Genomic DNA, 288,358 nt, shown 5'->3' with positions numbered 1-288,358 from the left:
CATCGACCTGGCCAAGGCTGTTGACTCTGTCAATCACCGTATTCTTATCTGCAGACTCAACAGCCTTGGTTTCTCAAATGACTGCCCCGCCAGGTTCACCAACTACTTCTCAGATAGAGTTCAGTGTGTCAAATCGGAGGGCCTGTTGTCTGGACCTCTGGCAGACTCTATGGGGGTACCAACGGGTTAAATTTTCGGGCCGACTCTTTTCTCTGAATATATCAACGATGTCGTTCTTGCTGCTGGTGATTTCTTAATCCACCTCTACACAGACGACACCATTCTGTATACATCTGGCCCTTCTTTGGACACTGTGTTAACAAACCTCCAAAAGAGCTTCAATGCCATACAACACTCCTTCCGTGTCCCCCAACTGCTCTTAAACGCTAGTAAAACTAAATGCATGCTCTTCAACCGATCGCTGCCCGCACCCGCCTGCCCGACTAGCAACACTACTCTGGACGGTTCTGACTTACAATATGTGGACAAATACAAATACCTAGGTATCTGGTTAGACTGTAAACTCTCGTTCCAGACTCATATTAAACATCTCCAATCCAAAATTAAATCTAGAATCGGCTTCCTATTTCACAACAAAGCCTCCTTCACTCACGCTGCCAAACATACCCTCGTAAAACTGACTATCCTACCGATCCTCGACTTCGGCGATGTCATTTACCAAATAGCCTTCTACACTCTACTCAGCAAACTGGATGCAGTCTATCACAGTGCAATCCATTTTGTCACCAAAGCCCCATATACCACCCACCACTATGACCTGTATGCTCTGGTCGGCTGGCCCTCGCTACATTTTCGTCACCAGTCCCACTGGCTCCAGGTCATCTATAAGTCTTTGCTATGTAAAGCTCCGCCTTATCTCAGCTCACTGGTCACCATAACAACACCCACCCGTAGCATGCGCTCTAGCAGGTATATCTCACTGGTCATCCCCAAAGCCAACACCTCCTTTGTCCACCTTTCCTTACAGTTCTCTGCTGCCAATGACTGGAACGAATTGCAAAAATCACTGAAGTTGGAGACTTATATCTCCCTCACTAACTTTAAGCATCAGCTATCTGAACAGCTTACCGATCGCTGCAGCTGTACACAGCCCATCTGTAAATAGTCCATCCAACTACCTACCTCATCCCCATATTGTTTTTATTTACTTTTTTTTGCTCTTTTGCACACCAGTATTTCTACTTGCACATCATCATCTGCACATCTATCACTCCAGTGTTGATTTGCTAAATTGTAATTACTTCGCTACTATGGCCTATTAATTGCCTTGCATCCTTACGCCATTTGCACACACTGTATATAGACTTTTTCTATTGCGTTATTGACTCTACGTTTGTTTATTCCTTGTGTAAGTCTGTGTTGTTGTTTGTGTCGCATTGCCTTCCCTAATCTCGGCCAGGTCTCAGTTGTGAATGAGAACTTTAACCAGTTCTTAACTGGCCTACCTGGTTAAATAAAGGTGAACAAATAAATAAATAAATACATATTGAAGATGAGATGCATTCTTTTTTATCTCTTTGAAACAGAAGACTTTCATCTTGCACTGATACTGTCTAGCTCTGGGTAACTCAGTAGAATATTCATACGCTGTTGCGTATATATGATTGCAGATGAGTGAGAAAAAAATTAAAAAAAGTCAACCATCAAAATAACAGTCGGCCCTGAGTGGCTTCCTCACTTTTTTATTTTCTCGCTTATATATTTCCACCACTTTGTTCTGTGCCTCCATGCCTCACAGCACTAGCAAACCAGGCTCTCTCTCCCCTGCACGCACCAGCAGGATTTAGATACTCCCATGTATTATGGATGGGAAAAATAAACGGAAGGCACAAACCATTTATATGAAACACTGCAGGATCACAGAGAGATTAAAATGTTGAAACAAAGCTTCTTGCTGCATGGAAAAATAAAGCAAGCAAAACAACGCTTTATAAATGTTGTTGATTTTCTTGACGCCTCCCTGCATGTCACCCTGTAACCAATTACATTAAGCTACCATTCCCCCACTTGCTGGGAGTCTATAAAAATGGGCCTTAATCTAATAGAAAGCTTATGAATGTGCTGTTATGATAATTATTCCTCTCATTGAGGGTGATAGCACCTTCATCAAACAGGGGCATGCTCAGGAGGACCTCCCTTTGCAACACTAAATTAAACTAACTGTGCATGCAGAATTGTCATGCACTGCAGTTTTATTCTTATATGAATAATTACACTCAAGGTTACAAAGGGGCAAACTGTTTACTTTTCTATTAAACGTTTTCTAACTAATTAATTCTGGATTTATTGATGTCAGAAACCCACAGTGCATTCAGGGTGGTAATCATCATACAAAGCCTACAAACCCATCATCACCTTATACTACAACAGGATAAGTACACATGAATAAAAGGAAATATTTATTCACCGTAAAATGATGAGACAATAAATCATGCATTTTCTGCTGTTCCAATTTTCTAACTACTCTGTTTCTCAACCCACGCTGTTTCTCAACCTACTCTGCTTAGTTAATGTTAATTGAATCACTTAGGTGTTTTTGAAAGTAAACCTGGTCTAGCCATGCCTGGGGTATACATATGATTACATCTTGCAAGCAGTGAAGAAGCCTGAACTAGCCTGAATGCTAGCAGTCAGTTTGTTTGTGGCCTGGATATTAAGTTTAAACCTGATTGACAGCGGGACAAGCACCTGTAACGGCTGTCGTCTTCCTCTTCCTCGGACGAGGAGAGGAGAGAAGGATCGGTGGACCAATACGCAGCGAGGTATGTTGACATAATGAATTTATTGAAAAGACGAAGACTGACACGAACTATACTTGACTTATACAAAATAACAAACAAACAACGTAGACAGACCTGATCATGGAACTTACATAAAACACGCAGAACTCACGAACAGGAACAGACTACAATAAACGAACCGAACAACCAAAACAGTCCCGTGTGGTGCACAGACACGGAAGACACAGGAGACAATCACCCACAAACAAACAGTGTGAACAGCCAACCTATATATGGTTCTCAATCAGAGGAAAACGTCAAACACCTGTCTCTGATTGAGAACCATATAAGGCTAATTTCAAGTGCCCTAAACATAGAAAACACAAAACATACAATGCCCACCCCAACTCACGCCCTGACCAACTAAACATATACAAAAATAACATAAAATAGGTCAGGAACGTGACAGAAACCCCCCCCTTAAGGTGCGAACTCCGGACGCACCACAAAAAAGTCTAGGGGAGGGTCTGGGTGGGCATCTGTCCACGGTGGCGGCTCAGGCTCTGGGCGTGGTTCCCATCCCCTCTTAGTCACTACCCGCTTTCGTAGCCTCCTCAAAATGACCACCCTCCATATAACCCCACCTAAATTAAGGGGCATCACCAGGATGAGGGGCAACACCAGAATGGGGGGCAACACCAGACTGGCTGGCGGATCCTGGCTGGCGGAAGGCTCTGGCGGATCCTGGCTGGCTGGCTCTGGCGGATCCTGGCTGGCGGATGGCTCTGGCTGGATCCTGGCTGGCGGACGGCTCTGGCTGGTCATGGCTGGATGACGGCTCTGGCTGGTCATGGCTGGATGACGGCTCTGGGCTGGTCATGGCTGGATGACGGCTCTGGCTGGTCATGGCTCGCTGACGGCTCTGGACGGTCATGGCTCGCTGACGGCTCTGGACGGTCATGGCTCGCTGACGGCTCTGGACGCTCATGGCTGGCTGACGGCTCTGGACGCTCATGGCTGGCTGACGGCTCTGGACGCTCATGGCTGGCTGACGGCTCTGGACGCTCATGGCTGGCTGACGGCTCTGGACGCTCATGGCTCACTGGCGGTTCTGGACGCTCATGGCTCACTGTCGGCTCTGGCAGATCCTGTCTGGTTGGCGGCTCTGGCAGATCCTGTCTGGTTGGCGGCTCTGGCAGATCCTGTCTGGTTGGCGGCTCTGGCAGATCCTGTCTGGTTGGCGGCTCTGGCAGATCCTGTCTGGTTGGCGGCTCTGGCAGATCCTGTCTGACGAATGGCTCTAGCGGCTCCTGACTGACTATCGGCTCTGACGGCTCGGGACAGACGGGCGGCTCTAATGGCTCGGGGCAGACGGATGGCTCAGACGGCGCTGGGGAGACGGATGGCTCAGATGGCGCTGGGGAGACGGATGGCTCAGATGGCGCTGGGGAGACGGATGGCTAAGATGGCGCTGGGGAGACGGATGGCTCAGATGGCGCTGGGGAGACGGATGGCTCTGGCCGGAGGAGGCGCACTGTAGGCCTGGTGCGTGGTGCCGGAACTGGAGGCACCGGGCTAAGGACACGCACCTTCATGCTAGTGCGGGGAGCAGGAACAGGGCACACTGACCTCTCGAAGCGCACTCTGTGCCTGGTGCGTGGTATCGGCACTGTTGGCACCGGGCTGAGGGCACGCACATCAGGACTAGTACGGGGAGAAGGAACAGTGTGTACAGGGCTCTGGAGACGCACAGGTGGCTTAGTGCGTGGTGCCGGAACTGGAGGCACTGGGCTGGAGACACGCACCACAGGGAGAGTGCGTGGAGGAGGAACAGGGCTCTGAAAACGCACTGGAAGCCTGGTGCGTGGTGTAGGCACTGTTGGTACTAGGCTGGGGCGGGGAGGTGGCGCCGGAAATACCGGACCGTGCAGGCGTACTGGCTCTCTTGAGCACTGAGCCTGCCCAACCTTACCTGGTTGAATGGTCCCCGTCGCCCTGCCAGTGCGGCGAGGTGGAATAGCCCGCACTGGGTTATGCAGGCGAACCGGGGACACCATGCGTAAGGCTGGTGCCATGTAAGCCGGCCCGAGGAGACGCACTGGAGACCAGACGCGTTGAGCCGGCTTCATGGCACCTGGCTCAATGCCCAATCTAGCCCTACCAGTGTGGGGAGGTGGAATAACCCGCACCGGGCTATGAACACGTACAGGAGACACCGTGCGCTCTACTGCGTAACACGGTGTCCGCCCGTACTCCCGCTCTCCACGGTTAGCCTGAGAAGTGGGCGCAGGTCTCCTACCTGCCCTTGGCCCACTACCCCTTAGCCCCCCCCCAATAAATTTTTGGGTAGTACTCACGGGCTCTTCAGGCTTCCAGCCACGTCTCCTTGCTGCCTCCTCATACCACCGCTGTTGGGCTCTCGCTGCCTCCATCTCCTCACGAGCGCGGCGATATTCCCCAATGTGCGCCCAGTGTCCTTTTCCCTCCAATACTTCGTCCCAAGTCCACGAGTCCTGGTTGCTCTGTTGAGCTCTCCCCCGCCGCTTGGTCCTAGGTTGGTGGGTGATTCTGTAACGGCTGTCGTCTTCCTCTTCCTCGGACGAGGAGAGGAGAGAAGGATCGGTGGACCAATACGCAGCGAGGTATGTTGACATAATGAATTTATTGAAAAGACGAAGACTGACACGAACTATACTTGACTTATACAAAATAACAAACAAACAACGTAGACAGACCTGATCATGGAACTTACATAAAACACGCAGAACTCACGAACAGGAACAGACTACAATAAACGAACCGAACAACCAAAACAGTCCCGTGTGGTGCACAGACACGGAAGACACAGGAGACAATCACCCACAAACAAACAGTGTGAACAGCCAACCTATATATGGTTCTCAATCAGAGGAAAACGTCAAACACCTGTCTCTGATTGAGAACCATATAAGGCTAATTTCAAGTGCCCTAAACATAGAAAACACAAAACATACAATGCCCACCCCAACTCACGCCCTGACCAACTAAACATATACAAAACTAACATAAAATAGGTCAGGAACGTGACAGCACCTCTCTTTCATGCCTGATGCATCTAACTTTCTATCTAATAGCAACAACATACAGTATCTACAGTATGCCTAAAGTAAAGCAAAGTAATCACATCTTGATGGATTGACTGATTGATGATCCACCAAACCTTTTATTTATAGTAAATGTGGAAATTCCGTATGCTGCTTGAATTTGTGTCTTCGTTTTGTGGAAATGTAAGTAATACTCTCAGAGTATGATAAACCCTGGTAAGCCCATGTCATCTGCTTAATGGAGGTTTGATCGTATGTTGTTCAGAACTCAGTAGAATTAAGATGAGTAAGTGACATTTGATCCGTCCAACTTCAAATCAAATCAAATTGTATTTGTCACATGCGTCGAATACAACAGATGTAGACTTTACTGTGAAATGCTTACTTACAAGCCCTTAACCAACAATGCAGTTGACTTGGCTCAAGGTTCATAATGCTAAAGAGCCTTAAGATGACATGATAGAAAGGATATTCAAGCCCTGAGGAGAAAATTGCATATAACTAAACAGTAATGGTGAAAAGTATATCTCTGTAACCTATGTGTAAATAAAGCTATGAATATATCAGCATGCTAGGTTGCAATTTCACAATTGTTCAGGTAGATCTCAAATATAGTCTCTATGCATTATTGATATCAATACCTGCATTGATGTTGCCCTGATGTATGAGGTTTATGACCTCCAGAAATACCTTTTCCCCCTTTCTCTCCACCCTACATAATGGACTCTTGGAAAGCCCTTTGTTAATATAGAGAGAGTATGGTAACATCAAACGATTGGGGAAAGGTACAATATTTCTGTAATCCAACCAGTTGAAAGTGTCCATTGGTACTTAAAGAATATGATGTCAGATCAGTTGGTGTCTGGGACATTATATCTGATGATATGGCTACATAAATTGTATCTTGGAAGGTCTACACATTCTAGTTATCAGATTCACATGGAATTGTTGTGTTATTTAAATGTTTAAATATTAAACAATTTGGGGAAATAGTAAATGTAATTTTAGCTTCTAAATGAGAGAATTGTTTTCATAAGTAAACTATGCTCAGTGGCCACGCCCAAGTGAACAGACATTGGTTGAGAACTATGAAACACGCCCTTCTCTCCCCCAATACAAAAGCCTGTTGACGGAAGTCAACCTTAGTTCCCGACACCGTGAGGACTGGTGTCCATACGTTTTAAAGTGCTAATTTCAACGTGGAGGTGACGATCACGAAGCTGGAAGGATGAATTTTGACTAGACCAGCCAGAATTCAACACGAGCTGATTATGGCAAAATGGTATGATCTTTGAACTCTTATTCACTAAAAAAGAAGTGATACATCCTAGAAGTCGAGTTATCAGCTGCAGCTGTAATCGTACTGTACGTGGCCTAGGAAAAGACAGACAATCTCCTGAGAACGACAGGGTACTTCAACGTATCTGCTCTACAACACTACAACCAGAAAGATTGTGCAATGGACAATGGCAATCTCTGTTGGGCAAATCAGTCTTCCATCTTTGAATCTTATGCATTCTAATAACCGCCCATATCGGTTTCGTCAGTTAGGGACTTTTTATTTTACGACATGATTAGTATATGTATTTGTAATTTTGTGTGATTATTTAGGTATTTAATAAATAAATAAGCCAAATGTTGTATTGCTGATTCAACTTGTTAGCCAGGGTTCATGAAGATAACCCAGAATTTTACGACATTCAGATGAGACTGAATAAGGTGACGATTAATAATTGACTGCTATTGATATAAAAGATCTTCAGATCTTCAAGAGTTTATTCGTAAGACAGCAGCTCTATAAACACTCTTCCGTGGTGCCCCAGGTTATTAACAAGTTAGTTGTTGCATGGTTTAATTCAATCACATAATCAGTCAAACGTTAGGTAATCGATTTGCTAAAATAGCCTGTCATATAATTTAATCAGTCAGAGACACAACACATCTTTGAATGCAAGTAAGCAGCAGACTTTATTTACCAAATGTGGTGTGAATACAATGATCCAAAATACCTTTAAAAAACAACAGGAATCAGTGACCCACTATACTGCTGTGTCTGACCAGCATGGCATCCACACCGTCTATGGGACTTTTACATATGGGGTATTTACTGTAGCTATATGCCACAGAGAGAGACTTACCAGACAATGCAAGCCCTGGTTTTCCGCTGCATTAGAGGCTCTTGTAAGAAGCAGGGCAAAAGTCATCGAAGTACAACTCTGGGATGAGTATTAACCCCACAGACAAAGAACAGGGAAATTGGTTACACCCAATACACTACTTCTCGATCTAATGACAAATATCACTTGGCAAGTTCTCGTGTCCATATTTCATTATCATTCCTTTCCTATATTCCTTCTATCCTGTCACGGCACAAAGTATTTCAATTCAGTAGCAATGATGAAACAGAAGCACAAAGAGTCACATTCGTGAAATAATAGTTTATCTCTGCCTTAAAGTTTAATCAATTTGCCACTGAGCCCCCACACAAGGCCAGCTCTGTCAGACTACTCAATGACTCTTTATAGTGTGAGTGTGAGTGTTTGTGTGCGTGCTTGCGTCTAAAGCTGAAGAGCTAAAATTTTTCTGAACAATTCCATATACCCTCTGTTGCTGCCAGTACTGGTGATTTAGAAAAAGAGAGAAGACTTGACACTAAAATGTGTCATTTGTACCACATCCATTTCTATAATTCCTTTTCCCAATTACTTATTTGCTTTATTAACCCAAAGTCACTACACTGTCATCTCAATGACATCTACAGTACAATATGGTTACGCAAACAAGGGGAAACTGATTTTTTTCATGAATCCAAAGAGGTGAGGTTCTTAGTGGTTTTTCACTGATGTCCGAATCACAGTAATGAAGAGTAATGGTGAGATCACAGGCTTCATTCATTGTCTCAACATTGTGCAAGATCAAATGCTGGTTTGTAAGCATACAATGTTAAAGAGAAAGCAAGTAGTGAAAGTTATCAGTGGTCTGGATCTTATGTGTTGAGGAAATGATCAAAATAAAAAAGTTTACACATTTGATATAGGAAATTACAAAAGGCTGTGTCATGATTGACATCCCTTGACTTAAAAAAGTGTGTTTTTAGTTCAACTCTAACTTCTTCCAAAGCTTTCTGAAACAGGTGGTTAGTTAAATCTATGGTTGAGTTTAGGTTGTTTTTTGTTTTCATTGAAATCGGAAGTGTCAACATTGTGTGTCTTAATATTTTGACAGTATATACATTGATTTCAATATCTCTGACCCATACACGTTTAAACAAAAATATTGACATAGATCTGGCCAGGTGTCATTACTAAATCATTACAAGAACCAGTATATAAGTAATGGGTATGTTTTTGTCCGGCTTGGATGTTAATCTACATGCACAGTGGCTGTCTATTATATACTTTGGAGATGGCTTAATGGGAAGTCATCACGACTGACAGGAAAATATCACTATCATTTCCCTTTCAAAGCAGTCCCCCAAAAACACAACATAAACAAGCCAAGACATCGCCATATATTGGCCGTCATGGGGAGAGGAGATTATGTTCCTTTTGACGAGTTCTATTCAGATGATGTGTACCAGAACACATAAGGGCCTTTATTCACCATCTATCACAGCATTAGAAACACTTTGTGTGTTTAAGATTCTGGGCTGCGGCTAGCTTCACTATTCATTTCAAACCTCGTGATTGACAATTTGGGACGACACATGTAAACAAATGAATTATAATCTTCGGCTACACATGATCAAATATTTCACATCATTGGTGCTCAACCCTTCAATAAAGATCACCGGTTATGAAGTGGTTGCATTGGGAATTTAATCAGGCTTGAAACCTCACCCTGTCGTCAAAGGATTGAAAAATTGTTAATGAGACAGGTCCCAAAGAGTTTTTTTTACAGTAATGTCATGTAAACTACGTCCTTCTGTGTGGAAAGCAAATTATCCACTGCGTGAACAGTAGATCTAGCAGTGGCACATTCTGAAATAAATAGTGTTGGGGCATTTAATCATTAGTCGGTAGGAAAATGAGAATGGAAAGCTATCCGATGTTCCATAATAGCATCACTATCACCATCCACAAGATAGGAGTGCAACAGGCCAAAGGTGAGTCCCCCCTCCTATGTTATCAGTACGGCACACATAATCTCTACCAGGCTGCCTGCAGAACATAACAGTACCTGGATTTAATGACTGTGGTATCGGCCTAATATCTGTCCATCACTTGCCCACGATGAGCTGAACACCATAGTGCCCTCCAAGCTCATCACTAACTCAGGACGCTGGGACTGAACACCTCCCTCCAACTGGATCCTGGACTTCCGAACGTTTATCGTGCTTATCTTTAATTTTTTAACAAATATGACAGCCAAGCACTTCTGGACATCAGATTGACAGTTCCTGACCTCAATTTCGACTTCAAATACGACTTCAACTCCGCGTAGACGCGGGAGTCCTGGTGAAATTGAGGTGAAGAGGAAATTGAACAATGCTCCCCTCTGTTCTATTGGTAAATGTCCAGTAACTCGAGAATAAGATCGAAGAGCTTCGTTCGAGAGTCTCCAATCAGAGACTTGAAAATCTGCAATATTATATGTTTTACTGAAACGTGGCTGGATGATGACGCTATGCATGTACAATGCCTTGCAAAAACTATTCATCCCCCTTGGCGTATTCCCCATTTTGTTGCCTGTAATTAAAATAGATTTTTATTTTGATTTAATGTAATGGACATACACAAAAGAGTTTAAATTGGTGAAATGAAATGGAAAAAATTCCTTGTTTCAAAAAATTCAACCAAAAAAATAACTGAAAAGTGCTGCGTGGCTATGTATTTGCTATGAAGCCCCTAAATAAGATCTGGTGCAACCAATTACCTTCAGAAGTCACATAATTAGTTAGATTGCACACAGGTGGACTTTATTTAAGTGTCACATGATCTGTCACATTATCTCAGTATATATACACCTGTTCTGAAAGGCCCCAGAGTCTGAAACACCACTAAGCAATGGGGAACCACCAAGCAAGCGACACCATGAAGACCAAGGAGCTCTCCAAACAAGTCAGGGACAAAGTTGTGGAGAAGTACAGAACAGGGTTGCGTTATAAAAAAATATATAAGAAACTTTGAACATCCCACGGAGCACCATTAAATCCATTATTAAAAAAAGGGAAACAATATGGCACCACAACAAACCTGCCAAGAGAAGGCCACCCACCAAAACTCACAGACCAGGCAAGGAGGGCATTAATCAGAGAGGCAACAATGAGACCAAAGTTAACCCTGAAGGAGCTGCAAAGCTCCAAAGCAGAGATTGGAGTATCTGTCCATAGGACCACATTAAGCCGTACACTCCACAGAGCTGGGCTTTACGGAAGAGTAGCCAAAAAAAACATTGCTTTAAGAAAAAAATAAGCAAACACGTTTGGTGTTTGCCAAAAGGCATGTGGGCGATTTCCCAAACATATGGAAGAAGGTACTCTGGTCAGATGAGACTAAAATTGAGCTTTTTGGCCATCGAGGAAAACGCTATTTCTGGCGCAAACCCAACACCTCTCATCAGCCCCACAGTGAAGTATGGTGGTGGCAGCATCATGCTCTGGGGATGTTTTTCATCGGCAGGGCCTGGGAAACTGGTCAGAATTGAAGGAATGATGGATGGTGCTAAATACAGGGAAATTCTTGAGGGGAAACCTGTTTCAGTCTTCCAGAGATTTGAGACTGGAATGGAGGTTCACCTTCCAGCAGGACAATGACCCTAAGCATACTGCTAAAGCAACACTCGAATGGTTTAAGGGGAAACATTTAAATGTCTTGGAATGGCCTAGTCAAAGCCCAGACCTCAATCCAATTGAGAATCTGTGGTATGATTTAAAGATTGCTGTACACCAGCGAAACCCATCCAACGTGAAGGAGCTGGAGCAGTTTTGCCTTGAAGAATGGGCAAAAATCCCAGTGGGTAGATGTGCCAAGCCTATAGAGACATATCTCAATAGACTTTCAGGTGTAATTGCTGCAAAATGTGTCTCTACAAAGTTTTGACTTTGGGGGGGGGGGGGTGAAAAATATTTTGCATCTTCAAAGTGGTAGGCATGTTGTGTAAATCAAATGATACAAACCCCCCAAAATCCATTTTAATTCCAGGTTGTAAGGCAACAAAATAGGAAAAATGCCAAGGGGGTGAATACTTTCGCAAGCCACTGTATCTTAATTACCTCGTACCCCTGCACATCGACTCGGTACTGGTCCCCCGTGTATATAGCAAAGTTATTGTTACTCATTTTATATTTATTTATGTTGTTATTTTATTTATTTATGGTGTTATCATATTTTTCTCTCGCATTGTTGGAAAGGGCCTGTAAGTAAGCATTTTACTGTTAGTCCACACCTGTTGTTTACGAAGCATGTCACACACAACATTTTCTTTGATTGATTTGATTTCTGAGTTATCTGACTGGAGGAAGAGGCCCTCATCCCTATACATGAGTCAAGAGTTGTTCCATATGATTTTTTATTTTTTTGACTGCACCCCTTTTGATTCGTATGAAGCCTTCCATGTATGTTTGCCCATGGTAGAAGTGATCAAAACATTCAGGAAATAGAGATGCCCATGAAGAGCACACTTCTCCAGTTTGGCAGTGGCCATCGAAGGTTGGTTACAATGCCGAAATGTAGTCAGTTAAAGACCCTGGTGAGGACGACGAGCTTCCCTGAGACGGTTTCTGACAGTTTGAGCAAAAATTATTTGGTTGTGCAAATCCAGTTTCATCAGCAGTCCAAGTAGCTTGTCTCAGACGGATGTGAAGGTCCTGGGCTGGCGTGGTTACACATGGTCTGCGGTTGTGAGGCCGGTTGGACGTACTGTAAAATTCTCTAAAACGACATTGGAGGCAGCTTATGGTAGAGAAATTAACATTACATTCTCTGGCAACAGCTCTAGTGGACATTCCTGCAGTCAGCATGCCTATTGCACACTCCCTCAATGCTTGATACATCTGGGCTATTGAGTTGTGTAATGGTCATGCTTTTTCCTGTCAGGTGGATGGATTATCTTGGCAAATAAGAATTTAAAATGTTTTTATTTAACCATTATTAAACTAGGCAAGTAAGTTAAGAACATATTCTTATTTTACAATGACGGCCTACCCCGGCTAAACCCTCCCCTGACCCGGATGACGCTGGGCCAATTGTGTACCGCCCTATGGGCTCACTATGCTCACTAACAGGGATGTAAACTAATTTGTGAAAACTTTTTTAGAAAAATAAGCTTTTGTGGGTATGGAACATTTCTGGGATCTTTTATTTCAGCTCATGAAACATGGGACCAATGCTTTACATGTTGCGTTTATATTTTTGTTTTCCATTTTCCATTTGTTTTTATTCCTGAGATTGTACAAGCTAATGCATGGGATATAAGACAATGAAAACATTAATTCACTTGTGTACAGTGGTGGAAAACGTACCCAATTGTCATACTTGAGTAAAAGTACAGATACCTTAATAGAAAGTTACTCACGTAAAAATGAAAGTCACCCAGTAAAATACTACTTGAGTAAAAGTCTAAAAGTATTCTTCTAAATATACTTACTTAAGTATAATTAAGTATCAAAAGTAAATGGAATTGGTCAAATATACTTATGTAGCAAAAGTAAAAGTATAAATCATTTCAAATTCCTTATATTAAGCAAAGCAGATGGCACCATTTTCTTGTTTTTAAAATGTACAGATAGCCAGGGGTACACTCCAACACTCAGACATAATTTACAAATGATTTTTGTTTGAGTGAGTCTGCCAGATCGGAGGCAGTAGAGATGACCATGTGTTCTCTTGATAAGTGCGTGAATTGGACCATTTTCCTGTCCTGCTAAGCACACCATGTAACGAGTACTTTTGGGTGTCTGGAAAAATGTATGGAGTAAAAAGTACATTATTTTCTTTTGTAATGTAGTGAAGTAAAAGTAAAAGTTGTCAAAAATATAAATAGTAAAGTACAGATACCCCAAAAAACTACTTAAGTAGTACTTTAAAGTATTTTTACTTAAGTACTTTACACCACTGCTTGGGTACCTAGAGCTAGCTCCCTGTATAGCAGCATAGTGGATGGAATGCAAAATGGCTGTAAGTGAATAGACCTGAGCTTGATTCGTGCCAGGGCTCTCCTGCACATCTCTCCAGTTGAATGATAGGTTATCTGCCACCAGAGTCAATAAACACAGATAATCAGGAGTTAATCATCTCTCTAAACATCAAACATTATGACATGTTTCCCAGATTCGGTCCTCGGGACCCCAAGTGGTGCACATTTTGTTTTTTGCCCTAGCACTACACAGCTGATTAAAATAATAAACTAATCATCAAGCTTTGATCATATAAATCAGCTGTGCAGTGTTAGAGCAAAAAACTAAATGTGCACCCCTTGAGGTCCCGAGGACCAAGTTTAGGAAACTCTGCATTATCAGATGATAGATCCAGAGCATTGACAGCTATCAGTAGTAGTGGGTACATCACTTCCCTCAATACAGCCTTCATCAAGCCTTGTTGCTGTTCACAAACAGAGAATTTTGCCATTAGATTTCAATTTGCAGTGCAGTGAGACCAAAACTGTAATCTTATTTGAACACTTTTTGGATCATCTCAAACTGAGCAACTTGCTCTTCACAAATATTGTCACATTTTTACAAACAGTTGACAATGTGCATGACACAGTTGTTGAACAGAGAGACATACTTTTCGGCAACTATACTCTGAAAGTCACAAAACTTTCATATCTATTTCAACTAAATGGATACATTCCCACTGGGGAAATTGAATTGGTGGCAGTAAAGCTAGCTGAATGAAGATTATTGTTAGGTTATTGTAAATTAGACAACTGAGTGTTTGAAAAAGGATCATGTAAAATCTCCCTGTCAGGTGATTAGATCAATGTAGAGGACTCTCACAGCATTAATTGTTTTGTAATCCTCTGTCAAAGGTTGTTAGCAATTTATGTTATTCTTCAATAACACAAACTCCAAAGCAAATCAGGGGGAGAAAAATAGGTTTATTCAGAGAGGACAAATCAATATGTTATGCTGGGAGTCAGATGTTCAGTCTCCCCGTCCTCAGCTTTTCAACCACTAAACAAAGGACAGGATGCCACTTATAACCCCCTACCCTAGCCTGGGGTTGACCATTCAGAAGTCCTTGCAGGATAACTTGGCCAATGCCCAAAAACAAGTATCCCAATCCAGACTCAATGTACAGACCAATGACCACATGGCCCACGTCGCTGAGTTCATGACTGACATTCCACAGATCCTAAACAGATGTTGAACTGAAACCCAACTCCTATTTACAATTCACTATTGACCATTAGTACTCTAGTTGTTAGTCCTCTCAAGCTCTCATCCTCTAAAACTCTGCGTTGTGTAGTTATCTTCCAAATATTATTACACTCCTCCCAGACCATTTAAAAAATAAATATAGTTCAAATGTATTTTTAGAAAACATGAAAAAATAGACAGAATTAAAAACATTTAGCTGTAAGCATAACATCATTCACATTAAACACCTTGCACTTCTATAAAACACAAAGGGCAAATTCTACTTGCCATTGCAATAAGAAATAGATTTCACACAAAGTTATAGAAAAGAGGTCTTAACAGTTGTGATACCATATCTGGGAGAGCATGGTACCATTCCAGCACCGTGGTCCTGGAATTCTCTCCTGAACATTTTAAAATGTGATGATCTAGTTATGTTGGTGGAGTTTAAACACTTGATCGATGTATATATCATAGAAGAGTGTAATTGTTTTTAGGCCAGTTGTTTTTAGTCAAGATGTTTGTGTTTTTAATGTTATATGTAATTGTTGTACTGTATGTGTGTTTATAGTTTTGTTTAATGTTGTGTTAGAGTTTTGTCTGAAACGTTGTTCCCCCTGCTGCTATTGGACCAGGTCTCTCTTGGAAAAGAGATATTATCTCAATGAGAAAAAACCTGTATGGCACTATGACTAATTACAGCTGGTAAGAAGGTAAAACATTTTTTTATTTTTTATTATAGCACTGAGGACAGTTACCACGGGCACATTGACCACAATCATGAGGCTTGGTGTGATGATGAAGACCCTTAAAAATGACGGCCTACCCCAGCCAAACCCGGACGACGCTGGGCCAATTGTGCGCCGCCCTATGGGAATCCCAATCACGGCTGGATGTGATGCAGTCTGAATTCAAACCAGGGACTGCAGTGATGCCACTTACACTGAGATGCAGTTCCTTACAACACCGCGCCACTCGGGAGCCCAGTGGTGTTCGTTCTTGTGAACACCACTGACACCCATCTCCAAAAGACACGGTTGAAGAATCTTATGATATCCCCTATCACGTAACCATCGGATATTAGCACACTTGATAACCTGGATGAGGATGAGAAAAATAACCATAACTCCCACAATTGGAAGTATCATGCTCACCAAAAAACGTATGCATGTACCAAATGTGGAAGACAACCACATGACTAAGCCTAAATCATCTGGATTGTAATCATGATATTTAGCGCCCTCAGTCCTGATCTTTTGGATTAGGTCAGTTATTTCCTCAGAATTATCAGGAATGTAAGTACAACATTCAGCACCAATAACAGCACATGCACTCCCTTATGCGGACAGAAGATAATCAAGGGTCAAACGATTTTGCATCACCACAGTCCTAATGGCAACCATCTCAGCTGTAATTAACTCAAGACTCTCAACTGTACTATTAGCTAGGACTTCCAAAGAGTTAGCCGTATTAATAACTTCCCGTGCTATTTTAGAAATACCATAAGAGGAAATGCAATTGCAAATCTCTCCATTTCTGTAATCACACGTTTGTGACGCTGTGAAAAATAACAAGACCCTTACCACAACTTTGGTAACCAGGAATAGACATAGGATCCACAGATAAAGTAAGTCCCATTAGGAGCTATCATACCATTATTGATGATATTACCGAAGGTATTGGCATAAAAAGTAGTTATAGTGCCATTACTGAGAATCAATCCAACAGACATTAGACATTCCGCAACCTTAGTACTGTCACAGGCAGATAGGTGGATCTGTTGTCTGATCACACTTACAGTACTCTGTCCTACTTTGACAAACGCGTCCTGGTGCAGTTGAGACAAATTCCGAGAGAGTGACCTTTTAAAACATAACCACCCAACAGGGGCATGTGAAATAACTAGGTAAGGTGGTCGGTGATTAGTGTCATTGGTAATCTCAAATGCAGGAAGGTATGCAGAACTAGGTACTCTCGCATGTTGATACTCAACATTCTCAACCAAATTAGTACCAATAATCGCCTTATACCAATGAACATTTCTCAATATACCCAACATTTCACTCTGGTTTTAAAGGAATAACCCTTAATGGAATACCTGCCCTTGATGTGAATGGAGCACGCGTACAAACCCAACACCTACTTTGATTGACTACAGTGGCATAGTGTAGAGAGAGAGCCAGAAACGTATTGACAACCGAGTGTCCCTCATCCTGCTGCTGCATCTCTGTGTTAGAAATGGAAACACCACCCACATCCTGTAATAGGAGGAAACTCACAAGGAAAGTAATTTCTAACATCTTTCACTTTTCTGCAAGACAATAATATTCAATCGTCCTATTGTCAAGGTAATCATTCACAAAGTCCTTTAAAAGTTAATCAGTTCATCGACAGTGGTATCAGTCCCACATAGATAACTATTAGAAATGACGTTCTGACAGTCTGCCGGTAGTAAGGAATTCTTCTTCCGTTCCACTGATTGCACTTCACCGGTGAGCTTGTATCGTTTCAGGTACAGTCAAGGGATATTGCTGCAGCCTCAGACGATAGATTCTCATAACCTGTAATGAAGGAAACAAAAAGTGAAAGTAACGTGTCCTGGTTTCAAGAGACATTGGTATTTCACAGATTTCCTGAAGTAAAGCATGTAACAATTTTCTGTAAAAAAATTGACATTTCACCTAGATATTCCTAACATGACTGTGGTATAAAACACAGAAGCTTATCAGGTTCTTCTCATCTTACTATTCTTCTTCACCCGAGATTGGCCCACAATTGCTAATCAATCAGTTCTTTATTCTCCAGGCTCTGCTTTGTCATCAAAATGGACATCCTTGCAATGAATGACATGTATCCATCTTGATTTTCCCTGAACTTTTACTGCTGACCTCGTTATGAGCAAAACTTGATAAGGACCTTCCCATTTTCGCCCTAATGTGTCTGTCACCTATTTTTTACCATCACCCACTGAGTTTCATGTTCACATCCAGAAGATCTGTTCCACCCTTTTCCAGAGTGCGTTTCTCACTTAACAATGACATCACATTAACGTCAAAAGTTGTATAATATATATCTCTATGTTTGTATAATTATTTCATCCCAAAATATATAGATTTGAAGTCGGAAGTTTCCATACACCGTAGCAAAATACATTTAAACTCAGTTTTTCACAATTCCTGACATTTAATCCTAGTAAAAATTCCCTGTCTTAGGTCAGTTAGGATCACTACTTTATTTTAAGAATGTGAAATGTCAGAATAATAGTAGAGAGAATGATTTATTTCAGCTTTTATGTCTTTCACCACATTCCCAGTGGGTCAGAAGTTTACATATACTCAAATAGTATTTGGTAGCATTGTCCTTAAATTGTTTAACTTGGGTCAAACATTTCGGGTAGCCTTCCACAAGCTTCCCACAATAAATTGGGTGAATTTTGGCCCATTCCTCCAGATAGAGCTGGTGTAACTAAGTCAAGTTTGTAGGCATCCTTGCTCGCACACGCTTTTCAGTTCTGCCCACAAATTTTCTAAAGGATTGAGGTCAGGGCTTTGTGATGGCCACTCCAATACCTCGACTTTGTTGTTCTTAAGCCATTTTGCCACAACTTTGGAAGTATGCTTGGGGTCATTGTCCATTTGGAAGACCCATTTGAGACCAAGCTTTTACTTCCTGTCTGATGTCTTGAGATGTTGCTTCAATATATCCACAGAATTGTCCACCCTCATGATGCCATCTATTTTGTGAAGTGCACCAGGCCCTCTTGCAGCAAAGCACCCCCACTGCCACGCCCGTGCTTCACGGTTGGGATATTGTTCTTCGGCTTGCAAGCCTCCCCTGTTCCCTCCTAACATAACGATGGTCATTATGGCCAAACAGTTCTAATTTTGTTTCATCGGACCAGAGGACATTTCTCCAAAAAGTACAATCTTTGTCCCCATGTGCAGTTGCAAACCGTAGTCTGGCTTTTGTATGGCGGTTTTGGAGCAGTGGCTTCTTCGTTGCTGAGCGGCCTTTCAGGTTATGTCGATATACGACTCGTTTTACTGTGGATATAGATACTTTTGTTCTTGTTTCCTCCATCATCTTCAGTAGGTCCTTTTGCTGTTGTTCTGGGATTGATTTGTGCTTTTTGCACCAAAGTAATAATAAAGACATAATTTAATAATATTATTGTATATAGCAGAAAACGATGGGTTAGAAGAAGCTGCCACGCCTTGACCTTAGAGATCCTTATTATTCTCTATGTTTAGTTAGATCAGGGTGTGACTCGGGTGGGAAATTCTATGTTTTCTATTTCTTTGTTTTTGGCCAAGTGTCGTTCCCAATCAGAGGCAGCTGTCTGTCGTTGTCTCTGATTAGGAATCATACTTAGGCAGCCTGTTTTCCACCTGAGTTTGTGGGATCTTGTTTTCTGTTTAGTTTCTTAGCCTTACAGAACTGTGCGCTTTCGTTTTTTTGTCTTCGTTATTTCGTTTTGGTGTCATCAATAAAAAGACGATGTACGCCTACGACGCTGCGCCTTGGTCCACTCTTCCTTCTACCAACGAGAGCCGTAACAGAAGCCTACATAACCAACCCATAAAGTAAAATTGAACATCCAAATAATGCCAGCTATGTAAACTTTAACATTGATTTATCCTGCAATAGATGTCGTTCAATTAGTAACATACATTTTTGTCTTCTTCTAATGCCTCTAAAGGGGAAGTAATCTAAAAGTAACTGAATGTTATCAGGTTATGTTACTGAGTTTGGGTAATTCAAAAGTTATGTTAGGACAGGTAACAGTAACGGATTACATTTTGAAAGAAACCTACCCAACCCTGGGTGTGTCTAAAAACTTTTGACTGGTACTGTATATATAGTACCAGTCAAAAGTTTGGAAACACCTACTCATTCAAGGGTTTTCTTAATTTTGGACTATTTTCTACATTGTAGAATAATAGTGAAGACATCAAAACTATGAAATAACACATATGGAATCATGTAGAAACCAGAAAAGTGTTGCCAAGAGTGTGCAAAGCTGTCATCAAGGCAAAGTGTGGCTACTTTTTATATTTGAGATTCTTCGAAGTAGCCACCATTTGCTTTGATGACAGCTTTGCACACTTGCCATTCTCTCAACCAGCTTCATGAGGAAGGTATGCATTTCAAGTAACAGGTGTGCCTTGTTCAAAGTTGTTTTGTGGAATTTCTTTCCTTCTTAATGCGTTTGAGCCAATCAGTTGTTGTGACAAGGTAGTGGTGGTATACAGAAGATAACCCTATTTGGTAAAAGTCCATATTATGGCAAGAACAGCTTAAATAAGCAAAGAGAAACAACATTTACTTTAAGACATGAAGGTCATTCAATCTGGAAAATTTCAAGAACTTTGAACATTTCTTCAAGTGCAGTCGCAAAAACCATCAAGTGCTATGATGATACTGGCTCTCATGAGGACCGCCACAGGAGAAGAAGACCCAGATTTACCTCTGCTGCAGAGGATAAGTTCATTAGAGTTAACTGCACCTCAGATTGCAGACCAAATAAATGCTTAACAAAGTTCAAGTAATTGACACATCTCAACATCAACTGTTCAGAGGAGACTGCGTGAATTAGGCCTTCATGGTTGAATTGCTGCAAAGAAACCATTACTAAAGGATGTGATAGAAACATCCGCGCAAGCTCAGCCATCCACATAAAGAGACGCATGTGCAATTATTGAACTGGGAACGTTTTCACGCTGTGAGACATTTTACAACATGACGTCCACAATCACAACACAATCAGAACGATTGGGAACTATTTCACGCGGGAACATTTTTATATGACACAGGCCAGTCAAGTTCTTCCAGACCAATCTCAACAAACCATTTCTGAATGGACCTCGCTTTGTGCATGGGGGCATTGTCATGCTGAAACAGGAAAGGGCCTTGCCAAAACTGTTGCCACTAAGTTAGAATCACAGAATTGTCTACAATGTCATTGTATGTTGTAGCGTTAAGATTTCCATTCACTGGAACAAAGAGGCCTAGCCTGAACCATGAAAAACAGCCCCAGACCATTATTCCGCCACCAAACTTTACAGTTGGCATTATGCATTGGGGCAGGCAGTTTTGTCCTTGTATCCGCCAAACCCCGATTCGTCCGTCGGACTGCCAGATGATAAAGCGTGATTTATCACTCCAGAGAACGAGTTTTTACTCCTTAACAGAGTCCAATGGCAGCGAACTTTACACTACTCCAGCCGACGCTTAGCATTGCGCATGGTGATTTTAGGCTTGTGTCCGACTGCTTGGCCATGGAAACCCATTTCATGAAGCTCCCGACGAACAGATCTTGTGCTGACGTTGCTTCCAGACACAGTTTGGAACTAGGTATTGAGTGTTGCATTCGAGGACAGACGATTTGTACACGCTACGAGCTTCTGCATTCGGCAGTCCCGTCCTGTGAGCTTGTGTGGCCTACCACTTCCAAGCCGTTGTAGATTTTACACTACAACATATTTTGCTTTACTTTGTTTGTACTTTGTTTGTCTGGTGAAAGCAAAAGCTGGAGTCAGTTGGAGGTTGCCTGCAGGATTGTCGGACATGTACGGCTGACTCTTCCACGTCTTAGTATGGTCGCAGTGAGGGCATATCTCGACAATGGAGATCAAGGTGCCTTTGAACCGCTTTGTGTTGTCGCATGTTCTGGTGCAAAGGGGACAAGAGTGGAAAATCTGTCTTCGTATACAATGTACTTCCTCGCCCTGTGAACAGGTGTGTTAGGTATTCTTTAATAGTTATAAAAGTTTTTCATGGTCTACATTAGAGGTCGACCAATTAATCGGAATGGCCGATTAATCGGGGCCGATTTCAAGTTTTCATAACAATCGGAAATCTGTATTTTTGGGCGCCGATTTGCCATTTTTTATTTTTTTTACACCTGTATTTAACCTTTATTTAACTAGGCACTTATTTTCAATGACGGCCTAGGAACGTTCTGCCTCGTTCAGGGGCAGAACGACAGATTTTTAACCTTGTCAACTCGGGGGATCCAACCTTGCAACCTTACAGTTAACTAGTCCAATGCTCTAACACTGATTACATTGCACTCCACGAGGAGCCTGCCTGTGCCGCGAATGCAGTAAGCTAAGGTAAATTGCTAGCTAGCATTAAACTTATCTTATAAAAAACAATCAATCAATGACTGTCATTGCTCCAATATGTACTTAACCATAAACATCAATGCCTTTCTTAAAATCAATACACAAGTATATATTTTTAAACCTGCATATTTAGCTAAAAGAAATCCAGGTTAGCAGGCAATATTAACCAGGTGAAATTGTGTCATTTCTCTTGCGTTCATTGCACGCAGAGTCAGGGTATATGCAACAGTTTGGGCCGCCTGGCTCTTTGCGAACTAATTTGCCAGAATTTTACGTAATTATGACAACATTGAAGGTTGTGCAATGTAACAGGAATATTTAGACTCATGGATGCCACCCGTTAGATAAAATACGGAACAGAATAAACGTTTTGTTTTCGAGGTGATAGTTTCCGGATTAGTCAAAGGTATATGGTTTAGAGAGAAATAGTCGACGCGTTATAATTCCTGTAATAACTTGCGGCTGAATTTGAAAGGGGTTCCTTCGTTATTTTACTGTTCATGTCTTTCATAGAGAATGTCTTGATCTACTTCAAATAAGGTCTGTGTTTCGCGCAGGCTTAAAACCGCCTCGACGTTTTGATACCCGTGTAAATCTCACTAGGATAAGGTAACGTTTGTCAACATATTTTCATAAATCCACTCTACAAAAAAAATGATCTTCGCTTATATTTAGCCAATATTGATCAGAGTTACCTTGTCCTATGGATATCTACACAGTTATAAAATTGGCAAGGTGGTGTAAGCCTACACGAAACACAGACCTTATTTTAAGTGAATCTAAAAAATATCCTATGGAATAAATGAAGGAACCGCTTTTCAGATTTTGCTAGAAGGTGTCATGGGAATTATGACTCGCACTTTGGTCGTCAATTCTTACCATGCCCATTATTAAAATAGGATTTCCTGCATATAGAAATGACAGTTTTTGTTTTCAACATTCATCACAGGTAACTTAAACTCTATTTTTATTCAAACAGTCTAGAGTATTTGTCTCCTAAGCAGACTCTTCAGTATCATGGTCACTTCAGAGCTGTGTGTGTGTGTGTGTGTGTGTGTATTTATGTATTATATTAAGTGAAATTAAAGTGTTCATTGTTCATTCAGTATTGTTGCAATTGTCATTATTACAAAAATGTGTGTGTGTGTATGATATATATATATATAAACCTTTTTTTTAAATTATTATTATTATTATAAATCGGCCGATTAATCGGTATCGGCTTTTTTTGTCCTCCAATAATCGGTATCGGCGTTGAAAAATCATAATCGGTCGACCTCTAGTCTACATTAGTCGACATGTAGTATGTTGGTACAGCAATACAGTTTACTAATCAAATTGGTCAGTACAACACATTTCCTCATAAATTGTCATTACAAGCTCACTACAGTGTCATTTTACAGTTCACCATTGCAGATGGTGTCTGTGTCATCATCATGGTGGAACTGGAGTCATCGCTGAAATAGTCAACTCTTGGCTTTTTACTGGAATGAAAGGAGCTGATGTTTCAGATATGCACACCAGTGTTGCTCTATTGCAAAACACACTGGCGTTTTGGCTGGAACAGGCTGGCTGTAAATTATGCAGAAAGACAACAGATGTTTTATTGTCTCAGTGAAACTCCATCCACGGCTTGCGATCCACATGCAACTCTTTGGGATGATAAACAGGCAAAATTACAGGTTTGATAATCTGGTGAACTGCAGGCTACATAAGTGATACAGTTAATGATCTCATTCCAGTCAAACTGTCTGCCATAAAATACCTTCTATACCCGAGTGCAGCCTGTCCCTCTCACACCCTCCTAACTCAGCCGCAGCTCCACTGAACCCTACCTCAGATAGATATTTGTGTTGAGATTGTTGCCTAGACAATGTTTTTCAATTGAGCTGTGAATTTAAACAGTATTCCTATATTTGAGGTGATCTAAATGTCAAGTATGTCGTAACCGACTGGACACACACTAGTTGAATCAACAATGTTTCCACTTCCTTTCAATGAAATTACGTTGAACCAATGTGGAATATACAGTGCATTCGGAAAGTATTCAGACTCCTTGACTTTTTCCACATTTTGTTACGTTACAGCCTCTTTCTAAAATTGATTAAATTAAATGTTCCCTCAATCTACTCACAATACCCCATCACGACAAAGAGAAAACAGGTTTAGACATTTTTGCAATTTATAAAAAATATAAAACAGAAATACCTTATTTACATAAGTATTCAGACCCCATCCTGTTTCCATTGATCATCCTTGAAATGTTTCTGCAACTTGATTGGAGTCCACCTGTGGTAAATTCAATTGATTGGACATTATTTGGAAAGGCACATATGTCTATATAAGGTCCCACCACAGTTGACAGTGCATGTCAGAACAAAAACCAAGCTATGAGTTCGAATGAATTTTCCGTAGAGCTCAGAGACAGGATTGTGTCGAAGCACAGATCTGGGGAAGGGTATCAAAACATTTCTGCAGCATTGAAGGGCCACAAAAACACAGTGGCCTCCATCATTCTTAAATGGAAGTTTGGAACCACCAAGACTCTTCCTAGTGCTGGCCCCCCGGCCAAACTGAGCAATCGGGAGAGAAGGGCCTTGGTCAGGGAAGTGACCAAGAATCCGAGTCACTCTGACGGAGTTCCTCTGTGGAGATGGGAGAACCTTCCAGAAGGACAACCATCTCTGCAGCAATCCACCAATCAAGCCTTTACGGTAGAGTGGCCAGACGGAAGCCCCACCTCAGTAAAAGGCACATGACAGTCCACTCGGAGTTTGCCAAGCGGGCTGTTTGGCCAGGATTTAACTATTTGGCCTGAATGCCAAGCGTCACGTCTGGAGGAAATCTTGAAACAATCCCTACTTTAAAGCATGGTGATGGCAGCATCATGCTGTGGGGATGTTTTTCAGAGGCAGGGACTGACAGACTAGTCAGGATAGAGGGAAAGTACAGAGAGATCCTTGAAGAAAACCAGCTCCAGAGCGCTCAGGACCTCAGACTGGTGCAAAGGTTCACCTTCCAACAGGACAATGACCCTAAGCACACAGCCAAGACAATGCAAGAGTGGCTTCGGGACAAGTTTCTGAATGTCCTTGAGTGGCTCAGCCAGAGCCAGGACTTGAACCCAATCGAACATCTCTGGAGAGACCTGAAAATAGCTGTGCAGCGACACTCCCCATCCAACCAGACAGGGCTTGAGAGGATCTGCAGAGAAGAATAGGAGAAACTCCCCAAATACAGGTGTGCCAAGCTTGTAGCATAATACCCAATAAGACACGAGGCTGGAATTGCTGCCAAAGGTGCTTCAAAAAAGTACTGAGTAAAGGGTCTGAATACAGTGGCTTGTGAAAGTATTCACTCTCCTTGGCATTTTTCCTATTTTGTTGCCTTACAGCCTGGAATTAAAATGGATTTTGGGGGGGGGGGGGTTGTATCATTTGATTTACACAACATGCCTACTACTTAGAAGATGCAAAATATTTTTATTTGCGAAACAAACAAGAAAAAAGACAAAAAAACTAAATTGAGCGTGCATAACTATTCACCCCCCCAAAGTCAATACTTTGTAGACCCACCTTTTGCAGCAATTACAGCTGCAAGTCTCTCGGGGTATGTCTCTAGAAGCTTGGCACATCTAGCCACTGGGATTTTTGCCTATTCTTCAAGGCAAAACTACTTCAGCTCCTTCAAGTTGGATGGGTTCCACTTGTGTACAGCAATCTTTAAGTCATACAACAGAGTCTCAATTGGATTGTAGTCTGGGCTTTGAATAGACCAAGACATTTAAATGAGTGTTGCTTTAGCAGTATGCTTAGTGTCATTGTCCAGCTGGAAGGTGAACCCCAATCCCAGTCTCAAATCTCTGGAGGACTGAAACAGGTTTCCCTCAATAATTTCCCTGTATTTAGTGCCATCCATCATTCCTTCAATTCTGACCAGTTTCCCAGTACTTGCCGATGAGAAACATACCCACAGCATGATGTTGCCACCACCATGCTTCACTGTGGGGATGGTGCTCTCGGGGTGATGAGAGGTGGTGGGTTTGCACCAGACATAGTGTTTTCCTTGATTGCCGAAAAGCTACATTTTTGTCTCATTTGACCAGAAAACCTTCTTCCATATGTTTGGGGAGTCTCCCACATGCATTTTGGCAAACACCAAACATATTTGCTTATTTCTTTCTTTAAGCAATGGCTTTTTTTCTGGCCACTCTTCCGTAACACACAGCACTGTGGAGTGTATGGCTTAAAGTGGTCCTATGGACAGATACTCCAACCTCCGCTGTGGAGCTTTGCAGCGCCTTCAGGGTTATCTTTGGTCTCTTTGTTCCCTCTCTGATTAATGCCATCCTTAACTGGTCCGTGAGTTTTGGTGAGTTTTGGCGGCCCTCTCTATGTGACTTCTGAAGATATTTGGTTGAGCCAGATCTTATTTAGGGGCTTCATAGCATGTTATTTTTAATTTTTATTTTCACTTCAAAAATTTTTACTATTTTGTGTATGTCCATCACATGAAATCCAAATAAGAATCCATTTAAAATTACAGGAAAAACGCCATGGGGGGTGAATACTTTTGCAAGGCACTGTACTTATGTAAATGTCAGTTTATTTCATTTCATTTTCAAAAAAAATCTAAAAGCCTGTTTATGCTTTTCATTATTGGGTATTGTGTGTCGATTGATGAGGGGGAAAATGTAATCAATTTTAGAATAAGGCTGTAATGTAACAAAATGTGGAAAAAGTGAAGGGGTCTCAATACTTTCTGAATGCACTGTACATTGAATTGTCGTCTGTGCCCAAGTGCGTAGCAACTGTAACATGAGGTATCTGAGTAGGTGGGGAGAGGCAAAGGGAATAGCCAAGCCAACGAGCTAATTATTCTGGTTGATGTGTTTTAACGAGCACCACTGTAGTTTTTTCTTGAGCATCAGAAACTCACCCTTGCTCCTCTTTTGTGGGGATGCTTGCGCAGATAAATCACAAGCCCCCATTGTAACCTAGAAAGTTCTGGATAAGTTTTGCCCTCAACCAAATAGTAGCTAGCTAACTTGAACTGAACTCACTTCATTTGGATGTTTTGATACATTTATCACAACTAGCTACTCATCTCTGTCAACTAGCTAGTCGGCCACCAAACTATTTGGTTAGCTACTTGTATAAGCATTTCATGTAACGATGAAGCTAACTAGAAGAAGCAAGTTCAGAATTGACATTTGATCGGCTAACTAGTTAGCTGAGAAGCTCTCTTTACTTACGGTCTTGCAGTCCGGGTAGATGGTCGGAATGGTGTCTTCATTGAGTAATTCTCCACCGCAAGTAATTCGAAAAGGACTCCCGGGTGAAATGTGCTTACAGACTGAGCCATGCACAGTTTCTTCTGACTTCCAAGCTGATGAAAGTAATCCACTGGAGGTAAATATGTGGATGGAGACATTGGGAGAGCAACTCATGAAAACCCCGGTCTTTGATGTTGCAACCGGCAATCCTATACTCACCGTAGCCGCGGGGCATTGCACAAATTAACATACAAAAGTATAAAGCTACAAACAGACAGACAAATAGATACAGAAGTGAAACAGATAAACACTATAAATAGACAAACTAATTCAGATAGACAGACAGATATACTGAACAAAAATATAAACGCAATATGCAACAATTTCAACGATTTTACTGAGTTACAGTTCATATAAGGAAATCAGTTAATTGAAATAAATTCATTAGCAAAATTCTCTAAAATGACGTTGGAGGCGGCTTACGGTAGCGAAATGAACATTAAATTAAATATCCACTGGATATCATAAGGTGAATGCACCAATTTGTAAGTCGCTCTGGATAAGAGCGTCTGCTAAATGACTTAAATGTAAATGTAAATGTAAATTCTCTGGCAATAGTTCTGGTGGACATTCTACCAGTCAGCATGCCAATTGCACGCTCCCTCAAAACTTGAGCAATCTGTGGCATGGCGTTGTGTGACAAAACTGCACATTTTAAAGTCGCCTTTTATTGTCCCCAGAACAAGGTGCACCTGTGTAATGATAATGCTGTTTAATCAGCTTCTTGATATGCCACACCTGTCAGGTGGATGGATTTTCTTGACAAAGGAGAAATGCTCACTGACAGGAATGTAAACAAATTTGTGCACAACATTTGAGAGAAATAAGGTTTTTGTGCGTATAGAACATTTGAGATATTTTATTTCAGCTCATGAAACATGGGATAAACATTTTACAAGTTGCGTTCGTATTTTTTGTTCAATATTGATAGATAGATATCATACTTTGACTAAAACGATGACTTACTGACTTAAATCGCTGTGCAACTTTTGCCACCGTCTTTCAGCTCGAAAAAGTGGATTTCTACTGATGTGAGCGTTAATGGAGACCACAGATACTCAAATATAAGGTTATTAACCCTTTAAAAATAATTTACTTAAGTGATATGGTTCATAATTTTGCACACAATGTAATTGAGTAACACATTGACAGTTTTAATTTAGACACCAAATCACACCAAAGGGTGTGATTAGCTAATAATTGCATTTATTAGACCCCTCCCCGATTACAGGTTGCCACTGGAGAGAATGTCCAAGGTCTGTGTATATCTTTGTAATGAGTGAATTTCAAGGTGTTAATTAACACCAATTACATAAAACTAAAGGAAACATATTATATTTGTAAGGTATTTTGCCTTCAGAAAATATTCATACCCCTTGACTTATTCCACATTTTGTTGTGTTACAGCCTGAAATCCAAATGTATAATACATTTTTTTTAATGTGTTTTGAGAAATTTTTGCAAACGTACTGACAATGAAAACAGAAATATCTAATTTACATAAGTATTCACACCCATTTGCTATGACGCTTCAAATTGAGCTCAGGTGCATCTAATTTTCTTTGATCATCATTGAGATGTCACTACAACTTGATTGGAGTCTACCTGTGGTCAATGAAATTGTTCAGACATGATTTAGAAAGAAACACACATGTCTATAAAAAGGTCCCACAGTTGACTGTGCAGTCAGTGCAGAAACTATACCATGAAGTCCAAGGAACTGTCCACGGATCTCCGAGATAGAATTGTGATGAGGGATATATCTGGGGAAGGGTATAAAACAATTTCAAGAGTGTGTGTTCTCCATCATTTTGGAAATTGAAAAAATATGAAACTCCCCAGACTTTGCCTAGAGTACGCCGTCCGATCAAACTGAACAACCGGGCAAGAAGGGCCTTCGTCAGGGAGGTGACCAAGAATCCAAATGTCTACTCTAACAGAAACACAGAGTTCCTTTGCTGAGATGGGAGAACTTGCCAGAGGGAGAACAGCCTCCACAGCACTTTACCAATCTGGGCTTTATGGGACAGTGGCCAGATGGATGCCACTCCTGAGAAAAAGGCACATGACAGCACGCCTGGAGTTTGCAAAAAGGCACATGAAAGAATCAGAGAGCATAAGGCAAAATATTCTGTGGTCTGATGAGACCAAAAAATTCACTATTTGCCTGAATGCAAAGCACTATGTCTTCTCTATCGTGAAGCATGGTGGTAGTATCATGCTATTTGGATGCTTTTCAGCATCGGGGACTGGGAGACTGGTAATGATAGAGGAAGCAAAATATAGGCAAATCCTTGAGAACCTTCAGAGTGCAAACGACCTTAGACTGGGGAGAAGATTTACGTTCCACCAGGACAATGACCCCAAGCATACAGCCAAAGCAACAATGGAATGGCTTCAGAACAAGAGTGTGAAAATCCTTGATTGGCCCAGTCAAACCCCAGACTTGAATGCCATTGAAAGACTTGAAGATTGTTGTTCACCACCACTCCCCATCTAACTTAACAGATCTTGAGAATGGGAGAAAATCCCCAAATCCAGATGTGCAAAGCTGATACAGACATACCCAAGACAACTCAAATCTGTAATAGCTGCCAAAGGTGCATCTACAAAGTATTGACTCAGGGGTGTGAATACATACGTAAATTAGATATTTCTGTCATTATCAATACATTTGTAAAAATGTCTAAAAACATGTTTTCACTGTCATTATGGGGTATTGTGTGTAGATGGGATGGGGAAAAAATATATTTAATCCATTTTCAATTCGTTCATTTTGTAACACAACAAAATGTGGAATAAGTCAAGGGGTATCAATACTTTCTGAAGGCACTGTATGTAATACTTTCGTAAAAAAATGTAGCATTCAAAAGTCAGCTTGGTCTCATAGACTAGACGTAACATAGTAAATGTAAATCCTGGACATTCAAATTAGTATGATATGTTCTGTTTGGTACGGTTACATAAGACAGATGGTTACTGAAGGCAAAATAAATTGTAACATATAATACGAATTGTAATTCGCAACATATCATACTAAATGTGTGATGGACATCCACAAATGAATAGATACCATACCATATGAAACGATACGTAACATATTATACTAAATGGAGTGTCTTGGTTACATACAATATAATACGAAATGCTCTGAGACTAGGTTGAAATAATAGATATATATCTCTAAATCCCCAAAGCATGTCACTACAACTCTACTCAGCACTACTGGGACAAGCCAATTTGCTTGCCCTTAGTACTTTATACAATGCATTAAAGTAACGTTTTGCTGTATGATGGACTTGCATTATATTTTATCAATAGTAAACAGTTCAATATAAACAAAAACATGTGTGATGTGTAACTGTTATTTTAAAGTGTTGTTTAATGGTTGCAACGCTGAGAGATGCAAATCTCACCTCATTTCAAGAATGATCCAAATTCCATTTAAATACACTTCAAATGTCATAACCCAAAACATACAATGATTCTGTTTAGATTCGTGGTTTAATTTCAATGCAGAATGAAATAGTGCAAGGTCCCAATACTACTCTGTCCACGGCAGACTGACATTTAGATTTCTTTCTGCAAATGTGATGTTAATGATTTGGCTTTCTAGGAAAGGGGACCTACTAGGAGGGACTTTCAGCAGTGTGAATGCAATATCCAAATTTGAGATGAAAGCACATTGATTGCCCTCTGATGGTTTTATAAGGGCGTGCATTCAACCAGGCCAGGGCATTATTGAGCTGTACTCAGTATTTCCGGATTTTGTAGAACTTTAAGTCATTGATGATGGTATTATGGTCAATGCATGGTCTGAGAAATGTAGTGAGATCAAAACATCAATTATTAGAAATCATGTAATAATCTGACAGAAAAAGAAAGGGGATAATGGCCACCACTACTTACTAAACTATTTTTTATTTTTTTTTAATTAACCATGGGGTTTACTTTTCCTATTAGGGCACTCTTTCAGAAAAATAGCACCTTATACCAAGTCTCCATGGCCTTACAGTTTTTACCCATTTGATTGCACCAGGAAATTGTTTTTCTCAGAATTGTATAATATCTTCTAAAAAGGACAGTATGCTTACGTCATAGATCTTACATCAACAGTTTCGTAGATTTATACAGTATGCTACCTCAATATACATTTACGCATAATGTAACCTTGGCAGAGTAACTAGGGAAGTCAGGCAATAAGTATTATGTTATTAATAGCCGAACAATGAGTTTTCTACAGTATTTGCATACTATTGAATCAGGACACATGCAGCCCCTAGACATGTTATTCTATGCATGCATAAAAATAAACGTTTAATTAATTAACAATTCAATCAGACGTTCTAATTTGGAAGCCCCTTAGTTTCACATTAGGCAGTATTAGTGCCCCTGCTTTCACATTAGGCAGTATTGCAGTAGGAAGTCAATCTGTCCTATTGTTCTAATGTGGTTTCTGCTTGGGTTAAATGCTGAAATTAGTTTGAGTGATTTTCTTAATTATTAAAGCTTGAACCTTGTTGACATAATACAGACAGAGAGAGACATGGATATTGTAGAAACATAATGTCTACATGAATATCTCTTGATTGAAAATGCTTTTAGTGGCAATGATGGACATATATTCCATGCTAATTTCCAGTAATTGCACTTAATGTGAAACAAATTGATCAACAGCAAAGCTGCCCTCTGCTCACATCTGTCACACTCTCTGGACCCTACTTTTACATTTACATACCAACAATATTGAATCAAGAACAACTGATATTAGGAAAACGTTGATGCTATTTTCAGTGCTGTTTCCAATATGAGGGAATGTATGGCGGGGGCCTTGATTAGCTGGTGACATTTAACCTATAAAACTGCACATTTAGCATATTTGTGTGTGAAAAAAACATTGATCTCTGCTCTTTTCACTTAATTTGCAGTCAAACTATTAATATTGAACACGAGGCCTCACCTTTGCGCTCCAAATTGGCATGGAATAGGTGATGGATGGCAGGGGTGATTTTATATGTCAGACGTGTTCACATTAGCATCAGGGCCTGTGACAAACACAAACCCAAGTTCAAGAGGTACAAGTTAGACCTCCATTTCACACACTAAACTCAAAGCTATACTGTAACTCATGGACACTCCATATTTAGAAGAAATTACCATTCTACAGAGAAGTTAGGAAAGCAAAACTGACTCTAGATCAGTGGTTTGGAACCTCGATAACAGTACCGTACACCCACAGCACACAGGCATCTCATGCAATCCAATGTGTAGCCTAGCCCCATTCTTGCTGCCTGTTCAATTCTTTGTTCTTTTTCCTCTACCCTAAGACCCACAATCCCTTTAGATCTCAAGAGGCTTAATCAGTGTCTGTGTCAGACTACTTCCCAGCAGCCTTCGGCCACAACGGATATTATCCATCTTTCCCTCCAACAAATCTGTCAATCCACCCAATGGGAAATGAAACTTCTCATTTTGCCGACAAGCTACAGCAACTGTTTGTCTGGAACACCCTGGCAAAAACAGGAAGCAGAGGAACATGAATTCCCCATGTAATACTAGCACAGGTGATCTCTGATTATTTACAATAGTAGTGTAGTAGCTATACCACACATTAATAACAGGTACCATATCAGTCACAAATTCCTGTCTTGTGCAATGGAACCAGCCAAGGGAATGCTTGCTTTGATTTGGCTTCATTTGCATTAACCCTCCCAACTATTATTGTGTTCCACACCCAGGGACTTGCCAGTGCATGACATATTTGCATATTCTAGACAAGATAACCTTTTGATTTCTGAAAATAACAAGATACCAACATATCTACCAGACCTGTTTATCATTCACTTAGTTTGGATTCTTTTTGTTTTCTGAAAAAGAACAAGATGTATATGAGATACAAAGATTGTTGTGAAAATGACAGATGTTAAAATTACATAAACCAACAATACCTAATGCCTGCAACAGTGTGGCTTTACAGTGTCCCCTGGTGGTATTACCGTGAATTCTGTCAGAGTCATTTTTCTTGCTCTGAATACTTGAGGGTAGAAATTCAGGAACTGCCATATATATGCCTAAACAGACACCTGTAACTCATTTTGTGCAATGGTTTATTCAATGTTCCAACATGACTACCTATGGTTGCAAAATGTATATATATATATATATATATATATATACATTTTGCATATATATATATATATATATATATATATTTGTGTGTATCAGCAGCCCTGATGGGCAAATGGATGTTGCATGAAGTGTTCACTTACTGAATATTAGCATGCTTCCCAGATGCATGGTAGAATACATGAACTGCAACTCCAACAAGTGTGGGGGGGTTATAGAATACAAGGCTGTGATGTGTTTATGAAACACTAGGTGGAGATATATCATTGGCAACAAGCTGTGCCTTGTCGAGAGATCGGCGTTTTATTTCCGCACTATCACAAGCAGCAATGAGCAAAATAACAAGCATGGATAATTTGAGCTGTTTATAACACTAATATCTTGCATGTAAATGTGTTGTGAATAACTCAGGGATTCACATGAAGTTATTGGTACGACATTGGGTATGATATTGGTAAGACATGTTATAGATTAATAACTCAATAGCAAATTGTTTGTTTTATTGCTGTAATAGTAAATTACCTAATTGATGCCTATGTTTCTGTAGTGCATTATGTCATAAACATTTGGCAGAAGCAGACCTGCCCTTTGTAAATTCCTGGAATTTGAATGTGACAGCACAATAGCTAAGACATGGTTGGATATTACTTCATCATGTCAGAGTAAGTCCTCTCCATGGTCTTACCCTGCAAAGCTGACAGACGTGATGGATGGTGAAACAAAAAAGAGAACAGAGGGATGAGATCCATACTTCAATAGGGTGGAATGAGGGTTCGCTTGGCAGCAAGTTCATTTGCTGCCACTTTAATTTGTATGATTTTTTAAAAGACAAACTAATTGCCATTAGATGACTCTGTGTTGATAAGGGACACAATGAAAATATTGCCAGGTGCAGGAGGAGCATTAGCATCCATTGTTTAGTTTCTTTGATAAGGTAGGATTAATTTCTAGAACGGCATGCAATTCTCTTTTATGAAAAACTGAAGAAGAAAAAAAACCTTAATTTAAGATAATTGACAACTCTTGGCTTGAAATGCTATTCATGTCCTGAATTGATTAGAATTCAAATCCAATTGATCGACACAAATCCAGCCACTGGGAAAGATTTAGAAGTTTGTGACAGCTTTGAGACTTAAGCAAAAATGCAAAAAGTTACACAAACCATTATATATATATATATATGCATCGAAATATTAAACAAAACTAACATTTCTAACCAGGGCTCAGTTTTTACCTATGATCCAACAAGAATAAGCTATGGGGCACTATTGGGTTCTGTTGTGGTTGGTGGTTGTGGTGGTTAAGGACAGCTCCTAGTGCCGAGGTCACACACAGAGCTCATCAAAGACTCCATTCAAGAGGCCGACCAATAGAAACCAATATCCACACATTCAAAACTAAATACTTTATTATAGAAACTCTAAATGTTTTGCTGCAGCTACAAGTATACTCTATACGCTCCATGCACCATTGACATTTCAATCTGCAGGCAAAAGCAAAAAAATTTAATCTTTTTCAGTTTTCCTCACTCTGAGTATTGAATGCAACAGATGGTATATGGTCCGAGGTGCATAGTAAACACTCTATCCAAGGCCACCAGGCCCCATTCTGCCGTGTTTCCTTGACAACAAAGCATGACACATCAACGGACTCCTCAACCGCCTGTCTCCTTGGTGAGTACCTCGCTCTGATATTAGTAGCCTACATTTCATGATAATAACGGAAGGTATAAGGATGAAAATGAGTGTAATTTGCTCTCACTCAAAAAGCAAATGAGAAATCAGCTATGTGTTTTCCATTTTCTATCTTAACCTTCCTCGTATGAGCATGAGCGCTTTAGGACAGCTTCCTGGCTTCTGTCAGGCTTTTCAAACAATTGCCTGTTGTTGATTGATTTATTCAAAATCCCCTGCAGAAGGGCTGCCTGAAGGGGCCCTAGCTCTACTGTGAGGATGATGTCAGTGTGAGTAGAGACAGATGTGTTGAAGACAGTCTGTCATGAATATGGACGCAGTCAGAGAAAAATACTGTACTGTAGCATTGAAAGCCTCCTCAATACACTCACACACAGTCGCTTCACACCTCAGTGTTCGAATATACTGCATATGTATTCACAAAGAGCATGATGTCTGAGGGTATTGTGGGGTGCTGTGTTATTATATATTGTGTTATGATGTTGTGTAGAGCGAAAGGGGGTTGTTGCGTCTGTCTGAAGGCGTTGTCTCCCCCTATCTTTCTGTCTCTCTGTCTATCTGTCTTTCCTCTCTCTCTGTCTATCTCTAACACTCTCTCTGTCTCTCTAACCTCCACTCTCTCTAACACTAACACTCTCTGTCTCTCTAACCTCCTCTCTCTCTCTGCCCTCATCTCTGACTCTCAGGATATCCTGGTTTTACGAAGGCATCAACGTAGACAAATGTTTTATAGGTTCATGCAATGATGGGTAATGTTTTGTAATACTTTCTGCTTTGGACACAGACCAGATGTGAATAAACATGTGATTCTAAGATTGGTCAGTTTAGAGAATTTACTCTTCCCATAGGAGATTGACAGAAAAAAAACGAAGTATAAACACATGAGCATGCATACACGCACAGGTGCATGCAGTCACATACACACACTTTGCTCTGATGCAACAGCTTACTTTCCTAGAGTCCACCCACAGTAGCATGAGTGCACTCATAATGTCACAAACACAACTGAAGAGGGATGAAGGGAACATGAAGCTCAGAATTAATATGGCCTTCACCTCCTAGTCTGCATTATTTGATTGTGGGTCAGAGCCAATGACAGAACATCCGTTACTGTCAGGAAAATCAATAGTTTGGAGTAAATTGTCCCTTTTTATACATTATCTTCTTATACACTGAGAAAACGCAGCACTGATTCACCAAGATGTATACTTACAAACTACGGAAGACACAGAGATATTGTTTGACCTTATACATTACCGTAACCACCTGTGAATTAAATGTTGTATTTTTACATATCAAATATTTTCAAGCTTTATTTCTGTTCCCCAGATAATCAAAACAAATCAAATGTCATTGGTCCAATTCACATATTCAGCAGATGTTATTGTGTGTGTAGCAAAATGCTTGTTTGGATACAATCAAGTATATGTTTAATATTAGCCTCTATGATCATAAACCGCAAAACAAATAAAAAAATGCTAGTTACTATTAAGTTTATATAGCCCTTTCTATATAGCCCTCATTAAGCCTAATGCCTTTCTTTTAGTCAGTAACTACCTAGCCTTAGGGAGCATCTAAACCATATGTGTCTGATATGAAAGACAAAAAAAATTTAATGGCGCAGAACAATTGAATTTATGATGAATATCTGATCATAACATCTTCTCCCATTTGGTGCCCTAAGAAAATCACAACAGTCATAAATGGATCTAGATGTACAGTTGGAGTCGGAAGTTTACATACACTTAGGTTGGAGTCATTAAAACTCGTTTTTCAACAACTCCACAAATTTCTTAACAAACTATAGTTCTGGCAAGTCGGCTAAGACATCTACTTTGTGCATGACACAAGTCATTTTTCCAACAATTGTTTACAGACAGATTATTTCACTGTATCACAATTCCAGTGGGTCAGAAGTTTACATACACTCAGTTGACTGTGCCTTTAAACAGATTGGAAAATTCCAGAAAATTATGACATGGCTTTAGAAGCTTCTGATAGGCTAATTGACATTCTTTGAGTCAATTGGAGGTGTACCTGTGGATGTATTTAAAGGCCTACCTTCAAACTCAGTGCCTCTTTGCTTGACATCATGGGACAGTCAAAAGAAATCAGCCAATACCTCAGAAAAAGAATCTTGTTCATCCTTGGGAGCAATTTCCAAACGCCTGAAGGTACCACGTTCATCTGTACCAACTATAGTACGCAAGTATAAACACCATGGGACCACGCAGCCGTCATACCGCTCAGGAAGGAGACGCGTTCTCTCTCCTAGAGATGAATGTACTTTGGTCCGAAAAGTGCAAATCAATCCCCGAACAAAGGACGGTGTGAAGATGTTTGTTGATAGTGCTGTTAAGAAGGCAGAGCAGTGCTTTATTATGGAGGGATTTCTCCCCATCTTAGCTATTGTTGTATCAATATGATTTGACCATGATAGTTTACAATCCAGGGTTACTCCAAGCATTTTAGTCACCTCAACTTGATCAATTTCTACATTATTCATTACAAGATATAGTTGTGGTGTAGGGTTTGGTGAATGATTTGTCGCAAAGAATATGCTTTTAGTTTTTGAAATATTTAGGACTTTTTTTTAAGTGTTGCAGTCATTTCAGTCTCTGACGTGTTTAGTGTTGAGTCATCCGCATACATAGACACACTGGCCTTACTCAAAACCAGTGGCGTGTCGATAGTATAGATTTTAAAAAGTAAGGGGCCTAGACAGCTGCCCTGGGGAATTCCTGATTCTACCTGGATTATGTTGGAGAGGCTTCCATTAAAGAACACCCTCTGTGTTCTGTTAGACAGGTAACTCTTTATCCACAACACAGCAGGCGGTGTAAAGCCATAACACATACATTTTTCCAGCAGCAGACTACGATCGATAATGTCGAAAGCCGCACTGATGTCTAACAAACCAGCCTCCACAATATTTTATAATAAATTCCTATCAGCCAATCATCAGTCATTTGTATAAGTGCTGTGCTTGTTGAATGTCCTTCCCTATAAGCGTGCTGAAAGTCTGTTGTCAATTTGTTTACTGTAAAATAGCATTGTATCTGGTCAAACACAATATTTTCCTAAAGTTTACTAAGGGTTGGTAACAGGCTGATTGGTTGGCTATTTGAGACAGTAAAGGGTGCTTTACTATTCTTAGCTAACAACATTACTTTTGCTTCTCTCCAGGCCTGAGGGCACACACTTTCTAGTAGGTTTAAATTGAAGATATGGCAAATAGGAGTGGCAATATCATCTGCTATTATCCTCAGTAATTTTCCATCAAAGTTGTCAGACCCCGGTGGCTTGTCATTGTTGATCAACAACAACAAAACACACTCCTTTTCCATACTCACGTTACGGAATTCAAAATCACAATGCTTGTCTTTCTTAATTTGCTCATATATACTTGGATGTGTAGTGTCAGTGTTAAAGTTAGGCATGTCGTGTCTGTTGAATGAGCCAACGTCGCGATGAATGGGCCCCAGCAGAGGGAGCCAACGTTGTGACACGTACCTCCCCTCTATCACCTACCCCCGGGGTAGACCTCACGGGATACCACACACACAGGGCTCAGGGCTAGATTTGCATCCCTCCTGGAGAGGGCATCTGCATTGCCGTGCGACCTTACCTGTGGATGACAGAGAAAGAGAATCGCTTTAAGGACAGGAACCAGCGGGTGATGCGGTTATTCGTGTCCTTACCTCTTGTCATCCACACAAAGGGGGCATGGTCAGTGATCAGGGTGAACTTCCTCCCGAGGAGGTAATACTTGAGGGTGTCCAGTGCCCACTTCACGGCAAGGCACTTGTTCCTGACAATCGAGTGCTTCTTCTCCCTCAGGAAGAGCTTCCTGCTGACATACATGATGGGTTGCTCCTCGCCTTCCTGCTCTTGGGACAAGACAGCCCCTACCCCTGTGTCAGATTAGTCTTTTTGAGAATTTGAGTACCGGGTGCGAACAGCCGTCCTTCCGGACCTGGAATGCCGCTTCTGCGTCATCCATCACACACCGTCTGGGGTAGGCGTGCCTTTGTTAGGTCTGTGAGGGGAGAAGCTATTGCGGTAAAGTTAGGTACAAATCGACTGTAGTAGCCTGCTAACCCCAGGAACGACTTCACTTGCCTCTTGGTTCGGGGGACCGACCATTCCCTAATGGCAGCGTATTTTTTTTCTTCTTGAGACTTCACATTTCCCCGCCCGATTTTAATAGCCCAGGTACTCCACCTCGGTGTACCCCAGCTTGCACTTGCGGGGGTTCGTGGGCAGCCCCACATACCTTAGCGCAACCACCACTACCTGTAACCTACAGAGATGGGACTCCCAACTGTCACTGTACACAATTATGTCATCCAAATAAGCAGCAGCGTACTCACAGTGCGGGCGCAGGACCCGGTCCATGAGTCGCTGAAAAGTTGCTGGACCAACTCTCAGAGCTCTTGTCGTTGGGTCGGGCTGAGGTCTTCCTCCATGGCAACTTCAACAGAGGGCGGATTCTGCTGTGGCGGGATCTACGTTGCACACAGCTCCACTTGTGCGTGCCACTTCTTCAGCAAGTTCACATGGTAAAGCTGGAGGAGTTTTCACCGCCCCGGTTGGCGGACCTTATAATTTACGTTGCCTACCCACTCGACGATGTGGTAGGGCCCATGTCAGATAGCCAGGAATTTGCTCTCCATTGTGGGGATCAGCACCAAGACCTTCTTACCTAGGTGGAACTCTCGTGGTTGGGCCACCCGGTTGTATGCGCGCTCCTGGGCACGTTGCACCTGGGCCAAGTGCTCCTTCACCACTGGCCAAACAGCCATCATCCTCTCTCCCTCATCTCCTCCACGTGTGCCACCACGCTGTGAAGGGGGGTCGGTTGCTCCTCCCAGACCTCCTTGGCTAGGTCCAGCAGTCCGCGGGGCCAACAGTCATACAGCAGTTCAAATGGGGGGGAACCCAGTGGACGATTGGGGTACCTCGCACACCGAGAAAATCAAGTGGGGCAGCAGCTGGTTCCAGTTCCTCCCATCTCTTTCGATTACCTTCTTCAGCATCTGCTTTAGGGTCTTATTGAAGTGTTTGACTAGCCCATCTGTTTGTGGATGGTACAAACTGGCCCTCACCTGTTTGATTCATAACCAAAGGGTTTCTATTATGTGCCCTCAGGAGCTGTGATCTGGAACTCCAGGCAGGTACGTCAATAGTCCTCCACCTCCACTCCAAGCCAGTGGAACCGATTCCCGATCCGCTCCCTGGTTTTCTCCATCCCCAGGTGTGCCCCAAGCAGGTGGGTGTGGGCGAGCTGCAAGTCAGTCCTAACATACTGGGTGGGTATGAGTAACAAGTCTTTCATCTCCCCATTGTGCTTTACTACCTGGTACAATAAATTATGCTTGATGGCGAAGTGGGGGTAGCGCCACTCACTTACCCCAGGTAATAGCACGCTATCCACCGCGATTACCTGGCCCCTTGAGTTCTGGAGGTTGGGGTCTTCTAACTGAGCCTTCCCGAACTGGCCCATGAGGATTCCTATGTTGGATGGTCCGTCTGGTGCCTCCACCTCTATAAAGGGGAGCCTGAGGTCCTCCTCGGACGGTGGCTCGCATCCCGGCGCGGGGTTGTCTCCCTCCTCCTGGTCTGACTCGGGCCCAGTGGACTCCTCTCATGGCTGGGCGTGGGTTGCGCAGGCAACTGTCCTTTTTCCTCTCCTTCTTACCTCGTGCATACACCTCCTCAGGTCCCTCCTCCACAGTGCCTGGAAAGAGGGCAATATCTACCGAGGAGAATGGGCAGAGGCAGGTTAGGAACAGCCCCCACACGCATCTGGCACTCCCCCCTTGGTTGGTTGGGTACCTCTTTGTGTCCCTGTGTACACAGGACACTGTCACCTCCTCATCCCGTTTCATCTTTCCCCTCTCGTGTGAGCCACTGTGGTTGGGCCAGGGTCACCATGCTGCCGGAACCCAGCAGAGCGCTGGTGTCAACGCCATCGATTCGTGGCGGGGGGCTGTCTCGGTGTGCACCCAACAGGGGGTGACATAACTCTTCATCCGGGTTACCCCGGAGCAGGGGGATGCGGAGAGCATGGACTCCTCCCGGCCGGGGTAGCTCCATGCAAGGTGTCCCCGCTCGCCGCACTCATAGCAGCGCCTCTGATCTAGGTCCAGCAGCGGATGTTGTCGGTTCGGGTCGCCCTCCCACTTCATCGCCTCAGCTGGTTCTGTCCAGGCCACCTTTCAGCCCCTCGCCTCTCAGTACTTTTCTTCCCCCTCCCCACGTCTACTCTCTCTACCCGGGCCCTTTTCAGCAGGTCTTGGGTGTTCTGGTGGGTTTCCACAATGGTCAGCAATTTCTCCAGGCTCTGGGGGTTCTGCATGCTCACCGCCTTCTTCATCTTGTATGGGAGGGCCCGGAGGTATCGATCCAGGACAAACTTAAAGATTATTGGGAGGGACGGTACGTTGGTCAGTAGCCAGCCGTTGGTCAGGCGCACCAGGTCGCTCATCTGAGCGCAGGGGGAAGATGGTGGAGTCAAAAGCCCAGCCGTGGACCAGTTGTACATGACGTGTGAGGCTGAATCCATAAAGGCTCAGGATCTCACGTTTAAGTCCCACATAATTCACTGCCTGGTTGGCGTTCAAGTCGAAGTAGGCCTTCTGGGCCTTCCCAGGAAGATAGGGTGCCAAAAGGCTGGACCAGTTGGGCTTGGGCCATCCCATCCTTCACTCTGCGCCTTCCTCTCGAAGGTGCACAAATAGGTCTCCACGTCAACTTCCTCTATTAACTTAACCAGGAACTGATTTGGGCTAGACTCCTGAGCCATCCCAGCCTCCAACTGGGCTACCTGCGCTACCAGTCTAAGGTTTTGTTGGCGCTGCTCCACAAGTGCTTGCTCCTGGAGAGCCTGTTGCTTCTGGCTGATCAGCCTGGCTGATGATAAACTGATCCACTAGTTCCTCCATGATAATCTCTGCACGCTCAACCCCACAGCACCCAAAGCTACTGAGATGCCCGCATTCTCCACCATATGTGGTAAACTGTGGGGTGTTGGATTGAGCATGCAAAGATTAACACCAAGACAGGGAGGTTCTAGTCAGAAAACACAACTTTACTAGGCAACAAAATAAACATAACAACAAAATAATGTACAGTAGGTTTGGCTAGGTCCTTCTTCTCAGGTTCTGCTCCGTGTCTGTCTCTCTGTTCCCTCTCACCGTGTGCCATGGTGCTCGCTTTATGTGGCCTGCACAGCTGGTTGACACTCTCCCCTAAATACTTCCACTTGGAGCCATCAGCGTCAGGGTGCCCAGCCCGTGTACTCCCAGAAGAGGGAGCCAACGTCGCGGCACGTACCTCACCTCTATCTCCAACCTCCGGGGTAGACCTCCCGGGATACCACAAGAGATATACATGCTTATGTTATTTATGTTAGTGCAAGGTGAGCTGCACACAGTGGACTTCCTATCAGGGCACTACGTCTCAGTGCTAACAGTATCACTCTGGTTCATAGGCACATGATTACTGCATACAATAGCTGTGGGATCAGCAGAGGCATTCAGGGCAGTAAGAGGGACATAAATTAGGTTACTTACATTGTGTCTTCCAATGCCGCTGGGATAATGTACATTTGCTGAAGCATTATGACAACTCAGCGACACAATGGTAGGGATTAAATGAGCTGTGCTTGGGTCATTGATAAGTCATTGTCTCAACAGCCTTATAATGCTGTGAAAGGATCCAGGAACCCAAATGATTTGGGTGGATCATATCCTCCTTATAATACGAGCCTTGTTTCCAGAAGGTATCAACATTCTCAATAAATGTTACAACCACAGAGGTGCATAGTATACAGCATTTTGCAACAAAACCCATATTAATATACATCTAAAATCTGAGAGCATTATTTTACACACACACCTACACACACTGGATGTAATTAAGTTCAATACAGCCTACAGTTGTAATAAATAGGCCTGCATGTCATTCATAAGTCTCTCCGTCTTTCTCTCTCTCTCTCTGATTTATGATGGAGTGGAAAGATTGCAATGTCGTAATTGTGTTCTCTCTAGATGTCACCCGAGCACTAGCATACATCCACGCTGGCAGTAAAAGTAGACACTAAGTCTTGTTTTTTTATTGTTATCATAACATCACACACACAAAGATTATATTTTGTTAGGATTTAAATGAATGACCTGTCAAACAACGTAGGCTACTTTCCACACAACAATTGAAAATTATGACTAAAATAAAAAATATGGTATTCCTTTTTGTTTTTCTTAATATGTGGGATATGTCAAACAAAGACACACATACCCCCACTCCCCTGACTTTAAAGATCTACTCCTCAGTATACTTTGTGTACTGTGGTCGTGTGCTTCTAAATGGAGAGTGCCAAAATATCACATTGTAGTGACTTTGGTCTTGGCACATGTTGATATTACATAACCATTACTATATTACCTCAAGAGCAGCTGTTGACACTGCCAGCACTGTTGACACTTCCTGGTGACACAAACCAAGCTGTGTGTAGCCTCAATGAACATGCTCTGGAACTCTCTTCCTGTTCCTCAATGGCTCCCAGGCAGTCAGTGACAGTAATTAGTCTTTATTACATTGTGTTAATTACTATGTAATAACTAATGTGTCCACTTCAATCAAGCAGTTACAGTAGGAGTAGGACTCATTAGTAAATTGATTACCTCAAGCCTCCATTGACTTGCCTGAGGTACTAAGGCTGCTTATATACAGGCAGCTCAATTATGATATTTTTTCCACTAATTGGTCTTTTGACCAATTACATCAGATTTTTTCCCGTCAGATATTTTTCAGAGCTGATCTGATTGACCAAAAAGCCAGTTACTGAAGAAAGGATCAGAATTGGGCTGCCGGTCTAAAGCAGCCTATTAGAAATAAACAGTTTTGGTTGTGACTTTTAGTCATGTGTGCATACAACCCCTATAGCTATTACATTTACATTATGAAATTACCTATAGTACTTTAATTCTGCAATAAACCAGGCTAGATAGAAACATGTTAAGTATTTATTGATTGTAAACGTCATATTTCATTATGAACTTGAAACGATAGCCTTATGCTCCACCTAATTCCTTACCCTTATACTTTAGCTGTGGAGATGAGTTTGGAGACATTTGTTTGGACATGTTTTGAAATAAAAAAATAGCGGGAAACAACGCAATCGCCCATGATGCATTCTCAGAATGCCAAAATATAATGTTTTATAGTATGTACATTTTACATTTTTAACATATGGATTGTTTTGTAGGCTAGACTACCTATTGAATTATTTCCTTAATGGATCAAGCCTTAGCAGTCATTCTGATATTGTTCCCAATGATCAGTGCTTTAGTTATTATGTTGCTGTCCAACGGTTCTGAATTTGGATGCACCCAACTGCCCACGTTTTTCTGTGCAATAGCCTTTTGATTTTAAAATTTTAGGTGTGTGTACTAGGCTAATTGATTTAATGTATATATGTTACAGCACTTTGGTTTCACTAATAAATATTTTGAAATGGAACCAAATGATCTGTTTCTGTCTGGAGTCCTTTTTAAACAGGATAAATGGACTATATAGGCTACCGTAAACTATAGGTTGAATGTTATAGTCTGCCTATAACCAGCCTGAGTGGGCCTATAACTCCATTCATATTCTACTCAGTTTAGAGAAATTAATCTGATTGGAAATAATAATTTGAAATAAAATGGTTTTCATTTCAGCTGGCCTCAAAATGGCTATTATCAGGCTGGTTAATGCGATGCATGTCTGTTGAATTTGGAAAAATCCACCTGCATTCATCCCCGACCCACCTCCCCAGTCAGTTAGGAGCCACTACGTGCGTTGCAGCCGTGGCATACTGCATACTTTTTACTACATGGTACATTCTAAACAGTATGCAACGATTAGTACATACTGTAGTATGCAGTTTAAGTAATCTAGTATGGGTATTCGGGCACGGCCAGTGTATTTATACGTGGTAATAATTTTCAAGATAATTATTTGGGGGGTCACTCTATATATGAATATAGAGACTAAACACAATAATTCATTTTGAGGCCAGCTAATATGAAAACTATTTTACACAGTGATCCTTCAGAACCAGGATTGGGAGATTACCATCAAATTTGGGTAAACTGGAATGTGCTTTTTGTTGGCAGGAGACTGTCCATGGTGGGCTTTATTTCCTATTCTATCTCATTCACTTCTTCTTTAGCTGAGTGGATCTAGCTATTTACTGTATGGGGGAAGCGGAGGTTGTGCTGTTACCATCTGGCTTGTTTTCTTGCATCATGTCCTACGTTGAGTGAATGGAAACATCTGCAGAGTGGATGGCACTCTAGCTAAATTGCACTGAAGCATGGTATCTCTCAGGAGTTCACTTTCTGACAGCCTCACACTTGGGACACATTCTCAAAAGAGAAGAAACCAAAGGAGTGCTGAACATAATGTATTTGGTGTATTTTGTTCTTAAGATTTTTTTAATCATAATTTGGACCAGGAGTCAGTCCATATTTTGTCTTACTTTTTGTCATTCAGAACAGGTTCAAAACCTAAGAATGTCAAAAATTATCACAGAACTTTCCGCATTCAAATGAATATGATGATGTGAAAAAATTACACCTTGTGACACCTATTTAAATCATGGGCAAAAGTTTAAGGACTGTGTTTCAGGGGACTATCTGTTGGGTTCGAGACATATGGTACACAGACAGCTATTTAAATGCAGGCAAATAACTTTTGGGGAAGAATATGCAGCCATTCCAAAATTGCTCTGACAATGAACTGAATACAAATAAGATACAGTTGTCACAGGGTCAGCACAGCATTGTACAGGGCATAGAGTTAACTATGTGCTTCCTAGTTATCACTTTGACACTATGCTATCTCAAAGATGCGAAATCTAGACTAGTTCCAGTCATGCTGGTCAAGCAAGAAGGAAAACTATAGGAGACAATGTTGCCCTTGAAGACAGGATTTGGGCAGATCCTAAAACAAATTAGTTCCAAAACACCATGCATTTTAAAACCATATCAAGACCTTCTGAATATTTCTGGGGGGTGATTCATCCATCTAAGCAACATAAGCTTGTGACGAGATGACATATGATGTCGGCCTAATAATAAGTTAGTGTACCTAAATCATTCCAAGTGCATAGCCCTTCAGGTGCTGACAACCAATTGCTGAAAACATTTCATGTAGCTGAACATAGCTGCCATAACAAATGAGCACCAAATTCCTCACTTAAGAACCTCTCCTGAAAGTCATATTACTTGCTCTGAAAAACAGAGCCACAGCGAAACCTAAACCATATGCTGCATGTGTGGTGTGTACTGTACAGCGCCTCATAGCTTATAATGAGAGCCGTGCTGGACGTGAACAACAGAGACATGACAGAACAGGAGGGCAGTCTGCAAAGGCCTTAGTGAGAAATGAAGTTTACCATGGATTGTGTGTCTAATAAGTGTCCCATTCCAGCTCCAGGGATGGGATATTTTGATATGACGTCCCAACATGCTCTTACAATTCTTATTAGTAATAGCATTGAAAAACATTGGCAAAAATGAAAAGCCATGTCCTTACGGTACAATACTGACAACATTGACCTGGGAACAAGTAATTGCTAAATGACAAAATGGTAAAATGTATTAGGAAAAGGTTGTCCGTGCCAGTTTGGTAACAGAATGAAGGTTTGTGCTGTTTGTGCCGTCATTCTGTTACTAAAATCTGCATCTGCACCGTTCTTCAAGTAAATGTGTTTTTGTAAAATTTTCTGTGGAAATTGTTCAAAGTAGTCTTTGTTCTTAGAGTTGTATGGCTTGTTTAACGTTTTTGTTTGACATACATTTTAAAGTGAAAAATCTGAGTCTCAGCGTCACTCTGTTACAGTGCCCCTATCAAATACTCTGTTGCTTGTCTTCTGTCTAAATATTTTGACTTTGCAACATAGATCAACTGTCTGGCCCTGGGTTCCAGTTACCTTACAAGGAATGCCTCAATCCTGGCCCAGAAGGGAGCGTTTGTAAGCCACATTTACTGACCTTTGTCATATGTGAACTGTAAAAACAAACTGTAATAAGTCTCATGGCTGTTTACAGTGGCTACAGGAGAGATTATAGGCAGTGATGTTAGTGATTAGGCACATTAAAGCAATACAGCACCTTCCCACCAATCACACTGGTTGCAAACTTAAACTGTTCAATGTTCTTGAATGTAACCTAACCCTAGTTCCTTTTCCAGCCCTGCATTTCTAGTTTGTCTTTCAAACAATACAAGACACCTAGGATATATTTAGGAAGTATTTACAGTCAATCTTGCCTGCCTCCTCTCTTTTATATTTGATAGGATGGAAAGAGATGGGCCTCCCCTAGTGCATGAGTCACGCCACAGTCCCTCAGTTACCCACATCTCCATTCCATTGATGAATCATTTTTCCTACATTACCTGGCTCACTGCAAGCCATCAGAGGCCAGACTAGATGAAGCCTAAAGTGATTAGTCTTGGGTTATAGAGACAGTCCATAGTGCCAAAATATTCAAAGCATTACAACTGTGAACTAAGGTGAAAAAACTAGATGGATGAGCGCTCAGTGAGTGAGAATTTAATGTAAGCAAGTTCGGATGTTAAGTGGAATTGACACAACGAAACAAAGATCAACACTTGACTAGTGAAAAGGGCAGTTAGTTAGTAGTCACATATCACAATTAAGCTACAATGTTGAGCAAAATATAATCTTTGGAAAGCACGGACACAGCCCTATTTCAACTTGAATGTGCCTTAGCATGATACCACAAACATCAAACGGTTTTCTTGTAACCTTGTGAGCATTTGGCTGTTTATACGTGACTGTCAACACATATTTTATGCCCTCTATTTCACCTCATAATTTGGCTGGGGGGCTGGGGTGATAACTGACTGTCTCCCTGTTGAGGATCATATGATGCTCTTGTGTTGCTTTGTATTTTTTCACACATCGCCACAGAGCCAGGGTTCAAAGCCTTGGCTGAATGATGTGTTTGTTCATCCTGGTCCCTGCAAAACAGGCGCACGGCTTTCTCAGACAACACTGTCAAGAAGTCCAAGGGAGGCCCCATGCCAGCACTCCCTACTTTGCAGCTGCTGCCAACAAATAATTTACTGGAGAGGGAAGTGTCAGTCAGTGCTGTATTTACAGTCCTAACCCTGAGAAAAAAAGAAGACATGAACCCTAACATCTAGGGGCATATTTGGACCCCATTTTACTGGAACGTGGCTGATGAATATTGGCACTCAGGTTTTTCCTTGATGGGAAGAACAATCACAACTCAGGATAAGACCCAGACAGCTAGAGTCACATATGTTTATTGACCCAAACAGGTGGCAGGCAAACGACAGGTCAAAGGCAGGCAGAGGTCCGTAATCCAGGGCAGAGTCAATAAGGTCCAGAACAACAGACAGGCTCAGGACAGGCAGAATGGTCAGAACCAGGAAAACTAGGAAACAGAACTTGAGAAAGCAGGGAGACAGAAAAACACACTGACCAGACGAACTGGCAACAGACAGAACACAGGTATAATGAGGAACATGGGTGAAGACAAGCACAAAGACAGGTGAAACAGATCAGGGTGACAAAACAGAAGGTTTAGCTTCAAATGTTGATACATTTTTATTTCTTCACATTTTAGGCACAGCAATGTACACACAACGATAGGCTTACACGCAAATGTTCCAAATCAAATTTTAATGATCACATACATGTGTTTAGCAGATGTTATTGCGGGTGTAGCGAATTGCTTGTGTTTCCGACAGTGCAGTTGTCATGTCTACTCCCGTTCGACGTCACCGTTATACTAACCACCGGTCCTGGGATCCACCATTACGCACACCTGGCATCCATCATTACGCACAGCTGCAGATCATCATGATACTCCCCTGGACTCCATTACCTCCCCTATATATCTGTCACTCCCTTGGGTTCCCTCCTCAGTCAGTACTGTTCCTGTGTTCATGCGTAAACGCCACTGTTATGTTGTCTCGTTTGTTGTTTAATTAAACGTGTCACCTGCTTCTCGACTCACAGCGTCTCCGTTACAGCAGTAATATCTAACAACTTCACAACATATACCCAATACACACAAATCTAAGTAAAGGAATGGATTTAACCTGTCTAGCCCCAGCGTTCCGCTAGCGGAACTCCTCCCACATTCCACTGAAAAGGCAGAGCGCGAAATTCAAAAAATATTTGAGAAATATTTAACTTTCACACATTAACAAGTCCAATACAGCAAATGAAAGATACACATCTTGTGAATCCAGTCAACATGTCCGATTTTTAAAATGTTTTACAGCGAAAACACCACATATATTTATGTTAGCTCACCACCAAATACAAAAAAGCACAGACATTTTTCACAGCACAGGTAGCATGCACGAAACCAACCAAACTAACCAAGAACCAACCAAACTAACCAAGAAACAACTTCATCAGATGACAGTCCTATAACATGTTACACAATAAATCTATGTTTTGTTCGAAAGATTTGCATATTTGAGGTATAAATCAGTTTTACATTGCAGCTACCATCAAAAATAGCACCGAAGCAGCCAGAGTAATTATAGAGACCAACGTGAAATACCTAAATACTCATCATAAAACATTTCTGAAAAATACATGGTGTACAGCAAATTAAAAACAAACATCTTGTGAATCCAGCCAATATTTCCGATTTTTTAAGTGTTTTACAGCGAAAACACAATATAGCATTATATTAGCTTACTACAATAGCCTACCACACAACCGCATTCATTCATCAAGGCACGTTAGCGATAGCAATAGGCACGTTAGCGATAGCGAATAAACCAGCAAAAGATATTAATTTTCACTAATCTTCATCAGATGACAGTCCTATAACATTATATTACACAATACATATATGGTTTGTTCGAAAATGTGCATATTTAGAGCTGAAATCCGTGGTTAGACATTCTGAAAACTTAGCATCTTTTTCCCAGAATGTTCAGATATTTTTCTGACACTCACCTATTCTGACCAAATAACTATTCATAATCTTTACTAAAAAATACATGTTGTATAGGAAATGATAGATACACTAGTTCTTAATGCAATCGCCGTGTTAGAATTCTAAAAATAACTTCATTACGATATGCAGCTTATGTTATTGCGAGAGAGCCCCCAAAATCTGGGCGCTAACTAAAAGTAAACATGTTTGACAGATATATGAAATACCATCATAAATGGGTCCTACTTTTTGATGATCTTCCATCAGAATGTTGTACTTTGTCCAGAACAATCGTTGTTTGGTTTTAGAATGGCATTTTTCCCTCTCGAATGAGCAAGCAAAACTAGCTAAGTGGCGCTAAGCTCTACTTCGTCACCAGAAGCAAAGAACGCAACACGCCTAAACTCCCCAAAAAAATTCAATAATCTAATAAAACTATATTGAAAAAACATACTTCACGATGATATTATTACATTTATCAAATAAAATCAAAGCCGGAGATATAACACGTCAATAAAGAAAGCTTTTCAGAAGCCAATACTGGTGACCTTTATGCGCTTCCTGAACAAAGGAATTCTGGGGTCATGTCATTCCAAGCTGTCTCTTTTCACCATAGAAAGAGCTAGAGACCCCATTTCACCTCTCACAGCCTATTGACATCTAGTGGAAGGCATATGAAGTGCATGTATACTAATAGAATTCAAGCAAACGATTAGGGAGGCCCTGGAACAGAGCCTGGATTTCAGATTTTTCACTTTCTGACAGGAAGTTTGCTGCAAAATGAGTTCTGTTTTACTCACAGATATAATTCAAACGGTTTTAGAAACTTGAGTGTTTTCTATCCAATAGTAATAATAATATGCATATTGTACGAGCAAGAATAGAGTACGAGGCCGTTTAAAATTGGGCACGATTTTCCCCCAAAGTGAAAATAGCGCCCTCTATCCTCAACAGGTTAAGAATATATAAATATATGGACGAGCAATGTCAGAGCGGCATGGACTAAGATACAGTAGAATAGTAAAGAATACAGTATATACATTTATTTAACCTTTATTTTACTACATAACAGTTTACTTACTCTGCTGACATCTTGACCCAGTTTACGCCCTCATTTACAATGCAAACCATAACGAATTACTATGGGAATAAATGTAAGAGGCAAGTGGAAGGCGGGGGAAAGTAAGGAACTTCTCTGTCGGCCCTGGAGGCCATTTGAAAACATGTTTTCACAAGGGCTATTAGCAAAACAATAGACATGTGGTCACAAAAACCCCTCTCTGACATAGGGTCCAGCATATCTCTTGATGATGACTGGGCTCGGGCCAACACTGGCTGCTCTATATAATTAACATTTCATTATTTATTTTTCCATATTTTCTCATTGTGTAGCCTACAGTAGCCTACAGTGATTCCTCTTGCACATCTCAGTGCAAGAGGCATCACTACAGTCCCAGGTTCGAATCCAGGCTGTATCACATCCGGCCGTGATTGGGAGTCCCATAGGGCGACGCACCATTGCCACACAATTAAGTCTCTAAAAGGAAAAATATTACCACCGTCTCTTACGCATGTTATTTTCCAGATTTGCCCTAACAAAAAATGCCCCTTAGATATTAATTTTGAATACTCCAATCTTCTAAATGTAATTATTAGCGAAGAGCCATATAGATTGCAAAATAGTTGGGAAGAGATATTTTCATTGGCACATGGTTTATTAATTGACACGCAATTTTCTGTTACTCCTGAACAATAGCGTAAGAATTGCGATTCCTCTGTCCTGCACACACTCTACTTGATCAGAACAAGCTGTAACTGGACTGTAGCATATTACTTACTAAAACGGTTGTTATACTAAGATTTTTATTCTAAGAGAAACGAAAATGACATGGACGCCATGTATAGTATTATAGTCTCTAAAAGGAAAAATATTACCACTGTCTCTTCCGCATGTCATTTTCCTTTCATAATGCATCCTTATTTACAAGGCAATTATTATTATTAGATATTCTCACAGCGCACATTTGTAAATCCCAAGCTCTAAAAGTAATACAAAGTATTTGACATTGTGGATACAATAAAGAATGTAAACAAGATGCTGTACAGTAGTGATGGACAGCTGGAGGCATTTTGATGGACAGCTGGAGGCTGTTTTCAAACAAGTGTTTGAAAACTTGTTTTTCACAAGTGTACTGTAGCAGGTGTAGTCCATCATGCAAACAATGTTTTGTATTAGCAGGACAATAGACTCTTCATAGCCCGGCTTCTGTAGGTGTGAAAATCCCCCAATTTGGCCCCAACAGTTCTTCATCAACACCTTTATGCTTTCATTAATAAGGGGATGCTTGGGACTCGGCTTGCTTGATCTTCTTCCTTTTTTCTGTAGCAATTTTGAGCAAATTGCTCAAGGGTCACCGTTGATTAGTCTTTGAAGATGGTGTCATTGAATGTCTCGCCAGCTTTGATCCATGCCTGGTCGCGAAGTTCTTTGTTTGTCAGACGAATCACTGGGTCGAAACTACAGAACAGTACAAAACAAGAGAATACACATCATTAATGTTCTGAAAAATATACATATACACAGTTGAAGTCGGAAGTTTACATAAATTTAGGTTGGAGTCATTAAAACTCGTTTTTCAACCACTACCTATTTCTCGTTAACAAACTATAGTTTTGGCAAGTCGGTTAGGACGTCTACTTTGTGCATGACACAAGTCATTTTTCCAACAATTATTTACAGACAGATTATTTCACTGTATCACAATTCCAGTGGGTCAGAAGTTTACATACACTCAGTTGACTGTGCCTTTAAACAGCTTGGAAAATTTCCCGAAAATGATGTCATGGCATTAGAAGCTTCTGATAGGCTAATTGACATCAGTTGAGTCAATTGGAGGTGTACATGTGGATGTATTTAAAGGCCTACCTTCAAACCCAGTGCCTCTTTGCTTAACATCATGGGAAAATCAAAAGAAATCAGACAAGACCTCAGATTTTTTGTTGTTGTTGACCTCCACAAGTCTGGTTCTTTCCAAAAGCCTGAAGGTACCACGTTCATCTGTACAAACAATAGTACGCAAGTATAAACACCATGGGATCACGCAGCCGTCATACCGCTCAGGAAGGAGACGCATTCTATCTCCTAGAGATGAACGTACTGTGGTTCGAAAAGTGCAAATCAATCCCAGAACAGCAGCAAAGGACCTTGTGAAGATGCTGGAGGAAACCGGTACGAAAGTATCTGTATCCACAGTAAAACGAGTCCGATATCGACATAACCTGAAAGGCCGCTCAGCAAGGAAGAAGCCACTGCTCCAAAAAGCCAGACTACGGTTTGCAACTGCACATGGGGACAAAGATCATACTTATTGGAGAAATGTTCTCTGGTCTGATGAAAAAAAAATATAACTGTTTGGCCATAATGACCACCCTCACTTGGAGGAAAAAAGGAGAGGCTTGCAAGCCGAAGAACACCATCCCAACCGTGAAGCATGGGGGTGGCAACATCATGTTGTGGGGGTGCTTTGCTGCAGGAGGGTCTGGTGCACTTCACATAATAGATTGCATCATGAGGTAGGAAAATTATGTGGATATATTGAAGCAACATCTCAAGACATCAGTCAGGAAGTTAAAGCTTGGTCGCAAATTGGTCATCCAAATGGACAATGACCCCAAGCACACTTCCAAAGTTGTTGCAAAATGGATTAACGACAACAAAGTCAAGGTATTGGAGTGGCCATCACAAAGCCCTGACCTCAACCCTAGAGAAGATTTGTGGGCAGAACTGAAAAAGCATGTGCGAGCAAGGAGGCCTATAAACCTGCCTCAGTTACACAAGCTCTGTCTTGAGGAATGGGCCAAAATTCACCCAACTTATTGTGGGAAGCTTGTGGAAGGCTACCCGAAACGTTTGACCCAAGTTAAACAATTTAAAGGCAATGCTACCAAATACTAATTGAGTGTAAGTAAACTTCTTACTTACTGGGAATGTGATGAAAGAAATTAAAGCTGAAATAAATCACTCTACTATTATTCTGACTTTTCACATTCTTAAAATAAAGTGGTGATCCTAACTGACCTAAAACAAGGAATTTTTACTAGGATTAAATGTCAGGAATTGTGAAAAACTTAGTTTAAATGCATTTAGCTAAGGTGTATGTAAACTTCCGACTTCAACTGTATATAAAATGTCTTACCAAGCCTTTCCATAAGTCCACGCAAGTTTCTTCAACTGTCTTCTGACTGCGATTAGAGCGATGTAGATGTTGTGCTGTGATGCCAGCAGATTACAGATGGCCTTTGCCGAGCGCTCATCTTCATCCATTATTGATTCAATAGCTTGAATAGTCTTGCTGGAAATGGAATACAATGTAAAAATGTGCAGCATACAGTAAACACCAGCAGTCGATTTATTTAAGCATTATTAGGTCTACTTTACAGTATTGTAGCCTACTGTACCTGTTCATTTTCCCAGGTTTTCACGTTAGGCCTAACACAGGCATCTGATGATAGTGTTTACTTAGTGCCATAAGTATACAGCAGATTGCCAATTGTCCTCACTTTGATTTTGCTGTAACAACATACTGTAGCACCATGACCAGGATCTCTATAAATTTAAATAAGCCATAGAAAGTTGGTTGCAATTTCAGTTTAATCCACCAGAAAAGACAGAACAAATAATACAATATATATATATTTTTTTAACTATCAATTGGAATCTTTAACAAGTGGAAGGGGGAAAAAGTATCATAATTCTTCTTATTATTAATAACCCTGCATGATAAAGCCCCTTAGATATTCTGTGATTTTATTTACAGTAGTGATGGACAGCTGGAGGCATTTTGGTTTTCACAAGCGTAGCAGGCTGTGAATTCTGCAAACAACGTTTCTAGGATGGGCTATTAGCAGGACAATATATATTGATCATGGCTCCCGAGGGGCGCAGTGGTCTTAAGACACTGCATCTCAGTGCAAGAGGTCATATTTCCATTTAAAAAACCTCATCCAGGGAGGGTATCGTTGTCTTAGCAAGGGAGGAGAATTCTCCACCAGGGTGGACTGTGAGAGGATCACGTACAAACGCAATGATATCATTGGGCATGTTCTAGTCTTCAAATCTGGTGGATAAATTGTCCCTCAGCTGCTTGATGAAATCTTCCATCACCTCTGTGACAATGCTGTGGCCTGGTCCCTCTGCCTGTCGTTTCTTCAGTGTGCTGAAATGCAGTAGCCTGCCAGATGACAAGTCCAAATTGAACAGCTCAAGCTCCTAGTAAAGGCCTCAAATTTCTCCACCATGTCCACGACTGTTTCCCTCTTCCTTGTAACTGCAGATTTAATCTGTTTAAATTACAGAATATGTCCGCAAAAAAAAAAAAGTGTGCAGCTTGCAGTTAACGATTCAATGTTTCTGTGTAGGGCCTCTATATGGGGCGGGAAGGCCACTGAAGTTCTATGCTTAGATTCAGAATTAGTCAGATTGAATTATTTGCAAACAGCGATATTTTCATTGCAAATAAGACACACTGGCTTGGCATTGGGAAAAGATGGAGAGATGAACGCATATCTCTTTGTACATTCTTCTGACACTTAGATTTTCATTATCCACCTTTATTCTTGATATTTTTTGAGAGCAACATTTTATCTTCCTATCAAGCAAATTGTTCTGAACAAATGTTGACGTTAAAAAAGTAGTGTAGCCTACAGTGGGCTACGTACTAGACCTGGTTTTCCCCACCAATCAACGCACAGAGAAATAAACTAAAATAATAATTTAATAGAGACAGTGATTTTATGAGTGTAATCAGATCAAAATGATCTTGTCACTGAATTTATTATGTACTAATCATGTGTGTTAAACATGTTAAATTTGTAGTGTGGGCCAATTAATAGTGCTAATATTATATACTTATTATGTTCTGGCCGGCCGTCATCCAATTGTTATAATAGGATTTGAAGCAATAGCCTACCCGGTGTGGTCAACTATTTCATCACCGTTTCGCGCTGCTCTGAGACAAGCATGGGGACTGGTCTTGATAAATCCGATTTTTTTCCCACCGAATCTCCGTTTGGGTATTGGTCAGCCTACAATTAGGGTGTGGAAACGGTCACATTGTACAGCGCCATATTTTCCTAATGGAAATGCTAAGGGTTTCCTTTTTCGTTTTTCTTGGAATAGAAACACCATAATATTAATCAAATTAATTAAGCTAAATTTAAAATCAATCCCATATACTATGTTCTCACAAAAAAGGTTTTAAATTCTCTAGTATAGCCAATATTGAATACAGTCAAATGCTTCTCAAAGTGCCCTCTGGTGGTCAAACTAGCACTAACTAGCATTAATGGCAACAATCGCTGACAATTAAATAACGTGCCATAAAATTTTGCGGCAGCCCGCAAGGTGAGCTGCAGTATGACAACTTTTACAGGAAGAACCACTGTATAAGACGAGTAAAGCAAGATATGTAAACATTATTAAAGTGACTAGTGTTCCATTTATTAAAGTGGCCAGTAATTTCAAATCTAATTTGCAGGAAAACACATAAAATGCACACTGCACATGGACAGAGATGGAAATATCCGTTAGAAATGTAGAAATAGGGGAGTGCTAAAGAAGCAACAACTATCATGGGTTGCTAATATGACTAGGATAATGCATTTGACTGCTAGAAAATTAACGTTTATTTGAAAACAAATAGAACAGGAGAACTCATATGAAAAAGTCTTTATAAAATAATTGCCTCCACGTTTCTACGGTGGGATTTTGGCTATAGGCTACTTTGAACCAAGGTAAAACAAGCCTCATGATATGAAGTCCAGGTTTCAAACAATTAAGGAACAGAAAAAAATATAGTGATGCTAATGATAGGCCAAACCCTCTTCTGGTAGATGAAAAGGATTCTTCTTCTTCTGCTATAGTATTATGGCAGTCCGCAAACATACGTTAGAGGTGCATGCCACCACCTACTGTGTGGACTGTGTGTCAGCCTACGGTTCTGGAGCGTGAATTCATTACACTTTGTAACAAAAATGGGAGGGAAAAAGGGGAAAAGAGATGAAAAAATGCCCTAACAACTAACCCTACACCCATTAAAAGCTCACCACTGTTCAACTACTTTGGCCCCATCTGATCCTACGTCAGCCCAGCAGCCTGGGAGGACAGACACTATCGCTCAACACACATTGTAACTCTTCTGCAGTAAAATTTCATACAGCCAAGTATTTCTTTGCAGCTGCCACCATAACATCTATTTTCTGTGATTTACGTTCCATTTCTGCGGTACAGTTGATTTCTATGGCTATGAACGCAAATAACGCACATTGCTCCTATCACTCTCTATTGGCCTCGACATACTCAAAAGGAATTATCTTAGGATCCCTTGCCCTGGACCCATCTTCCTCTGCTGCGCTCTTCACTGCCTCAGCATACAACACCTTCTGTACTACTTACATCCTGGCCAACCTCAACCTGCCTTTCTCACTGGACAATTCTGATCTCCCGCACCATGAATTAACACACAAATCTTTTTCCACCGATACTACACATTCCTTTGTCTCATGTCCTCCTGCACACATAGGAATCTCCTTCCTACACACTGCTGTTCGTCATAGAATTGGAAATGTATGGCAAAAGAGTATACCCACTTCTTCAGGCACCACTACACCACTGGTAATGTTATAGGTAATTTTCCATGCTAGTTTTAAGGGTATCTATTTAATTATCTTCAAGGTTGTTTTTGAAATCCATACTTTTTGTTGACTGATTCAGCTCATTTCAAAAGCGTGCCTAAACGGCATGCAGTGCAGAGATATTTATTCCACTCCAGGCCATGTTGTCCTACATGTTTACAATGCTCATCCTATGATCAGAAAATGCCCAATCATATTTTCAAAGTCAAGTGATGTTAACAATAAATGTCATCGCCACAGGGGTCTCCATCCCACATGAAAACATCCTCCAAGTGCACTGTTATTCTCTTTTTATTTCATTTCCTGAGTCAAGAGTGTTTTGTGAACTTTCTTATAAATAAACCGCACAATCCATCATCAAAGGTCAAGCGAACATATTGTCAAGTAAAGAATGGATACATTTTTCTCTGATTTCCATCCTGTCATTGTGCTTTGGATGACTATTGACAACAACAGTTGACAACAACTGGGCAGGCAGAGGTGGCTAAAGATATGCTGTTTCTGACAAACTCACCTGTCAGTCAAACACATGTCTAATTAACCAGTATGTCTTCAACCAGTGTATTAATACCACCGCTGCTGCTAGCCAAGCTACGTACAGTATCTGAAGGCTGGCTTGTTACATGCATTATGTAATGGCTGAGGTGACAAAGAAAATTCAGAGAAGTGCCCATTGAGAGCCGGGGCTGTGATGATGTCAACTTGGCATGGTTGGACCCAGACACTGCAGAGCAGACCTACACTGTAACAAGTGGCTGATTTGCTTTGTCAAATAACCAACAAATCACTCCCATTTTCTTTGGGAAAAATGGTAACCAGGGCTCATCACTCCTACATTTAATGATACAAGTCTACAAAAGCATGTGTGTGCAGCCTACCTGACTTGATTACTGGTGTTCACAACACAGCTCTGCTTTTCTTGGTATCTTCAATAATTTTATTCAGCTCCAGCCCGCAGCTAGCTGTCTATGGGCATCGTAGTTGCTATACAGTCAAACCTGTCAAAATGCATCAGTGTTAAAAATGGGCTCACATGAGCATAACAAATCCCAAAGTTGTGCACCATTTTAAGTAACATTTGTTCAGTCTGGATCATTTCTACTAGGCTACATATAGCTTAGCAAGGTATATACCTGACACAGTGAAAGTGCAACCAATATCAGAGCTTGTGCGGAGGCCTTTTTCCATATATAGACACACCCTATGATTGAACAAAATAAACTATATGTAGGCTACTGAGTTTGTTTGATGCTTTCAGCACTGCGATTAAAAATTAAGCCACACTAATTAATAGATGGAGCCAGAGATCAGTATAGCCTAACCAGAAGAAAAAAAACTGTTCCCTATCCTCCAACTGCCCGCTGTTGCTGGTCTTCGCAGATTCTGCCATTATGCTCCTACAGTTGCCGGTAATAGGCTACACCAGCGATAGGCAACCTTTTCCATTTAAAGTGCCAAGTTAGCATACCATTTCTACTGATCTGCGTGCCAGTTTTGATTTTCATGGAACAGTTTCATTTATAATAAAGTCTTCATATCTCAAAATCAATACCATGTGGTTAATCAAAATTATATCTAAATGAAAATAAATAAAATCTAAAAGTAACTTATATTGCCATTGCCAATATGAAAAGATAGCCTACATAAACCAACAAATAAAAAGATTGCAGCCTGCTGGTAGAACATATACTGATAATAAATATCCCATAAATCACATTGGCTACGCACTATTAACTTGGTCCAGCTCGATTATGCTAGCAATCTTGCAACATTGTATAAAATATTCTGGGCCCTCCGAGTTTCCCACATCAGTGAGCTCCGGACGGACAGACAGACGTCTAGCTGTAGACTATATGCCCAAGAGATAAGAAGTAGTCAGTTAACGTCATAAATTAAGCCTTTCACCGGCTCAGAGCATGACATTTGTTCCCCTTTCATGCTGAGTGGTTATTGAAAGAGCTGGAAATAGTTTTCAAATAGGCAATATTGAGGAACTATTGTCATTCTCAATGGATGTAAAAACAGATTTTGTACTTACTGTTTGAGGCGAAGAATGATTACTTTGAGGAGTGATGGTGATTTAAGACAATCAGAAATAGTATCAGCTCCCCAAATGGGCACATTTACAGGCCTACATTTGTAAACAGGCCAGGTAGCCTAGGACTACTTTTATGCGTAATCAGATGCTTGTCCTTACTCAAGATTGACAGGAGCGCTCCAAACAAAAGACAATTAATAAATTGACAACTTGTAAATGGAATGAAATGGACAAAAAAAAAGCTCACAAGTGTAGCGTAGGTTGTGGGCTCTGCAAACAACGTGTCCATTCCTACAATGACAACGGTAAGACTGTAATAATAATACATATATTGAATGCATTAACAGAAATGACCGTAAAAAAACAAACATTGTAGATTATAAATTATGGGAATGAACAGTAAATGTGATACTGGTGTGCCATCCCCGCGGCCTCCACAATGAATTAGTCCACTGAGACAGGCGTGAATCAGACAGGCGTCTCGTGTGCCATACATTTGTTTTATATATTTGCCACTGCTCCACTAAAACAATCTTGGTCGACCAACAGCCTATCAATCAACCAGTCGACTAAATGGGGTCAGCCCTATTAACACCTGATGCAGGTTTATATTTACACTGTTCATAGACACATTGATTTGTTAATTAATGTCTTCATTAATATCAACCTAAAAATGTAAGCTACACGAGGCATACAATTGACATGCATTGTGGCTGGTTTTATCCATTCAACTTGTGCAGTAGCCCAACCATTCGCAAGATGGCGGTATTATTCCTTTTACTTCGTCTTACGTCCGACTTTAATGTGCACAGCCGGGAATAAACTCGTGTACCCCTTGGACTGGTTCTTACATGAAACATCCTCCATTCAGGCTGCAAATGCATCAGTTTCCTCCTTAACTCGATTGAATGGCTCGTTGGTGGAAAGAAAACTGTCAAAATATGTGTACTGTCTAAATAAAACACAATTTTCCACCACTATGCTAGGGTGGCTAATGCTACTTCCTGATGTTGTTCAGCCAGGGGTAAGCAACAGTCACGCACCATCCGGAAGTTGTCTGAAAATCCGAAAATGGTGGTGGAAAATTGTATTTTATTAACACATATTAATATTTTGGCAGTTGTTTCCACAGAGCAGCCATTAAATTGAGTTAAGGAGGAAACTGACGCCTTAGCAGCCTGAAGGGAGGACACACTGGGCACATACATCAGTTCAATGTTTAGATTTAAATTTGGTTGAGTTGTCAAATAACGTGAATTCAAGGTGAAATAAAAAACAAATCACCATGTCATCAGATTTAGGTGAAAATATTACGAAATTCCATTGTGTTGATTACCTTTTGCAAATCCAATCAGTTTTCCACGGTGACTTAACGTCATCAACTTGATTACCTGTACCGGCATCCACCTGTATATATATATATATTTTTTTACTGCTGCTTTAATTACTTGTTACTTGTATCTCTTATTCTTATCCGTATTTTTTGAAACTGCAAAGTTGGTGAGGGGCTCGTAATTAAGCATTTCACTGTAAGGTCTACTACACCTGTTATATTCAGCGCATGTGACTAATAAAATTTGATTGATTTGATTATTTTGGTTGAAATGACGTAGAAACAACTCAACCAGTTTTTTGCGCAGTGGGTATGATTTACGACGCCGGTCACTGGGGGACAGGAGTGTATTGCTGGCTGTGCACATTACTCAGACGTAAGATGACAAAATAATAATAGGGCCATCTTGCGGCCGTTTGGGCTACTTGCGCGGGAGATAAAAGTAACTTGGCGGAGTTTCCATGCATTTTTCAAAGCTGTGTAGGTCATCCATATTTCCTATAGCCTGTTTCCTTCCTCTCAATGCATAACAACTTGTTTTGGGGCGGGCTAGGTTTGTTTATACGGTCATTTTTTCGCGGACCTCAAAAGGAGTTGGAATTCTCCTTCGTTGGTGATATCGATAGCGTTAATGGTAATTATTGAAGCTTCACCTTATGTGATTCTACGCTGCGGTGTGGTGCTGCTATTGTATCCGATCTGTGTCGGTCCGATGTGAATCGGCTTGGACAGCCACTACTCTCACGGAGGGTTAAGTGTTAGGACTTCTGTGAACCGGAGAGAACGAAATCGTGAATTATCCGATTATGTTATGTTGACAGCCAAGGAGCGCATGTCTCTGAATTTTTGGTCTAACAAACCCAGAGAAGAGGAACTTGCCTTGTATTTAAACATGGGAGGTCAGATAACAAGAAATACCTTGTACGGTAAGGATATTTTATATTTGAGGGGAAGGTATATTCTACTATAGATTGCATATATTTAGTAATAATCAAATCGTTGATGATGTCAGAGGCTACAACGAAAACCTTGTAGCAGAAATGGCAAATCGAGGATGATTATATATTGAGAGTTAAGGGTCAGTAATGCACACATTTGGAAAGAAAGTCTGCAAGAAAATGAGTGGAAGTGTTATGAATACTCAAGCTATGACTTAATGTGTAAATTGTATGTAAAATGCATGCAAACGTTATCACACACTTATAGCAGTGCAATATTTTGTTAGCGCAGAAACGTGAATGTAGTCTAGATCAAGAATGAAATTCGTATTTGCAATTTGGCTGATGGTATTTATACTTTCGTGAATAACACTTGACTTTGTTTCCCCCTTAGGCCTACTAGCTCTGACAGATAGCTACATACTAAGAGAAGAAAATGTACTTACTATGACTGATATGTGGTTGTCCCTAACTATCTTAAAATGAATGCACTAAATGTAAATCGCTCTGGATAAGTGTACTGAATGACAAATGTACATTTTCTTATCGCTACAGTATCTTTGGTTGACAAGTTGTAATTATACAGCAACTGCCCCTTAACCAACTATCCATTAGGCTGTTTTCCAATGTGGCATAGATATGAGTCAGAAACATTTATTCTACCGACAAATTTACTGCAAAGTGTAAATAGGATAATTTGGTCGTTTTTAGACTTGTTTGTGACCGCATCACAACGTAAATGAAGGGCGTTATTTTTTTATATTTTTTTTTGCGTACAGCTGGCACACAATGAATAATACATTCGGAGTGCAGCTGCACGTGACCTGATCATATTGCCTTTGGTACATTTGGGTTGACTTGGAATATCCCTATGGGGCTAGTTAGGGACCATCGGTAAATTTACACAGTGACTTCAAACCAACTATAAATCGTGTGTGTATTTATATATCTCACAACAATTTTACTGAGTTACAGTAAATCAATTGAAATAAATTAATTTAGGCCCTAATCTATGGATTTCACATGACTGGGCAGGGGTGCAGTCATGGGTAGGCCTTGAAGGGCATAGGCACACCCACTGGGCAGCCAGGACCAGCCAATCAGAATATTTTGTTATTACAGTTAGAAATACTCCTCGGTTTCATCCAGCTGTCCAGGTGGATGTTCTCAGAAGATCCCGCAGGTGAAGATGCCTGATGTGGAGGTCCTGGGCTGGCGTGGTTGTGAGGCCAGTTGGACGTACTGCCGAATTCTCTAAAATGACATTGGAGTTGGCTTTTAGTAGAGAAATTCACTTTAAGGTCTCTGGAACAGCTCTGGTGGCCATTCCTGCAGTCAGCATGCCAATTTCACACTCCCTCAACTTGAGACATCTGTGGCATTGTGTTGTGACAAAACTGTACATTTTAGAGTGACCTTTTATTGTCTCCAGCTCAAGGTGCACCTGTGTAATGATCATGCTGTTTAATTAGCTTCTTGATTTGCCACACCTGTCAGGTGAATGGATTATCTTGGCAAAGGTGAAATGCTCACTAACATTTGAGAAAAATAAGCTTTTTGTGCATATGGAAAATGTCTGCAATCTTTTATTTCAACTCATGAAAAATGGGACCAACACTTGTTGCGTTTTTGTTTTTGTTCAGTGTACAAATATTGAAAGCATTTAATGAGATCTAAAAGGTGTGCAACATGAAAATATTGTCTAATATATATTGTTTAATTTATTGACAGTCCCTAACTATCCCCTGAGATAGGCTTTCCAAAGTCAAACCAATTTAGCCATGGTTGCACACCAGCTGGCTGAAGCTAATTGATGAAATAATTTGGCTAACTCTTCCCACCTGCGAACACACAGACACCCACATCAAACCACCCCCCACGACCAACTCACGATTGAATTCAGTCAGTTCTTGATGGAGCAAATCTAACCCCTTTATTCAGGCTACTTTTGGCTAATGTTCAGGATAAAAAATATGCACTTATGTGATGCTGTTTAACCAGTCTTCATTAAGGGGAGGCTATTCTTGTTTTTTAAATGAAATGGGGTAGATGCCAATTGTTTGTTTTTATGCTTCTAAATATGAGATTCACTGGCAAAAAAGGCACATCTCTTCTTCCATGGGCATTGTGCGTGGCACTTCCGCTCTCAAAATCTATGCTATTATCAACTGCGTTATCATTATCAGCTGAATTACCATTAAGACCTACTTTTTGTGGGTCTTAAAACCGCTCGCACTTGTTTTTAAGGACACACCTCAGATATTGCTACCCCTCCCACCTCAGCACAAGCGAGCTGATGATAGACAGGTAAATTGCCGAACCTGGCATAAGGGCTGGGAAATGCCAGTGAGCCAGTTTTTACATTGATACTTGCGCCACCTTAGCACCAGCTGAATGTAAAGCCCTTAATTTGACATTGAATACAATATGTTTAATTGATTTGTTCTGACTTAATTTAAGACCATTGTTGTATATAGAGAACCATTCAACATTGTTAAAGTAGCCCAGGGATAGACATTTGAATTAGGCTTGGGCAGTATACTGTATACCGAGGTATGTGGAAAAAGCCACGGAAGGGTTTTTCAATACCGTGAACTATTTCTTTGAATTTGTTTTTATACATTTGAATATTTGTTGCTACTTTAAGTAAATACCTGCAGTCAATTTGTACAATACGTTCACATTATTATGAAGCGTATGGTAGTTTGTTTACAAGCACACAACGAGAGTCACTCACTGTAGTGCAGCGTGCGCCAGGGTGATCTAATTACAGTATGTAATTCACAACTAGATAACTGTCTAAAATGCTCTGCAGCTGTGCATTTGGTTTGCTAATCGAGTAACTATCTAGCTAAGTGGTTAGCTTCTTCCCAAATCAAGCATTCGCTTGGTAACAGCAGAGAATCTCCTTCTGGATCAAGAGCCTTGCTGGCTAATATTTGTTTTGTGCGTACAGCAAACTGTGAGTAGCATTTTTGAGTTACTTGTATAGTTTAGGTCAGAAACTGTACAAAATGTTTGCAATGCGCTCGTTAGCATTCTCTATGGGATTTTACATGTACTTGTTAGCATTGCTAACCTTCGGATTACAGTTTGAAAACGGCACCCCTTTTGTTCAGTGCAAGTATTACCGAAATATCCTGGTATGGCACAAGTTTGGTATGAAGGTATGCCAAGCTGCATACCGCCCAAGCCTAATTTGAATACCTCAAGGCACTAGTGTATACTTTAACAAATAAGGATCCTATGACAGTTCAGCCCAAACAATTCATTAGATTTCTATTGGCAGCCACAACCTAAAAGAGTTTCACAAATAAACAAACTCTGTAAAATCACATTTGGTTAATTTCCTGATAAGATGTCCTCTTCAAATTATGCTATATTTACATTCATGGATCTGGATACGGGAGTGTTTACCCACCGCACAATATTTCTGCCTTGAAATTGAAGCGGCTGCCAATAGCCTGTGGTCTTAAATGCCCTCATGATGCTCTGTTGCCAATATTAACACAGGAGGCTGCTGAGGGAAGGAAGGCTCATAATACCGTTTGAAAGGGTGTGAATGGAAACCATGTTTGATGTGTAAGATACCATTCAGTTAATTCCGTTCCAGCCATTACTTTGAGCCCGTCCTCCCCAATTTAATGTGGCACCGGCTGCCTGTGCTGCCTAATTGATTTGTTTCCTGGGTAGTCTGAAAAGCTCTTGACCCCTAGAAGTTATGAGCTGAGGAGCAAGAATAACTTTCTGTTCCTCAGGGCATGTGTCTAGATTAGGCTATGGACACACACACACACACATTTACATGTGCACAGACACACACTCACATCTTCACACACACGTATCTTTTATTAGGCATGCAAACATTCTCTATTTGTTGATCCTTAGACATTTTGCTTTTCAGGTTAGTGTTGAACTGCTCCCTCACAATTACTAGTTAATACTGTCTGTAGGTTGGTAAAGAACTGCTATTTGTGACTGATTTGTTAATTTGACAATCAGCTAAATGAAAGTCAAAAAAGTATATGAGGTACATATGCCTCATTCCCACAAATTTGTCTGAAAAATGCATTATTTGGGATGATCTCACCAGAAATATCTCCATGATAACTCAGTGTCCTTGGCATTGTTGTAATGATTTGACGAGAGATGGGGGGGTGGGGGGGGATTAGGTTAACCAAGGGGAGTAGCCTAACTGTTGATTTAACGCTTAGTATTTTACAAAATGGCAGATGTGAGAAGTAGATTTGGAGTCAATTACAGCGGCATTGAAGGATGTATGTGTATGAGCCGTTTATTACCCATGATGCATTCTTTAATTTACTACAAGTCAGATATGCCCAACAGTAGCTTTGTAGTAGTTTTTCAACCCCTGTTATACACATTCGTGTTTCTGCTTGTTCAGGGAAATGTATACAATATGTTTTGGGGATTTATATTTGGTGCTTCCTCTAACATGCCCAAAGCTTTGAATAGCACATTGATTGGCAATCCTATTTTCTTGCTCTTAGTCATTGACTTTGTTTTTCCTGATGACTGCCTGCAACATGTTCATAAAGACAGTCATTCATGCAGCCTTCATGCAATCAATTAAACATTAGGCACATCCAGAGATGTTGGGTTACACATAAAGCTAACTGCTAGTCATCCTCACCATCACTACTGTGTCGCTGTCACCATCTCTCTGACGAGTATTTTAGCAGTCTTACGGTTCATCACCAAAGTTAATATCCTGGCTACCTATTCTTGTTACCTACCTTCTCAAGGGCCTTTGGAATCATGCATTTACATTACATTACATTTAAGTCATTTAGCAGACGCTCTTATCCAGAGCGATTTGACATTCATTAATGATTCATTCATTTTCTCCCACTTGCAACTATTGTATGATGAAAACGTAACGTCATGACTATAACTTACTGTTCACTGAAAGAGGGAAACGAGGTGCAACATCGTTGGTAAAGGATTTACAATCACGCCTTACAAGGCCAATTAAATTTGCGCCTTGCTGGAAGCCCCACCTTCCGCAGGTGATAAACATGAGGCTCGGATTAATTCCTTCAATTTAATACTGCTCTTCACCGATCACAGGAACAGGTAGGGGCCAAACAGTAGTTATAGTCATAACGTTACCTTCCAGTCAGTCAACTTTGGTACAACCCCCCCCCCCCCCCCTAACCCTAACCCTAAACCCCCCCCCAACGAATACTAAATGAAATGGCCCATGGCAGACCACCCAGACCTGACCCTGCAAGATTGTGGTGGTCTGGGTATTACACACAAGGTGCTCTGCTTAGTGAATTTCTCCTGCTCCAGCTGGAGAGACGCTGCTAAGAGAGTGCCTGCCGCGAGCTGGATTAGCTGGGGGATGCATCTTTCATGATCATCCTGCGGGGTACAACTGACACCATGGGAGCCTCCTGACAATAATTGGGGGTCCCAACCCTTGGCCAGGCTCTGTAGGCTCGACGGGGACACCCGAAATGACTGATTAGGCTGTGAGATGCGTGGCAGGTGTAGGCACTGGTGAAAACACACTGCGTGACACTGATGAAATTGGGTTAATCAGAGGCAGAACCTGGACACCCCTTATGGGGATAGTGAATCGCGCATTTCTAACTCGAGACCCAGAAACGGAATGTTCTGAGATGGAGTCGGAAAAGTTTTCAGTTTCCTATGAAGCCTTGAGACTGAGTATGGGACACCAGCATGTATGTGTGTAACACTGCTTGCCACCAGCCTGTTGACTGTAATAGCCGGTGGCTCGTGAGCATTCTGAATTCATAGACTGAGATGCTTACTAGGGGACACAAGTCTTGAGCGGGCGTAAAGTCCTGACCCCTTTCCAGATCCAGGAAATACCAGCTGTACCAGCCGTCCTGTATCTGACATAGAAACCACTCGGATTGCCCGCGACTGGAAGATATTCCCCCTCTCAAAGCGGGCACTGAGGCCTTGAACAGTCGGTGTGATTACGCCGCAGAAGCATGGGGAACGCGCAACAAATTTCAGACGGTAGAGCAATCAAGTGCCATCTGAAGGGGTGCCACATTGTGGACTGGGAGAGATTTGGTTATTTTTCCCTTTACATCACTCTAGCACCATGTATCTGAATGTGGAGAAGGGACAGTTCATTGATCCCACATGTGGAAGACACAATGCTTCTGACACCCATAAACACTGGAACATTGGGTTGACACAACTGTGTTTATGCACCAAGGTTTGCCTGAAGCCTGGTCTAATCTGGGTTCGGGGGCTCCGGCAATCAGTGATGAATTCTGATTGGCAGTGCCTCTTGGGAGTTCTTGTGTCATAACGAGCCTCACCCGGTTTAGGCAGTAAGATGCGTCCCAATAACCAGCTGCCACCCAGCGCATTAAAAATAGACCCAGTGGAAAACCTTAATTATAGCAGTTTTCATACCCATCAGTCATAGGTACCAGTGCCACAGCACCTTTTAACCCAACTGGAAAAGGGATGGACAGCTCTGAAAAACTGACCCCCTTCTGTGGTAACAGACCGGTGAATCGCAATTTAATCTTATTCCTAGGAATGAAACCAATCGCCTATAGAAACCCATAACCTGTATCACTAAGCACCTCATAGGGACTAGTGAGTTACAGGCAGGAATCAGCAATGAATGCCAGTAATGACCCACCTATGGGAAGGAGTGCCCTCTTGGGGACAGAGAGCGAATCTTCCAACTGGAGGTCGACCGATTATGATTTTTCAACGCCGATACCGATTTATTGGAGGACCAAAAAAAGCCGATGCCGATTAATCGACTTATTTTTTTATTTTTAAAGAAAAAGAGAAAGAAAATATATATATTTTTTTTACATTTATTTATTTGTAATAATGACAATTACAACAATACTGAATGAACACTTATTTTAACTTAATAAAATACATAAATAAAATCAATTTAGCCTCAAATAAATAATGAAACATGTTCAATTTGGTTTAAATAATGCAAAAACAAAGTGTGGGAGAAGAAAGTAAAAGTGCAAAATGTGCCATGTAAGAAAGCTAACGTTTAAGTTCCTTGCTCTGAACATGAGAACATATGAAAGCTGGTGGTTCCTTTTAACATGAGTCTTCAATATTCCCTGGTAAGAAGTTTTAGGTTGTAGTTATTATAGGAATATTTCTCTCTCTACCATTTTTGTATTTCATATACCTTTTGACTATTGGATGTTCTTATAGGCACTTTAGTATTGCCAGTGTAACAGTATAGCTTCCGTCCCTCTTCTCGCTCCTACATGGGCTCGAACGAGGAACACATCGACAACAGCCACCCTCGAAGCAGCGTTACCCATGCAGAGCAAGGGGAACAACTACTCCAAGTCTCAGAGCGAGTGATGTTTGAAACGCTATTAGCGCGCACCCTGCTAACTAGCTAGCCATTTCACATCGGTTACACCAGCCTAATCTCGGGAGTTGATAGGCTTGAAGTCATAAACAGCGCAATGCTTGAAGCATTGCGAAAAGCTGCTGGCATACGCACAAAAGTGCTGTTTGAATGAATGCTTACGAGCCTGCTGGTGCCTACCATCGCTCAGTCAGACTGCTCTATCAAATCATAGACTTAATTATAACATAATAACACAGAAATACGAGCCTTAGGTCATTAATATGGTCGAATCCGGAAACTATCATCTCGAAAACAAAATGTTTATTCTTTCAGTGAAATACGGAACCGTTCCGTATTTTATCTAACGGGTGGCATCCATAAGTCTAAATATTCCTGTTACATTGCACAACCTTCAATGTTATGTCAAAATCACGTAAAATTCTAGCAAATGAGTTCGCAACGAGCCAGGTGGCCCAAATTGTTGCATATACCCTGACTCTGCGTGCAATGAACGCAAGAGAAGTGACAATTTCACCTGGTTAATATTGCCTGCTAACCTGGATTTCTTTTAGCTAAATATGCAGGTTTAAAAATATATACTTCTGTGTATTGATTTTAAGAAAGGCATTGATGGTTAGGTACAGTCGTGCAACGATTGTGCTTTTTTCGCAAATGCGCTTTTGTTAAATCATCCCCCGTTTGGCGAAGTTGGCTGTCTTTGTTAGGAAGAAATAGTCTTCACACAGTTTGCAACGAGCCAGGCGGCCCAAACGGCTGCATATACCCTGACTCTGTTGCAAGAGAAGTGACACAAAGAAATTCATGTTAGCAGGCAATATTAACTAAAAATGCAGGTTTAAAAATATATACTTGTGTATTGATTTTAAGAAAGGCATTGATGTTTATGGTTAGGTACCTTTTTCGCGAATGCGCACAGCATCGATTATATGCAACGCAGGACACGCTAGATAAACTAGTAATATCATCAACCATGTGTAGTTAACTAGTGATTATGATTGATTGATTGTTTTTTATAAGATAAGTTTAATGCTAGCTAGCAACTTACCTTTGCTTCTTACTGCATTCTCGTAACAGTTAAGCTCCTCGTGGAGTGCAATGAGAGGCAGGTGGTTAGAGCGTTGGACTAGTTAACCGTCAGGTTGCGAGATTGAATCCCCGAGCTGACAAGGTAAAAATCTGTCGTTCTGCCCCTGAACAAGGCAGTTAATCCACCGTTCTTCGGCCGTCATTGAAAATAAGAATGTGTTCTTAACTGACTTGCCAAGTTAAATAAAGGTGTAAAAAAAAATCATTCCGATTGTTATGAAGACTTGAAATCGGCCATTCCGATTAATCGGGTGACCTCTACTTCCAAGTTATTACTCCCATCATGGGGAGATTGATATACCCCTTGAGCCCTGTGAACACAATGGAATGTGGGGTAACAGAGGCATTAAACATGGACAAGCTTCCAAACTAAGTTGTGAGACTGTCAGGCCTGGATGAAGCCCAAACCCTTTTTGTTAACTAGCCAAGTCACTTACAAACAATTTTCTTATTTACAATGACTGCCTACCCCGGCCAAACCCAGACGACGCTGGGCCAATTGTGCGCCGCCCTATGGGACTCCCAATCACGGCTGGATGTGATTCAGCCTGCATTTGAACCAGGGACTGTAGTGACACCTCTTGCACTGAGATGCAGTGCCTTAGACCGCTGCGCTGCTCTGGAGCCAATGGACACAGGTGGCTCTGGCAATGGCTGACGTAGCACCCATTTGGCTGTAACCAAACGTGGGGGCACTGGCGTCACAAATGTTTTTGTGAAGGGGTGCACCGGTCACTCATACCCGTGCTAAGGCCCCTCGCTCCTGGCGTTACCCAATCCAAGTGCTCGGAGACTGCTTCCTCATCGGAGGTTTCCTGCAAGCCCCACATTCCTCCAACTTCAGGAATTTGTAATATGAATGGGATTGCCATAACGCTGGAGGGGAGATATTAAGCTTCATTAGCCGGAAGTTATGCATGATGAGGCTTCTAATCTAAGCTAGGCTAGCTAGCCTCTTTTGACCGCAGCACGGTCTGTTTAGAATAACCAAGCGACTTAACACTAGATACGTATACTAAACAAAATAACTACCCAAGCAATTCACCTTCAGGAAGCTGGAATAGCCAGCAGTAGCTAGCTCGCCTCCTCGAGTTAGCTTACCTGGCTAGCACGCTATACAGGGCATGTTAGCTAGCCTGGTCTCAAGTCTACATGGGACCGGATCACTGAGATGGGACCAGGACCCTTCTGAGAAGACGCAAGCGGTGCTTAACCGAGGCAGACACAGGCGGCGGGAAGATACCCACAGAACCCTGTCACCCCCTCTTTGAATAGCGTCCTATAACCGGCAACAGAGCGCACAGGAGCCTGGAGACATAAGACCCAATCCATCTCCGCGTCTTGCAACTCGCGTCTTGCAACACCCGGGAGAGGAAGTCGCTATCGGAAACACCAAGCCCCCTAAAGAATGCTACACGATTGTCAAGAGAACATGTGCCCGAGGACTAGGAGAACAGTGCCTCACATTTATCACCTATGGAAGGCGGGGCTCCAGCAAGGCGTGGATTGTCAGGCGTGATTGTAGATCCTTAAACCGAAGTCGGGAGAGTGCTACTCCCCATAGTGTGTTGTACCGAAGTTGACTGACTGACTGAAAGGGAACATCTGCCTGTTTTCCAAATGTTGACTGTTCTTGCCAGAGTATTATCATCATCGCTAACTGCTGCTCTCAAAATCGGTTATTTTCTCATGTAGATATATTCAAGACTCATGACCAAACCAGTGCCAAATTGGCAAGATGTGGAATAGCAAAAAATATAGGCGTTGGTGTGTATTGTTCATAACTGAGATTCCAGTTTATTTTTATTTTTTATTAATATTTTGACCTATTACATTATTATTTTGACCTATTACAGAAATGACCTAATTTTGTATGAGTTTCTCACAGCTGCACAATTTTCTCTGCCTACCAAGCAGCTCTTATCCTTATTTTTTTTAATCTAATGAGAAAATCGAGATGACTAACATAACTATATTTCATTTTGTTTGCACTCCTTGATAGGATCTCTGAAAATGGAGCTTGAGTTAAATGCTTACTAAAGGAACATACACCCAGTCATCATCACAACATTGAAGAAAGGAAGTTTTGATTGTGTACTGCTGATGCATTGCTATATTGACGTTGTGCATATTTATACAGTGGATGCCATAGACAACAGCTGGAAATATTTAGGTTCCTATATTGTGTTCAGTAATACTTTTCTGCTCTCTTAGTTATATCTACAAAGAACATTACTTAACTCCCCCTATGCTTCCTGCTTTTCAGATTCTCTGGGTGGCCCCTTCCCCAACACGTCTCACCGCTGCCACCATAAGCCCACCAAGAGATGTCTCCCTATCCAGCAGTGTGGGGGCAGCAGGTCCTCCTTTCCCCTGCTCTTCCACCCTAGTGCCAAGGGCTCCCAGATTGTCATGGACATGGCTCAGAGGACCGTCAAGAGACAGGCCAGCTTCTGCAACGCCATCACCTTCAGCAACCGGCCCATTGCCCTGTTCGAGCAGGTCCGCCTCAAGGTATGGACAGACTGGGAGGTGGACCATGTTTATCAGCAGAAACTCTTTCATCTCTTTCTTTTAGTCTAACTGTTTTCCATAAATGTTTTTGTTTCTCTCTCACTATGTATTTTGCCTTCATTATTCCCCTGATTCTGTGTGGGCCAAAGCAGCATAGCAAACGTTTCCACTTCACCTATAAGTCCATCTATGTCTCGAAAGTGAAAGAGCATGGGAAGCATTGCCATGTGAGCCGTACTGTTATATTGCACGGTGAAAGCAGTGTAAATGTAGGTTTTAAATGAGGTGAGACAAGAATAGCCAGTCAGCAGATGATAAACAGACATGTCTATTTTTGTTGTTGTTTACCATTTTGTTTGTCAAAGTTTTAACATATGGCCAACCAGAATGTGGAGTGATAAATCTTAGACAAACACGACTAATGGAATGGTCTTTAGGTTATTCACCAGCTTAACTCCCTTTATCATGCTTTAAATGGTACAAACCCCTTTACCTGTTCTCCTCCAGATCACTAAGAAGCAGTGCTGCTGGAGCGGAGCCCTGCGTCTGGGCTTCACCTCCAAGGACCCATCCCGCATCAACCCAGACAACCTTCCTAAGTACGCCTGCCCAGACCTTGTCTCACAGAATGGATTCTGGGCCAAGGCCCTGCCCGAGGAGCTGTCCAACGAGGGCAACATCATCTCCTTCTGGGTGGACAAGAAGGGCCGGGTCTTCTACCGTATCATTGACTCTAGCCCCATATTGTTCTTCTGCGGGGTCCATGCCTCCGAGCCACTCTGGGCTCTCATAGACGTCTACGGCCTGACACGAGGGGTCCAGCTACTGGGTGAGTTTCACACGGAGAAAGGACAGTGTAATGGCGGCTTATGATGCTTCTAGCCATACATTGTTCTGTCTGATTTGAGATTAGTTTACAATTCAAATTCATTTTGATGAATTTCCCAAATTGACTAGTGATGGCAAGTGGTGGTTGAATGTTTAAAATGCTATGTGCCTGGTCTAAGTGTGGTTGGTTGTTTGGTGATGTCACTTTTTGTAATGCTGCTCTACTTTTCCCACACACAATCATATCAAAATAGTCCATTGGGGGAAAAAAGGATTGCACAGTTAGCATAAAATAAATGCCACCATAGTGGATTTTGAGAACCCCCTGGGAATAGGGTTGCACATTTTGGGGAATATTCAGAGGTGTAAACTTTCTGTGGGAATATATGGGAATTAACGGAAATATATGCAAATTAATATAGCATTTAAATGTAGATGTTTTTTGCATTGGATATATTTACCATATAATATGGAGACAGAAACATTAACCTTTTACCTTATCATAAGTAGACATAATTGCTAATGATTAAATCCTTCCAATTAGAAATACAAAAAACTATTTAGTAACGAGTTGAAATTTAATTAAATGAGTTGACTCTTCACATGGGATGATTTCACTGAACAACAAAAGAAAGGGAATATTGAATGATCCCCAAAGATCCATCGCATCTCCAAAAAATGTTTTCAACATACATCTGTAAAATGATAGTCTAGAAACTAAAGCTTTGGTTGTCTTCCTCTCAGGCTTCCATGTCTTCTCCCTGGACCTCCTCAATGTCCACCTCTAAGGCCTCATCTTGTTGCTTGTTGTGACTGTAAGGCCTCATCTTGTTGCTTGTTGTGACTGTAAGGCCTCATCTTCACTTTCCAACCTTATTGAGGATGGCTTGTTGTCAGGCTCAAAATGACTCACATTTTTTAACCCTTGTATTGGTCAGCCTGTTGCGTACTTTGATGTATGTGTTCCCAAACAAGGACCAGTTGCTCTCCGAGGCGGCTGATGTTGGTGGGATTTGGAGGATGATGGAGGCAACGGGAAAGAGCCTCAGATCCACAAAGTCCCTTCCACCAGGTGGCTGATAAGTTATGTTGGCAATACTGCAATATTGCATCTCAATGCCAAAGCCCTTGCTTGGAAGTGTACTTCGCCAGACTGCCAAGAACCTTGCCCTCATCCAGGCCAAGGTGGCGAGGCACGGTAGTAATGACACCATAGGCCTTGTTGATCTCTGCACCAGACAGGATGCTCTTACCATCCTGTCTGGTGCAGAGATCAACAAGGCCTATGGTGTCATGACTACCGTGCCTCGCCACCTTGGCCTGGATGATACTTGTTGTCCAACATGTACGCTGCGGCGTGTATGGGCTTCAGGCAGAAGTCTTCACGTTTTTTGATGTATTTCAGAACTGCAGTTTCCTCTGCTTGGAGCAACAGTGAAGTGGGTAGGGCACTACGAATTTCTTCTCTTACATCTGCAAGCAGAGTCTGAACATCAGACAGGATGTCATTGTCTCCCTCAATCCGTGCAATGGCTACTGCTATATGTTTCAGTCTACTTACCGCTCTCTCCCAAAATACATCATCCAAGAGGATCCTCTTGATGGGGCTGTCCATATCGGCAGACTGTGATATGACTGTCAAACATGATGACAACACCAGCTTCAATGTGGTGCTCTTATTCTTCTCACTTTGCTGCAATAACTTGATGACCCTTCACATACCTAACCATTTCCTTGGCTCTCTTGTAGAGTGTTTTCAATGCCATGATGTCCTTGAGGAGCAGATTCAATGCATGAGCAGCACAGCCAATGGGGTGATGTGAGGGTAGGACTCCTCCACTTTAGACCAAGCAGCCTTCATGTTCGCAACATTGTCTGTCACCAGTGCCATTACCTTCTGTGGTCCAAGGTCATTGATGACTTCCTTCAGCTCATCTGCAATGTAGAGACTGGTGTCTGTTGTCCCTTGTGTCTGTGCTCTTGTAGAATAGTGGTTGAGGGGTCGAGATGATGTAGTTAGTTATTCCTTGCCCACGAACATTCGACCACCCATCAGAGATGATTGCAATACAGTCTGCTTTCTCTATGATTTGCTTGACCTTCACTTGAACTCCATGGGACTCTGCTCCAGCAAATGAGTAGATAACGCATGTCTGGTTGTAAGGGTGTATGCTGGGCGAAGAACATTCAGAAATCTCTTCCAATACACATTGCCTGTGAATATCAGAGGTGAACCAGTTGCATACACAGCTCGAGCATTCATCAGCATTTCTCTGACTACGTTCCTCCATTGAATCAAAAAAAACTTCTGATTCCAGGAGGAACATCAGCTGTTGCTATCGATAAGGTGTCTGATTCATAATTTTCACCTCGAATAGAAGTAGGGAGACTTTTGTCAGAGGTTGCTTGTGAGCTCCGAGGGAACTTTATGCACTTGGCCAGATGATTCTGCATCTTTGTTGCTTCTTCACATATGATTTGGCACAGTATTTGCAAATATACACAGCTTTTCCTTCTACATTAGCTGCAGTGAAATGTCTCCACACATCAGATAGTGCCTGTGGAATTTTCCTGTAAAAATTTGGGGGGAAAACCCAAATACAATTCCATGTACAGATAAATAGTTAAACAGTTAGATTAACCTTTCTGGTGCAGGCGTTCTGCTAGCGACCCACCTCGAAAACATCCGGTGAAATTGCAGAGCGCCAAATTCAAAATACAGAAATAGTCATAATAACATTCATGAAACATACAAGTGTTATACATCGGTTTAAAGATTAACTTCTTGTTAATCCAGACACTTTGTCAGATTTCAAAAAGGTTTTAACGGCGAAAGCATACCATGCGATTATCTGAGGACAGCGCCCCTCATACAAAAGCATGAAAAACATTTTCCAACCAAACGGATGCATCACGAAAGTCAGAAATAGCGATGAAATAAATCGCTTACCTTTTGAAGATCTTCATCTTTTTGCAATCCCAAAGGTCTCAGTTACACAATGAATGGTCGTTTTTGTTCGATAAAGTCCTTCTTTATATCCCAAGAATGTCTGTTTTATTTGGCGCGTTTGATTCAGTAATACACCGGTTCCAACTCGCCCAACATGCCTACAGAGGATCTAATAAGTTACCTGGTTGTTTGAAATGTTTGGACGTTTCTAATCCAACCCCAGGTACCCTAAAATGTAAAGAATCGATACATTTTAAGACGGAATAAACTGTTTCCAATACCGGAGAAAAACAACACGGAGCGCACTCTCATTCACGTGCACCAAAAGACTAGAGTCCACCTAGTGGAATAATAAAAAACATTGAGTAATTTCTGAAGACTGACATCTAGTGGCAGCCATAGGAACTGGAATCCTGTTCCTAATAATTTGGCTTCCCAAAAGAAAATATCCAAGCTGGATTGTCCTTGGGGTTTCGCCTGCCAAATCAGTTCTGTTATACTCAGACATTATTTTAACAGTTTTAGAAACAGTGTTTTCTATCCAATACTACCATGCATATCCTAGCTTCTGGGCCTGAGTAACAGGCAGTTTACTTTGGGCACAAACTTCCGAATACTGCCCCCTATCCCTAAGAAGTTTTAAACAACTCCTTTGTAAGATAAATGTTTTAAAATGAAACATGTATGGAAACAGGTGAATTAACAGTACTCAGTTAGCAGGTGCAAGCAAGCTAAAAACCACATGGTAGCAAAAACGAACTAGCAGAAATTGTTAACAAGTTTGAAATGATTTGCTGTAGGCTATTATTTACTAGTTAACCTCTCTAGGGGGTGTGGGACGCTACCGTCCCACCTGGCCAACATCCAGTGAAATTGCAGCGCGCCAAATTCAAAAACAGAAATACTCATTATAAAAATTCATGAAACATACAAGTGTTATATTCATGAAACATACAGTGTCAGATTTCAAAAAGACTTTACGGCAAAAGCAAACCATGCGATTATCTGAGAACAGCGCCCAGCAGACAAATCATTACAAACAGTAACCAGCCAAGTAGACGAGTAACAAAAGTCAGAAATAGCGATAAAATTAATCACTTACCGTTGATCTTCATATGATTACACTCACAAGTCTCCCAGTTACCCAATAAATGTTAGTTTTGTTCGATCAAGTCCCTCTTTATATCCAAAAACCTCAGTTTTTGTTCGAGCGTTTTGTTCAGTAATCCACTGTCTCAAACAACATCCGGTGAAATTGCAGAGCGTGAAACTCAACAAAACAAAAATTCTCATAATAAACATGCATAAAATATACAAATGTTATACACCAGTTTAAAGATAACTTCTTGTTAATCCAACTGCTGTGTCAGATTTCAAAAAGGCTTTACGGCGAAAGCAAACCATGCGATTATATGAGAACAGCGCCCAGCAGACAAATCATTACAAACAGTTAGCAGCCAAGAAGAGGAGTAATAAAAGTCAGAAATAGTTATAAAATGTATCACTTACCTTTGATCTTCATATGGTAGCACTCCCAAGACTCCATGTTACACAAATGTTCATTTTGTTCGATAAAGTCCCTCTTTATATTCAAAAACCTCCGTTTTGTTGGTGCGTTTTGTTCAGTAATCCATTGGAACAAAGCGCGGTCACAACATAGACAAAAGATCTAAAGTAACATAAAAATTTGTAGAAACATGTCAAACCATGTTTATAATCAATCCTCAGGTTGTTTTTGTCAAAAATAATCGATCATATTTCAACCAGACAATAGCTTCGACAATAGAAAAGGAAAAACAAGAAAGTCCCGGTCACGCGCAGGACTCATGTCTGGAAATTTCCACTGTCCTTTCAATTGAAAGTGGTGTTTCTCCCTCATTTTTCAGAGTAAAAGCCTGAAACAATGCCTAAAGACTGGCCACATGTAGTGGAAGCCATAGGGATCGTGAACTAGGTCATAAGTCTTTGTATGGTGGATAGGCTTTCAATGGAAAAACAGGCATTTCAAAATAATAATAATAATCCACTGGATGGATTTTCCTCAGGTTTTCGCCTGCCATATCAGTTATGTTATACTCAGTCAATATTTTAACAGTTTTGGAAACGTTAGAAAACAATCTATCCAAATCTACCAATTATATGCATATCCTAGCTTCTGGACCTGAGTAGCAGGCAGTTTACTTTGGGCACACTTTTCATCCAAAATTCCGAATGCTGCCCCCTACGCTAGTGAGGTTAACAAAAAAAGCATCTATGTCTTATAAAATATATTCACCCCACCCAGTATTGTAATCAAAACTTACTAGAAAGCATTGGCTCAGACAGTGTAGTAGTGTGGGCTCAATAGCATCTCATTAATGTGCAAGCTCTTGAGAATCCGCTGTACATGTGTTGGAAGAGTGCAATGCACATGTGATGAAAGAATACATAAGCTGAACTTTTTGATGAATTTAAGCAAAACTCCCCAAATCCAGGGCTTAACTTCCCATGGAAAAATGTGTGAAAACTTCCCAGAAGGTTTCCGACCCTTTGCAACCCTACCTGGGGAAACAAGGCATCTATTCCGAAATGTTAACCATTCTGTTTGATGAGTTTACCACAAACAATTTAAACTAATTTCAAGAAAATGTTTCCCAGCCAACAGATTTTGCAAAGTAGAAACTAAAAATAAATATTTCAAGTTGAAGACATATTTTGTAAGTAGAGATTTGTATTTGGCCTCCCGAGTGGTGCTGCGGTCTAAGGCATTGCATCGCAGTGCTAGAGGCATCACTACATCCGTGTTCAATCGCGGGCTGTGTCACAGCCGGCTGCAACCGGGAGACCCATGAGGCAGTGCACAATTTGGCTCCGCATCGTCCGGGTTAGGGGAGGGTTTGACCGGCTGGGATGTCCTTGTACCATGGTGCTCTAGCGACTCATTATGGTGGCCAGATGTACGGCGTTTCCTCCGACACATTGGTGTGGCTGGCTTCCGCGTTAAGCGAGCAGTGTGTCAAGAAGCGGTGCGGCTTGGCAGGGTTGTGTTTCGGAGGACGCATGGCTCTCGACCTTTGCCTCTCCTGAGTCCTTATAGGAGTTGCAGCGATGGGACAATTGGATATCACGAAATTGGGGAGGAAAAGGGGTTAAAAGTACCATTAAAAAAAAAAGAGACTTGTAGTTAATGTTATTACCAGTATCTGAAGTTTTACTCAGTTTGAGAGCTGGTTATCTGAGTAGCCCTTTCCACTCACGGCCCTTGACATCCCGTATACGGTTTAGAAATGGCAGATTTATTTTCAATGATAAGCACCTAAATTGGAACGCAGTGGCTGTACAGTAACATGCTATACATGACGTCAGAGCTCTGGTTCTCCACTGCAAAATGCTGTATGGGTTTTGACTGACAGCCGTTATAAACTTGAGCACAAAAGATGCCCCCATCCCTCCCACTAATTGGGCTACTTTTGCACATTTGTTGTTTTCTGAGTGAGGGAAATGCTGTAAATCGAGTCGATTATTATTATAATTTTTTTTCTGAAAGATGAGACATTGAGGCTTATAATAAATACTGCTTTGATGTCATTCAAGCAAATCACATACCTGGGGGTCCAAATGTTCACTTTTCAATTTTCATTTACGGTATCAACGTTAACGAGCGCTATGTTTGATCCACAGTTACAAGGATGACATGCGTTATACCCTGGGTTGTCCTGAACAGAATGAGGCAATGTTTGTCGTATTGTTAACCTGTCTAGGACTGGGGTTCCGCATCGCCAACAGCCAATGAAATTGCAGGGCGCCAAATTCAATCAACAGAAATCTCATAATAAACTTTTCTCAAACATACAAGTATTAGACACCATTTTAAAGATACAATTCTCGTTAATCCAACCACAATGTCCGATTTCAAAAAAGCTTTTCGGCGAAAGCAGAACGTATCATTATGTTAGGTCAGCAACTAGTCACAGAAAGCATACAGCGATTTTCCAACCAAAGAGAGTCACAAAAAGCAGAAATATTGATAAAATGAATCACTAACCTTTGATATTCTTCATCAGATGATGCTCCCGGGACAACATGTTACACAATACATCCAAAAACCTCAGTTTACATTTGGCTTTGCCTCCAAAACATCCCGTGAATTTGCACAGAGCCACAGCAAATCACAGAAATACTCATAATAAACATTAATATAAGATACAAGTGTTATTCACAGATTTAAAGATATACTTCTCCTTAATGCAACCGCTGTGTCAGATTTCAAAAAAACTTTACTGAAAAAGCAAACCATGCAATAATCTGAGTACGGCGCTCAGAGACCAACACAACCCAAGAAGATATCCGCCATGTTGGAGTCAACATAAGTCAGAAATATCATTATAAATATTCACTTACCTTTGATGATCTTCGTCAGATTGCACTCCCAGGAATCCCAGTTCCACAATAAATGTTAGATATGTTCCATAAAGTCCATCTATGTCCAAATTCCTCCTTGTTGTTCACGGGCAGGTCCAGGCAAAAGTTCAGACAAAAAGTTATATTACAGTCCGTAGAAACATGTCAAACGAAGTATAGAATCAATCTTTAGGATGTTTTTAACAAATCTTCAATAATGTTCCAACCGGAGAATTCCTTTGTCTGTAGAAAAGCTATGGAACAGAGCTCGCTCTCATGTGAACGAGTGTCACGAGCTCAAAGCATTCTGCCAGACCTCTGGCTCATTCCCCTCTCATTCGGCCCCACTTCACAGTAGAAGCATCAGACAAGGTTCTAAAGACTAACATCTAGTGGAAGCCTTAGGAAGTGCAACATGACCCATATCCCACTATATCTGCAATAGGGAATGAGTTGAAAAACAACCAACCTCAGATTTCCCACTTCCTGGTTGGATTTTTTCTCAGGTTTTTGCCTGCTATATGAGTTCTGTTATTCTCACATACATAATTCAAACAGTTTTAGAAACTTCAGAGTGTTTTCTATCCAATGTACTAACAGTCAAGCACCCTAGCTAACTTGCTAGCTACTTCCAGACATCTAAGTGAGAGAACAGCTCACTGAACATTACTGGCCCTTGCAGAGGTGGTTAGGCCGTTATGTTATCCAGAGCGTTGGTGACTGCAACTGTTTTGTCAGTTTGTCCATTTGTAAATTCAGAGCGTTTCGCGTTGAGTGCACACTGGACGCTTTGGCCGATTTTAGTAGGGTTGATTCGAACGTTCTGACCTCAGCTCGGGTGCTTGACTGCTGTTGTAACTGGCTAATATTGGCTAGCTTGCTAGCTACTTCCATACACATAATGAGAGAACACCTCACTCTGACCATTTTAATTGCCCTAGCAGAGCTGGTTATCCAGAGCGTTGGTGACTGTAACTGTGCTGCTGGCAACAATTTAATTATGCTTTTTTTGCAGAAATTTACTGACACCGGCCATATTCAACGGGTGTTGAGCATTCGTAAATTCATCAGTTATTCTGCGCTCTCTGGCACCCTCTGAGAGTGCTCTGCAATCGGGGTAGATGGCCAGACTAAATTTAAGAAAGCACTGAAAAGGTTACTTGCATAATCACAAGTCGTGACTTTAATACCCTGCATGAATCTGCAGATAGCTAACCAACCAGGTTCAATGTTAGCTAGCTAACATTAGGCTATAGCTAGCTAAGTAAATGGCTCTGAGATGTGAATAATATGGTCATACATGTAACGTTAGCTCTAGGTGAACAATGAACCATAATCGCAACTCATGAAGTTACTACCCTGCATGAATCTGCAGGTAACTTGGCTAACCAACCAAGTTCAATGTTAGTCAGTTAACATTAGGCTATAGCTAGCCAATCAAATGGCTCTTTCTGTCAAAATTAGAAACGTGTAATAACAGAAAATGTAGCTTGTAGCCCGTATACATCGTTCGTGGTTGGACACGTCGGATGCCATGGTTGCCCTTAGTTTGAAGATGTAATCCGGAGACGGGTGTTTTCTCCATCTCCTTAGCTATCATACTCAAAACTCAGTCTTCCACAAAGTGGAGAGCAACACTTATGCAGTTTTAATACACACACAAAAAAAGCAGCGCTAAACAGGATTACCTACACATACTGACCAGCTCAAATAGACAGAAGCTTGCTATATGGCAGACCAATCCTCACTCATCTCTCAGCATGTCCAGCCCACTCATTATCTCAGCCAACCATGGCTAGCGGGAAGGTTGCTGGTTCGGGTCGTTTTCAAGAATCGTCACCCTTAATAAAATAAAATAAGCTCCCATATAGTGTAGATTAGTACCATTTAACCTATTTTCTGGTGGCATTAAGCTGACAACAAGAAGTGTGCTATCTTATTTTGGGCTGTTTCGTATCCAGCACTAGAGTGTGACTCTGGAGTTCAGTGGCCTTGCTGTGATGACACATGGCACAAATCTCTTGTTCCTCGACAGACGTTGAGTAGAGGTGATGTCAGGAAAATGGCACGACTGAAGCCATTTTCCCCGACGTGAAACAAAATGGAATGTTTTCACTGGGCTAAGAAAGAGTAGGTTGCGTTTGCATTGTGGAAATCACTGCATTGGAACATAATCATATGCAATCAGGATTCTTTACAGTAATCTACAAACATTCCATTTAAAAATCTATCCGAAATTTGAATTGATGTTTTTCTATATATATTTATTTTTTTATGTCGAATGTAGATTCTGCCTACTGTAGGTTTCCAGAATAGCAGCTCTCCATAGCACTTAAAGGGATATTTTGGGTTATTTCTGACTTTCCCAGAGTCACAAATTTTTATGTATCGACGTGCAGTTTGAACGACGTTTAAGGAAGCATATCGTTAGCTTAGCACAATTTCTGGAAGTCTATGGGTATCTACTAGCCAGCTCATCTAAAAAGCAGGGAAATATACCTATCTACTCAAGCTGGGTGGTTGGTCATTTATAGTCTTACAAAGCTATACATGGTAATTCATATTTTATATAAACTCAGCAAAAAAAGAAAAGTAATCTCACTGTCAACTGCATTCATTTTCAGAAAAAAAGAATAAGTGATGACTTGAATATGCAGGAATAGACATGAAAAGGCTATGAAGATATCCACATTTTATAAATTAGGGAGACAAAGAAACGTCCTCTCACTGTCAACTGCGTTTATTATTTACAACTTAACATGTGTAAATATTTGTATGAACATAACAAGATTCAACAACTGAGACACAAACTGAACAAGTTCCACAGATATGTGACTAACAGAAATTGAATAATGTGTCCCTGGACAAATGGGGGTCAAAATCAAAAGTAACAGTCAGTATCTGGTGTGGCCACCAGCCGCATTAAGTACTGCAGTGCATCTCCTCAAGGACTGCACCAGATTTGCCAGTTCTTGCTGTGAGATGTTACCCCACTCTTCCACCAAGGCACCTGTAAGTTCCCAGACATTTCTGGGGGGGAATGGCCCTAGCCCTCACCCGACGATCCAACAGGTGCCAGACGTGCTTAATGGGATTGAGATCCGGGCTCTTCGCTGGCCATGGGCAGCTATCGGGCAGCTCTCGGCTGTGCTTCCGTTTGTAGTCTGTAATAGTTTGCAAGCCCTGCTGCATCCGACGAGCGTTGGAGCCGGTGAAGTACAGTTTTGCTTGGAATATGTTAAAATTGTTAAGAATGTAGAACACTGACATGCCTGTCTTGCAGGAAATTACGCACAGAACGAACAGTATGGCTGGTGCCATTATCATGCTGGAGGGTCATGTCAGGATAAGCCTGCAGGAAGGGTACCACATGAGGGAGGAGGTTGTCTTCCCTGTAACGCACAGTGTTGAGATTGCCTGCAATGAAAACACTCTCAGTCCGATGATGCTGTGACACACCGCCCCAGACCATGACGGACCCTCCACCTCCAAATCGATCCCGCTCCAGAGTACAGGCCGTGGTGTAACACTCATTCCTTCGACAATAAACACGAATCCGACCATCACCCCTGGTGAGACAAAACCTTGACTTTTCAGTGAAGAGCACATTTTGCCTGTCCTGTCTGGTCCAGAGACGGTGGGTTTTGTGCCCATAGGTGACGTTGTTGCCGGTGCTGTCTGGTGAGGACCTGTCTTACAACAGGCCTACGAGCCCTCAGTCCAGCCTATTGCGGACAGTCTGAGCACTGATGGAGGGATTGTGCATTCCTGCTGTAACTCAGGCAGTTGTTGCAATACTGTACCTGTCCCGCAGGTGTGATGTTCGGATGTACCAATCCTGTGCAGGTGTTACATGTGGTCTGCCACTGCTAGGTTGATCAGCTGTCAGTCCTGTCTCCCTGTAGCGCTATCTTAGGCGTCTCACAGTACGGACAATGTAATTTATTGCCCTGGACACATCTGCAGTCCTCATGCCTCCTTGCAGCATGCCTGAGGCACGTTCACGCAGATGAGCAGGGACCCTGGGTATCTTAATTTTGGTGTTTTTCAGAGTCCGTAGAAAGACCTCTTTAGGGTCATAAGTTTTCATAATTCTGACCTTTTAATTTCCTACCGTCTGTAAGCTGTTAGTGTCTTAATGACTGTTCCACAGGTGCATGTTCATTTAATTGTTTATGGTTCATTGAACAAGCACGGGAAACAGTGTTTAAACCCTTTACAATGAAGATCTGTGAAGTTATTTGGACTTTTACGAATAATCTTTGAAAGGAGGGTCCTGAAAAAGTGATGCACTTGATTTAGCAGCCCTAGCTCTGTGAAGGCAAATTGTTCCCATGTCATGTGTCTGAAAGTAGAACTATGCCTAACCGGTAGGCCCAGAGAGCAAATCAAACAACTGGCTAATCAGATGGCTCGGATCACCGTGTCTGCACAGTTTCCTCGAGCCATAGACTGTAAAAAGAATCCTCGAATGCAAAGCAAAGTTTATACTGTGAGGTTTCAAAACGTGTAAAACCATGACTATAGAGAGACTCAATGAATACAGCAAAGAGCTGCTGTTTTTATTAGTAGGTTCATGTTTAGGTTGTTTTTCAGCACTGTCAACACTTTAAGCCACCCTGACCTAGTGAGATATACATTGCGGAGGCTTAATCAAGCTAGTCGTCTTGACTACTTTCTTATGCCATTCTCCCTGGCACCAAAAGTGTTGATAGGGGACAGAATGCGGTCGGATCATCACATATTTGGCATATATATTACTCTTACAGAATTTCCACGTGGGCGAGGATATTGGAAATTTAATCAAAGCCTACTAGATGATTAAATTCTTCTGTCCTAGTTCTAAACTATTTATAACTGACTTTTTCAGACATAACATAGGTACAGCAGATCCACTTATTGTATGGGACACTTTTAAATGTGCCTTTTACAGGCCATGCAATTCAGGACTCATCTATGAAACAAAAGCAATTTAGATCAAGAGTCCATATTAACAAAGGAAATTGAAGGACTAACAGTACAGTTAGATAGATAGCAATAAAAACTGTACCATAGAGGCACAGAATAAGTTAGAGGAAAAAGAAATGGAGGAACTTATTCAATAAAGATCCAGTGTAATATATTATAAAAATAAAGTGAACTGGATGGAATATGAGGAAAAATGCACCAAATTCTTTTTCAATCTTCAATATAGAAATGCTACCAAAATAAATATATTGAAACTTGTTACAAATGGAGTCACGCATGATTCACCAAATGATATTTTGAAAGAGGAAGTAAAGTACTCTAAGAATATGTTTTCGTTTCAGTCTCCCATCTCCACTAACTGAAACTAATTGTATGGATTTTTTTCCTAATTATAACGTAAAATTAACATCTGTACAGAAAGACTCATGTGAAGGCCAAATTACAGAGGAGGAACTTCTTGATGCAATTAAAGCCTTTAAGGCTGGGAAAACTCCAGGGCTGGATGGCATACCAGTGGAAGTATGCAAAAACTACTTTTTTTTATGTACTCAGAGGACCATTATTAGCATGTTTTAACCACTCCTATATAAATGGTTGATTATCAGACAAGGTCTGATATCATTATTACTGAAACAGGACCCAAGTGGTGTGTGTGTGTATATATAAAGATCCAGTCCATTAAAAAAAATAATAAGACCTCTTACACTTCAGTGTTGTGATGCAAAAATCATTGCAAAATGCTTGGTGCATAGAATTAAAAAAGTATTGTCAGATATTATTCATCCTAATCAGACAGGTTTTTTTACATGGACGATGCATTGGAGATAATATAAGACAAGTACTGGAAACAATGGAATACTATGAAATATTGGGAACACCAGGCCTGGTTTTCATAGCTGATTTTGAAAAGGCTTTTGATAAAGTACGACTTATATATAAATGCCTAGAATATTTCAATTTTGGGGAATCTCTTGTAAAATGGGTTAAAGTTATGTATAGTAACCCTAGGTGTAAAATAGTAAATAATGGCTACATCTCAAAGTTTTAAACTATCTAGAGTAGTAAAACAAGGTTGTCCTCTATCGGCATATCTATTTATTATTACCATCAATGTTAGCTGTTAAAATGAGATCAAACAATAATACTAAGGGATTAGAAATCCATGGCTTAAAAACTAAGGTGTCATTGTACGCTGATTCATGTTTTCTTTTAAAACCACAATTAGAATCTCTCCACGGCCTCATAGAGGATCTAGATACTTTTGCTATCTTCTCTGGGCGAAAACCAAATTATGATAAATGTACTATATTATGTATTGGATCTCTAACAAATGCAAATTTTACATTACTGTGTAGTTTACCAATTAAATAGTCTGACGGAGATGTGGATGGACATACTCGCTCAGTATACAAATCCCAAAAGAAAAATGATCTCACTCCAATAAATGTTTATAGAAAGTTAGCAAAAATAGATAAGATCTTGTTAACATGAAAAGGAAAATACCTGTCTATTTGTGGAAAAATCACCCTGGTTAACTCTTTAGTCATATCACAGTTTACCTATTTGCTTATGGTTTTGCCTACACCTAGTGACTTGCTTTTTAAATTATATGAACAAAAAATATTAAATTTTATTTGGAACAGCATGCTGGACAAAATTAAAAGGGCCTATTTATATAACGAATATGAATTCGGAGGGCAGAAATTATTAAAGCATTAGACCTCTCACTAAAGGTATCAGTCATTCAAAAGTTATACTCAAATCCTAACTGGTTTTCCAGTAAATTGGTAGAAATGTCTCATCCTATGGTCAAGTATGGCCTTTTTCCCTTTATTCAGATTACACCTGCTCACTTTCGGTTGTTTGAAAAGGAAATAATCTCCAAAATATCGTTATTTTTTAAACAAGCCTTAGAAAGTTGGTTGCAATTTCAGTTTAATCCACCTGAGAAGACAGAACAAATAATACAACAAATATTGTGGTTAAACTCAAATATACTAATTGATTTAAAAATATATATATTTTTCGAAGACATTAAAAAAATATATATTTAAAAGGTTAGTGAATGATATCATAAATAGGACTGGTGGAGTTATGTCACACATGCAGCTAACACAGACATATGGAACTGTCTGCTCAACACAAAATTACAACCAATTAATTGCAGCATTACCACAAAAATGGAAGAGGGGAAAAAAGTAAGGAACTTGTATGTCGGCCCTGTATTAAAGAAAAGTGTGATAAGTAAAAACGTATACCAATTTCATTTAAGGACCAAAAAACTGACAGCTGTGCCATATATAAATTGCTAAATAGTTGGGAAGAGATTTTTGATGTAGTTTATGAATTGATATGCAAAACAACGCCGGATTCAAAACTTCAAATTTTTCAATTTAAATGACTATACAGAATTCTTGCAACCAATAGAATGTTGTATATATGGGGGATACAATCTTCCCAGCTCTGCAGATTTTGCTGTGAGGAGGCAGAGTCATTTACTTTGGTACTGTCCATATGTAGCTCGTTTTTGGTCACAGGTCCAGGAATGGCTGAAGAATTGCAACATTTGCCTAGAACTAACGCTGCAGATGGCAATACTGGGTGATTTGAAAAGCCATAGTCAATCCATCAACAAATGTTGTGAAATAGCAGTTACAAATAGAAATCAAACTGGATGGACATCACAAAAAGAGGAAGGACAAAAAAAACTAAAAATATATAACTATTGTAAAATAGATTGTATAAACTGAAGGTAGAAGTCTAAGTGTTTATTAGTTTACTCCAATTGGGGGAAGGGTGGTAGGGTTTGCGGGGAATAATAAGGTATTCTTAAAAAAGTATGTATGTGTATATGTAGGCATACGTGTATGGATATATTTACCAAAAAATATATGGGGGGATTGGAAATGATGCAGACAATTACATTGTCTCCCTACTTCCACTCACACTACAACCAGCGCTGCAGCTGCATTGAATGAGTATAGTAATGTGTTCCGATAAGTTGCATTATTATTAGCGGCTTGTCTTTTTTATGTCAAGGTATATTTCAATTTCTCTGGTCATAGGAGTAACAACATTAATTGGTGCATGAGGCAGAAATAATGCAGTGTGACTTTGCCATCAGCTCGAAGACGGTCCCCTTTTCTCAGCGGAGGGAGGGAGAGCAGAGGGACGGTTAGTCGGGTGAGAGGCAGCCTCACCACTGCTCCCTCCCTTCCCCTCAGACTGACCATCAGATGCTGGTCATCAGTCCAGTAAAAAATTATTAATAAATTTTTATGCTCACTCAGCTATGCCTCGCAAGTAATACAACAAATAATCTATTACCAGTGTGAACATATACCTACATTTTTTAAATAGAATTTCAAAATGGTCTGAAAATAACAACTTTGGCAGGGCATTTCATACATGGCAAAATGCAGTGATAATGTATTGGGCCTATAGCTTACTGCACACAACTCATTGCTACATAACTGTTTTTAACTGGTTAATGTTACATAGGCTTACGTAAAAAATCTGAGCGGTACAGTAGATCTCTGCTTGCATTTTGACTCAATATAATCTTGACTCACCACTGCGTTAGTGTGTTTGTATTAGGCTGTAGTGCAAGGAGGGCCATGTCCATGGATGTTGGGGTGTCAGAATACCCTCCAAGTGTCCTTGAATCTTGATGTGTGTGCGTCAATGATGTCCTCCTTGCTGGGTTTTGGGTTGGAGCAATTTTGTCAGCCAGACGACGGCTTCTTCCACAGGATTTGGGCTCCCTGTATTTGTCCATGAGTCTCTGCAGGACACGCTTTATCAGGTTATTCCTGAATCTTTGAGTGGTGGGCTGATATATATTGTCCATGCAATCCAGTGTTTTGATTGTTTTGGGAGACAGTGTTGAATCTTGGAGTGCCTGGAAAGAGAAGATGATAAACCAGTGAATTCAATCTAAACACAAAGACGTTGCCGTACATATAGAAAGAACATATGGAACACTTCTTGGTTTACTACATTGCATTCAGGCTGGGTTCAGTTGATCAGATTAGTGTAGTTAGTGGATATAGTCAGGCCTCACACTAAAAAAGGGTGCCTCGGAGCACACTTGAAAGGGAGCACCATTCCCCAAAGAAACCCCCCACTTTTCCCAAGTGAAACAGGAGGGGCAATTAAGTTAACTTTTTGGACAGGCCAATGATTGTATTTCCATCCCAATATGACATAACATGTTGACCAAAGTATCTCGGATGGGCCAATACCTTGTCCTTTCGTTAGAATAAAACTGTCTGGATAGGCCAGGGATTGCATTACCATACCAGTACAAAACAAGTGTTAAAATGTAAACCAGAACATTTATGGCATTGTTTGAGTACTTACCAGCAATGGTTGAGGCATGTCTTCTGTTTCTGAATGTGACGTTATTCCAGCAAACATGGAGTCCGTTCCTTGTGGACTGTCCACAGCAGGCTCGTCTCCTATCTCAACCGGAATGAGAAATATAGGGAACAGGACATGTTGCTATTAATTTGAGAATAAACAAAGGAGGCCATAACAGTTATTCTGTTTGGGTGGCATGCTGTCATTTATTACATGGCTAACACTAAAGTCAAGTCAATTTATTAATTTCCCAAGCATGTGAAAATGGTATACTTAGTTAGAAAATAATGGCACCACTCAATTTTGAAGAATGAAAAAATTACAGCACATAGTTTTGAGCATTCTTAGTCATTTTATTGTACTCTGCTATTTTTTGGCTTTGATAGGAGGGCATTCACAAAGATGTAACAGATAACATAGGGTGACTACGTCCCACATTTCGTCCCTTTATCCCCATTCCGCAACCTAACAATCATGTCCCGCATTTTATCAACATGTGCGCAGTCTCAGTGCATACAGTTGAAGTCGGAAGTTTACATACACTTAGGTTGAAGTCATTAAAACTCAACCACTCCACAGATTTCTTGTTTACAAACTATAGTTTTGGCAAGTCGGTTAGGACATCTACTTTGTGCATGACACAAGTATTTTCCAACAATTGTTTACAGACAGTGAAATAATCTATCACAATTCCAGTGGGTCAGAAGTTTACATACACTAAGTTGACTGTGCCTTTAAACAGCTTGGAAAATACCAGAAAATGTATGTCATGGCTTTAGAAGCTTCTGATAGGCTAATTGATGTCATTTGAGTCAATTGGAGATGTACCTGTGGATGTATTTCAAGGCCTACCTTCAAACTCAGTGCCTCTTTGCTTGACATCATGGGAAAATCAAAAGAAATCAGCCAAGACCTCAGAAACAAATTGTAGACCTCCACACGTCTGGTTCATCCTTGGGAGAAATTTCCAAATGCCTGAAGGTACCACGTTCATCTGTACAAACAATAGTACGCAAGTATAAACACCATGGGACCACGCTGCTGTCATACCGCTCAGAAAGGAGACGCGTTCTGTCTCCTAGAGATGAATGTACATTAGTGCGAAAAGTGCAAATCAATCCCAGAACAACAGCAAAGGACGTTGTGAAGATGCTGGAGGAAACGGGTACAAAAGTATATATATCCACTGTAACACGAGTCGTATATCGACGTAACCTGAAAGGCCACTCAGCAAGGAAGAAGCCACTGCTCCAAAACTGCCACAAAATAGCCGAATACTGTTTGCAACTGCACATGGGGACAAAGATCGTACTTTTTGGAGAAATGTCCTCTGGTCTGATGAAGCAAAAATAGAACTGTTTGGCCATAATGACTCTCGTTATGTGTGGTGGAAAAAGGGGGAGGCTTGCAAGCCAAAGAACACCATCCCAACCGTGAAGCACGGGGGTGGCAGCATCATGTTGTGGGGGTGCTTTGCTGCAGGAGGGACTGGTGCAAAATAGATGTCATCATGACGATGGAAAATGATGTGAATATATTGAAGCAACATCTCAATACATCAGTCAGGAAGTTAAAGCTTGGTCGCAAATGGGTCTTCCAAATGGACAATGACCCCAAGCATACTTCCAAAGTTGTGGCAAACTGGCTTAAGGACAACAAAGTCAAGGTATTGGAGTGGCCATCAAAGCCCTGACCTCAATCCCATAGAAAATGTGTGGGCTGAACTGAAAAAGCGTCTGCGAGCAAGGTGGTCTACAAACCTGACTCGGTTAAACCAGCTCTGTCAGGAGGAATGGGCCAATATTCACCAAAATTATTGTGGGAAGCTTCAGTAGCTGAAGTAAATAATTCTCTCTCCTATTATTCTGACATTTCACATTCTTAAAATAGTGGTGATCCTAACTGACATACGACAGGGAATTGTTACTCATTTAAATGTCAGGAATTGTGAAAAGCTGAGTTTAAATGTATTTGGCTAAGTTGTATGTAAAGCTTCCGACTTCAACTGTAAATGTAGCTGCATGTCCTCTTTGAATAATCTGGTGCCTAGCCTTTCACGTTTGATGGATTGATTTTATGTCAGTTACATTAGTGTAACTGAAGCAGTTCCTCAGTACCAGCCCTAAGACTGCTCTGTGCTATACATTTATTTCCCCTCATATTTGTTGTGAGGCAAGACTTGAGTGATGTGGATAATACATAGTGGGTAGTGGCACAATGCTATATATTCTATTAAGATAGTATGTGTAAATAAATGCAGTATAGTAGAGAAGGGGTGGAATGTGGAGTTTAAATCACTGCCAGTTCAATTCAGTTTATTTCCACATATTCAGTCACCATTTCCTCTAGGGACTTGCTTTAACATGTCACATAGAGAAAAACATTTCTGGTCAAATATCCAGCACAGTAGTGATATATAAAATATCCTGAGAATACATTTATGTTGAATTAACCAATGATTTCAGACTTTTCATAACTTAACAAGATCTGTTATCTTGTTTTTGATACCAATGGTGGTGTTCATGTTGTCTGAATTCCTGGGGTGTTATTACTCAGATCTCTGAGGATCTCTTGCTCTGTTTCATCTCAGGCTGCTACAGTATCAGGAGAGTGTAGCTCAGTAGCTATAGCCACCCATGCGAGGAGTCAAAGGTGATCCAGAGGCTGGTGCGACTGCTTGAAAGCTGAGATGGTGTTGCATAACCAAGGAAGCTAAATAAATCTGCCGGAATCAAACTGAGCCTCGGGGGTCTTCTAGACCAACAATGCTGCCCCTGCAATTTAAGTAAGATATGTTACATCACTAGGCTCTCTTCCTCCTCACAAATATCAATACAGAAAGGCTTGGTCATTATACTGTTATAATCCAGTGACGTTAAGAATACACTTAGCTAAGGCTAATCCAAAGCCCTATAGAAAGATTAAGAAAAGGTTTCCTCTAATACAGTACATTATAAAACTGGTGGTTTGAACCCTGGATGCTTTTTGGACGAGCAGTGTTCCAAACCGTGCTGTATTGGCCGTCACAGACACACCTATGGCTGCTAACAGTTCCAATCTGAAAATTATCACTGCACTTCCATAAGAATATCATGTTCATGTTGTTGAATCATCTCTTGTATTTATCTCAAGTCGCACATTATTTCCTTTTGCCTGGCATTTTGTTTGGTACAGCCTGTCCGACCTCGGAAACAATGTTGTACCATACAAATGGTGCCCAGACAAGACAACTTTTTCTGAGCCAGTCGAAATCACCCATCAACATCATTATCATGACATATCCCAGTAGAAAAAAAGCTCAAACGAAAATGCTGCAGGTTCAATGTTTGACGTGACTGAGTTTGCTGAAGTTGGCTAGCTAGCAAATGACAAGAATGTTATACAGCCTGCATAACAGCTATTTTGTTAAGAACAGAAGACCAGTCCTTTTGCATTGCAACTATGCTGAAATAACTTACGACTAGGTCGTGTCTGTAGCAACATGACTAATGGCACTAACAACCAGATTTTTGTCCAGACTATATGTTCTGGTGGAATAATTAAATTGTATGAATTATCAAAATAGCGTTTTAATGAAAATATGTAAATCATTGCTATTTTGATATGTTGGTAACAGTTTTATAAAACCAACAAAGCAGGCTATGCAGTGCTGTATCATGAATACAGTCACGAGTAAATGAGTTAATTGGCTCTCCGCTATCGCGTCGGGTGAAAAACCCCATTTACCTGTGGCTACATTCATGATATATGCACTGCCTCTTGTGCCTTATAGCTTAAGTAGAGCACATCAGCATGGGCATTTTTGAGTTGTTCAGCATATATAGTATTTCTTCACGGTTGAGTTCAGTACGCTCCTACAAGCAATTGTATACCGCACACAACGACTGTGCTTTTAGAGCAGAAATAGAGGGTATGAAAGGTGGGTTTTGACTATACAAGTGGCCCTCGCCTAGCCATGCTAGCTTTGCCCTCATGTGGGTGCTAGCAAGCAAGGTAGTGCTAAGTATCAACAGCCATTGTCAGCCAATCCAGTAGGGCTGGAAGCTGTGGTGCGCTTCAATTGGTCACTTGCGTCACGATATTGCAGAGTATTTGCATAAAGTTCAGCTTTCCCCAACTTTAGTCCTGTCCTGTTCAGGTCCCTCACCCATGCTCGCTTTGCTCAACAGTCCCCCACCCACTCTGCTTCTCTTCATTTTTCCTTCCATTGAATTTGAATGGCTTTCGATGTTTCACTGCACGATGCCGCTCAATATTAACACGGCAGTAAGGGGTACAGCTCAATATGGTATGAGAAATAGAACACCAGTAGTCACATATGAAGAACATTGGGAATGAGGTTGGAATTTAATTAAACTCACATGGGAAAAGAACAGTGCTCTTTAGTAAAAATAAACAAGTCAATATCTACAGGATGAAAGAAAGCAGAACTCATTGTAACATTTGATTAAATCATTAACAGTGTTGAAAGGATACCTTTTACTTTTTTAAATCACTCGTCGATGTCATGCCTGTTTATGGTGTTGAATGAACTGAAACTCTTTGAATCTATGTTTACTACCTTTTCATCACTGTAGGGTTGTCTTTACCCTATTGTACACTACTTTGTAGTACTTTGCACCAATTGTGTTCACACTCTACATTGCAGTCTTTAAGTTGACCAGTTCTGTACACGCTCCTCAATTCTGGAGGGCACGTGTGCGCATGTGCTGGTGTCTCTTGCTGCATTGGCCACTGTTGCTGTAACTAGCAGTTACTCGCTATGCTTGCTGATTTACTATATATGTTTTATTCCTGCAGGGGATTGGTATAGCATACCATGTTCACTGCCTGTAGTTATTTTATCTTTATGACGCTTCGATCATTCGGTGAGCTACCCTGAAGCAGCAGGGCCTAACGCAAAGAATTTACATTGTTAATCATTTCGAATAAATGGCTAAATGTACACGTGGTGTAACCTTTCTGAATTTTACTAAACAAAGTGAATGCCTAACTGTGTGTTTTGAGTGGAACTGCTTACTGCTTATGTATATTCACCGATACCAACTTGGATGTTTCATACTATATCTGGATACATTAGGTAGACAGAACATTAGGTTCTCGTCACTCTCCATGAGGCGAGATACTGTATGTTCCGCAGAACTAAGCTCCTTCGTTAGTTGTGATTGGTGGAGGAATTTGATAGGCCTGAAGGCAGGGTCTATATCCAAGTAAGCAAAGGCTGTACTAAGACCTCTGATTAGGAGTTTGCTGCTTACAAATTGATCATCCGATAACAATAATGCCTGGATTTCAGTGGTAGGAATATGCAGACTCATCTGTTAAAGGTCTTCCCTAAGGAAAACGGAGAATGAAGGGAAAGGCGGGGGGATGCTAAGTGTCTCCACATTAACATTTAACTAATTCGCTGAGCTTCAATTTTTGCCATATTAAAATCATGAATCGTTGTACAGCCCCTCTACACACTCAGTCTCTAATCACATCTTAAACGCCCAATCACCGAAACAGCAGGAAATTTGCACATGATGTATTAGTGTGATCAGCAATCCCAGGCAGAGAAAGGTTTGACCGAGAGAGAGGTTTGACACACACACACACACACACAGAGACAGTTACATTTGGACTCCGCAAGAATGGATCCTGCTCCAGGTTTCCCAATTTTGTAAAATAAAAAAAATGTCTTAGACCTCTCGAGGTTAAGATGTGTGTTTGGGAAGATGTTGCCTTTTGTGGTAAATGTGTCCTTTGTTCAGAGGTTTTTTTGATAAAAATGGAGTGTGGGTTACTGTGAATAATATAGTCCATCATTATTCAAATATCAAATCTTGATAAACCATAGACTAGAGTACAGTATAAGTGCACTCCCTTAGAAATGCTCTAGTCCCCATGACATTGTTGCCCAGGATACTCTGCTGTTGTAACAAGATCAATCATTTTGACACAGTTTTTGGCCTATGCTGCTGGGATGCTACTCCTCACATCCAAACATTTCACACTGGACCTCCAACTGGACTACGAGGACAAGTAGAATCTAGAATATGGTTTGGCCTTTCATCAACATCATACTATACAGCAGGGATCCCTAACTGGCGTCCCGCTGGTGATTTTATTTGACTCCCCCCAAGTTTTCTGAGCAAAAAATATTATTTGTATATTTTCATTTTATCGTTGGATATAAAGGACTGTAAAAACAACAGTAAATCGGCTCTAAGTGATTTTAACGTTTGGAAGTCTGTTCCAAAGTATTCCCACACATAATAGATAGATAGATACAGTGAGCACCATAATTCATTGGTCTGTGACCATGTTTTTGTTATTTCAGTTCTGTACTCTAGCACTTTGAGTTTGAAAGGATACAATGACAATGAGGGTGAAGTGCAGACTGTCTGACTTTAATTTGAGGGTATTTTCATACATATCGGGTGAATCGTTTAATTACTTAATTTAATTACTTAAAAATCATACAATATGATTTTCTGGATTTTTGTTTTAGATTCCATCTCACAGTTGAAGTGTACCTATGATAAAAATTACAGACCTCTACATGCTTTGTAAGTAGGAAAACCTGCAAAATCGGCAGTGTATCAAATACTTGTTCTCCCCACTGTAACTGGTAGATTTGGATAGAAAACACTAAAGTTTCCAAAACTGTTAAAATAGTGTCTGTGAGTACAACAGAACTGATTTGGCAGAAAACCTGAGAGAAATCCATTCAGGCTTGTAACTGAAGAATATTGTGACCGGCTGGTCAGTGTTTCCCTGGGCACCCTTATTAGGGAAGGACATGCTTGAAATGTATAAAAGCACACCTCGTTCAGTTCAGTGTTGTACCTGGAAGGTCGTTTGTATATGCTGCTGGTTTATTTCCCTGAGTTACCATTTTGTGACCATGCTGTCTTGAAGAAAGGTTTGGGGTGTGGTCCATTTGTTCTGAATGCCATGTGTTGAGTTTGACCTTCAGTGAGTTTGTTCATGTGACAATATTCAAGATGCTCATTGTGTAAAGCCACTCCAATAAAGTCATTCAGTTGGTTTGTTTGGAGAGGCTTTGCTTGTTTGTGGTCTAGGAAGTATGACTATCATGTATTTCAAAAATATCTATTGTTTATGTAAATGCGGTGGTTAACTGTTCTTTTCTACAATCAGAAGTACAGTATTCTTTGTCACTGTTTTTGGTCATCTTGAAAACTTGGTTAGCAGAATCTCTGTATTTCAGAAAGCTAGCTAGTGGAAGTAACAGGTCCAAGTAATTTTGGTGTACTCTTGTTAATGTGTTATTTATGTGTCAAACACGCTTTAATAAACGTTGCTAGTTCTTTATATCTTACTCTCTATTGTTTCCCTTTAATGGGCTTAGAACTTATAACATTTAGATGTTAATTGTAATAAGCATTTTGAATTTTTGTGTTGTCTGTTCTTTTGCATTACTCAACTGTTGACTCAACGCAATAGGTGACCTGTCACGATCCTGTGTCTTGTGTTCTGGTTGAGTTGTTCCCCTCATTAAACAGTAACTGGCGTAGTCTGGTAGTGGACATTTTGGCGAACCCTAGTCGGCAGGTGTTACTTCAATATACTAAGGTCATGTCCACAAAAACCATACAGTAAATACTACAGTCGTCTTCATAAACACTGTGAATAATGTAGTATACTTTTTATGTCCGCAAAATCACTACAGTGAATAGTACAGTAAAGTCAGCAAAAACACTACAGTGAATACTATCGTATAGTAATACTACAGTCTTTAGAACATACACTAGAACCAAAGCAAAATATTCTCGATTCACAATTTTAAAAAAAAAATTACATTTCTAGTCAGCTGTAGAAGTGCAGTGACATGAATAAGTCACATTTTGCTCACACAATATGAGTAATGTTGGGGGTCATCAAATAACCTTATTTTTTTGTCCTCCTTGGTAATTAAATGATTAGCGGAAGGTGTGGGTCAGTATAGTGGTCTTCTTTCCAATATGGAAGGAGGTCCAAGAATCTGAAACATCTGGCTTTGGGCCAGAGAATCTAACTTGATGCCCCAAGAATGATGCTTATGCAGCTCCTCTTACATTTGACATCTCAAAGTCAGAGTTCATTGAAACATACACTCACCAGCCCGTTCACAAAAATGGATTGCTGCTATAGAGACAGTCACGTGCCCATAGCTTGCTATATAAAGCAGGCAGACCGGCATTGAGGCATTCAGTTACTGTTTGATTGAATGGGCCAAATGAGTAACCTAAGCGACTGAGTATGGTATGACCGTCGATTTCAGGTGCCCCGGAACCAGTATCTCAAACGCCCTTCCCCATTTTCTTCCGCACATCAAGTATGCAGACATTTGCGCAGTCTTGCACGACTTGGCACATTTTCTGGCAGGTGCTCGCATTAACTCCGTTGTTGTTTTCTTTACAAATAATAACTTTGGACATGTGTGCATTCCTATCAAAGTAAGTGCCTTATTCTGTATATTGTGTTGTCGTTTCTGCTGTAGCATGAATTTTGTATGTATGGAGCGTAATGTATTTACAGTTTTATTCACGTTTTCAAGTACTGGTGACAAATAATGTGTGTAAAATACTTTCGAGGGTTGTACTGATTTTAAAATGAGCTAATGCTAAGCTATTTGCCAGCTATGTTTGTTGACATTAAACAATGCATTCTGGGTGTCACGTAAACGTCTGTCAGACTAAAGATGTTATAATGAGGTGAAGGAATGGTTAACTCATCTTTCGGGTAAACTTCCGGAAGTGAATGAAGGGAAGTGAATGATCGTAGACGACACACCCCCTTCAACATGCATTCTGCAAACAGACCAAACTCATCTTGTCTCCTCTTATTATCTTTGGTTGACACGAAAAACAAACATGGAGGCACGCACAAATTACCCATCATCGGATTACTTTAGATTTTTCTAGAAAGTGTTTTATTCAATTATTTCAATCAATGTTGAGCTCGCCTCTGATGTGATGAATTATAAATACTAATTGCTATTGGATAATTTATATTGTGGTTTCTGTCAGCTGAGAGTTATCTAAATATGACCGCTTGTGTTAAGTCAATATTTCCTCAGTTAGTGCTAGGACTAATGTAGCTTACATTTTCCAGTTTGCATGATTGTGTATGCTGTTTCTACTGTCTGAACATTGCATCCAAAAATAAACTTGTCACATTCCAGACAAAACTGCGTTCAAAACAACTGGGAACTCAGAAAAATACGAGGTGAAGTCATGACGTCAGTGATGATTTCAGGTCGGAAAGTCGGAGCTCTAGAAAGAGTTCTGCTGGAAGTGGTGTTGGAGGGCCAATAGGAGACACTCTTTCCTCTGGTCTAAAAAAATATGTGATTGGAGACATAGCCCTGTGTAGGGTGCAGTCTTTCGGAACGGGACTTTAAACTGAATCTGTGGTCGCAAATAAATCCCATGGCACTTATATCGTAAGAGTAGGGGTGTTAACCTCAGTGTCCTGGCTAAATTCCCAATCTGACCCTCATACAATCATGGCCACCTAATCATCCCCAGCTTCCAATTGGCTTATTCATCCCATCTCCTGTAACTATTCCCCAGGTTGTTACTGTAATTGAGAATGTGTTCTCAGTCAACCGACCTGATAAAATAAGGGTTTAATAAAATAAATATTCTCACTCTGGACGGAGCCTAGGCCCTCGAGTCATACATACGTACAGTTCACAAACACATTCAGTGTTTCCTTCGCATGCTCTCTTTTGCACTCTCTTTTGTACAATGAATGGGCTCTGCCTCTAATGTCAGTCAACCCCTGGCCAGTACCCCTTTCCGCTCTTCTCACATATCCAATATGGCTAATTCTAGCCCAGGTTTAGAGGGGAAGGTTAATTTTGTTCTGCCTGTCCACAAGCATGCTATGATGCAGATATTTTTGTATCAACCCAAGGTTTGTTTTCGCTGTCTATGAGGCTGTCTCACTCAAGTTTGCAAATTTAGCTCAAGGGAGACTAGAGATGAAACGGTATGAAAATTTAATGTCACTATTATCAGTATTATCGCGGTATTGTTAAAATGTGCTGGAAATGTTCAGAAAGTACCGATACACACACTGAAATCATTTCACCAAGTTTTATATTGAAAACCGGCAAACAACAAATACAGTTAGCAGCACTAATTACTTTTTGTGTGCATAAATATTAAAATAATAAGATTAACATTAAAGATGGCACCATGTGGCCATGAGAGGTAAAAGTTTCCCTAGTGTAGGTTTTAATGAATACAACCTTAAGTAAGCAAATCAAATGTGCATATAAAAGCAACACAAGTAAGCAATGTGCATGTAAGAACAATACAACCATATGTAAACAAATCCAATGTGCAGGTGTTGACATTAAAATAACAACACAAAATATGTAAACAAATCAAATGAACAGCACTGATTGTATGTCCGTTCTCTCCTTCATAAAGAAATAAGGTGCTGCTGGCCTAACACCCTGTATGTTTGCGTCTTTGTTCACTTGAGATTGAAATGTAAACATTTCAGCATATTTACGTTGTCCAGTTTAAGTAGTGATCTGCGAGGGGAGACAATGTGCCCACTGGCACTGAACACTCTCTCTGATGGCACGCTGGTTGCTGGGATGCACAAAAGCTTCCTGGCAACCCTGGCAAGGTGAGGCAGCTCTGATGCATGGCCCCTCCACCACACAGTGGATCCTCTTCTGCTGGAATGGGTGGCACAGGTATTCCACTCTGTCTTTTGGGGTGGTCGGAATCTGACCCTTTTTACCTCAACAAGGCAGCAGAGAGGTGATCTTTCTCAGCAACCAAGCCAGGCCTTTCCACTCTGATGCCACTGTGGGGGTGTTGGTGGTGGAGGTGCCTCTGGTGCTTTGTGGTTCTTCCCTGACTTGTGCAGCTGCCAGCTTCAAGGCTTCCTGGACACAGCTGTCAGTGTCAACTTTTGCAGCCACAGGCTGATCTAAAAAGCAAATTTTTGAAGCGGGGGTCAATGAAACAAGCCATGTGCATGACTCTCTTTGCCTTCTCTGTGGATCTGTTTGTTAAGGTCTTCTCTCATTACCCTTTTCATCTCCTTGGTCAGGGATGGCTCTGTATCCTTTTCTACCAGAACATCACGGGTGATGTGGTCCAGGACAGGCTTGATGGCTGACAGTGTCACTTGTGTGTCTGAGCAAGTTTACAGATGCACTTGCTTCAGAGGTTCAAGGAGCTGGCACAGTTGCTCCATGACATTTATGTCGGCATCAGATGCCATGTTCCTCTTTCTCCAGCCAGTGTCGCACAGACTGGCTGCTGTTGGCTGAGGAAACGCTCAAGCATCCCATCGGGTCACCACATCATGAATCAGAGCCTTCTGTGGCATGCTGAGGGCAGCTTGCTTTTCTCTCAGTTCTCTCCTTCTCTTCCAGCTCCATGAGAAGCCTTGGACCAGATGACGGCAGGCCTTGACTGCTGTGTCAACTCTCTGAATTTTCAGGGCCTTTGAGATGGCCAGTTTTAAAATATGGCCGATGCACCCAAGTCACAGATCTGGGAACTCTTCAAAAGTCTTGATCATGTTTGTTGCGTTGTCTGTGGTTATGTAGACCAGGTCTTTCTTGTTGATCCCCCACTCTTCCAGCATATTATCAAAAAACTCTGTTGTGAGCCGAGTGATCTTCTGGGAAGAACTGTTTCCAGGCAGTTTGATTCCAGTTGCCAGACTGGGGTGAGGTAATGGATAGTGAAGCTGATGTAGGGTTGACCACCCATGCTTTCACTGGTCCAGAGGTCAGTAGTTGCAGCAAACCACCTTGAGCCAAACTTTTTCCAACATCAGCTTTAACCTGGATGTACAGGTTTGTCTTGGAAAAGAATGTTCATGATGGCACTTTGTAGTGAGGCACGGCAGCCTCAGAAAGCCAGGCCTCTCAACAATTTGAAATGGCATCATGTCATTTGCAATGTAATATGAAAGGGCTGCAGTGAGGTCTTGAGCATTTTTTTGATGTGGGTGCATAAGCAGCCTGCCTTTTTTAAATGCTTGCTCGAGTGTCAGTGTCACAACTGTAGATAAAGAGGGACCCGTAGCATCACTGGGTTTGCCTGCTGCACGCCCACTCTGTAAACAAGGGAATTGCACATTTATTATTATTGGTGTTATATTATAAGTATTATTCACACACACACGCACAGTCTATCTTCTGTGTTGCATTTAGTATATGCAATGACCCCATGCACAATTTACATAAATACGAATGAGTCTTAAGAAGGCAGTGATAGTAATTGCAATGAGCCCAACAATTGACATAAATGTAGGAGTCTGTATAGGACTCTATAGTGTTTCTCCTGTTGGAACACTTTTACAACCAAGTCGACGACTGACTGATTTTAAATGAACAGAATATGTTGGTTGGGTGACTAAACTACATAACGTGTTATCGTGTGCAATGGATGAATAGAGTCTGCAGACACACAACGCATACAGCAGCAGAACAACGTGTAGTGTTTTAACAAGAGTAGGTAACACTGAAAGCTTCAGTTTACATTATTGACAAGCTATTAGCAAGTTAGACAGACAAACCATGACATTTTCCCCCATTCCGAAGTCCCCACATCATGCATTGAGCTAAAAGTGAACTTACCTTGCATTCGCTATAAAGTACTGGGTGGTGGTCACGAAGATGACTCGAGATTTGAAGTGTTGCCCCCTTGTTGCATGTTCTGCAGACCGGGTGACCATCTTCGATTTTAAGTTTCCCTCAGCACTCTTCTAAAACCCAAAATAAGACCACACTTCAGGTCCTCTTAGAAGGCTGAAAAATCCTCCGAGCGCTGCCACTGCCTTCCGCCATGTTGTCAAACTAAACACAACTCACGTTGCATGCTGCGCCTTCGTCAGACTGTGGCTGACTTTGGTTGATGCTGGTCAGTATTTACCGTGAGTTTTTCAAACACGGTTTTAATGATACTTACAATTTGAAATGGTAATACTACCGTTGGGAATTTTCCCGTGGAACGGTAACCGTTTCATCCCTAAGGGAGACTATGTATTGGTGTTGAGCACAGCCAAAGGAAAGGGGAGATTGTCTGTCCCTTCAGTTGCAGCATTGGCCATCTCTATACGACCCAAACACATCCCACATAAACAAATATGTTTACTACTATAGAATTATGTAGTTAACAGTAGTATACTATAGAATCATATACTCTATACTGTAGTATCCCTCGATCGTGTAGTGCTTCCTATAGACGTTTGTGGAATACAGTAAAATACTGTACTAATCACTAATCATGTAATTCTTACTTTAGAATGTTGTAGTATACTGGAGAATACTATACTATACAGTATATTGTATCCCTCGAACGTGTAGTGCTAACTATACACTTTTGTAGTATACTGTGTAGAATATTATACTACACACTGTACTATCCCTCGACCACATAGTGCTTACTTTAGGATTTTAAGATCGATTTGACTGCTAGCTTTATTTATGCTGATTTGATTTGAAAGTGCTGTCCTTGGGGAGCTCATGCTGGGGATTAACTCTGAGTTACCCCCTCGATCGTGTAGTCCTTAATATAGAATGTACTATACTGTAGAATATTATACTCCACACTGTAATATCCCTTGATTGATTGACTGTTTAAAAAGAATACAACCACACATGTGAATACAATTCATTTAGATATGTGTCAAGAATAATACAAAGTTAATGTATTTCCTTTGTGGTCTTAGTTCAAACATGTTACCCATTTACAGCTAACACACATGAAACAATACTATTATATACTATGTTCTAAATACCACAGTATTCACTAGTGTTTTTTTGCAGACTTTGTAGTATACTAGTGTTTACTTTAGTGTTTTTACAGAAATTACTAGTATACGATAGTATTCACAAGTGTATTGCAGATATTACTGTAGTATACTTTAGTATCCACTGTAGTGTTTTGTGGACATGACTAGTATATTGTAGTAACACCTGCCAACTAGGGTTAGCTAAAATGTCTCAACTACCAGACGACCCCAGTTACTGTTTAATGAGGGGAACACCTCACAGGTTCGTGACAGACCAACTATTGAGTTGGGTCAACAGTTCTGAGAAATGCAAAGACCAGACAACACCTTAGAAAAAATATAAAATGTTTATTAGAGTTGTAATATCTTAACATTAGACACATTCTAGCTAGGTCCATTAAAGGGAAACAGTACAGAGTCAGATATAAAGAACAAGTTACATTTTATTTAAGCTTAGAGGATTAGATTGGCTTGTTTAACACACATAAATAACACATTAACAAAAGTACACCAAAATTACTTAGATCTGTTTCTTCCAATAGATGGCTTTCTGATATACAACAGTGCTTTCTTTCACAGAGCTTTAGCTGACCAAGTTCACAAGATGACCAAAAACAGTGATAAACAATACTGTTCTACTGATGGTTAAAAACAATAAGTTAACCACTGTATTTACATACATGAACAGATATTTTAGAAATACAAATGACTTCACAAAAAACTACCTGGACGTCATACCAGCAAAACCTCTCCAAACAAACCAACTGAAAACAAAAGGGCATTATTGCAGTGGCTTTATATAATGACATCTTGAATATTGTCACATTTAATAAACTCAGTAGCTATGTTTCCATTAACTTGTCCAGTGATTTTTGTTGCCATTTAGAAAGTTGATATAGATGCAACAATTGTCTGCTAGGGTTAGTTTCCATTGAACCATCTTGTGTCAATGGAAACAACTGGATGTAATGTCACACCAACAAGAAATTGCAAAATGTAGTGTTCAATAAAAATGTAGTGTTTCCATTGCACATTAATAAATTGGTGACCGCCTATATGCCTGTCCACATATTTCATGTAGACCGCGAAAGCCAGCATGGATAGAATGCAATAAACTAATATTTGCCATATTCTAATAATTATCATGTGCCACCGTATCGCCACGGTCTGTGCCATGGTGAAATTTGCGTTCCTGTAGATCTGAAGTAATCGGATGGTGAAACTTGCCAGCCAACTTGAAAAGCAAGGCGAAGCAATCCGGGCATTGAAAGTCAGAACGAACAATCGTTGCCCTGCAAAGAAACACTTTTTTTGTGGGGGGGGGGGGGTTTGCAGGCAGTTGGCATTTAGAATAGCGCTTATAGTTATGTGATTAGCCTACATCACGTGCCCCGCATAACTTCCGAAGTATTCGGAAATCATTTATTTGAAAAACAAATCATTCTGCCATTTGTCGCAATACATTTTGACAAAATCCATCCCTGTCGAATGGATAAAAATGTTTTTGAGCTTTTAAAATTTCCCCTATATCTGGAGTTTCCATTACATATTTCGCAATTTGTTGTTGTTGTTACGACATTGCTTTTGTGGAATCACCCTGGATCAATGGAAACCTGCCTACTGATGGTCGAACAACACATCCCATTCAGAACAATCGACCACGCCCCAAACATTATTTCAAGACAGCACGGTGACCAGAAGTGGTTGCTTACAGAAATTAGCCAACAGCAGCGGCACCGTACAGCCTATACACACACAAAGGACCTTCCAGGTACAAAGCTCTCACCTGAACATGACCGAGGGGTGCTTTTATACATTTCATACATGCCCTCCCCAAATAAGTGTGTCCAGAGAAACACTGACCAAAGCATTGGTTCCTAGCTTGTCACAATATTCTTAAATTACAAGATTGTAACTGATTGAGGTGAGGGTTATGGTGATGCCCATCTACTATGGAATTCCAGTTAAAGAGCAGGCGGAGGCAGAAATGAGTATGGTTGATCTAAAAGGAAAGAAAGGTGGGAATAACAGGCAATAACAGCAATGAACATATATAATTAATCGACTGTTAAAAGAAAATCAATGACAATATGCAATAAGCATATAACTTGGCAAAGCTATGCATAAATATAGCAGCAGTTAATGAATGGCCAGAAAGGGGTGCAATATCATGTGGCATGATAGGCCTAAACTATAGCAGGCTAATTTATCAATCGTTACATAGCATAGTATGGCAAGCAAACAAACAATATAAAGCTAACAAAAGTAACAAACATAGTCATAAAGCAGGCCTAGTTAGCGTAACAAAGGCAAAGCACAAAAAGTGCAACACTTACTAACATGTTCAAATAACACAACACGTACCAAAGAGAACAGCTCAGGAGACTCCATGTCTGTTTGAATAAGCCGTTAGAATTTCGATATCAACAATATACAAAACAATGTCGAGAGAATGCTCTTCTTATCCTCTTTGATAAGCTAAAAGGCTTGTACTCACATTTCAATGACTCATATTGGTTATTGTTTGTGAGTAGTTTGTCGTGCTCAACTATTCAACTCTTTCCGGGTGAAGAACTTGCATTGAAAGGAGGCACCCTCGAACCTGCCCGTATAAATACCTTGCCATAGAGTTATATAGAGGGTACACCTGCCATAATTACCCTCCCCCACATCCACGTCACCTACTGTAGCAGGGAATTCTGTATAAAGCTTAGTCTTTTGGGGTATTACGCTACAAGCTTGGCACACCTGTATTTGGGGAGTTTATCCCATTCTTCTCTGCAGATCCTCTCAAGCTCTGTCAGGTTGGATGGGGAGCGTTGCTGCTGCACAGCTATTTTCAGGTCCCACCAGAGATATTCGATCGGGTTCAAGTCCGGGCTCTGGCTGGGCCACTCAGACATTCAGAGACTTGTCCTGAAGTCACTCTTGCGTTGTTTTGGCTGTGTACTTAGGGTCGTTGTCCTGTTGGAAGGTGAACCTTTGCCTCAGTCTGAGGTCCTGAGTGCTCTGGAGTAGATTCATCAAGGATCTCTTTTCTCTTTGCTCCGTTCATCTTTCCTTTGATCCCGACTAGTTTCCCAGTCCCTGCCACTGAAAAACATTCCCACAGCATGATGCTGCCACCACCATGCTTCACCGTAGGGATGGTGCCAGGTTTCCTCCAGACATGACACTTGTTATTCATGCCAAAAATGGTCTGAGTCCTTTAGGTTCCTTTTGGCAAACCCCAAGTGGGCTGTCATGTACCTTTTACTGAGGAGTGGCTCCCGTCTGTCCACTTTACCATAAAGGCCTGATTGATGGAGTGCTGCATAGATGGTTGTCCTTCTGGAAGGTTCTCCCATCTCCACAGAGGTACTCTGGAGCTCTGTCAGAGTGACCATCAGGTTCTTGATCACCTCCCTGACTAAGGTCCTTCTCCCCCGATTGCCCAGTTTGGCCGTGCGGCCAGCTCTAGGAAGAGGCTTGGTGGTTCCAAACTTCTTCCATTTTTAAGAAAGATGGAGGCCACTGTGTTCTTGGACCTTCAATGCTGCAGAAATGTTTTGGTACCCTTCCCCAGGTCTGTAACTTGACATAATCCTGTCTCGGAGCTCTATGGAAGATTCCTTCGACCTCAATGGCTTGGTTTTTGCCCTGGCATGCACTGTCAACTGTGGGACTTTATATGTTGTCTGGTCTGTTGCATTGCTCAAACTGTTGACCCAACTCAAATCGGTGGCCTGTCACGAACCTGTTGTGATTGAGGTGTTCTCCTCATTAAACAGTAGGCGTAGTCTGGTAGTTGTGCCATTTTGGCTAACCCTAGTCGGCAGGTGTTACTACAATATACTACTGTCATGTCTGCAAAAACACTACAGTAAATACTACAATATTCACTACTGTTTTTGCGGCCTTCAGCCCCCCTGCACTACAGTAAAGTCTGCAAAAACACTACAGTGAATGCTATAGTATTTAGACCACACTATAATATAGTATGTTTATATGGGATAGTTCAAATGGCTACAGAGGACATACTGTGCTGAATGTCAATGTTAATGTGACTTATGTAAAGTCGGGTCATGTGTATACACGTCACTGCACGTGCATAAACCCACTCAGTGGCCAGTTTATAAGGTACACCAGCCCGTTCGCTCCAACAGACAGTGAGTCACGTTGTAGCGGTATTAATTAGAGAAAGGTAAAGAAGATTTTGTTCGGGCGCCAGGCAGGTATTAACCCTGAAAGGAAAGAAAGGAAGATAGTAGAACAGCGAGAGTACCACTACCAGACCCACACACATCAACAGAAGAGACTGCCTAGAGTGTAGCCTGTTGACCAGATAGCCAGCGGATAGAAAAAAGAATACACACCCTATAGATCCCACATCACATCACAGTCCTTCCACAATTCTTGGTAACCCCACCAAGCATACCTCATATAACAATAATGGCAGAGCAAATAAACAGCAACTTCATACAATAACGAATGAAACCAGTCATCACACAGAGGATTTGCAAGAGTTTGTATTCTCTTCCAGGGAAGGCGTGCAGAGGGTATGAATGTGTGGTGTTCATATACACACTAGTCCAGCTCCAATGAAACTTCAATGCATTTATGAAAGAGTCGGTTGCAGTGTAAAGCACTGGACCATAGCGGGAAGAGAAAGAGAGAAAGGGAACAAGAGAGGTCTTAGCTGTGGTCTTGAGGTTGCAGGTGTACGGTCTGACTGTCCGAATGGAGTGTTGGGTTGTAGTTGAACGCTTCGCAACAATGTTGCTACTAATCCCTTTGATCCATAACCGTCGCGGTCCCACATGAGAACAACCACGTCTTCGAGCGATCACACCGAGGATTGTTCCAAACACTGTACAACCACATACGCTGAAGATAAACAAACAAACTCTGCAGCAGAACACACCCAACCAAAACTGTCGCCCCAATCAATAGCTCCTCTCCAATAGAGCTTAACGAGCTCTTTTATCTCCTCCTTCCTACTGCTCATGCGCTCTTAAAGTGGCAGCGCACTTAAGTGCAGGATTTCGCCACAACGTGACCATGGCTTGCCATATAAAGCAGGCATCAAGGCATTCAGTTACTGTTCAATTGAATGGTAGAATGGGCAAAGTGAATGACCTAATCCACTTTGAGCGTGGTATGATCGTTAGTGCCAGTTGTGCCGGTTCCTGTATCTCAGAAACGCCCTGCCTCCTGGGCTTTTCATGCACGACAGTGTCTAGGGTTTACTGAGAATGGTGCAACAAACAAAAAACATCCAGTAGGCGAAAACAGTTTGTTGATGTGGTCGAAGGACAATGGCGCAGTACAACAGTGGTGTGCGGAATGATATTTTGGAACGCACAACTCGTTAGTCCTTCTCACGGATGAGCTATTGCAGCAGACGACCACACCGGGTTCCACTCCTATCAGCTAAAAACAAGAATTGGCTCCAATGGGCACATGATCAACAACACTGTACAATTAAGGAGTGGAAAAACATGATCTAATCCGTCGAATCCCGGTTCCTGTTGCGCCATGCTGATGGCAGAGTCAGGATTTAGCGTAAGCAGCATGAGGCCATAAACACATCCTGCCTGGTGGCAACGGTACAGGCTGATGGTTTAATGGTGTGGGGAATGTTTTCCTGGCATACAATAGGTCCCTTGATACCAATTGAGCAATGTGTCCAAAGAATTCAGGTTGTTCTGGGGTCAAAGGAGGGTCTGACTCTGTACAAGATGAGTGTACCTAATAAACTGGCCACTGAGTATAGCTTTTTGAAACATGTTTATGCATGTTGCTTAACTTGTAGTGGCATGAGAAGATACTGTACTAACCCAAAGACTTGCACATTAAACCATTTTAGTTCCCATACTTAATTCTGGGTGCACGAACATTCCATGAGAACTGTTTGAGGCTGATGAATGGTTAGCTATATGGAGTCTGAAAGCCTATTTAATGGTATCTGTGTAGTGTGTGGAACAGCTGGAATGTTTGGACTCTGATATTGTGTAATACTGTCCCGTCCAGGGCACAGCTGAGCTTTTTGGTCTTTGTAGTGGGGACAAGTGAACTGCTCATTCAGTCAATGTTATGTAACGCTATTATGTCTATTTAATTCTGATATGGACATTACCCCCCAGCAATGTCCCTTCCCACTTTAACGCTTCTATTTCTAAACACATAAACATGCACATTTAGCTATTTGTGCATTTGTGACTGTTTCATAACAGTGAGTAAAGTAGATCTTGAATGCATAAGAAAGACAACTGAAAAGCTTTAGGCAAACAGCTCATAATACTTATATTCCAATGTAAAAAAAAAAAAGACACTTCAGTGTACAAATTTGTGCATTGTACTAACATAGAAAGTTTTTTTACACACATTTGACCATTTGAGTCATGGACTTTATAAGAAAAGTGTTAATCAGATGATTAACCATTCTGCTTTTGTGTCTCTCTGTCCCTACAGACAGTGAGATGGTGCCTCTCGACTGCCTGCGTCCTCACTCCTTCACCGCGGCCCACCGGGCGTCCTTATGGCGGGACACAGACGACCCTCGCCTTTCTATCAGACTGTGTGACCTTCGCCACCAGCAGCAGGAGGAAGAGGAGCGCCTGCACCCCTTTAGCTCCACCTCCTGTTCCATCCCCCAGAACTCCCTCAACTCCCAGCAGTGCTCCCTGCTCCCCTCGCTTCTTGACAGCGATCTCCACTTCCACCCACTCCGAGGTGCCAACGTCAAAGCCCTCGATGAGAACACGGTGACCCGGGGCGTGGAGCACCGCAGCGGTGACGAGAGGACCTTGGTGTTCACCAGCCGGCCACTGTGTTGTGGAGAGAGTGTGTTTGTGAAAGTGACCAAGGCGGGTGGGACTCGTCTCGGGTCACTCTCCTACGGCGTGACGTCGTGCGACCCGGCCGGGCTTCGGCCCAATGACCTGCCATACAGCCCAGAGTCTCTGGTCGACCGCAAGGAATTCTGGGCGGTGTGTCGGGTAGGGACGCCCCTGCATAACAGTGATATCCTGGGTTTCGGGGTGAACGTGGAGGGGGAGGTATTTCTTAGCCTCAATGGGATCAACGCGGGGATGCAGGTGTGTGTGGACAACTCCAGACCTCTATGGATGTTCTTTGGTCTGCATGGAGACGTTACACAACTCAGGATCCTAGGTGAGTTTATTGGAGGGTTTGTGACACTGAACGGTTTTGTAAAATTGTTATGATAATACATAATTCTGTTAAACTCATGTCAGAGTTAAGGGATTATGACACATCAAGTGAAATAACAGTATAAACTAAGGCTTCATTATGGGTTAATACAATGCTAATGTGTTTTCATAAAGTCAATCATGTAATCGACTCTAGCAAATACATCATATTAATCTTTGTTGTTTAACTGAAAATGGTGAGACTTTTCAGATAAAGTATTTTTTCCCCATTTTTAAGAAACAACTTCAGTGTCTGATCCTTGAATGACCTGTGGAAGATAGATTCCTATGTACCAAAGTCATTCAATTATAGGAAAGACGATAGTTTAGGTTTTGATTGGCCAATGTATTTTAAAAGGGAATTTTTCCCCCGCTTTTCCCGTTCAATATCCATATTTCCGGAACGTCATTTTGGACCGCCGCTGAGAACTTCCTTCCCATTTTGTCACCAGATGGCACCGAGATCGGTCAGCTAGTTTTCTTGCAAAAAAAGGGGGGTTGCATTTATTTGCATTAACCAATAGGCACTTTTTGAAATGGCCTTTGAGAAATTCCACAAAGTTGTCAACAGTGACACTCAAATCACAGAGAACGATTAATTATGACCACTTCTATTTGAATATTTGAGAAAGTTGTTGTTGATTTAATAAAAAAAACTATTTTCGCTATCATTTACAGCAAACAATGAAGGAACGCTAAATAATTACATGGGGACTAAAACAGACAGAATAAATTTACAGATCCTAGTCTCATTCATAGTGAGAAATGCAGCATGTCCTCATTGGGGGATCTATCTGTTCTAGGTACTGAGCTGTGATGCAAAACTTCCAAAATATCCACACTCTTGTATCTTAGCAACAATAGCTAGCTACACATTTTTTGCTAGCTAGCTAACTTTATATCCCAACAACATTAACGCTCAATATATTTGTTCTAAGCCATATTCAAAATTGAATTCAAGCCAGACAGCCTTTATTGAAATTGTATCTGTTTCGTTAGTTCACATTTTTACGTTAGATAGGCTCCCGGGTTCTCTGCATTGCATTAGTTGAAACCAAGACTGTTCTCAGGGTAGGCCTGGTTGTAGCTAGATATGTTCGAGTTGCGTCGGGAACAATTGTAGCATTTTAGGTAACCCTAACCCTTTTATTAACTCCCAACCTTCCACGTTAACTTAAGCAGTAGCTTAGGATAATTATCTTAACCTGTGCTACGAAAAGTTACTTCTGCTAGTCAAAACTGGCAAACCTGCCCTGAGAAGTCTTGCTTTCCACTAATGCGATACAGTCCTGGGTTCACGTCTTGTCCGAGCAACCCAGCTATAGAACAAGTTGGCTAGCTTGCTCGCTTACTCGTTTTACCTTGACAACATTGACCCTCAGCATACACTACATACAAGACTAACTCTCCAAAAGAGCCCTGTATCAGATCATGCTGGATCTTAAGTAAAGTCTGTTGATTACATCTCGATCCTCTTCGTGGTACTCCAGCCCTCAAGGGCCTGATTGGTGTTACACTTTTTCCCCAGCACCAGCTAATATTAAATGTCATTCTGACGACCAGAGTTGCACATCTCTATGATAAGACTGTCACCATGATCACCTGAAAAACATAAATAGTGTCACAATTACTTTGTTTGCAAACTGTAGCAACACTGAAACTTCTTAGCTATGCAGTGCTGTCATATCTAACCTACATTATTGTGGATGGCAAAGAAAGCAAACGTGTACACGTAACACACATACATTGAATTATAGTCAATGTGTTCACGGAGTTGGATCATGTCTACATACGGTAGCCAGCGAGAGGTGAGGTGGGGAATCCAATTAGTCTGAATAGAATGGCATTTCTTAATCCTAGTCCTGGGGACCCAAAGGGGTACACTTTAGCAATGTCTTCACTTGAATGGGAACTGCTATGGTTGGTTGCGGCTGTAAGTTTGGCTTTTGCAAATTTCAAAATACAATCACGTGAAAAATGTGCAGTTTGGCAAGCAAATGCTGTCCCTACTAAATGTGCAATATTAACATTTGATGATTCAAATATTTAATCAGCCTTCCTCAAATAAAGGGGATGATGACACAATCTTTGTGAGAGGAAGGGTATCTGATTGAATTGGTCTTCAACTCTTGGCTCAGTCATTTCATTCAGGGTAAGTGGAGTTAGCCTTGAGTTAGCCTGTCCAAGAGCAGGTTAGTTCTGAAGGATTTGGTGCCATAGAAATGTACCTGGCTAAAAGGTGAGCTACTTTCATGGTACTGGTTATCTCAAGTTGAACTCAGAGCTGATCAAACTATCGGGCTTAGGACGAAACTCTCTCTCAGACCTGCCAAACTTGTTCAACTTTTTAGAGTACCAGACACGCGCGGTAAATTGGAGATTCAACTCCTCCGAAATTGGGGTTCCCCCCGCACGTTCATGCGCGCGCTGTTTGTGAGTCTATAGAAGCATTGCCTCTATAGCTAATACTGGACACACATTCATTCTTCATCGCGCAGTCTTCTAAACTCCCGACTCCATTTAATGCCAAGATGTTTATTTATTTTGTATTATACTTTTGTAATGCTTTTTGAGGACGTGGATCATAATAGTCTATCAGGTTGCTTGGTTCTCGTAATGTTACGTGGAAAATACAACTAATGGGACGCAGAATTGAATGTATATCATACTCGCACAAATGTGACCAATTATTTTTAGTATTTGCATTTAATTTCTTTCACAAACAAATGCGAGTGAGCTGCAGGTACCATAGAGCCCACTGAATGTCCAATTTATGTTAGCTTGAAACAATTAGTGTTTACCTTTCCACAACACAAAGTCGAAAAAGGGATTTGTCCATGTTTTTACGTACAGCTGACAGTCGGCAAACTCAGCATCTCAACAAACAGGAGGGGCAGACACGGGGTAACGACGTCGAATTATGATGTATTAATCTCCATGTACGTTGACACAAACTCTGTATATGTCTGTGTTGCAGCTCGAGAATCGGGATGTTAGATTTGCTCAGTGGATTTATTTTTGATTTAAAAAAATGTTAAAAATCAGACTATTTATTTCTGCGTACTTTAACTCAGATCTTGTACCTGCATACATGGACAGAGAATTGCGTAGTTGTTACGCAAAATGCGTGCATGTTGGCAGGTCTGCTCTCTGTTGCCGTCTTCTCTGTCCCACCGCTACAGCACTGTGCTCCCAGTCACCCCCAACAAGCTTATCGCTGTGTCATTCATTCACACACATACAGACACAGAGGAGACATACCACTATCTACAAACCAATCAGTAATTAGGAATTGATGATTCATCATATTGAGATGGTGAGTACTGAAAGACTCTTAAGTCCTTCAGGCCTTTGCAGACTGCATGATTTGGCCAGGATGATACGTGTGACGTGATAATGGTAAAACACTGAATCTGACGTACAGGCAAAGGCCTTTAGCATCACTGAGATAGAGTTGTTCTGTAGCATGATGTCAAAGACAGATGGAGACATGCTCACCTCTATTGTGCGGCCTTTCTGTGCCTTGACAGTTTTCAATTTTATTTATTTTCTTTTCTGATGCCCACAACAAGGCAAACCGGTCCAGTATATTACCCTCTAGCAGTCTCGAATAATGGTCACATTAGCTACATTAGCTTGTAACACTGTTCACTACATTGAACAAACTCAGACTATAACAAAGGGGCACAATTTTACATCATCCCATATTACAGTACACTCCAGTAGGCCCCATTAACCTTTATAGAGTCACAAACCCGGATCCGGGATCCCCCCCATCAAAAAAGCTGACTAGCATAGCCTAGCCTAAAGCGACAGGGATATCATATAATCAAATGTTCATGAAATCACAAGTCCAAGACACCAAATGAAAGATACAGATCTTGTGAATCCAGCCATCATTTCCGATTTTTTAAATGTTTTACAGGGAAGACAAAATATGTATTTCTATTAGCTAACCACCATAGCAAAAGACACAACTTTTTTTTGTCCACCATTTTTTTCCTGCATCAGTAGCTATCACTAATTCGACTAAATAAAGATATATATAGCCACTAACCAAGAAACAACTTCATAAGATGACAGTCTGATAACATATTTATGGTATAGGATATGTTTTTTTAGAAAAATTTGCATTTTTCAGGTATAAATCATAGTTGTACATTGCAGCTGCAATCAGAAATAGCATTGGAAGCAGCCGGAATAATTACAGAGACCGACGTCAATTACCAAAATACTCATCCTAAAACATTTCTGAAAAATACACAGCCTACAGCAATCGAAAGACACAGATCTTGTGAATCCAGACAATATTTCAGATTTTCTAAGTGTTTTACAGGGAAGACACAATATGTAAATCTATTAGCTAACCACGATAGCAAAAGACACAACTTTTTTTCTCCACCATTTTTTTCCTGCATCAGTAGCTATCACTAATTCGACTAAATAAAGATATATATAGCCACTAACCAAGAAACAACTTCATAAGATGACAGTCTGATAACATATTTATGGTATAGGATATGTTTTTTTAGAAAAATTTGCATTTTTCAGGTATAAATCACAGTTGTACATTGCAGCTGCAATCTGAAATAGCGTTGGAAGCAGCCGGAATAATTACAGAGACCGACGTCAATTACCAAAATACTCATCCTAAAACATTTCTGAAAAATACACAGCCTACAGCAATCGAAAGACACAGATCTTGTGAATCCAGACAATATTTCAGATTTTCTAAGTGTTTTACAGCGAAAACACAATATATCGTTATATTAGCATACCACATGAGCTAACATCACCCCAGCATTAAATCAAGGCAAAGGGGGCGATAACGTTATCGCCACCAAAATATATTAATTTTTTCACTAACCTTCTCAGAATTCTTCAGATGACAGTCCTGTAACATCATATTACACAATGCATATAGAGTTTGTTCGAAAATGTGCATATTTAGCCACAAAAATTGTGGTTATACAATGAGAAAAGTAGCTAAACTGGGCAGAAAATGTCGGGCGCCATCTTGGAGAGTGACTTAGTCTAATCATTAAATAATCATAAACTTGACTAAAAAATACAGCGTGGACAGCATTTGAAAGACAAATTAGTTCTTAATGCAATCGCTGAATTACATTTTTTAAATTAACCTTACTGCGCAATACAAGTTGCGCCAAAGCGAAGCTACCCCCAAAAAAATGGCAGCTTATACGTTTAACATTTTTCAACAGAACAACGATTTATCAGCATAAATAGTTCTTACTATTAGCTGAGCTTCCATCAGAATCTTGGGCAATGTGTCCTTTCTCCGGTCTAATCGTCTTTTGGTCGAAAGATGTCCTCTTGTCCTGTCGAAATGGCCACTAACGTTTGGCATGTACAGGGAAAGTGTTCAACTCTTGAAAGTGCGTCACAAAGAAATGCCAGAAAATCGCAATAAACTGATATAAACTGAAATAATTTGGTTCAAAATAACAAGATTATGATGTCTTTAAAGCTTATATCGAATAAAAACATGACCGGAATTATCTAAGGAGCTAAAACCAGAGCTTCCACAACGATACGCAAGGCTCCTCTTTGCGCCCGAGCGAAGATCCAAAAGATTGGCCACCGTGATTCCAATTCAATTTATAACCTTTGGGGACTACGCAGAGAGTCCATTTCAAGTCTCCCTATTCGCTGACTCCCAGGGGAAGGCGTATGCAGTGCATCTCAACCAATAGAGGACAGGCAAATTAATACACAGGTCTCAGAGCAGCCAGTACAATTCTGAATTCTGACATACACATAGGAAAATTGCTCTAAGTCGAGTTCTGTTTCACCCACAGACATAATTCAAATGGTTTTAGAAACTAGAGAGTGTTTTCTATCCAATAGTAATAATAATATGCATATTGTACGAGCAAGAATTGAGTACGAGGCAGTTTAATTTGGAGACGAATTTGGACTATGTCGAAATGGCACCCCCCTAGTGGCAAGAAGATGTATTAACTTCCATTAGCCTGCTGTGTGTGTTTTGTGTTGCACCTGGAACTGATGCCAGTCAGTGGATATGCCCGGTCTGTGGGTGTTCTTCCACCAGTGCAGTTTGTCCTGCTCATTGATGGCCATGAGTGCTGTGGAACTCATTATACACAACCTTCACACTGGGAGAGAGGAGAAAAGGGGGAGATAGAAAGGGGTGGGGGAATGAGAGATCAGGGCATGACAGAAATGATCAGTGAGAGATGAGATGAAAAAAAAACATCCACACACACAATCCTGGTAACAGTCTGACAGCAGGTTGTAGCCTATGCTTATCCTCTTCCTCTCCTCCTGTGATTGGTCAAATACCCAATCTCCTCCATGTAGCAAGGGATGTAGCGGGTCACCTCCTTCTCAAAGAGAGGATCACACCTGGGGGTGTCACATTGGTGGGAGATGTACACATTATTACACACACACCCACGTACATAGATACAAGTTTCCAGTAGAACATCATGTTATTACAATATTGAGAAAATGGTAAATGTACAAAAAAAGATGGTTATTCTGTACTTACTTTGATTGAGGTTGTACTGTATTTTCAAATGATGTGTGTGTGTGTGTGTGTATATATATATATATATATATATACATTTAAAAAAAATAAAAAATAAAAATTTAAATGTCATATTGTGTGACTGCCAGAAACAAAATAATGCTTTGTAAATTATAGACATTAATCATAGGACTGGATGGTTTCAAATACTAACGTTTATTAGCTAGCTAGTTAGTTATTCTACTCATCAAGGCCTGGCAACTCTGCTGTATACAGCTAGCGTTAGATAACTAGCTAGGAATTGTATCTAGGGTAAGACCTTGAATGTCTCTCTGAATGATAACATTAACTAGCTAACTAGGTCAAAGCAATGTATAGCCAGATATGACTATTTCTGGCATAGTCATAAATAGCTCATGTAAACTCACGTAAATTCGTACATCGCCTTGGTCCGTACAATTGCCCTTATTTTAGCGTCCCAAAAACGTAATACTTCCAGATCAACTGTAATGTCAATACCAGTGTAAAGCACAATTTCTCCCCGTTCCAACAAAATCGATGACATGACCTTAACACTGCCCGTTTCCGCATAATTCAAGCAGGCAATGAGCCCCGTCGGGTCTTTTTAAAAATGGTGGGTGGGGAAGCGAAACTAATGCGTGATAGTGAGAAGGACAGATGTCGACAGATGTCTCGATCTGTCCAACTTATCACCTTATCGCCTCTAAAATGTAAATAAAACACTATAAAGAGTTTATATAATGTGTCATTACATACCTATTTGAAGGTTTGTGTCGAATTTGAATCGGGTTTTTAGGGCGGTGCTAAAGTGATCTTAGAAGTAAACAGCAGCTTTGAGAATGATGATCGCATGCAATGATGATGAAAAAAATGACTAGGTATCCCCCCCTTACCCCCGTCACTGTCCATTTCTTGTTTTTAAACGATGAGAGAAGTGCTACACCTGGTGGAGAGAGATTGTAAGACAGAAATAGTTGCTTTATGCTTGCTGTACGTTACGACATGACACGTCAAGATGTAACGGAGGTTCAGTTTTTTCAAATTTTCTCCAATACTATAGAGCCATTACCATGTCGATCAACGCTTGAATAGAAACCTAGTTCACACCCCCGATTTTGAAGTCAACACAGTCGCTACAGTCCCATTAGTTTTCTTTGTAGCCTCGTTTGAATGTCACGGTTACGCACATTTGTACGGAATGGGGTGAGTTTACGTTAGCTAATTAACTGGGTAGGTATCTAGCGTCATAACTTTTAGTGCCTAGAAGTGTTCGCTGACAGGATAAACTATTATTGGTAATGTCAGCTAACAGGATATCCCCTTCGGTCCGGGAGCTAGTTAGCTATCAATGTTCAAATGTTAGGTACTAGCTAGCTAGTTAGGTATGTTCAACGTCTAACGTTGTTAGACTCAAACAGAACGTTGCATAGAATGATCTGCAAAAAAAAACAATGTCCCCTTTGGTCTGTTTGACGTTAGCTAGCTAACAGCGTCACTGCCCAGTGACAGTTTCAACAAACAAAGCAACAACTTTTAAATAATTCATACCTTATTAACATAATAGCTTGTTAGCTATTTCAGTTTAGATATTCAACACTGGTACAATAATCCAATCTCTTACGATGATGTCGCTACGCAAAAGTTTTCCCGGTCGTTGTCTTCTATGGTATTATGGCGTTCCTCAAACAAACGTTAGAGGTGCTTTCCGCCACCTGCTGTAGTCAATCATAACGTACAGATGAATCAATAAAGAAACAAACATTATGAAAAACTAAACCCTCCGACCTAATCCTGTTCTACTAAGAAAATAAAAGAGCCCTACTTACGTCTAACAAATCCTCCCCCATCCCCCAAATCCCTTCCACCCTCCTATTCCTGTCCAACCTCAATAACCCTACACAACAATATTTCCTTCTCTTCCACATATCGGTACTTTCAACACATGCTTTACTGTTTCATCAACCATATACTCCGCACACAAACCATTCACATGCTTGCCTACCAAATGTGATGACCAGTACAATGTCCTAGGCGCAACTGAATGCCTAGGACATTGAAATTCCGGCCCTTGGGCTTGCTGTCCCACCTCTTCTGCCACACGTTTATCATAACGTCTCTAATCTTAAATTTGTCCTCACCTACTGTACTTCTCCCGGTCATGCTGTAGGAACTAACTTAACTGTGTATCAGGGTTCCCCAACTGGCGGCCTGTGGGTTGAATTTGACCCACGGGTGGTTTTATTCTGTTTTCGGAGCACAAAAATGTGTATTTGAATCTTCATTGTTGGACATAAAAGATTGTAAAGGCATATGTGATCATTTTCCATCATGGATGCTGATTGGACAAGCAGTGTTCCAAGCCGTATTGTATTGGCCGTCACAGGTACACTACCAAATAATCTCTTATCTCAACTCGCACATTATTTCCCCTTGCTTCTAGCCAAGCATTTGGTTTGGTACAGCGGGGGTTAATATATGCCTTCCTTGCCCTCTGCAAAACTCGTCAGACTGATGCGAAATCTTCATACTGGCTGTATTTCTGCCTGCTTGAACTGTGAATGTGTCTGTGTGCATGCAGGAACACAGACACACACACACACACACCACTAATGACCGTACACACTCATTCCCTAGCTGTAAGTCCTCTCAGGTGCAGACACATCATGCCCAGTCTTTACACACCATGACAACGTTAGCTGGATGAGGAGGCCTTAGGGGGGAAAAACCTGTCTTGATTGAATACAGCTCCCACTTTTTGGTATTGAGTTGCCAGTCCCATGTATTAGAGGCAACAGGGTGATTATAGGACCAACCCATGATAAATAAACACTAGAATAACATGTCATAAATCATAGCTGACAGGGAAGGGTGCTGTTGCAAATGGAGAATTAATGACAAGCTGCATGTGGAATTTGGGATCATATTTGCAGTGATTCTCCTGTTTGTAAGTGGATTCTAGGGCCTGGAATTTAAGCAAACTACAATGTTCTACACAGAGAAATTACTTTGAAGGTGTTTTACAAGTTGAAACAAATCAGAACTCTAAGATGTAGGCCTACATATTTTTCTGGTTTGCAAGCATGTTTAGTACTAGATGTTCATGGCTTTGATACTATATATATTTTTTGATATATATTTTTTACAGAGCCTTGCATCTTTAGTAGAGGTCGACCGATTAAGATTTTTCAACACCGATACCGATTATTGGAGGACCAAAAAAAGCCGATACCGATTAATCTGACTTTTTTTTTTTTTTATGTATTTATTTATTTGTACTAATGACAATTACAACAATACTGAATGAACACTTTTATTTTTACTTAATATAATACAATTTAGCCTCAAATAAATAATGAAACATGTTCAATTTGGTTTAAATAATGCAAAAACAAAGTGTTGGAGAAGAAAGTAAAAGTGCAATATGTGCCATGTAAAAAAGCTAACGTTTAAGTTCCTTGCTCAGACATTGAGAACATATGAAAGCTGGTGGTTCCTTTTAACATGAGTCTTCAATATTCCCAGATAAGAAGTTTTAGGTTGAGGTTATTATAGGAATTATAGGACTATTTCTCTCTGTACCACTTGTATTTCATATACCTTTGACTATTGGATGTTCTTATAGGCACTTTAGTATTGCCAATGTAACAGTATAGCTTCCGTCCCTCTCCTCGCCCCTACCTGGGCTCGAACCAGGAACACATCAACAACAGCCACCCTCGAAGCAGCGTTACCCATGCAGAGCAAGGGGAACAACTACTCCAAGTCTCAGAGCGAGTGACGTTTGAAATGCTATTCACCCCCCCCCCCCCCCCCCCTAACTAGCTAGCCATTTCTCATCGGTTACACCAGTCTAATCTCGGGAGTTGATAGGCTTGAAGTTATAAACAGCGCAATGCCTGAAGCATTGCGAAGAGCTGCTGGCATACGCACGAAAGTGCTATTTGAATGAATGCTTACGAGCTTGCTGCTGCTCAGTCAGACTGCTCTATCAAATATCAAATCAGACTTAATTATAACATGATAACACACAGAAATACGAGCCTTAGGTCATTAATATGGTCAAATCCGGAAACTATCATTTCGAAAATAAAACGTTTATTCTTTCAGTGAAATACGGAACCGTTCCGTATTTTATCTAACGGATGACATCCCTAAGTCTAAATATTGCTGTTTCATTGTACAACCTTCAATGTTATGTCATAATTATGTACAAAAATGGACTTCACACAGTTCGCAATGAGCCAGGCGGCCCAAACTGCTGCATATACCCTGACTGCTTGCACGGAACGCAAGAGAAGTGACAATTTCCCTAGTTATAAGAAAACAACATGTTAGCAGGCAATATTAACTAAATATGCCGGTTAAAAAATATATACTTGTGTATTGATTTTAAAGAAAGGCATTGATGTTTATGGTTAGGTACATTGGTGCAACGACAGTGCTTTTTTCGCAAATGCGCTTGTTAAATCATCACCCGTTTGTCGAAGTAGGCTGTGATTCAATGAGAAATTAACAGGCACCGCATCGATTATATGCAACGCAGGACACGCTAGATAAACTAGTAATATCATCAACCATGTGTAGTTAACTAGTGATTATGTTAAGATTGATTGTTTTTTATAAGATAAGTTTAATGCTAGCTAGCAACTTACCTTGGCTTCTTACGGCCCTCGCGTAACAGGTAGTCAGCCTGCCACGCAGGCTCCTCGTGGAGTGCAATGTAAGGCAGGTGGTTAGAGTGTTGGACTAGTAACCGGAAGGTTGCAAAAACGAATCCCCGAGCTGACAAGGTAAAAATCTGTCGTTCTGCCCCTGAACAAGGCAGTTAACCCACCGTTCCTAGGCCGTCATTGAAAATAAGAATGTGTTCTTAACTGACTTGCCTAGTTAAATAAAGGTGTGTAAAAAAAAATATATATATTAAAAAAATAAATGATAACTTGAAATCGGCCCTAATTAATCGGCAATTCCGATTAATCGGTCGACCTCTAATCTTTAGGCAATTTATTATTTTGATATGAACATTTCTATATTGCAGAAAATAGCTTGTAAGCACATATGTGTGTGTGTGCTCTATTGTTTTGTTAACAAGCTCCGTTGAGGCCAGGTTATTTGTCATCATGTCCTGAACAACCTGTTCCCCTGGTAGGCTTTGTTTTCTGACCAACTTGTTGTTGAGAATGATTGTGTTTCAATTTGTTTAACTATGTTAGCATAGTGTTTGACAACAATATTGCAAGGTCTTCAAAGACAAATTAAACAAAAAATGTGAAGGAACTGATGGAACTGCTTTGATATTGCGAGGTTAGTTTGTGTCTCCTATCTTTTCCACTCTCCTCTCCTGGGTTGAGTGGGTTATTTCTGTCCTGCATGGGCCCAGGAACAGCATCAGAAAGTGTCATCATCTATCAGGGGGGGCTCTGCTAGCTGCTTATGATTCCCTACATATGCATAATGAAAATATAATTGCGTCTCGCATTCAGACGTCACGGTTTTCACCCACGCCTTACTCTCCTAACGCTGGCCGCCACTCTCTACCTCCTCTCTCTTTCTCTACCTCTTCTTTCTTTCTCTCTCCCCTCTTATGACTCTGACATCGCTTCCCCATTACCCACTCCAGCTGTGGGGAGGGCAGATGTGACGTTTCTCTCCACCTACACACTGTCTCCACATGCTACGTGTTGCCGTGGAAACCTACAGCCAACTCTGAAAGTGGTTCTTGTCCATGGTCGTGTGTTGTTGGATCTGTGAAATGAAGCAGATGGGAGTCCATCACATTTGCATGATCATGGTGTGTGAATATCTTAATTTCTCGTGTTTGTACAGTGGCAAACTTCAAATAATATATAATATAATGCCATTTAGCACACACTCTTATCAAATTGACTCAGTCATGCGCATATAAATGTTTTACATATATATGGGTGGTCCCGGGAATCGAACCTACTATCCTGGCATTGTAAGAACCTTGCTCTATCAACTGAGATCTGACAAGGTTGTGGTGAAAGGCGCTGTGCATACACTACATCAGTGTTTCCCAACTCCAGTCTTTGCGTACCCCCAACAGCACATTTTTGTTGTTGCCCCAGACAAACTTACTTTACTCATCTCATTGAGGGCTTGATGATTAGTTGACAAGTTAAATCAGGTGTGCTTTCCCAGGGCTACAACAAAACTGTACTGTCCGGGGTACTCAAGGACTGGAGTTGGGAAACACTGAACCACAGTGGATTTAGCCGGGGCCACATGCAGACATCCCCAGCTGCATTGCATAGTCTTAGGCCCTCAGATGTTGTCCATTCCAGATAGAGGGGCCAGGAATTCATTCATATGATGGCAGGATCTGAACCCTGTCCTGGATGAAAGGGTTTATGAATAGACATGAAGGGTATCTGTCTGTATGATCTCCTATTAGAGGTGACCAGGATGTTACCAGACAGCTGTGCAGCCGGTCTGTCACACAGGTCACGTTAAGTAGATAATGCTCATATGAGGACACTTGCAAGCAAACTTGTGTAATTATAGTACTCTACCACAATGTCACTGTACTTGTTGCTAGAAATGCTAGTGATGTATGTGGTTCACACTTTTTAAAGAAGATACTGCATATCTGCAAACTTTACATTGATCCACTTGAAACCAAACATGTTTGAGTGTAACCTTGGTTGATACATAACAATAAACAAGTGCTTGACTTGGACTGAAATAGGTGCCGGTATTCATGTTGGGTGCCGGTACTGTTTGTATTTAGGTGCAGGAGCTCCACAATAATTTGGATGTAATAATCTATGTAGATTGAAACTGAGACCCCGCCAGTAAGGGTGGTCCAACTAGAGAGAGATGGGAACGTATAGGAGCACCCCATTGTCAAGGCTCTATTGTATCAGAGCCGCTCAGTTTTGCACTCGATTATGTACATTATTGTCATAGCAATAGGGTTTACGAGAATGTGTTTCAAACTTTCTTTAAAAGAAATGGCGGGTCTCGTTGAGTGAAGTACAGCTGTTGCAGTTATTTTTCACCTTAGGGAGTGAGGTCAGGTATCTTTTCCATTTCAGGGAGACTTAGGGTACGGGATATAAAAATAGGGAACAAATGGGGTAATGTGTGGGTTGTGTATGCTTACTGCTTGCAAATTGACAGTGTTGTTTCATTTGGCACATAAGAGATACCAGTGGAGGAGTTTTATGGCAGACATTGTTATGTTTAAACAGGTTTCTAAATTAAAACATCTTATTGGTGGTACTGTTGCTCTCAACGTAAAAGTTAGAACCACCATAAAATTATAGATTTTTAAAAATTGATTTAGATATAGTCTATATTGGGCCTATATGGATTTCTAGCTTATTTTGTACCCTATAAACTCATATTTTCACCCTGTAAAGCCCTTTGTTTATTATAAAAGGCTAAAATGTTGATACAAAAACCTGTCATTGAGATTACAGTCGTTTGTGGAATATTAAGTTTCTACATTGTGTAAAAGCACTACCTATTTAGATGCATTACATAGAAAATTGTACACTGTCTCCTTAAGAGAGTTCAGTTCATTGCTATGATATAATCATTGATTTCCTGAAGAAGCTATCCCCACACTGTTCATACTGTACTATCTTTGCTATCCCTTTTCCTTTCTTTCTTTTCTCCTAAACATTTGGTTATACTGGTACTTGAGTAACCAGGTTGTTAGTTAGCGAATAATGTTACATGACTGAACAAGGTGTAAACAAATGCCTATGAGTGGTTTTGGAACAGCCCGTGAAATGGTTTATGAATGTAAGAAAGAAAAAAACATTGCAACAGTTTGTGCTAAAAACCATCTGTTTTTGCTGTATTAATGGTGCAACCATGAAAGTAATGAATCTGTACTCGCTTTTATTTTATTTTTATCTCTATAGGTCACTCAAAAACAATGGTACAATGAAGCCGAATCATTACAAAAATGATTACCTGGTTGATTATTTTTGAAGATGCACGGTGTTCCCAAAATAAAATGTCGGGTCGCACAGTATAGTATTTAGGAGCATATGCAACCAAAATGGTTGCACTTTACAGTCCTGTGTGTAAACTAAAATGTTTTTGTGCCATTCAGATATAGCCTACTAGGTCTGTGGATTTGGAAATGTCATAGCTATTCTCCTCTGATGCCAATAGGAGGGCTGATGCCAAATAGGGCTGCCGGTGCTGCTGTTCAGAATGGATGGATATGGCACAGGACAGACACTGCCATAGCCAGTGGGATTGTAAATATGGAGGTGGGGGGGAGGGGCACTTCTTGGTGAGACTACAATAACTCAAGGGCTCCTGATTCACTTATAGACGCACACAAATGCAACCATACATACTGTAGACTGGGATCCGGGGACACAACTGATTGTCTCAAACGCCTAAAGAAGGAAATAAATTAAAGAAACTTTTCACAAGGCACATCTGTTAATTGAAATGCATTACAGGTGACTACCTCAGGAAGCTGGTTGAGAGAATGCCAAGAGTGCAAGCTGTCATCAAGGCAAAGGGTGGCTACTTTGAAGAATCTCAAATATAAAACATATTTTGATTTGTTTAACACTTTTTTGGATACTACATGATTCCATATGTGTTATTTCATAGTTTTGATGTCTTCACTGTTATTCTAAAATGTAGAAAATAGAAAACAAAGAAAAAACCCTGGAATGAGCAGGTGTCCACATTTTTGACAGGTACTGTGTATATATAAACAAACAACTTTAGAGGGGGCCATACAATGCAATGTGATATAATTAATCTACAATATAGCCAACACACTATCAGAGATTATCATAAAATAGACACAAATTACTTATTCCAATTTGTGTCTACCACATGATTTCTTCATAACACATTTGTGTCCAGTACACGATTTTCTAGTGGCTAACGTTAGCTAGGTGGTTAACGTTAGCTAGGCTAGGGGTTAAAGTTAGGGGTTAAAGTTCGGTATGAGAGTCAGGGGTCATAGTCTGATTTATGGAGATATATAGTTGATTTCGGAAGTTTCCATACACCTTAACCAAATGCATTTAATCTCAGTTTTTCACAATTCCTGAAATGTAATCCTAGTAAAAGGATTAATGTTGTGGGGGTGCTTTGCTGCAGGAGGGACTTGTGCACTTCACAAAATAGATGGCTCATGAAGAAGGAAAATTATGTGTATATATTGAAGCAACATCTCAAGACATCAGTCAGGAAGTTAAAGCTTGGTCGCAAATGAGTCTTCCAAATGAACAATGACCCCAAGCATAGGCTTAAGGACAACAAAGTCAAGGTATCGGAGTGGCCATCACCTCAATCCTATAGAAAATGTGTGGGCAGAACTGAAAAAGCATGTGCGAGCAAGGAGGCCTACAAACCTGACTCAGTTACACCAGCTCTGTCAGGAAGAATGGGCCAAAATTCACCCTACTTATTGTGGGAAGCTTGTGGAAGGCTACCCGAAACGTTTGACCCAAGTTAAACAATTTAAAGGCAAAGCTACCAAATACTTATTGAGTGTATGCAAACTTCTGACCCACTGGGAATGTGATGAAAGAAATAAAAGCTGAAATAAATCATTCACTCTACTATTATTCTGACATTTCACATTCTTAAAATAAAGTGATGATCCTAACTAACCTAAGACAGGGAATTTGACATTTCACAATGTCAAGAATTGTGAAAAACTGAGTTTAAATGTATTTGGCTAAGGTGTATGTAAACTTCCGACTTCAACTGTAAATAGAACATATAAAAAACATAAATGGATAGCACACAATCATAGATCGTATGCTATCCATGTATCCTCTGACATGCACTGTCAACTGTGGGACCTGATGTAGACAGGTGTGTGCCTTTCCAAATCATGTCCAATCAATTGAATTTACCACCGATGGACTCCAATCAAGTTGTAGAAACATCTCAAGGTTGATCAATGGAAACAGGATGCACCTGAGCAAAATGTTGAGTCTCATAGGAAAGGGTCTGAATACTTATGTTAAAAAAAAAACGTATCTTTTTAATGTTTTATAAATATGCAAAAAAGTCTAAACCTATTTTTACTTTGTCATTATGGGGTATTGTGTATAGATTGAGGATTTTTTTTTATTGAGTAAAACATTTTAAAAGTCTGTAACATAACAAAATGTGAAAAAGGAAGGGGTCTGAATAGTTTCTGAATGAACTGTACATGAGTTCAGAGCAGTTTGTATGTGACACAGTGCTTCTCTGTGCCCTCAGGCTCGTCTTTGAATGCAGACCCTGAGGGGCAGTCAATTCCCAGCTCCCCATCCTGCACCCCTAACACCCCAACACTGCGCTGCAGCGACAGCTCCGAGCCCAACCCCAACTCCAACCTGAACATCAACCTCAACACCAGCCTCAATGCCAGCTTCCCACCAGCCTTCAGCAGCTCCACAGGTGAACCCTCTTTCCATTACTACCATGTCACTCACCAGGTTAGATGTTATCCCGGTGTTTTATTTTTCTCTTCTCCCTCCTCTCTATCTCTTGCTGTCTATCGTTTTCCACCTTTGTTTATGGCAGGAATGTGACCAAGAAGGGCAACATTAGCTGCATTTAACGTATTTGTTGAGAATTTCTTTTGACCGCAATAGGCTGGAAATGTGATATGTATATTGCACAAAAGGTCACACAGCAACCTGATACCTTTTATTATAGTTAAGTCCCTCTCAAAAGGAAGAACACGAGTTATATTGACTCAATATCCTGCAAAGTGTAAACATAGAAGATATCTTTTCAGAGAAGATGCAGTATAATTAGTACGAAATTGAAAAACGCCTACTAGAAGAAGTACCGTTTCCAAGCTATACGGTATGACAATTATCCACCTAACACTAAAACCTATGCCATTGTCTCCCAGGTACGACTCCCAGCTCGCCATTCTCCAGCCACCCAGAATACCCCACTTTCCAAGTGTGCTCGGGCTCTTGGAGTGACGAGTGCACCATCTGTTATGAGAACGTGGTGGACACAGTGCTGTACGCCTGTGGTCACATGTGTCTCTGCTACGCCTGTGGCCTCAAACTGAAGAAGATGGCCAACGCCTGCTGCCCGATCTGCAGGAGGACTATCAAAGACATTATAAAGACCTACCGGAGCACGTAGGATCGGCCTGGCTGTGTAACACCGTGGCTCATTCACCGAGATCATCAAAGAAAACATTGAGGCCTATCAGTGCATGTAGGGCTGACCTGTCTGTGTCACCTATGGCTCAGCTACAGGAGGTTGTTCATCAAAGACCGTCAGAGACATAATTCAGTCTTATTGGAGCATGTAGGTTTGGCCTGTCTCAGTATGGCTCAGCAACACTGAGATTCAGCATCATCCAGTTGGACCGTCAAATATGTCCGAAAATCATGTTGGGGCATAAAGGGTTGGCATTTCACCATGACCTGTCTACTCTACAGGGGAGGCTTCTGAGAGGCGGACGGTTTATACTAATGGCTGGAATGGAGTAAATGGAATGTCATCAATTGGGGAGCATGGGCTTGTGGTAATGTTATGGAAACCATTTGTTTGATGTATTTGATACCATTCCACCTATTCTGCTCCAGCCATTACCACCATCCTGTCCTCCCCAATTAAGTTGCCATCAACCTCCTGTTCTCCTGTACCAGGTATATGATAGACCATTAAAGATATTATAACGATGCACAGGAAAAGGCAATGCTGGCCTCCACTGTGTCACTATATCCCAGATACTGGATTGGACTCCGCCACCATATGAAGGTGGACTTAACCAGGAGGGATCTGGTTCACTCACTGCAAAACAATCATCTTCCACCCCACTGGTGATAGCATTGCTGCTAGGTCATTTCACTCTCCCGAGCCTTGAAGGCAGCAGGGGGAACTATCTATGTTTTTATCAGCACCCTAGACCTATCATTCAGAATGTTGCAGTTAGAAATGTATTGTACAGCACAGACAATATCATGAGAGCTGGAGAATTGTGTCTGTACAATACATTTCCATCTGTAACGCTCTCAATGTTCTGACTGGTTGAATGATACCCTTTGGACAAGTGACTAATGAATGAAGAGGACAGCTTTTTATAGTTTAGAGAAGAAAGGAGTATTGCCATGGAAAAGGGATGTTGTAATCAGAGGAAGTATTTTACCTGTGAATAGCAAGGGGTATAGTAAATAGCTGTGTGCCTATGTTGCACGAATAACCCCTTACATGCATTCTCTACCCAGTCTCAAAGACACTACGCTCCAAAAGGGTTCTTCGGCTGTCCCCATAAGATAATCCTTTTTGGTTCCAGGTATAACCACTTTGGGTTCCATGTAGAACCCTATGTGGAACCAAAAAGGGTTATTGAAAGGGTTATCTTATGGGAACAGCCGAATAACCCTTTCAGGTACTAGATAGCACATTTTTTCTAAGAGTGTAAGGAAGATCACATTCAGGAGAAATGTGAGAATGCAGTCAGCCAATCACCATAAAAGGTAATGGAAGGTGGATGTGGATAGAGGATTTTCTTTGTAGTCTATCGTGAGGGAGACGTGACCTTAGACTTTGACATAGTGTAGTAGGGGCACCTTGGTCCTGTGTGTGTGTGTGTGTGTCTGCACAACATTTAGTGCACAGAAACCTTAGCTCAAAAACAACAGATACAGTGAGCTCCAAAGGTATTGGGACAGTGATGCATGTTTTGTTGTTTTGGCTCTGTACTCCAGGATTTTAAATGATACAGTGACTGTGAGGTTTCTGGTGTAGACTTGTCAGCTTTAATTTGAGGGTATTTTCATCCATATCGGGTGAACTGTTAAGAAATTACAGCACTTTTTGCACATAGTCCTCCCATTTTAGGGGACAAATAAGTATTGGGACAAATTCACTTATGTGTATTGAAGTAGCAAAAAGTTGATTCGGTCCCATATTCATAGCAAGCAATGACTACATCAAGCTTGTGACTCTACACATTTGTTGGATGCATTTTCTGTTTGTTTAGGTTGTTTCAGATTATTGTGTGCCCAATATAAATGAATGGTAAATAATGTATTGTGTCATTTTGGAGTCACTTTTATTGTAAAAAAATAATAGAATGTGTCTAAACACTTAAAGGTAACCTTGTAAAGGTAACCTTGTCCCCAGGATAATTGCTAGAGAGACAGCTGTTGAAGGAGATTATGGTAAAGGAAAAAGGATATCTTGGTCACATTTTGTCTCTTTAGTTCGAAAGTCTCTGTATGATATTTTGCCTTCATCCTGTGTTTTTACTGTTTACACAGGAAACTGTATTCACACGTGTGGAGGTCAAGGATCTACAGTAGCTGGTTATTGTTGCACAGTATGTGAGCTCTAGACTTGCATTGCAATCATTTAAAACAAACTATTTATCTAATCATTAAGTTTTCATACTAATACCGTGTTTTTAATCTATAATGTTTCAAAGACAACAATGGTCAGGTACAAGCCACTTTTCAGGTTCATAAAACAAGGTTGAATTATATGTACATTTTCTTAGGTGTTTTTTTCATGCTGTCAAAATGTGCCATCTCATCCATCTGTTACGGAAACTGATCAAGGGAACTATGTTAGTTTGAATATTATAGAAGAGTATTCGTGTGTGCCTTTTGGAGAAGAGAACTTTGATCAGTTACAACGCTGAAATGTTCAGGCAAATGAATATTCAGGTGCATATTTATCCCAGTTCACTCTCACATGGGAATGAAGACTTGCGTCCAATCACACATCCCATCTATTGATGTAAAAAATATGGTGTTTTAAAAGCCAACATTTGAGTGTGTGTAATATGTACTGTATGTATGAAGTTATTCAGCGCTATTAATATAAACTGTTTAACACAAGCCTCTGTCGTTGTATTGTATAATACTGGATTAATCTTGCACTTGAGAAGTGGTTTACCTTTACTTTTCTACTGGTTCAGTTTTTCTGACCAAATTGGGACATACAGAGATCAACCATGATACATTTTAACAGAGACAATTATAATAATGATAATGATTTTGTGTTGTACTGTATGATTATGATATATATATATTTTTTTCATATCATGAATTATCACTGTGTTTGTTCTTTTGACATCCTGTACAACACAATACAAAGTGTACAGGTCTTTTTCTATTGTTTAATTTCCACTGACCTACTAGTGTGGGTTGAAATAGGATTTTCCATAGCCAAACGTGACTTTTTATCCAAGTCTCAACCAAAGACACTATTAAATAAAAAAATGTCATCCTCTCCAACTTTAGAAATGTTCAATCTTATATTGCAACATTGTGTTGTTCTACTGAAACATGGACATAACGCACATCGCTTCATCCCATTATTTTATATTCAATATCTATAATCATAAAATGGGACCAAATATTTAAAGGTACAAACACATGAGACAGGGTAGAAGTATTGATTTTTGAAGCAAAAATCAGGTCATTGGTCTTACTACTTTTGATTAGTTATAATTTTGTCAAAACATCCCTCTGTGTAAAATAATGAATAATAAAATACTTTTCTGACTTGCAACATTATGTTCACTGTGTGAGTCAGATGGACGTGACTTTAACACCTCAAACTAAGTTAAAGTAGTTCCAGGCAAACTCTAATTTGCCTACACATTACACATACAGTACGCGTGAAATAATATGCATCATAAGCCGCTATAGCTATATTAGCAATGTCAGTTTGTCAACTTACTTGTCATGTTTATTACACTTGCAGGGATGCTGAGATTTTCTAGTCCATTAGTAGACAAGTTACATATGATTGTACCGAAGCTGAGTTTTCATAACTGCTGGTTACATCTCTAATGTAATGTGTTGAGTGCACTCTACAATATAGAGTTTTGTTAATAGTGATCAATATATACACCCTCCTTGCTTTTAAACATTAAAATAGATCCGCAACATTAGGGCAATGCTCCAAAGATATAAATAACATCCATACACAATCATGCCGCACAGTAGTATTCTGGTCTTCAGTCTGTGCATGTGATAAACAAAGCAGAGGGCTACAGTAAACAGTCATAACTCACACAGAGACTGTTTAGAGCGGAGGCATGTAGACCTGGCCAAAGTGAACATCATCTGTTATTTACTACCATGCCTTAGCTAGGCTGGCTGCACTAGTGTTTTATACTGCAGTCTAATATGCATAAATAGAGCCTGTGATGGCTGGACATGAAACAAGCAGCGGCAACCAATTTTCATGGCCCAAGTTTCTGAAAGTGAGGGGAGACACAGCCACCGTGTGTAAAATTGACATGGACACAGTATATCTCTCTTTTCTACATATGGACTTTCCATTTAGACCTCTGAGTGAACCTGGGCCTCATTCAAACATGCCGGTAAGTTAAGGGTTTTGGCGGCAGACATTTGAGTAATATTCAGAATTTTCTTTCCACCCTTTGGGTGCGGTTGTTGGTGAATGAAAGTAAACTGAATTGATATTGTCTCACTATCAAACACTTATCAAAGCTGTGCGATGTTGATTCAGTGTAATTGTTGGACATTTGAGCTCCAAAAATCTAGTGGTAGTCTCCAAAGGTGTATTTCATTAGCACGTCCTTGGTAAAAAAAAATTGGTATGTAAAGCTGTTGTCAATTCCAGGTTCATAGCTCTCTTAAAATAATTATGTTGATATCAAAATTCTGTATCGAACAAGTAAGCCATAATCTAATGGTGTTGAAGCAAGGACTGTGTTGAAGCAAGGACTTGAGTTACATTTGACTGAGCTATTCTGGAGTGCTTATGCTGCCCCCTTGAGGATATAGGATTGTAACAATCAATCAAATGTATCTATGAAGCCCTTCTTACATCAGCTGATGTCACAAAGTGCTGTACAGAAACCCAGCCTAAAACCCCAAACAGCAAGCAATGCAGGTGTAGAAGCACGGTGGCTAGGAAAAACTCCCTAGAAAGGCCAGAACCTAGGAAGAAACCTAGAGAGGAACCAGGCTATGAGGGGTGGCTCAGGATTAAATCTCAGATGGCTTTTCATAGCCGATCATTCAGAGTATCTCTACCGTTCTTGCTGTCTCTAGAGAGTTGAAAACAGCAGGTCTGGGACAGGTAGCACGTCCGGTGAACAGGTCAGGGTTCCATAGCCGCAGGCAGAACAGTTGAAACTGGAGCAGCAGCACGGCCAGGTGGCCTGGGGACAGCAAGGAGTCATCAGGCCTGGTAGTCCTGAGGCATGGTCCTAGGGCTCTGGTCCTCCGAGAGAAAGAGAGAAAGAAAGAGAGAGAAAATTAGAGAGAGCATACTTAAATTCACACAGGACACCGGATAAGACAGGAGAAATACTCCAGATATAACAGACTGACCCTAGCCCCCCGACAAAAACTACTGTAGCATAAATACTGGAGGCTGAGACAAGAGAAGTCGGGAGACACTGTGGCCCTGTCCGACGATACCCCCAGACAGGGCCAAACAGGCAGGATATAACCCCACCCATTTTTCCAAAGCACAGCCCCCACACCACTACAGGGATATCTTCAACCACCAATTTACCATCCTGAGACAAGGCAGAGTATAGCCCACAAAGATCTCCGCCACGGCACAACCCAAGGGGGGGCGCCAACCCGGACAGAAAGATCACGTCAGTGACTCAACCCACTCAAGTGACGCACCCCTCCTAGAGACGGCATGGAAGTGCACCAATAAGCCAGTGACTCAGCCCCGGTAATAGGGTTAGAGGCAAAGAATCCCAGTGGAGAGAGGGGAACCGGCCAGGCAGAGACAGCAAGGGCAGTTTGTTGCTCCAGTGCCTTTCCGTTCACCTTCACACTCCTGGGCCAGACTACACTCAATCATAGGACCTACTGAGGAGATGCGACTTCAATAAAGACTTAAATGTTGAGACCGAGTCTGCATCTCTCACATGGGTAGGCAGACCATTCCATAAAAATGGAGATCTGTAGGAGAAAGCCCTGCCTCCAACTGTTTGCTTAGAAATTCTAGGGACAGTAAGGAGGCCTGTGTCTTGTGACCGTAGTGTAAATGTAGGTATATACGGCAGGACCAAATCGGAAAGATAGGTAGGAGCAAGCCCATGTAATGCTTTGTAGGTTAGCAGTAAAACCTTGAAATCAGTCCTTGCCTCATAAGGAAGCCAGTGTAGAGAGGCTAGCACTGGAGTAATATGATCACACTTTTTGGTTCTAGTCAAGATTCTAGCAGCCGTATTTAGCACTAACTGAAGTTTATTTTCTGCTTTATCCGGGTAGCCGGAAAGTAGAGCATTGCAGTAGTCTAACCTAGAAGTAACAAAAGCATGGATAAATGTTTTTGCATCATTTTTGGACAGAAAGTTTCTGATTTTTGAAATGTTACGTAGATGGAAAAAAGCTGTCCTTGAAACAGTCTTGATATGTTCGTCAAAAGAGGGATCAGGGTCCAGAGTAACGCCGAGGTCCTTCACAGTTTTATTTGCGACGACTGTACAGCGAAGATTAATTGTCAGATTCAACAGAAGATCTCTTTGTTTCTTGGGACCTAGAACAATCATCCCTGTTTTGTCTGAGTTTAAAAGTAGAACATTTGCAGCCATCCACTTCCTTATGTCTTAAACAAAGGCTTCCAGGGAGGGCAATTTTGGGGCTTCACCATGTTTCATCGAAATGTACAGCTGTGTGTCATCCGCATAGCAGTGAAAGTTAATATTATGTTTCCGAATGACATCACCAAGAGGTAAAATATATTGTGAAAACAATAGTGGTCCTAAAACGGAGCCTTGAGGAACACCGAAATTTACAGTTGATTTGTCAGAGGACAAACCATCCACAGAGACAAACTGATATCTTTCCGACAGATAAGATCTAAACCAGGCTAGAACTTGTCCGTGTAGACCAAGTTTGGTTTCCAATCTCTCCAAAAGAATGTGGTGATCGATGGTATCAAAAGCAGCACTAAGGTCTAGGAGCACGAGGACAGATGCAGAGCCTCGGTCTGACGTCATTAAAAGGTAATTTACCACCTTCACAAGTGCAGTCTCAGTGCTATGATGGGGTCTAAAACCAGACTGAAGCGTTTCGTATACATTGTTTGTCTTCAGGAAGGCAGTGAGTGGCTGCGCAACAACTTTTTCAAAGTTGCAGCTTGAAGGTTTAGAGGCCATGATTATTTTCATCAATGTGTCAAGAGATATAGTACTAAAAAACTTGTGTCTCCTTTGATCCTAGGTCCTGGCAGAGTTGTGCAGACTCAGGACAACTGAGCTTTGGAGGAATACGCAGATTTAAAGAGTAGTCTGTAATTTGCTTTCTAATAATCATGATCATTTCCTCAAAGAAGTACATGAATGTATCACTGCTGAAGTGAAAGCCATCCTCTCTTGGGGAATGCTGCTTTTTAGTTAGCTTTGAGACAGTATCAAAAATAAATGTTGGACTGTTCTTATTTTCCTCAATTAAGTTGGAAAAATAGGATGATCGAGCAGCAGTGAGGGCTCTTCGATACTGCACGGTCCTGTCTTTCCAAGCTAGTCGGAAGACTTCCAGTTTGGTGTAGCGCCATTTCCGTAAAAATTTTCTGGAAGCTTGCTTCAGAGCTCGGGTATTTTCTGTATACCAGGGAGCTAGTTTCTTATGACAAATGTTTTTTGTTTTTAGGGGTGCGACTGCATCTAGGGTATTGCGTAAGGTTAAATTGAGTTCCTCAGTTCGGTGGTTAACTGATTTTTGTACTCTTACGTCCTTGGGTAGTCGGAGGGAGTCTGGAAGGGCATCTAGGAATCTTTGGGTTGTCCGAGAATTGTCCGACTTTTGAGGATCCATGGTTGGGGTCTGAGCAGATTATTTGTTGCGATTGCAAACACAATAAAATTGGGGTCCGATAGTCCAGGATTATGAGGAAAAACATTAAGATCCACAACATTTATTCCACGGGACAAAACTAGGTCCAGAGTATGACTGTGGCAGTGAGTAGGTCCGGAGACATGTTGGACAAAACCCACTGAGTCGATGATGGCTCCAAAAGCCTTTTGGAGTGGGTCTGTGGACTTTTCCATGTGAATATTAAAGTCACCAAAAATTGTAACATTATCTGCCATGACTACAAGGTCCAATAGGAATTCAGGAATACAGTGAGGAACGCTGTATATGGCCCGTGAGGCTAGTAAACAGTAGCTATAAGAAGTGATTGAGTAGGCTGCATAGATTTTATGACTAGAAGCTCAAAAGACGAAAACATTGTTTTTTTTTGTAAATTGAAATTTGCTATCATAAATGTTAGCAACACCTCCACCTTTGCGGGATGCGTGGGGGATATGGTCACTGGTGTAACCAGGAGGTGAGGCCTCATTTAACACAGTAAATTCATCAGGCTTAAGCCATGTTTCAGTCAGGCCAATCACATCAAGATTATGATAAGTGATTAGTTCATTGACTATAACTGCCTTTGAAGTGAGGGATCTAACATTAAGTAACCCTATTTTGAGATGTGAGGTATCACAATCTCTTTCAATAATGGCAGAAATGGAGGAGGTCTTTATTCTAGTGAGATTGCCAAGGCGAACACTGCCATGTTTAGTTTTGCCCAACCTAGGTCGAGGCACAGACACGGTCTCAATGGGGATAGCTGAGCTAACTACACTGACTGTGCTAGTGGCAGACTCCACTAAGCTGGCAGGCTGGCTAACAGCCTGCTGCCTGGCCTGCACCCTATCTCATTGTGGAGCTAGAGGAGTTAGATCCCTGTCTATGTTCGCAGATAAGATGAGAGCATCCCTCCAGCTAGGATGGAGTCCGTCACTCCTCAACAGGCCAGGCTTGGTCCTGTTTGTGGGTGAGTCCCAGAAAGAGGGCCAATTATCTACAAATTCTATCTTTTGGGAGGGCCAGAAAACAGTTTTCAACCAGCGATTGAGTTGTGCGACTGCTGTGGAGCTCATCACTCCCCCTAACTGGGAGGGGGCCAGAGACAATTACTCGATGCCGACACATCTTTCTAGCTGATTTACACGCTGAAGCTATGTTGCGTTTGGTGACCTCTGACTGTTTCATCCTAACATCGTTGGAGCCGATGTGGATAACAATATCCCTATACTCTCTACACTTGCCAGTTTTAGCTTTAGCCAGCACCATCTTCAGATTAGCCTTAAAGTCGGTAGCCCTGCCCCCTGGTAAACAGTGTATGATCGCTGGATGATTCGTTTTAAGTCTAATACTGCGGGTAATGGAGTCACCAACGACTAGGGTTTTCAATTTGTCAGAGCTAATGTGGGAGGCTCCACATGGTTTACTAGGTCTGTAGAGGTACTAGGTATCCTATTAGGTACGATTCTGAAAACCTCGGGGGGAAACATATTTTGTAGCGCTAGTCGGCTGCACCTGCGCCAAAACTCCTGTGTTTCTTAGCTTGTGCTCATTCTTCTTTTAAATAGTGAGACAACATGTTTCCAGCAGTTCTATTTCCATGACTGATCAAAACGTATTTTCTCATGGCTCTCTCTCATCTCTATGCAGCAGACAAACTGCAGATTGAGCAACAAGTTTTGAACATTGAAATCGGCGTAACTTATCAGTGTCTTCGGAAAGCATTCAGACTCCTTGACTTTTTCCACATTTTGTTATGTTAGACTTATTCTAAATTGTATTAAATCATTTTTTGCCTCATCAATCTATACACAATACCCCATAATGCCAAAGAAAAAACTTTTTTTTAAAACAATTTTAGCAAATGTATTAAAATAAAAAAAACTGAAATGACATTTACATAAGTATTCAGACCCTTTACTCAGTACTTTGTTGAAGCACCTTTGGAAGCAATTACAGCCTTGAGTCTATTGGGTATGACGCTGCAAGCTTGGCACATCTGTAAATGGGGAGTTTATCCCATTCTTCTCTGCAGATCCTCTCAAGCTCTGTCAGGTTGCATGGGGAGCATCGCTGCACAACTATTTTCAGGTCTCACCAGAGATGTTTGATCCGGTTCAAGTCCAGGCTCTGGCTGGGCCACTCAAGGACATTCAGAGAGACTTGGTCCCAAAGCCATTCTTGCATTGTCTTGGCTGTGTGCTTAGGGTTGTTGTCCTGTTGGAAGGTGAACCTTTACCCCAGTCTGAGGTCCTGAGCACTCTGGAGCAAGTTTTCATCAAGGATCTCTCTGTACTTTGCACCGTTCATTTTTCTTTCGATCCGGACGAGTCTCCCAGTCCCTTCCGCTTAAAAACATCCCCACATCATGATGCTGTCACCACCATGCTTCACCGTAGGGATTGTCCCATGTTTCCTCCAGACATGGCGCTTGGAATTCAGGCCAAATGTTCAATCATGGTTTCATCAGACCAGAGAATCTTGTTGCCTTTTACTGAGGAGTGGCTTCTGTCTGGCCACTCTACCATAAAGGCCTGATTGGTGGAGGGCTGGAGAGATGGTTGTCCTTCTGGAAGGTTTTCCCATCTCCACAGAGGAACTTTGGAGCTCTGTCAGAGTGATCATCGGGTTCTTGATTACCTCCCTGACTAAGGCCGTTCTCTCCCGATTGCTCAGTTTGGCCGGGCAGCCAGCTCAAGAATGAGTCTTGGTGATTCCAAACTTCTTCCATTTAAGAATGATGGAGGCCACTGTGTTCTTGGGAACCTTCAATACTGCAGAAATGTTTTGGTACCCTTCCTTATATCTCTGCTTCGACACAATCCTGTCTCGGAGCTCTACGACAATTCCTTTGACCTCATGGCTTGGTTTTTGCTCTGATATTATGCACTGTCAACTGTGGGACCTTATATAGACAGGTGTGTGCCTTTCCAAATAATGTCCAATCAATTGAATTTACCACAGGTGGACTCCAATTAAGTTGAAGAAACATCTCAAGGATGATCAATAAAAACAGGATGCACCTGAGCTCAATTTCAAGTCTCATAGCAAAGAGTCTGAATAGTTATTTAAATAAAGGTATTTCTGTTTAAAAAAAAGACATTTGCAAAAAAATTCACACAGCCAGGACAAGTCACTGAATGTCCTTGAGTGGCCCAGCCAGAGACAGGACTTGAACCGGATCGAACATCTCTTGAGAGACTTGAAGATAGCTATACAGCAACCTTCCCCATCCAACCTGAAAGAGCTTGAGAGGATCTTCAGATAAGAATGGTAGAAACTCCCCAAATATAGGTGTACCAAGCTTGTAGCGTCATACCCAAGGAGACTCGAGGCTGTAATTGTTGCCAAAGGTGCTTCAACAAAGTACTGAGTAAAAATTCGGAATACTTATGTAAATGTGATTTTTTTTATTTTATTTAATCCATTTTAGAATAAGGCTGTAAGGTAACAAAATGTGTAAAAGGGAAGGGGTCTGAACTGTTCGATTGCACTGTATATCTTGAAAACTTGATTGCTGACATTTTGGGACTATATCAACAATCGACTAATGAAACAAATACCAAAATGCTGTCATGTTGGTGCTAGCAGGCAGGTTAGGTTGCGCTAAGTATCAACAGCCAATCCAGTAGGGTCAATAGGAAACTATAGTTAGCTTCGGCTGGTCAACAGCAATGCAATATTATGGAGTACGCAAAAAAAGTTCAGCTCAGAGAGTAATGCACAAGAGGGTGCTATTGATCAGATTCTTGCAGAAAAATCTACTTAACTGCTGGGAATCAAAGCAGCCTCATTACCAAAAATGAAGACAGACACTCAATCTGTTGCATCTCTTTGCTTCACTGCTTTGAATAGTATGATGTGTTAAGGTTTAAGGCACTTTAGTTTGCATTACCCCCAAAGTGTCCCATACCTTGAAACATACAAGATGAAGAAATTAAAATGTAAATAATTCTGTAAAAGAATGACATCTTTATACAAAATGCACACTGAGGTAATGCAGAAAGTGCATTTATTCACAATTAATTCATTATTATTGTTCACATGTAATCATAAAATGAACGTTCTCTCTGCTGAATAATATAAATAACATGTCTGCAATGTAGCAAGCTCTAAAACTAAAGTTAGATTCCATACTGTCCAGCAGACAATGACAAAGGACATTTGTATGCAAAATCAAGCTGGCAAAAGAGGATCATTCATTGGAACCATATTTCAGCAGTCTTGATCATCAGCCATAAGAGGGCCAGCTTCATTAAAATAAATTGAGAATTTTTTGCTTGGGCAAGAAAGTATGTAATGTGACCTATCCATTGATAAATCAGTTCTATTCCATTTTCTGTACAACAGGGTAAGATTAACTCAATATAACTAGACTGTAGTTCAACAAGGGGAATTGATTACTAGGAAATACTTTATTTAAAATGATGTAGCTAGAATATATGTTCAAACATAAAAATGTATACTACACAGCATAATTAAGAGTACACCTTTTTATATACTGTATGTGCCTCCTTTTCAAAGGGGCAAGAGTATCAAGTATTTCCCGATATGATTTATGAGTAGCACCAGGTGGGTCATTGTTTTATGTATTTGCACTGCTGCCTGCAAGCCCCTTGTGGTTTAAATAAAGGATTTTAAATGTAATTGATTTGTTCTCTCTCAGATAAGATCACAATTTAAGTTATTGGAATTGCTATTCAACACATCGCAGGGGTTTGGTTTTGAAAGCAAATGCAAAGCCTCAATTCCAATATTCAAGTCAAATATTCCTTCCTCTGGTAAATTAAATGGAATAATGGAAGTGCATAAGCATCTCATCATTTATTTTTTTTATTTTTTTTACAACCTAGCAAACACCTTAAAAGGTAGTTAGTTAAAATGTACTTACTAGAAGAAGACGATTCTAAAGTGCTGATTTACCACTCCTTCAAATATACAGTAGGCTGACTTATTTTGTCACAAGACCAGAGCAGAAATACACTTCCAAGGTGGTGAATGATACTTACTGTACGTATAAGACATTATGTAGAGTGTCATCAAGAAAATCATGAAACATTGATAAAGATTTACATTAAAGCTACAGTCTGCAACTTGGGAAGCTGTTTAATGGTTATTTAAATTCTTCATATTTACCCATTGATTCTGGAAGACAATTCTTATAAATGCCTTCAGCACAGCTGTCTGTCTTTGTCATAAACCAAAATTGTCCTAGCCCTATCCCTCAGCTGCACCCAAAACAAGTGGCTGGAACACAGTTTATTTTATTTTTGTTTTTCCAATCTCAGACTGTAGCTTTAAGAGGTTTCAAATGACTTACACGCTGTAATGAACTGATAGAACACATTTACAAAGCTCTACAACAAGATGCCGTACACACATAGCTATATGAAACAATATTACATGAAATATACATTAAGCTTCATAACAAAGTGACTTAAAAACATGCACAAGACATTCTGCAGATGACATTTAACATATGAGAAGGTGTAGCAACAGACCTTTTAAATACAACATACAAAACATTTGAAGATAAATGTTAACTTAAACAAAACATTTTAAACATGCAAAAAGCTTTAAAGGCCCAGCGCAGCCAAAAACTAGATTTTTCTGTGTTATATATACAGTGCATTCGGAAAGTATTCAGACCCCTTGACTTTTTCCACATTTCGTTGCATTATAGCCTTATTCTAAAATGTATTAAAAAAAAAATTCCTCATCAATCTACAAATAATACCCCATAATGACAAAGCAAAAAAAGGTTAAGATATTTTTGCAAATGTATAAAATAAAAAAAACTGAAATATTACATTTCCATAAGTATTCAGACCCTTTAGTCAGTACTTTGTTGAAAAACTTTTGGCAGGGATTACAGTATGAAGCTACAAGCTTGGCACACTTGTATTTGGGGAGTTTCTTCCATTCTTCTCTGCAGATCCTCTTAAACTCTGTCAGGTTGGAAGGGGAGCGTTGCTACACTGCTATTTTCAAGTCTCTCCAGAGATGTTTGATTGGGTTCAAGTCCGGGCTCTGGCTGGGCCACTCAAGGACATTCAGAGACTTGTCCCGAAGCCACTCCTGCATTGTCTTGGCTGTGTACTTAGGGTCGTTGTCCTGTTGGAAGGTGAACCTTGATCCCAGTCTGAGTTCCTGAGCGCTCTGGAGCAGGTTTTCATCAAGGATCTCTCTGTACTTTGCTCCGTTCATCTTTCCCTCGATCCTGACTAGTCCCCCAGTCCCTGCCACTGAAAAACAACCTCACAGTATGATGCTTCCACCCCCATGCTTCACCGTAGGGAAGCTGCCAGGTTTCCTCCGTCTGGCCACTCTACCATTAAGCCTGATTGGTAGAGTGCTGCAGAGATGGTTGTCCTTCTGGAAGTTTCTCCAATCAAGGGACTCCAATCAAGTTGTAGAAACATCTCAAGGATGATCAATGGAAACAGGATACACGTGAGCTCAATTTCGAGTCTCATAGCAAAGTGTCTGAATACTTATGTAAATAAGGTTCTAAAAACCTGTTTTTGCTTTGTTGTAATGGGGTATTGTGTGTAGATTGCTGAGGATTTCCTCCATTTTAGAATAAGGCTGTAACGTAACAAAATGTGGAAAAAGGGAAGGGGTCTGAATACTTTGCAAATGCACTGTATATATATTTACACACTATGATGTTGGAATAATACTGTGAAATTGAAAACAATTATGATAATGCCCTTTTAGAGTAAAAGCTATTTGAGTAAATTAGTTAATAAACCAATTGCTATTTGCAATAAGAACTTGCTATTTGCTAAGAAGCTATTTTTGTTTATTTTTGACTATTTTAATTGAAAACAATCACAGTAAGCTACTTAATTTTTACCCAGAAATTATTTGATATTGAGATAAAAATGGCTGCATTGGACCTTTAAAGAAATCATAAAAAAACATTAAAACAATTGTATGATCAAATATCATTTGAAGTGAATAATGTTTAGCCCATTGGAGATCATTAATTAATGTTATCATATCACAAAAACTCACCTTGATCAGCCAAAGCTGTCCAAAGCTCCTCCACTAGTGTCCAAATCCCATTATTCTTCCATTTTGGATTAAAAAGCACATTTCATCAAATCAACCACTTTTGTTTAATGATTTTGTTAAATATGTGATTGACCTTTTGCTGATTTTAATGCCAAAGGTATTTGTTCCAACCCCCGGCTGTCTGTGAATAGATAAAATCCTGTCAAAAGATTATACTTTGAAGTACTTTCTTTGTCACTTCAGATTACAATAATAAAATGTCAAGTAATTATATGCAGGATTGGTCGCCACCCTCAGTTTAGGAAACACAAAGTATGCCACTTCAATGATACTGTAAATTGTCTCTTCTGATTTCCATCTTTCCATCGTAAAAAATCAGTGTCTTTCCATTTCCATTTCCACTGTCTTCCATGGTCTCTGACCTGATTGCACATCCACTGAATATTAGTGTGTCACTAGCTCTTCCTTTCCAGGTAATTTGAGGGGACCCAGCCTTTTCGAGGTCGACCTCCATCCAGGATCTGGCAGTACCACCACCCATTAGGGTTCCTCTCCAGAACCTCCAGAGTCGTTCCTTCAGGGAACCCCATGGTCTCCTCATCACCATGGTAATCCGCTATGGAGACATACACCTCACGGAGGTTGTTGTGGATGAGGTGGGTTTTGGGTTTCACCGTGGAAATAGGTAGACCGTTCCTCTGAGACCCCCGGCCCAGTGATTCGGAGCTTCCCATGCCGGGTCTGTTCCGGTTTGCCATGTTACCGTTCGGCGCTGGGCACCGCGGGGTAGTACCAAAGGAAGCGTTGCGGCGCACGGTGGGACTAGAGCGTGGGTGGTCAGTGGAGTTGAGTGACTCACCCCTCCTAAGGGAGCCTACTGGGTTTGGCCCGTCGATGATCGGCTTGGAGATGAAGACAGACTGAGGCCTAACCACCTGCTGCTGTTTCATAACATTCTTCTGCGAGCCATTGAACAGGCCAAAGGGCTTGGAGGGGATGGGCGGTATGCTCCTCTTTAGGCTCTGGTTGATATTGTTCAGGGCCTGGACCCTCTGCTCATTCTTCTCCAGGCTGTTGGACTTGCTCAGGCTGCCCAGTTTGGTAGGGGTGCCATCGGACTCTGACCCAGCTTTGTCGTCCAGCTGCCTGACAGGCTCCAGGTAGTAGGTTGGAGCCCAGCCCTCAGTGTCGCCCAAGCGGACATACCACCAGCCGCTCTCCTGCTTCTCCAGCACCTCCACTTCCACCCCGGGAGGGAAGCTCATCTCTGAGTCCTGGACCTTCTCATAGGCCTCTGTGGTGCGGTAGAGACTGCAGCCCTCGTCTGAGTCTCCCCGGCTGCCTTTAGAATAGATGGAGGAGATGTCGGAGGTGCTGTGGGAGGACACAGAGTCCTCAGAGGAGATGACAGAGGCTGTTTCAAAGTCTTCTCCTCTGGAGCCCTTCTTCAGCTGGCCTGTAGGCCTAAGTTGTCTCCGGAGGCTGCCAATGTCCATTTTCTCTGCACTGGAGGCCTTGGCCAGCTGGGGCTTAGGCCTGACCAATGGCTTAGGTTTGGTGGAGGACTTGGTGGAGCCCATCTTGTGCTCATCGTTGTCCTTCCTGGGCCTGGACTGCTTGGAGAGATCTGGGTTGGACTCTGTAGAGGCAGGTTTGGAGCTGGATGCCCCGGCCTCTGCTTTGGTTTGAGACAGGGACTGGCTGCCGTTCAGCTGGATCGTCTTCCCTTTTCTCCTTGCCCCAAACATGGAGTGAGAGTTTTCAGCCTTGCTAGTCTCCAACGGGGCACTAATCTTCAGGGAGTCTGAGTCGCCACTGGATTGTGTATAAGGCATCTCTCTGAAAGGCATGAAGCAGTTATTCTCATAGATACACTCCTCTCCCTCAGGCTCCTCCTCTTCCTGCCCCACGTCCTCAGACGACTCGCCCATCTTGAAGGAGGCACTATGGAGAGATGAGGCTGGAGATGGCTTGGAGGAAAGGTGAGAGCCCTTCTCTGAGGAGCTATCCTCGTTCTTCCCATCCACTGAGGACCCTTCTGTCCTGAGGAACTCAAACTCTGACTCCAGATCAAACCCAATGGCAGGAATGTCATATTCTGGCTCCTCGTACACAGGCCTTCCGGGAGATGCAGGGGACTCTGGAGCCTCGGAACCAGGACTGCTGGTAGGGACAGTCTCCACAAAGTCCTGCTTCTTGACGGGCGGGGCTGGGGGCGGGACTTTAGGCCGGCTCAGAGTGCTGGTCCTGCGGTTTAGGTTGGGCTTCTTTCGTTTGTCGATGTAGGAGCAGGGAGCCCAGCCCTCTTTCTCACCAATCTGGATATACCACCAGCCACCAGAGTTCTTCTCGATCACCTACAAGACAGAACAGAGAGAATGCATGGGTAAGAATAGGCCTCATCAACTACATGCAGTATCTGTTAATTTCAAGAATTTACCTGAACAATGTCAAAAACAATAACACATTGGACATGCATGCACTCCAAAATATACATAAAAAAGCTTACATCTGCTTTCTGCCCTCCATTAAAACTGATGCCATCTGAAATGACGGACTGGAACTCTGCAATGGTGTAGTACTCTGCTTCAACAGTAGGGGGCTCTGGTGGCGAGGGTAAATTGAATCCCTGAGTGGAAAAAATGTTACAGCATTATGTGTACTGCACAGCTGATACTGTTAAAAGGAAACAATAATAATTGGCCATAGAGTTTAACTTCCAATTTAAAATAACGATCCTGTTAGATGTCAATTTCCCCCTAAATAGACATACCCAAAATAAATTATTTATCATGAGAAGGCCATAAACAATAACTAGTAATGCTGCAAGAAAGATTACAATCTCACCTTTCTTGTAAGTGTTTTTATAAATTGCCTAGTGTACTCACTTTTTAGAACAAAAGCACAAGTACATAGTAAAAATATGATCAAAATATTAAAATATTAAATATCATATGATGTAGTTCCTATTCAACAAAAGTTGAGGAATAGGCCTTGAAATGACTCAAATGCTTTCTAAATATATGTAGTGTTAACAATCTTCTCCCCCTGAGTATAGAGTTGCTTACATTTACTGAAAGTCTGCTGCAGTGGGAAGGATGCTCTCCCCCTCTGCCTTGGAGGTGTGAAGTGTCTGTTTACAGGTCACACTTCTGACCTCTCATGGGACCCTTGACCCGCCAATCATCCCCCTTGACCTTGCCCACCTTGACCTTGAGCCAATAGGAACTTTAGGCCGGAACTGATGTAAGGGCGGTAGGTTGCCTAGTGGTTAAAAGCGTTGGAACAGTAACCGAAAGGTCACTGGTTTGAATCCCTGAGCCGACAAGGTGAAAAATATGTCAATGTGCCTTTGAGCAAGGCACTTAACCCTAATTGCTCCTGTAAATCGCTCTGGATAAGAGCATCTGCTAAACAAACAAAAAAAGTTTTTAAAAATTATAGGAATCAGGCGGCCCATCCCGGGGTCAGAAGTCAGTTTCATTTTTCCAGTGAGTAGGCTACTCTACCACAACTGTACATTTCTATCGGCTCTTTTCTGCAAAGGATTCTAAACTCTGAACCTCCCTGGTGTGATGTGAATGTGTCGATGATGAGTAAGTGATTCTCTTCACCCACCAGGTCATGCACATAATGTTGTTGAGGGTAATTAGCTTTTTACAATGGTTATTAAAAGGCTATTACTTTGTACTTATACTTTACATTTTATTCTTGTTATTTAAATCGTAAAGTGTTTACATTGTTTTTCTGTGTGGTTTGTAGGTTATTAGAGAATTTCGGCAATAGCCATGCAACGGGGCCGCCGAGTGCTAAAGCGTGTAGGGCATAAAAATAATCTGTCCTCAGTCGCAACACTCACTACCGAGTTCCAAACTGCCTCTGGAAGCAATGTCAGCACAATAACTGTACGATGGGAGCTTCATGAAATGGGTTTCCATGGCCGAGCAGCCGCACACAAGCCTAAGATTAACATGCGCAATGCCAAGAGATGTGGCTGGAGTGGTGTAAAGCTCGCCCACCATTGGACTCTGGAGCAGTGGAAACACGTTCTCTGGAATGATGAATCAAGCTTCACCATCTGACGGTCCGACGGACGAATCTGGGTTTGGCGGATGCCAGGAGAACACTGCCTGCCCGAATGCATAGTGCCAACTGTAAAGTTTGGTGGAGGAGGAATAATGGTCTGGGGCTGTTTTTCATGGTTCGGGCTAGGCACCTTCGTTCCAGTGAAGGGAAATCTTAACGCTACAGCACGGCATGCTAGACAATTCTGTGCTTCCAACTTTGTGGCAACAGTTTGGGGAAGGCCCTTTCCTGTTTCAGCATGACAATGCCCCCGAGCACAAAGAGAGGTTAATACAGAAATGTATTGTCGAGATCGGTGTGGAAGAACTTGATTGGCCTGCACAGAGCCGACATCAAACGCATGAATTGGAAGACTGTAGCTCCATCAATGTCAGCATCACTTCCAATCCCCCATATCATTTTTTGCAAATATATATAAACATATACACATACATAAATACATCCATATACACATACATACAGAACCAGTCAAAAGTTTGGACACTGTAAAGGTTTTCTTCCAAGGGTGAATGAGAGGACCAAAATGCAGCGCGGCTAGTGTTCAACATGTTTAATAACGAACAAGTGAATACTACAAACAACAAACAAAATAACAAACCGTGAAAACCGATACAGACCTATCTGGTGCAGAACACAAACACAGAGACAGGAAACAAACACCCACAAACTCCCAACACCAAACAAGCCTCCTATATATGAGTCTCAATCAGAGACAACGACTACCATCTGCCTCTGATTGAGAACCCACACTAGGCTGACATAGAAACAGACAAACTAGACACACAACATAGAATTCCCACCCAGCTCACGTCCTGACCAACTAAACACATACAAAACAAGAGAAAACAGGTCAGGAACGTGACAGACACCTACTCATTCAAGGGTTTTAATTTATTTTTACAATTTTCTACATGGTATGGTATCATGTAGTAACCAAAAAAAGTGTTAAACAAATCCAAATATATATTTTTCAAAGATAATTAGTAAAAATCTAAATTACTTCACAGATCTTCATTGTAAAGGGTTTAAACACTGCTTGCCATGCTTGTTCAATGAACCATAAAAATGTAATGAACATGAACCTGTGGAATGGTCGTTAAGACACTAACAGCTTACAGACGGTAGGCAATTAAGGTCACAGTTATGAAAACTTAGGACACTAAAGAGGCCTTTCTACTGACTCTGAAAAACACCAAAAGAAAGATGCCCAGGGTCCCTGCTCATCTGTGTGAACGTGCCTTAGGCATGCTGCAAGGAGGCATGAGGACTGCAGATGTGGCCACGGCAATAAATTGCAATGTCCATACTGTGAGACGCCTAAGACAGCGCTAGAGTGAGACAGGACGAACAGCTGATCTTCCTCACAGTGGCAGACCATGTGTAACAACACCTGCACAGGATCGGTACATTCGAACATCACACCTGCGGGACAGGTACAGGATGGCAACAACAACTGCCCGAGTTACACCAGGAACGCACAATCCCTCCATCAGTGCTCAGACTGTCCGCAATTGGCTGAGAGAGGCTGGACTGAGGGCTTGTAGGCCTGTTGTAAGACAGGTCCTCACCAGACATCACCGGCAACAACGTCGCCTATGGGCACAAACCCACCGCCGCTGGACCAGACAGGACTGGCAAAAAGTGCTCTTCACTGATGAGTTGCAGTTTTGTCTCACCAGGGGTGATGGTCGGATTCGCGTTTATTGCCGAAGGAATGAGCGTTACACCGAGGCCTGTACTCTGGAGCGGGATAGATTTGGAGGTGGAGGGTCCCTCATGGTCTGTGGCGGTGTGTCACAGCATCCTCAGACTGAGCTTGTTGTCATTGCAGGCAATCTCAACAATGTGCGTTACAGGGAAGACATCCTCCTCCCTCATGTGGTACCCTTCCTGCAGGCTTATCCTGACATGACCCTCCAGCATGACAATGCCACCAGCCATACTGCTCGTTCTGTGCGTGATTTCCTGCAAGACAGGAATGTCAGTGTTCTGCCATGGCCAGCGAAGAGCCCGGATCTCAATTCCATTGAGCACGTCTGGGACCTGTTGGATCGGAGGGTGAGGGCTAGGGCCATTCCCCCCAGAAATGTCTGGGAACTTGCAGGTGACTTGGTGGAAGGGTGGGGTAACATCTCACAGCAAGAACTGGCAAATCCGGTGCAGTCCATGAGTAGGAGATACACTGCAGTACTTAATGCAGCTGGTGCCACACCAGATACTGACTGTTACTTTTGATTTTGACCCCCCCCCCCCTTTGTTCAGGGACACATTATTCAATTTCTGTTAGTCACATGTCTGTGGAACTTTTTCAGTTTATGTCTCAGTTGTTGAATCTTATGTTCATACAAATATTTACACATGTTAAGTTTGCTGCAAATAAACAGTTGACAGTGAGAGGATGTTTCTTTTGTTGCTGAGTTTATATATATATATATATATATATACAGTGGGGAGAACAAGTATTTGATACACTGCCGATTTTGCAGGTTTTCCTACTTACAAAGCATGTAGAGGTCTGTCATTTTTATCATAGGTACACTTCAACTGTGAGAGACGGAATCTAAAACAAAAATCCAGAAAATCACATTGTATGATTTTTAAATAATTAATTTGCATTTTATTGCATGACATAAGTATTTGATCACCTACCAACCAGTAAGAATTCCGGCTCTCACAGACCTGTTAGTTTTTCTTTAAGAAGCCCTCCTGTTCTCCACTCATTACCTGTATTAACTGCACCTGTTTGAACTCGTTACCTGTATAAAAGACACCTGTCCACACACTCAATCAAACAGATTCCAACCTCTCCACAATAGCCAAGACCAGAGAGCTGTGTAAGGACATCAGGGATAAAATTGTAGACCTGCACAAGGCTGGGATGGGCTACAGGACAATAGGCAAGCAGCTTGGTGAGAAGGAAACAACTGTTGGCGCAATTATTAGAAAATGGAAGAAGTTCAAGATGACGGTCAATCACCCTCGGTCTGGGGCTCCATGCAAGATTTCACCTCGTGGGGCATCAATGATCATGAGGAAGGTGAGGGATCAGCCCAGAACTACACGGCAGGACCTGGTCAATGACCTGAAGAGAGCTGGGACCACAGTCTCAAAGAAAACCATTAGTAACACACTACGCCGTCATGGATTAAAATCCTGCAGCGCACGCAAGGTCCCCCTGCTTAAGCCAGTGCATGTCCAGGCCCGTCTGAAGTTTGCCAATGACCATCTGGATGATCCAGAGGAGGAATGGGAGAAGGTCATGTGGTCTGATGAGACAAAAATAGAGCTTTTTGGTCTAACTCCACTCGCCGTGTTTGGAGGAAGAAGAAGTATGAGTACAACCCCAAGAACACCATCCCAACCGTGAAGCATGGAGGTGGAAACATCATTCTTTGGGGATGCTTTTCTGCAAAGGGGACAGGACGACTGCACCGTATTGAGGGGAGGATGGATGGGGCCATGTATCGCGAGATCTTGAACAACAACCTCCTTCCCTCAGTAAGAGCATTGAAGATGGGTCGTGGCTGGGTCTTCCAGCATGACAACGACCCGAAACACACAGCCAGGGCAACTAAGGAGTGGCTCCGTAAGAAGCATCTCAAGGTCCTGGAGTGGCCTAGCCAGTCTCCAGACCTGAACCCAATAGAAAATCTTTGGAGGGAGCTGAAAGTCCGTATTGCCCAGCGACAGCCCCGAAACCTGAAGGATCTGGAGAAGATCTGTAGGGAGGAGTGGGCCAAAATCCCTGCTGCAGTGTGTGCAAACCTAGTCAAGAACTACAGGAAACGTATGATCTCTGTAATTGCAAACAAAGGTTTCTGTACCAAATATTAAGTTCTGCTTTTCTGATGTATCAAATACTTATGTCATGCAATAAAATGCAAATTAATTACTTAAAAATCATACAATGTGATTTTCTGGATTTTTGTTTTAGATTCCGCCTCTCATAGTTGAAGTGTACCTATGATAAAAATTACAGACCTCTACATGCTTTGTAAGTAGGAAAACCTGCAAAATCGGCAGTGTATCAAATACTTGTTCTCCCCACTGTATATATACCCACTACTGTTCAAAAGTTTGGGGTCACTTTGAAATGTCCTTGTTTTTTAAAGAAAAGCATTTTTTTGTCCATTAAAATAACATCAAATTGATCAGAAATACAGTGTAGACATTGTTAATGTTGTAAATGACTATTGTACCTGGAAACGGCTGATTGTTTATGGAATATCTACATAGGCATACAGAGGCCCATTATCAGCAACCATCACTCCTGTGTTCCAATGGCATGTTGTGTTTGCTCATCCAAGTTTATCATTTTAAAAGGCTAATTGATCTTTAGAAAACCCTTTTGCAATTATGTTAGCACCGCTGAAAACTGTTGTCCTGATTAAAGAAGCAATAAAACTGGCCTTCTTTAGACTAGTTCAGTATCTGGAACATCAGCATTTGTGGGTTCGATTACAGGTTCAAAATGGCCAGAAACAAAGAACTTTCTTCTTAAACTCGTCAGTCTTTTCTTGTTCTGAGAAATGAAGGCTATTTCATGCGAGAAATTGCCAAGAAACTGAAGATCTCGTACAACGCTGTGTACTACTCCCTTCACAGAACAGCGCAAACTGGCTGTAACCAGAATAGAAAGAGGAATGGGAGGCCCCAGTGCACAACTGAGCAAGAGGACAAGTGCATTAGAGTGTCTAGTTTGAAAAACAGAAGCCTCACAAGTCCTCAACTGGCAGCTTCATTAAAGAGTCCCCACAAAACACCAGTCTCAATGTTAACAGTGAAGAGGCGACTCCGGGATGCTGGCCAATAAAAATAAAATATTAAGATGGGCAAAAGAACACAGACACTTGACAGAGGAAGATTGGAAAAAGTGTTATGGACAGACGAATCTAAGTTTGAGGTGTTCGGATCTCAAAGAAGAACATTCGTGAGATGCAGAAAAAATGAAAAGATGCTGGAGGAGTGCTTGACGCCATCTGTCAATCATGGTGGAGGCAATGTGATGGTCTGGGGGTGCTTTGGTGGTGGTAAAGTGGGAGATTTGTACACGGTAAAAGGGATCTTGAAGAAGGAAGGCTATCACTCCATTTTGCAATGCCATGACATACCAAAGCACAACCCTAAACTATGCAATAACTATTTACGGAAGAAGCAGGCTGCTGGTATTCTGATGGAGCGGCCAGCACAGTCACCGGATCTCAACCTATTGAGCTGTTGTGAGAGCAGCTTGACCGTATGGTACGTAAGAAGTGCCCATCAAACCAATCCAACTTGTGGGAGGTGCTTCAGGAAGCATGGGGTGAAATCTCTTCAGATTACCTCAAAAAATTGACAACTAGAATGCCAAAGGTCTGCAAGGCTGTAATTGCTGCAAATGGAGGATTCTTTGACGAAAGCAAAGTTTGAAGAACACAATTATTACTTCAATTAAAAATTAAATATCATAAATATCTACTTCCAGCTTACACATTATATATTTTGTTTGTTTATACTCCTGTCCTTCCCCTAACCTCAACCTGTCCTATCTATTTCTTTCACAAAAGTTCTAAACCTATACATGTTTTACGGACACAGTATGTTTCACATTAGTTATCTTGTTGTTATTAGTTGTTATTATTCCCAACCTGCAGCTTCATTCAACCGCTCCAATCTATCTTTTAACACCATCCATATTGGATTCATATTTGCCATTTATTTTTCAACTGTGCAGTGATGTTTCACAAAAGTTCTGAACCTTTCTATTCTCATAATTTTTACAGATTGTAAATAAAAAATATACACTTTTGCTAAAAGTATTATATTATTGATCATATGACTTTTCAGATCACCCAGTAGTGCTATCTGCAGTTTGCTCCAGGTAAATGTTGCAATTCTTCAGCCATTCCTACATCTATGACCAAAAACAAGCTACATATGGACCGTAAAAAATTGTTGATTCTGTCTCTTCGGAGCAAAATCTGCAGAGCTGGGAAGATTGTATCCCCCATATATATAACATTCTACTGGTTGCAATAATTTTGTATAATAATTTAAAATTAAGATTTCTAAGATTTCAATCTGATGTCGTTTTGTGTACCAGTTCATAAACACGTACCATACCACGTACGTAGAAAATCTCTTCCCAAATATTTTGCAATCTATATGGCACAGCTGCCAATTTTTTGGCCCTTAAATGAACCTTGTATACTTTTTATTTATCACAATTTTCTTTAACCAATTATGGTCTTTAATGCAGGGCTGACAGACAAGTTCCCTACTATTTCCCTCTTTCACTTTCCTAATTTTGGGTAGAGGAGACATTTCCATACATTTACGTTAGCTGCATGTGTGACACAACTCCACCAGTCCTATTTATGATATAATTTACAAAGATTATAAAAAAAATTACATTTTTTATAATTTATTTTATCTATTACTATATTTGAGTTTAACCACAATATTTGTTGTATTATTTGTTCAGTTTTTTTCTGGTGGATTAAATTGAAATTGCAACCAACTTTCTATTGCTTGTTTTAAAAATAGTCAATATTTGGGAGATTATTTCCTTTTCAAATAACTGAAAGTGCGAGGTTGTAATCTCAATAAAGGGAAAAAGGCCATTCTTGAACATGGGGTGAGACATTTTTATTAATTTGCTAGAGAACCAGTTCGGATTTAAATATAACTTTTGATTGACTGAAGCCTTTAAAGTCTAATGCTTCAATATTTAATCATTTCTGCCCTCCGAATTCATATTCATTATATAAATAGGCCCATTTAATTTTAACTGTTCGCTAGGTGTAGGCAAGACCGTAAGCAAATAGGTAAACTGGGATATGACTAAAGAGTTAATCAGGGTGATTTTTCCACAAATAGACAGGTATTTTCCTTTCCATGGTAGCAAGATATTATCTATTTTTGCTAACTTTCTATTAACATGTATTGGAGTGAGAATTATTATTTTTATTTATTTTGGGATATGTATACCGAGCATGTCTACTTCACATCATACCATTTAATTGGTAAACTACACGGTAATGTAAAAGTTGTATTTTTAGTTATCCAATACATAATTTAGTACACTTATCATAATTTGGTTGTAATCCAGAGAGGTTAGAAAAAGTATCTAAATCCTCTATGAGGCTGTGGAGGGATCCAAATTTTGGATTTAAAAGAAACCATGAATCATCAGCGTACAATGACACTTTTGTTTTTAAACTCTGGATTTCTAACCCCTTGATATTATTGTTGGATCTGATTTTAATAGCTAACATTTCGAGGGCCATAATAAATACATATGCCGATAGTGGACAACCTTGTTTTACTCCTCAACAGTTTAAAACTTTCAGAAGTAGCCATTATTTACTGTTTTACACCGTGGGTTATTATACATGATTTTAACCCATTATATAAGAGATTCTCCAAAATTGAAATGTTCCAGGCATTTATATATAATCTCCAGTCGTACTTTCTCTAAAGCCTTTTCAAAGTCAGCTATGAATAGCAGGCCTGGTTTCCCAGATTTTTCATAGTGTTCTATTGTTTCCAGTACTTGTCTTATATTATCTCCAATTTATCGTCCATGTAAAAAACCTGTCTGATTAGAATTAATATCCGACAATACCTTTTTAATTCTATGCGCTATACATTTAGCTAGAATTTTGCCATCACAACACTAAAGTGTAAGAGGCCTGGATCTTTATATTTACCACTTGTATCGTGTTTCAGTAATAATGACATCAGACATTCTTGTTGAGTGTCAAATAATCTACTATTTACATAGTAGTGGTTAAAATGCGATAACTCCTGCACTTGTTTGTTTAGTTGAGGTCATGTGCAAATTCCCTTAGAATGGGCCCCTATGGCCTGAAATGGCGGTTGTCTAACAGCCTGGCGGTTGTCTAACAGCCTGGCTGTTATTTTACTGTTACTGCTGCTATTGTTGCTGGGGTTTATAGCCATTATCATTGCACTCTATGAACAATTTATATCATGTTTACTGCTATTTATAAGTTATTATTGCTGGTTTTTAGTTATTACCTTTGCACTTCATAAGACATTTATACACTGTTTACCACTGTTAGCTAATTGCTAATGCTAATGATGCGCTATCATTGCTTAATGCTAATTGCTTGATTAGTACTGCTAGTCATTTGCTAGTCATTACTCTGTTACTATTACCTGCTCCCTCATGCTAATTGATTTATGCTATGCTATTTCACGTTAGGCTATGCTGCTACATCCTAGTTTGTACTAGTGCTAAACCCTTGCTGCTAGTTGTTATTGTCATTATGCTACTGTATAATATGCCATATTGCTGCTTATGTCATTATTACTCATCATCTGCTATTACATAGTATTTACGCCTAGCCATAAACCTTTTAACACATATTTCCCGTTTCTTTGCATTTCTCAGTATACCATTCATTCAACTACCATAAAGCTGTGTGTGTCTGAGGCAATAGAAGGGTTGAACTTGAGTCCGTGTCCTGATCGTCATTGTGCCTCTAACCGGGTACCCAGAGTGATTGTCCCTTATCTAAACCGGCACCTTCATTTTCGGAGTCCATCACCAGTTGGTGGCGCTGTTTTTCATATAGTAACAATCAAATGATAAATTACTAACTACAATATTTCACCTTCCTCATAACTGTAAAATAGATATGATCATATTTAGTGACAGTACAAAATTGGCATCATTTTCTGTACAGGAAAATTACGATTGCCACCTAATTAGGGGACTTTACATCTAAAGAGGATTTATGATTTGTTTCATACTGACCAGAGTTGCATCTCTGCGAGGAGGTGGCTTTTGTCTGAGGATTGGGGAGCCTAGAGAGAACAAAATTTGATAGATATAAAATAATGTGAGTGTATTAGTTTAACAAACCGTTATAACTTCCAATTCAGTCTCTGAATGACAACTCACCGATCTCTATTCTGTGAGGAGCGATGCGGGCTATGACTGGAGAGGCTGGTTCTACTTTGCCCTTAACATCCACCAGTGCGGCACCAGGGCTGAAGTCTGAGCTAGAGCAGGGTATGGGCAGGCTGATCTGCCTCTTGACCAGGGAGGGGGTGGTTAGGGGGTTGTCCTCTGGCTGGCCGTCTGTCTGCACGTCCTTCTCACTCAGGGCCTTCTTGTTCAGCAGGTTGCTGATCTCCATGATGTTGCTGATTATCTCCACCGGGCCAGTCAAGGGGGTCTTCTTATTACTACTACGGGGAGAGAAGTCCTCCATCACCTTCTTCAGGTAGGAGGCCGGGGCCCAGCCCTCCTTATCCTGGTACCTGGGGAGAGGAAGAGAGAATGGAAGGAAAGGGGAGAGAGGGGTGATCATGAGTGAGAATAACCATAATTGAGAGACAGTATAAACAGGCAACAGTTTATATTGTGGTTGGAGCACAAATCATGGCCTTACCTGATAAACCACCAGCCCTCCAGGTTCTTTTGGATGACCTCCACGATGACTCCTTTCTCAAAGGCGATTTCATCCTTTCCCTCGCTGGTGTATGGCTGCACCGTCATATACTTCTCCTCTGTCGGGCCACAGAGAGGACGTGGGAACACAGAGACTCACGTCAGTTTCAAATGTCCTATACTGCTTCAAAAACAAAACATTACTCAAACAAATGAAAAATATGTCAACGTTTTATAGGAGGAACTGTAACGATTGTAGACACACCTCTGCGTGAGTGAAAGTAAATAAAGACATACTGTATATAGGTTTGAAGTATAGAATTCTGTGGACTTGATGACATTTCTCTGTGTGTAGTTCTGAAGTGATTGATTCTGTCAGATCCACAAAGATATCCAGCATTTTACTATCAAAGGCTTTAAATAATCAGGGAAACTCTAATTAACAATATGATGTCCCTCACTTCATACTGTAAATGTCTTCCTGCAGCAACTGACAATTACATTGCCTTTATGTCATGACTGCTAATTACTAAGTGTAAATATGGGACAAAATAAACTCAAACACTGATCTCTTGAAATGGTGAAAACAGTTCTAATGACAGAGTGGACTAATGGTGTAGTAGCGGTCAACCTCTAAACTTAGCAGATGATAAAGAAGAGAGATGCCATCTTGATTTGTAATTTCCCAAAAGGCCAGAGTACTAGCTGTCATTAAAAACCAGAGGTCTCATCTCATCACACCGTAAAACCCAGACAGGCGGAGGGAACACAGCCCAATAGTGTAAAGAGAGGAGAGGAGATGTCCTATCTGCATGCTAAGACTGTTTGAATATCTCTGGAATGACTGGATTCCTATCTGATATCTAATAACTCTCTCCTTTCCTCTACTCCTGTTGAGTCTCAATCAGGGATTTAGAAGGACTGAATAAGGATACAGTAAAAATGTATTTTACTTGCAAAGAAATAGGACGATGTATGGCCTTGTAAATAAAACCGAAAAGGCCACATCCTGAATGCTTTGTTTTCCCCTGCACTGACTTATGGGACTTCCAGTCTCTCTGTTTAAGGCTTGGTAGGGCCCTCCCTACAGGGGCAACCCTATTCAACCTTCCTGAGCCCACATTCACCAGTGGGGGGAACCTCTGAATAAGATATTATGTTAACCACAACATGCATCGCCTTCATAACTTTTATAAACTATTTTTCTGCAGTCAGCACTATTTCTGCTTTTTTCCCCACAGGCAAGATGTAGTTCCTGCATTTGAAAAAGTTATTTTTACTCCAGAGGTTGGTCGTTTTTTTGCACGCTGTGGACACTGTTGCCAAGCACAAACCTTGGGCTGGACTCAAATAGCCTATCCTCACTCCGCTGTCAGCAATCCAACCCGCATCCCTTGTCAAAAAAAACTGTTTCGAGGCAAGTGTAATGTGTGCAAGCACAAACACTTTTCACTGCAAGCACAAACACTTTTCACTCTTACTCCAACAGATGAATACAATTCTTTATTAGCCTGATCCATCGTTAGACCTGCTTGCTCTAAACACCTCTGGTTGATAAACGTCTGGCTTTTTAACTCTTTTGAAAAGTACATACAGTATGTGTACATGTTTAATTTGGCTCGTAACAAAGCCAACTAAAGTGGCAAAATATTGCATGCGGCCTACCAACTTTTAGATGGTTGTGTAGCTATAGCTGTAATTCAGAAAAGATTGGAGTTGCACATAGCGGTTAATTAAAATAAACCGCTTACATGACACAATCTCTTCCAACACTCCCGCATTCAAGTGCAGAAACTGAGTAACAACAAGATGGTCAATTTTTTTCTATGTTTATCTTCTAGCATAAGGTCAAACCTGTAACTGCTGAAAGCCACCATTGTGGATGTAAAAACCAATTTAGCATTGTAATGACATGTCTGGACTGTTTATTAGCTGGTTTATAACGATGTTAGTGGTTATTGGGTGTGGATCATGATGGTGTAGAAGACGGCATATGACACAAACCAAGACATTAGGCATCAGGTATGAAAGATAAGACAGGACAAGGTACAATGGGTTCAGGAAAATGGGACAGGTGAGGGGTCAGAGAATAGAAGGATGAGCAGTGAAGGAGGAGGAGGAGTTCGGCGCCCTGTCTCTGATCACCTCGGCTCTGCTGCCTGCTGACCATTCCCCCCAGGGTCCATCTCCGGTCCAGCCTCTTCAGATGGGCCTTACGGTGCTTAGTGACTGACCCACGCACATGGTGACGAGACACAAACACACAAATTGGCAGATAAACATAAAAGACGGGCACACACTGTACAAACAACATGGAATCAACTAAAGGACCGACTTTAGTTACTTACATGGCGAACATGGAAACAACAACACCACATTACATTACAAGGACTGGTGGATGAAGGGGGTGAATGCACGTTATACAGGAAATGTAAACTACGGACATATTCTCTGTGGCTTGTAATTAGTGTGGTTATTAGCATGGTTTTCCCATCCTGTCCTGCACGAGCATCTGGGGCACACATTGCTGCTTGGGAATGCCATCCAATTAATAGACCAGCTGAATTCCTTTGGCAGCAGCTCTATGCCAGGTCTATAATTGTTGATTGTTTTTGTTAGTTAAATGCAGGAGATGGGAATGATTAGGAGGGAGGAGGGATCTTTTGTCACATGCCAACACTATAAACGGCAGGGCTTATAAAAATATCTAATTCAAAAAAAGCTTCCCATCACTAAACCAGAGCACTAATCTCGAAGTTTAACAGGCAGTTCAGATTTCAGGGCAAATGTACATTTACTGAAAAACGGAAATAAAAGAAGTCCCTGTTCAAAAATATACAACAACTGACCCACACACTCCTCCAGAACACTAATGTCAAAAAATCATAACCATTATGATAACCATTATATTGAAAATGATGACCCTTATATTGGATGAGTCAATCTAAGGCCTATTATGGGTATTACAGAACTCAAGAAAATAAAAATAAATGATGAAATATGACCACCCTAAGTAGGGACATGTCCAAGTGTTTTTCATTAATGTGACAGTCTTTCCAATGAGGGACAGATTCACCATTAGACTGTCATAACCTCCAAACATCAACATCTTCAGCTAAAGCCATATTCAACACAGCAAAAAAAGAAACGTCCCTTTTTCAGGACACTGTCTTTCAAAGATAATTCGTAAAAATGCAAATAACTTCACAGATCTTCATTGTAAAGGGTTTAAACACTGTTTCCCATGCTTGTTCAATGAACCATAAACAATTAATGAACATGCACCTGTGGAACAGTCGTTAAGACACTAACAGCTTACAGACGGTAGGCAATTAAGGTCACAGTTATGAAAAATTAGGATACCAAAGAGGCCTTTCTACTGACTCTGAAAAACACCAAAAGAAAGATGTCCAGGGTCCCCGCTCATCTGCCTGAACGTGCCTTAGGCATGCTGCAAGGAGGCATGAGGACAGCAGATATGGCCAGGGCAATGAATTGCAATGTCTGTACTGTGAGAAGCTTAAGACAGAGCTACAGGGAGACAGGACAGACAGCTGATCGTCCTCGCAGTGGCAGACCACGTGTAACAACATCTGCGCAGGATCAACAATCTGTGTTACAAGGAAGACATCCTCCTTCCTCATGTGGTACCCTTCCTGCAGGCTCATCCTGACATGACCCTCCAGCATGACAATGCCACCAGCCATACTGCTCGTTCTGTGCGTGATTTCCTGCAAGACAGGAATGTCAGTGTTCTGCCATGGCCAGCAAAGAGCTCGGCTCTCAATCCCATTGAGCACGTCTGGGACCTGTTAGATCGGAGGGTGAGGGCTAGGGTCATTCCCCCCAGAAATGTCTGGGAACTTGCAGGTGCCTTGGTGGAATAGTGGGGTACCATTTCACAGCAAGAACTGACAAATCTGGTGCAGTCCATGAGGAGGAGATGCACTGCAGTACTTAATGCAGCTGGTGGCCACACCAGATACTGGCTGTTACTTTTTATTTTGATCCCCCCCTTTGTGCAGGGACACATTATTCCATTTCTGTTAGTCACATGTCTGTGGAACTTTTTAAGTTTTTGTCTCAGTTGTTGAATCTTATGTTCATACAAATATGTACACATGTTAAGTTTGCTGAAAATAAACACAATAAACACAGTTGACAGTGAGAGGATGTTTTTTTGTTGTTGCTGAATTTATGTGTTCTAGTTCCTGTTTGCCACAAGAGCCCCATCTCAATGACAGTGTCTTACAGAGTGCTGTGGAGCCACAGGGCTGACAGAGACATTCATTATGGATCCTGAGACATTCCCATGACTGACTAGACACATACATGCTAATTACACTGACAGATTGTCCTCTGACCACTCTGGCAGCGTCTGCTATCTGCATTGAGTAGATAGCTAGAGTACTATAGTGTGTGTCTCTCTCGCTCTGTGTGTCTCTCTCTCTGTGTGTGTGTGTGTGTGTGTGTGTGTGTGTGTGTGTGTGTGTGTGTGTGTGTGTGTGTGTGTGTGTGTGTGTGTGTGTGTGTGTGTGTGTGTGTGTGTGTGTGTGTGTGTGTGTGTGTGTATATATATGCATGTATGTGTGTGTGTGTGGGGGGGGGGGGTCACTTGTGGGGTTTGTGTAAATGTGAAAATCCAGAAAGCTGTCACACTAACAGAAATATTAATTCCTCTCCAAAAATGTTTTATTCGGAATGGATATGCATTCTGTATGAAGGCCTAGGGAGGAAGAAGCCTGTTGGGATTACTGTGTAACTATTGGACAATAGAGGTTAATTCAATGCAGCATGTGCTCTCTCCTCTCCTTCAGTCAGAAGATCTACAGTGCCAGGGGTAATGTGGGTCACAGTGTTTTGGAGTCGACACTCAGTACAGTAAATGCTGTTTTAACCAGAGTGCTAGAAAATGTTAATGTTTGTTTGGAAGTAAATTATTTCAATCCTTAAAGTGTATTCTTTCCAAACTACATGAAATGCATTAGGGAGGTACTGCAGGTATGTAATTATGCCTACTGTAAAATAATGACCAATACAGTCGTGGCCTTTTCCACAATATTAGCACTCTGAGTGTGAGCGACAGGAGAGTGAAAATGTTAAGGCATTAACGGTAAAGCAACTCTCGATATTGGGAATGGCTAGATTATGACATAGCTTGGACTGCCACACCCATGCTGTGTGTTTTGGGAAAGGGAGTTCTAATGACTGTATGAGTGGATCCCAATTTTATAATCAGCCTGATCATTTGGCAAACAAGCCTCTTGCTTAGGTGTGTTTCTTGTCAGATTTGTAGGTTTTAATGCAGAATATAGCAGCATTCGACCATTGCACCATTGCAACATTCATCAATATCTTCTAGTTTTGTGTCATAATCTGTCTGTATAAATTGACATGATTTATCTCAGGGCCCGGAATAATTAACTTCAGACATGACTTGACTAGTGACTGACTCACATAAACAAACTCCTCACAGCTCAATCCCTACAGTGAACCAAACATGCACCTCTTTCATTCGTTTACCATCCTAAACTCCAAGGAGGTAACCTCGTTTTAGTATTGCATTGAATTTCTACACTGCTACTGTGGAGTACAGTACGTCACTCAGTGCACCTCAACCCAGAGTTGTGGCTTAGGCCCTGACACTCCTTCTCCAGGATATTTATTCAGAGCTGACTCTGGAGCTTGTTCAGGGGTGTTTATAGTGGAAGCAGCACAAGGAAGGTTGTTCACACCGGGGGAAAGTCGGACGTTAACGTCAGTTGGGTCGGGGGTGGGAGTCAGACTACTGTACCCTTTTAGAGATGGGGGTAGTGGAGGTACAGCGGTCTTGTAGATTGTGGGATATTGCACATCCACAAATTTCACCCAGTTGCTGGAAGTGACGAAGGCTAACGTGGTCTGTATTGTGGTGCAGCTTGTATACTGTATTCTGGATGTTGAGGTTTTCTTCCTGTATTCATAGCGGTGTGGAGCTCTTACCTTCCCTGGACTTGGAGGCTCCCAGCTCCAGGTCATCTTGTGTGTTGCTGTGGGTATTCAGGTATGTGGCAGGGACCCAGCCCTGCTCCTCCGCTGTACTGACAAACCACCAGCCTGTGGGCACAGAGAGAGGGATGTCAATTGAGATGTTGTGGGGTGTTTGTCGACTAGCACAGCATCTTTCAGTATGGTTTATAATCTTATAAATGACTTTAGAGAAGTGTTCCTCCTCCATTTCAAGAATAATGTTTGCTCTAGTTAATAGACCCTGATTCAAAACTGTTTCTTGGATGACTGGGGTGGTTGAAAGACACATGGATATTGAGAAAACATGAACTATTCTCTATCACTGACAGGTTCTCTAATCAAAACCAAATACAATCTAATGTTATTAGTCACATGCTTTGTAAACAAAAAGTGTAGACTAACAGTGAAATGCTTACTTATGGGCCCTTCCCAACAATACAGAGAGAAAATATAAATAATAGAACAATTATAACATGTGGATATTATACTAATAACGCAAGGGTTATAAATATGTCATGTGTGGAGCATTTCATAAAGAAAACTGTGTAGGCCTAATATAGAGTAGTTAACCCCCCTAATATAGAGTAGTTAAAGCTCTCAAACCGCTCCACTACAGCCCGTTAATGTGGATGGGGGAACATTCGGCCCTCCGTCTCTTGAAGTCCACGATCAGCTCCTTTGTCTTGCTGATGTTCAGGGAGACGTTGTTGTCCTGGGACCACACTGCCAGGTCACTGACCTCCTCCCTATTGACTGTCTCATCGTCTGTGATCAGGCTAACCACTGTCGTGTCATCAGCAAACTTAATGATGGTGTTTGAGTCAAGCGAGGCCACACAGACGTAGGTGAACAGGGAGTGCAGTAGGAGACTAAGCATGCCCCTGAGGGGCCCCCGGGTTGAGGGTCAGAGTGGTGGATGTGTTGTTGCCTACCCTCAACACCTGGGGGCAGTCAGTCAGAAAGTCCAGGATCCAGTTGCAGAGGGAGGTGTTCAGTCCCAGGGTCCTGAGCTTAGTGAGCTTGGAGGCCAATGGTGTTGAATGCTGAGCTGTCTGTCCCTGCTGGTGTTGAACAGCATTCTCATGTAGGTGTTCCTCTTGTACAGGTGGAAGAGGGCAGTGTGAAATGTAATAGAGATTGTGTCACCTGTGGATCTGTTGGGGCAGAATGTGAATTGGATTGGGTCCAGGATGTCTGGAATGATTTTGTTGATGTGAGCCATGACCAGCTTTTCAAAGCATTTCATGGCTCCAGATGTGAGTGCTATGGGGCGATAGTCATTTAGACAGGTTAACTTGGCATTCTTGGACACAGGGACTATAGTGGTCTGCTTCAAACATGTAGGTATTACAGATTTGGTCAGGGACAGGTTGAAAATGTCAGTGAAGACACTTGCCAACTTGAGTACGCATCCTGGTAAACCATCTGGCCCTGCGGCCTTGTGAATGTTAACCTGTTTAAAGGTCTTGGTTCAGTGTTGCTTGCCTAGAAGCAAGCATAGAAGGAATTTAGCTCATCTGGTAGGCTCGCGTCACTGGGCAGCTTGCGGATGGGTTTCCCTTTGTAACCTGTGATAGTTTGCAAGCCCTGCCACATCCGACAAGCATCAGAGCCGGTGTAGTAGGATTCAATCCTGTATTGAGGTTTTGACTGTTTGATGGCTCGTCAGAGATCGTAGTGGGATTTCTTGTAAGCGTCCGGATTAGTGTCACGCTCCTTGAAAGCTGCAGCTCTAGCCTTTAGCTCAGTGCGAATGTTGCTTATAATCCATGGCTTCTGGTTGGGATATGTACGTATGGTCACTGTGGGGACGACATCATCGATGCACTTATTAATGAAGAAGGTTACTGATGTTCTAAACTTCTCAATGTCATCGGATAAATCCCAGAACATATTCCAATCTGTGCTAGCATAACAGTCCTGTAGCTTCATCAGACCCCTTCCGTATTGAACGTGTCACTGGTAATTTCTGTTTGAGTTTTTTCTTGTAAGCAGGAATCAGGAGGATAGAGTTATGGTCAGATTTGCCAAATGGAGGGCGAGGGATAGCTTTGTATGCGTTTCTGTGTGTGGAGTTAAGGTGACCTAGAGTTTTTTCACCTCTATTTCCACAGGTGACATACTGATAAAAAATGAGGTAAGACGGATTTCAGTTTCCCTGCATTGAAAACACTGGCCACTAGAAGCACTACCTCTGGATGTGCATTTTCTTGTTTGCTTTTGGCCCTATACAGCTTGTTGAGTGCAGCCTTAGTGCCAACATCGGTTTGTTGTGGTAAATAGACAGCTACAAAATATAGATAAAAACTCTCTTGGTAAATAGTATGGTCTGCAGCTTATCATGAGGTATTCGAACTCAGATGAGCAAAACCTTGAGACTTTCTTAACATTAAAGATTGCACACTAGATGTTGTTAACAAAGAGACACACACCTCCCCCTTAACCGAAACTGCAGTTTGGTCTTGACAATACATAAAAAAACTGCTACATGTATATTAACCATGTTCAGCCACGACTCCGAGAAACATAGAATATTAAAATTCTGCAGGTCCCGTTGATAGGATAGTCTCGAACGGTGCTCGTCCAGCTTGTTCTCTAGTGATTGTATGTTCGCCAAAAGAATGGAGGGTGGGAGGGCGTGTTTACTTACTCGCCGTCTTAGTCTCGTCAGGGAGCTCGCTCGTTTGCCTCTCTTGCGTCGCCTCTTCCTCTTTCGAATCCCGGGGATTAGGGCCTGGTCCGGAATGAGCAGTACATCCACAGCTGTTGACTCGAAGTAGAAATCTTTAACCAAATCGAGGTTAGTGATCACTGTTCTGAAGTCCAGAAGCTGTTGTCGGTCATAGGAAATCACACAAAACAGCAAAATTGGTCAGGAACTCGTTAGACGGCAGCTATACATCTCTGCAGCGCCATCCTAGCCTTAAAGCCAACAGCATCAAAGGGAGGACAGTGTGGTTCTGGATGTCCTTGTGATGATTTAAATCTCGATTTAGCCTCGTTACCCTTGAAATCGGTGGGACGTAACTGGTACAGTAGCTCAAATCTCCATTATCATCGTCTTGCTTGATGATTGAATTCCTTGGGATATGACTGCATTATTCAGTAAATTGGATTCTAGACAAAGGTCTGGGTGAAAGATACAGTATTGCGCATACACAGGGCAGCTTCATCTGAAAAATAAAGTAAGAAAATATTGAAGTTTGAAGTGCATGGGAATAAATTATTATTAGATTAACAGTGAGATGTACGTTCCAAGGCCTTGTGAGTCATTTCATGCTTCACTTGGCACGTTTGAGTCAATTTCTGAGTCATGCGGTCATGAGTCATGCGGTGGATGTGAAATAATACACAGACCAGTGTTTTCAGTGCCTGAATGGCTAACCTAACACCTTGATCGCTATTAAACATTTTGCACCATCCCCAAGGGCCGGTTTTTCAAAACTTTTTGGGGGAGGATCAGAATGATCCTGATTCTGTAATCCTATTTCATGCTATCCAGGATCAGATCGATCTGGCTGTTTTTGAGCCATTTTCTTTTCTTCAGAAAATAATCAGGTAGGATCATCGCAATATCAAGATCACAGAATTCAGATGTTGTGCTTTGGATAGGTCTCTGTATTGCCATCTACTGGCCGACTTATATTACAACATTTTGTTTAGCCAATAAGACAGCCAGGTTTTTCTAAACTTTTTGGGGATCAGAATTAGTTGGATTTTGTAATCCTCTTTTTTGCTACCAGGATCAGATAAATCTGGCTGTTTATAAGCCATTTTTTCCCAGAAAATAATCGGATAGGATCATTCTGATCCAGATACCACAATATCAAGATCACAAAATCCAGTTTTTCAGTGCTTTAAACAGGCCTACACCATGCCATCTACTGGACAGGTTGTAGTACTACTTCAACCTGGGGAAATTAGTAACTACACTGAACAAAAATATAAACGCAACATTGAAAAGTGCTGGTCACATGTTTCATGAGCTAAAGAAAAAATCCCAGCAATTTTCCATACACACAAAAATTGTATTTCTCTCATATTTTGTGCACAACTTTGTTTACATCCTTGTTAGTGAGATTTTCTCCTTGACCAGATAATCCATCCACCTGACAGGTGTGGCATATAAAGAAGCTGATTAAACAGCATGATCATTACACAGGTGCACCTTGTGCTGTGAACAATAAAAGGTCACTTTAAAATGTGCAGTTTTGTCACACAATGCCACAGATGTCACAAGTTTTGAGGGAGTGTGCAATTGGCATGCTGACTGCAGGAATGTCCACCAGAGCTGTTGCCTGAGAACCATAAGCTGCCTCCAACGTAGTTTTAGCAAATTTGGCAGTACGTCCATCGGCCTCAAAACTGCAGACCACGTGTAACCACGCCAGCCCAGGACCACCACATCCGGATTTTTAACTTGCGGGATCGTCTGAAGAGGGTTGGTGGGGGGAGGGGGGGTTGCACCCCTGCCCAGTCATGTGAAATCCATAGATTAAGGCCTAATGAATTTCTTTCAATTGACTGATTTTCTTATATGAACTGTAACCCAGTGAAATCTTTGAAATTGTTGCATATTGCATTTATATTTTTGTTCACTATACATGAATAAAGGTACCTTGAATTTTTTTTTAGCCTGCATATCACTTATAATTATGTAGATTCCCTAAGACTTCCGGCGCCGACAGAGATGGCCGGCTCGCTTCGCGTTCCTAGGAAACTATGCAGTATTTTGTTTTTTAATGTGTTATTTCTTACATTGTTACCCCAGGAAATCTTAGGTTTTATTACATACAGTCGGGAGGAACTATTGGATATAAGAGCAACGTCAACTCACCAACATTACGACCAGGAATACGACTTTCCCGAAGCGGATCCTCTGTTTGGCCCACCACCCAGGACAATGGATCGGATCCCAGCCGGCGACCTAAAACAACGGCGCCGCAGAAGGGGCAGACGGAGCGGTCTTCTGGTCAGGCTCCGGGCACATCGCGCACCGCTCCCGAGCATACTACTCGCCAATGTTCAGTCTCTTGACAACAAGGTAGACAAAATTCGAGCAAGAGTTGCCTTCCAGAGAGACATCAGAGACTGTAACGTTCTTTGTTTCACGGAAACATGGCTCACTCGAGACACGCTATCGGAGTCGGTACAGCCACCTGGTTTCTTCACGCATCACGCCGACAGAAACAAGCATCCCCTCTGGTAAGAAGAAGGGCGGGGGATTATGCCTTATGATTAACGAGACGTGGTGTGATCATAACAACATACAGGAACTCAAGTCCTTTTGTTCACCTGACTTAGAATTCCTCACAATCAAATGCGGACCTCATTATCTACCAAGAGAATTCTCTTTGATCATAATCACAGTCGTGTATATTCCCTCCCATGCAGACACATCGACGGCCCTGAAATAACTTAATTAGACTCTATGTAAACTGGAAACCACATATCCTGAGGCTGCATTTATTGTAGCTGGGGATTTGAACAAGGCTAATCTGAAAACAAGGCTCCCTAAATTATATCAGCATATCGATTGCGCGACCTGGGCTGGCAAAACCCTAGACCATTGTTATTCTAACTTCCGCGATGCATATAAGGCCCTCCCCCGCCCTCCTTTCGAAAAAGCTGACCAGGACTCTCTTTTGTTGCTCCCAGCCTATAGACAGAAACTAAAACAGGAAGCACCCGTGCTCAGGTCTATTCAACACTGGTCCGACCAATCGAATTCCACTCTTCAAGATTGCTTCGATCACATGGACTGGGATATGTTCCGCATAGCGTCGAACAACAACATTGATGAATACGCTGATTCGGTGAGCGAGATTATTAGCAAGTGCATCGGTGATGTTGTACCCACAGCGACTATTAAAACATTCCCCAACCAGAAACCGTGGATTGATGGCAGCATTCGCGCAAAACTGAAAGCGCGAACCACTGCTTTTAATCAGGGCAAGGTGACCGGAAACATGGCCGAATACAAACAGTGTAGTTATTCCCTCCACAAGGCAATCAAACAAGCTAAGCGTCAGTATAGAGACAAAGTAGAGTCGCAATTCAATGGCTCAGACACGAGAGGTATGTGGCAGGGTCTAGTCAATCACGGACTACAAAAGAAAAACCAGCCCCGTCGCGGACCACGATGTCTTGCTCCCAGACAGACTAAAACAACTTATTTGCTCGCTTTGAGGACAATACAGTGCCACTGACACAGCCCGCTACCAAAACCTGCGGGCTCTCCTTCACTGCAGTCAACGTGAGTAAAACATTTAAACGTGTTAACCCTCGCAAGGCTGCAGGCCCAGACGTTATCCCCAGCCGCGTCCTCAGAGCATGCGCAGACCAGCTGGCTGGTGTGTTTACGAACATATTCAATGAATCTTATCCCAGTTTTGCTGTTCCCACATGCTTCAAGAGAGCCACCAGTGTTCCTGTTCCCAAGAAAGCTAAGGTAACTGAGCTAAATGACTACCGCCCCGTAGCACTCACTTCGGTCATCATGAAGTGCTTTGAGAGACTAGTCAAGGATCATGGTCCCGCCCAATCATCAAGTTTGCAGATGACACTACAGTGGTAGGCTTGATTACCAACAACGCCGAGACGGCCTACAGGGAGGAGGTGAGGGCCCTTGGAGTGTGGTGTCAGGAAAATAACCTCACACTCAATGTCAACAAAGCAAAGGAGATGATCGTGGACTTCAGGAAACAGCGGAGGGAGCAGCCCCCTAGCAGTGTTGTCTTTCGGAGGATGCATGGCTCTCGACCTTCGCCTCTCCCGAGTCCGTACTGGAGTTGCAGGGATGGGACAAGACTGTAACTAACAATTGGATATCACAAAAAATGTATTACAAATAAACCATTGCAAACCTTCTCTGTGATGTGGCGCTCCACGAATGCTCTATTTGTTGTGGAAAGCAGAATCCAAGATGGCCAACAGCTCTTCACATTCCCCATTAAGAAGACTGGAGGGTTCATTGGAAATGCAATCACACATGCTTCAGCAGCAGTTTTAAATGTTACTTTAGATTGACTTTGTGTGGGTCTACATACTAGAAGGCCTTGCTGTTTGGATCTGGCCCTGCGCCCACGCATTGGCAAAGGCTCAAGGCCCTAACAAGCCATGTAATGTGTTAAAATTTTACACCAAGGCTGTGGCTTCATACAAACCCGGTGCCAAGAAATTAAATGGAGAACGGAGAGCTAAAATAAATGTCTACAGTACTTTGGACTGGAGCCTGTCAACTGCTAAGGTGTGCAGTATTTCCCTGGCAATGCAGAGTCTGGAGTGTGTTAATGCGCTTATAAAATGGATTGCAACATTTTTTTGGTGAGAATTCCCTCTCAAATGTACAATTTTTTTCTAAAAAAGCTAGCTAGCATTCTTTGGTCACGAGAGTGCGGTTACCTTTTGACATTAATGTAACCCCCACCACTCCTCTGACTGTTGCCGTGTCACTATGCCACATAGAACAAGTATTCCCATAATGCCGATGATGACAGAACTATAATATTAGCCTCAGTCTGCTACCCACCTGGCTAGCCAGCTATATTAGTAGGGAAGATTCCATGGCTTCGCATCTTCCTCTCTGTTGGCTGGCTAAAGTTATTGTCACTTCACTTCACAAATCAAATTTTATTAGTCACATGCTTCGTAAACAACAGGTGTTGACTAACAGTGAAATGCTTACTTACGGGCCCTTCCCAACAATGCAGAGAGAGAGAAAATAGATCAATAATAGAAAAGTAATAACATGTAATAATACAAGTAATAAATACACAATAAATAACAATAACTTGACTATATACATGGGGTATCAGTACCAAGTTGATGTAGAGGGGTACGAGATAATTGAGGTCTTGCTAGCTAATATGGGAAATATGGGAATAAGGTATAGGAATGTGGTACCTTAATTTGAAAGCATATTTGAAAGTTAGACATATGAATATACATTATGGCCACTTTAATAAGCCACACACCCCACCGAATGTCGATCTGCTGTTCATCTACCGTTCGTTCGCTGAGGTGTGTTTTAGGGACCACTCACCGGTGGGTGTCTGACATTTTCATGCAATTCTACACGTAGAATTGGTTTGCAAATTATAGCTGGCAATCTGTTCAGAGTTGCTAAGTACTCTTGGCCGGCAAACAGGCATGTAGTCTAGTGGTTAAGAGCGGTTAAGAGCGTTGGGCCAGGAACCAAAAGGTTGCTGGTTTGAATCCCAGAGCCGACTAGTCGAACAATCTGTCAATATGCCCTTGAGCAAGGCACTTAACCCTAATTGCTCCTGTAAGTCGCTTTGGATAAGAGCAGTTGCTAAATGACTAAAATGTACATGCCTGCGTGTCTGTTCCTTAAGACGTTTGAGTAAATACACTCTGTTATTGATGGCTATGACTGCCTCTACTTTATTTTTCAACCTTGTTCTTATAGGGTAGGGGCTTAGGCTGAGTTCACTGCAGCTCAAAAGAGGCAATACAAGTATGTTTCCTTGCCAATGCAGGTTTATAACACACAGGCGTGAATTACAGAGAACCTGAACATTTTTTTTGTCTCTGGTCTTTCAGTAATGAATAAATGTTAATATACCAGTGCTACAACTGTTTTTGTTGCATTTTCTAGACCAAATTAAAGGTGTTTTGGCAAAATAGCATCACACAGAAACATATATTTAAAGATGAACCCCCTGAAAATGATTTGGTGACATGTATGACAATTTGGAACTGAGTAGACATACAGCTGTTGAAAGGTGAGATATGCACGTTTTCCGTATCCCAGGATGTGTGTGTATGTGCATGTGCATTTTTGTGTGTATTATGTACAATTTGATACATTGACCAGCAGGGCTGGGACTGGACCCAACTCGGAGGAAGTGGAGAGATATTATACGACTACACCTACATATGTGTCTCTATCTGTGTCTGTCTACCTACCATATGTCTGTCATCTCCATCAACATCCTCATCCGTGTCTGTGTCTCCTGCAGCTGTACGACTCTTTATCATCTGTGTCTCAAGTCTGCGTCACTAGTTGTGTTGAGGAAGTAATGGATAAAGTAAATATTATTTCCCTTCTATACTGTAGTTCTCAAGAACGAGCTTTTAGGGGAAATTGCAAGGATCCATTGCAAATGGTTCAGTGACAGTTAAACATAACAAACAACATTCACTTGAATTAGGAGTCATTTCATAATGTTTATGTTCAGGTCCATGCAGTGCTTTTCTCCTCATCTCCTCACTGAGTTGTGCTACAGTAAGTTCTGTGCCCTCTCCTTTAGGTCAGTGGTTCAGTGAGACAATAGTGAGACAATAGTGAAACAATAGTGAGCCAACAGTGTCAAACCCACAGCTATCTGGTGGTGGTCTTGCATTACCACAAAAACTATACTTAAATGTCCCAAATTCACTGCAAACAATACAAAACAACATCTACGATTGTACTGCAAAGAAACCATGATACAACTCAGGACAAGACAAATAAATGTTGTAAGTTCATTTTTGACATAGCCAACAGAGTTGACACTGGATGTACTAAATTAAAGGATGTGGTTGCCAACTATCTAATTAGGCTTTCAATGCCTGGATGAAATGTTGACGTCAGTCTCATTTACACAGCCAAAAACACTAACAAACACTTCTGGGGAAAAAAAAGTTTCTTTGTTTTGTTTACAGAGAAAATGAATCATAAAAAACAATGATAGTTATGTAAAAGCCACGTGTGTCGTAATGTGGCTCTAGGGTGAAAGTAAAGTGGTACTGCTACAGTAAGGATGGATATTCCTTGAAAGGAAAAAGTGGAGCAAGTGAACAGATGCTTGGCTCAGACTTCAAAGTGATAAAGCTTTACTCATATCCCCTCTGCCCCTGTCTCTTTCTAAGAGGGAGGGCAAAATAGAGGAACCTATCTGTTGAGGAGGGCCTGAGCCCTATTTGTCTCCCCTACAGTACCTGATGTCTGGAAACACTATATCAGGTTCAGCACTCCAGCCTCCATTTTACTGTAATCAACAACACATTTATTGCTCAAGACAAAAATGCGAACAGGCCAGCAACTTTAGATTTTCTTACTATGAATGTATACCATATGTACTCATCTAAACTACAATATGCAATGTTTTAACACAGGATTGAGGTGCCTCAGGCTCTACTGTGCTGCATGTATTTTATTTCTAGATATCCAAAGTCTCACATTGAATCAAATAGCCTGTCTTTAACTGCTACTAAAACACAAGTGTTACTTACTAAAACAAGTTTTTAAGTTTTGGGGTCAGTCTTTGAAATATTGGCTCGTGCTACAGATGTGATATGAAGATTACAACCTTTAGCGTTACAGGCATTTCTCTGTGCCTGAGATGATGTGGAATGCTGAGCCTCAGCACTATTGGAGATATCTGATCCCACTGGAAAGCACCGCAGGAGAAAACCCCATTAATTTCAAGTTTCTTTATTTATAAACACTGTATAGAGTATAAAAGAGGGGAAATATATAAAGTTCAATACATTCACTTCCAGTTTTCATAAAATACTGGGTCCAATTTCCAGCGATGGTTCTGTTAAGATTGGGAGGCGAAAAAGTACTAATGTTGACCTAAGAAACAGCCAATGCAGCCCCCTAGAATGTGAAAGGATCCCCGCTAGAATGTATGCTGACCTTTCTAAAGCTACGTTCTTCTGCAGCCCTATGCTCTAGGCAGCACAGATGGCGTGTGTGGGGCACCCAACCCAACCCTCTAAAACACTATTTAACTTTAATTGTTATTCCTAAATGAGAGGCACCTCACGAATCCGTTGGTTCATGTCCATCGTCTGGCCATAGCATAAGCTTGTTTCCCAATGGTGTTAAACAGCTCCTTATTCACATCTCCTCTTCCTCATGAACACTGATCTACAGTGTCTGAGAGGATTTAAGCGCAGAGAGAAATACATGTTGGAAACCCATCGAGTACCTCCTCAACGTATCCATGGTCCATCAAGAATAAAGGGAGACGAGAAGAGAGACAAGGAAAATAATTGGGACACAGCCTTAACATTTAAGCCTAAAATACCGTACAAAGTGTTCCCAGAAGTCACACTGACTGACGCAGGCTATTGGTTTATAGACGGACACACATGCAGGGTGGTACAGGGGAGCTATGGGGAGCCTGAGGGGCAGACAGACCCAAGCTGCTTCCCTCTCCGACACAGACATTCCTGGAGTTTATTTGTCAAATTACAATTTAAAAAGCCGATCTAGGATTTCAGCAGTGTAAACGTACACTGGTCAGAAGAGATTTAGAGGGATATTATCTGGGTTGGACTGGGCAAGGCTAGCCTAACATTGCCCTTGAGGTGTAGAGTAGGTAGCATACCTCTAGAGGAAAATGTGATGGCAAATGTTTTACTTTCCTATGCATTTCGATAACAAGAAGAGTTCAACTGTAGACAAATAAAAATATTGTTCTTAATTGACCCACCTGGTTAAGTAAAGGTTAAAAAGTGGTGTGCTATCTTAGCTTAGCCCTGGTTAGCATCTCTTTAACACACTGTAAGTTGAGGAGGCATCCTGGAGGATCCATTAATCCATTATAATGAACCAACCTCTCTGAACCGCTAACTTTGGCAGGAAAGGGCTTTTTCCATATTCCCCCTGACTCTCTCCTTGGCCCACACTCCTCTCCTCTCCAAAGTCAGTGTCTCTCTCTGGCAAGCTCTGACCTAACTCAGTAGTGAAAATATACAGAGGGATTGCAATCAAACAAATACAAGAAACTGCAAGGGCATCAGGGATAAAACCTTTATGGAACACTGCTTTTGAGTATCCTAAAAAGTGGCAGCTGATTTTTATGGAACTCTGTGAAAATGACACAACCAAAAATATAGATCTTGCCCAATTTCTCTGTCTTTGATGAGTCCTGGCAGTGCAGCATTCCTGGCCTTTTACAAGAATTGTATAATATAAACATCAAAATAAAATTACATCTGAGCGGAGCGAATCCACAACACACGTTGCCATTCTGAGTTATGTTTATTTACAAGGTACAGTACCTGATCTAATAACCAGGAACACCCTCTCACCAAAACATGAATTATCATCAACTATGACACTGACTGAAGGCCTATATGCAAAAGCAGTATCAACAAACCAGTGAAAATGAAAATAATGGCTTGGCCTGGAATGGGACATGGAAAACTGAGAAAGATGAACGTGACTACATGAAATGACTTAGATCCAAAGCCCCTGTCAGAAGTATATTATCTAATCCAAGGTAAGGAAATGTGCCTTTCCTTTAGTGCAATGGGCAATCTTTTGCATTAAAATGGCATTATCCTTGGGTATGGTAACAGTGAAATCAGTTATATATTTACAGTGTACAAGAAAAGTACATAGAGTTACTTACCAAAATGCTTTCTGTGTTCAAATTTGAGAACCATCGTGGTAAGTAGAGCACAATATAATAGCTCTTACACCATGCAGACACTACACAGACATAAGGACAAATTCCATTCTAAGCCATCTTCTTCATTGGACAAATGAGAGCTCTCTGTAAGAGAAGCATAGTACCATATCAACACCATATTCACACCATTTAAAGAATTCCCCAAGACTCTATAAAGACCTGAGCACCTTTTGTCATTCAACAGCAAAGTACTGGAGACATTTAAGCAGCTCTGGGTTCATAAAAAGTACATATCTAACTTCTTCAGCACTGAAAGTCTGGGATTCAGAAATCAACCTCAAATGCCATAAAATACATGAACTTATTCTGGGAGAGATGGATGCTAAACTAAACGGACTGAAGTATTTTACGCGCATCTGTAATTCTTAGAATTGGTATGAGGCTTAGGACTGATGTCACCCACATTGCAGCTTAGCCTTCTTCCATGCTGTCCAGGAGGTGTCATGGCTTCAGCTAATGCTAACCATACTGTTGAACACAACAGGCTTCAGCTAATGCTAACCGTTCGGTTGAACACAACAGGCTTCAGCTAATGCTAACCATTCTGATGAACACTGCAGGATTCAGCTAGTGCTAGCCATTCTGATGAGCACTGCATGCTTCAGCTAATGCTAACCATTCTGATGAGCACTGCAGGCTTCAGCTAATGCTAACCATTCTGATGAGCACTGCAGGCTTCAGCTAATGCTAACCATTCTGATGAACACCACAGGCTTTAGCTAATGTTAACCATTCTGATGAACAATACATGCTTCAGCTAATGCTAACCATACTGTTGAACACAACAGGCTTCAGCTAATGCTAACCGTTCTGTTGAACACAACAGGCTTCAGATAATGCTAACCATTCTGATGAACACTGCAGGATTCAGCTAGTGCTAGCCATTCTGATGAGCACTGCAGGCTTCACATAATGCTAACCATTCTGATAAACACTACATGCTTCAGCTAATGCTAACTGTTATGTTGAACACTACAGGCTTCAGACAGTGCTCTGATGGGTTTTGATTTAGCTACCTCTGCAATACTTGGGAGTCCCCTGCCTACAGTGCTTGAGTTGTTGATGCCAAATGCCATCTATACACTACTGGTTGTATACCTATGAATCAGACAGTGATTCAGTTAGACTTGCAGGTGGGTGAACTCTCTGACCAGTGACATATTTACTCTGTAGTCATCTAAATGTACTGCAGCCTTCAAAAGCCCAGTCACCAGCATCATCCATCAAGCTCCATGCTTATTATGGAGGAAAGGACTCAAGTCAAGGCCTCGGGCAGAAGGACTTCAAGGTGTTTGGAAATCTGCCTCAAAGTGACTCCCTAGTGGGATCAAATCCAACTGGACCAAGAAGGAAAAATAAACGGATGAACTCAAAGGGTGGGTACAGACACTTCAAAGCAGTCTGAGTCAATTGACTCTCTTCCTTTAGGCCTCTATGGCATGGGGTTTACTCACACCCAATGTGAAACCTAAGTTAAATTGCTTTTCTGATCACTGTTTCCCCTCCTCTTTGAAGAACACGAGTCCCATTACTGCCTTACTGTCTGGGAACACCATTTAAGCCAGGACGTCAACCTCTGTTACTGAGCCTGTCTCTCGCTCTAGAGGCTTTGGAGATGGATATGACAAAACTTCTTATTTCATTCTACTGAAGGGAAAGGAAAACTAGACAGGTTTCCTTATGCTGCGTCAGCTAAACTGTGGTTCAGTTAATGGTGAGGTGTGTTTGTATGTTACTGCGCAAGAGTTAGTGAGTCTTAACTGGGTCAAAGTATATAGGCAAAAGTAAACACTGACATATCAAGTAAGACCATCAACATATGTATACAGGACTTTATAAAGAGTAGACCATGTCATTGATTCTACTGGAGGGCATGATATGCATAACAGTCAATAGACTAAGCTCTGCGTAACATTTATCACCTTTCACTGTGAAAAAGCCTAATTTAATGAATCTCAACAAGGGCCAGATGAAGATTATTTTCAGTTCCTTTTGAGGATCAGCTCCTAGCACTCCATTTTCAGAGGTTAAACAGCTGACTCAGGACCCCGTGCAGCTGGCATATGTAAATCCAGCATGTCTCTCCGTCTTTCCGATAAAGTGAGCTGGATAATTAATATAGGCGTCTGGGAGACATTCCTCCTACAGAAGGCAACATTCTGGCCCCGGCCTAAACCAACAAGGGGGAAAAACAGGCCTCTCTGCAGGCCAAAGTGAGCCTCCAGGGCTAAGGCACAGTTTGAAGGCTGTGGACATAAAGGGAGGGGAGAGAGGTGGGGAAATGGAGCAGGGAAAGAAGGGAGGAAGAAGGGGAACTATTGGGGATGAAGGAAAGACCGTGACCCCAGACTGAGAGGTGAAAATGGGAATTCTCATGTGGATGCTGGCCGGAAAGTGTGCATGAATAGGTGTGCATCACTGTGTGTGTGCGCGCGTGTGCCTGCATGCATGCGTGTGTGTGTGTAGGTTGGTCACTCACCACTCTCGCTCTTATCGATGACGTCTACCAGTTTGCCAGCCTGCAGGCTGATTTCCGCCGGCTCCTGCTTCTCATAGTTGGCCACCACCATGTACTGCTCCAGTAGCATAGGATCGGCACCATCCAAACCTGGGGTTGATGGGAAAAAACACGCTGTCAGCCAGCTCCCGGTCATGGGTCCGCGAGAGCGACCGCCGGGCACCCTCTGCGCCATAGGCCAATTTGTCAGTAGACCTCAGCCAATGGGAACACACGCTGAGCTCTGTGCATTTTCCCAAGAGTCTGGCCATATAGCTGGAGAGTCAAAAAGGAACGCCTATTAAACTGAAAGTCTCCCAAAATACATCAAGCAGTCTGCTGAAGAGAATCCATTCTAAGCTGTTGGGGGGCCTCATCCATAGTCTAAACTTGAGATAGGAAAATAGGAATGGATGGAGAGAAAAAGAGGAAAGCAATAGAGAGAAAGAGAAAGAAAGAGCAGGAGCAGCAGCCGGTTGTCGATAGAACAGTGGAGCGGAAGAAAGGAACGGTTTCCCCTGGAAAATAAACAGTCTGTTAAAAAGCCTCCTTCTCCTTGTTGGGGCTGGAGCTGGAGGAAGAGTAGGGGGGGTTGTGTACGCCAATCATAAGAGTCGACACTGAAGGCCTTAAATAGAACCAGATGAGTAGGCTGGAGTTGAGCTCAGGAGGCCGGGCCTCGGCTGCTGTGAAACACTAGAGCACAGGACTTTCATTTAGTATTGCCAATGGAAAGCTTCTTTCCTGGCCTCGCTGGGTTAAACATATTAGCACCAGCAATGACTTAGTTTTGACAATGTTATTCAGCAGGACCATTCCACTGGGCACAGACGTCAGTTCAACATCGAGTCTTGAATTACATTTTGTTTAGTTGTCAACTAACCTGAATTCAACGTGAAATAAAAAATAATAATAATGTAATTGGATTAGGTTAAAGGTTAGGGTCACGAAGTTCACTTACGTTGATGGCTTATTTTAATGTGGAAACAACGTTGATTTAAACAGTTTTTGTCCAGTGGGGTACATTGATCAAACATCCAAGAATGTGTCAGTATTATAGATGAGGTGGCTCTTATTAAGCTGTGATCACAAACATTGCTTTATTTTTCTTCATATATCTACTGTATCTGTCTTTTATACAAACTATGCAGTCCATGTTGCATTACATGGTAGTGATGTTTATGATATGAATTTCAGAACATAAACAGTTTGCAAAGAGTAAAGCACACTTAAATATACATGGACTGGTATTGTACAAAAAGCCAAGCCATAACCTCAACATCAAAAGGAAAAAACACAAAGATCATTGGGGATGTTTCTCATTTTCAAAAACAAAGCACCTGTTGCATGAATTTAAAACAGTAAATAAACTACATCTTCAAAACAAATTCAACCACCTACCACTGCACACTAAACCTTAAAAAGTCACTCCAAAACATCTCCAGCTGGAGCCTAGAATGAACTGAGACAACCCAGTTTAGCAGCAGAACTAACACATGTCAGCTGTTCCCTAGAATCAGACACTGCTGAGATGCATTTCACACATTACTGATGGCTCAGACTGGCCACAGAGTTTCGTAAAACGGAGAGGAGAGAAATGATTCACAGATCACATAAGAACACAGTATACAGCACATACTATGTATCCGGATTCAAAACCAGGATATCCTTTGGTCTAAATTCCAAGCTGCTTCAAGGCTTGCCTGAGTAATAATTTATAGTTTAACTGCCAACAGACAGTTCACGTATATGGATACTAAGATGGAGGATACAGCACAAATGCTCTGTAGTACTCATTGTCAATGTACTGTTTCTCTCTTAGCTGAGATAAATTACAGAATTTAGTGAAAAATAAATGAGTTAGCTGAGTTCCTGTATCACATAATCAAGAGAAATGTCTACAAAACAAATTATAAACTAGATGAAGACAACCACGTCCAAATGAAAACATTATTCAACCTGTGATAAACTCAGTGTCTGGAACATTGTACAGAGAGCTCTATCTCACACGATGGAAAATAGCATGATTCCAGTCCAATAAATACTATTAGATAATAAGTGATTGAGTAAAAAGAGAGGACCTGACGACAGCTGTCAGACGAAAGATGAACATTTACGTAAATTAGGATTATGTTCCCATTCTATGCTGAGGGGCAGGTGTCACAAATGTCAAAGCACTAATAACTCATCCGGATGAGCTCAGCTTCAATAGCATCCAAAATACTAAACCTGCCAACTAGTAAAGTTGAACCAGTGTGGTTCCTTCTGTGGTTTATGCTGCTTTCTCATTATTTGCACAGGGTTCTTTGCTCACCGCGAGGTTGGATGCAGAAGCCTTGGAAAGTTAATATTAGTTGAACTTTGAGGGCAGGAGTGCAACCCCTTGCAGTGTGATCCACTTACTGGTGGAAAACAATGACTTGTGCTACACCTAAAGTAATGTGAAGGCTGCTTTAGAAATGCAAGGCTTTGGTTTTCCTTTCAGCATAGCTGCCATAGATGAATGCTCAAGATTATACATTCAATGATGCTGAGACCAAAACTCATCCAATGCATTTTTATAACCTGTTGGGAATGGTCAGAACGATGGCTGACCACAGAGGCAGATGAATCCCATCGCTTAACACAAGAAATGACAAGGAGATCATTTTGACCCAATATGAATGTAAAATTGCCCCCCTCCGTCCTTGACTTTTCTTAAATAAGTCTATTTAACACACGTACAGATTGTTGTTAGAATTTTGATATGACAAACATAATATGTTATAAGCAGTTTTAAGAGGACATTACATTCCCCCCCCCCCCCCCCCGAGCCGCTAAAAAGTGACTTTTTCCAAATACTCCTACAGAATCACATCAGAAAGAGATGATCCTGAGGTTTCCAAAACACTTACCATTGCCAAATAACTTTCAAAATTGATACTTAAAAATATAACTTTTTCCACTGTTACATGTGCTCCATGCTTGAGCACACGGCAACAGCTAGCCTACAGTAACAAACAAATAAAAATGATATTGTGTTATTTTAAATAAAAAATTTGATTTGTATTCTAATGTTACCCAAGACCTTCATAAACACAATCAAAGTATTATTTTTCCGATAGCAAACATAAAATGTATTTATTAGACTGTTAGAATGTTGAGTGAAAATGAATCTGCTATATTGTGGTTAAAGAGTTACCTGTCTAACAGAACGCAGAAGATGTTCTTTAATGGAAGCCTCTCCAACATAATCCAGGTAGAATCAGGAATTCCCCAGGGCAGCTGTCTAGGCCCATTACTTTTTTCAATCTTTACAAATGAAATGCCACTGGCTTTGAGTAAAGCCAGAGCATCTTTGTATACGGATGACTCAACAATATACACGTCAGCTACTACAGCGACTGAAATGACTGCAACACTTAACAAAGAGCTGCAATTAGTTAGAGTGGGTGGCAAGGAATAAGTTAGCCCTACATATTTCTAAAACTAAAAGCATTGTATTTGGGAATAAAACATTCACTAAACCCTAAACCTCAACTAAATATTGTAATAACTAAGGTGGAAATTGAGCAAGTTGAGGTGACTAAACTGCTTGGAGTAAGCCTGGATTGTAAACGGTCATGGTCAAAACATACTGATACAACAGTTGCTAAGATGGGGAGAAGTATGTCCTAATAAAGTGCTGCTCTATCTTCTTAACAGCACTATCAACAAGGCAGGTCCTACAGGCCCTAGTTTTGTCGCATCTGGACTACTGTTCAGCTTGCAAGCCGAAGGCAAGAATAGGTAAAAATGCCATGTCTTAGGTCAGTTAGGATCACCACTTATTTTAAGAATGTGGAATGTCAGAATAATAGTAGAGAGAATGATTGATTTCAGCTTTTATTTCTTTCATCACATTCCCAGTGGGTAAGAAGTTTACATACACTCAATTAGTATTTGGTAGCATTGCCTTTAAATTGTTTAACTTGGGTGAAACCTTTCGGGTAGCCTTCCAAAAGCTTCCCACAATAAGTTGGGTGAATTTTGGGCCATTCCTCCTGACAGAGATGGTGTAACCGAGTCAGGTTTGTAGGCCTCCTTGCTTGCACACGCTTTTTCAGTTCTGCCCACAAATTTTCTATAGGATTGAGGTCAGGGGTTTGTGATGGCCACTCCAAAACCTTGACATTGTTGTACTTACGCAATTTTTCCACAACTTTGGAAGTATGCTTGGGGTCATTGTCCATTTGGAAGACCCATTTGCAACCAAGCTTTAACTTCCTGACTGATGTCTTGAGATGTTGCTTCAATATATTGACATCATTTCCATTCCTCATGATGCCATCTATTTTGTGAAGTGCACCAGTCCGTCCTGCTGCAAAGCACCCCCACAACGTGATGCTGCCACCCTCGTGCTTCACGGTTGGGATGGTGTTCTTCGGCTTGCAAGCCTCCCCCTTTTTCCTCCAAACATAACGATGGTCATATTTGCCAAACAGTTCTATTTTTGTTTCATCAGACCAGAGGACATTTCTCCAAAAAGTACGATATTTGTCCCCATGTGCAGTTGCAAACCATATTCTGGCTTTTTTATGGTGGTTTTGGAGCAGTGGCTTCTTCCTTGCTGAGCGGCCTTTCAGGTTATGTCGATATAGGACTCATTTTACTGTGGATATAGATACTTTTCTACCTTTTCCCTCCAGCATCTTCACAAGGTCCTTTGCTGTTGTTCTGAGATTGATTTGCACTTTTCGCACCAAAGTACGTTCACCTCTAGGAGACAGAACGCGTGTTCTTCCTGAGCGGTATGACGGCTGCATGGTCCCATGGTGTTTATACTTGCGTACTATTGTTTGTACAGATGAACGTGGTACCTTCAGGTGTTTGGAAATTGCTCCCAAGGATGAACCAGACTTGTGGAGGTCTACAAAAAAAATTCTGAGGTCTTGGCTATTTCTCAGTAAAGCCTCAAGCATAAATTGCTCAGTAAAGCCTCAAGCATAAAGCCTCAAGCATAAATTGTCCGAAACGCTGAAATGGGCTACTTCTATGAGAAAAATTGAGGAGGCAGAACACACCTCATTGCAAACTGTTGTTAGAAAATACATCTTGTTAGAAATTAATGTGAAATTTACAAGTTGAAACATAGCCTACACTGTAGATTATTAGCAGGCAGCACGTGTTAACTCTCCAGTTGCGTAATAATCACATTTTAGAACAGTGAGTGCATTCTGACATCAGGTGCATAAAATGACGCTGGAGCGACCGTTAAAGATATTTGGAACTCACATATGAAAAGGGTCATTAATTGGTGTTGCCTTAGATTGTAAAATGTCATGGAGAAAACATATTGATTCAATGGTTGTAAAGATGGGGAGAGGTCTGTCCGTGATAAATCAAATCCAATTGTATTAGTCACATGCGCCGAATACAACAGGTGTAGACCTTACAGTGAAATGCTTACTTACGAGCCCCTAACCAACAGCGCAGTTTTAAAAAATACGGGTAACAGATAAACGTAACAAGTAATTAAAGAGCAGCAGTAAAAAATAACATATACAGCGGGGTGTCGGTACAGAGGCAATGTGCGAGGGCACCGGTTAATTGAGGTAGTATGTACATGTAGGAGAATAATTAAAGTGACTATAAATAGATGATAACAGAGAGTGGCAGTGGTGTGGAGGGGGAGGGGCGGGGGTAATGCGAATAGTCTGGGTAGCCATTTGACTAGATGTTCAGGAGTCTTATGTCTTCGGGGTAGAAGCTGTTTAGAAGTCTCTTGGACCTGAACTTGCCACTTCGGTGCAGCTTGCCGTGTTGTAGCAGGGAGAACAGTCTATGACTAGGGTGGTTGGAGTCTTTGACAATTTTTAGGGCCTTCCTCTGACCCCGGGTGGTATAGAGGTCCTGGATGGCAGGAAGCTTGGACCCAGTGATGTACTGGGCCGTTCGCACTACTCTCTGTAGTGCCTTGCGGTCGGAGGCCGAGCCGTTGCCATACCAGGCAGTGATGCAACCTGTGAGGATGCTCTCGATGGTGCAGCTGTAGAACCTTTTGAGGATCTGAGGACCCATGCCAAATCTTTTCAGTCTCCTGAGGGGCAATACGTTTTGTTGTGCCCGCTTATCGACTGTCATGGTGTGCTTGGACCATGTTAGTTTGTTGGTGATGTGGACACCAAGGAACTTTAAGCTTTCAACCTGCTCCACTGTAGCCCTGTCGATGAGAATGGGGGCGTGCTCGGTCATCTTTTTCCTGTAGTCCACAATCATCTCCTTTGTCTTAACCACGTTGAGGGAGAGGTTGTTGTCCTGGCACCACACGGCCAGGTATCTGACCTCCTCCCTATAGGCTGTCTCGTTTTTGTCGGTGATCAGGCCTACCACTGTTGTGTCATCGGCAAATTTAATGATGAAATTGGAGTTGTGCCTGGCCGTGCAGTCATGAGTGAACAGGGAGTACAGGAGGGGGCTGAGCACGCACCTCTGAGGGGCCCCTGTGTTGAGGATCAGCGTGGCGGGTGTGTTGTTACCTACCCTTACCACCCGGGGGCGACCCATCAGGAAGTCCAGGATCCAGTTGCAGAGGGAGGTGTTTAGTCCCAGGGTTCTTCGCTTATTGATGAGCTTTGAGGGCACTATGGTGTTGAACGCTGAGCTGTAGTCAATGAATAGCATTCTCACATAGGTGTTCATTTTGTCCAGGTGGGAAAGGGCAGTGTGGAGTAAAATAAAGACTGCATCATCTGTGGATCTGTTGGGGCGGTATGCAAATTGGAGTGGGTCTAGGGTTTCTGGGATGATGGTGTTGATTTGAGCCATGACCAGCCTTTCAAAGCACTTCATGGCTACAGACGTGAGTGCTACGGGTTGGTAGTCATTTATGCAGGTTACCTTAGTGTTCTTAGGCACAGGCACTATGGTGGTCTGCTTAAAACATGTTGGTATTACAGACTCGGACAGGGAGAGGTTGAAAATGTCAGTGAAGACACTTGCTAGTTGGTCAGCGCATGCTCGCAGTACACATCCTGGTAATCCGTCTGGCCCTGCGGCCTTGTGAATGTAGACCTGTCTAAAGGTCTTACTCACATCGGCTGCGGAGAGCGTGATCACACAGTCTTCCGGTACAGCTGGTGCTCTCATGTCTGTTTCAGTGTTATTTGTCTCGAAAGCGAGCATAGAAGCAGTTTAGCTCGTCCGGTAGACTCGTGTCACTGGGCAGCTCTCGGCTGTGCTTCCATTTGTAGTCTGTAATGGTTTGCAGGCCCTGCCACATCCAACGAGCGTCAGAGCCGGTGTAGTACGACTCGATCTTAGTCCTGTATTGACGCTTTGCCTGTTTGATGGTTCGTCAGAGGGCATAGCGGGATTTCTTATAAGCTTCTGGGTTAGAGTCCCGCTCCTTGAAAGCGGCAGCTCTAGCCTTTAGCTCAGTGCGGATGCTGCCTGTAATCCATGGCTTCTGGTTGGGGTATGTACATACGGTCACTGCGGGGACGACGTCATCGATGCAGTTATTGATGAACCCAATGACAGATGTGGTGTACTCCTCAATGCCACTGGAGGAAACCTGGAACATATTCCTGTCTGTGCATGCAAGACAGTCCTGTAGCTTAGCATCTGCTTCATCTGACCACTTTTTTATTGACCATATATATGGTCACACCAGATACTGACTGGTTTTCTGATCCACAACCCTACCTTTTTTTAAGGTACCTGTGACCAACAGATGCAGTTGAAGTCGGAGGTTTACATACACCTTAGCCAATATACATTTAAACTCCGTTTTTCACAATTACTGACATTTAATCCTAGTAAAAATTCCCTGTCTTATGTCAGTTAGGACCACCACTTTATTTTAAGTGTATGTAAACTTCCGACATCAACTGTACATATCTGTATTCCCAGTTATGTGAAAGCCATAGATTAGGGCCTAATGAATTTATTTCAAATGACTGATTTCCTTATATGAACTTTAACTCAGTAAAATCGTTGAAATTGTTGAATGTTGCTTTTATATTTTTGTTCATTGTAGTATAAAACTTTCCATTTTCACATACTGAAAATGTGTTATTCTTACTGCATTTTTCCCGCTATTGGTTGATTTTGGTAGCACATTCCCATATCTAATTGACAGCTGTTGTCAATGCCGAAATGAGTATGACATCCAGGCATTTTAAGTATACTAAATTTTTGAAATGTCACATACTATAAAAAAAAAATTGCATACTCAAACGGCCTACTATTTAGGACGCAAATATGGGTATTCGGACACGGCCAGTGTAACTCTTCACAAAGACAAAAATAGGTTCATATGATAAGGTACAGTACATTGGGTGAAATCTGCTTAATATCATAAAGGTACATTTGAAGTTTACATACACTTAGGTTGGAGTCATTAAAACTCGTTTTTCAACCACTCCACAAATAACAAACTATAGTTTTGGCAAGTCGGTTAGGACATCTACTTTGTGCATGACACAAGTAATTTTTCCAACAATTATTTACAGTCAGATTATTTCACTTATAATTCACTGTGTCACAATTCCAGTGGGTCAGAAGTTTACATACACTAAGTTGACTGTGCCTTTAAACAGCTTGGAAAATTCCAAGAAATTATTTAATGGCTTTAGAAGCTTCTGATAGGCTAATTGACATCATTTGAGTCAATTGAAGGTGTACCTGTGGATGTATTTCAAGGCCTACCTTCAAACTCAGTGCCTCTTTGCTTGACATCATGGGAAAATCAAAAGAAGACCTCCACAAGTCTGGTTCATCCTTGGGAGCAATTTCCAAACACCTGAAGGTACCACACTCATCTGCACAAACAATAGTACGCAAGTATAAACACCATGGGACCATGCAGCCGTTGTCCAAATGGACAACAACCCCAAGCATACTTCCAAAGTTGTGGCAAAATGGCTTAAGGACAACAAAGTCAAGGTATTGGAGTGGCCATCACAAAGCTCTGACCTCAAACCTATAGAACATTTGTGGGCAGAACTGAAAAGGTGTGTGCAAACAAGGAGGCCTACAAACCTGACTCAGTTACACCACCTCTGTCAAGATAAATGGGCCAAAATTCACCCAACTTTTTGTGGGAAGCTTGTGGAAGGCTACCCAAAACGTTTGACCCAAGTTAAACAATTTAAAGGCAATGCTACCAAATACTAATTGAGTGTATGTAAACTTCTGACCCACTAGGAATGTGATGAAAAAAATTAAAGCTGAAATAAATCATTCTCTCTACTATTATTCTGACATTTCACATTCTTAAAATAAAGTGGTGATCCTAACTGACCTAAGACAGGGAATTTTACTTGGATTAAATGTCAGGAATTGTGAAAAACTGAGTTTAAATGTATTTGGCTAAGGTGTATGTAAACTTCTGACTTCAACTGTAAGTCCTTATATTGTCTCTCCTAGCTCTGTAACTTTAGAATACACATGTGACTTACAGTGGGTGTGTATTCTCCAACTCCATCTGAAGGAATTAAAATTAGATGCAGTAGCTAAAATGTATTTGATAGATTGAAGGAGTGTGTTCTGGAAGTAGTAGCCACACTAGGGTAAACAAACTGAGATAAATGTAGCTTTTACTACATACTTTTGTATATATAGTGTATGTGGGCACTCCTTCAAATTAGTGGATTTGGCTATTTCAACCAAACCCGTTGCTGACAGGTGCATAAAATTGAGCACACCGTCATGCAATCTCCATAGACAAACATTGGCAGTGGAATGGCCTTAATGGAGAGCTCAGTGACTTTCAACGTGGCACCATCATAGGATGCCACCTTTCCAACACGTCAGTTCATCAAATTTCTGCCCTGCTAGAGCTGCTCCAATCAAATTTAAGTGATGTTATTGTGAAGTGGAAACGTTTAGGAGCAACAACAGTTCAGCCGCGAAGTGTTAGGCCACACAAGCTCACAGAACGGGACTTCCGAGTGCTGAAGCGTGTAGCGCGTAAAAATCAGCTTTCCTTGGTTGCAACACTCACGGCCAAGTTCCAAACTGCCTCTGGAAGCAACGTAAGCACAATAACTGTTCATCGGGAGGTTAAAAAAATGCCCGAGCAGCTGCGCACAAGCCAAAATTCACCATACGCAATGCCAAGTGGCATATTTTCTGGAGTGATGATGGGTTAGGTCAGTGCCAGTAGAACGCTACCTGCCCGAATGCATAGTGCAACTGTAAATGCAACAGCATACAATGGCATTCTAGACAATTCGGTGTCTCCAACTTTGTGGCAACAGTTTGGGGAAGATCCTTTCCTGTTTCAGCATGACAATGTGCACAAAGCAAGGTCCATACAAAAATGGTTTGTCAAGGTCGGTGTGGAAGAACTTTACTGGCCTGCACAGATACCTGACCTCAACCCCATCGAGCACATTTTGGTTGAATTGGAACGCAGACTGCGAGCCAGGCCTAATCGGCCAAATTAGTGCCCAACCTCACTAATGGTCTTGTGGCTAAATAGAAGCAAGTCCCCGAAGCAATGCTCCAACATCTAGTGGAAAACCTTCCCAGAAGAGTGGAGGCTGTTGTAGCTGCAAAGGGGGGACCAACTTCATATTAATGCCCATGATTTTGGAATGAGATGTTTGATGAGCAGGTGTCCACATGCTTCTGGTCATGTAGTGTATGATTGATATTAGTTCCCCCACCCTTCCTTGAATCTCAACAACTTTAGTGTCTAGACTCTAGACTACTGTGTTTACATGTGGTACAGGATGTGTGTGCCTGCCTGCTAAGGTGCCTGCATGCCTTCCTGCGTGCATACCTCAATTAAATAGCCCTATTAGCCACTCTTTCTGTTTACATCTCTCCTCACACAGATTTACACTGAGTGCACAAAACATTAGGAACACCTTCCTAATGTTGAGTTACACCCCCTTTTGCCCTCAGAACAGCCTCAATTTGGGCTCCTGAGTGGCGCAGCGGTCTAAAGCACTGCATCTCAGTGCTAGAGGAGTCACTACAGACACCCTGGTTTCAGGCTGTATCACAACGGCCCCGGATTGAGAGTCCCATAGAGCAGCGCACAATTGGCCCAGCGTCGTCTGGTTTTGGCCGGTGTTGGCCGTCATTGTAAATAAGAATTTGTTCTTAACTGACTTGCCTAGTAAAATAACGGTTAAATAAAATAAAAAAATTGTCAAAGCATGGACTCTAAAAGGTTTCAAAAGCCTTGCACAGGGATGCTGGCCCATGTTGACTCCAATGTTTCCCACAGTTGTGTCAAGTTGGCTAGATGTTCTTTGGGCGGTGGACCATTCTTGATACACACAGGAAACTGTTGAGTGTGAAAAACCCAGCAGCGTTGCAGTTCTTGATACACTCAAACCGGTGTACCTGGCACTTACTAACATAACTCGTTCAAAAACATTTAAATATTTTGTCTTGCCCATATGAATGGCACACATACACAATCCATGTCTCAATTGTCTCAAGGCTAAAAAATCCTTCTTTAACCTGTCGTCTCCAAACCTGTTCCTGGAGAGCTCTAACTAACCGGTTCTAACTAACCTGATTCAGATTATAAACCAGCTAATTATTAGAATCAGGAGTGCTAGATTAGGGTAGGAGAGAAAAACCTACAGGACAGTAGCTCTCCAGGGACAGGTTTGGAGATCCCTGATCTACACTGTGACATAAATAAGGTATCATAGCTTTACCTGGTCAGTCTATGTCATGGAAAGAGCAGATGTTCATAATTTTTGTACACTCTGTTTACATTGTGCATGTTCAGTAATTATTATGCAACATTTCCTCACCTGGGATTTGAACTCACGACGACCTCTTGGTTCATGCAACGCCAATCCTTCTATGCCACCATGTCCGTGACAGGTATGAATTAATCTGACTATTCTCATGATTTGATTTACTTATTTCATTAATTGAAGGGCTTTCTGTGTAGTTGTCTAATGTTGGTGGGGCATATTAACCTATTTTAATGATAGTCCTGAATCACTATGATCAATAAAAAGTATTGTATCAATAAAATATTTTCTTGAGTGCAATTTTAACAGAGCTGAGATTTACTTCAAAGTGCATTCACCCTATTGGTTAAACCTATCAAGTTGTTTCAGATCAACACAAGTGCCTAGGGAGGAGGTTTTAAGGTTTCTTCTGGACAGGGTCTAATTATAATGGCCCAATAAGCACAAGCCCTAGAGCAGTGGTCACCAACTGGTCGACCGTGGTCGATCGTCATGGCATTCCTAGTCAATCACCAAACATGTAGAAAAGCCAATGATAAAGGATGTGATAAAAGGCTTGCGCTCCTTTTTTAAGTCCTGTTGTGGTAGATGCACTTGATTCAGAAGCCCAGGGCACCGGGTATGCAAAGTATTCCCATGTTGAACCATTGTCTGAAAAGACAAACTCTGCTTACCCGGCGGACCAGTAGATCTGTGGCTAAATCGAGTGCGCCTACTGCGCTGGCCAATCGGAAAGCTCAAATCACCATGCATACAAAGCTTCCATGACACCTGCCACAGCAAAGTTTGATACTAGCCTACGTAAGATTAAATAACTTTTAAAACCATGACCACAGAGAGAATACAGCAAAGAGCTGCTGTTTTTATGACTAAGTTCATGTTTAATTGTTTATTCAGCACTATCAACCCTGTTCTTACTCAACACTATTACAAAACATAAAACACACTTCTCCCTACTTCCATTCGCGCTGCAGCTGCAACGAATGAGTAGCCAAGTGTATAGATAGCCCAGCATTTTTATGATTATTAGCAGCTTGTCTTGTCTCTTTTAATATCGAGGAATATTTAACTATCTCTGGTCATAGGAACAACCTGAACGGTCATCCAACTCAGAATTCCAAATCAGAAACTCTGGCATCTTTCTAGACCTCTGACTTTCCGAACTGAAGATCACTGATATCATGATTTGACATTGTTTTTTGCAGCATTCCCAGTTGTCTTGAAAACACCATGATCATCTGATGCAGTTACCATCAGTCCAGTAAAATAAAAAAGCTAATTATTTGAAAATGAATGCTCACCTGTGCCTTGCAAGTGCTACACCAACTGATCTAATTTGTAATCAAAGCTCAAGTTTTGAAATCTAATATGGTCTGAGAAGAACATAATTGGCAGGCCAGGCATTATAGCCAATATGATGTGATAATGTACTAGGCCTACTTCACAAACCTCATTCTTACAAAAAAAAAAGTATTAGGTTAATTTACATTTCGTAAGTCATGATAAAAAAAAAAAAAGAGTTTTAGATCTTGGACTGCGAAATGGATCTTGACTCAGAAAAAGTTGATGACCACTGCCCTAGAGATGTACCTTATTGGGACAGTAGTTGCTGTTGCTGGTGCTGTTGGCCTGGTTCCTGTTTGATGTAGTGTTTCTGGACAAAGAGATCAATGCCGCCTTTGCAGAGTTTTCATTTTACTAAAATGTTATCTTTCTCCTCGATTAACAAAACATAAATGGGAGCATTTCCACAAGGAAAAGGTTAAGTGGGGTAACAACCATAGAGAACAATAGAGGCCTCTAGTGGCCAAAAGGTTGTTTTAGCATGGGCAGCACCATTGAGGGATTCCACCAACCTGCCTTGAACGCTGCCTTACATATGAACCAGCTTACTCATTGCAGACAGCCTTCAAGGCAGCATCCTGATTTATCAGCCTCTGAGGCTGCTATTGAATCTCATCAGCCTGCCAGGAACAGAGGACACCCACTCTGGATTATATGCTTCAGCATATAAAGCATTTTGACTGCTAATCTGCCAGCAAATTTAATTAAATTTCAAATCAAATCAAAGTTTATTTGTCACGTGCGCCGAATAGAACAGGTGTAGACCGTACAGTGAAATGCTTACTTACAGGCTCTAACCAATAGTGCAAAAAAGGTATTAGGTGAACAATAGGTAAGTAAATAAATATAACGACTGTGAAAAATAACAATAGCGAGGCTATATACAGTAGTGAGGCTATAAAAGTAGTGAGGCTACATACAGACACCGGTTAGTCAGGCTGATTGAGGTAGTACGTACATGTAGATATGGTTAAAGTGACTTTGCATATATGATGAACAGAGAGTAGCAGTGGCGTAAAAGAGGAGTTGGCGGGTGGTGGGTGGCGGGACACAATGAAAAATAGTCTGGGTAGCCATTTGATTACCTGTTCAGGAGTCTTACGGCTTGGGGGTAAAAACTGTTGAGAAGCCTTTTTGTTCTAGACTTGGCACTACGGTACCGCTTGCCATGGCACTACGGTACCGCTTGCCAAAACAGTCATGTAGTTTAGCATCTGCTTCATCTGACCACTTTTTTATAGACCAAGTCACTGGTGCTTCCTGCTTTAATTTTTGCTTGTCAGCAGGAATCAGGAGGATAGAGTTGTGGTCGGATTTACCAAATGGAGGGCGAGAGAGAGCTTTGTACGCGTGCGTCTCTGTGTGTGGAGTACAGGTGATCTAGAATATTTTTCCCTCTGGTTGCACATTTAACATGTTGATAGAAATGTTATTTGTCACATGCGCCAAATACAACAGTGAAATGCTTACTTACAAGCCCTTAACCAACAATGCAGTTCAAAAAAATTAAATAAAAGTAACAAATAATTAAAGAGCAGGAGTAAAATAACAATAGCGAGGCTATATACAGGGGGTACCGGTACAGAGTCAATGTGCGGGGGCACCGGATAGTCGAGGTAATATGTACATGTAGGTAGTTATTAAGGTGACTATGCATAGATAATAACAGAGAGTAGCAGCAGCGTAAAAGAGGTGGGGGGCGGGGGCAATGCAAATAGTCTGGGTAGCCATTTGATTAAATGTTCAGGAGTCTTATGGCTTGGGGTAGAAGCTGTTAAGAAGCCTCTTGTACCTAGACTTGGAGCTCCAGTACCGCTTGCCGTGCGGTAACAGAGAGAGCAGTCTATGACTAGGGTGGCTGGAGTCTTTGACAAATTGTAGGGCCTTCCTCTGACACGGCCTGGTATAGAGGTCCTGGATGGCCGGAAGCTTGGCCCCAGTGATGTACTGGGCCGTACGCACTACCCTCTGTAGTGCCTTGCGGTCAGAGGCCAAGCAGTGATGTAACCTGTCAGGATGCTCACAATGGTGCTGCTGTAGAACCTTTTGAGGATCTGAGGACCCATGCCAAATCTTTTCAGTCTCCTGAGGGGGAATAGGTTTTGTCGTGCCCGCTTCATGACTATCTTGGTGTGCTTGGACCATGTTAGTTTGTTGGTGATGTGGACGCCCAAGGAACTTGAAGCTCTCAACCTACTCCACTACAGCCCCGTCGATGAGAATGGGGGCATGCTCAGTCCTCCTTTTCCTGTATTATCTCCTTTGTCTTGATCACGTTGAGGGAGAGGTTGTCTCGTAGTTGTCGGTGATCTGGCCAACCACTGTTGTGTCATTGGCAAACTGAGTGATGGTGTTAGTCGTTCCTAGCCGTGCAGTCATGTTTGAACAGGGAGTACAGGAGGGGACTGAGCACGCACCCCTGAGGGGCCCCCATGTTGAGGATCAGCGTGGCAGTTGTGTTGTTACCTACCCTTACAACCTGGGGCGGCCCGTCAGGAAGTCCAGGATCTAGTTGCAGAGGGATGTGTTTAATCCCAGTGTCCTTAGCTTAGTGATGAGCTTTGAAGGCACTATGGTTTTGAACTCTGAGCTGTAGTCAATGAATAGCATTCTCACATAGGTGTTCCTTTGTCCAGGTGGGAAAGGGCAGTTCTGTATCGATCTTAGTCCTGTATTGACGCTTTGCATGTTTGATGGTTCGTCGGAGGGCTCCCGGTCACGGACGGTTGTGACCGGGAGCCAGGCTGTAGTGGCGTCTTGACCGCTGCGGCACCCAGGGCCCCTTAATAATATTGTAACCACATTCTAGATAAGTTCTAGATACACTGCTCGTCGAACATCTCATTCCAAAATCATAGGCATTATTGTTTCTGTATGGACCTCACTTTGTGCCTGGGCGCATTGTCATGCTGAAACAGGAAAGGGCCTTCCCTGTCTCTCTTGTCGTGATGTGTGTTTTGTCCTATGTATATATATATTTTTTTTTAAATCCCATCCCCCGTCTCCGCAGGAGGCCTTTTGCCTTTTGGTAGGCTGTCATTGTAAATAAGAATTTGTTCTTAATCTTAACTGACTTGCCTAGTTAAATAAAGGTTAAATAAAACTTTTTTTTAAATCCCCAAACTGTTGACACAAATTTGGAATAACAGAATCGTATAGAATGTATGCTGTAGCGTTAAGATTTCCCTTCGCTGGAACAAAGGGGCCTAGCCCGAATCATGAAAAACAGCCCCAGACCATTAATCCTCCTCCACCAAACTTTACAGTTGGCACTATGCATTGGGGCAGGTAGTGTTCTCCTGGCATCCGCCAAACCCAGATTTTTCCATCACGTTTCCGCTACTCCACTCCAGCCGACACTTGGTGAACTTAGGCTGCTTGGCCATGGAAACCCATATCATGAAGCTCCCGACGAACAGTTCTTGTGCTGAGGCTGCTTCCAGAGGCAGTTTGGAACTCTATAGTGAGTTTTGCAACCGAGGACAGACGATTTCTATGCACTACGCGCTTTAGCACTCGGCGGTCCCGTTCTGTGAGCTTGTGTGGCATACTACTTCGTGGCTGAGCCGTTGTTGCTCCTAGACGTTTCCACTTCACAATAACAGCACTTACAGTTGACCGGGGCAACTGTAGCAGGGCAGATATTTTATGAAATGACTTGTTGGAAAGGTGGCATCCTATGATGGTGCCATGTTGAAAGTCACTGAGCTCTTCTGTAAGGCCATTCTACTGCCAATGTTTGTCTATGAAGATTGCATGGGTGTGAGCTTGGTTTTATACACCTGTCAGCAACGGTGTGGCCGAATCCACTAATTTGAAGAGGTGTCCACATACTTTTGTATATATAGTGAATGTTCTGCTTGACATTAACTTTAAACACCAAAACATGCTAAAAAGGTTCTCAGAAGGTTTTTGCTAACTTAGATAGTTATGGGAACATTCTAACGAAAAACTGGACACTCAAACATCAGGGGAGCATGACATGTAACAGTGCAAAAATGTTCTCTCCCTAGAATTGTTAGCTGAGTTGGCACTCAACAACTGTTTAGCATTGAAACTCATCAGCCAGTCCCTTTTCCTTATTTAGTGTCTGTTGGTTTCCTATCATATTTTCTGGCACACACTGGTTATTATGAGACGAAGACTCCATTGCTTTTGTGTTCCAGCTAGCTGCCTGCTGCGGGGTTAGGAGGGGTTGGTTCTATGTCGGAGGCCAAGGTGACAAATTGTCACTGTCAGAAACTGGGAGGCTTGGCTTTACGCTGACCGATGAGTAGAACTCCTGATGGAGTCATCTACTTCTGCAAAAAGTAACTGAAGCTGTCTGCATACACTGACTTTGTGGTTTAAGAGACTAGTCAGTTTATAATGCAGTTCTGCTACTGCTGTATGTATTTTAGAGTTAGTTTAGCCAAATCTCCATACAATATCTTTATAAAAAAAATGTAAGAATGGTGCAAATGTATGTCTCGCATTGTCTAACCCTAGAAAATGCGATTATAAAATGGTAGTTACACTCAAGTGAGACTGAGTTAATGAAATCTTTCAGGTGCTATTGCCTTTGCAGCATGTGAATAAAAGCCCAGTATCTGGGAAGCAGGATCAGTCAAAGAGCTCAGTATTCAATGGCTGTTTATCAAGCAAGGGTAGTGTGACTGCTGAAACAGTCCGCAGTTGTTTAAGTGGTAGAGAAGCACACATTCATCTACATTCAGACTAAAATCTCACGACTAGCTAGCTCCTTACCCCTGTGCGCCCCTTGACCCTCCACACACAGACCCCCCCCCCACACACACACACACAATTCCACTCTCTATATGCCCCTGAGCCCCACAGCTTCAATAAAGCCAGCACGGCTGTGCACACACTCCCCCGGTCCATGCGAAACACTGAAATGGTTTCCACTTGCCACGTAAACCTCCTCTCCATCTGCTTTTCACATGCACAGTGCCTCCAAGCGCTCCGACACTCTTTCCCCCTCTCTCTCTTTCTGTGTCTCGCTCCCCCACTCTCCTTCTCTCTCCCGTCTCTCTCTCTCCCTTACTCACTCTCTCTGACTCTCGCTCTGCCTCTCATACTCTCTCTATCTCTCTCTCCACTCAGTCCTGTTATCCTAAGTAACACAGTAAAGCTGCTCACAGACAAACAGCTAACTTTATTAACTTGTGCTGAGTTGGACAAGTGTAAGTTGTATTTTAGTAAATAGTGTTTCAGCCCAACTGTTCTATATCATAGTTATTTGAAAACAGTTTCCAAACAGTGTGTTCACTTTCAAAAAAAATCCTGTTGGGAAACAATAGAGCTAACGAAAACATTCAGGTATGACTTCTGAGTAACATTGTATTCTAACAATAGAACTACAATACCTGCTAGTCTCAAGTCTAGTTGTGCTGTGACCATGAGGTGTTGACCAAACCTCACGTGCTTAGTCAGCCACTGTACTGTATGCTGCTCTATATCAAGTTAGTGTAGAGAACAATAATAAACAGAGCTAGACACTGTAAACAGTTCAGATATACATGAACAACCTGTAAGGTATATCCTGTATTGACCCATATAGAGACACAGATCTAAAGAATGAAGTGGACTCAAAATAGGGCTCTTGACTTACCTGTACCCTTGCACATTGACTCGGCACCGGTACTCCTTGTATATAGTCTCATTATTGTTATTTTATTGTGTTACTATTTTTTCTTTAGTTGAGCTAATTTTTCAAACTTAAAAAAAAAACTCTGCGTTGTTGGTTAAGGGTTTGTAAGTAACCATTTCACTTTAAGGTCTACTACACCTGTTGTATTTGGCGCATGTGACAAATACATTTGCATTTTATTTGATTGTAGGGGAGGTCACAGCTGGAGACCAATTACTGAGGTACAAGCCAAAACCTTACTGAAACCACATGAAGGAGCAAATCACTGGGCAAGTAATATATTCGTAACTGAACAGTGGTTTTCAGGGACATCTATTCTTTATCTTAACATCATAATCAATGGAGTAAATTATTTTTTGGTCCTAATCAGGGACCCAGTGGTTTACCTCTGAGAAAATTCACCAGTTCATAATAAATAACAGAACTTGAAACTTTCGAACCCTGGATAAACTGACATTGAAGAAAGACATTTAAGATAGCTGGCGGGTGAGTGAGGGGATGACAAGCCACTGAGAGAGAGAAAGAGAGAGGGAGAGAGAGAGCGAGAGAATAATGACGATGCTATGAATGACTGATTGTCTACGTCAGAGTATAAGATAGCCTGTGATTTCTGCAGCCTGTCCATGCCAGGTAAACAGTGGTAACCAGTATGGCTAAACCATGCACTAACCGCCAGCAGTTTGGAGGCCCGGGGCAACATTTTCCTGTTAGGGTACAGTTTCAGTAAACTCTTAGGGGAGACCAACATCATGTAATTATGTGGACCATAAACTGCAGCTACAGCACAAATTCACCACAGACTCGCACACTCGCTCCGCTGTCCTGGTTTAATAAAGTAATACCAATATCTCAGCACAGTTAACCCTGTGTCTCGGTGTGCCGGAGGAAGATTTCAAAAGGAGATATGGTTACTGAGCTGTCTATTAAGACTAAGATGTAGAAGCTTTGACTAGACTTGGTTGGCAAAATATTACCATCTTGAGAGATGAGACATTTCCTCCAAGGCTATCAATCTTAATCTAAAAGATGGAAAATGTTGTTTACAAGGGACAATAAAATGGGACCCATTCATTAATTCATCATTGTTCGTCTACTGTAACCATTTAAAATGTATCGGAACAGTAACGTTTACAACTGTGAATAACCTATTATTCCAGCCTCCGATTCCTGGAAGAAATGCAATATGTAATACGGTCTGGATTTAGGCGACTACAGAGACACACACCTGAAATAAGGCAAGCTTTCCATTTCATCATGTCAATGGAATTCACTGATACGTAAAGGCACAATACCATAGAGTATAGAATGAAATTAGGTTGGAGTCTCGTTTCATTTCGTGGCAACTTCAAGGGTGTTTTCCTATCAGAGAGAAGCAAAGAGAATATTAGGTTACCAGGAATGAGAAATTCAGCTGTACTATTTTCTGCGTAATACTCTAGGTCTACTTTATGTGTAAAGTACTCTTTCACAGAATGTTTGTGTCAAATCCATGGCAGCTTCATGAATCACTGAATCATTTAACCTCCCATTTTGTCACCTGGTAACAAGAGTCTAGAATTCTGAAGACTCGAGTACACACGTACACACGTACACACACAACACAACCCAACACAACACAACACACACGGTCATACTGCAGATGCACAGCTGCTAACAGACACACGGTCATACCGCAGATGCACAGCTGCTTCCCCAGCCCCTCTGAATCCTCTGTATAACCCCACCCACGCCCATATCCCCATGCACTGAGCCCACTCACTGCCTCAACAGCCAGCACCCAACCCAGGCACAGCCAATACACAGCATAGCTGTACAAACAGGTGCTCCATCCCACCCAATGCTGTTTGCTTAACCCTTTCATCACAATGAGCCATGTATGATTTGGCTGTGTGTCTTAAGCAGAGACTTGATATGTTATCGTGAGCTGAGTTGGTCTTGTTATACACTTATGACATTATAGAGCTTTGTTCAGCTGTCGGTGGAAAGGCTATGGACTCCCAAGAAATGCTTTACTACTGTCTGCCTATTTGGTACAAAGACATACAGTATATGCCTACACACATGCACGCCAACAGGGATACAAGACCCAGACACACGCACCTACCAGACTAATTTCAATAATGGACTTACATACATCATCACATAGGCTACATGACCTGTTGCAGCTAACTCGATAACCAACCAAAGTAATACAATACTGTAATAACTTAATCGAAATAGAACATACTACCACTGAAAACAAATATTACAAACAGAACACCTTGCAATGCAACAGACCGGAGCAGAATATATGCACCTCTATATTTAATGCTGTTCAATATAGAGAGAAATTAGCCCAGCTAGCACATTTGGTTCCTTGGAAATTGTGGGAACGTACATTTTTGGTGTCCCATTGGTTCTGGTAAACGAAGCCACAAGTTTCCTGATTTGGTCAGGGGGCCCTCAGATAGCAGATGACAGCAAAATGTGTAGAATTCCAGGAACTTATCTTTAAAACTGCAACAACAACAACAAACTTTCTTCATGACAAAATTTGCAGAATAGCATTATAAAACTGCAACTTTTTCTCTCTGCACCATGGCAAAATGTGTTAAAATACAGTAAGTCATCTGAATTCTCCCCCCCACAATTAAGTCGGTGCCACGGGGCCCCAAATGCGCTAGTTTGGCCCTGCCTGGGAGGTTTTATGTTCTGAAAATGGAAATGCTAGGTTATTTGAAGGTTATTAAATAACGTACTGAGAACATGTTTCAATAACAATTTTAATAACACTGCTAATTTAGGTTAACTGTTTTTAACTCCAAGCACAGATTGGCATTAGTCATGCAAACACATTTCTTTTTAATTGTGGCACAGCATCAGTGACATTCAAACATATGATCTTCTGTTCTCAATCCATGGAAGTAGTCCACTGCGCAACAGGGTGGAGCTAGCATGTCATGTTTTTTTTAACTCATATAGTGGCTTGTGAAAGTATTCACCCCCTTGGCATTTTTCCTATTTTGTTGCCTTACAACCTGGAATTGAAATAGATTTTTGGGGGGGATTTGTATCATTTGATTTACACAACATGCCTACCACTTTAAAGATGCAAAATAGGTTTTATTGTGAAACAAACAAGAATTAAGACAAAAAATGAACTTGAGGGTGCATAACTATTCACCCCCCCCCCCCACCCCCCCCAACGTCAATACTTTGTAGAGCCACCTTTTGCAGCAATTACAGCTTCAAGTATCTTGGGGTATGTCTCTATAAGCTTGGCACATCTAGCCACTGGGTTTTTTGCGCATTCTTCAAGGCAAAACTGCTCCAGCTCCACGTTGGATGGGTTCTGCTGGTGAACAGCAATCTTTAAGTCATACCAAGATTCTCAATTGCATTGAGGTCTGGGCTTTGACTAGGCCATTTCAATACATTTAAATGTTTCCCCTTAAACCATTCGAGTGTTGCTTTAGCAGTATGCTTAGGGTCATTGTCCTGCTGGAAGGTGAATCTCCGTCCCAGTCTCAAATCTCTTGAAGACTGAAACAGGTTTCCCCTCAATAATTTCCCTGTATTTAGTGCCATCCATCATAATCCTGACCAGTTTTCCAGTCCCTGCCAATGAAGAACATCCCCACAGCATGATGCTGCCACCACCATGCTTCACTGTGGGGATGGTGTTCTCGGGGTGATGTGAGGTGTTGGGTTTGTGCCAGAAATAGAATTTTCCTTGATGGACAAAAAGCTACATTTTAGTCTCATCTGACCAGAGTACCTTCTTCCATATGTTTGGGGAGTCTTCCACATGCCTTTTGGCGAACACAAAACGTGTGTGCTTATTTTTTTATTTAAGCAATGGCTTTTTTCTGGCCACTCTTCCGTAAAGCCCAACTGTGGAGTGTACGGTTTAAAGTGGTCCTATATTCCAATCTTCACTGTGGAGCTTTGCAGCTCCTTCAGGGTTGTCTTTGGTCTCTTTTTTGCCTCTCTAATTAATGCCCTCCTTGCCTGGTCCGTGAGTTTTGGTGGGTGGCCCTCTCTTGACAGGTTTGTTGTGGTGCCATATTCTTTCCATTTTTTAATAATGGATTTAATGGTGCTCCGTGGGATGTTCAAAGTTTCTGATATTTTTTTTATAACCCAACCCTGATCTGTACTTCTCCACAACTTTGTCCCTGACCTATTTAGAGAGCTCCTTGGTCTTCATGGTGCCGCTTGCTTGGTGGTGCCCCTTGCTTAGTGATGTTGCAGACTCTGGGGCCTTTCAGAACAGGTGTATACATACTGAGATCATGTGTCAGATCATGTGACACTTAGATTGCACACAAGTGGACTTTAGTTAACTAATTATGTGACTTCTGAATGTAATTGGTTGCACCAGATCTTGTTTAGGGGCTTCATAGCAAAGGGGGTGAATACATATTCACGCACCACTTTTCCGTTTTTTATTTTTAATAATTTTTTGAAACAACTTATTTTTTTCCATTTCACTTCACCAATTTAAACTATTTTGTGTATGTCCAAGGGAGATGAACACTTTTGCAAGGCTCTGTACAAAGCTTTTAATTGTAGTCTATTCAAACAGACCCCCTTTCAAAGGAACAAGCACTCATTAAGATCAGGTGAGGCCAATTAGTGGGTGTGGCCAACATACCAGAACACACTTAACAAGAGCAGGGTTTCCCAAACTAATGATTTGAAAATGGTGTTAGAGAATCTCTGAAAAAAATGTGCTTGGTTCATAGAACCGGGGTTACGTCAATAACCTTCGGTAGCTGCTAGATTTGGTTACAAGAAACAATGGTTTCTGTTTTCTTACTACAAATGTGGCTCTATCCTTGGAACCATTTGAGCTACAAAATATTACGACTCCATCAATGATAGATAAGACTCTCAGGAACACGTACAATATGTTTTCCTCTAAAATGCCCACAAGCCACGCAGGACTCATTAGAACAGAGTGGACAAGAAATAGTTATTTTCTACACAGAAGATCATACAAAATTATTGCCTGATGATTTTCTGAATTTACCAATAAGTTTCTGATGCATTTCACTTCAAACCATACTTCCTTCAGATTGAAATACTTTCAAAGTCCTGTCAGAATGATTTGTAATAGACGTTCATAGCCCCAATTTTAAAAAAGTTAACATTGGCCGTTGATTACGTAATTGTTTTTACATGTTGGTGTCTTAATTTGTCTGGTTGTGGGCCAAAAAAAGTTTAGGAACCCCTGAGATAGAGGATAGAGAGAGTTTTGTTGATGCTGTTTTTAAATAACATTCTTAGAACGTTCCTAGAACGTTACTAATGGTTTCTTGTGGTTTTATGGAAAGTTTTCTTTATGTTCTGAGAACATGACTTTAAATCCATGAGGAAACCTGCAGAAAATGTTATACTGAAGTACTGAAATTCACACGTAAAAATTGTGTTTCTTAAATTTCTCAGAAAAATTTGAGAAAATGACTTTAAATAGAACCATGAGGAAATGTTATGCTGAAGTACTGAAATTCCCACCTAAGAAACATACGGTTCTCAGAACGTTATGTGCTGGCTGTCCTGAACCATTCACAGAACTTTGTGGGAAGGTTGCATGCAAAATAACCATAGCACAAACATGCTCTCATCAAGCTCTAAGAAACATATGGTTCTCAGAACAGTATGTACTAGATGGGATGGTTCTCAGAACATTATGTGCTAGCTGGGAGGTGACTTGTCTTACCTGATTTGCGTTTGGTGGATCCCCCATAGTCCCTGAAAAAGAAGCAACACCAGAGAGTCATGATAAGTGTGTGACAGGGAGCCAGGGCAAAGCAGGAGCATGTTGTCCCACACAGGACTCTGTACCCTACCAGCTACCAGCCTAACCCTCATTAAGAATGCACACACACAGATAGGCACCCCACACAGAGCATGCCAGAGAGAGAGGGAGAATGAGGGAAATAGATAGAGGGAGACTGCTGTGTGTACAGTATGTGTAAGAAAGAGTGAGTGGTTTTTGATTTGCGTATGTTTATTGGTGAATGTTGGGTATGTGTTTGTGTGTGCAATGTGCATGTGTCAGTGACAGAGAACACTGCAATGAAATGGACACGCCTGATCTTAATGAGTGCTCATTTCCTTTGAAATAGGTTGTTTGAATAGACTAAAATGGACAGTTAAAAAAAACATGGTATGCTAGCTCCATCCTGGTGGCGCAGTGGACTAATTTCATAGATAAAGAACAGAAAATCATAGGTTCAAATTTCTTGACGCTGTGCCACAAGAAAAAAAGAAATGTGTTTGCATGATTAATGCCTAAGTAAATTAATTTCCATGTGTCATATCTGTTCTTGGATTTCAAAACAGTTAAACTAAGCTATGAGTTATTGAAACATGTTCTCAAATAACCTATGATGTCCGATCTCAGAATGTTAATTTAGCCTCCCATGAAAACTTTCAGGGTCCATAGTAAAACATTCTCAGAACCTGCCTGCAATCTAAAAATGTACGTTCCCAGAACAGGCAAAATGTTCACTACCGTTCTCAGAACGTTTAAAAAACCTTCAGTTTTACCAGTCAGGGAACTTATGGCCTTGTTCTCAGAACCAATGGGAAACCAAAAACGTACATTCCCACAACTTCCAAGGAACCAAATGTACCTGCTGGGGTACCTCTCAATCTTTTGTATTTATCATTTAACTAGGCAAGTCAGTTGAGTAAATTCTTATTTACAATGACGGTCTACCCCATCCATACCCTAACAACGCTGGACCAATTGTGCACCACCCTGAGACTCCCAAACACGGCTGGTTGTGATACAGCCTGGAATCGAACCAGGGTCTGTAGTGACACCTCTAGCATTAGACCGCTGCGCCACTCGGGAGTCCTGAATATTCAGAGGAATTTTCTGAAACACACAACTAGGCAGAGTCATATTTTATATGGTGCCTTAAGAGACATGTAAATAGTTACCTTGGCACTCATTAAATCTTACCTAATTTTGAAATAACAACACAATCAGTTGAAAAGACACTTCCATTTAAAGTTACACTATGCAGAAATGGCTCTGCCATTTCCTGGTTGCTAAAACTCGAATAGTTCGCCTAATTTCAGTCTGTTACAAAATAAGCTATTATAGTGTAGATAATCATTGTACCATCTAAACCTCTGTGAAATATAGTGTATTTTCCAGAACACAAAATATTGTTATTTCAGCTGTTTTGAAGCTGGTGTACAAAACTGAAAGTAAAAGACACAAAAACAAAACATATGAACGGGAATCATAGAAATAGCACACACAGAACAACAGATCTACCTAAATCTTTAACTCACATTTCTATGTGAATTTGGTCAGGTTGCCCAAAAAGTTACAAATTGCCACTAACTGTTACATGGAATCTACATACATGCACGCATATTCTAAACATTAGATCCAGATGAGATGCCTGTACACTACTGAATAACAACAATAACACTCCTACTGTAAACATTTTATAACTTTAGATTATCAAGGGTGAGAGATGCAAAAATCGTATATCCTGCTCGTTTTGATTCCCAGCCGACATAGTATGTTTGTGTTGCAAAAAAACAACAACCCACAAACATTCTAAGCAAGACGACTTGTACTGTATCACAAATGAACAACAGCTTTTTGGAACACTTTATTAAAGTTTATCCTGACTTAGTGACCGAAAGAGGACACATTTTACTGATAGGGAACTAGCCAAGTACTAATAAGTATCTAATTTATAGTTGATTCCTAATTTGTATGTTGAGGTAGTTGATGTAGTTAAGGTTACAATATGCAGCTACAGTATAAGTTCCAGTTGTACACCTATCTTAAAACGCAACCCCTCTCCCTAACATACTGTACACATCAAGAATCACTACACCACTTCAGCCAATTCTTTCCCGAGGGCCACTCAGGAGAATAGAGCTGCTCTGTTGGACGGTTGGGCTGCTGGCCTCTGGAGCTAGCTGTTTATGTTTCTGGGCCGTAGTGGCATATGAAACGCATTACCATGGAGGTCTGAGGGTGGGGTAGAGGGGCTGGGGAGCTTTGGGGGTAGAAAGATGGGGTGGGGGGACTGGGGAATGTTGGATCGGCCAGGCTTGCGAGTAACCCGTACCTCAGAGCTGGAATAACACACTTCCCAGGAGAGGAATGTGCGCACACTCTCTGGCTCAACACACTCCCACCAACAGTAAAATCGAATCGATGAGGGGAAGGTGAGGCGAGAAATATGTCCAAACACTATTAACATGTTAAGACAGTGTGCTAGTGCTTTCTGCAGTAAAGTGAACCTTTTTCTGACTGGAAAGGGCATGGACATACAGTACACACACACACACACACACTTGCACACACATATACAAGCTCAAAACAATTGTTCTCACACCACTCTCTCCCTCATGCACACCCTCACACACACAAACATTCAATGTATGGGTGGGGGTTTTAAATATATAATTAAATCTGAATCTGTATGGGCCCATCCTGAGCTGAGAATAACCAGCTGTTTGTATCTGACTGCAGCTCAGTCTTTGTTGGTGGGCCCATTAGACATGGAATGTGTGAGATATTAGTCTTTTGCACACAGTTTTCAGCCAGTTGGGTTTCAGCCAAGAGACTGAGTCCACTCGAGGTATATGCTAAACAAATACTGCTGTCCGTAACCGTAGTCTGCCCCCTGCATGCGTAACCCCTGGTTCGAGGTCAAAAGTAATTGGACAGGAAGTCATTATAATCAATGGAGAGTTGACGTACCCACAGAATCATGCAGTGTGTGCGGTTGAGGGAGGAGGGGGATGATAAGTGAAGACACGCATGCATTACAGAGTCAATGAGGTATAGAGTCAATGACACCTTCATTTCCAATTAAGCAAAAGCCCCTAGACAAGGGGTCCCCAGTTACATTCAGCCGTGGGCCTATTTTTCCTTGAGCGAATGGTCGGAAGGTAGTTATAAATAATTTGTACTTCTCAAATTGACCGGAAGAATCGCAAAAATATATAGTATTTGACACAAACAGAATCATCTTAAACTTTGATTACATTGGGGTACGATCAGAAAAGCATCTTTAATTATCCATGGTAATATTTGGGAATGGTTTTCCTACATTGAAATCAATTTGAGCTGATTTCCTGGTGATTTTACAATACTTTATGTCCAACAATTAATTGTATTTATTTATTTTTGCTCAGAAAACTTGCGGGAGGCAAATAAATCACCCGCGGGCCACCTATTGGGGAACCCTGCCCTAGACAATGGCGTTACTGAATCCATGTCAGTGAAGGTAAATACAATGAACAAAAATAAACACTCAACAAGCAAGAATTTCAACTATTTTACTGAAATCAGTCAATTGGAATAAATTCATTAGGCCCTAGTCTATCGATTTCCCATGACTGGGCAGGGGCGCAGCCATGGTGGGCCTGGGAGGGCATAGAACCACCCACTTGGGAGCCAGGCCTACTCACTGGGAAGCAAGGCCCAGCCAATCAGAATGTGTTTGTCCCCACAAAAGGGCTTTATTACAGACAGAAATACTCCTCAGTTTCATCAGCTGTCTGGGTGGCTGGTCTCAGATGATCCCGCAGGTGAAGAAGCCAGATGTGAAGGTCCTGGGCTGGCGTGGTTACAAGTGGTCTGCGATTGTCAGGCTGGTTGGATGTACTGCCAAATTCTCTAAAACAACGTTGGAGGCGGCTTTTGTGTGTATGGAAGATCTTTTATTTTAGCTCATGAAACATGGGACGAACACTTTACATGTTGGATTTATATTTTTCTTCAGTATAGTACTATGGGTAGATGAGTTTGTTAGCTCAATGTCAGAAGTCAGCATATCTGCTTTTTGGCCTACATTTACTCAAACTCTAACTTATTGTATGTTCTGTGCATCATTCGATGTATTGTGTTACTGTAAAACCCTTGTTCAGAAACATATTGTATGGCTCCCTCTTGTGGTAGTAAAGCTCCTGTATTTCTGGTTTCTGTATTTTGCTTGAGTGGTGCATTAAGGTTACTAAACCAATAGAGGGCAGTGGAGGGAAGGCAATGATCGGCTATGAAGAGCCAACTGACATTTACTCCTGAGGTGCTGATTTGTCGCACCTTCGACAACTACTGTGATTATTATTATTTGACCATGCTGATCATTTATGAACATTTGAACATCTTGGCCATGTTCTGTTATGATCTCCACCCGGCACAGCCAGAAGAGGACTGGCCACCCCTCATAGCCTGTTTCCTCTCTAGGTTTCTTCCTAGGTTTTGGCCTTTCTTGTGAGTTTTTCCTAGCCACCGTGCTTCTACACCTGCATTGCTTGCTGTTTGGGGTTTTAGGCTGGGTTTCTGTACAGCACTTTGATATATCATCTGATGTAAGAAGGGCTATATAAATACATTTAATTTGAATTGCAACTGTCCAGATGCTTTCAGTCTTAGAAATTAGTATATGAATACAACAAATACAGTGGGCACCCTTTGGATTTGTTCAAAATTTTTTGTGTTACAAAGTATGATTGAAATACATTGTCTCTGGGTGGCAGAAAGGAATGATGTTGCTGTTTGACTAACATAGCAGTAACTTCATTCTGTCTTATTTTTTTAACCTTTATTTAACCAGGTAGGCCAGTTGAGAACAAGTTCTCATTTACAACTGTGACCTGGCCAAGATAAAGCAAAGCAGTGCGACACAAACAACAACACAGAGTTACACATGGAATAAACAAACGTATAGTCAATAACACAATAGGAAAAAAATCTATATACAGTGTGTGCAAATGAGGTAAGATTAGGGAGGTATGGCAATAAATAGGCCGTAGTGGCGAAGTAATTACAATTTAGCAATTAAACACTGGAGTGATAGATGTGCAGAAAATGAATGTGCAAGTAGAGATACTGGGGTGCAAAGGAGCAACATTTTAAATAAATAACAATATGGGGATGAAGTAGTTAGATGGGCTATTTACAGATGGGCTATGTACAGGTGCAGTGATATGTGAGCTGCTCTGACAGCTGATGCTTAAAGTTAGTGAGGGAGATGAGTCTCCAGCTTTAGTGATTTTTGCAATTCGTTCCAGTCAATGGCAGCAGAGAACTGGAAGAAAAGGTAATTGGCAGCCAAAGGAGGAATAGGCTTTCATCAGATTTCTCTGGTGCTGGGGCTGCACCTGAGATCCATTGGGACACATTAACAAGAAATGTCTTAATATGCTGCCATTTGGGTTACTACCAATTCAACATATCATTTTTTATTTCATCCTCAGGTATCATGTGATGACAGGAATCAATAAATTATTTGAATCCATTCAACATTTCTTTTTTACAACTTAAATATTCTTATTGTCAGTCATCAAGATCAGTAACCATATATCCATTTTGTGAGTCAGCTTTCCCAGTTTACCCCTTCTGGATTTGCGCATTTTGGGAAACTTTCTCCTTCCAAGTCCTTTTCTGATAAAGGCGCCTCCACTAGCACCATCTGGTAGAATTCTCCTCCACCATCTTCCCTCAATAGGCTATCAGAATAATACCTATATTTCAATATGCAACCATGAACATGGATCAATAAGCGCTACGGTGCACTGCGCTCCTTTTAACAGTGCCACTATATAATTCATATTCACAATTCAAAGAATTAGGCAGTGGAGATTGGAAATCGGATTCTATGCATTCAATCCATTGTCCAAATAAGTCACTCCAATAGAAAACTTTCCATTACTTTGTATGCATGATGAATGTAGCCATACACTTAAATGTAACCGTTAATCCATCAAAAAGTGTGTGCACTTGTTAGGCTACTTTACATACCAAAGTGTGTCTTTTCTACGCTGTAGTCTTGAGGCCGCGTGAGTCCTTTGTTCCTTGGTTATGCATATTTCCAAACAATCCAGTTTTTCAATTCCAATGAAGTCTTTTGACCATACCAGACCATGTTAACCATGCTGTTTGTTTCTTTAGTTTAATGATCAGAATTCATTTTTGTATCCAGAACGACAAATACATGTATTACTATTTTTCTAATTGAATCAAACTCTGGACATTGGGTTTGTATGCATCAAGACTAACATTTCACCACTCTCCATTGTGGCTAAAGGATTCAAATGGACATTGTATTGGGACAATTATATTGGACAATTTAGCCACTACATTTAGTCAAGAATCCTGGTACCTCTCGCAAATCAGACATTTAATATTGGTCAAGTTAATAATCATGCTGTGGATGTTATAGTAAAACACCCAGACACAACAAAGATACAGTCGTCCTTCTGAACTGAGCTGCAGGACAGGAAGGAAGGGGATTTTAAAACAGCTACAGAATTGAATGGCTGTAAAGGGATAAAACTGAGGATGGTTCGACATTGAAGTGACTCCACAATGATGACCTACCTAAATGACATAGTGAAAACAAGAATACAAATATACAAAATCAAATATTCCAAAACATGAATCCTGTATGCAACAAGGCACTAATGTAATACTGCTTAAAAACACACCAAAGGAATACACTTTCGGGGAAAATCCAACACAACACATCAATGTTTAACTGCACACTAGGCACACACTGGTTGAATCAATGAAATTATGTTGAACCAATGTGGAATAGACATTAAATTGACATCTGTGCCCAGTGGGTATCTCCTTATTTTCAAACATGGTGGTGGCTGCATCATGGTATGCTTGACATAGGCAAAGAGTAGGACGTTTTAATGATAAAAGGGAATGGGATGGAGCTAAGCACAGGCAAAATCCTAGACAAAAACCTGCTTCAGTATGCTTTACACTTGACACTGGGAGAGGAATTCACTTTTCAGCAGGACAATAACCTACAACACATGGCCAAATTTACAGAGAAAAAAATTACTAAATGCAGATGTAAGTTTCCACTTATCAACTGTCCATTGACATCAAATACCAAACCCTACTGGTATAAATCTGAGGATGATAAATTAATTCTAGTAATGCCTTGTCTGACCTGAACTTAACCACCATAATACCATTGAACAATAAGCACTGCGCTGGGATCAGGTGTCACCTCCCATGTATCATCATTAATAAAAGCCCAGAGCCTGGTTGACCATCCATCATCTATGTGACATGAGGTCACTTGGAAATCAATACATGTCAGTGTGGGTGAGAGACGTCTGCACCAGCTGCCAGTGCTCTGACACATTCACACACACACGAGCAAATAAAACATATGCTTTGTATTATCATATTAACCTAAATTAAACATGTTTATTGTTGTACTTGGGGGCCGTGTTTGATACCTTAAAGTACAACTGAAAAGTACAACATGAAGAACCTGGTAAAAAGCAAGAAATTGAGAAATAGACACCCTTTAAAACCTGACAATATGTGAGATAGCCATGTGTTATTATTCAGTGACTACTGTAGGGAGAGATTGCCAGGTAAATGAAACTCACTCTTTAGGAGGGTTGATGTCCTCAGCCTTGGTTTCAAAGAACCTCAGCACCTCCTCACTCTGGGAGATCTGGTTAGGGAGCCTCATCACAGCCTAGAAGGAGAGAGGGAAGGAGGGCGAGAAGGAGAGTGATGGAAAATATTATAATTGTGAAATAGTATAATGATTATTCACAAGGACAAGACTTCATAACACATCATCAAGATAACTATCAGCTAATGTGGTCACATGTACCCTGAATTTCATCAACTGACTGACTCCATATGTGGAAGCCTTCCACTACATCACAAAAGGACTGTGTGTGTGTGTCCCTGTATAGTACAGATGACGATAGCACAGTTTACACCAGATCATCAACTAGGATCATCAACCGATGGACGATTATTTCTTGAGAGGATGGTCAGGGGGCCGAAACATAATTACAAATTATTTGTAGACTGCAAATTGACCGCAAGGTGCCCAAACAGATATAATATTTGACTAAAATATAATAATTTCAAACCTTGCTTACATTTGAATATGATCACATACGTGTATATCTCTCTATTACGCATGGGAATACTTTGGAACAGATTTACAAAATTAAAATAACTTTTTCTGGTGTTTTTAGTCTTTTATGTCCAACAAATACATTTCTTAAAAAACATATATTTATTTATTTTGCTCAGAAAACCTGGAGGAAAATAAAAATCACCCACAGGCCAAATTCAGCCCGCGAACCACCAGTTGGGGAACCCTGGTTTACAGTAAGGCCATGTTACTCAGTGGCTCAGAGGATGAAGGGGAGGTATGGAAGACGAGAAGGGGAAGGAAGAGGGATCACAGCCCGGAGCAGGGATAAGACAGAGGAAAACAGATGGAAGACGATAGCTACCAGAACCCTATCTGACAGGACTACAACTGTGTCTGCTTTGAAAAGTACTTTAGAAATAAACTATTTGCATACACAATGAATAGATGCATATGATACTGAATTAGGGACATACAGTCTTTATATTTGGTGTAAATCTGATAATTACATATTAGAACTTTACTCTTTCAGACTCAGCATTTTCTGTCACAAGGCTCTGCATTCACAGCTCACATGGCAGGTTTCGGATTTTCCACAATAAAAAGAGCGTGATTACTGCCACACTTGGCAAGCCACCAAGCGTCCCAGATCCCAGAAAGCCTGAAACAAATGAGGTCAGGTGGCCAGCTGTGTTAATTTCTCCATCTCACATGCTGAATCATTCCGTTCTACGCATCCTGTGTTTGAACTGTGTGCCCCTATAGACGATCTCTTACGTCTATTTCTCCGGTTTTCTATATAAACCCACTATATAAGGAAATGACATACTGTAAGAGCAGATAGAGCTAGACTTTCCTGTGGATGCTGCTGGTGGAGAAAACATGGTCCAAAGACATTCAAACTAAATAATTTATTAAAGAAATGACCGTGGACCGTGTGAGATGTGGCTACTTAGTAGGCTATAAGTAATAAAAATACTTCTTGCCATTCATTGAAGGGTGACTGCACTTCCTGATTTGGCCTCAAATCAAGATTTGGTTAATTGAGAAATGCTAGCGGCCATGACTGAATTCAAACGTGGGTTTGTTTCAGGGTGTGGTTTGACGTGGGTGTCCCATGTGTGTGTTCACAGGTGGGAAGAGTTAAAGAGCAGTTGGTCTTTAAAGCAGCAAACAGTACATCATTTACAGCAAAGACAAAAACAGGATACTTGGTTCTTACTCTGCAGTAGTCATTAAGATGCTTCAACCTTTTCACAGCCACGTCTCTGACTTGACTTCGCCGAAATAAGAGTTTACCTGTAAAAGAGATATAGAACTTTGAGTTGTCATTGAATGTGCTGTTTCTAAAAGTACCACCAGGTGGCATAACACTAGCCCAAACCCAGGCATTCGGTAGTGGACTTTTTAAGAAACGGTCTGACATATTATGTAGTAGGCCTATTCTAAATAGTATGTAGTACTCGAGACAAGATTTCATGACAAAGACAAATGTAAAATATGTGTGAGTGTGTCTGTCTTTCTGTCATGATAACAGTAAGACGACTGTTTATTTTAGAGTGAGTAAGTGCATAGAGCCCACTCCCTGGCTAGGTTTTACAGGGTGGTGTAAACAATACTATCCAGACGTTTGAGTACTGTGCAGCTCTCTGACAATGGCACTCTTCACTCCTCTGGGGCATGCTGAGGTTATCAGATTAGCCTCCTACTGCCATACTATAAGCAAACCACAGCCTTATTCAGCCAGCCGGAACAGTGGAACAACTAGAAATGTGCAATGTTAGAACAGACCAATATCTATTCCAAATGATAGAGAAACAAGTCCTTTCTGTGTGTTCTTGCGTTTCATTGCTTTTTGTTTCATTGTGGTGTCAAACCCCCACCTCTAAAATGCTGCTGTTCAACATCTAGTTTTGATTTACATTTGTTTGAGTTTTCTACTAATGTGAATTCAATGTGAAATCAACAACAAAAACACCACGTCATTGGATTTAGGCTAAAAGTTGAAAGAAAAAAAGACCACTACGCTGATGACTTTTTGCAAATCGAATCACTTTTTCACATTGATTAAACGTCATCACATAATTTTTTGGGGTTGAAATGACGTGGAAACAACGTTGATTAAACCAGTTTTTGTCAGCATGCTCACCTGGTAAGAAGGGAATTATTCTCTTTTTGGGGTCCTTCTGCCCTCCCTCCACTGGGAACTTGTCCAGGATCTGCATCTGAAAACAAAGTGAACGTAATGGATATCTTAACTTTTGTCTTCTAAAACTAAAGGATGGACACTTGTGGCAAACATCAAGATAACAGTTTGAATGAATACCGTCCTACCTGCTATGTTATTTATTTTTTGTATGGTCGATGTTATTTCAAACTTAAATCGATTACTGGTGGTAATAAAGTATATTTGATAGTTATGTGACAGATAAAGCCAAGGGAGCTCAAAGTGGTGGAATGTAGATGAGATCATTGGAAAGAGAAGCACTCGGTGGTCATGACCTCTTACAGACAACCTCCCAATTCAATTACTACAAATGTGGGCTGTATATACATAGACTCTGAAGAGCTACTACGTACCAGTCACCAGACACAGGCCCACTTTGATCTCTTATGTCACTCACAACGGTCATCTGAATCTGTGTCTATTAGTGTAGCTAGCCTAATCGCATGAAGAGTTCTAGACATGTTGAACCTAGCCTCAGAGACAGTCCTCGAACCATGATCATTGAGTCGTTTCACTGAGTAAAATGGAGTAACCCAATATTATAATTGAGTTAGGGCAACAGGTGTGCATTTAGGAGAGGCCACCCAATGGGTACACACTGGTTGAATCAACGTTGTTTCCACGTCATTTAAATGGGCATTCTGTATCAAGTGATATTTATGACAAGATCACAAAAACAATCATTCTGCTGTACATGCGTGGATGCCTGCAAGTTTGCTTACGTGTATTTGGGTGTGTGTGTACGTACAGTACGAGTCAAAAGTTTGGACATACCTACTCATTCAAGGGTTTTTCTTAATTTTACTATTTTCTACACAGTAGAACCTCAGAAATTGCAGCCCAAATAAATGCTTCACAGAGTGAACAGACACATCTCAACATCAACTGTTCAGAGGAGACTGCGTGAATCAGGCCTTCATGGTCGGATTGCTGCAAAGAAACCACTACTAAAGGACACCAATAAGAAGAAGAGACTTGGCTTGGGCCAAGAAACACGAGCAATGGACATTAGAACGGTGGAAATCTGTTCAAATTTGAGATTTTTGGTTCCAACCGCCATGTCGTTCTGAGGCGCAGAGTAGGTGAACGGATGATCTCTGCATGTGTGGTTCCCACCGTGAAGCATGGAGGAGGAGGTGTGATTGTGCTTTGCTGGTGACACTGTCTGTGATTTATTTAGAATTCAAGGCACACTTAACCAGCATGGCTACAACAGAATTCTGCAGCGATACGCCATCCCATCTGGTCTGTGCTTAGTGGGACTATCATTTATTTTTCAACAGGACCCAACGAACCTCCAGGTTGTGTAAGGGCTATTTTACCAAGAAGGAGAGGGATGGAGTGCTCCATCAGATGACCTGGCCTCCACAATCACCCAACCTCAACCCAATTGAGATGGTTTGGGATGAGTTGGATCACAGAGTGAAGGAAAAGCAGCCAACAAATGCTAAGCATATGTGGGAACTCCTTCAAGATGGTTGGAAAAGCATTCCAGGTGAAGCTGGTTGAGAGAATGCCAAGAGTGTGCAAAGCTGTCATCAAGGCAAAGGGTGGCTACTTTGAATAATCTCAAATATAAAATATATTTTAATTTGTTTAACACTTTTTTTGGTTACTACATGATTCCATATGTATTATTTCATAGTTTTGATGTCTTCACTATTATTCTACAATGTAGTAAAAATAAAGCAAAACCCTTGAATGAGCTGGTGTGTCCAAACTTTTGACTGGTACTGTTTGTGTCTGTGTTCATAACCGCATCTGGCGTGTCGTGTGCATGAATACATGAGCGTATTAATTGGTAAGTGTGCGAACATGAACATGCCTAAGTGTCAAGTGTGTATCTGCTTGCGTCGCGCTCACCGACTTTCGAGTTTCCTGGTCTAATAAATCATTGCAGTGTGCTAAAGTAAACCAATGCACATTGGAGTCCTACAGTAACAAGCCTGCTCAGCTCCAGATGTGGTCCTGCCCTGCCCTGCCTTGTTCCAGATATGCTCTGGAGAGGGACTGATGCTGTGAACAGTAAGCCCAAAATCACATGCGTATCTAGGCCAGGGGACTGGGCCAAGGCCAAAGTGGACCAAAGGAACCAGGTGCATAAACAGTCCCAGGCTAATATGGGCAGAGCCATTATATCTGGTTTGGTTGTTTGAGAGGGTTAAAGAAGAAGAAAAATGTCCGCAACTGTTATGCTCCCATGGTGATTTAATCAGATGCACAAAAAATGCAAAATTTAGATCAGAGTTGGATCTTCATCAGGTCATGAGAGAGTTTCCAGCTAAAGGTTTTTTGTTTCTCTTTCTCTACTGCTGTTGCTGAAACTTTAAATCTCTTTTGGACCTTTAAATCTCTTTTGGTATTTCCCCCTCCTCGGAAAGGGGAATGCGCTCATTCTTATCCTTTGAGGTAGAGCTCTGCTACCTGACCAGAGACCGACATTATACATCGGGTTAGGGCGGGGAGAGAGATTACTTCACAGAAAATAATAACGTTCCTTGAGTTATTTCTGAGTTTAGAGTGATGAAAAGGAGCTAACAGCTAACTGCTCTCTCATGTCTCGTCATTGAGCAGCTCAAGTGGAGCTGATGCTATGGATACTCGAAAACCCAGAGCCGCCATGAGCAGAGTGCATGCAGAGCGAGCAGCGCACAGGGAGCGAGTGACAGACAGAGAGGATCTAATGGATTTACTAATGGAGGAAGACATTTCTGATTTCGGGCAGATCCGGGTGCTAGGGCTGTGGCAAGCATGACATTTTGTGAGCCAGTGATTGTCAAGCAAATAACTGCCGGTCTCAATTAACATAAATACATTTAGCATCTCCTGGCTTCCACTCATAGTTTACAAGCCACTGATGCAGACCTTTGGAACATCAACATTTAAAAAAAAGTCTAATAAATCAATTTAATATGGTCTACACCATCACAATAAATCCATTATTTATTTTAGACAGGTCTAAAGAAACATGATATGAAGAAAATGTAGTCTATTTCAGAAGAAAAAATAGCATTCACTGAGTTGTCCTTATGCATAGCCATATCAGGGTCCAACATAAGTGACTAGGCATATGCCGCACATCACTACTTCACAGGAGAAGGATTTGAACATAAACTTCATTTTTATCAAAATGTGTTTTTTGGAAGAAAATATATCTGGAAAATGTGAACTTCCATGTGCCTTAATAACAAACTTGTTATCCATAAAAACAAATACAATTGTTAAATTACTAGTTGGTTTAGCCATGGAAAAATACAGGAACCTACCCACTAGCCATGATCAGCTGAGATAATGCATGGGCTGGACATGCCGGGAGATGAGTTTGGATTGGCCTACCATTTAGCACGCTTCTGTCTATAATATGAGCTGTTCAGTATGTGTTGACATTCCTTTCTACCGCACCATTTTTTAAAGATAAAACATTAGCCATCGAGAACTACAAAAGGTTTGCTACTTGTGAGGGAGATATAAGACTCCAGCTTCAGTGATTTTTGCAATTCGTTCCAGTCATTGGTAGCAGAGAACTGGAAGGAAAGGCGGCCAAAGCAGGAATAGGCTTTGGGGTTGACCAGTGAAATATAGCTGCTGGAGCGCGTGCTACGGGTGTCAAGGATCGGTACGATCGTCAGTTTTACGAGGGTATGTTTGGCAGCATGAGTGAAGGATGCTTTGTTGCAAAATAGGAAGCCAATTCTAGATTTCATTTTTGATTGTAGATGCTTAATGTGAGTCTGGAAGGAGAGTTTCCATTCTAACCAGACACCTAGGTATTTGTAGTTGTCCACATATTCGAAGTCAGAACCATCCAGAGTAGTGATGCTAGACGGGTGGGCGGGTGCGGGCAGCGATCAGTTGAAGAGCATGCATTTAGTTTTGCTTTCATTTAAAACAGGTGGAGGCCACGGTAGGAGTGTTGTATGGCATTGAAGCTCGTCTGGAGGTTTGTTAGCACAGTGTCGAAAGAAGTGGCAGAAGTATACAGAATGGTGTCGTATGCGTAGAGGTGGATCAGAGAATCACCAGCAGCAAGAGCGACGTCATTGATGTATACAGAGAAAAGAGTCGGCCCGAGAATTGAAGCCTGTGGCACCCCCATAGAGACTGCCAGTGGTCCGGACAACAGGCCCTCCGATTTGACACACTGAACTCTGTCTGAGAAGTAGTTGGTGAAGCAGGCGAGGCAGTCATTTGAGAAACCAAGCCTGTTGAGTCTGCCGATAAGAATTCGGTGATTGTAAGAGTTGAAAGCCTTGGCCAGGTCGATGAAGACGGCTGCACAGTACTGTCTCTTATCAATGGCGGTTATGATATCCTTTAGGACTTTGAGCGTGGCTGAGGTGCACCCGTGACCAGCTCGGAAACAAGATTGCATAGTCGAGAAGGTACGGTGGGATTCGAAATGGTCGGTGATCTGTTTGTTAACTTGGCTTTCGAAGACTTTAGAAAGGCAGGGTAGGATAGATATAGGTCTGTAACAGTTTGGATCTAGAGTGTCTCCCCCTGAAGAGGGGCATGACCACGGCAGCTTTCCAATCTTTAGGGATCTCAGACAATATGAAAGAGAGGATGAACAGGCTAGTAATAGGGGTTGCAACAATTGCGGCGGATAATTTTAGAAAGAGAGGGTCCAGATTATCTAGCCCGGCTGATTTGTAGGGGTCCAGATTTTGCAGCTCTTTCAGAACATCAGCTATCTGGATTTGGGTGAAGAAGAAGTGGGGGAGGCTTGGGCAAGTTGCTGTGGGGGGCGCAGAGCTCTTGCCCGGGGTAGGGGTAGCCAGGTGGAAAGCATGGCCAGCCGTAGAAAAATGCTTATTGAAATTCGCGATTTTCGTAGATTTATCGGTGATGACAGTGTTTCCTAGCCTCAGTGCAGTGGGTAGCTGGGAGGTGGTGCTCTTATTCTCCATGGACTTTACAGTGTCCCAGAACTTTTTGGTGTTTGTGCTACAGGATGCAAATTTCTGTTTGAAAAAGCTAGCCTTTGCTTTCCTAACTGCCTGTGTATATTTGTTCCTAACTTCCCTGATAAGTTGCATATCACGGGGGCTATTTGATGCTGATGCAGTACACCACAGGATGTTTTTGTGCTGGTCAAGGGCAGTCAAGTCTGGAGTGAACCAAGGGCTATATCTGTTCTTAGTTCTACATTTTTTGAATGGGGCATGCTTATTTAAGATGGTGAGGAAAGCACTTTTAAAGAACAACCAGGCATCCTCTACTAACGGGATGAGGTCAATATCCTTCCAGGATACCTGGGCCAGGTCGATTACAAAGGCCTGCTCGCAGAAGTGTTTTTGGGAGCGTTTGACAGTGATGAGGTGTGGTCGTTTGACCGCGGACCCATTACGAACGCAGGCAATGAGGCAGTAATCACTGAGATCCTGGTTGAAGAGAGCAGAGGTGTATTTAGACGGCAGGTTGGTCAGGATGATATCTATGAAGGTGCCCGCATTTACGGATTTCGAGTTGTACCTGGTAGGTTCCTTGATAATTTGTGTGAGATTGAGGGCATCTATCTTAAATTGTAGGACGGCCGGGGTGTTAAGCATATCCCAGTTTAGGTCACCTAACAGTATGAACTTTGAAGATAAATGGGTAGCAATCAATCCACATATGGTGTCCAGGGCACAGCTGGGGGTTTAGGGGGGTCTATAACAAGCGGCAACGGTGAGACTTGTTTCTGGAAAGGTGGATTTTTAAAAGTAGGAGCTCGAACTGTTTGGGCACAGACTTGGATAGCATGACAGAACTCTGCAGACCTTTTGAGGATCTGAGGACCCATGCCAAATCTTTTCAGTGTCCTGAGGGGGAATAGGTTTTGCCGTGCCCTCTTCACGACTGTCATGGTGTGCTTGGACCATGTTAGTTTGTTGGTGATGTGGACACCAAGAAACTTGAAGCTCTCAACCTGCTCCACTGCAGCCCTGTCGATGAGAATGGGGGCGTGCTCTGTCATCTTTTTCCTGTAGTCCACAACCATCTCCTTTGTCTTGATCACGTTGAGGGAGAGGTTGTTTTCCTGGCACCACACGGCCAGGTCTCTGACATCCTCCCTATAGGCTGTCTCGTTGTTGTCGGTGATCAGGCCTACCACTATTGTGTCATCTGCAAATGTAATGATGGTGTTGGAGTCGTGCCTGGCCGTGCAGTCATGAGTGAACAGGGAGTACAGGAGGGGGCTGAGCACGCACCCCTGAGGGGCCCCTGTGTTGAGGATCAGCGTGGCGGATGTGTTGTTACCTACCCTTACCACCCGGGGGCGGCCCATTAGGAAGTCCAGGATCCAGTTGCAGAGGGAGGTGTTTAGTCCCAGGGTCCTTAGCTTATTGATGAGCTTTGAGGGCACTATGGTGTTGAACGCTGCGTTTTAGTCAATGAATAGCAGGTGTTCATTTTGTCTAGGTGGGAAAGGGCAATGTGGAGTAAAATAGAGACTGCATCATCTGTGGATCTGTTGGGGCGGTATGCAAATTGGAGTGGGTCTAGGGTTTCTGGGATGATGGTGTTGATGTGAGCCATGACCAGCCTTTCAAAGCACTTCATGGCTACAGACGTGAGTGCTACGAGTCAGTAGTCATTTAGGCAGGTTACCTTAGTGGTTTTGGGCACAGGCACTATGGTGGTCTGCTTAAAACATGTTGGTATTACAGACTCGGACAGGGAGAGGTTGAAAATGTCAGTGAAGACAATTGCTAGTTGGTCAGCGCATGCTCGCAGTACACGTCCTGGTAATCCGTCTGGCCCTGCGGCCTTGTGAATGTTGACCGGTCTAAAGGTCTTACTCACATCGGCTGCGGAGAGCGTGATCACACAGTCTCCAGGTACAGCTGGTGCTCTCATGCATGTTTTAGTGTTATTTGCCTCGAAGTGAGCATAGAAGCAGTTTAGCTCGTCCGGTAGGCTCGTGTCACTGGGAAGCTCTCGGCTTTGTAGTCTGTAATGGTTTGCAGGCCCTGCCACATCTGACGAGCATCAGAGCCGGTGTAGTAAGACTCGATCTTAGTCCTATATTGACGTTTTGCATGTTTGAGGGTTAGTCGGAAGGCACAGCGGGATTTCTTATAAGCTTCCGGGTTAGAGTCCCGCTCCTTGAAAGCAGCAGCTCTAGCCTTTAGCTCAGTGCGGAAGCTGCCTATAATCCATGGCTTCTGGTTGGGGTATGTACGTACGGTCACTGTGGGGACAACGTCATCGATGCACTTATTGATGAAGCCAATGACAGATGTGGTGTACTCCTCAATGCCACTGGAGGAAACCTGGAACATATTCCAAATCTGTGCTAGCAAGACAGTCCTGTAGCTTAGCATCTGCTTCATCTGACCACTTTTTTATTGATCTAGTCACTGGTGCTTCCTGCTTTAATTTTTGCTTGTAAGCAGGAATCAGGAGGATTGAATAATGGTCAGATTTGCCAAATGGAGGGCAAGGGAGAGCTTTGTATGCATCTCTGTGTTTGGAGTATAGATGGTCCAGAGTTCTTTTCCCTCTGGATGCACATTTAACATGCTGATAGAAATTGGTAAAACTGATTTAACTTTCCCTGCATTAAAGTCCCCGGCTACTAGGAGCGTGTTTTCTTGGGTGAGCGTTTTCTTGTTTGCTTATAGTGGAATACAGCTCATTCAACGCTATCTTGGTGCCAGCCTCTGACTTTGGTGGTATGTAAACAGCTACAAAGAATACAGATTAAAACTATCTCGCTAGGTAGTGTGGTCTACAGCTTATCATGAGAAACTCTACCTCAGGTGAGTTCGAGACTTCCTGAGATATCGTGCACCAGCTGTTGTTTACAAAAATACATAGATCGCCGCCCCTGTCTTACCAGACGCTGCTGTTCTATCCTGCCGGTACATCGAACCAGCCAGCTGTATGTTGATATTGCCATCGTTCAGCCACGACTCAGTGAAGCATAAGATGTTACAGTTTTTAATGTCCCATTGGTAGTTTAATCTTCCCAGTAACTTGTCCATTTTACTGTCCAAAGATTGCATGTTTGCTAGCAGAATTGAGGGAAGTGGGGGTTTATCCGATCGCCTCCAACTTCTCAGAAGACCGCCCGCTCTTTGGCCTCTCTTTCTATGCTTCTTCTTCACACATATCACTGGGGTCGGGACCTGTTCCCGAGGGAGCCGTATATCCTCTGCGTCGGCCTCGTCAGAGTCGTGAAAGAAGAAAAAGGATTCTGCTAGTCCGTGGTGAGTAATCGCAGTCCTGATGTCTAGAAGTTATTTTCGGTCATAAGAGACGATAGAGGCAACATCATGTACAAAATTAGAAATTAGCCCTCACCCTCTGATCCAACAGGTCCCGGACGTGCTCAACAAGATTGAGATCTGGGCTCTTCGCTGGCCATGGCAGAACACTGACATTCCTGTCTTGCAGGAAATCACGCACAGAACGAGCAGTATGTCTGGTGGCATTGTCATGCTGGAGGGTCATGTCAGGATGAGCCTGCAGGAAGGGTACCACCTGAGGGAGGAGGATGTCTTCCCTGTAACGCACAGCGTTGAGATTGCCTGCAATGACAACAATCTCAGTCCAACGATGCTTTGACACACTGCCCCAGACCATGCAGGGCCCTCCACCTCCAAATCTATCCCGCTCCAGAGTACATGCATCGGTGTAACGCTCACTCCTTCAATGATAAACACGAATCCGACCATCACCCCTGGTGAGACAAAACCGCGACTCGTCAGTGAAGAGCACTTTGTGCCAGACCTGTCTGGTCCATCGACGATGGGTTTTGGCCTATAGGCGACATTGTTGCCGGTGATGTCTGGTGAGGACCTGCCTTACAACAGGCCTACAAGCCCTGAGTCCAGCCTATTGCGGACAGTCTGAGCACTGATGGAGGGATTGTGCGTTCCTGGTGTAACTCAGGCAGTTGTTGCCATCCTGTACCTGTCCCGCAGGTGTGATGTTCGGATGTACCAATCCTGTGCAGGTATTACATGTGGTCTGCCACTGCTAGGTCCATCAGCTGTCCATCCTGTCTCCCTGTAGCACTGTCTTAGGCGTCTCACAGTACGGACATTGCAATTTATTGCCCTGGCCACATCTGCAGTCCTCCTCCCTCCTGGCAGCATGCCTAAGGCACGTTCACCCAGATGAGCAGGGACCCTGGCCATCGTTCTTTTGGCGTTTTTCAGAGTCAGTAGAAAGTCCTCTTTAGTGTCCTACCATCTGTAAGCTGTTAGTGTCTTAACGACCATTCCATAGGTGCAAGTTCATTAATTGTTTATGGTTCAATGTTTAAACCCTTTACAATGAAGATATGTGAAGTTATTTTGATTTTTGCGAATTATCTTTGAAAGACAGGATCCTGAAAAAGGGATGTTTCTTTTTTTGCTGAGTTTAGTTAAGCAGTTAGATTAAACAACTCCTTTGTAAGATAAACGTTTTAAAATGAAACATGTATGGAAACAGGTGAATTAGCAGGCTCAAGCAAGCTAAAAACCACAACTAGCAGAAATTGTTAACAAGTTAGAAATGATTTAAACACAATTTGCTGTAGGCTACTATTTACTAGTTAACAAAAAAGCATGTATGTCATATAAAATATATTCACCCCACCCAGTATTGTAATCAAGATTTAGACAGTGTAGTAGTGTTGGCTCAATAGCATCTCATTAGTGTGCAAGATCTTGAGAATCAGCTGTACATGTGATGGAAGAATGCACTGTGCATGCAGAGGGTTGCAATTCCACTGAATTGGGGATAGTTTAACCAAAACATGCCACAAGACCTAGAATTGCCTTATGTGTATCCCACAAAAAAAGGTTCACTGTTATAAGCTAACTTTTTTAATGAATTTAAGCAAAATTCCCCAAATTCCAGGGTTTAACTTCCCATGGAAAATTTCCATAACAATTCAGAAAATTTACCGGAAACTTTCTGACCCTTTGCAACCCTAGCATGATTGGCTGAGATAATGAATAGGCTGGACATGCCGACAGATGAGTTTCAGATTGTTCTGCGGTGTAGCAACTTGTGTCTATAAAATGAGCTGCTCGTTATGCTGTCACGATCGTCTTGACGTGAATGAATGGACCAAGGCGCAGCGTGATATGAATACATCTTCTTTTATTAGACGACGAAGATGAACACGAAACGAAACACTTATACAAACTATACAAAACAACAAACGACCGTGAAGCTACAAACGAAAGTGCACACACAAGCTACATACGTTCAACATAGACAATTCCCCACAAACAGCTAAAGCCTATGGTTGCCTTAAATATGGCTCCCAATCAGAGACAACAATAACCAGCTGTCTCTAATTGAGACCCAATTCAGGCAACCATAGACTTTCCTAGATACCTACACTCAACCATAGACACAGCTAGACTACTATACTAAACATAAACCCAACTACTCTAATAAACCCCCTAAACCTTACAACCACCCTAGACACTACAAAAAACACATACATTCCCCATGTCACACCCTGACCTAACTAAAATAATTAAGAAAACAAAGAATACTAAGGCCAGGGCGTGACATAACCCCCCCCTTAAGGTGCGAACTCCGGGCGCACCAGCACATAGTCTAGGGGAGGGTCTGGGTGGGCGTCCGTCCACGGCGGCGGCTCCGGCACTGGTCGTGGTCCCCACCCCACCATAGTCACTACCCGCTTTCTTAACCCCACTGGAATAAGGGGCAGCACCGGACTAAGAGGCAGCACCGGACTAAGGGGCAGCACCGGACTAAGGGGCAGTACCGGACTAAGGGGCAGCACCAGGATAAGGGGCAGCACCAGGATAAGGGGCAGTACCAGGCTAAGGGGCAGCACCAGGATAAGGGGCAGCTCCGGACTGAGGTACGGCAGCTCCGGACTGAAGGGCAGCACCGGACTGAAGGGCAGCACCGGACTGAATGGCGGATCCTGGCTGGCTGGCTCTGGCGGATCCTGGCTGGCTGGCGGATCCTGGCTGGCCGGCTCTGGCGGATCCTGGCTGGACGGCTCTGGCGGATCCTGGCTGGACGGCTCATGGCTGGCTGACGGATCTGGCTGCTCATGGCTGGCTGACGGATCTGGCTGCTCATGGCTGGCTGACGGATCTGGCTGCTCATGGCTGGCTGACGGATCTGGCTGTTCATGGCTGGCTGACGGATCTGGCTGCTCATGGCTGACTGACGGATCTGGCTGCTCATGGCTGGCTGGCGGCCCTGGCAGATCCTGTCTGGTTGGCGGCTCTGGCAGATCCTGTCTGGTTGGCGGCTCTGGCAGATCCTGTCTGGTTGGCGGCTCTGGCAGATCCTGTCTGGTTGGCGGCTCTGGCAGATCCTGTCTGGTTGGCGGCTCTGGCAGATCCTGTCTGGTTGGCGGCTCTGGCAGATCCTGTCTGGTTGGCGGCTCTGGCAGATCCTGTCTGACGAATGGCTCTAGCGGCTCCTGACTGACTAACGGCTCTGACGGCTCGGGACAGACGGGCGGCTCTAATGGCTCGGGACAGACGGATGGCTCAGACGGCACTGGGCAGACGGATGGCTCAGATGGCGCTGGGGAGACGGACGGCTCAGATGGCGCTGAGGAGACGGATGGCTCAGATGGCGCTGGGGAAACGGATGGCTCAAATGGCGCTGGGGAGACGGATGGCTCAGATGGCACTGGGCAGACGGATGGCTCTGGCCGGATGAGGCGCACTGTAGGCCTGGTGCGTGGTGCCGGAACTGGAGGCACCGGGCTAAGGACACGCACCTTCAGGCTAGTGCGGGGAGAAGGAACAGGGCATACCGGACCCTGGAGACGCACATTAGGCCTAATGCGTGGTGCCGGAACTGGTGGTACCGGGCTGGGGACACGCATCTCAGGGCTAGTGCGGGGAGAAGGAACAGGGCATACTGGACCCTGGGGACGCACATTAGGCCTAGTGCGTGGTGCCGGAACTGGTGGTACCGGGCTGGGGACACGCATCTCAGGGCTAGTGCGGGGAGCAGCAACAGGACGCACAGGACTCTGGGAACACACAGGAAGCTTGGTGCGTGGTACCAGACTGGAGACACGCACCATAGGGCTAGTACGTGGAGGAGGAACAGGGCACACTGGACTCTCGAGGCGCACTATAGGCCTGGTGCGTGGTACCGGTACTGGTGGTACCAGGCTGAGGGCACGCACCTCAGGAAGAGTGCGGGAAGAAGGAACAGTGCGTACAGGGCTCAGGAGACGCACAGGAGGCTTCCCAACCTTACCTGGTTGTATGCTCCCCCATATCAACATCTCTCTCTCTTCGCTCTCCTCCAATAACACCAACAACTCCTCAAATGTCTCATAATCTCCCATCCTTTCACTTTCCTCCAATCTGTCCAATAACTCCTCCACATTCTCCGACTCATACCTTCGTTTAGCCAACTGCTCCTGATGGTAAGCACGGGGAACTGGCTCAATTCTCCCACTTGACCCAGCCACACTCCCCGTGTGCCCTCCCCCAAGAAATTTTTGGGGTAGCCTCTCGGGCTTCCAGCCACTCTGCCTTGATTTACGCTGCTTGGTCCCATGTTGGTGGGGAATTCTGTCACGATCGTCTTGACGTGAATGAATGGACCAAGGCGCAGCGTGATATGAATACATCTTCTTTTATTAGACGACGAAGATGAACACGAAACGAAACACTTATACAAACTATACAAAACAACAAACGACCGTGAAGCTACAAACGAAAGTGCACACACAAGCTACTTACGTTCAACATAGACAATTCCCCACAAACAGCTAAAGCCTATGGTTGCCTTAAATATGGCTCCCAATCAGAGACAACAATAACCAGCTGTCTCTAATTGAGACCCAATTCAGGCAACCATAGACTTTCCTAGATACCTACACTCAACCATAGACACAGCTAGACTACTATACTAAACATAAACCCAACTACTCTAATAAACCCCCTAAACCTTACAACCACCCTAGACCCTACAAAAAACACATACATTCCCCATGTCACACCCTGACCTAACTAAAATAATTAAGAAAACAAAGAATACTAAGGCCAGGGCGTGACATATGCGTAGATTATCCTTTCTACTGCAGTTGTTTCTAAAGATATAACGTTAGCTATGGAGAACTGCAAATATGTTGCTACTGCGCACAATAACATTGCTGTCCTGAATATATCAGGCGATATCTACAAAGGTCAGTGGGGAAAAGTTGTGATGGACAACTTTCTGGAGGACGATCGTGCCATGCTAACTCTCTTTGACTCTGAAAATGAATCAGACGATGAGGAAATCCCTGATTTAGGTAAAAAACATTTTAATTGAAGAAGACATTGTAGAGTCTTCTGATGACGGTGATGGAGAAGAAACGGTGATCAACAGTGTTGTTGTCACGGAAGAAATTGGCTGTGTTTTGAAATCAGTAGAACACAACGGGCCAAACAAGCTGTGCAAACTAAACGGAAACGATGAAGAACGTCTTATTTAATGAAAGGGGTTGCAGACTGCCGTGAAGCTTTCATCCAAATATACGGGTAAGAATCTAGCTACAGTTTCAGATATTATACATTTCTAATTTTGTCAGAAAATTGTTTTCATTGCAAATTAAGGCTTGCTGTTAGCTAGCCAGTGGGAGTTTGATGGCTGGCTTGCTAGCTAACGTTAACATTGACAACTTTAGCTATGACAATCGGTTAGTATTGCTAGTAACGCTATTCTATGGATTGGGATTATATTTCCTTTTTTAGCTAGATAACGTTAACATGACATGTCTAAACAAAATACCAAGTTAAAGATTGCTGTTACATTCATTTAAGTTTATGAATTGTGTAACGTTAGTGATGTTTTCTCAGAATGCCCTTTCGCATTGCTAGTTATAGCCTAATGTTAGCTGAACCTATTTGGTTAACTCTAGGTAGCTATGACAATCGGTTTGTATTGCTAGTTAAAGCTTGCTGTTAGCTAGCCAGCTTACGTTAGATGGGTGGCTAGCTAGCTAACATTACGTGTGTGAAGTGTGTGTAGTGTTGTTATCTCAGAATACCATTTTGCATCTATTGTATAATAATGCTAAAATATTTATCTGGAATTTGTCTTTCAGCACCAGTAGAACACGCCTGACTCTCCTCTGCCAGTCATACAAGGAGAATGGTCTAGTACCTCCCATCAAAAAGAGAGCTGGCCTAAGCAAGCAAAGGCAGCAGCGCAGTCATCAATTACATGCACCATTTCTTCACCAACTACGGACCTGAATTGTGATAGCTGCAGTGGCCAAAACATGGACAAGTTTGTGCTCTGGTATTTGCCTGGGGGACCATGCACAAGCTCCACCACAATCTGGACCATCACTCCCTGATCACAGGCCACACCAAGTTTGCCCCCGACTGGTGCTTCGGCCTCATCACGCAGCGCTTCAGAAAGACCAGAGTGAACACCTTGTCTGAGATTGCTGGTGTTGTGAAGGAAAGCACTGTGACAGAGGTCAACATCCCACAGCTGGTGGACTGGAGGATGCTACGGTGCTGGTGGAAAGCTATGGCTGGCAACAACACCTGACTCCGTACTTCAGGCCGCTGCCACAGATCAAGCAGTACCAGCACTTCAGGTGAAAAATAATTTTCATTGCATTACATGAGGTTATTCTTCTTATCAAAACTCGGGAGGTGAATTGATGTTGTGCAGGGTTGTAATGTCTTCTGATTTTTTGTTGTTATTCCCTGTTTTACAGTTTCGATGCTCTGGAGCCTGGTGGTGTTGCCAAGGAGTGTTAGGACTGTCAAGACCAGGTTTCAGCTGCTGCACAAACCTGACATCCTTCCTCCCATAGATGGTCTGCCTGTACAAGCACCACCTGGACTGGACACAGCTAGACAAACGTATATTTTTAAGAAGATCAGGGAGTTTTGCGACAAAGAGGCTATGGACATCAAATGCCTTGCACCAAAGTCAAGGGCAGGACAGAAACAGGCTCTCCGAATATAGGTTCCTTTGTTCATGCGTGGTTCGGACGGACCAGTCATCAGCACTATCTGCAGTGCTTCTACTCAAATGACTCTCTCCTAATACATTGCTGCTACAAAGAAAATGTATCCTGATGCTCAGCCACTTTACCCTAGATTGTATGCATATAACTACCTTGTCTATCACTGATATCTTTATTGATATTGTTCTTGTACATACTGTATATTATTTTATTTTGACACTATCTATTTCTGATATTGCTACTATGCAAATAACCATTTGGCTGTACCGTTCACACCTTCTGTAGAGATCCATCCAATTAGCAAGACTTAGCAAAATATTTCTATATAAAATGAATATTGGTATGTGTGGTCATAACATGATTTTGTGACATACCACAACAATATCATGTGACCGTATCAAGTGTCCACCACATAAATATATGGCAGATCTACATAAACAGATGCATGCGCCATATATTTATGTGCTGTACATGTGCACCTCACTCAGTTTGCATGGCCTTAACTTACGTATGGAATACTATGTGATAAGTGCGTGTGTAACAGTATATAAAATATGCTAATGTTCTGGTGGGAAGGTATTTGGGCAGTGGTCAAAAGTAATTAAGTAAAAAAATACTTTAAAGTACAGTCGTGTCCAAAAGTTTTGAGAATGACACAAATATTAATTTTCACAAAGTCTACTGCCTCAGTTTGTATGATGGCAATTTGCATATACTCCAGAATGTTATGAAGAGTGATCAGATGAATAGCAATTATTGCAAAGTCCCTCGTTGCCATGCAAATGAACTGAATCCCCAAAAAACATTTCCACTGCATTTCAGCCCTGCCACAAAAGGACCAGCTGACATCATATCAGTGATTCTCTTGTTAACGAGCACAAGATCACTCTGTCATGCTGATTGAGTTCGAATAACAGACTGGAAGCTTCAAAAGGAGGGTGGTGCTTGGAAGCATTGTTCTTCCTCTGTCAATCAGGGTTACCGGCAAGGAAACACGTGCCGTCATCATTGCTTTGCACAAAAAGGGCTTCACAGGCAAGGATATTGCTGCCAGTAAATTGCACCTAAATCAACCATTTATCAGATCATCAAGAACTTCAAGGAGAGCGGTTCAATTGTTGGGAAGAAGGCTTCAGGCCGCCCAATAAAGTCCAGCAAGCGACAGGACCGTCTCCTAAAGTTGATTCAGCTGCGAGATCGGGGCACCACCAGTACAGAGCTTGCTCAGGAATGGCAGCAGGCAGGTGTGAGCGCATCTGCACACACAGTGAGGTGAAGACTTTTGTAGGATGGCCTGGTGTCAAGAAGGGCAGCAAAGAAGCCACTTCTCTCCAAGAAAAACATCAGGGACAGACTGATATTCTGCAAAAGGTACAGGGATTGGACTGCTGAGGACTGGGGTAAAGTCATTTTCTCTGATGAATCCCCTTTCCGATTGTTTGGGGCATTCGGAAAAAAGCTTGTCCGGAGAAGACAAGGTGAGCGCTACCATCAGTCCTGTGTCATGCCAACAGTAAAGCATCCGGAGACCATTCATGTGTGGGGTTGCTTCTCAGCCAAGGGAGTGGGCTCACTCACAAATTTGCCTAAGAACACAGCCATGAATAATGAATGGTACCAACAAATCCTCTGAGAGCAACTTCTCCCTACCATCCAGGAACAGTTTGGTGACAAACAATGCCTTTTCCAGCATGATGGAGCACCTTGCCATTAGGCAAAAGTGATAACTAAGTGGCTCGGGGAACAAAACATCAATATTTTGGGTCCATGGCCAGGAAACTCACCAGACCTTAATCCCATTGAGAACTTGTGGTCAATCCTCAAGAGGCGGGTGAACAAACAAAAACCCACAAATTCTGACAAACTCCAAGCAATGATTATGCAAGAATGGGCTGCCATCAGTCAGGATGTGGCCCAGAAGTTAATTGACAGCATGCCAGGGCGGATTGCAGAGGTCTTGAAAAAGAAGGGTCAACACTGCAAATATTGACTCTTTGCATCAACTTCATGTAATTGCCAATCAAATCCTTTGACACTTATGAAATACTTGTAATTATACTTCAGTATTCCATAGTAACATCTGATAAAATTCCTAAAGACACTGAAGCAGCAAACTTTGTGCAAATTTATATTTGTGTCATTCTCAAAACTTTTGGCCATGACTGTATTTGGCTAAGGTGTATGTAAACGTTTGACTTCAACTGTATATACCACTATTTCATAAATAAAAAAATCATTTTTTTTTTTGTTTAACTTGGGTCAAACGTTTTGGGTAGTCTTCCACAAGCTTCCCACAATAAGTTGAGTGAATTTTGTCCCATTCCTCCTGACAGAGCTGGTGTAACTGAGTCAGGTTTGTAGGCCTCCTTGCTCGCACACGCTTTTTCAGTTCTGCCAACAAATCTTCTATGGGATTGAGGTCAAGGCTTTGATGGCCACTCCAATACCTTGACTTTGTTGTCCTTAAGCCATTTTGCCACAACTTTGGAAGTATGCTTGGGGTCGTTGTCCATTTGGAAGACCCATTTGCGATCAAGCTTTGACTTCCTGACTGATGTCTTGAGATTTTGCTTCAATATATCCACATAATTTTCCATCCTCATGATGCCATCTATTTTGTGAAGTGCACCAGTCCCTCCTGCAGCAAAGCACCCCCACAAAATGTTGGTGCCACCCCTGTGCTTCACGGTTGGGATGGTGTTCGTCGGCTTGCAAGTCTCCCCCTTTTTCCTCCAAACATAGTGATGGTCATTATGACCAAACAGTTCTATTTTTGTTTCATCAGACCAGAGGGCATTTCTCCAAAAAGTATGATCTTTGTCCCCATGTGCAGTTGAAAACAGTAGTCAGACTTTTTGAGCAGTGGCTTCTTCCCTGCTGAGCGGCCTTTCAGGTTATGTCGATATAGGACTCGTTTTACTGTGGATATAGATACTTTTGTACCTGTTTCCTCCAGCATCTTCACAAGGTCCTTTGCTGTTGTTCTGGGATTGAGTTGCACTTTTCGCAACAAAGTACGTTAATCTCTAGGAGACAGAACGCCCTCCTTCCTGAATGGTATGACGGCTGCGTGGTCACGTGGTGTTTATACTTGTGTACTATTGTTTGTACAGATGAACGTGGTACCTTCAGGCATTTGGAAATTGCTCCCAAGGATGAACCAGACTTGCGTAGCACTACAATTTTCTTTCTGAGGTCTGGCTGATTTCTTTTGATTTTTCCATGATGTCAAGCAAAGAGGCACTGAGTTTGCAGGTAGGCCTTGAAATACATCCACAGGTACACCTCCAATTGACTCAAATTATGTCAATTAGCCTATCAGAAGCTTCTAAAGCCATGACATCATTTTCTGGAATTTTCCAAGCTGTTTAAAGGCACAGTCAATTTAGTGTATGTAAACTTCTGACCCACTGGAATTATGATACTGTGAATTATAAGTGAAATAATCTGTCTGTAAACAATTGTTGGAAAAATGACTTGTGTCATGCACAAAGTAGATGTCCTAACCGACTTGCCAAAACTATAGTTTGTTAGCAAGAAATTTGTGAAGTGGTTGAAAAACAAGTTTAAATGACTCCAACCTAAGTGTATGTAAACGTTTGACTTTAACTGTATATACACTACCGTTCAAAAGTTTGTATCTGGGCTAGCTAAAGCCAACTTCATAAAATTGCTAGGTGGCTAGTTATATTACAGAGAAACAACAAAAAAGTATATATATATTTTTTTACATATATACTTTTTTAACAGGACAAATCTGAGTGGGCACGTGCCCCTGTGCCCCCTAATGGCATGACGCCTCTGATGACATCTACAGAGTATTAAACTGTACCTTCACTAAAGCTTCAATAATCTCAACATGTTTTGCTATTAGCCTATTGTCTATCTGACTCACTGTGCCACAAACTCATAATAACATGTTATCTGCATCTCTATTGGACGATAGCAGTAGTCTGCTTCCGCAGGCTGAGAGAGTTCTCTCCACAACTCCAACAGATCCCTGGCAAACAGAGAACATTCCCAATCCCAGAGTGATGCTGGAATCCCCCGTAGGCACGACTGGATCTGCTCCAAACTTCACAGGACAGGTGGGAGACCCCTCCTCATGGAAACAAAATAACAGCTTGGAGTCACAACTCCCTGTGCGGGCATTTCTCCTGTTACATTTGTGTTACATGGACATTTGTGATACGGCAGCTTTAGTCATTTGCCCAGGAGATTTCACATTTGTGTATACACTGTTTCTTTCCCGAAGTGTGCAGTTAGGTTTAATGTGTTAAATGTGCTGTGTCAGCCAAGTCTACCCTAGGGAGAAATTGAAATGCCTTGTAGCAAGAGGTGCTTTGATGTAATCATGTCTTTAGCTCTCTCACTCACTCTCTCTCTCTCTCATATTTCTCCTAACAATTTCTCTATCCTTTTCTCTCTCCCCATCCCTTTTGAGGAAACCTGGAGCTCTGGAGTTATTGACAGACAGATCATGGCAGGGATGTGAAAGAGATGAAAAGGCATAGAATGCACTGGTCTGCACTGTAAATGTAATGCTCAGTCACACTTTAAAGTGCACATTCCACTTTCAAAAATGTGTGTTTTGACATTAAATTCAAACAGCTATGTATTATATTTGACATTAGAAATGATTGCCAAAAGTCAATGACTAGGCTACTGAAGTCTATTTTTGCTTTACCATAAAAAGCATATCTGAAGCATAGGCATAGGCATACAAAAACATAAACCCAAAGAGAGGAGGGAGAGAGGGAGACAGAAAGAGACAGCGAGTACTGTTCAGCTTTTAGACAGAAAAAGGGTGGGAAAAAAAATGAATTCCATTTTTGTTTGGTTTTTACCTTTATTTAACTAGGCAAGTCAGTTAAGAACAAATTCTTATTTACAATGACTGCTTACCGGGGAACAGTGAGTTAACTGCCTTGTTCAGGGGCAGAACGACAGATTTTAACCTTGTCAGCTCAGGGATTCGATCCAGCAACCTTTCAGTTATTGGATCAACGCTCTAACCACTAGGTTACCTGTAATCCCCAAAACCATGTAGTGGTTGTTTTCTAGCATCTGTTTACTGCATGGCGTTTACTGCATGGAGTTCACAACACTGGAATAAAAAAAAGTCCTCCACACGGTCCTCCAGAGATTCAGCTGCTCACCCATATTACAGAGGATGACTAGCACACATAGGACTGGTCAATATCTCAACAGTTTATTGATCCTGCCTAGGGCTGTGGCGGTCACACAATTTCATCAGCCAGTGATTTGTCAAGCAAATAACTGTCAGTCTCACGGTAATTGACCGTTGTAATTAACATAAACACATTTAGCATCTCCTGGCTTCCACACCTAAACGCCACTGATGTTGAAATTTGGAACATCACTTCAAAAAGTCTAACAAATCTGTAATATAGCATACACCTTCACAATAAATCCATTATTTATTTCAGACAGGTCTAAAGAAGCATGATATGAAGAAAATGTAGTCTATTTCAGAACAGAATAGCATACTCTGAGTTATCCGTATGTTAGGTCCTGATCTGGCTATGCCATACGGCTGTGGGCTACACTAGCTCATTTAGCAGACAAGATTTGCTTAGAATTCCGTGGCATTATTTTATAGTTGTTGTTCCAAGATGGCGTAGCAGTCAGACGTCTTTGTCTTTGTCCTGTCGTGTCCCTTGTATATATCTTGTTATATCTTTTTCTGTCCCTTGTATATATCTTGTTATATCTTTTTCTTCGCATATCTTTTTAAAATATTTTCCTAAACCTCAACTTCTAAATACTCTCCTGCAACCCACCTCACCCAATGTGGCGTGGATCTGCTTTTTTCTAAAGTATTTCTTTTTACTTCGGTTCTGGAATCCCTCAACTGAAGCTAGCCAGCTAACTACCTACCAGCTATCAGTTAGCAAACCTCTCTCCATATCCCCGGATTCCTACCGCAAACTCTGAACATTTTCATCTGGATCTTCGCAACTAGCTAACCCGCAATCCCGGGTGACCACTCCTGGCTAGCGTTTCCATCCCGGAGCAAGCACCAATTAGCCTGAAGCTAGCCCGGCCAGGGCTCCTGTGCTACCTCCGAAGCCCACTCCTGGGCTACAATATCCGGACCCCTTCTACTGCCGGTACGGGACGCCGATCCTCTACGACTGGAATACCGACATAATCTGCCCGAAGACTCCAACAGGCCCCTCAGGCGCAACGCCCGCTGAAGGTCCATTCTGCTAACCTGCTAGGCCTGCTAGCTACCTAGAGCTACTTGGAACCATACTAATTCCACGACTGGTCTATCGACGTCACTGCACGAAGAGGCAAAAACAGACTTACCCCCATCGCGACGTCCCCCAAAGGCTAACTTGCTAGCCCCGGTCTGCTAACTGCTAGCTTGCCTGCCCCGGTTTGCTAACTGCTAGCTTACCTGCTACGGTCTGCTAACTGCTAGTCCCTGCTATCTGCTTGTTTGCTAACCCGGTCTGCTAACTACTAGCTTGCCAGCCCAATTCTGCTAACTGCTAGCTTGTTTAGCCCCGGCCTAGTAACTGTTAGCTTGTTAGAATCGGCACACTGACTGTCTGAATCGCCATGTACCCAGTCACTCCAACCACTCACTGGACCCATATGTTCACTTGGCTACGCATGCCTCTCTCTAATATCAATATGCCTCGTCCATTACTGTTCTGGTTAGTAATTACTGTCTTATTTCATTGTAGAGCCTCTAGCCCTGCTCAATATGCCTTAACCAACCATGTTGTTCCACCTCCTACATATGTGATGACATCACCTGGTTTAAATGTCTCTAGAGACTATATCGCTCTCATCATTACTCAATGCCTAGGTTTACCTCCAATGTACTCACATCCTACCTTAGCTTTGTCTGTACACTATGCCTTGAATCTATGCTATCGTGCCCAGAAACCTGCTCCTTTTACTCTCTGTTCCGAACGTGCTAGATGGACAGTTCGTATTCGAACTATATTAACCTCGTATTCGAGGTTAATCCAGGTCCTGCAGTGCCTAGCTCCACTCCCACTCCCCAGGTGCTCTCATTTGTTGACTTCTGTAACCGTAAAAGCCTTGGTTTCATGTATGTTAACATTAGAAGCCTACTCCATAAGTTTGTTTTACTCACTGCTTTAGCACACTCTGCCAACCCGGATGTCTTAGCCGTGTCTGAATCCTGGCTTAGGAAAACCACCAAAAACCCTGAAATCTCCATCGCTAACTATAACATTTTCCGCCAAGATAGAACTGCCAAAGGGGGCGGTATTGCAATCTACTGCAAAGATAGCCTGCAGAGTTCTGTATCCAAGTACTATCCAAGTCTGTACCCAAACATTTCGAGCTTCTACTTCTAAAAATGCACCTTTCCAGAAACAAGTCTCTCACTGTTGCCGCTTGCTATAGACCTCCCTCTGCACCCAGCTGTGCCCTCGATACCATTTGTGAATTGATTGCCTCCCAACTATCTTCTGAGCTCGTGCTATTAGGTGACCTAAACTGGGACATGCTTAACACCCCGGCCATCCTACAATCTAAACTTGATGCCCTCAATCTCACTCAAATTATCAATGAACCTACCAGGTACATCTCCAAATCCGTAAAAACGGGCACCCTCATAGATGTCATCCTAACTAACTCGCCCTCCAAATACAGCTCTGCTGTTTTCAGTCAAGATCTCAGCGATCACTGCCTCATTGCCTGCATCCGTAATGGGTCTGAGACCAAACGACCACCCCTCATCACTGTCAAACGCTCCCTAAAACACTTCTGCGAGCAGGCCTTTCTAATCGACCTGGCCGGGGTATCCTGGAATGACATTGACCTCATCCCGTCAGTAGATGATGCCTGGCTATTCTTTAAAAAAGTGCCTTCCTCGCCATCTTAAATAAACATGCCCCATTCAATTTTTTTTTAACTAGGAATAGATATAGTCCTTGGTTCACTCCAGACCTGTCTGCCCTTGACCAGCACAAAAACATCCTGTGGCGTTCTGCATTAGCATCGAATAGCCCCCGTGATATGCAACTTTTCAGGGAAGTTAGGAACAAATATACACAGGCAGTTAGGAAAGCTAAGGCTAGCTTTTTCAAACAGAAATTTGCATCCTGTAGTACTAACTCAAAAAAGTTCTGGGACACTGTGAAGTCCATGGAGAATAAGAGCACCTCCTCCCAGCTGACCACTGCTCTGAGGCTAGGAAACACTGTCACCACCAATAAATCCACTATAATTGAGAATTTCAAAAAGCATTTCTCTACGGCTGGCCATGCTTTCCACCTGGCTACCCCTACCCCGGTCAACTGCCCGGCACCCTTCACAGCAACCCGCCAAAGCCCCCACCACTTCTCCTTCACCCAAATCCAGATAGCTGATGTTCTGAAAGAGCTGCAAAATCTGGACCCCTACAAATCAGCCGGGCTAGACAATCTGGAACCTCTCTTTCTAAAATGATCTGCCGAAATTGTTGCAACCCCTATTACTAGCCTGTTCAACCTCTTTTCGTATCGTCTGAGAGTCCCAAAGATTGGAAAGCTGCCGCGGTTATCCCCCTCTTCAAAGGGGGTGACACTCTAGACCCAAACTGCTACAGACCTATATCTATCCTACCCTGTCTTTCTAAGGTCTTCGAAAGCCAAGTTAACAAACAGATTACCGATCATTTCGAAACCCACCGTACCTTCTCCGCTATGCAATCTGGTTTCAGAGCTTGTCGTGGATGCACCTCAGCCACGCTCAAGGTCCTAAACGACATCATAACCGCCACCGATAAGAGACATTACTGTGCAGCCTTCTTCATCGACCTGGCCAAGGCTTTCGACTCTGTCAATCACCACATTCTTATTGGCAGACTCGACAGCCTTGGTTTCTCAAATTATTGCCAAATTATTGCCATAACGTTTAGCTTAACATGTTGATAAACTATTAGGCTATTTCTTCACATTATAAGCGCTCATGCGCTCATGGTAGTAAGCTATAAGCATGAATGTTCCATTATCGGAAAACACCATTATCAAAAGTGACCGCAAATGCAATTATGCATGTTATGGTTTTATTATAAAGGTGGATTTTTATGGTGAAAATTATCTTCCCAAACCTTGAAACTCACATGCTGCATATGTATGCCAGTTAGGCTCTACACCCCTTGTAAAGCAGATAAATGTACTTACATTTTAAGAAGTTATTTGCCACCTTAGTTGTGATACAAACCTACAACAGCCCTAATCCTGCCTTCCGTTGCTTAACTCTGATGTGAGCCTGTACTGAATTTTTATCAAGGTTTCATGATTAGTAGGCTACTTTCACACTCGAAATGACCTCAAAGCTCTTGGGATTCTGGATAGAAGTTTTCAAAAGTGAAGAAACTTGTTATGGAGCCAGCTTACAGTATGTCAGGAGGAAACTAGGGCAGCAGACAAATTACAGTGCAGACAGAGGAGATGATCTGATTCTGCTCCAATGCCTCAACCCAAAAATAAGGCGACTATGGGACCTTTAGAGGAGTTTCCATCCAAGTGGAGAGCGAAGGGAAAGCGGGCCAACTTGCATATGCCACAATCCCCCAGTGGAATGTCATGATCTCTGTGTTATGTCTTCTGTGATCCAAGGGTGTGGAGCGGGGAAGATTATTTCGGGTAGAATCTCTGTTTGACTCAGGATAATTTCTGTGTAGCTCAAAATGTGTGGGTCAAACCATTTCCCTCAGCCACACACCTGAAAAGATGTTGTAGGAATGCTCAGCATCATTTTACACCCAACATTATTAAAGCCTTTATTGAGTTAAATTTCAGGAACCGGTGAGAAATGTGATGACTTATTATGTGTTTTACACTCAGCAAAAGATGAGGGAAGAGTCAACCTGATTTAAAAAATGGTTTCTAGTGATTTATGATTGCATCCCCGAGGAGCAGTAAAGAGCTCCGATGAGTGTGCTAGAGAGTTTGGCAACATTAGGAGTAAGTGTACGTAAACCATCACCATACTTCATCTTAAAGACAAATTTCTAGCTAAGCTAGTAAACACTGGCTAACAATACTACACAGCTAGCTGTCAGGAGCTACTGCATCTTGAAAACAGACAACATACCATGTCAGGTAATTTCATAAACACATGAAAAAGTGTGGCTTCACGTCACAACTGTCTACACACCATCCACAAAGTATTGAGCTGAGATGTAATTATTTCTTAATAAAGTATATTATGATCCCTTGGCGAGCCAGAGAGTGCAAAGCATGTTCCTGTTCCCTGCAAGCGTCTAACTGAACAGTGTGATTGAGCTTAAAGGACAGAGAACAGAGCTGAGCTTCAAATGAACTGGAGGTGTCTGTTGGCACCATGGCACAAACACTAACTCAAACAGACAGGGTTTGTTTCTACTTAGCAGAAAACAAGAATTGAAGAGTGATCAGATGGGCCACTAGAAGATTTCATAGAATAGAGAGGAATTAAGGAGTGGATCATGTATACTAACTATTGCTAGATTTCTACAACATTAGTAGCCCTAAATAAGTACAATAAAATGTAATAATGTTACAACCGGCCGTGACCAGGAATCCCATAATCCCATAGCACAATTGGCCCAGCGTCGCCTGGGTTAGGGGAGGGTTTGGCCGCCCTTATCTCTCTCTTTCATCATCTTTGGTGGTCATTTCACTCCCCAGTGGCCTTCCCTCATTCATGATCATGACTTCCCCTTCATTCCACCCAGTGCATGTTGGGATTGGGCATGCCGTCTCCTCAGCTGGATACTATACTCCCATGGAGGTTGCAAATATCACTGGCCTGGAAGAATGACTTCCAGGAGACTCAATCACTCCATCAGTGTTCAGTGTTTTTATCTACAGATCTATAAAGCACACCAGCAAGAGTAGCAGCTGCTATTGCGTCAGCTAATGGGGTTCCTAAGAAAATACGAAATACCAAGCCTGTGTGAACGTATCATTCTCAAATTGGGCTACAATAGAATCAAGCTTTAAACTTAACTGGTTCCGGAAAAACACAAAACATTGTTCAGAATCAGGATTTGGAGATGTTGGTGAAGATAACTAACCCTGTTAACTGTAATGTTATAATCGTGGTTGTGAGAGACAAGTGGAGAATCCATGTTGTGGATCATCCAATGAGTCTGCTCTTCTTGCTGTACCTGGTCCCACAATGATAAAATATACATCTGCATCATATACTTTCAGTCAGTGCATTCAATATGAGGGCTAAACAACACCATAACTGATTAATGGACCATACAGTATGCCTATGTTTAAAGACCTATAAGGGACTTGTAAAAGGGAGTATCTCCACCCATTCCTTGTGTGGACAGCTGTTGACCGTTGCTCCTCACTGATTAGCACAGACAGTGAGCCAGTGCCAGCAGCAGTGATCTCTGAACAAGACTAATATTTACAGAGACAGAGACAGGGGAGACGCTATGTTTCCATCAAACAGAGCAGGATAGCAGGATTTTCCTGGCTATTACCAAGGGCCCCTGGAACAAAGGGTTTCCTCTGCGGCCTTCATCACAGTCATGAGACCTGTAATACAGTCCGGCTGGACATAACAAACAAGGTTTTACTGGCCATAATGTGGTTGTCTGACCTATCTACCTCGCTTTTAAGGCAGCAGGTAGCCTAGTGGTGGCAGGTAGCCTAGTGGTTAGCGCGTTGGACTAGTAACTGAAAGGTTGCAAGATCAAATCCCTGAACTGACAAGGTAAAAAATCTGTCGTTCTGCCCCTGAACAAGGCAGTTAACCCACTGTTCCTTGGCCGTCATTGAAAATAAGAATTTGTTCTTAACCGACTTGCCTAGTAAAATATCAAAATAAAAAGGATAAGAGCCTCTTCCAACTGTGAAATGCAATGTAATAAAATGTAAAGTGTAATAAGAGAGTATCAGACAGGGTTTCACAGAGACTTGATGCCGATTTATGCACATACAGCACATTTACTTCCTACCATTAAAGAGACAGGAGAGTCCACCCTGTTCAGAGCTGTGGTGGGCTCTCCTTATGTGTCTTTATGGGTTTCAATTGGAATGTTTGGGATCAGCAGCCCAAGAAGTTTCCCTCGAGGGCATTGATGTCCCTCCAACCGATTAAGAGGCAACTTCACCCCACAGCCAATCTCTCAGCCTGAGGTCATTTTTTCCTCTCTCACCAATAGTCTGCAGGACGTATGACAGATGTGCAATGGGATTTTCCCTACTTCCGTCAAGAACCAGTGGTCTTCAATGGGACCATTCAGTTGGGGCTTCCCCTGATTGAAACATAATTACACTGAGAGCATTGAGGTTTGACTCCCCATTGAGCACCAGATGGCCATCACAAAAACATTTATGTTGGTCTCATCTCATAGAGAACCTCATAGCAATGTTTTTTGCAACATATTGCAATATATCATAAGTATTATCATCCATTTAGAGGGCAGCAGGTCAGTTTGTTAGGAAATCCATTGAACCTCCATGGACAGGGTTGGGAAAAGGTGAGTGATATGCATGGTAAGAAAAATAGCTGTGTGAGATGTTATAGCATACAGATTCACTGTTTTTAATACAAGTTCACCTTACTATAAGTTTAAGATGATTGACTGCATGATCAAACAGATACTGGGGAATGGTTCTACATCATTGTTCTATGGTGAAACTTACCTGGAGATCAAAGAATTTGCTGTATCTCCTGTAGATGACATGAGAGGTGGAGTCAGAGTATGTGACATTGATGAGGTACACCTACGGAAGTAAACACACAAGGAAGACTTATTAACAACAAAGTCCCAATCATCAAAGACACATAATATCACTTAGTTTTGACTGTCCCCAAACTTACATAGAGCATTCCCTTCAGACTAAACTTCAAGAGGTCAGTAGAGGTCAAGTTAACTCATTAGGCCTGTCTGTCAGCACACACCTCATTTGAATCCTGTGTGGGGTTATAGAGGGGGTCAACAGGTTTTAACCATTTGCCACTTTATTCTGGGTTTGAAATTCAAACAACTCAAGGAAATAATCCAATATTTACACTTCATTGGCTCTTACATTGATAGTAACTCTAGCTAGTTAAGTTACATTTCCGAGCATTTTACAATCTTGTTTTGTCAGACTCTAGTCTACAGCCATGGCATGAATTCCACAGGGGGCTGTTGGCTATAACTATATGGCTAGAGTGGGAGCTCTCCCTGGCACTCACTATGTGCCACAAACACTTGGGCACACCCTTTCTTCTACTGCAGAAACATATGCTATTGTTCTGCATTTGCATGTGAGTTTTGAGTGTTGTTACACATGGCTACAATCTGTAAAAATGTAAGTGTCCTACGTGAAATCAAGTCTTGATTTTACATCATTGTTCACTACAGAAATAATGTGTTGCAGGGTGGAACAAGTTCCTGTGCAGTTAATTGAGTGCTGACGGCATGACCAAATGCCTTGGATAATGTGTTTAGAAAACAGTGCCTTAAAGTGTGGTAAATACAGTACCCTTTGAGAATGTCTATGAGAATGCATAGAGAGTACATTTTGAGCTGTGCAGTAAATGGTAATGTCAGTTCTGACACCTAATTTGTTCGTATGACATACATTTAGTATATTTATTATGGCAGTGTTTTGGGCCCAACATAGTACTGCTGAATGTACAATACAGATGTAGGATTTTAATTTGAGCCAGTTTGATACAGTAGGAAAATAATAATGCAGCAACAGAAAATGTGAATAATAAATACATTTTTCATAAGGGAAAATCAAGTCCGAAATTTCAAAGTGGAAATTCTAAACTTCAGATGCCTTTTTAAACCTGAAATACACTACATGTTTTACATTCCCTGTATTTCAGGAAAGTTCTCCTGGAACAGGGTGATCAAATTAAGATCCTACATTTGTAAAAATAAAATAAAAAATAAAATAAAAAAATCACATTCCTTTAAAATATTAATGGGTTGCAAACTTGCAATAAAATCCAACATGGTATCTGTCCATATCCACATCACTCTGCATGCAAGTCAGCATAATATCTGCATGACTAGCAAATTCTCAAGACTTTGTCAGACGTCAAATTCTACTAAATATCTCCATGATGGCAGGATATTAAGCAAACATGCCTGCCATTAAAGCTAGGGTATGTCGATACTGTTATTACGTATTCTTAGTAGCTAAAAGCTAAAAGACATAGGACTTTGTCCAAGGCAAGTGAAACAAAGGGTTGTCAATACTTGTCAATTTCCCATTTGATTCATATATAGTATAGATCATTTTGTCATTTTAACAACATTTCTTTTTGGACCTATCGCCAAGTTCAGCGGTAATACTGTAGTTTCCAAGGGCTCTCCCAGTTGTGTCCAGTGTCCCTCTCTTGCCCATGCAAGGAAGTCACACTGGAACCTTGGACACAAAAGACAAAGGTTTGCTTCTTTCCTCTCTATAAAACAGGATAAGGATTTTTCAGTTGCTTAGCTCATAGACAATGAGATGTGTTGTATGTTTTCCTCACTGGACTTCCCAGGCTAGCAGCATCTCCTCATGTGACACCCCAGGGGGAAGGATTTGCACTGGGCTTAGGGCCCTCAGGGAGGACTGGTTACATTGATCCTCTCTCTGTTTAATTAATTAACTCTGCTTAATTAATCGTATTGGACCTGGGGGACTAATTTATTTTCCTCCCTAGAGACTAGCATTGTTTCCACTTGTCCCAGTGCATTAATTCTACAATATGGATAACTGAGGTTCTTACTTATTGACAGAAGAATGACCACAAAAGTATAATACAAGAATAAACCTGTGCACGTATTGACAGTAATAGCTCAGACAAAACTTAAATGCATTGTTTATGATCATGAAGCACAAGCCAAGTGTCTGGCACTGGCAGAGACAAATAGAGTACTCACGTAATGTTTAGAGGGATTCCGCCTCTTCTGCACATCCAAAACTTTCACTTCAAGGACCGTGCGGACTTGCATCTTGAACTTTAAAAATTATCATACAATCCTGTAATCCAGCTGGCAGAAAATGAGTAATGTGGGGGCTCCTCTTATTGTCAAAAAGAAAGTTTCAGCAGGTCAATCTATCAAAGCGCAAATCTCCCTATAAAGACAATGTAGGCCAAAATAAACATCCATGTTTGTCAAGTTAAGTTTGACGTAGCAATGCGCGTATTGGAGCGCTCAGATCCACTACATCCATACAATCAATGCAAGTTGCCAGCTTCCAGTCGCCGGTTATTTTTGCAGAGCAAGAACAACTGTAAACAACACACTGAACAGAGGGGGGGTATAGCGGATTCGCGAGCGCATAATGCAGAGCACTGCTCAGCTTCAGCCCTCCTTCGAAGAAAAGTAGGTTGGACCTTCTGTTCTTCTTCGGGGTATCATGGTGTTAGCACATTTTGTTCGTGCAAGCCGCGGTAATATGTGTTCAGTCTCCTTACATTTTGTGATACAAAAAATAAAAATGATGATGCAAAATTGTAATAATAATAATAAGTGCACCACCAACTAATCCTACACCTACAGTCGGAAGTTTAGTGCATACCTACACGTACGCTATGGTCACATGACGCAGGCCTCCTAACTGTCCCTAGAATTTCTAAGCAAACAGCTGGAGGCAGGGCTTTCTCCTATAGAGCTCCATTTTTATGGAATGGTCTGCCTACCCATGTGAGAGACGTAGACTCGGTCTCAAAATTTAAGTCATTATTGAAGACTCATCTCTTCAGTAGGTCCTATGATTGAGTGTAGTCTGGCCCTGGAGTGTGAAGGTGAACGGAAAGGCACTGGAGCAACGAACCGCCTTTGCTGTCTCTGCCTGGCCAGTTCCCCTCTCTCTACTGGGATTCTCTGCCTCTAACCCTATTACAGGGGCTGAGTCACTGGCTTACTGGTGCTCTTCCATGCCGTCCCTGGGAGGGGTGCGTCACTTGAGTGGGTTGAGTCACTGACGTGATCGTCCTGTCTGAGTTGGCGCCCCCCCTTGGGTTGTGCCGTGGCGGAGATCTTTGTGGGCTATACTCTGCCTTGTCTCAGGATGGTAAATTGGTGGTTGAAGATATCCCTGTAGTGGTGTGGGGGCTGTACTTTGGCAAAGTGGGTGGGGTTATATCCTGCCTGTTCGGCCCTGTCCGGGGGTATCATCGGACGGGGCCACAGTGTCTCCCGACCCCTCCTGTCTCAGCCTTCAGTATTTATGCTGCAGTAGTTTATGTGTCAGGGGGCTGGGGTCAGTCTGTTATATCTGGAGTATTTATCCTGTCTTATCCGGTGTCCTGTGTGAATTTAACTATGCTCTCTCTAATTATTTATTTCTCTCTCTCGGAGGACCTGAGCCCTAGGACCATGCCTCAGGACTACCTGACCTGATGACACCTTGCTGTCCCCAGTCCACCTGGCCGTGCTGCTGCTCCAGTTTCAACTGTTCTGCCTGTGGCTATGGAACCCTGACCTGTTCACCGGACGTGCTACCTGTCCCAGACCTACTGATTTCAACTCTCTACAGACAGCAAGAGCGGTAGAGATACTCTGAATGATCGGCTATGAAAAGTCAACTGACATTTACTGCTGAGGTGCTGACCTGTTGCACCCTCGACAACCTCTGTGATTATTATTATTTGACACTGCTGGTCATCTATGAACATTTGAACATCTTGGCCATGTTCTGTTATAATCTCCACCCGGCACAGCCAGAAGAGGACTGGCCACCCCTCATAGCCTGGTTCCTCTCTACGTTTCTGCCTAGGTTCTGGCCTTTCCAGGGAGTTTTTCCTAGCCACCGTGCTTCTACACCTGCATTGCTTGCTGTTTGGGGTTTTAGGCTGGGTTTCTGTACAGCACTTTGAGATATCATCTGATGTTTGTTGCCTCTGATTAATGCCCACCTTGCCTGGTCCGTGGGTTTTGGTGGGTGGCCCTCTCTTGGTGGGTGGCCCTCTCTTGACAGGTTTGTTGTGGTGCCATATTCTTTCCATTTTTTAATAATGGATTTAATGGTGCTCCATGGGCCGCCCCCAGGTGGTGAGGGTAGGTAACAACATCTCCACCCCGCTGATCCTCAACACTGGGGCCCCACAAGGGTGCATTCTGAGCCCTCTCCTGTACTCCCTGTTCACCCACGACTGCGTGGCCATGCACGCCTCCAACTCAATCATCAAGTTTGCGGATGACACTACAGTGGTAGGCTTGATTACCAACAACGACGATACGGCCTACAGGGAGGAGGTGAGGGCCCTCGGAGTGTGGTGTCAGGAAAATAACCTCACACTCAACGTCAACAAAACAAAGGAGATGATTGTGGACTTCAGGAAACAGCAGAGGGAGCACCCCCCTAGCCACATCGACGGGTCAGTAGTGGAGAAGGTGGAAAGCTTTAAGTTCCTCGGTGAACACATCACGTACAAACTGAATTGGTCCACCCACACAGACAGCGTTGTGAAGAAGGCGCAGCAGCGCCTCTTCAACCTCAGGAGGCTGAAGAAATTCGGCTTGTCACCAAAAGCACTCACAAACGAGAGCATCCTGTCGGGCTGTATCACCGCCTGGTACGGCAACTGCTCCGCCCACAACCGTAAGGCTCTCCAGAGGGTAGTGAGGTCTGCACAATGCATCACCGGGGGCAAACTACCTGCCCTCCAGGACACCTACACCACCCGATGTCACAGGAAGGCCATAAAGATCATCAAGGACAACAACCACCCAAGCCACTGCCTGTTCACCCCACTATCATCCAGAAGGCGAGGTCAGTACAGGTGCATCAAAGCAGGGACTGAGAGACTGAAAAACAGCTTCTATCTCAAGGCCATCAGACTGTTAAACAGCCACCACTAACATTTAGCGGCCGCTGCCAACATACTGACTCAACTCCAGCCACTTTAATAATGGGAATTGATGGAAATTATGTAAAAATGTACCACTAGCCACTTTAAACAATGCCACTTAATATAATGTTTACATACCCTACATTACTCATCTCATATGTATATGTATATACTGTACTCTATATCATCTACTGCATCTTGCCATCTTTATGTAATACATGTATCACTAGCCACTTTAAACTATGCCACTTTATGTTTACATACCCTACATTACTCATCTCGTATGTATATACTGTACTCTATATCATCTACTGCATCTTGCCATCTTTATGTAATACATGTATCACTAGCCACTTTAAACTATGCCACTTTATGTTTCCACACCCTACATTACTCATCTCATATGTATATACTGTACTCTATACCATCTACTGCATCTTGCCTATGCCGTTCTGTACCATCACTCATTCATATATCTTTATGTACATATTCTTTATCCCTTTACACTTGTGTGTATAAGGTAGTAGTTGTGGAATTGTTAGGTTAGATTACTTGTTGGTTATTACTGCATTGTCGGAACTAGAAGCACAAGCATTTCGCTACACTCGCATTAACATCTGCTAACCATGTGTATGTGACAAATAAAATTTGATTTGATTTGATTTGGGATGTTCAAAGTTTCTAATATTGTTTTATAACCCAACCCTGATCTGTACTTCTCCACAACTTTGTCCCTGACCTGTTTGACATGTGCGAGCAGTGTGGGTGCAATGATTGAATAACATGTATGTGTACATTTATTTTGCATCGCTCGCGTCGGTGTGGTCAGCATGTTAGAGACATACCCAGAAAGACTCACAGCTGTAATCGCTATCTAAGGTGCTTCTACAAAGTATTGACTCAGGGGTGTGAATACTAATATTTTACTGATATTTTCAATTAATTAAATTAGAAAATAATTCAAACATGTTTTATGGGGTCATTATGGGGTATAGATGGGTGAGATAAAAATCAATTTAATCATTTTTGAATTCAGGCTGTAACACAAGAAAATGTGGAATAAGTCAAGGTTTATGAATACTTTCTGAAGGTATTGTATATTACAGATAGGCATAGCTAACATAAAATAGTATCTAACTAAACAATTGTAAATACATTCTCCATGAGAAAGATACTTAACAAATAGTGTCATGACATCTCCCCTTGTTGTCACACCCTGATCTGTTTCACCTGTCTTTGTGCTTGTCTCCACCCCCTCCAGGTGTCACCCATCTTCCTCATTATCCCCAGGCAGAGGTTGGTAAACGGGTCAGAGTCAGGCAGGTACAGAACGGCAGGCAGGCTCGGGGTCAGGGCAGGCAGAATGGTCAAAACCGGGGAAACTAGGAAACAGAACTTGAGAAAGCAGGGAGACGGGAAAAACACGCTGGTAAGAGCTGACAAGACAAGATGAACTGGCAACAGACAAACAGAGAACACAGGTATAACTGCCTGCCGTTCTGTACCTGCCTGACTCTGACCTGTTTACGAACCTCTGCCTGTCCTGACCCCGAGCCTGCCTGCTGTTCTGTACCTTATTGACTCTGCCCTGGATTACGGACCTCAGCCTGCCTTTGACCTGACTTTTTCCTGCCTCCTGTTTGGGCAATAAACATCTTTGACTCTAGCTGTCTGCATCTGGGTCTTATCCTGAGTTCTGATACTTGTAGACCCTTGTTTTTTATCAATACAGAGAGAGAGCCTCCTAGATTGGCAATCTTGAGTTCTTCTTAAACAACAACATAGCGATGACATGTAATGTACTGTATATTTGTTTCATTAAATCCAACTTGATCTAATTATGTGTGTACTGTCTTACCTGGTATATAACCATATCAGATTTCACCTTCCTTTCAAAAAACTTGGTCAAGGTTTCATAAAAAATCCAAATTGCGTCTATGATATGGAAGTCTGTAGCTTCTTTATTTCATCTTCCAGAGTCTGGAACAAGACAATGACAACTGAACATGTAAAGTATATCAGGTCAGGGTCCTATTATGATGGTATATTTATTTTGAATACAAAATTTAAAAGCAGATGTTTTCACAAATAAATCACACCTTTCTGTACTCCTCCTGTTCGTCGTTTAGTTATTTGACTTTCTTTTCATACTCTTTATACATTTTTATCTTCCTCTGTCCCCTGAATGTCTTGTTTGGATACAATTAACTCAGGCTGAGGCACCTCCTGCATGTTAAAAAGCACAGGGTCAGAAAACACATTCAAATACATCTCTACAATATGTTTACCTCAAATGACTTCTTCCTCCAGGACAATCCAGTCTAATACATGTTTATCATGTTAACTGTACATTTATTGAATGTTAATTAATATTGGGTATTCAATTCCTATTCATATCCATATTTCAAATTCATTAATATTTCATGTTGACCACCACCACCACCATTCTCAAGATTTTTTTTTTTAGGTTGAGCCCTCCACCCACCATTTCATCCAGAGCCCTCTCTCTGATATTGTCACTAAGGAAGAAATATAGTAACCAGAATGTCAGTTTCAATTGGTGCCCAAGAAAATAATATCAACATCAATTCACACTGGATTTTTATTGAGAAAACAGCTCACAGTTTTCACAATTTATCAGTGAGTGAGTAAGACCTTGATTGTGTTAGTAATGGTTAATTAGCTGTTAGAATGACCTGTTAGAATGAACATTAAATAAGTGGGAGATGGGAAAGATTCATTTGGGAGAAGGTAGGAAGCAAGTGCACAGTACCTTGGCCGCCAGCCGTTTTTGTTTCTTCGTTTTCTTCTTCTCCTCTTTCTTTCTCTGTTTTGGGGTGAGGTTCCAACTACCTCAATGAAACCAAGTACACATTTGATCAGGAGCTCTACCCGGGGCAGTCCCGTTTGTTCTCTTATACACAGACAAGTTATATTTGCATGATTTAGCTAATTCATCATTCATAGTTAATTCAACATTAACGTTTGTTTCCTTCATGTGACCGACCAATACTGGGTCATGCATGTGACAGACCAATACCTCATGTGGCTTCTTCTCTCTAAGCTGAGACCTTGAACCTGAGATATCCCTTTCTCAAAACAAGGTTCTGTGCATACTGCCAAATTGCAGATAGTGATAGTGAGGATTCGTTCAATCAGTCCCTTGCATGAACACATAAATTGGTTATTAGAAAAGGACATAAATAGAACACAGAAATTGGTAGAAAAGAATATGGAAACGGGGAGTCACCAATCATAATTTGATGTGAAGTAACTTGTGATTTGGTGGAAATCCAAACCATTAAAGTGGGTCAATAACAACAACAAAAAAATTCAGTCCTCCACAGACTGTGCCCTCCCTGGCCCCTTGTTGTCAGACCGACTGGGCTTCCTCTTCAGGTCCAGCTCTGACATGATCTCTATGATGCGTCTGTTCTTATCCTTCATTCAGTTGATCTCCTTCTGCTTGTGCACCCCGTCAAAATCTGTGTTTTCACTTTGTATATGACATCCTAGAATGTAAGTGAAGGTGAGAGGTCATTGTAGAGGTAGGGGTTTGAGCCTCCATGCTGGGCACAGGGGCTACCTGTGAGTGCAGCACTCTCCTTCTCATGGCTTTCCTCTTCTCCGGCCGCGATCCTGCTCTTCGTCTCTAAAATCTCCTGCTGGAGCTGGGGTGTTTCGAAAGAAGATGAGTGGCATGTAAAAAACAAAACATATAGCATGGGGCAATTGCCAATGAAGGAGTGCAGAATGTGCAAAATATCTAGCAATTGCACTGTGACTAAAATGACATACATCCCATTCTAACTCATATTGCTGTCAATCATTCAATCTTCTTCATACTCTCCATTCTATGATGTTCATCCTGCTCCTGCTAGTCCGCTCCTTCATGTAGTTTTTCTCCTCATGTTCAGAGTGGAAGGCCTAAGGTAAAGCAAACAAAACACACGGTCTCAAAAAATATCTGTTGCTGCACCTTTGAAAATTATTTCCTTTTGGTTGTGACTCTCAAGTTATAGCTTGCCCTTTGACCTTCATGGAATCCCAGCATTCTCTTGAGGATGCCACGCAGGTAGCACATGGCTAGGTTCTCCAGCTCAATCTCATTTCAGACCTGAAAGGGAGTCAGTCAAAGAATATAATCTCACCCTGTGTGTTTGTGTGTGTTTTACCCTGGTGACCTACTGGTGTTGGCTTCATTCTGTTTAGTATCCGTATACTGTAAGGATATTAGTGGATACATTTATCAGGACTACCTGAAAAACAGTACATTGTTTTGCCAGTATATCTGTCAACAATGACTCACCTGAACTGTATGATGGTTATCATATATTTCACATTACATCAGATATCAAATTACACCCAACTAAATCCTTTACTACTCAACATGATGGGACTTGAATGGAATGCAGAAAACACATCACCTTGCACCTGAAGTGCACACAAATAATTTTAAAAAACAACAACAATAAAGCATGTAATGGCACAGTGGCTGAACATTACCCAACTGTGGCTGTTTCCATGTTATGTTACTAATTGTGAAGAAGAAAGTATTATAAACCCACAACACAATAAATGCCACACCGTTGATATCAGTTCTGTGTTATATTCAAATAATGTTGTGTGACACAGCACCCAACATTTCTTCAAAAATGTTATCTGCCTTGCTACAATTCTGGGCATGATCTTTTCAGACTATAACGGATAAAGTTAATTGAGATGTCGCAATCACAAAGGAAAAATGTGCCAACAGCAACACAGCTGCTTTGTGATTCAGTTATTGAAGTATTTGTTAAATGTCAAGGGCCTCACCAATGTTTCCCACACCAGTACTGGAGTACAAAGTCTCACAACCAGTCTTTGAATTGGATTAAACTTTGTTCACACGATATGTCAATAGGACTTGACACTTGACTTTGAGATAGAAAACACAGTAAACCCCAAATACGCTAAAGTTCTGTGACAACAGGGTAGCTCTTAGGTGAAGGGACATCAGCAGTGTTACCAACCGCTTCTAGCTTGTTGTTGACACCTGCTCGGTCACATCAACTATCTGTCGCTTAATACTGGCCTATAGACAGGAGGTGAGGACAAACAAATAATAAAACATAAACGTGACTACAGACGATTTGATTGATCTGAAATTATCTTCATTACACTGATTACACGGACAAGCCCTGTGTAGCCTCAACGAGGGTGTATTTAGCTGGTGCAGCTTGATGTAAGTGAAGATGGAGGATCTAACATCTATATGAATGGAAACCTAGGGTACCTCTGCACTGTGTAGGTTTGCTGACACAGGAGGGGACAGGGCCTCTGGGTCCCAGTCAGCCATCATACTGAGAATTGGCTTCTCTGATGTCATCACACTCTCCTGGGATTTGCCAGCAACGGTCATTTTCAGCCTTCATGGAGACACAGAGAAATACGTAGAAGAAAATGTAAAAATAAAAGTAGTCCAATGCATTATAACAAGAGAAAGGTTCTCCTTGTAATAGTAGACATTGTGAAATGTTTTATAATTATCGAACAATCTCCCAATGTTGATAAGTCAAGCTGGTGTCAAATTTCACATCTCCATGAACTACAGTGCTCTCTGGTGTTCAACACTGCATTGCATTCAGACTTGACCCCGTTGCTTTACCTGAGTCTTGTACAGAACAGAGAGCCATCTTTCAGGCCAGTGGTGATCATGGTCTGGCTGCCTGAGGTAAGGGAGAGTGTCCTCACCCCTCCCAGCCAACACGAGTGGCACTGCATTTGAACATTGTACATGACAATTACAACATACTCAGGTTAATAGTGTTATGAGCGGTTATAACATAAACCTAATGCGTTGCTATCATTCCTTTGTTCTCACAGATTTGGTATTTTAAGATTCAGTCTCTTAAGAACAATACTACATGTATAATTCAATAATGTTTTTATTTTAATTTTTAAAAATTCTGAGTTATATAAAGCTGCATGTTATATTGAACATGAGTGAAGTGAAACAAGGTCATACCAGACTGGAGATCTTGGTATACTTGGCCCATAGGGTGACCCTCTACCTCCTCCTCTGAGGTCAAATGGACCACTTCCTGGTCAGAGGACCTTTCTGTGCTCTGGGAGACAACCATGGCACAATAGACAGATTTATTGTGAGAGGTTTATCTGAATGTTGTTGGTATTGTGTCATATTTGGTCATGAGTAATTTTCTTCTCCATAGTCAGGAAAACTATGTAATCCCCACAGATGTAGCAGGCTGTTTTTTTGTCAACAAATTCAACAATTTGGCTTGTCAAACCCTGAGCACACCAAAGAAACAAAACACTCAGGTTAGGCTCCTCATCAGTAAGGGGCTAGGCCTCCTTCTAAACTGGCATACACTCTTAGAAAAAAAGGTGCAATCTAGAACCTAAAAGGGTTCTTCGTCTGTTACCATACAAGAACCCTTTGAAGAACCCTTTTTGGTTCCATGTAGAACCCTTTCCACAGAGGATTCTACATGGAACCTAGCCCACCAGCCGCCAGATGGCGCTATGACAAACAACGTAAAATTAATAATAACGCCATGTGTCGGCCGGTTGGGATACATGGAACCCCAAAGGGTTCTACCTTGAACCGTGAACCTTCTACATAAAACTAAAAAGGATTCTCCTATGGGGACAGCCGAACAACCCCTTGTTTAAAAAAAATTCTAATCTAAGATTGTAGCTCATATTTACTGTAGCTGGCAACCAAATTCATAACAGTTGTAACGTTAATATTTTTCTAGTTGTTGAGAAACCCTGCCCTAACAACTAGCTACTACAACTTCCTTTCTACACCTACCCCTTACATGCGCTGAAACCATTGGTTGATTTCTAAATTGGAGCTGAGACCAGACAGGGTAGTCATCTGCTCTGACTCCGGTGCAGCACTGATGATCTTAAATACATTTTTGTCTCGGACCAGACAGGATGTATTGTAAGAGGTATCGCAGTGCTTGTATAGGGTGAGACAGAAGGGGGTATTTGTGATGTTCCTCTGGGTATCAGCTCATGTGGGAGTAGTGTCACATCTGCTCCTGCCACACCCGCTAGAGGACATCCGGTGTCTCCTTGACTTGCATCCACTCTAGTACACTCTCTCTCTCCCCCTCCCTTTCTGTTTGTGTGTGGTTGGAGACAGGTGTGCTGGAGCCAGAGCGTATCCTCACCAGCTGCAACCCGTTCCATAATCAAGACCTCTACAAATACTCAGTCCTGCCACTTCCACTCTGCCAGATTGTAATTGCTGTTCAGTCAGACATGCGTCTAGCTATTTGTTATTATTTAAGATCCTGCTGTGCCTGTTTCCTTGCCTGACGCTGTTTCTCCTCTCACTGCAGTTTTGCCGCTCTGACTCTGGTTCCTGTCTCCTGTTCCACATCTCGGTACCCTGTTCTGGATTCAACTCACCATCACTCCCTTGGATTCCCCTCCAGACCTGTTTACCCTGTCCCAACCCAGCTCACTCCAACCTCAGCCTCCACATCTGGTTTCCTACAACTCATCTGAGCTTCCCTGGATCTGCACTTCATCTCTCCCTGTGTTACAATAAATATCTTGGTTCATTCATCCCTGTTTCCTGGTCTGAGTCTGCTCTTGGGTTCACCTGTGCTGCTCATCGTAGCACGTAGAGGGGAATGAGGAGGTGGGTGTTATCGCCAAGCAGGCTCTTAAACATCCTAATGCTGCGATGGAATTGTCCATCAGTAGAGCAGAAGCCAAGGGGTTGATATATATTTTTTTAAGTGGTTAAAAACAAATGGCAAGAGTTGTGGAAAAGGGAGGGAAATTGAAGACCCCTGTATAAGATCCAGGAAAATGTGGTGGCAGGGAGGTCACAAGGCTGAGACTGGGACACAAGTCGCAATAGCAAATTGAAATTGGTGGAAAAACATCTGACTGGAAGGTGTGATCATTGTCAGGAGGAGATGGAGACAGTGGAACACATTCTTTTTCAGTGCAAGCAATATGGGAGGGAAAGGGAGAAATTGTTATTAGAATTGAGTAATGGGGTTGAAGAGCCAATATTAAGTGAACTGCTGGGGAAATCTTCAGGGGATGTACAGTATTTATGTATTTGTTTCCTTTGGGAGATGAGAATATTGGGTAGGATTTAGACCTTCCCTGTCTCTGGTCCACACTCCAGTCCAGTTGGTGGCGGTAATGCACCTTAAAATTGGTTGCCAACCGCCATATAAAATTCACAGAAGAAGAACAAGCAGAAGAAGAAAAAGAAGAAGAACGAGTTCTAAATTCCACACGCACAGGGAAGTAAGTTACTCGACTTGTCAAATCTACACAGACTTCGAAAACCTACCAAAATAATACCAGAATAGAACGTTACTGAAGAAAATACCTTGGCAAGTATTAAATTGTACAAAACATGTGAACAAAGAGTGTTTGCATTTTATGTTTGTATACAAGAAGTGTGCATGAATGTGTCCCTTTGTTTCAGTTAGAGACTGAATAATTGCTCATCTGCCATGGCCTCTGAAAAATGTTTTGCGAAAGGTAAGAAAGACTTTCTAAAATATATTTGTCATGTGTTGGTCATGGCTAGGCTATTCGTTGGAGCTAACGTTAGCTGTATTTTCTACCCTTTCTTGTCGTTGACTCATTATATTGGTCATTCTACGAATAGAGTGCCTTATGGGTAGTGTAACGTTACTTTTGTCAAAAATAACTATTTATTAAAATAGGATATTCTGTCATAAAGAGCACATGTTCAACTTTGTCCCATCTCAAGGGGACAGAGTTGACGTTTTCATATTTCAGGCGGTATGGAAGCTTGGTTCAAATGATATTTTGCACAGTCATGACAACTTAACGTTTTTCTTTGGGAACAATTGTAATAGGCCATCTACTTCTGGTTAAGGAGTGGCTGTTTACTTTACAAGATATCTTGACGTATGACCTGATTTGGTCCTGGCATTTTGCAAAGTCACCATGATCGTGATGTGCGTCCTGTAGCCTAGTACTCTTAGTTCTACACAAATACTGTCACTGGATTATAGGCCTCTTGGTTCACAGTATCACTGCAAGGGCTTTAAACATTCTATTCACAAGATCATGTAAATACATGACCATATCTGATGATGACAGCCAGGATCAAGTGGGAAAGAGTAGAACACACATCCCATGGCTAGGCCTATATGCTGAATAGCCAAGCAGGCAGTGAATGTTTATCAGCAGAAGTAAGGAATCTGCAATAAACCAAAATCTTAGATCTTTATTGGGTTTAATGAGTGGACATTAATTCCTTTTATTAAACAGGAAGCTCTGCTCCTGGCCTGGTTGCCAAAGGTCAAATCAGGCTCTACAGTATGAGGTTCTGCCCCTTTGCCCACAGAACCAGACTAGTGCTTCATGCCAAGGGGATCAAGTAAGTTGCTACCAGTACCAACACAATTTTTAAGGAGTTTGTGTTACTGTCATTTTACACAATAGCCTCTATAAATTTCACTAAGATTATATTAATAATAATCAAGTTACTTTTCATTTTGCCTCAGGCATGACACTGTCAACATTAATTTGAAAGACAAACCTGAGTGGTTCCTTAAGAAGAACCCTCTTGGCCTGGTTCCGACATTGGAGACTTCGAGTGGTCAGGTGATCTACGAGTCACCAATCACCTGTGACTACCTGGATGAGGTTTACACAGACAAAAAGCTGCTCCCAGCTGATCCTTTTCAGAAGGCCCAACAGAAAATGATGCTGGAGAATTTCTCCAAGGTATGCTCAGCTCTCAATAAGATATTTTACACTCTGTAAAGGAAACCATGAAAGTATTCCCTTGACTTTTTCCACATTTTGTTACATTACAGCCTTATTATAAAATTTCAGCACACTTTTTTACTCATCAATCTACACACAATACCCCATAATGACAAAGCAAAAACAGTTTTTTGGAAATTTTTGCAAATGTATTAAATAAACTGATATCACATTTATATAAATATTCAGACCCTTTACTCAGTACTTTGTTGAAGAACCTTTGGCAGTGATTACTGCCTTGAGTCTTCTTGGGTATGATGCTACAAGCTTGGCACACCTGTATTTGGGGAGTTTCTCCCATTCTTCTCTGCAGATCCTCTCAAGCTCTGTCAGGTTGGATGGGGAGCGTCACTGCACAGCTATTTTTAGATCTCTCCAGAGATGATCGATCGGGTTCAAGTCCGGGCTCTTGCTGGGCCGCTCAAGGACGTTCAGAGGCTTGTCCCGAAGCCACTCCTGCATTGTCTTGGCTGTGTGCTTAGCGCCGTTGTCCTGTTGGAAGGTGAACATTTGCCCCAGTCTGAGGTCCTGAATGCTCTGGAGCAGTTTTTCATCAAGAATCTCTCTGTACTTTGCTCTGTTCATCTTTCCCTCGATCCTGACTAGTCTCCCAGTCCCTGCCGCTGAAAAAAGTCCCTGCAGCATGATGCTGCCACCACCATGCTTCCCCGGAGGGATGGTGCCAGGTTTCCTCCACACGCGTCACTTGGCATTCAGGCCAATGAGTTTAATCTTGGTTTCATCAAACCAGAGAATCTTGTCTCTCATGGTCTGTCCTTTAGGTGCCTTTAGGCAAACTTTAAAAAGGCTGTTGTACCTTTTACTGAAGAGTGGCTTCCGTCTGGCCACTCTAAACGCCTGATTGGTGGAGTGCTGCAGAGATTGTTGTCCTTCTGGAAGGTTCTCCCATCTCCGCAGAGGAACTCTGGAGCGCTGTCAGAGTGACCATCGGGTTCTTGGTCACCTCCCTAAACAAGGCTCTTCTCCCCCGATTGCACAGTGTGGCCAGCTCTAGGAAGAGTCTTGGTGGTTCCAAACTTCTTCCATTTAAGAATGATGGAGGCCACTATGTTCTTGTGGACCTTCAATGCTGCAGAAATGTTTTGGTACCCTTCCCCAGATCTGTGCCTCGACACAATCCTGTCTCGGAGCTCTACGTAGAATTCCTCTGACCTCATGGCTTGGTTTTTGCTCTGACATGCGCTGTTGAATGTGGGACCTTATATAGACAGGTGTGCCTTTCCAAATCATGTCCAATCAATTTAATTTACCACAGGTGGACTCCAAGTTGTAGAAACAATTTTCTAAAAACCTGTTTTCGCTTTGTTATTATGGGGTATTGTGTGTGTAGCTTGTGGATTTATTTTGATACATTTTAGAATAAGGCTGTAACGTAACAAAATGTGGGAAAAGTTGAGGGTCTGAATACTTTACGAATGCACTGTATGTCTACGTAACTTCACTACATAATAATAGCTTATTTTTTTTGTGCTTTGTCTTTTGCTTTTGAACTTAGATATAGACCCAGATACTTTACCAACACTACAATTTGGATTGCAAATACATTTACCTTATTCTAAATATATTTTTTACAGATAACACCATATTTCTACAAGATACCATTGGGGAAAAACAATGGAGAAGACATGTCAGTGCTGGAAGGGGAGCTGAAAGAGAAATTTGTGAAATTGAATGAAGTAAGTCACTACATACCAGGGTTTCCGTTATGATAATGTGGCACTGGACATTTGATCGGCAGCATTTTAATTTACTGGACATTTGAGAAACGTGACGTGTGTCCTTACCGCACTCTTTGAAGACATTAGAATAACTGTCCACATTTGCTTTTCCTCAGCCAACAAGATGAGTAATGAACCTCAAAAGAACTAGCCTATACATAGGCAGTGCATGAGTTTCATGTTTGGGGAAGCAAATTTTCACTGTAAAAATTCCATGCATCATTGTAGTTGCAGACTTATGTAAAATAGCCTAATGTGATGAGTTATAGCCTGGGCTATAGGCTATATCAGATACGTTTTCATTGCACGGGAAAAACACATTTCATGCAATTATACTACACTTCATATGACTGGAGACATTAGCAGAATATTTTTTTAATACAACAAATCGCAGGGTAGCCTACTCTGCTGACACTGACAAACTGGAGGAAGGAACTGTTGTCCAAAGACAAACTTTTCTTAAGTGGCACTGACCCAACAATGATGGAGTGAATGTGCGCACTCACTGGGGATATGGCTGACACTATCCGCTGGTGCCAATAAGATAGGCTATATAGGCCATGTGTCAAACGCATTCAACCAACGGCCGAGTGTCCGCGGGTTTTCTCCTCCCTTGTACTTGATTGAGCAATTAAGGTCAAGAATTCGTAAGGAACTCCCCTCACCTGGTTGTCTAGGTCTTAATTGAAAGGGAAGACCCAAAACCATCAGACACAAAGCCCTCCCTGGAATGAGTTTGACACCTGCTATAGGTCTACTGTTGTTCGCTCAATTGGGTTGAGAATTTATAATTAAAATACGTTTTTTTTTTTTTTATTGTCTTCTCTTTACAGCAATAGCCATTTGCTTTCCTAACTGTGTTTTCCCGCGATTTAATTTTGAAATATTGCGATATGCCTGGTTGGGCCTCTCTATTTTTCACTGACAGTCGCAACTCAACAATTATTTGGTATTTACTGTGTGCACACTGCCTAATTTGCGACCTGCCTTTCCTTCCGACTGTAGTCAATACGATTTTAAAACAATCCACAACTAGGCTAGGGGAAGCCAATGATCCTCTGTGGCCAAATCATGCTTTAGTAGCCTATTTTGAATGATTTGTATTTATTTCTGTGTAGTTTGGAGTATGCTAATTAGGTTATATAATTTTGGCAATCTTAATTCAATTTACTTAGGAAAGCTTAGCCTTATGGACACGCCACCTAGGTCAATCTACTATCCCCGATAGTTGAACATTTTACCTATTCTGTTGGTCAGCTTGTCAAGAAAGAAATAGCCCAACTGACTCTGGAACAGATCACAAATTCACACAACCAGTAGGCCTAGGCTAGATAAGAAAAAAAACTAATATATATATATATATATCATGAGTCTGACGCGAAGGATATATTGCTTTGTCAAGACAAGGGCCAAATACCCGTCATCTGTGTGAAGAAAATACAGAGAAAAAGAGGACGGAGGGCGGAGTGCCTTGTAAGAATTTGCAGACAAGTAGGTAAACCACCACTAACCTCTGTATTATTGGCCAACGTGCAGTCATTGGAAAACAAACTAGACAATCTACGAATACCTCATGATAAGTTGTAGACCACACTATCTACCAAGAGTTATCAACTATATTATTTGTAGCAGTCTATTCACCACCACAAACTGATGCTGGCACTAAGAACTCACTCAAAGAGCTGTATAAGGACATAAGCAAACAAGATAATTCTCATCAAGAAGCGGCCCTCCTAGTGGCCGGGACTTAAATCAGTTTTACCTCATTTCTACTAGCATGTCACATGTGCAATCAAAGGGAAAACGACTCTAGAACACTTATACTCCACACACAGATGAAAACAAAGCTCTCCCTCGCCCTCCATTTGGCAAATCTGACCAGAAGCCATGGATTACAGGCAACATCAGCATTGAGCTAAAGGCTAGAGCTACCACTTTTAGGAGTGGGATACTAATCTGGACACTAATAAGAAATCCCTCTATGCCCTCAGACGAATCATCAAACAGGCAAAGCGTCAATACAGGACTAAGATTGAATCCTACTACGCCGGCTCGGATGTGGCAGGGCTTGAAAACTATTATGGACTACAAAGGGAAACCCAACCGCGAGCTGCCCAGTGACGCTAGCCTACCAGACGAGCTAAATACCTTTTATGTTCGCTTCGAGGCAAGCAATACTGAAGCATGCATGAGGGCACCAACTGTTCTAGACAACTGTGTGATCACGCTTTCCATAGCAAATGTGAGCAAGACCTTTTTAAACAAGTCAACAAAGCCGGGAGGCCAGTCGGATTACCAGGAGGTGTACTCAAAGCATGCGGTGAAATAAGGCAAAGGCCTCACGAGGGCGCCAGAGATGTAGATAACCAGAAGAAGAAAAAAAACTTAACCTGACCAACTATTTTCCTCCTGCTGGTTTTCGCAGATTCTGCCATTACTCTCCTGAAGTTGCCGGTAATAGGCTACACGAGGAGTCGGCAACCTTTCTCATGTTGAATGCCAATTTCTTACAATTTCTACTGATCTGCGTGCCAGTTATGGTTTTAATATGGTACATTTTTGTGAGAAACATTTTAATTTATAATAACGTCTTCATATCTCAAAATCATTGTCATCTGGTTAGTCAATTCTATTCAAATCCAAATGAAAGTGATACCAACCTAAAAAGTAACTTCTATTGCCAACCATGTAGAAATAGCCTACATAAAGCCAACAAATAATAACATTTCAGCCTGCAGGTAGAAAATATCCTGATTTTAAAAAATCTAATAAAAAGTCCTATAAATCACATTGGCTACACATGGCCTGTCAGCAACGAACTTGAAACATTGTATCGACTTAAGTTTGGTCCAGCCCTGACACTTGCGCTAGCAACATTGTATAAAATATTCTGGTCCCTCGAGTTTCCCTGCCAGTGAGCTTGGGACAAACACAGTTGTAGGCTATTTGCACAAGGGATAGGAAGCAGTGCTTGACTTGGGCAGGAGCTCACCGGAGCTTAGTACCAGCAACTCAAGTTTTCTACTGCTAGAGCTCCTGTTCCTCTTATAGAATATTAGCTTAAAAGTATTGTGGAACTCCTGCACCTAAATATAAACAGTACCAGCACCCAAAATGAGTACCGGTTCCTATTTCAGTCCAAGTCAAGCACTGATAGGAAGTAATCAGGACGGGAAGACTGTAATAATAATATTGAATGCATTAAACTAATTACCATAACCAAAGCAACAAACATTGCAGATGACAAATTATAGGAATTAACGGTAAATGTAATGGTGAATTGATATAAACTAACAATCAAACACAAACAATTCACACAATGAAGTTATGAAACAATGAATGTGCACAAGTTGGCGGGAGATCTGGGTGCATGGTCAATTTGACATCTGCATTGGCCGTGCAGCATTTACGGTGATATGGCCTCAGCAGAAGTCAGGGCATTCATACTTATTGCGCTTCATGGAGCAGTATAGAGCTGTTGTCAAGGAAGTGAGTTTGGGCGGTACATTCTGTATAAACACAATCATGTCAATGCAGAGCTATACAGAGCCCTCCACATTCTACACAATTTGAGAGACGCATGGCGATGCGCTACAAAGCTCGATTTGGCCTCTGCATGCCTCTGGAGGCTCCGCAATTGCATCACATTGGTGCCTCAAACCACATTTTCGGATCAAGCATAAGTTGGCTTTTAGTCTAGGCCTCCGCAATGAATTAGTTCACTGAAATATATATTTGTTACTGCTCGACTAAAACAATCTCGGTCGACCAACAGCCTAACGACCAGTCGACTAATTGGGGTCAGCCCTAATATGTAGTAAAATGTTCAGGTTTCAAACAATGAAGTGTTTTCAAATTGCCCACTGCCTCCAGCTCATTGCGAAGTGGTGTGTGTGATGCACTTAAGCCTGCCTACTGTTGCCTAAGCATTTGAATGGCGAATTGGAAGCACGCTTCAATTACCAGTTGAGAAATAAAAAGCAGCTCTTTTTAATCATGGCCAAAAATATGATTGCGTTTAGAATTGTTGTGCAATGATTGGGCTTATAAAAGCTCTCTGACAGATTTTCCACTCAGCATCTGTCTGTATGCTGTGCACGTGTGATAAATAAGATACATAAAGAATATACACACACACGCCAATTTAATTCTACTAAATTATGCAAATGAAACCATGACTGGGAAAATGCATTTCCATCAATGAATAGGCTAAAAAGCCTTATTTTTGCAATGGGATTTTTCTTCTCCCGGTTATCTGGTGACAATTTTATTTAGTTTTATAGGCTTTATTTTTTTTTTTTACTGCCAAAAGCCGGCTATTACCGGCTAGCAGAAACCCTGCTAGATATAAACATTAACAACATATTACTACTGTTTTAGGGATTTACCTTGATTACATCCAGATTGAAATGTTTTGAAAGTTTAAGTCAATGTATTATCTTAATAGTTTACAATAAGATGCCATTATTCATGTATCTCTGAACTTTTGTTTTCAGGATCTTGTCAATAAGAAGTCCAAGTTCTTTGGTGGAAACGCAATCACAATGATCGATTACATGATGTGGCCGTGGTTTGAGAGGCTGGAGATCTTTGAGTTGAAGCAGTATGTATCCATTCTAAATTAAATATAATTTTTTCTTTCAATTTAAGGCATCTCAACCCTAGAAATCCATAGCTATGTGGGAGTTGTAGAACACTCTTGAGACCTAGGCACGTATTCCCAAAGCGTCTCAGAGAAGGAGTGCTAATTTAGGATCATGTCCTCCCTGTCCACATGATCTTATTCATTATGATTAAAAAATTCCAAAATTGATCCAAGATCAGCACGCTTAGTCTGAGATGCTTTGTGACCACTGGCCCTCAACAAAGTCCTCCACATTATTGCATCTCTAATAGGGTTTATGAGATCGATTAGTCCTCTTGCTTGTGAGATTTAGTTTGGTTCACAACCAAAGTGCACTTTGTGACACAGATTCTTTGGCCTCATTTCCAAAATGCAAATAAATGTCTAATCTCTAATTTCCAGCTGTCTGGATGGTACCCCTGAGCTGAAGAAGTGGACAGAGCATATGTCCGTGGATCAAACTGTCAAAGCCACCATGTTCCCCACTGAGACCTACAAGGCATTTTACAAGACCTACACAGACGGGAAACCCAATTATGACTATGGCCTGTAGATATGTGGCACTTTACTCTTGGACGTCCAGTTTCCTGATAATTTTTTTTTTTATGACTCTCATTTTATATTCCTGCTAAGGTAATTAGGGCATCAGATGTACATGTCAATACAGTTGTGCATCTCATAGAAAACTTTTCTGAAAGGTTATTTCTGTCTACAAAGTAAAATTATATTTTCTGTTTATTTTTCATATGGAACATGTATTGTCTGATTACCAGTGTTTTGAATGGACACAATTCAATGTAGAATGATTATGTAGTTTGGAACAAGTGGTAGATCATAACAATTGTTGATGGAACTATTTGAATCATGTCTTATGGTTGATTTCGATTATGCATTGTCCACACACTGTTTTTTACATGTAAACTATATGAATATCTTTATGTAATAAAGACTGCACAACTAGAGTCTGATATTTTTTTATATTGGTGTGCTGAAATCTGGAAGTTAACTAGTTTTTTTGATAGTCATCTCCATTATTTTCTTTTCACCACTAGTCCTGACATGAACCTACACTGTACTTGGACAGGTTTGTGAATAGAGGGTGGAGTACTACCGTGGAATGACATAATCGCTTTGTGGCATTACGAATGCCACTGTCTTGTCTGTCAAGTAGCTAAATAAATACTAGCTAAATCTGTAATGTCACGTAGCTAAATCACAACGCAAGTAATTAAGTCTATCATACAAATTGCCAAGAATTCCTTCAAGATTTATGAATAAACACTGTAAATGCAACATGCAGCAATGATAAAAGTACATTGTGTTAAAATGTGTTCGTATTATAAATTGTATTTTAATGTTTAAGGACTCTTGGAAGATAAGTCCAAATGAGGGCTAAAAGAGAAATAAAATGAGAGGTACTGGTAATACAAAACCTATACAACTTAATTTAAAAGAAATTTACAAATATTGTTGTATACAAATATAAATATATTTGAATGTGTATTCCACTCATCCATTTCAAACCATGAATTTCAATATGCCATTTAGTTATACAAAGACTAAACAGACGGGATTTGTTTCCTTCAGTTACATTTACCTCAACCTTACAATTTAACAGCTTCTGTGTACATGTGTGTCATTTCTAAGGTTGTCATGCTGAATGGAATAACTAAAGTTATCTTATGTACCCATTTAAAGGCATGTCAACTGAAGACCTTTGCTGACATTCTTATCTTTTGGTGAATTACAGCCAAGACGTAACAGGGAGTCTTCAATTGGTATTTTGAAACTATGTTGCACTGCTTAAAAATGAATATCCCTTTGTCAAATAGCAACTGTTGCCAAGTATTTTAATACTGGATCATAAAAACACTAATACTACAAAGTATGATGTGGTCTCCTCTAGAATACAAATATACAAAAATAATACCTATTCATATCAAATATGGAAACAGCAGAGGGTGCACCCCCCTGTCTACATCGACGGGACCTCAGTGGAGAAGGTGGAAAGCTTCAAGTTCCTTGGCGTACACATCACTGACAAACTTAAATGGACCACCCACACAGACAGTGTGGTGAGGAAGGCGCAACAGAGCCTCTTAAACCTCAGGAGACTAAAGAAATTTGGCTTCTCACCTAAAACTCTCACAAACTTTTACAGATGCACACTTGAAAGCATCCTGTCGGGTTGTATCACTGCCTGGTACAGCAACTTAACTGCCCGCAACCGCAAAGCTCTCCAGAGGGTGGTGCGGTCTGCCCAACGTATTATCAGGGGCAAACTACCCGCCCTCCAGGACACTTACAGCACCGATGTCACAGGATGGCCAAAAAGATAATCAAGGACATCAACCATGGGCCAAAATACCAGCAACAGTGTGTGAAAACCTTGTGAAGACTTACAGAAAACGTTTGACCTCTGTCATTGCCAACAAAGGGTATATAACAAAGTATTGAGATAAACTTTTGTTATTGACCAAATACTTATTTTCCACCATAATTTGCAAATAAATTCATTAAAAATCCTACAATGGAATTTTCTGGATTTTTTTTTCTCATTTTGTCTGTCATAGTTGAAGTGTACCTATGATGAAAATTACAGGCCTCTCTCATCTTTTTAAGTGGGAGAACTTGCACAATTGGTGGCTGACTAAATACTTTTTTGCCCCACTGTATATACTGTATTCTATACTATTCTACAGTATCTTAGTCACTTAATAAGGTTTACAAATCTTGCTTTGCTCATCTCATATGTATAGTGGCTTGCGAAAGTATTCACCCCCCTTGGCATTTTTCCTATTTTGTTGCCTTACAACCTGGAATCAAAATAGATTGTTGGGGGGTTTGTATCATTTGATTTACACAACATGCCTACCACTTTCAAGATGCTAAATTCTTTTTTTTAAACAAACAACAAATAAGACAAAACTGAACTTGAGCGTGCATAACTATTCAAAGCAAATACTTTGTAGAGCCACCTTTTGCAGCAATTACAGCTGCAAGTCTCTTGGGGTATATCTCTATAAGCCTGGCACATCAAGCAACTGGGATTTTTGCCCATTCTTCAAGGCAAAACTGCTCCAGCTCCTTCAAGTTGGATGGCTTCCACTGGTGTACAGCAATCTTTAAGTCATACCACAGATTATCAATTGGATTGAGGTCTGGGCTTTGACTAGGCCATTCAAAGACATTTAAATGTTTCCCCTTAAACCATTCAAGTGTTGCTTTAGCAGTATGCTTAGGGTCATTGTCCTGCTGGAAGGTGAACCTCTGTCCCAGTCTCAAATCTCTGAAGACTGAAACAGGTTTCCCCTCAAGAATTTCCCTGTATTTAGCGCCATCCATCATTCCTTAAATTCTGACCAGTTTCCCAGTCCCTGCCGATGAAAAACATCCCCACAGCATGATGCTGCCACCACCATGCTTCACTGTGGGGTTGAGGTTCTCGGGGTGATGCGAGGTGTTGGGTTTGCACCAGACATAGCGTTTTCCTTGATGGCCAAAAAGCGAATTTTAGTCTCATCTGACCAGAGTACCTTCTTCCATATGTTTTGGGGAGTCTCCCACATGCCTTTTGGCTGACACCAAATGTGTTTGCTTATTTTTTTCTTTAAGCAATGGCTTTCTTCTGGACACTCTTCTGTAAAGCCCAGCTCTGTGGAGTGTACAGCTTCAAGTGGTCCAATGGACAGATATTTCAATATCTCCTGTGGAGCTTTGCAGCTCCTTCAGAGTTATCTTTGGTCTCTTTGTTGCCTCTGATTAATGCCCTCCTTGCCTGGTCCGTGAGTCTCTTGGCAGGTTTGTTGTGGTGCCATATTCTTTCAATTTTTTAATAATGGATTTAATGGGGCTCCGTGGGATGTTCAAAGTTCCTAATCTTTTTTTATAACCCAACCCTGATCTGTACTTCTCCACAACTTTGTCCCTGACCTGTTTGATCAGAGACTGAAAAACAGCTTCTATCTCAAGGCCATCAAATTGTTAAACAGCCTTCACTACCTCAGAGAGGCTGCTGCCTACATATAGACTTGAAATCATTGGCCACTTTAATAAATAGATCACTAGTCACTTTAATAATACCACTTTAATAATGTTTACATATCTTCCATTACTCATCCCATATGTATATACTGTATTTTCATACCATCTATTGCATCTTGCCTATGCCGTTCGGTCATCGCTCATCCATATATTTATATGTATATATTTTTATTCCATCCCTTAGATATGTGTGTATTAGGTAGTTGTTGTGGAATTGTTAGATTTCTTTTTACACTACACTCACAATAACATCTTCTAACCATGTGTATGTGACCAATAACATTTTATCTGATCTGAAGTGTACTCAAACTCATACTTGTGAAAAATCTGTCCCCAGGATTTTATCACAGAGATCAGGAACCATTTCATGACCTGGTCCCTGGCCATAGAGGGCATGTTCTTGGAGCACATAAGGTCGTACGGGATGTGGTTAGCTATGGGCTTTTTGAAATGCAATAAGCATAGCATGTTTTCACCCAGGTTGGCAGAGCCATAGAGACAGCCGTCCTCATTCTACCCAATCCATGTCACCTTGATCCTGCCACAGCCCTGCATGTCCAGGGGCACATCACTGATGGGGCTGCACCACAGTTGGAAGGAGTACGCCTCCGGTGGGGTGAAAAGGACGATGAGAACCCACATCAGGGGCTTGCTCACCCTCCACGACTCAAACATGCTCCCAATGCCCACAAAGACCCCACCTCCATGTCAGCCTACCTGTCACACAGACTTCTCAGGGACTTCAGCAGGTCTTCAGTGAAGCCCTCAACAAATTCCTGCAACCTCCAGTTCTCATGGGCCGAGGTGTGGATTGATCTCTCACAGAAGCTGATTAGGACTCCCTTATCGAGCATGAGGGTCTTGGAACTGATGGATGGATCCACCTTCAACAAACCCATCCTCATCATCAGCGTAGTGGTTTCCATGTCTGCCAGATCCTGCCGACACACCTCGATAGAGAAGAAGATGACCAGCGAGATGGCGCTCCAGAAGTACCAGCCGCAGCCATCCTTCGAGCCAGGGTCCTGCTGCTCCTCTTACAGCCACACTTGCTCCAGCTCAAGCCTCTCCTCATGCGGGCCAGCAGCACATCATCCTGCTCTGGGAGAGTGGTCATCTCCTGGTGGAACAGCAGCGGGTGGTTCAAGATGGCCGCTGCCACTCCCACAAACACCCGCACTATGGCCCCCTGCATCCTGGCTCCCTAGTCCTCAGGGAGGAGACAAAACCACAGTGTCACCCCTCACGCCAGCATCTCGTCGACTCTGACAATGCCTCAGCCCAACACCTGAAGAACAATTAGATAAAAAATATGCTATGAAATGTCATTGCAACTTTTATATTGGATATCATAGCTATTCAGCTTGAGAGCTCTTTTACGTCTTCAAACAAGTTGCTGTTGGGTATTGCTATTGTGTACTTTTTGCTGTGCATTGCAAGGTGATTCAGTAGAATCATAAAACACAACCATGTGTTAACTCTGTGAACCTTCTTGAGGCAGCAGTCTGCCCCTCTAAATATAAAGAGAGCAGAGTGACTCACTGTTGACACAATATTGAACTGTGTGCCATGGAAGGAAGTAAGATAACCTTTTGAAAATGTGTTTTTGAGGGAATGCAACCTTCTCCGATAACAAAACATAGTACTGATTGCATTGTATCTGTCAAGAATTTGATTCCAGTAAACGATTCAAGGAAAAGCCTTACAAACTGATTTGGCAAATGCCCAAATCATTTTACTTAGTGTCAATGATAGTCAAAGATAATCACTATTGTAGTAGGGTATTAAGTCAGATGATGTATCCTGAAAGGGATAAATAGCTGCACAGTTCATGTAACTTTGACTCTTGTAATTACTTCATGAAACATTTTGGTTGTGTTTACAGTAGATAGGAAGGAATCACAAAATAAAGACAATGGAAAGTATGTAAGCGCCCTTTCAAAATGTTCACATTTTTAATAGAACTTCAACATTAACTAAAATTACAAGCATGCACAGTGAAATGCCAAATAAACTGTTAGCCTTTGAGATGTTGAACAACTATTTGGCACTTCCCCTGTAAACTGCATTGTAGCCTACCATTGATACAACTGCCTATATGCCCTGAAGTTGTGTCATTTTGACTAATGAAAGTTGTTAATTAATAGTGGATTTAGTCTGTTCCTTGAAATCTCCCTCAGACTAAAGGTATGAAAGTTGTAGAGCCAGGAAAAACATAATGGAGACAAACATTGTAGGCCTATACCCTGTCATTTTTATTTTTAATTCTCCCATGACTGACTTTATTTGGCTATTTTCCATAATTTGGCCTGCATTTCAACAGAATAGCCTACAATGCAGCTCACATTTCTAAGAATAAAAGAGATGTGAAGTGGTGTTGTGAAATACAGTTAAAGGCTATAGTTGTTGTATTTTTCAATAAAATAGGGCCCATCTTTATGACTACAGTATACATCATATAAACAAAATGCATTGACTCAATGGAAAACAGTTCAACAAAGACCTTTGCAAAATTACAATAGCTGGCTGCATGACAAATATAAACTGCCTACAACCATACACCACCCAGTGGGCATACAACATGATAAAGACGTATTTTTCGATTTGAAATCTCGTCGGGACGTCTTTTATCCAGATCACAACCAGATTAACACATATTTTTCATGACGTCTTTTTGATGTAAGCATCGAGGAAAAAGCTATAAAAAAAATCCTCGTCAGAAGGTTCGCAACATACCTCAACTTGCACCTCTTCATCTGTGGGATTGCTCGGAGGAGGCATGGCAACACACACACATCAACTTTGCAGGTCCATTCAAAGACAAGATGTTTCTTGTGTCCGTGGATGCGCATCGCAAGTTAGTGTCTGCAGCTAGAGTCCCAAGAAACTACCTCAGCGGACCAAAGTGGGTTCATGCTAAACTCATTTCTCAGACTGGTTATGTGTACCACACTGTCCAGAATGCAGATGACGTCATCTGGAAAAGGCACACAGATCAGTTACAGTTGAGTAAAGCAACACCAAAAGAACCACCAGTTGTAAGAGGTTCAGAACTATTACTGGGTGACACCCTGACCCAGCAGTTGTCACCTAGTGGCTCAAAGTACCTTCTCACAACTGTTGCTCATAATGGTGACAATTTAAGTAGGAGGTGAGGAGATGTGGTGTATTGGGTGTGTGTTGAGGTGTCATGTTATAGATACATGGATGAACTGAATTAAAATCCACGGCCAGACTATTCGATTCTTCCAGGACCCGACTGCAAAGCTGAGAAAAAGACGCATGGATTCCTCAAGCTGAACCTCGGCAAGACGGAGCTGCTCTTCCTCCCGGGGAAGGACTGCCCGTTCCATGATCTCGCCATCACGGTTGACAACTCCATTGTGTCCTCCTCCCAGAGTGCTAAGAACCTTGGCGTGATCCTGGACAACACCCTGTCGTTCTCAACTAACATCAAGGCGGTGACCCGTTCCTGTAGGTTCATGCTCTACAACATTCGCAGAGTACGACCCTGCCTCACGCAGGAAGCGGCGCAGGTCCTAATCCAGGCACTTGTCATCTCCCGTCTGGATTACTGCAACTCGCTGTTGGCTGGGCTCCCTGCCTGTGCCATTAAACCCCTACAACTCATCCAGAACGCCGCAGCCCGTCTGGTGTTCAACTTTCCCAAGTTCTCTCACGTCACCCCGCTCCTCCGCTCTCTCCACTGGCTTCCAGTTGAAGCTCGCATCCGCTACAAGACCATGGTGCTTGCCTACGGAGCTGTGAGGGGAACGGCACCTCCGTACCTTCAGGCTCTGATCAGGCCCTACACCCAAACAAGGGCACTGCGTTCATCCACCTCTGGCCTGCTCGCCTCCCTACCTCTGAGGAAGTACAGTTCCCGCTCAGCCCAGTCAAAACTGTTCGCTGCTCTGGCACCCCAATGGTGGAACAAACTCCCTCACGACGCCAGGTCAGCGGAGTCAATCACCACCTTCCGGAGACACCTGAAACCCCACCTCTTTAAGGAATACCTAGGATAGGATAAAGTAATCCTTCTAACCCCCCCCCCCCCCCCTTAAAAGAGTTAGATGTACTATTGTAAAGTGGTTGTTCCACTGGATATCATAAGGTGAATGCACCAATTTGTAAGTCGCTCTGGATAAGAGCGTCTGCTAAATGACTTAAATGTAAATGTAAATGTAATTACATCCCGATCAGACAGTCACTGGAGGAAAAAGGGATTAAACCTCAGCTCCGCTTCCCATCAGTGCTGTGGGTATGGAAGGGAAGGTAAAGGATGGAATTCACAAGCGCAGACGAAGCCCAAATCAAGCTGCAAGAAACCTTTCTAGTTCAACAAGGAGAGTCCCATTTACTGAGAAGAGAATGAAGCGGGGAAAAAGTGGTGAGCACAATTTAGGCTAGATACAATGATGCCTAAAACCAGTTTATCATAAATTGAGACAATATTAATTAATTTGTATTTTATTAGACAAGTCAGTTAAGAACAAATTCTTATTTTCAATGACGGCCTAGGAACAGTGCCGTGTTCAGGGGCAGAACGACAGATGTGTACCTTGTCAGCTCAGGGATTCGAACTTGCAACCTTTTGGGTTGCTAGCCCAACGCTCTAACCACTAGGCTACCCTGCCGCCCCCTAATTCCTCTCCCCCAATCTACACTAGACTTTCCCAAGTAACTGTTCTGCTCAATGAATTAATGATAGAAATATCCGAGGCTACATGGACACTGAAGACAATTCAAATGGGATGATATAGCATGTATGTCAATAACTTCTATATGTATGTGCGTGTGTGTGTGAGTGTAGGTAAGTGTGTGTGTGGGTGAATGTTTGTGTGTCTGAGAGGAAGAGAGAGTGGGAAAATATGGGAGGTTGGGACAAGCTTGGCTTGGGTGGGTAAGGGTGGGCAAGGATGGCCAAGAATGAGAAATAAGGCCAAGCTTGGCTTGGGTGGACAAGGATGGGAGGTTGAGAGAAGCTTGGCTTGGCTGGTGTAAAGGGGAGAGAAACTGGGGAGGTAGAGAGGGATACGTTTGACTTGGGAAAGAGAGAAGGATTTAACTATTCTAATGTACAATGTAATTTTATTTCCGTTTGCTACCTGCAAACCTGCTGACACATTCAACAGAAACAGTGTTCCCCAAAACAAAAACAAACGCAACTCAGAACCTTTGACATTTGACAGGAAGTTATTGCCAGAAACTACAAGAGCCCAAACCAGAAATGGCAAGCTGGCGAGATTGTGTCAAAGACAGGACCCTTGACCTACACTGTGAATGTAGGCCCCAACATGATCTGGCGTACAAATGTGGACCAATTACTGAATTCAACAGCTCAAGGAGTCACAGCACAGGATGAAGCTGCTGATGGCTTTATCTCATCAGGACTCGGGTGAGTTCGTCCCTGCAACAACAGAGGTCTTACCTGTTACTGATGAAACTGAACCTCAAGAGACTGTTTAACCCAGCTATACTGGCATCTTGACTTGCATGAATACTACTACTAAAATTGTATTGGTCACATAAACATGGTTAGCAGATGTTAATGCAAGTGTAGCGAAATTATTGTGTTTCTAAGGCACTGCATCTCAGTGCTGGAGGCGTCACTACAGACACTCAAATCCAGGCTGTTTCACAACTGGCCATGATTGGTAGTCCCATAGGTCGGTGCACAATAGGTCCAACGTCGTCTGGGTTTGGCCGGTGTAGGCCATCATTGTAAATAACAATTTGTCCTTAACTGACTTGTCTAGTTAAATAATGTAAGATATGTAAACATGGTTAAAGTGACTAGTGATCCCCCTTTATTAAAGTGGCCAATGATTAGAGTCTGTATGTAGGCAGCAGCCTCTCTGTGTTGGTGATGGCTGTTTAGCTGTCCCACCTCTAAATTGTGCATCTGTAAAAGTTTGTGAGGGTTTTAGGTGACAAGCCTACTGAGGTTGAAGAGTCGTTGTTGCCTTCTTCACCACACTTTCTGTGTGGGTGGACCATTTCAGTTTGTCCGTGATATGTACGCTGAGGAACTTAAAACTTTCCACTTTCTCCACTGCTGTCCCGTCGATGTGGATAGGGGGGTGCTCCCTCTGCTGTTTCCTGAAGTCCACGATCATCTCCTTTGTTTTGTTGACGTTGAGTGAGAGGTTGTTTTCCTGACTCCACACTCCGTGAGCCCTCACCTCCTCCCTGTAGGCTGTCTCGTCGTTGTTGGTAATCAAGCCCACTACTGTTGTGTCGTCTGCAAACTTGATGATATGAGTTGGAGGTGTGCATGGCCACGCAGTCATGGGTGAACAGGGAGTACAGGAGGGGGCTGAGCACACACCCTGAAAGTCCAGGAACAATGGTGACCATCCTGATGCCATCTGGGCCAACAGCCTTGCAAGGGCTAACACGTTTAAATGTCTTACTCATGTCGGCCACGGAAAAGGAGAGGGGGGGCCCGCAGTCCCTGGTAGCGGGCTTAATCGATGGCACTGTATTATCCTCAAAGCGGGCAAAGAAGGTGTTTAGTTTGTCTGGAAGAAAGATGTCGGTGTACATGATGTGGCTGGTTTTCTTTTTGTAGTCCGTAATTGCCTGTAGACCCTGCCACATACGTCTTGTGTCTGAGCCGTTGAATTGCGACTCCACTTTGTTCCTATAACGACATTTCACATGTTTGATTGCCTTCTGGAGGGAATAAATACACTGTTTATATTTGGCCATATTCCCGGTCATCTTTCCATGGTTAAAGGCGGTGGTTTGACCATACTGTACATACAGTATCTACACCTGTCCTGATCCTGAGTTGTTTCCTGTGACGCCATCCTCCTTGTTGCTGATGATAGCCACGATATCCTCTGCCTTGACCTTTTTCTTCATGCGGAGTAGAGTCTGGACCAGTGTCTCAGAGGCTGTGGTCATCCCCTCCTTCTCCACCCAGGCCCTCAGTAGGCTGGAGCATTGCTCCTGGGAGTCATTGGGAAAGTTCAGCTGGTGGGATTCTATGGTGGTATGCGTCATCCCACTGCTCTCGGCCACCTGTTTCATGTCCTTCCACCCCAAGGTCTTAGCGATGTCTGGGAGGTGTGGCCAGAGATTAACACCTGAAACCAACCAAAGAAGAAAGAGGGATTATGGGTAATTCTTAGTTGGAAATGACATACATAAGGTTCATATTAGCACACATGGCACACATTAGTAGTAACATTGATGATGTTCTTACCTCTCAGGGGCTGCATTTCCTGCAAAAAAATAAATGCATGTAAAACACATTCATCATTGATATTTAACTCACTAATTATAATAGGTGACATGATATGTAACAGTGATGTAGCACTAGAGATGCATGTCTGTGTTTTAAGCGGTGGCTGTAGTCAGGGACAGAGTGGTGTACTGTGGCACTTTCAAGAAGCCGGTGTTTGGAGGATATATTGGCACGGGTGTTGTTAGGCCAAAGACGAAGTCCACAATATATAGTCCCTACACAAATATAGGGTTACTACCCAAGCCGGCTGGTCGTTTGTTCTAAATGTTCCATTGCCATACTGGCTGGCAACATTTTTTTCCACTTACTTGCTAGCTAGCCAACAACGGTTCATTTACAGTCATGACAAACAGTGCAGACAGCTGCATTTGCATTTATTTAAGCTGTTTTCTATGAGGATATATCCATGAGTTAACGAGGCGCGATTTCGCCTGGCATAGAAAATGTGCTCTCATTAGGACAATGTTGTTCAGAGGAGCTAGCCAACAACACAGCTAACACAATCACTTCAAACTGAAGCTGGGAAGACCGCAAACTAGCTTTTTTCAATTTATATTTCTTTGTATATATCCATAAAAATGTCAGATGGAACAGAGTAACTAGGCATTTTAATGTCATAGATTTAGCCGGTGATAACTTGTGGAATAGACACCGACTGGAATGTGCTTTTAACCATTCAGGTTCAGACCCACCCCTTGTAAAAATTGAAGATATTTACCTCTGAACTCCGGTTAGGCAGTTCTGTCAAACCACCATTTGGCCCTAACAAAGGAAATTGGAGACATGTCAATGCTATTTCAAGGACGACTCAAAACCAGATACTTTTGGAAAGGGAGTTTTTCAACACGCCAGACTTCTGTGCTCTTCAAACACCTTACTAACTAAATTAGAGAAGAACCTCTTCTGCCCCCTTTTGGTGATTTAGCATAGCCTACAACTGGCAGAATGACCAAACACTTACCAAAACAATATTTATTATTTCGCCACAGGCAAATGATCACAATAAAAGCGACAAGAAGAACAGTAGCAGGGACCAATACTGCTGCCAAATGGCTTCCTGCAAGAAAGGAAAATAAAAGCCTAATGTTTAGATAAAAAACAACCTTATAACATTCATACTGTAAGTGAAAGCACATCTTCCAAATCATTGTAATGCATTGAAATGTTATGGTTTTGCTCAATTCCCAAACCTTTTTCTTTGAAGGCATGGCATATGGTGTTGTTGGTGGCGCTACAGGCTACCTTGATGCCCTCTTCCCTGCATCTTCAAGAGAAATGAAAAAATTTGATGTAGAAAGGTATCACTCTAGTCTATAGCCTACACCAGCTTTAATGATAGCACTTTACTGTAGGTGCCCTTATTCATGCATTCTTTATCATGTCTATCTTAATCCTGGTCTTGTGGACCCAAAGGGGTGCACATTTTTGTTTTTGCCTTAACACTACAGCTGATTAAAATGATCAACTCTGCATCAAGCTTTAATGATTTGAATCAGGTGTGTAGTGCCTAGGCAAAAACAAACATTTGCACCTCTTTGGGTCCCCAGGACCTGGTTTAAGAAACACTGATATAACACATTACAACATTTGTCATATGTCATACATTTTAAACAGTTATGAGTAACGGCATAAGATTAGAAAAAACTATTTTTTTTGCCAAGGAGGTCTTAATCACGCAATTTGACATCAAATTAAGATGTTTGGTGCAGTATTTCTCAAGTGAAAACATTTGCTAGTTGTAGGTCGTTGAATGACAACAAACACTTCATTAAAGAATCCCTACTGTTGACCAATCACGCGTAGACCTTGGCAACCAAACTTTGACTAACCTCAAATGTCCCTGTTTCGACTGGGAAGTATACTTTAAACTTTATAGACAACTGTTCATCCTGTTGTCATATGCTCTAATGTCAACTGTTAATAACAACGGCTATTACACAGTCTGCCTAACAACTTATGTCATATGTTATTACATGCTACATAAGTGTCTACACTCCAGATGTTATGACCATGCGTTATATCATTTACCAAACTCTGTGTCACATTATTACATTGAATGGAATGATGGGTGTCATAACCATGTCATATGGCATTAGAGAGTGTGCACAAACACACAGTAGTGGAAACAGTGCCACTGTCTGCCCCACCGCCAATGTTATTGTTTTTGTTTAGTCGACAAAGCAGAGTTGAGAAGCTACATGATTAAAAGAAACGGTACATTTCTGCTGTTTTTTCGCACGTGCAATGATGTCCAAAGGAAAACAAACACTTTCATTTGTTTCCCGGCACTTCAATTGAACGGTGTTGTGCTACTCTGTTGCGGTAAAACCACATGCAGTTATTATGAGGAAGACAACAGCTAATGCTGGCTTCAAGTTGGCTTTCCATACAAATATATCCATTAAAAAAGGAACCTGGTGTTTGGTCACTTTCTCATGATAAAAACAGCAATGGTGAGTTTCAAATGGTGATGCTACTGCTATTCATGGATTTCCTATGTGTGCCTGTGTCGGCCACAACAATCCCCATGCATGCATCCATTTAGTCAGGCAATGTCCACATTATTCTCACATATTTAAGAATGTAATAATAATTGACAAGGCTTACAATAATCGCTATTTTTAAAGTGGTAATGGCCTACTTAAAAAAAAAAAAAAATTGCATGCTTTTGGGAGGGGGGGTTCTATTTTAGGCCATATATAAATTAAACAATTGTATAACATTGAGGTCCTTGAAATTCACAATTAAGCACTTGAAAAAGTCCCTGAAAGTCCTTGAATTTGACTTGCCAATGTCTGTATGAACCCTGCTTAAATGATGTATAGAGCTAGGCCTATGTGGTTGTATAGGTGGAGTTATGGGGCAATTTGCATATATTCACTTTTATTCCTCGAAGTACATGTGGAACTGCATGAAAATCAAATTGATTTTTGTTTCAACCATTTAGAATTGTTGATCCCAATGTCACACATTGGCCCCATTATTTATAGAAAGCACCATATAAAGTCCAGTTACAACATATGGTATGTAGACACTTATGTAGCATGTAATAACATATGACATAAATTGTCATGCAGTGTAATAGTAGTTGTTATTAACAGTTGACATTAGAGCATATGACAACAGGATGAACAGTCATCTATAACACCAATTACAACTAGTTTTATAACATCTTATGCCATTACTCATAACTATACTGAACAAAAATATAAATGCAACAATTTCAAAGATTTGACTGAGTAACAGTTCATATAAGGATATCAGTCCACTGAAATGAATTAATTTGGCCCTAATCTATGGTTTTCACATGTCTGGGAATACAGATACGCATCTGTTGGTCACAGATACCTTAAAAAAAAGGTAGGGGCGTGAATCAGAAAACCAGTCAGTATCTGGTATGACCACCATTTGCCTCATGCATCTCCTTCGCATAGAGTTGATCAGGCTGTTGATTGTGGTCTGTGGAACGTTGTCCCACTCATATTCAATGGCTGTGAGAAGTTGCTGGATATTGGCGGGAACTGGAACACGGTGTCGTACACGTCAATCCAGAGCATCCCAAACATGCTCAATGGGTGACATGTCTGGTGAGTATGCAGTCCATGGAAGAATTGGGACATTTACAGCTTCCCGGAATTGTGCACAGATCCTTCGACATGGGGCCGTGCATTATCATGCTGAAACATGAGGTGATGGCGGCGGATGAATGGCACGACAATGGGCCTCAGGTTCTCGTCACGGTATCTCTGTGCATTCAAATTGCCATCAATAAAATGCAATTGTGTTCGTTGTCCGTAGCTTATGCCTGCCCATACCATAACCCAACCGCCACCAAGGGGAACTTTGTTGACATCAGCAAACCGCTCGCCAACATTACGCCATATAACGTAGTCTGCAGTTGTGAGGCCTGTAGGACATACCGAGAAATTCTCTATAACAACGTTATGGTAGAGAAATTAACATTCAATATTCTGGCAACAGTCCTGGTGAACGTTACTGCAGTCAGCCAATTGCACACTCCCCCAATACTTGAGACATCTATGGCATTGTGTTGTGAGACAAAACTGCACATTTTAGAGTTGATCATGCTGTTTAATCAGCTTCTTGATATGCCACACCTGTCAGGTGGATGTTTTATCTTGGCGAAGGAGAAATGCCCACTAACAGGGATGTAAACAAATTTGTGCACAAAATCAGAGAAATAAGCTTTTTGTGCATATGAAACATTTTTGGGATCTTCTATTTCAGCTCACTAAACACAGGACAAACCCTTTACATGTTGTGTTTATGTTTTGTTCGGTGTATTTAAAACTACCTATGACAGCTTATATGTTTATATGGCTGTTATAAAGACTTCATGAATGCATGAATAAGGACACCTACGGTAAAATGTTACCGATTTAACAATGTGTCTTTAACATTTAGAAAACTAGAAATCAATATTATTTTGATAGTTATTTGGTTAAAGTATCTTGAACTTACATGGTACATGGGTAGCAGGCCCTGCAGTGCTCCTTCCCCTTGTTACAGTAGTGGCCCTGCTGGCATCGACATACTGAGTCCTTGAAGATGGTGCATCTGTCCTCCACCTCCAGATTGGCTACGAAGGACAAACAAACACCACAGTGGCAGTACATTGGCAAGGTTGGGTTACGGATGTAACCTTGTTTCTCTGAGTAGTGTAACAGGTTGCCAAATGACCTATGGGAACTACTTCACGTGATGTGATTGATATGCTTAATATCAAAGATGTTTACAGTCACACCATACCCTTAGTGTACCACGTGACCTTAATCCACACCCTTAGTGTACCCACGTGACCTGTCACTATAAAAGGTGGTATGGCGTGACATACTATCTATTACTTTGATCCCTAACCCAGCATTCCCTTTAATTTTCGTAACTGGCCGCCAAACAACCTATGGGAGAGGTTGTTCAGACAACAGGGTGGGATAACTCAACATTTAACCTGGGATGTCCTTGTATCCACCACAGGACGCAACATACTATAGATACCCAACTGGGTAACACAAGTGGTCACTCGGTATATAACATATCATGGGGAGTCAACGACCAATCCTATTCACCTGTTGAAAATCTGAAAACACGGCCAACGGGCCAATGGATGCCGAGTCCGCCCTCGGAAGCCCTGCCATCCTGGCTATTATACCGGGGCTCGCATTCATTTTCTAAATTCTTTGCTCCTCAGCTCGCCTGAAGGAAAAATGTGTCACACAATTTACAAACTTTTCAAGCACACAAAGGCTTTGAGCTTCGGCTCCGACTTAGGTGTCAGTTAGTGGGGAGAGAGTACTGGTCCCTCTAGATGTTGCGAGATTTGGGTCTTGGTATCGTTTTTTTGTGTTTGCTAAAAGCTAACTACTTTTTGCTCTGCTTGTGTAGCCAGTGCTTCCTTGCTTGAGTAGGTTGGCCAGTGGTAAGAGTAAGAGTTTAAAAAAAATGCTAACTAGTTGACTTTGAACCTCTGATCATACCCTAGGGCATGGGATTTCACAATCATCTGGTGAGGTCGACCTAGGAAATGTGGTTGTCTGAGGCCGGGAGAGAGCACCAGCGGTGTTTGGAGTTGATAAGGATGTCATTTTAGCCGAGTGACGCTAATCCCGGTTTCTCTGGCAATGTTCAAAGTCCAGATTCCGGGGATGATATGCTATCCCTGGTTGGCTCTTGAGGTGTTTCAGAGTGTGATTCGGATGACATCAGTCCAGGGCAGCCTGAAGCTCCGACATTGGATTCGGAGAGGGAGAGTGAACCATTGGGGGTTAATGTGTCTTTGATGGAGCTGTGTTGTACAGCGGCAGATCACCTGGGGATGGATTACAACTACTGTGATTATTATTATTTGACCATGCTGGTCATTTATGAACATTTGAACATCTTGGCCATGTCCTGTTATAATCTCCACCCGGCACAGCCAGAAGAGGACTGGCCACCCCTCAGAGCCTGGTTCCTCTCTAGGTTTCTTCCTAGGTTTTTGCCTTTCTAGGGAGTTTTTCCAAGCCACCGTGCTTCTACATCTGCATTGCTTGCTGTTTGGGGTTTTGGGCTGGGTTTCTGTACAGCACTTTGTGACATCGGCTGATGTAAAAAGGGCTTTATAAATCAAGGGTTTTTCTTTATTTTTACTATTTTCTACATTAATTAAAGAATAATAGTGAAGACATCAAAACTATGAAACAACACATATGGAATCATGTAGTAACCAACAAAGTTTTAAACAAATCAAAGTACATTTTATAAATTACAGTACTTTTTGTACATAGTCCCCCCAGGCTCTTGTGGACAGTACATCAGTGTCATCCGATTCAACAACCACACTCCGTTCAGAGGTAGGGGTTGATACCGGCAGGGGAAGCCTGGCCAGGATGAGGGCAGACTCAGTTGCCATTCAACTGTCCAGTGACTTAATCTCCTTGAACATCTCAGTGAGTCAAGATTTGTGCCTTGGCAATGGTGTTTATTGGGTGGTGGATCACAAAGGGAGTGAGACCCATCATTAGGGAAAACCTAGTCAGTTGCACAACAGAATGCATTGAACTGAAAGGTGACTTCAGCATTTAACCCAACCCCTCTGAATCAGTGAGATGCAGGGGGGCTTCCTTAATTGACAGGTAGCAGTTGTTGTTAGGGGTTAACTGCCTTGCTCATAGGCAGAATGGCACATTTTTCCACCTCACCAGCATGGGGATTTGAACCAATGACCTTTTGGTTACTGGCCCAACACTCTTAACTGCTAGGCTACCTGGAGCGCTTGGAACAATCTGCAAAGGAAGGTCTATGCTGTTGGATTCTGGGAACATTAGTTACAAAAGAGACATGAGGGGTCCAATAATGAAGCTTGGGAGGGGCTGAGTGCAGGGAACAAGATTGCATGTGACAGTACTGAAAAGGGGAGAAACCGTTGAAGGCCCATATCACTTAGCTCCCTGCTTAGCAATAATGTTGCAATGTTTAGCGATAAGGAGGAGACTCCACCCAAAGTGGGGTACGAATACCACCACGGTGGAAGCCATGTCTGTGTCTGAATTACAGCTGTATCGACCCTTTGGGAATAATTACATTTGGTTAATTAAGCTTCTCTAGTGTCCGTGAGTTATTTACTCTGAAAATTAGAACCTAACAATGCTCATTGATCAGTGTGGCTGACTCCGGAGTCGAGTGGCTCTGCCCCCAAAGCGTGCAAGTCGTGATTTCGATTTCAATGCTCTCGGTTTGAATTTCTGACAGTGAGTTCAAGAGCTTGGGCATGTTCAGCTCCCAAGTCAATAAAGTATTTTGCTCATCCGAGACTGCGAGTTGTTTCTCACACTGTTGACACCGGTGGAATGACAACTGTGTACAGCACTAAATCAGTCTGCTAAGAATGTATTTCCACACAAGAGAAAGTGTGTTCCAAGTAAAAGTTATTAATAAAATTAAGAGATTTTTGTCTAGGTGTGTCTCGATTGCCTTGGCGTCGGCGAGAGAATAGTTACACTTACCGTCAACTCTGATCCATTATGTTTTGGGGTCGAGACTACGTCCTAAATATGTATCAAGGTCCCGGCTTGAAACTCCCTTCTATATAAAGTTATCTGACTGGCACAGTCAAGTGTGGACTGTCAGTCTCGGTCAAGCGAGGACTGATAGGCTACAGCATTGCTGGGCTCTGTGATCCCAGCAAAACTCCAAGTGAGCGAGTGGTAACGCCAGATCAACAGGCTGACGTGCCAGTCAAGTGAGGACTGGCATGACACCGCGGTCAAACAAGTGCCAACAACAGGTGCCAACAACAAACTAATTAATGTAGCTATGTGTGGCTTATTTAGCTAGCTACGAGCTAACTTCGGCGGTAACGGGACAGACCCGAGGGCTAATTAGCTAGCTAACACACAACGGATGGATGGATGCTCCCGAGTGACGCAGCGGTCTAAGGCACCGCATCTCAGTGCAAGAGGCGTCACTAGAGTCCCTGGTTCAAATCCAGGCTGTATCACATCCGGCCGTGATTGGGAGTCCCATACGGTGGCGCACAATTGGCTCAGCGTCGTCCGGATTTGGCCAGGGTAGGCCGTCATTGTAAATAAGAATTTCTTCTTAACTGACTTGCCTAGTTAAATAAAGGTTAAATAAATACAATAAAAAATATAAAAAATGCCTGACAATAAGCAATAAAAGTTAGCTAGTATGGGAACAATAACGAGAGAAGGGGAGAAGATTAGATTAAAATCAACTACTCACAGCACCTCCTCGACTTGTTGAAGAATCGTAATTTCGTAAAGAAGTCATCTGAAGGGGATTAATAGCAATCTTTTTATAGTATATTTCAGATGCATTATTGACATGAGTCTGTTCCAGGAGCGTGCATATGAATGCACCTGTCGGTCTTTACCCTTAACGAGCCCACAATAAAGAAGCGCACCTTCAGCGGAGACGAGAATAACACTGACAAAGGCTTAAAATGACACTTTTGTCTATCTACCTATCCCTGAATGAAATAAATACTCAAATGAAACATTGAATCACCTTTTTGAGTACTGACCAGCTAACCAACTTTAGAATTCTATTACATTTTGGCCGACACACATGTTCTGAGCACAGTGGTCACGCAAACTTTCATAATCTCGTAATGTAAAACACAAACGTGAGATCGAACCATACAATCAATGGATAATAAAATAAACTAACTACGATCACGTATATCCTACCAACGGGATATTAAAAAGTGTAATATCTTATGTTTCACCGAGTTGTGACTGAAAGACAACATGAATAACATAAAACTGCCGTGTTTTACACTTTTTCGGCAGGATAGAACAGCGGCCTCTGGTAAGACAAGGGGTGGCAGTCTATGTATATTTGGGAACAACAGCTGGTGCATGAAATCTAAGGAAGGTTTTGCTCGCCTGAGGTAGAGTATCTCATGATAAGCTGTAGACCACACTATTTACCAAGAAAGTTTTCATCTATATTCTTAGTAGCCGTCTATTTATGACCACAAACCGATGCTGGCACTAAGACCGCACTCAATAAGCTGTATACGGCCATAAGCAAACAGGAAAACGTTCATCCAGAGGCGGCAGGGAACTTAATGCTGGGAAACTTAAATTGTAGGATGTGGCAGGGCTTGCAAACTATTACTGACTACAAAGGGGAGTACACAAGCTATGCTCGCTTCGAGGAAAGTAACACTGAAACATGCATGAGAGCTGTTCCGGACGACTGTGTGAACACGCTCTCCATAGCCAATGAGAGAGTAAGACCTTTAAACAGGTCAACATTCACAAGGCCACAGGGACAGACGGATTACCAGGACATACTCTGATCATGCGCTGACCAACTAGCAAGTGTCTTCACTGACATTTTCAACCTGTCCCTGACTGAGTCTGTAATACCAACATGTTATATGCAGACCACCATAGTCCCTGTGCCCAAGAACACTACGATAACCTGCCTAAATGACTATCGACCCGTAGCACTCACGTCTGTAGCCATGAAGTACTTTGAAAGGTTGGTCATGGCACACATCAACACCATTATCCCAGAAACCCTAGACCCACTCCAATTTGCATAGCACCCCAACAGATCCACAGATGATGCAATCTCTACTGCACTCAACACTACCCTTTCCCTCCGACCGGCCTCCGACCGCAAGGCACTACAGAGGGTAGTGCGTACGTCCCAGTACATCACTGGGGCCAAGCTTCCTGCCATCTAGGACCTCCATACCAGGCTGTGTAAGAAGAAGGCCCCAAAAATGGTCAAAGACTCCAGCGACCCTAGTCCTAGACTGTTCTCTCTGCTACCGCACGGCAAGCGGTACCAGAGCACCAAGTCTAGGTCCAAAAGGCTTCTTAACAGCTTTTACCCCCAAGCCATAAGACTCCTGAACAACAAATCAAAGGGCTATCCAGACCCCACTGCTACGCTGCTGCTACTCTCTGTTAATTATCTATGCATAGTCACTTTAACTCTACCTATATGTACTTATTACCTCAATTACCTCGAATAACTGATGCCCCTGCACCTTGACTCTGTACCGGTATCCCCTGTATGTAGCCTAGCTATTGTTATTTAACTGCTGCTGTTTAATTATTTGTTACTTTTTATTTTCAATGTTTTAGTTATCTATTATTTTACTTTACACTTATTTTTCTTCAAACTGCATTGTTGGTTAAGGGCTTGTAAGCATTTCACTGTAAGGTCTACACCTGTTGTAATCAGCGCATGTGACAAATATAATTTGATTTAATTCGATTTGATCAAAAGACAATGAACAAAAGACAGCATGCCACGCCACACTGCGTTATATAGTGACAGGTCAGTAAACTTGAGACGTGACTGTAAACATCTTTGATATTAAGCATCGCAATCATATCGCATGAAGGGAAAGGAGTTCCCATAGGTTGTTTGGTAACCCCGTCCCGAAAACAAAAGAGAACCTAATTTGCTACAGTAGGTAGGCCTACCTATAAGGTGTCAGTTCTACCTGTTGTGTGTGTAGGCCTACCTTTAGGGTCACAGGAAGTGCAGGGCTCACAGGAGTCCAGGGAGTTGGGATCACTGTTGTAGGTCCTATCTTCCTCACAGTAAACACAGGTCCCATCCTCTGGGCTCACACTGCAGTGGCTCTCCAGATGTTGGCCTGGACACATAGAGTAGACATAATCAGAGGGAAAGACATAGGCCTACATAGCATACATTAATTTCATTAATGCAATTTACAGGAGTTGACTAGGACAGTGCTTGTTAATTAATCAACATTTCAGTTCTCACTCCAATGTAAATGTGCTTGCGCAATTATTATGGTATTGACCTGTCATGGTGGTGACCAAAAGAATGCTAATGTGAGATAGTTCGATACAGATAATGTTAAACATTAGATGCTTACCAGCCGCACAGAGACAGCATTCCATTCCCTCATGCTGGTAAGTGCCATCTTGACAAATCTGCCTTTTGGATTGCAATTTTCTAGTGATTAAGATGTCTTGGGAACTCCGCTCTGCTTTGAATGGTGTAGTTAAACGAACCGTACACTGTTAAATGCAATTACATTATGGAGTGTTATTAAAACAGACAGCAAGCAGTAGGCAGTTACAGTAGCTGCGTGTGTTTGTGTGTGTGTGTGTGTGTGTGTGTGTCTGCGTGCGTGCGTGCGTGCGTGCATGCGTGCGTGCGTGCGAGACTTATCAGTGATTTAAGTATGAGACATTGGAAGGTCAATAATTATTATTAAGGAAAAGTGCTTATGTGTGGTAAGTGTAACATAGTAAAGGTAAACCTGTATTAATTTGTGGATGTCCATCATCCATTTCGTGTAATATGTTATGAATTACAATTCTTACAATATGTAAAAAATGTGCCATATGTTTAATATGTTGTTTTTACCATGCTGCTACTCGCTGTTTATTATCTATACATAGTCACTTTACCACTACCTACATGTACAAATTACCTTGACTAACCTGTACCCCTGCACATTGACTCGGTACCCCCTGTATATAGCCTCATTATAGTTATTTAGTAAATATTTTCTGAACTCTATTTTTTTTAAACTGCATTGTTGATTAAGGGCTTGTAAGTAAGAATTTCACGGTAATGTTGTATTCGGTGCATGTGACATATCAAATTTGAATGGTTTTTATGTTAACTAGATGGCTAACACTAACGTTAGCTAGGTGGCTGAAGTTAGCTAGGCTAGGGACTTAGGGGTTAGGGTTAAAGCTGCAATATGTAACTTTTTGGGCGACCTGACCAAATTCACGTAGAAATATGAGTTATAGATCTGTCATTCTCTTGTCATTCTAAGAAGCTGTATCTGTTCTATGTGCACTATTTCTATGTTTCCCATTCATAAGTTTTGTTTTTGCGTCTTTTCCTTTTGATTTGTACACCAGCTTCATACAGCTTAAATAAAATACAATGATTCTTTACACTATACTTGCTTGTTTTGTGACATAAACAGAAATTAGGCAAACTATTAGACTTTTAGCAACCAGCAATGGGCAGAGAGATTTCTGAATATTGCACATAAAGGAAAACTCCAGCCAAAAACTATCTTCTGGTATTTATTTCATTAGTCCATTGTTGATATAGTCACAAAATGTTTTGCATGTCAGCAATCAAGCTTTCAAGATATACAACTTTCAAAATACAGAAATACAACTGCTATAGTGCATTTTGTAGTTACAAAGATACGCAACTTTTGCGTTGCTATGTTTACATCTAGTCTATGAGACAAGGCTGGCGTGGCAAGTCCCAACATGTCAAAATCAAAAGTGAAACTACTTCAGCACGGACAGTTTAGGAACCTTTACCTGTCGATGAAATCAAACATATCAGATATTTATACATCGTGTTTCGTAGATGTATATACTGTATTTCATCCATGCAAGATACCAGAGCAGAGTTGAGACTGACTTTACAAATATGGCTGTGAGAGTTAGTTTAGCTAGCCCAAGTTCTGACAATAATAAAATATCTGAGTTTAACGTATACAAAGTATGTCAACAATAAGATGTTGATAGTCAACTCACCAAAATGCACAGGATATATAAAAAAGTATATTTGTTCATTTTCCAAATTAATGCCTCCAAGAAGAGATTGCTGCGCCCTGTGTGGTGTTTGCAATAGCAAATCTGCCCTCTGTTTGAGGTTTGGAGGAATTACAGACAGTACGTTGACCACAATTGCACAATGACAGTCAAGTTGCTGCATGTTTGTTTGTAGGGCGCATAGACAAGCAATGCCAAAACGGAAATGCGTGCGGATTTTTTTCCAACCGTTTGATTCAAGAAAAACATCCAGTAAAAATGTGTTTCACCATTGAAAATGGTTATCTTATGAGATACATACAATGAATGAGTTGTTGGAGTAAGTTTAGTAGATACTGTACATACATGTATTGTATTCATCATTGTTCTATGAGACATGCCTATCTCTCCATGTACCACTAGGGGGAGCGAGTGGCCTTTGCGCGGGACCGCCTGAGTTGCTCCTCTTTTTCCGGGTAGGCCGTCATTGTAAATAAGAATAAGCATTTGTTCTTAACTGACTTGCCTCGTTAAATAAAGGTTAAACAAAACATATTAAAAACCAGTGTGCATTTCATTGTGGTGACACTCATCAGTTACCCATATGGTCCAGAGACTTTCTTCAAATCAGGTGGTAAGGGAAAACTCCTGGTCCTATACCAATAATAACAGTTATTATCAACCCTGTCCATACATTAATAAAGGTTGATGCAAACCAGTGATCCCTACAGACCAACAGTCTGCATACTATATGTATGGAGTAATCCCTACTGGTGATGCACAGCATTGATTGTCACATCAATCAGAGTCACCACACTATCTCTATTAGAGATATGCATGTGCATTTACTGTAGCCATGACTCTAATCACTATATCACATGCTATCACAGTAGAGATGTAATGATCATGCTGTTTAATCAGCTTCTTGATATGCCACACCTGTCAGGTCGATGGATTATCTTGGCAAAGGAGAAATGCTCACTAACAGGGATGAAAACAAATTTGTGCACAACATTTGAGAGAAAGTTTTTGTGTGTAAGGAACAATTCTGGGATCTTTTCATTCAGCTCATGAAACATGGGAAAAACACTTTACATGTTTCCGTTTATATTTTTGTTCAGTATAAATAAAAAAAACTGAGCTACATGGTATCACCCCTGCCATTCAATAGCTTATTGCCATTTTTGTGAAAGGGAAAGCAGAGAGATAGAAAGTGAGAGAGAGGGTGGGTGAGAGGAAATGTGCTCATTCACATTGGTTTCCTGTGAGTCCTATTCAGATAGATGTGACAGGAGGGAGTGGAGGCTATTTGTGGAAAGTGTACAATGTGTTGGATCACTGAAAGGATACTGCAATAATGGATAGTCCAAGAGTGATCAGTCAGGTTTGAAATACAGAGTAGACATGATAAGTGCACAGCGGTGCACTTCAATGCACACCTGGGGCGGCTGTGCTATGTCCCTCTGTTAGACCTCTGGATTACTTTATATTCAGCAGTTAATTGAGATACTAGTTTGATGGCCAGCAGTGGATACTTGGAGTCTCCGTCAGCATCAAAGGACAAGCTATTGAATCAGAAAAGAGGTAGAATCTTAAATTCTTCTCATAGAAATAGTATTGAACGAACGTCTGATTTTATGCCTCTGGGGAGGGGGATTCCCATAAAGCTATGAACTAAGATCAGCTATACAATCATCTAGGTATGTTGCAGTGAATTCTTTCAATGTCTCCTGGTACGTAAAAAAAATGACAAGCATAAAAAACAACGCATATGTTTGATCTTTGCAAAGTGGTCAAAAAAAAAAAATCCACAAAAAGGCTTGTTAAATTCTCTTATTAAACTACAATTTTGGGCTGGAGAACTTCCTTGAAGCAGACATCCTGTGGGATTTTATTGTCTTTTCCAAGAGTATCAAATTTCAGCTTTTTGTAGTTTCACTGATTTTTGGAAGTGCAGACTTAGCTTTGTGCTAGCCTACAATGTCTGTTCTTATGGACCTACCTGTGCAGCTAATGGACATCTGTAATCAAATATCTATCTACATTTCTGTAAGGAAATGTTTGTAATATTTTCAAGCAACCACATCTGTTGGATAATAATGTATATGCCCTTGGCAGTTCACCACAGATGTTTGCCTGATGAAGGCAGACATTTGATATTAACTTTGGCAATTGACAGTGACATCATGGCTACAAGGTCAGATTAATTGTAGCATCTCATCATCAGCTTTAAGCACAAGCTGTGTG

At 41.8% G+C, this 288,358-nt stretch overlaps 4 protein-coding genes, 1 long non-coding RNA gene and 1 pseudogene across 11 annotated transcripts; 2 read left to right on the top strand and 4 right to left on the bottom strand.

Moving 5' to 3' along the window:
- Positions 1 to 52,105: 52,105 nt before the first annotated feature.
- Positions 52,106 to 60,265, bottom strand: LOC139570894 (uncharacterized). The gene is made up of 4 exons (XR_011674188.1): positions 60,140 to 60,265; positions 58,980 to 59,099; positions 54,606 to 54,761; positions 52,106 to 52,927 (listed from the first exon to the last, which is right to left on the bottom strand). It is a non-coding gene; the product is annotated as an uncharacterized lncRNA (long non-coding RNA).
- A 1,528-nt stretch (positions 60,266 to 61,793) lies between these two features.
- Positions 61,794 to 132,861, top strand: LOC139570893 (E3 ubiquitin-protein ligase NEURL1-like). The gene is made up of 6 exons (XM_071393198.1): positions 61,794 to 62,398; positions 73,138 to 73,385; positions 73,893 to 74,214; positions 111,094 to 111,795; positions 128,590 to 128,769; positions 129,233 to 132,861. The coding sequence occupies exons 1-6, from the start codon at positions 62,284 to 62,286 to the stop codon at positions 129,475 to 129,477; spliced, it is 1,812 nt and encodes a 603-aa protein (XP_071249299.1). The 5' UTR covers positions 61,794 to 62,283; the 3' UTR covers positions 129,478 to 132,861.
- Positions 132,862 to 141,145: 8,284 nt separating this feature from the next.
- Positions 141,146 to 243,618, bottom strand: LOC139570892 (SH3 and PX domain-containing protein 2A-like). 2 transcript variants are annotated; one of them, XM_071393196.1, is made up of 14 exons: positions 243,210 to 243,618; positions 240,982 to 241,062; positions 213,337 to 213,412; positions 212,410 to 212,486; positions 210,679 to 210,770; positions 202,988 to 203,019; positions 178,582 to 178,710; positions 163,642 to 163,755; positions 159,805 to 159,888; positions 157,661 to 157,778; positions 157,168 to 157,529; positions 157,021 to 157,070; positions 146,680 to 146,799; positions 141,146 to 146,527 (listed from the first exon to the last, which is right to left on the bottom strand). In XM_071393196.1, exons 1-14 carry the CDS (start codon positions 243,279 to 243,281, stop codon positions 144,626 to 144,628), a joined length of 3,309 nt encoding a protein of 1,102 aa, XP_071249297.1. In that variant the 5' UTR covers positions 243,282 to 243,618; the 3' UTR covers positions 141,146 to 144,625. The 2 variants fall into 2 exon arrangements, with proteins under 2 accessions (XP_071249297.1, XP_071249298.1); XM_071393197.1 differs by lacking the exon at positions 159,805 to 159,888.
- Positions 243,619 to 254,329: 10,711 nt separating this feature from the next.
- On the top strand, positions 254,330 to 263,241 carry LOC139570891 (glutathione S-transferase omega-1-like). 6 transcript variants are annotated; one of them, XM_071393192.1, is made up of 7 exons: positions 254,330 to 254,413; positions 254,598 to 254,653; positions 255,416 to 255,524; positions 255,631 to 255,874; positions 257,512 to 257,613; positions 262,152 to 262,258; positions 262,682 to 263,241. In XM_071393192.1, the coding sequence occupies exons 2-7, from the start codon at positions 254,626 to 254,628 to the stop codon at positions 262,830 to 262,832; spliced, it is 741 nt and encodes a 246-aa protein (XP_071249293.1). In that variant the 5' UTR covers positions 254,330 to 254,413; positions 254,598 to 254,625; the 3' UTR covers positions 262,833 to 263,241. The 6 variants fall into 6 exon arrangements, with proteins under 6 accessions (XP_071249293.1, XP_071249296.1, XP_071249294.1 ...); XM_071393195.1 differs by having other exon boundaries at positions 254,337 to 254,413; positions 255,652 to 255,874; XM_071393193.1 differs by having other exon boundaries at positions 254,363 to 254,502; positions 255,652 to 255,874.
- A 3,337-nt stretch (positions 263,242 to 266,578) lies between these two features.
- On the bottom strand, positions 266,579 to 267,518 carry LOC139569820 (inositol 1,4,5-trisphosphate receptor-interacting protein-like; annotated as a pseudogene).
- A 3,259-nt stretch (positions 267,519 to 270,777) lies between these two features.
- LOC139570890 (tumor necrosis factor receptor superfamily member 6-like) lies at positions 270,778 to 286,350 on the bottom strand. Its single transcript, XM_071393189.1, has 9 exons — positions 286,115 to 286,350; positions 284,470 to 284,614; positions 284,089 to 284,223; positions 278,061 to 278,178; positions 274,769 to 274,842; positions 274,540 to 274,635; positions 274,297 to 274,340; positions 273,537 to 273,555; positions 270,778 to 273,417 (listed from the first exon to the last, which is right to left on the bottom strand). Exons 1-9 carry the CDS (start codon positions 286,151 to 286,153, stop codon positions 273,098 to 273,100), a joined length of 990 nt encoding a protein of 329 aa, XP_071249290.1. The 5' UTR covers positions 286,154 to 286,350; the 3' UTR covers positions 270,778 to 273,097.
- Positions 286,351 to 288,358: the final 2,008 nt, after the last annotated feature.

This window comes from Salvelinus alpinus, chromosome 3 (genome assembly GCF_045679555.1).
Source record: "Salvelinus alpinus chromosome 3, SLU_Salpinus.1, whole genome shotgun sequence".
Classification (NCBI taxonomy): Eukaryota; Metazoa; Chordata; class Actinopteri; order Salmoniformes; family Salmonidae; genus Salvelinus; species Salvelinus alpinus.
The sequence above is the reverse complement of the archived record's forward strand: the minus strand, read 5'-3'. Positions and strand labels throughout refer to the sequence as shown.

Excerpts from the sequence above, each read along its gene's own strand:
- LOC139570893 (XM_071393198.1), top strand. The coding sequence starts at position 62,284 with ATGTTGACAGCCAAGGAGCGCATGTCTCTGAATTTTTGGTCTAACAAA. Across the intron at positions 73,386-73,892 it reads TCGAGCAGGTCCGCCTCAAG|ATCACTAAGAAGCAGTGCTG; the intron begins GTATGGACAGAC and ends GTTCTCCTCCAG. Across the intron at positions 128,770-129,232 it reads AGCCTTCAGCAGCTCCACAG|GTACGACTCCCAGCTCGCCA; the intron begins GTGAACCCTCTT and ends ATTGTCTCCCAG.
- LOC139570892 (XM_071393196.1), bottom strand. The coding sequence starts at position 243,281 with ATGCAAGTCCGCACGGTCCTTGAAGTGAAAGTTTTGGATGTGCAGAAG. Across the intron at positions 241,063-243,209 it reads GGAATCCCTCTAAACATTAC|GTGTACCTCATCAATGTCAC; the intron begins GTGAGTACTCTA and ends TTACTTCCGTAG. Across the intron at positions 157,779-159,804 it reads CAGCAGGCAGCAGAGCCGAG|AGGAGAAGTATATGACGGTG; the intron begins GTGATCAGAGAC and ends GTGGCCCGACAG.
- LOC139570891 (XM_071393192.1), top strand. The coding sequence starts at position 254,626 with ATGGCCTCTGAAAAATGTTTTGCGAAAG. Across the intron at positions 254,654-255,415 it reads TGAAAAATGTTTTGCGAAAG|GAAGCTCTGCTCCTGGCCTG; the intron begins GTAAGAAAGACT and ends TTTATTAAACAG. Across the intron at positions 255,525-255,630 it reads CTTCATGCCAAGGGGATCAA|TTACTTTTCATTTTGCCTCA; the intron begins GTAAGTTGCTAC and ends ATAATAATCAAG.
- LOC139570890 (XM_071393189.1), bottom strand. The coding sequence starts at position 286,153 with ATGAACAAATATACTTTTTTATATATCCTGTGCATTTTG. Across the intron at positions 284,615-286,114 it reads TATATATCCTGTGCATTTTG|TGTACGGTTCGTTTAACTAC; the intron begins GTGAGTTGACTA and ends TGCATTTAACAG. Across the intron at positions 274,636-274,768 it reads CCATGCCTTCAAAGAAAAAG|GAAGCCATTTGGCAGCAGTA; the intron begins GTTTGGGAATTG and ends CCTTTCTTGCAG.